General features: G+C 40.1%; 1 protein-coding gene across 1 annotated transcript; it reads right to left on the minus strand.

Moving 5' to 3' along the window:
• Positions 1 to 87026: 87026 nt before the first annotated feature.
• LOC126235837 (TBC1 domain family member 20) lies at positions 87027 to 242193 on the minus strand. Its single transcript, XM_049944694.1, has 8 exons — positions 241678 to 242193; positions 238095 to 238211; positions 211045 to 211194; positions 210652 to 210746; positions 195697 to 195890; positions 187556 to 187772; positions 115323 to 115432; positions 87027 to 93474 (listed from the first exon to the last, which is right to left on the minus strand). The coding sequence occupies exons 1-8, from the start codon at positions 241937 to 241939 to the stop codon at positions 93252 to 93254; spliced, it is 1368 nt and encodes a 455-aa protein (XP_049800651.1). The 5' UTR covers positions 241940 to 242193; the 3' UTR covers positions 87027 to 93251.
• Positions 242194 to 253587: the final 11394 nt, after the last annotated feature.

Genomic DNA, 253587 nt, shown 5'->3' on the forward strand with positions numbered 1-253587 from the left:
TGGTAGGTAAATAACTAGACAAGATCCAGTGATACACAAGGAGAGTATCAGTTGTTGAAATCAGGTTTTGCACAACTACAGAATTAATTCCATGAGTGCAACAATAAAGATGTTGAGTAGATGTAGGCAGTCAGATCTTTAAAAAGGCATACAACATTCTCAGTTAATATGAGTTTATCTTGTTTAGCCCCAGAAATCTGTGACAGGATGCATGAAAGATATTATTACAGACAAAACAGATTTTTTCTGGAGAATAGGTTTACACTTTTTGTACTTTGCAGCAAACCAAACATTGATTACTTGTGCTTATTATGAGTGAGGTTGACAAAGTGGCTCACACCAAATGGAATTACAAGGTCAGAGGTTGGTATTCAATGGTACCCAGTGTGCTATATCTGGACCAACATTCCAATTACTGACAACAATAACAGGAACTGCCACCCTGAATATAACTCATACAATGATTTATGTACCCAGCCTGCCCCTCAAAATTCTTCTACCTGCAGAAAACCTAACTTATCTAAATCATGAATTAGACCCAACTCTTCCTGCCTCTCTAGGCCCTATGTTAACTGTGCAACATGCTCACATATCAATCGAGCACCTTTTACATCATGTACAGAAGTTCTGCACTGACTGAACACCAACAACCAGTAGCTATAGGAGCGTCAACTTCAGCTGAATGTTTGATTTTAGCAGTAATAGGAATTGTACAGTACCAGTTCATGTGAAAAGTAGCCCTAATACCATCCCTGCCTTCCTTCAGTGTACATATTCAGTTCACTCATAAAGGCACCAAAAAGAAGCACTTTGATGAAAGACATAGTGAACCATGAACAAGGACCTGTTTATAGAGCAAAGTGCTTATGAAGTTGGACAGAAAATGTAAATAATGCAAAGGACAAAGTGGCACTGCACACGAAGTTTGAAAGGTGAAGTGGAAATAATTGTAAATAAACCAGTTTTTATGTTTCAGCAAAATTTGGGGGCAGATTTTTTTCTGTTCAGGAGAAGAATTGTAAAGAAAACAAGTTATGATGGGGCTTGGAGCCAGAGATAAAACACCAGGAGTGTAATCAGGCAACAATGGAATTAGCCAAGCACCAATCAGCAACCCAAGTACTGAGTGGACAACACCTCTTATGTGTCGTAGTGTTCCACCTGACAAAACCAGACCAGTCACTGGGAAGTACTACAGCCCAACCCACAGCTTGTTTTGACAACAGGTCATTGCCTCTATTCCAGATGATTTCATGTGACACACAAACACTGCCCTCTGTGTACTGGGGCTTGATGCAGCCAGATGTTCTCACAACAGCTATCACCAGTCACACCTTTCTCAACTAAAGAATTCTAGAATCTGGCAATGCAGCAGCAGTGGGATGCGTGGTGAGTAGCGGGGGCTAACGTGCTGGGGAACATCACGATATTCACCTTTCCCCATATTGCTATTTGCAATTCTAAACCTATTATTGTAAACAAACTGCAATAAAAAAGTTATTGTACCTATGACTGGAACTTCTATGGCTGCTCACATAACCCCCATCAGCAGAGACTTCCAGCCCACAACTCGCCACCCTGGAAAACCAAAAATCAATAGTGCAGGGGAACAACCCTCAGCACTGTTATAAAACATAGCAATGAAACATGATGTAATCTCGAGCTCAACAATTACTCCGTTTATATAATTTTTAACTTCAGTTATACTTTCAATTTCCCTTTTCTGTTGTAATTCATTGGCATTTATATCTATGATGTCCTGGCATGTTGCAACTCCGTAACAGAGATTTAGCGCAAAGTGCAGCTCACTGTTGTTGACATATTCTCCAAGTAATTTGGCATTTACTAACTTGTTTACATGTGGAGATTTCTTTGTCTTGACCAGAAGCGTACTATTATGCAGTCTCTTAATAGATTTAAGTTGCCCTGTAAGTCTCTTTAAAGATTTACGTATGTAGAAAGATAATAATTTCTCAAATGGACCTCCCACACATATACTAAGAATGAAAATGTGGTCTATTAGTGCTAGTGCTCTCTCTGATATTGGCTAATGTCTCAGATGGACTAGCCGTGCAAGGCCTTGTAAGGGCCTTGGTGCTAATTCTACCCAATGGTCCATCCAAACAGCAGAGAATGTTTGAACTAGATGTGGACTTCTTGGATGTTCCATATCAACTAGGGAAATGAGCACTGCTTGTCTAGGTAAGCTTTGTACAAGTGAGGTGCAGCAGATTGCCCAGAGGGTGCTGCTAGTTACTATTTCACCTCAACAGACATCCATCTCCTTAGTGCAGAAGCATGCTTCATAGACATTTGTACCATCCTCACAAACCATGCAGTTAAGCCAAGACCTCAACTTCCTGTGGCATTGAATGTTCCCTGGCATGCCATACTGTGTTTGCTGAAGCATGTCCAGAGCTCACAGTTACAGAGGGCTGACAGTGCTCACCAGACTCCAACTCAGAAACCCCATGTTTGGCAAACATACACCTAGCCAGTGAAGTCTGAGCTCCCAGATTTGTACCATTTGGTACAACTTGGGAGAAACATGTCAGTTGCTGAATGCCATGGACACAGTGAGCATTAAGATGCTAACTGAATGGTATTGACCAGCAAAAGTTTTATGTACTCATACTAACATTGGCGTTCTATGGCTGACCCAGTCTCAAACCTATGGCTGCAGTTGGTAGTGTCCAGTCATCTCACTGTCTGGCACAGCCCTAGTGTTGTGTTAATACTGCTGGGTTCCAAATGACTCTGTCTCAGATATCACATTTATAGTGCTTCAGGCACAGCTGCTGCACCATAGCCCAGCTCCCGCTCACGTAACACATAACATTGTTCTGTCCCTGGCTTGGTGACACTGATCTTCCCTCTCCAGCTATTACCACTGCCCAGTGGAGGATTCACAGAGCATGGTTAGCCATTCTCGCAATCCTTTGGTTAACAGCATTCCACATTTGTGCTTACCAGCCAACTGTAGCTAATGCAATGCTCCATGGATGACTCTTACAACTATCAGTTAAGACTGTGTAATGACACTACAGCCTCCTGCAGATTCAGTTTAATACTGTCAAATGCTGTATGCATTTCCTTCATCTATGTAAAAGTTTTCTTGCCATGTTTGTTTTTTCCTGCCATTGTATCAGTAAGCAGAACTTGTATCACCACAGCTTGGGGAAAATCTCCTTAATTCAAGGCAGTTGCTGGAACATGAGAGTGAGCATATTAGTTCGATCCTTTCTACTGTGTGTATGATGGACTGACTGAGTGACTAAGGAATGTAACTTCTCTCTATCAGAGATGACATTAGTTGTTGTTGATCACAACACTGAGCTTTTGTAGTGTGTTGGAAATACAGCTAAGACATTTCTTGGGGTGATGGCAAGAAAACCAAAATGTCATCAAGATATGAGAACTGTAACAGCACTTTGTCAATAAAACATTTCCATATTTGGGAGGCATTTTTAAGCCATAAAGCATGAACAGAAATTCACATAATCCAAAAGGTGTTGTTATAATAGTTTTGGGTGCATCTTCACTCACTATGGGAATCTATAGATATGCTTTCTTACAGTATATGAGGCTAAAGGTGGTAGTGCCAGCTAAGGTGTGCAAAAAGTCCTACAGTTAGATATGGGGTACCAGCTGGTTGCATCCAGGAAATGGTAGTCACCACAAAGTGTACAAGAACTGTATTTCTTTGGCACCAAATGGATCAGTGAGACCCATAAAGTTTCTGAGGGCCTGATGATCTTGGCCCATAGCATTTTGACATTTAATTTTTTTAGCAGCATATAGTCTGTGTGGCACCAGACCCCACACTTTGTAATGGACTGGCAGTCCTGACATGGTACTGATTCAATGAACAGTATTGAGATTCACTCCATATTGATTCGTTTGTGCATATTATATGTTAGTGGCAGTGGTATCACTTCACCAGTAGCAAGCACACTGGGAGTGTTGTACACCATTCTGACCTATGCGTCTGGTGATGTGGGTGTCACCATTTCTGTTTCTGTTGCTCAACAGTTGGCAAAAGATGGTGCTCTTGTAGTTGTTGCAAATGCATAGAGATCCATGTGGACCACTGAAAAGTTGGCTGGTTCTGCTGGTGTGGATACCGCTGATGATGGTGACGATGTTGCAACCTCTGAAGTCATCATAAATGTGAGAGGTGAGGTCATATGTTGTTGAAGTCAGCTCCTAACAGATGTAATCTTTCTCTAGGATAGAGTTTTTGGTGAGTATAGAAGCTCTCTCTCTCTTTTAGTTTCCTCATACTTCTTGGTCATATCCTGAAGATCATGTTCCAGAGCCCATTGTGTGTCACAAAGAGTAATAACTGTTTCACCTGTCAGTGATAAGCTGATGTGCCCTGTATAAAGGATCACAGTAAAGTAAAAAGTTATTTTGTGGCAGAGATAATGTTTTGATAAAAAAAGAGAAGAGATATGCTCTTCAATTGATTAATTTCTGTATCATCACTTGTTTGTTTCTATAAGTGGTAGCGGGCGACCATATGACTAGCTCCGCCGTCCCAGTATTGTTTGAAAATGTGCATTCTAACTATAAAAGCTGTTACAAAAGTTATTATGAAGGCAAGTTTATTTATATATATAATTACATCAATAACGCCCATCTGTCCATCATTTCACTCGCACTGAGTATTCTGCATCATGACGTTCAAAGCAATGACAAGAGGAATTCGAGCAAGCAGTGGAGGGGTGATCCTGTATCGGCACTGTCATAAGCAGTGCTATGCACAATGGAATTAATGTGAAGAAGTATGTAACTTATAAATGATGAATACTGATCTTAAATGTATTGACATTGAAGGTCTGTTGGTATTACTACCAGTTAAAGTTCATCCAGGATGTGTGTACCTTCCAATTTCTTTCAATTATTCTTTGCAGTTAATTTTTTTAGATTATGCAAGCAGCAATTATCAATCAGTTACCATGATATTTTGCCCACTGCACTATCTGCCACTATTCAATGGCAACCGTGGAAGCAGAATATGAACCGACCTTTCAATTGTTGAGATAGAAATCTTTTTTTGAGATAAATGATTCATTTTACTGTCACAAGAAACTAATGAGACTTTTGTTGTATTTGTTACATGTTGTGATGAAGCAAGCAGGGATATTTTTACTTCCCTTCTTGTTTTGCCATCTGCCTCCTTAAAAATTCATGTTTTCCTGTCTGACTAATTACCATTTACATATGTGAATATAATCTGCATTTTCATAAAAGAGAGAGGTTGGCCCTCACTTTTAAAGAATATAACACCAGATCTAATTTTGTGCTTAGCTTTATGTATGAACCATGGACCTTGTCGTTGGTGGGGAGGCTTGCGTGCCTCAACGATACAGATAGCCGTACCGTAGGTGCAACCACAACGGAGGGGTATCTGTTGAGAGGCCAGACAAATGTGTGGTTCCTGAAGAAGGGCAGCAGCCTTTTCAGTAGTTGCAGGGGCAACAGTCTGGATGATTGACTGATCTGGCCTTGTAACACTAACCAAAACGGCCTTGCTGTGCTGGAACTGCGAACGGCTGAAAGCAAGGGGAAACTACAGCCGTAATTTTTCCCGAGGGCATGCAGCTTTACTGTGTGGTTAAATGATGATAGCATCCTCTTGGGTAAAATATTCCGGAGGTAAAATAGTCCCCCATTTGGATCTCCGGGTGGGGACTACTCAGGAGGACGTCGTTATCAGGAGAAAGAAAACTGGCGTTCTACGGATCGGAGCGTGGAATGTCAGATCCCTTTATCGGGCAGGTAGGTTAGAAAATTTAAAAAGGGAAATGGATAGGTTAAAGTTAGATATAGTGGGAATTAGTGAAGTTCGGTGGCAGGAGGAACAAGACTTCTGGTCAGGTGACTACAGGGTTATAAACACAAAGTCAAATAGGGGTAATGCAGGAGTAGGTTTAATAATGAATAGGAAAATAGGAACGCGGGTAAGCTACTACAAACAGCTTAGTGAACGCATTATTGTGGCCAAGATAGATACGAAGCCCACAACTACTACAATAGTACAAGTTTATATGCCAACTAGCTCTGCAGATGACGAAGAAATTGAAGAAATGTATGATGAAATAAAAGAAATTATTCAGGTAGTGAAGGGAGACAAAAATTTAATAGTCATGGGTGATTGGAATTCGACAGTAGGAAAAGGGAGAGAAGGAAACATAGTAGGTGAATATGGATTGGGGCTAAGAAATGAAAGAGGAAGCCGTCTGGTAGAATTTTGCACAGAGCATAACTTATTCATTGCTAACACTTGGTTCACGAATCATAAAAGAAGGTTGTATACATGGAAGAATCCTGGAGATACTAAAAGGTATCAGATAGATTATATAATGGTAAGACAGAGATTTAGGAACCAGGTTTTAAATTGTAGGACATTTCCAGGGGCAGATGTGGACTCTGACCACAATCTATTGGTTATGAACTGTAGATTAAAACTGAAGAAATTGCAAAAAGGTGGGAATTTAAGGAGATGGGACCTGGATAAACTGACTAAACCAGAGGTTGTACAGAGTTTCAGGGAAAGCATAAGGGAACAACTGACAGGAATGGGGGAAAGAATAACAGTAGAAGACGAATGGGTAGCTCTGAGGGATGAAGTAGTGAAGGCTGCAGAGGATCAAGTAGGTAAAAAGACGAGGGATAGTAGAAATCCTTGGGTAACAGAAGAAATATTGAATTTAATTGATGAAAGGAGAAAATACAAAAATGCAGTAAATGAAGCAGGCAAAAAGGAATACAAACGTCTCAAAAATGAGATCAACAGAAAGTGCAAAATGGCTAAGCAGGCATGGCTAGAGGACAAATGTAAGGATGTAGAGGCTTTTCTCACTAGGGGTAAGATAGATACAGCCTACAGGAAAATTAAAGAGACCTTTGGAGAAAAGAGAGCCACTTGTATGAATATCAAGAGCTCAGATGGAAACCCAGTTCTAAGCAAAGAGGGGAAAGCAGAAAGGTGGAAGGAGTATATAGAGGGTCTATACAAGGGCGATGTACTTGAGGATAATATTATGGAAATGGAAGAGGATGTAGATGAAGATGAAATGGGAGATACGATACTGCGTGAAGAGTTTGACAGAGCACTGAAAGACCTGAGTCGAAACAAGGCCCTGGGAGTAGACAACATTCCATTAGAACTACTGACAGCCTTGGGAGAGCCAGTCCTGACAAAACTCTACCATCTGGTGAGCAAGATGTATGAGACAGGCGAAATACCCTCAGACTTCAAGAAGAGTATAATAATTCCAATCCCAAAGAAAGCAGGTGTTGAAAGATGTGAAAATTACCGAACTATCAGTTTAATAAGTCACAGCTGCAAAATACTAACGCGAATTGGGTACAGACGAATGGAAAAACTGGTAGAAGCCGATCTCGGGGAAGATCAGTTTGGATTCCGTAGAAATGTTGGAACACGGGAGGCAATACTGACCTTACGACTTATCTTAGAAGGAAGATTAAGAAAAGGCAAACCTATGTTTCTAGCATTTGTAGACTTAGAGAAAGCTTTTGACAATGTTGACTGGAATACTCTCTTTCAAATTCTAAAGGTGGCAGGGGTAAAATACAGGGAGCGAAAGGCTATTTACAATTTGTACAGAAACCAGATGGCAGTTATAAGAGTCGAGGGACATGAAACAGAAGCAGTGGTTGGGAAGGGAGTGAGACAGGGTTGTAGCCTCTCCCCGATGTTATTCAATCTGTATATTGAGCAAGCAGTAAAGGAAACAAAAGAAAAATTTGGAGTAGGTATTAAAATCCAGGGAGAAGAAATAAAAACTTTGAGGTTCGCCGATGACATTGTAATTCTGTCCGAGAAAGCAAAGGACTTGGAAGAGCAGTTGAACGGAATGGACAGTGTCTTGAAAGGAGGATATAAGATGAACATCAACAAAAGCAAAACGAGGATAATGGAATGTAGTCGAATTAAGTCGGGTGATGCTGAGGGAATTAGATTAGGAAATGAGACACTTAAAATAGTAAAGGAGTTTTGCTATTTGGGAAGCAAAATAACTGATGATGGTCAAAGTAGAGAGGAAATAAAATGTAGACTGGCAATGGCAAGGAAAGCATTTCTGAAGAAGAGAAATTTGTTAACATTGAGTATAGATTTAAGTGTCAGGAAGTCGTTTCTGAAAGTATTTGTATGGAGTGTAGCCATGTATGGAAGTGAAACATGGACAATAAATAGTTGGACAAGAAGAGAATAGAAGCTTTCGAAATGTGGTGCTACAGAAGAATGTTGAAGATTAGGTGGGTAGATCACGTAACTAATGAGGAGGTATTGAATAGGATTGGGAAGAAGAGAAGTTTGTGGCACAACTTGACTAGAAGAAGGGATCGGTTGGTAGGACATGTCCTGAGGCATCAAGGGATCACCAATTTAGCATTGGAGGGCAGTGTGGAGGGTAAAAATCGTATAGGGAGACCAAGAGATGAATACACTAAGCAGATTCAGAAGGATGTAGGTTGGAGTAGGTACTGGGAGATGAAGGAGCTTGCACTGGATAGATTAGCATGGAGAGCTGCATCAAACCAGTCTCAGGACTGAAGACCACAACAACAACAACAACAACAACAACAATTTATTTTGAGAATTTTGTTATAGGGTGAAATCTGTAACTGTTTCATAACTTAAATTCTATTGTTGACATACAAACAAATATAAATTCTGTACTAATTATGAACATTTGGAAGACGAGCTAATAGTATTCTTAAAGTATTTATTTGGCTCTATTTGAAAACATGTTAGCAAAGTCAGCCCTTAGTCAATTCTAAAATAATTTCCAGTTTTTTGAACAGTATTGGTTGCATAGCTATATATGTTAATTTCATCATTTAAACAAATAATTCAGCCTAAACCTTGTAGTAGAAGAAACTGTTAAAAAGAACCATTTTTTGTGTGTTCAGTTAATTTAATGAGTGAAGTTTTAATTGTAAGTTCTGCAAATTTAACTTTGTACAATGTGTAGTTTCAGTTCCTATTATTGTGAGGATACAAATGGGGGACCCAAAAATAACCGGAATTTCTTTCTAGAAAGCATATACTTTATTGTTTTCAAATACAACCTTAATATCCTTCGAAGTACTCTCCATTAGCATTAATACACTTGTCCAAACATTCATTCCAGTGTTCGAAGCACCTTTTAAATTCGTCCTCTGCTAGCACTTTCATGACATTGCATTTTATGTCTTCCACATCTACAAAACGCTTCCCTCTCAAGTCTGTTTTCATCCTCGGGGGTAGGAAGAAGTCCAAGGGTGTTAAATCTGGCGTATAGGGCACGTGGGTCAAGGTAGTCGTCTTCGTTGAGGCCAAAAACTGGTGGACACTGAGAGCCGTGTGCGCAGGAGTGTTGTCGTGATGGAGAAACCACATGCCAGAATCCCAAAAAGCCGGAAGTTTTTGTGACAAACTTCTGCAAAGCCGTTTCATAACCTCCAAATAGTATTGTTGGTTTACTGTCTGGTTTTCAGGGACAAATTCAGAGTGTACCATCCCTCTGATGTCAAAAAAACAGATCAACATCATTTTCACATTCGATTTCACTTGTCGAGCTTTTTTTGGTTGAGGTGAGCCAGATGACTTCCATTATGACGACTGTTGTTTGCTTTCTGGATCATACCCATAGCATCATGACTCATCAGCTGTAATGATTTTGTTGAAAAAATGTGGATCATCTTTGAACGCGTCCTTCTTTTTGAGACAGGCTTGAACGCAACGATCCCTTCGATCTCCAGTAAGAAGCTTCAGCACGAATCTTGCTGCAACTCTTGGCATCCACAAATCGATGGTCAAGATGCGCTGAATTGAGCTCCAGGACAACCCAGACAAGTTCTCGAGTTGGTCGATTGTCCTGCGTCGATCTTCGCTGATGAGATCATGGATTTTGTCGATGTTGTCTTCGCTTCGAGCAGTTGAAGGTCGACCGGAACGAGGCTGATCTTCAATCACCGTGTCTCCCTTTTTAACCCAAGAGAACCATTCGTACACTTGCGTTTTACTAAGAGCATGGTCTTTGTAGGCTGTCTGAATCATCGCAACAGTTTCTGCTGCGTTCTTTCTGAGCAAGAAACAAAACTTCACTGCTGCACATTGTTCGTAAGAACTAGCCATTTCCTCATGTCAAGTCTGCACTGTACGCACACTCAAAGAACTGCCAAAGAAACCACACTTCTCACTGTTGGGTGATGCCGCATGGCAGAATGACTCAGCAGAGCTCCTACTACAACCCTCTGGCAGCACAACCTGCTACTACAAGTACACAATGTGCAGCATTACGATTCCGATTACTTTTGGATCCCCCATTGTATATAAGGGCCCAATTTTTGGTCCCGAGACAGTCAGTCCACGGCTGAGTTTCAGATGAGAAACCTGTGTTGGTTAGAATTACAACATTGCATCAACATAACAGTGAAATAAGTGTTACACCAATAGGCCATGTGTTAAACAAATGACAGTGTCTGCTCCATACATACCTGATTATTCCGAAAGAACTGTGGACTATGTGGTTATGTTTTTTTACTGCTCATAGATGTTCAACAGTAAACTATTGTAGCAGTATGTGGATGTTTGCCTGCAACCTATTAATGAGGCTTATGGAAAGTTAAAACAATAGTGCACTGACCATATAACAGTGTAATATTGGGGGGTGGGGGTGGGGGGTTGTGAACAGTGAAAGTAAAAGACTGTGAGATGCAAATGTGCATCTCTCAGATAAATCATTTACAGTAGACAGTAGTTGTACTTCCACAACCCATTTTTCAGACAGTGTAGCAGCCAGTACATCAGCACCAAGGATAACAAATGAAGAAATAAAGCAGACGAGCGTCGTCACAGTGTCCATGTGATTGGGACCAATAAAAACTTGAAGGAGAAAATTAAAATGAAATTCTGCATACAAATGAGATGCACCAGGAATGCTGGTTTCAGCAGTAAAGGTATAAAGTTGCCACACTATATGCTGATATGGCTGTGCTTGGTGCCATTTCTCTGGCAGTAGATAATCTCTATTCCTTCCTTCACAGAAAGTGCATTTCTATCGAAAAGAATATTTGTATAAAGTCATCATTAAAGTGCAGACTAAGTCATCAAATTCTATTAAGACTGTGTCCAATAATATCAGGTTTATTAGTGAATATGCAGTTAAATCTACTTTAATTGAAAAGTACCGATACAGACAAAATTTCATTTTTGAAAAATTTTTTGTCGTAATTTTGTTAAACACTATTCACAACAGAGTCAAAGGAAATGACCATTGTTGAAAACTCATTACAAAATGCAGTATGCCAAGATGTTGGAAATCAGAGCTTGACAACAGTTGAAGGTAACGCACCAACTCGTGAACTACCAAAAACAATTAGGTTGGTGTCTCACTATCAAAAAATGATGACACTGGTAATATAACTAATCATGATATCACATTTATGATGCTCGATGAGACAATTTCTCAGTTCTCACCAGGAAACATTTTCTCAAATAGTGAAACTGAAGCGCGACATTGAAAATTCCTTTGATTATTTGCTCACAAGACTGCGAACGTAATAACAGAAAACAGTTCATAAAAGCAATGTAAATACTAGTGAGACACACAATTTGACACAATTCATGCAACTAATAATACAGCAGTTTACACAGCAGTTCACAAAACATCGGGAAAATAATAGGACGACAATTTGCACAGCAGTTTACAAACCATCAGGAAACTACAGGACAACAGCAGACACATAAAAATCAGGCATTTAATAATTTAAAGAATAATATTAGTCAACAGTTCAGTGAGGTGAGCAAAGCTATATGCACTGAATTATCTGACAATTACTATCTGGGAAGTTACAGAGTTAGGTAAAGAACTAAAACAAGAAATAATTACCAACATATCCTGTAGTATAAATAAGATAACAGAAGAAGTATCATCCATAGACAATAAACAGGAACAACTTGCAGGTGAGTTACAAAACCATAGTGAAGCATATTCTCAAATTCAGTAGGCGCAAAAACTCCCAAGTGAATGCACCAGTAAAAAATGTGACAAATGAAGTCAGCGAGCTGCAAGACATATACAAAAACTTACCTACATAAGTACAAAAGTTAAGTCATAGAGTAGACCAATTACGTTTAGAGTCAAAATTTGTCAAAAAACAGAGAGATAAGATATGTGCATATGCAAAGGAAATAACTGAAAAATCTGAAGCCAGGATCCTGGATAAGGGTAGCACCCTTGCTGGAAAGGTAGTATCAGAGTGCAAAATTTATGTGGATACTGTAGAAGAAGATCTTAAGGAGAAAGAAAGTCAACTTCTAGCTAAAATAGATTCAGGTTTAAAGGAAGCAGAGGAAAGGTTATGAGGCAGTATTACTAAAACTACTGACATTCCAAAACAACATTTGACAGAAAACAAATCAGTGCTTTTAGAGAAGTTAGATACTTTCACTGGCTATCCACAATATGGGGCTAGCCCGTTAAAGGAAAATAGCAAAGGCTGCAGAATGCAACAGCACTTGCTGGCAGCTGTACGTGTTGAGCAAGCGCAATTGCCATGCGCTATGCCACAAGTGAACATAAACACTGACAGAGAGTGGCGTGTTTGTCAACATTACTTGCAGATGAGGAATTACTTAGGCATTGACAATTTCTGGTATTTACCTCTGAAGCACTTTGAAATGTTTTACCTCATACCTGGACCAAAGACCAGAAAATTAGATTTGTTGTTGGATACACAGGGGGGTGACATTCTGCTATGGGCTAAGGAAATGGCATAATGTTGTCACTGCTATGAACAGTTTGAAGAGCCTTTCTGGGTAAATATTGGTCTGAGGCCGTACAAGAGAGGCTCAGATGTGAAGTGTTCAACCCAGCTCCATTCAATAGCAAACATGGAAGCTAAGGGGATTATTTTGAAAAATATTTGAATAAAACCAGATACTGGATGAACCTAGTATCTCAAGCAGATGTGCTGAAAATTTTAAAGAGCCGTCTTCCTGCCCACATTAGGGAAAAACTCATGACCATTCCGGAACACAACAACGAATACTTTCTATCTGTACTGTACTCAATAGATTTGATATACGAAGAGAGGTTAGTACAACCCAAGCCTATTAATACAAAAATAGTGCCACAGAGATTAATGGACCAACAAGTAAACAACAGATTTGTAGTACAACACGGATTGCAACATTACCCCACACAGACCTATGGTAACGATAATGGTAATCACAACGGCAATGAACAAAGCCATAAATTCAACGGTGGATATAAAAGAAATGGGCTAAGGTTTAACAAAAACAACTACAATTTGCAAATATCATATGGCCAGTCTGTACAATATGTACAGACACAGGCTACCGGCAATAATTAGCTGATTGCTTGGCAAACACAAAACGATACCAAACAGCTGAATAATCCACAGACAGTGGGATTCAGCCAACAAAATAATGCACATATGCCAAATAACATGCAAAGGCAAAGAGAATTTCAGTTGAGAGCCTCACAGGATACTAATTGGCACAGTCAAACACCAACAGTCCATATAGTAGAAGTTACGCCTAACCCAGAGACCAATGCCACAGTGATGCTGGAAAACTTGAACTGGTCATGGCATGCCCCTGTTCTGTGACCTTGGAGGAGAGTGGGGGCATGAGCTTGATTGACACTTGCTTTATCAGATATGATCAAGGTAGGTATACCCTCTAAGTTGTATATATATGTAATAATATTAGATTTAGGATGCTGGAAAATCACATTTCAGAATTTATGTTGTTAGTTGATAAGGAAAATTTTTGTTTGTGTTTTTTCTTATGTGTCAAATGTGTAAACGATAATATGAGTGGATGTAACAAGGAAGAGTGGTAGCTTGGGCCACACGTTTTACCGGAAACCCATGCACACTGACCATTACCTGCACCAGGATTCGAACTACCGTCCGCAAGAAAAGCGAGGCATCATAAGAAAGTTGGCAGACAGAGCAAGGAAAATCAGTGAACCAGAGCTGCTTGATACAGAATTAAAACATCTCAACAATGCATTGCTCAAGAATGGTAATTTTCTGGCTGAGGCTTAATATCTTATTGAAAATACTAAGTAGTCAAGCAGATTAAGTATAACAGAGCCATCTGTTAGGCTTTACAGAATTTACTATTGCTCATCTTGGTATTTTGTCTTATGGTCAGTATGTAGATGACATTTTGATCACATACAATGGGTCCCAGGAAGGAATTCTGCATATGTTTTGAAAATTTTTAATAGTGTTCATGAAAAAAATTGCTTCACTTGTGAGTTAGAAAATAATGACCATCAGCATAATTACTTGAACCTCAGTATTGCTATTGACAATGACAGACTTTCTTTTGGTATTTTTTGAAAAGCCACTAATGAAGATCAAATTGTGCCTGCTAATTCAGTGAATCCTCATTCCCATAACAAAGCATTTTTCCATTCAGCCATTCATTGTGCAGTCTCTGTACCATTGTCACCTGACAAGCTTAATGAAGAGACAAACATAATAAAAACTATTGCAGTTAATAACAGCTTTGATCCCACATTAGTTGACAAGATCTTCAAAGTTAAAACTGACGCTAAAGTGACCACTGCAGGCAGCAGTACTATTCCTGACATTAACGAGTATAAAAATGAGTTCTCAACTCCATTTTTAGGCCCTATGTCACATAAAATTCATCCTCTTCTGATTAAAAAATATGGATTCAAAGTTGCCTTTTCCATGAACAATAACTTGCAAAAAAGTCTCGTCCACAATCTCAAATCCACACAGTTGCTCCAATTCAATAGTGTATAACATCACTTGGGATATGTATTCCATTTGTTATATAGGACAAACTGGAAAGTCTTTGAGTATCAGGTACAAGGAACATTTCCTGGGAAAAAACATTAATGTACACAATTCCACTTTTGCTGATCATGTGGTAATTTCTGGACACAAACCTAAATGCATCAAGGAAATTTCCATTTAACATAGAGAAAAGAAAGGTCTTAAGCTCAATGTTCTCAGCGAGCTACAGATTTTCAAGTACATTTCTAAGAATGACGGCCTCATCCTCAGTGAACAGTTATAAATACATAACAAAAATTTTTTCATGGATTTCAGTCCACTGCTCACTGAATTTTGATTCCTCTATTTTTTACTATATTTTCCCTGCTTCTGGTTTTGAAATATCATTTTCTTCTAACATCATAGATATGTACTGCTGAAATTACCTTCATGCAAATATTTTCTAGATTGTACAGCTGTTTGTAAAAATTTTTTCTATATCATTCTTTCCTTTATGTCATAGTAATTTCTGTAAAGCTTAACAGATGGCTCTATTACATTTAATCTGCTTGGCTACTGTGTATTTTCAAAAAGACCTTAATCTCTCTTTATATTTTGTTTTAAAATTAACTGTCATTTTTTTTTCAAGTCTTTCTGTTATAATGTTTCTAAAGGACATGTGTTACTGTCTGTGCCCGACAGGCAGCACATCTCATATTGCTTTTGTGGCAGTAACGTAACCCACTAGACCGATCAGTCTGATGATGTTACCAGCTGGGCACTTGTGGCAAAAGCTAGAATATTTTATTTTACGTTTGACTATAGCATAGCTTCACGAAATTCTGACTATTGCTTTTTAGCAATGTAATTTTACATAAGAAACCATTGAGCGTCATGAAAATTGTCATCTTGGTTAATGTGTTTTTTTGTCATACACGACTTTTTTTATGTATTATTTATAGGATTTAGCAACATTTCGTTCTGGTGAAGACACCGCTAGTAGGTGTCGAAACCTAGGTCAATTTACCTACCACTTATGGGCAACCAGCTGGCTGTTTAATCCTAAATTGAAATTAAGTTTGTGTTAATCTAAATACTTTACTGAAAAGAGGAAAACTATCTCTCTAATTTGAAAGTGGTCTTTCCTCCTGAATTTACCTATTAGCTCCTAAGATTTTCCCTGTAGCAAGATGTATTAAATTTTATAATTGTAATAACATTTGATTGCCATTATTTCTGACAAAAGTAATTAGCTCTTTGCAACCAGGACAACAAACTGAATGATCTGAATAATACAGTTGAAATGTAACAATGTTATGAAAAGGAAAGTTGCTGCTCACCATATTGCAGAAATGCTGAGTCACAGTTAGACACAACAAAAAGACTGTCACAAATAAAGCTTTCGGCCAGTAAGGCCTTTGTCAAAAATAGATGACAAGCTTTATTTGTGACGGTCTTTTTGTTGTGCCCATCTGTGACCCAGCACCTCCACTATATGGTGACTAGCAATTACTTTTCTTTTCATAATATTGTTGATCTGAATAATAAAGTTTTGTTTCTACAATTTTGATAATTTGATAATTTACACAATATATGCTTAATGTAGGAACTTTTACATTGGAATTTTGGAAAGAACACTGTGAAAAATTTATACAGACCTTAATACATGAAGTAGGAGTGCTTGCAAGGCACTATGGTGGGAGTGAACCTGCTTTGTCATGCCATACATAAAGCCTGGTATCCACTCCTATAGGCTCAAAAAACTCGTCTGGCCACTGCTCCCAATCCTTAATCAATTAGACTACTTGTTGTGATTCAGAGTGCTCATTCTTGGCCACTTCTGAAGTTTCCAGAAGTCGCAAGCTTGTGAGCAGTTGCACACTTTCTTGCCAAAACAGGCATGGAAGCAGCAACACTGTTGCCGCATCATCTTGTTGATGCACAGAGTGTTAACATCCACTATGGACATGGTCTCCCCAGCTGACTGCAGGCCAGTGTATCCTAGTCAGTTGCTGTTAAGAATGTTCGTGAGTGCTCGGGGCTCAGAGTCCTTGTGCATTTGTTGAGAAACCCATCTTAGCATTAAATTGGTGTAGGAAATGTTACAGTGTTGTTTTTCTGCTCCCTGTCATTGTTCTGGGATTGCATAAAGCCTATCAGCTAAACATGAATTAGTGTCCTTTGAATCATGTTCCCTCAAAGTGAAGGCACAATGAATTAGTGCAGATAGTCTGAGTAACCAATCCATGAGGATCTCCTCAGCACGGATCTATGGAACGAAGAACTAATCTAATCTAAAATCTAATCTACCAGATTGACCAAAGAGTGTTGTCCAACATGATGCTTAGAGAGACAGATTCTGGTATGTGCAGCCATGGTTGCAAATGTGTCTTGCTATGAATTCTTTTCCCATAAATAACCTGATGCAGCTGTTGTTCAGGTGTGTTGTTGAGTCATTGAAGTAGCAGAGATTTTGTGGTGTTTTACAGGAGCATAGTTTGAAATGTTACTCAATAAGGCCACAATTTTGGGTATGTCTTCCATGATGCAATTTGAAACCACGATGCAGTGTGTTGTGGTAGAAATGTCAATAATTTAGGTATGGCACCATGTAGTAATGAAATTACATTGAAGTCTAGAGTGTACCGTGACAGCATGTTCAGTCCAAGCTCATGTCACATTTGTGGCACAGAAGCAAAATATGAACACATCTCATGAGGTCCATCTAGGTGAACCACATATTTTGTACTGAACGGTTTTGACTTGAATGGACCTGATGCAGAAGACTGTTAATTGCATTGTCCTGCACTTGTTGTTTGAACTGAATGCTGGTGATAAGTAGTACTAGGTTCTTTAAGTGTGACATCGCTGAGTAGGTCCATTTGGTGCAAATGTTCTTCATGTCTCTGTTCACCATTTGCATTGTTAATGAAATGATACTTCTCTCTCTCTCTCTCTCTCTCTCTCTCTCCCTCTCCCCAACAACCCTGTGTATGTTTATACTTTTGAATTATATCACAAAAGATAAGTAGGTATCCCAATCCACATGATGAGACTTGACATAAGAATTGAGTATCCTCACAATGGTTACATGAACCAGCTCATCCTAACATTTGACTGGGGGCGAAGTGGACTAGTTCTTAAACTCATCCTAACACGTCCACTCCAATAAACCAAATGGTACCACCACTTCTGGAAATCTCTGCAACAGTACTCAGTTTCAACTTAAATCTGCATATTGCACACACTGCACAATTCTTGAAGCACTGATCAACATCACTTTTTCTTCCTTTCCACCAGTACTCCTCTGCTACCCTCAAATCCATTGGTCTGCGCCCTCCATAGTCAGACAAAACATAAACTTGCATCTCTATAAGCACCTCTTCCCTTAACTTTGCTGGTATTGCCACTCATGGACCCAAACTAGTCACCTTATATCACATATGCTGAACTGCTACTGCTTACCATATTGCTTATATTCTCCGTCAGTGCTCTGTGCTGCTTGCCACTCAGCAAGGTCTTGACCTAGTGCTTGTATCACCGCTGTCTTCCTGCTTACTGGGTCTGCAGTTCTGTATTTCTTCATCAGTTTGTGGACTGCTTCATACTCACATTCACTGAGTTTTAATGTCCGTCTCATCAGTCTACTGGATGGTTCATCAATCCTAGTAACCACTTCAAAGCAGCATGGTCAGCCACTACTTTAAATTTCTTCCATAAAGGTAATACTGGAAGTATGTTACTCTGACCACCTGGATAAGCATCTACCTCTCTGTAGTAGAATAATTTCTCTCAGCTCCAGTCAGTTGTCTCAGTGTGGTTCGATACATTGCATGGTACTATAAGCTCCTTCCAAAAATCTGGGGACATCAACAGTGGGCTTAATGTCAACACTTCTTTTAACTCAACAAATGTTCTCTGACACTCCTCAGACTACACAAATGGGGGGGGGGGGGGGAGGACCAATTATATCGTCCAGATACATTGAACATTGATGAGGCTTTCATCCATTCAACACTCCATCTAATAAATTCTGAAATGTTGCTAGTGCATTTTTCAAACCAAACGGCATCCTTCTACACAGCTAATGTCCCCAAGATACTGAAAATGTCATCTCTGATCTGTTCTCTGGAATCATCTCCAACTGATGGTACCCTCTCCTCAAATTCTTCATCAAAAAAAGCTGGCACTGCCCAAGATTATCAATTGTTTCTGTGATATTTGGAATGGGGTAATCATCTGTGATCTTATTGTTCAAATGGCAATAATCACAGCAAAATCGATACTTCCTACAACTGTCCATAGGCTTTACCTGTACGATTAAAATTCCCGCCCCCCATGGGCTACTACTCTCTTCTGTTGTGCCGTTCACCAATTTATGATTGATAAATTCTTCTAAAATCAGCTGCAAGGACCATGGTTTTCTGTGCAGCTTCTGGTATACTGGTGCTTTGTTCCCTGTATGAATCCTGTGTTGGGTCACAAGCACTGCAGGCAATCACCCCTATGGAAAGAACAAATCTTGAAACCCTAACAACAGTTCTTTCATATGCACTCTCTTCAATCCACTCAGATGCTTAACCTTCTCATGCAGTGGTGCAGTCTTATTGACATCCTGTGCCTGTTCATAGTTTACATCTTCTGTGCAGCAGTCTTCATATTCCGGAATTTCTAATGTTGCTACTAATATTCCCTTCAACAACTTAACCTTCTCAGTGCCAAAATTATCCACCACTGATCAGCACATCCTTGCCTCCATCCTTCTCCTGCACATGTACACCACTTTGTCTCACTAGACAACATGCTGCATCCAATACACCACTACCCTCCAGCATTTCCACTATACACAACATACTAACTGATAAGTTAGGCTCTACTCTCACCAACGGCAACTTCCTGGTGCCACTCAACACACAGTCATGTGAATTGAGCCTTCACATCAATGCTCACAGTTTGACTGGATTGTATACTATGACAGATGCTCCTCATGACAGATCAACATTGACAACAGCCTCCCCTGAGTTTTCCACTGAGTTTCACCACACATCATTCAGTGTCAATTACGGCATGATGCTGATGCAGAAAGTCTAAATCTGGGTTCATGCTGTAGCCCTTGCTTCCATGAGACACTACTTCTAAATACTGCCTAAAATTAGTTGTTTCCAATTGAGAATTCATCATTACTGACCCCCAGTGGCCATATATTGTTATCCCCTACCCCACGCAAGCTATAAAGTGGTGGGTCCTATTGCCTCCTACCCACTAAATCTTTGGGCTACTGACACATGCGCCCCTGTGTTCAAAAGAAACTTATACCTTTTCCACCAGCAGTACCTACTATGACACACTCTGCCTCTGCATTAGTATTTTCAGCATTGTTTTTATTGACATGCCTCTCAGTGGTTCTGGGGTCCCCTTTCAAGTTTGATGGGTGCTTAGTGCCACTTGGACCACCACTGTTCTTCTGTGGGTGGCAGCAATGCCTCTGCACATGCCCCGTACACTCACAATTAAAACATTTTACATTTGCTGGAAATACATTTTGCCCATTTCTTACGTCTGTTGTAACATTAGTTTCTTCAAATTCCATTGTTAGACTCACTGTTGTATGGAGATCCTTTGGTGCATCAGTGTGCACCCTCCTAGACATTTCCACTGCTAACCTCAGAAAGACATCAAGTGCCATTTGCTTCATTTCCTTATTCACCTCATCATTCTCCACTAATCTGTATGGATGCACATTAATTTCACTAATTCTGTCTGAAAAATCCCCTAAGGCTTCATTAGACACCCTAGCAATCACACTTAACTGCTCATGGAAAAATTATGCACCCTTCTGCTTCTTATACCTTTGAAATAATCATTGTTTCAAATGCTTGAACGTCTCCACCTTGTTTCGCACCTCTGTACATTGTGCAAAGGACTTCACTTCCCCTGAAAGGGCTATTTGCAACACCTATTTGACCAACCAACTCCATAGCTCAGCAGATGACAGGAGAACCTCTACAAATTGTAACAGATTCTCAGATGACCTACTGGAAAAAGGAGTAATAAGGTGGAAAAAGGAGTAATAATGTTTGGAACACCTGGGTCTGTTTCTAGACTCTGTGACTTTAATAATCATGTCAACATACTGTGCTTAATGACCAGCAGTAGCTAATGCAATGATCCACAGAAGTCTGTCACAAAATCTTTCAAGTTTTATTTAAGATTAGTTAGTGATGCTACAGTGCTCACAAGAAAGGCTTAACATACAATATTTCAAAATGTTCCTTTTTCCATCTTTCTGTTGTTTACCTCTGGTATTTTCTCAGTACAGATGGATTGTGACCCATGAAACAGTATCTCATGATAATATGCAAAATACCAATCCTCAAGTCAGTAAAAGATCTGCAAGTGTTTCTAGGCAAGGTTAACTATTTATCACATAGGTGGCTTCTATTGTATCCTGTTGAATAGCTCCATTCACATGTTGAAATTATGCCTTCAGTCTGTCTCCTGTACCAACCACATTTACCAGCAATTCTGGCTACATGCTTCATGTGAAGTAAAGCAAAGGCTAATTGCAACCAATAAAGTTTATTTTGCCTTAACAAAGCTTCTTTCTTCAAGACTCTTGACTAGGACCACAAAACTAACCATTTATAAACTATTTATAAAACACTGGCTCTTGTGCAAAATGTGTGCAGTATACTGCTGCATCCATCCATTTTCAATAAGCTACCACTCGAATTCAAAAAGTTTAGCAGTAATCCACTCGCTTTCAAATCAAAACTGAAGAGTTTCCTAATGGGTCACTCCTTCTATTCTGAAGAGAAGTTCCTTGAAAAATTAAGCTGATTCTTATTGTACTGTTGATTGTGTTTACTTAAACTTATGGACTGACTTTTTTCGGGAGCATGAACATTTATTTTTATCTGTTATTACTTTTATGTTGTCATTTCATGTACTGACAAGTTCCAGGACCTTGGAGTTTTGCTCCTCAATTTGGTCCTGTGGAACTTGATGTGAAAAAAAAAAAAAAACAGTGCTTACATATGCCTCTGAGACCAGGGTTCTGACAGCAAAGGATGCTGAATCTCTACATGCATTCAAGAGAAGAATACTGAGGACAATCACCAGCCCAATTTGCGAAAAGGAAAGACTGAGGAGGACACACAACCATGAATTGTATGCCATCTTCGTATATGGCATACAATTCATGGTTGTATGTCCAGCCTGTTATAAGAATTGTGAAGTCATCTAGGCTGAGGTGGGCTGGACATGAGGAATGGATGAATGATACAGAAATACCAAAACAAGATATTACAAAGAAATCCAGGTGGACAGAGAGAAAGTGGCTGAACAAAAACTAGATGGGAGGATGCAGTCATAAAAGATCTTCAGAAGATGGGCACAGGCACAGGAAATTGCTAGCAAGGGACCTAAATAAATGGAAGGAGATATTTGAAGAGTTGATTTTCTTAACAGCAAAGGTCTCAGTCACAATGAGGCAACCTAATTAATAACCAAAAGAATCTGCAGATAGAAAGAAAATCAGAACAACAAATATTGGGTGATCACTGCATAATGCAGTAGCTTGAAAAGAGTAAACGCAAATTAGCACACTATTGATGGTTTGTGTTCAACATTGGCCGTGCGTCTGAATTCTGTGCACGAGACCTAACTGGAAACAACAACCAGCATGGGCTGTACACTGACAACAGCTTCTATAACACACACAAAACCAACATTAATATACTATGCACTTTATCACCACAACGGTGAAATACAGGATCATCAAAGTAGAAAACAAATGGAGATAAGATTCAGCTCAAAGTTTCTTAAATCCAGCATTGCATAATAAACTGCAGCTACAGTTGATGTTAAGTGTGCCATTAAGACAACTTGAATTAAATTAACTTCATAAAAGGTAATCTGTAGAGGCACTCAGGACTTCAATCTTGTGAAGAATAAACTACTAAAAATACCACCCTTTGATGGCACAAGATATTCAACAAGTTACAACTGTCCACAGGCAGAAAGTGGTACAGCAAACTCCAAAATGAGTTGGAAGTTAACATATAGCATGCAGGCGAGGACAAACTGTGAAAGTAGAAATTCACTTAAATATGATATAAATTCACGAAGTATCAGCCACAAATGACAGCAATCAAGAACTGACAGCAAAATCAACCAGGGCACAAGTCAGTTAATTCCACTCATGATCAACAGTGATGTGTGTTCAACACTTAAGCAATTTAGAAGAACAGACCTCGAAAAGAGTGGCCACATTGAGCAATCATGGTTTGGAAACAATCCACCAGACAAATAGCTCACCATTTGAAAATTAATCCATGAAGCTGCCATAGATGTGCAAGCCAGGCCAAACGTCGGGGGTCTCATCACAGTGCAAAGGTGGAACAACTCTTGAACAGAGCCTATGTTTAATGATCACTGCAGCCACACTCCAGTTCTGCTCACCAACAACCACAGTCACCGCAGTGACAACACCAGTGCAGCACAGCAGCACATCATGCACCAAGTGACCCTCTTTGCAGACTTGCTCCATACTCCTTCCCCCCTGCAGAGAGCTGGGCCTCATATATTAAGAGGGGCTCACCAACCAGCACACCGCAAAGCATATCATTTACACAGAGAAAAGTCCATGAAAGCAAGAGCATCACAGGAGGTCATGGCAGAACTTCCCTTCCCTCACCCTCACCCCCTTAATGTGGAACTTGAGAGGAGTGATTTTCATTCATTACCCCCCCCCCCCCCCCACCACCACCACCACACCCTATATGCATCATCTGCACAAGCTACTTTAATTTGGCTCTGAAATGTGCCCTCATTTGTTTCCCTCATTTTTGATTCCTGAGTAGGAAGTTCATGGGTGATAGCCATCTTACAACCACATGTGGTCCCACAAACCTTGGCAATAATTTCTCAGTAATGCCTTAGCACCGTTGAGCTTGCCTGTTGAAGTTCTTCAAAAACACTCTGTCTCCCACCTTCAGTCCTACTGCCCACCTGCCTCTATTATATCTACATCTACATCTACATACATACTCTGCAATCCACCATACGGTGTGCGGCGGAGGGTACCTCGTACCACAACTAGCATCTTCTCTCACTGTTCCACTCCCAAACAGAACGAGGGAAAAATGACTGCCTATATGCCTCTGTACGAGCCCTAATCTCTCTTATCTTATCTTTGTGGTCTTTCTACGAAATATAAGTTGGCGGCAGTAAAATTGTACTGCAGTCAGCCTCAAATGCTGGTTCTCTAAATTTCCTCAGTAGCGATTCACAAAAAGAATGCCTCCTTTCCTCCAGAGACTCCCACCCGAGTTCCTGAAGCATTTCCGTAACACTCGCGTGATGATCAAACCTACCAGTAACAAATCTAGCAGCCCGCCTCTGAATTACTTCTATGTCCTCCCTCTATCTGACCTGATAGGGATCTCAAACACTTGAGCAGTACTCAAGAATAGGTTGTATTAGTGTTTTATAAGCGGCCTCCTTTACAGATGAACCACATCTTCCCAAAATTCTACCCATGAACTGAAGATGACTATCCACCTTCCCCACAACTTCCATTACATGCTTGTCCCACTTCATATCACTGTGCAATGTTACGCCCAAATATTTAATCTACGTGACTGTGTCAAGCGCAACACTACTCATTGAGTATTCAAACATTACGGGATTCTTTTTCCTATTCATCTGCATTAATTTACATTTACCTATATTTAGAGTTAGCTGCCATTCTTTACACCAACCACAAATCCTATCCAAGTCAACTTGTATCCTCCTACAGTCACTCAATGACGACATCTTCCCGTACACCACAGCATCATCAGCAAACAGCCACACATTGATATCCACCGTATCCAAAAGATCATTTCTGTAGATAGAAAACAACAGCGGACCTACCACACTTCCCTGGGGCACTCCAGATGATACCCTCACCTCCGATGAGCTCTCACCATCAAGGACAACATACTGGGTTCTATTACTTAAGAAGTCTTTGAGCCACTCACATATTTGGGAACCAATCCCATATGCTCGTACCTTAGTTAGGAGTCTGCAGTGGGGCACCGAGTCAAATGCTTTCCGGACGTCAAGGAATATGGCATCCGTCTGATACCTTTCATCCATGGTTCACAAGATATCATGTGAAAAAAGGGCGAGTTGCGTTTTGCAGGAGCAATGCTTTCTAAAGCCGTGCTTATGCAGGGACAGCAACTTCTCTGTCTCAAGGGAATTCATTATATTCGAACTGAGAATATGTTCGAGAATCCGGCAACAAACCGATGTTAAGGATATTGGTCTGTAATTTTGAGGATCCGTCCTTCTAGCCTTCTTATATACAGGCGTCACCTGCGCTTTTTTCCAGTCACTCGGGACTTTACATTGGGCAAGAGATTCACGACAAATGCAAGCTAAGTAAGGAGCCAATGCAGTAGAGTACTCTCTGTAAAACCGAATTGGAATCCCATCAGAACCTGGCGATTTATTTATTTTCAACCCATTCAGCTACTGCACAACCCCAGGGATGTCTATCACTATGTCCTCCATACGGGAATCTGTACGAGACTCAAACGGCAGTATGTTTGTACGATCCTCCTGCATGAAAGATTTCTCAAATGCTAAATTTAAAATTTCAGCTTTCGTTTTGCTGTCTTCCATTGCCAGGCCAGACTGATCAGTGAGTGACTGGATGGAAGCCTTTGACCCACTTACCGATTTTACGTAAGACCAGAATTTCCTTGGGTTTTCAGCAAGATCTTTTGCTAAGGTATGACGGTGGTAGTGGTTGTATGCTTTGCGCATCGCTCTTTTTACAGCAGCACGAATCTCTACTAACTTTTGCCTGTCCTCATTCTTCCGATCTTTCTTGTACCATGAGTGCAATTGTCGTTGCTTCCTGAGCATTCTCCGAATTGCGCTGTTAAACCACAGTGGGTCTTTTTCATCTGTAACCCACTTTTTCGGCACATACTTGTTCAATGCGTGATTTACAATGTGTATAAAATTTGCCCATAATTCTTCCACATCTATCATACCAGAAGTAAATGAAATTGATTTGTCATAATCATGATCACTAATCCCTGTCTCAACACTGACACTGTCGATCAGGTCTGGTCTGTTCGTGGCTACCAGATCTAAAATATTTCCATTATGCGTTGGCTGTCGATATAGCCACTGAAGACAGTTTTCAGATAATGTGTTCAAAAGTAATTCACATGACGGCTTGTCTGTACCACCTGTAATGAATCCATAGACATCCCAGTCTATACTAGGTAGGTTGAAGTTGCCTCGGACTAATATAGCATTATCCGAGTACTTTTGCGATACAGAATGTAGACTCCCTTTGAATGATTCTAGAACTGTCATGGTGGAACCTGGTGGCCAGTGATAACCCCCAACAATTAACTTTATTTCTCCTAGCCCTGTTAAACGTGTCCAGATAACTTCACAATCACACTCTACTTCGACCTTCAGTACACACAATATTTTTGTCAACTGCAATGAAGACACCACCTCCTACAGTGTCTAATCTGTCTTTCCAATACATGTTCCAACCCTCACTAAATATTTCAGAACATCCTATCTCAAGATTCAGCCACGTCTCAGTCCCGAGAATAATTTGCGTGCCACACGCTTTCTGGAGGACAGTAAATTCAGGAACTTTATTCTGAACACACTGAAGATTTACTGCTAATATCTTGATAGCTGAAGTTTCTTTACACTGAGTGCATCCTGATTTCCCTGCCTACATGTCGACTGGTGAGTGTTCATCAGGACAACTCGCACTACTGTCTAGCCTAAAAAACCCCATGTGCACGCCACAAGTACCCTGCTACCCGAGTAGCTGCTTCCTTTGTGTAGTGCACCCCTGACCTACCTAGGAGCGTCCTACAATTCCCCACCCAATAGTGCAAGTCTAGAAATCTGCAGTCAAGACTGTCGCAGAGTCAATGAAGCCTCTGGTTGAGACCCTCCACTTGGCTCCAAACCAAAGGACCCCGATCCGCTCTGGGGACAATGCTGCAAATAGAGAGCTCTGCTTGCACCCCACGTGTGAGGCCAGCGGTCTTCACCATATCTTTCTTTCTCCCAGCAATGTGCTATCCTGATGTTATTCTCAGGTGCCTCTCATGACCATTTGATATTATCAGGACTAAACTGCTCCAGTAACAGATCACTGAGCGGCCACATATTAGCCAAAGGTGAATTCCAGCTGAAGAAAAACATCAATCTGGCAGGAGTTGTCCCATGTGCCTCATGATTGGTGATGTTGAATGTGAAGGCCAACCAATTGAGGAATAAATTATCTCTCTTCTGCAAGCCCCGAGTGATATGCCTTCTTAAGACTGTGACTAATTCTCTCAGTTAAGGAGGATTGTGGGTAATAGGATGTTGTCATCACACATTTTATGCACTGATCAAAACAGAACTTCTGAAATTTTCTAGAGGTGAAAGCCGGAGCATTGTCTCTCACAAATGCCTTGGGTGGCCCAAAACTGGCACACATTCTTTCCAAATGCTGGATATTTATGGTACTGACATTTGGAATGAGCCACACAAATCTGGTAAGAGCATCTACAAGACAAATATGAAACAGTTCCCCCTTTGATTGTGAGGCAACAGTCACAGGTAATCAATGTATAATTTCTCCATAGGTTGAAATTCTCTAGTGGACTGTAAGAACCCTCGCCTAGGCCCAGTATCTGGCTTGGCAGCTTTACACAGCTTGCACTTAGCAAGCATCACAGCTCACACTTGGCAACCATCTTATGTCTGTATCCCTGTCCATGTGTCTATCAATTGCACTCTGATTTTAAGGTGAGTTTTATTAAAACCCTGAGGCCCTCCACACAAGGGCTGACAAAAATAGTTAAAGACACCAGAAATTAAGCTCTTGGGCACATACATTTCGGCCTTTTTTATCTCCAGGTGCCTGATAGCACATGAAACCTTTCTGCACGGAATATCCGGGCACAGCTCCACTGGTGTCTAGTTTGGTCTGGACAGACTGTAATTCTGGGTCCTGCCATTGTTCTGCTTTAAGATTAATAAATGAGAAAAGCATTTTGGTTAAGACCCCTATGACATGACCTACTTCCACCTGGTGCTCCATGCTCCATTACTCCTCAGACTTGTGGAACATTTGACTCAGTGCACCAGAAATTTGATTCTGCCCCCCTCTTATATGACAAACTTCAAACTGAAAGGCCAGTATTCTAAACACTCATCATGCTATCCATACTGTTTTGTGGGGGAGAGCCAGTACCCCAATTAGGGCCTGGTTATCTGTCTCAAGATAAAACTTTTCCAGTGTGAACAAGGCGACTAATGCTTCGAGGTCATATACCAAATATTTAGATTCGGTTGCTGACAATGCACATGAGGCATATGGTAGAGGACATCTTTCTCCATTCTGCTCTTGTAATAGAACCACCACTACCCCCACATTAAACACATCAGTGTGTACAACAAAGGGCAAATTGAAGTCAGGTATACCTAACACCTGGGCAGTGCTTAAGGCCAACTGTAAAGTTGAGCCAGATAGTAGGGGATTCAATCATTATTTTATTCTGAAAAGTTAATTTCATTCTCTCATTATGGTCAAGCATTAGCCAGCAGCTTCGGCTGCCTGTAATTTCCTCGTCCCACGATCTGGCAACAGCAAGTCAGCACTGGGGTCGGCAATCTTGATCACGCGCCTCCCTCGTGCGCTGACGAGGTAATGCCGCCTAGGCGACGCTGACCAGACCACACTTCGGAATTTTGCATGCCACCCCCCTAGGTTTCTCGGCTTCTGACCAATCAGACCGGAGGAAGCTGTGTGGCCGAGCTAGATGTACCCTGCCGCCCATCGGTGAGGTTCTCTCTCTGCCACACGCCCTGTAGCTGTGAACACCACCTACCTCTCCTGGTGCTGCGGTGCTGTGGACTTTGTCCCTGTAGCCGCCACACCATTCAGACTTGTCCAAATGGCAGACGCCACTATTCATTAACTTCGCCCAGGTTTGACGCGAACTATGCATCGCCTACCACTACATTCTGGCTCACTCTCGCCTCCCTAGGCATGACTCATGTTGCCCATTTGAATGTATTTTCTGGCAATAAATGGCCTTGTCATACAAAAATTGTTCAAATGATTTATTTCTGCCCACCACCTTAGCCATCCAGCGCTCCTGAACAAACTGGTGTCAGAAGTGGGATACGTTCCAATAGCGACTTTGCTGCTAATCCAAATTTTTCTGGCGAATGTATCTTGCCAATAGTCCCATGCCACAATATTTTGCACTTTGGTATGCTTCTAGCGCCAAGCAGTTTGTGCGTATAGAATGCACTAGCTGGCTGCCACGTTTACATTGTACAGGCTGTGGCTGTGTCAGTAGAAACGCACAAGGTGCGCAGCCAGCAGTGGCGCTGCCGTCTGAGTCCGCGGGAACCGGCCATGTGAGCCGGACACAGTTGCTGCCGCCCGCCACCAACGCATCTGCTGTTGCCTGAGGGTCCAGTAACTGCCTGCTGCTGCACCAGAGCCTGTAACCTCATGCTGGCCGAACCACTGTCGCCCTCTGGCAACGCATCTGTCACCGCTGGAGAGTCCAGTAGCCACCCGCGCGTATCTATGATGGCCACCGATGATTCTGCTCACCGCCGCTCCACTATGCCATTACCATCACCAACACGTTGCACTGACTCAACCTTCATGTAAGTAAGTAAGTAAGCCATAGTGTCACTTCAAACTTTAACATCACGAGCCATCCACCACTGGATTAGGTTATTTTGTGATCTCTCTTTTTGTAACATTTACTTTTGGGTCACTAGCGCCCCCTGTTTTTGTAGGCATGCCAATGGGAACTCGAGTAATGGAATGGGATACTCCCAAAGAGGCAGCTGCCTCGCAAGACCTGCTCGAAGCTATTAATATTATTCATCCAAAAAAAAATATTGTTCATCCAAAATCAAGAGTTAATCGAGCAAAACGTGTCTTGAAACAGATGCTGGAAGCCAGTGTGCGAACTTCTGTACCTGTGGCTAGCTCCGCACCTGTAACAAATGTACAGTGATGACTAATACTAATTCTGTCACTAATGCAACTGCCACAATCTCAGCTAACATGGCAACTGTAAGTAATTGTCCTGCAGCTTCTTTCATTTCCACCTTTTCTGGAAAGTCCCATGAAAATGTGGTTATGTTCATACAGAATATTCTTGATGTGGGTAATACTTGTGCTTGGCTGGATGATCTATTGGTCAACATAGCCAGATTGAAGTTGACAGGGGAAGCAAGAATGTTTACAGAGACAGTGAAGCAGAGCCTGTTACACCAGTAGCCCCAGTCAGGAAGGCAAGAAAGAAAGTAGAAAACTGCCTAGCGTGCAACCTAGGTATGCCCTAAGGTCAAAACATCACTATGGGTTATGGGCCAGGGACTGGGTCCTGCACGCCATGTACTAAATTTGAAAAGTCTTTAGTGAAATAAGAGAATTAATTTAAGGGAAACTGCCATCATTAGTATGTATTCATTTAAGTTGTGCATGTTATTTGTAAGTACTCGTAAGTGTTGGCAACCATCTGTAATAGAATTTAGGATGTCACATGTTAATGGAAGGGATTGGAGTTCTTGTAATCATTCTGTCTTACATCATTTAATGTCTCCAGTAACGTTGTTGTAGCAGTAGAGAACTGGAAACACAAACACTCATCAGTAATGGAGTTAAGGAGAAAAGTTGTCCTTATCAGTGGAACACGCAGAGTTAAGAATTAGTTAAATTTTTATATGTCAAATAGAATGATACTTCACCTGTTGATTTAATGAATTATGAACAGAAACAGTTGTTAAAGCTTTAGCATAAAAACATATTAGTAACACATATTCATAACTGCCATTGGCATGGCATCAGTGACAACATGGTGCCCTCTAACTACTGTTTGAAATACACTATGCTACATGTATGTTTAGGCTAAATGTTCACACACCGATAATAACATTGTTACAAGGCTAGAGAGACAGTAGTTTTGGTTAATAAGAATACATATGTCTAAGCTAACCAGCCAATATGTTACTTTGAAAGTTAAAGGAGCCCTCCCTAAGTGATATTTTATTGTTTTCTTAATATGCCGCTGGAGAAACAACAAGGTAAGTTTTCATGATACTACGTGTTTCTGAATACCAAATGCGTGATGAAATATTATTTCTCGTACACAAATGCATACTCAACAATCAAAATACATCGCCAACTACCCTTCAGCTTAGTGTACGAACAATGGCAGCTTTCTGCCAAAGAGGAAATATCAAATGAAAAGAGAAAGTCGCGTGGTTAATGCCAGTTAATGCCAGGCAAGACTGCCGCCCACAGTTTGTTTACAAATTGCAAGCCTCCCCTGCCTGTTGTCTGGTGACGTGACAACTCTCACTTCCACTCCCCTCCCTCCTCCCCGCAGGCCTCTCCGCCAAGTAAGCGACCATTAGAGTTCCACCCCCCCCCCCCCCCCCCCCCAATTGCCCCGCTGCCTTGTGACACGTACCCAGCTCCCACCGCTGATGCAAGCAGTGTCTGCAAATCTCACCACCACCCTGTCTTAGCTGCTTGGACCGACCTCTCATCTTCCTCCTGCACAGAGACACTCCAGCCCCCACCCCCTCACTCCCCCTCTTCCTCCCCGTGGACCAAATGTCTCTGCCGCATGGATAAGCTCTCACACTACGCTTTCATACATTCATACTGTTGCAGCGTAACCAGCAAATCCAAGAAGACAGTTATGAAAATAAATCCACCAGCCTAATATTGCCCTACAGATTGTGCTAGATTTATCCAGGGATAGAAATCTATTCATGTCATCTATTTGAATTCTCAGTAAAGAACAAGAAAGAGAAAAAAAAAAGTTTTTTTTTGTAAACACTGCCTAATCCACCAAGATAGGAGGCGTTGGGATCTCAAATCGGTCTCCAACTACATTGTATTGCCACCCTTGTGGTTAATAAACAGATCTATATGGCATCAAGGAAGCAGACCCTTGCCGTGATATTTACTCTGTATGTAACTGCTGTGTGGGAAACATGTCAGCCAAAAGGATCGAGTTTGAAATGCCATCGTAAAATAAAGTAAAGTAGAGTAAAAACCGAGTTAATACCAATCCAGAATAACAGTTCTAACTGCAGACCCCACTGTCAGTCTCACAAGGGAACCTCCCCATCGCACCCCCCTCAGATTTAGTTATAAGTTGGCACAGTGGATAGGCCTTGATAAACTGAACACAGATCAATTGAGAAAACAGGAAGAAGTTGCGTGGAACTGTGAAAAAATAAGCAAAATATACAAACTGAGTAGTCCATGGGCCACATAGGCAACATCATGCACAATGTGAGCTCAGGAGCGCCGTGGTCTCATGGTAGCCTGAGCAGCTGCAGAACGAGAGGTCCTTGGTTCAAGTCTTCCCTCCAGTGAGAATTTTACTTTCTTTATTTTTGCATCGTTATTATCTGTCTGTTCGTTCATTGACGTCTCTGTTCACTGTAATAAGTTTAGTGTCTGTGTTTTGCGACCGCATCGCAAAACCGTGCGATTAGTAGACGAAAAGACGTGCCTCTCCAATGGGAACCGAAAACATTTGATCGCAAGGTCATAGGTCAACCGATTCCTCCACAGGAAAACACATCTGATATATTCTATACGACACTGGTAACGGCATGTGCGTCACATGACAGGAATATGTTGTCGACGCACCTAACTTGTACACTTGGCGAATGGGTAAAAAGATTCTTCTACCTTGCCCGATTTAGGTTTTCTTGTGGATGTGATAATCACTCCCAAAAAAGTGATGAAAACACAAGAGTTTGTCACATAAACTGAAAATAAAAAAATTAAACTTTTCACTCGATGGAGGATTTGAACCAAGGACCTCTCGTTCCGCAGCTGCTCACGTTACCACGAGACCACGGCGCTGCTGTGTTCTTAGTGTCCTTGTTGTTGCCTATCTTCCCATGAACTACTCAGTTTGTATATTTTGCTTATTTTTTTACAGTTCCACACAACTTCTTCCTGTTTTCTCAATTGATCTGTGTTCAGTTTTTCAAGGCCTATCCACTGTGCCAACTTATAACTAAATCTGAGGGGGGTGCGACGGGGAGGTTCCCTTGTCAGAAGTTACTAGCCCCAAGTTTCAAGTAAACGATATTTGAGAGAGCCAAGTCATCATCACAACTCATGAAGAAGTATAAAAGTTTATTAATTATGTACATATTAGAAGAACCGAGTATCTAAGTGAATAAATGGATCATGATAGTTTGCCGGCCGAAGTGGCCGTGCGGTTAAAGGCGCTGCAGTCTGGAACCGCAAGACCGCTACGGTCGCAGGTTCGAATCCTGCCTCGGGCATGGATGTTTGTGATGTCCTTAGGTTAGTTAGGTTTAACTAGTTCTAAGTTCTAGGGGACTAATGACCTCAGCAGTTGAGTCCCATAGTGCTCAGAGCCATTTGAACCATTTTTGATCATGATAGTTTCACGAACTTTAACGATAGAGTTATTTGAGTCACTTGAAAAGAAGATCCTTCATGAATAACTGTTGTGAACAACATAAGCTAAGTCTGGGAGAAATAAAGTGTACACAGTGACCGAAGATTCCGTCGCCATTTCAAGTTTTCCAACACATTCTGGGTGTACCGGTAACGCTAACCATAGCGCAATCATTTCGTCGTCTTTAGTAATAAATTCTCCTGGCGTGCTCCAAAAAACGGTAGGCCTACCTACAAAAGATCAAATCGTGCACCATCTGCAAAAAAAGCCTGTTATTAAGCAAAATGTGGAACCTCGCCAGCCAAAACCGTCACTCGTAAACAGAAGCAAGGTAAATTCAACATTCAAGACGACAGTTAATTTAACTAACACCAGAAATGCAGCAAGAAGAATAAACGTATGTTTAATGGGTGATAGTCATCTTAGAGGCCTTGCACATGAAATAAAAAGCATAAACAGTGAAGTAAATGCTTCAGGTTTTATTAAACCTGGCGCTCGTCTTGACCAAGTGCTTTCAACTGTAAACAATATCTCTCGAAAGACAATGAAGGAAGCCTTCATTGTAATATGTGGTGGTGCAAATGATGTCTCACACAACGATGGTTTGCATGCTGTTAATGCCCTAAAATCTGCTCTAAACCATCTAAATGACTCAAACGTCATTGTTCTCAATATTCCACACAGGTATGACTTGCCTCAATTCTCGTGTGTAAACAGGGCAGTAGCATATACAAACAGTCAATATGCAGAAATTTGCAACCGTTACGCAAATATACAAATGGTTAACATGCAACATTTTAGTAGAGATCTTTACACCACTCACGGCCTTCACCTCAATCGGCATGGAAAAAGTCACTTAGGGTCCATTATTTGTGAAATCGTCGTAAATGCTAGGAACAACAAATACTCAAAACACACACATTCGAAGAATGAGTGTTCCACAACACAAGAAGACTGCAGGAATGGGTATAGACAGATGACATTGGACAAACGGCTGCTGAAAACACCAGGTAAAGCTGATTCTTCCCAGGCTCCCAGTACATGGAAACAGACCAACTTGAATCAATGGATAGTGAAAAATACCAAACCCACTTTGTCAACTGATATTTCTGTTTTAGGCATAAATGTATAAGTGGTTCTGGTAGAGTGACGCGTCCATCAAGCGTTCAACAATCCAAACTCACTTTCAAATTAATTCAGCAGAGCTTTCAAAGTCTTGGCAATAAGCACGAGTTGGATACCATTGCAGCAATTGATAACCCCGATGTTTTAGTTATAAGTGAGCACTGGTACACAGATGAGCTAATTAGTGTATGTAAGCCACTTTCCATGATCTTTTGCTCTGCCTTCAGTAGAAAAGAGAAACGTGGTGGTGGGGTAGCTGTCTTTGCAGCCAGTGGTAGTAATTAAAGTGTAATAGATGTAAGTGCTTTCAGCATTGAGGGTGTAATAGAACTAACAGCAATGAATTACAAGTGGGGGAAAGAGAACTTAATTATTATAGGCCTATACAGACCTCCATCTGGTAGCCTAGATAGTTTCTTTGATGTTCTTAATGACCTGCTTGTTGACATTGACAGTAAACACTGCAATAAAAATGGCTGGGTTAACATAATACTAACTGGAGATATAAACATTGACTTGCTGTCCAATGACTCTGTATCTAAAAACTAATGCTAATACTAGCTCAATGTAACTTAGCATTTCTGATAAACGAGCCCACTAGAGAGGTCAATAGTGTAAAATCATGCATTGACAACATTATAACTAACATCGCCCACTTTACATGCAGTGCATCAGTTCTGAAGCTTGCCATTTCTGACCACCACGCAGTACAGGTATTGATAGAAGCTGAAAATCTTCATGTCAATAGAAAAGAGAAACAATATGTGACAAAAAGAATGACCAATGACGACAATGTTAAAGATTTCAACAGTTTGCTAAAAAGCCTACAATGGGGTGAAAAAAACAGCATTACTTTCAGTGAGTTGTCATCAGAGTTTTATTATTGCTTCAATGTCTCATGTCCAGAAACGACCTTTACAGTAAATGACTGAAAAAAGATACAAAAAATAACTGGATAAATCATGAAGTAAAAACAGCAAGAGAGAAACTTACTTTTCCAATATGCAGTGATAAATAATAACAATAATAATAGACTAAAGGTAGAATTTAAGAACTATCAGGATTACTGTAAAGATCTTCTGCTAGAAACTAAAAGTAAATATGTAGCCACAATGTTAAGAAACTCTACTAACACAGGTTTAGCTGTTTGGAAAGTAATACATAGCTCTAGGGATTGTAAGGACAGATCAACAAGTGATTTTACTATAAACCATAAAAGGCATATCATGAAATGTCAATGTCAGACTGCAAATATTTTTAATGAGTACTTTTTTCTGTTGGAAAATCTGTCAACGACCATTTTTAGAATCTTTAGCATAGATATAGGGGCATTCCAATCAAACAAACCATATACTTGACCCCAACCAATAACAAGGAAGTCAAAAACATAGTAATGTCATTAAAAAAATACAAAATCAGCAGGCTATGATGGATTGTCTATCAGTACACTGAAAAGATGCATAGACAACATATCTGATTCTATGGCCACAGCAGTAAATGATGTAATTGCATCAGGTTGTTTCCCAGATAGTCTAAAGACAGCACAAGTAACCCCGATTCACAAGAAAGGTGATAAATCTAAAATTGAAAACTACCGCCCCATCTCAATCTTACCTGCATTTTCTAAGGTAGTTGAGAAAGTTATTTATACTAGACTAATGACATTCCTGAGTCAACACAATTTAATATTTGAAAATCAGAATGGCTTTATGAAAAACAAGTCAACATCAGTAGCAGCAGCACGATTAATAGACAAAATAATAACGGCCATAGAGAACAAGGAGTATGTAACTGGAGTGTTCCTTGATCTAGAAAAAGCTTTTGATTGTGTCAACATCACCATATTACTTGACAAGCTGTGGAACCTGGGTATCAGAGGAACTGGCTATGAGCTAATAAAATCGTATATGAGCAATAGAAAACAATTTGTCTTGCTTGAAACAAACAGTGGGTCTCACAAATCTAAAATTACTGATATCAAATATGGAGTGCCTCAAGGTTCTGTCTTGGGACCCCTTCTTTTTTTGATTTATGTTAATGATATACAGTATTGTTCTCCTAACTGTACAAAAATATTGTATGCAGATGACACATCAATAGTGTGTAAACACAAAGACTATGAGAGTCTGGAGGTACAGTGCAACAGTGTAACTGATGAAATAGTCAAGTATTTTAATGGAAGCCATCTAAATGTAAGTGCTTCAAACACTGCAATGATGGAATTTAACACAAGGAAACAAATAGAATTTGACATGAAATTATCCATAGGAAATGACATTGTAAAAAAGGAAAAATGGACAAAGTTGTTGGGAATTACAATCCAGGACAGCCTCAAATGGGACATGCATATTCATTCCTTAGCATGTAAGCTGTCGAAGAATGTGTTTGCTATAAATATGATTAGCAAATATTGTAAGGATATCTGTGTACTAAAAACTGCTTATCATGCCCTATTCTCATCAAACTTAAACTATGCTGTAGAAATATGGGGTGCAACAACTCAAGCCAACCTAAGTACATTATTAATACAACAGAAAAAAGTTATCAGAATTATTTGTGGTGCCAAACCTCGAGAAGCATGTCGGAATCTGTTCCCGAAATTAGGTGTCCTTACCATTATAGGTGTATACATATTGACAGTTATATTGCTTGTGAAAACAATAAATCCAAGTTTCAACTGTGACCTGCACCAGTATGATACAAGGCAAAAGTTCAGATACCATGTAAATAGCCACAGAACAGCTTTATATGAAAAAAATGCACTTCATGCTGGGCTGAAGCTAGCCAATGCCCTACCAAAAAGTCTCACAACCCTTCCTACTAATAAATTAAAAGATCAGCTAAAAAGAATTGTAGCGGGACTTTGAATTTCGCCGCGCTACACTCGTTCCCTCAGATAAAAAATATCCCGTCGCAGTGGTATGAGTGCTCGACGGCAGAGAAAATACTAAAATTGTAACTTTTTTTTTTTTTGTTTTCTATCCGTTTCTTAATTGTCTCTTGATAGCCGAAGCTTAATGCAGACGTGATCTGATGCTGACGTAAAAAACTTAATAGCTAACCTTGATCTGGTTTTAATGTGTAGACATATTGAGGAAATTGTTATGAGATTTGGAGGAGGGAAGCAACGTAAAATAAATTGCATTTAATATCAAGACGGTTTTGTGTACATTAGAAATTCCTGGACAATGAAATTTATTGCAAGATTTTGGAGCAGACTTTTCACGCAGAAGTAGGAGATTTTTGAAGACCTGGACGCCGCACGAAACAAGAAGACATGTTAACATGGTAAAGAATTAACTCTAAGCTACGCCATTTCTCCCTGTCAGTTACATTTTGTTGTTCTCTGTTCTTTTTCAATAATTTTTGTAGTGGAAATTGGTTTAACTTTTGCTCAAAAGCGCCACAAGGACCACCCCAACAATAGCTTTTCTGAATCATGAAGTCCGATAGCTTTTCTATAATACAAAGTCTGATTTGCTTTTCATTCTTTCCCTTTTTCATGGTCATTTACGATTATAAAACACCTTTTTTATTCACCATTTCTTCCCACATTTTCAACCTTTTCTTTTTCTTTTCTTCTCTTTTTTATTAACCACTACAACTGGCGACCGTGACAGGACGCAATTTTCGGATGTGTCGTTTTTGAGCAAATTTGAAACTTTAATTTGTATTTTTTCCCAACAGAGAATATCCAAAAATCCTGAACTTTAAAGGGTAACTAAAACACCAACTTTATTGTACCTAAGCAAATGATCATACAACAATATTGTAAAGAATTTTTGTAACTAATTCAATCTGTTTTTCTTTTCATGGCATATATTGATGCAAAACTGTTATTTTGAGACCTTTTGGTGATTATCCGATGGAGATGTATTAAGAAAATCCATATTTTGATGAATACGATTTACGCAGAAGTGATTGACCAGCTGCTGCAGGACAGAAAATTTAATGGTGGGTCACACAATTATGTTTCATTCAAGCATTCAATAGCCAACTGCAGAATCCATTTTTCCCTTTCCACACATCCTGTAGTTTTCTTCTAGATTTTTCCAAAATTATCTATCTCTATTGTAGTTTGTGGTAATTATAGTATTGTTGTAGCATGTGAAGATCGTGAATTTGACCGCCAAACAGTCATTTGTTACGAAAAATTTTGTCCGCCCTGCTGCATCTTTCTCAACCATTGTTTGCAATAGAGCAATCATTTACACTGATGAGAAAATATTTCAACCTAAATTTGAGTCAAATCTTTATTAATCAGACTTATATTTTTCCCTTTTTGACTTACGATTATACATCCTATTACAATGGAATGCGGTAAGGTAGAGATAGTTTCGGCAGATGAGTTAAGTGAAGTAGATTCATCGTTCAACCAACAAGAAAGTCCACGTTTCCCTCCATGGACCAGTTCACAGATCAATGCAATGATTTTGCCTCAAACTCACAACATTTGTGATAATACACATATGGCGACTTTAAATGACGAAATGTGGAATGGACGCGAGACTAGACCGTCAGCGCCATTTTTAACATCAATGTCAGAACCGAATATGAGACAAATTCAGCAATGTGACACAAATCGGACACAGGAAACTGACAAACTGGACCGACTATTAGAGTTATTTGCAGACATGAAACGAGACGTTAGTCAGAAAATTGACGCAAAACTGGACGCACTTGGCCAGGACTTTAAACAAAGGCTAGATAAAAGCGATGAAAAATTTGACGTATTAAACCGTACTATGAACGAAAATTTTGAACAAACAACAAAACAGATGACAGAATTAAATAACACCACTCAACAGCTCAGCCAGCGATTTGAGACATTGTCCGATCGAGTCACTAAACAGGAAGAAACTTTGGTTACATTCACACATGAAACAAAAAACAATATCACCCGATGTGAGAATCAGTTAACTCAAATAGTTAATGTGCAGCAGGAAGTGAACACCCGTGTGGAAGGGTTAGCTCAGGCCCACACTTCAGCTAGCTCCACCCAAGAAAAGCTGACTGAAGAAGTGGGAAATAGTACCCAACAGCTCACAATGGTAGTTCTTGAACAAACCCACCTCAAAGAAAAGATAGAAAAATTAGAAGATTGAGCGGACCTCGCATCACTAAACAATGACACCAACATGGCCGAAAGAATTGTACACGAATGTAAATTGTGTGACGACTATCTGGACAAAAACTTGAAACAATTACACAGGACATACTTTCAAAAACAAAGACACATGTTAAAGACGAGACAAAACACATAGAAGACGAAGTGACAAAATTACGAGACAATGTTGTGCCGTGTTTGGCGATTGGTGCAAACGCATCGTCAGGAAACAACAAAACAGCTAAAACCATGGATAATGACACAGACAGAACACCTATTGTGGAATCACCTATTTCCAATCAAAATTACAATGTGCGCTTTCTTTTCCACCAAACGAGCAATATTACGGTACAACACCTAGAGTAGCAAGTGACACAAACTACGTCAATACAGTTATGCCAACCGGCATGGCCGATGACACGTTTGTAAGACATGGGTATTTCCAGACATTTTTCAGTGAGGACAAGCACAAAGTCCACCCTATTGTGTTTATTAGATCATTTGACGGTGTTTTTCCACATAGTTGGTCAGAAGTCGATAAAATCAGATACGTCACCAATCTCATGAGAGGACGAGCAGCTAAGTGGGGTGCCGCTATGAAACGGCGGTGCCTTACGTTTGAACAGTTCGAACAAGCCTTCTTGGACGAATTCTGGTCTGAGAATGAGCAAGGGAGTCTAAGGAGAGAAGTGTGCAACCCCGAGACCTATGACCCTAAAAAAGAGACATTAAGACAATACTTTGAGAGGTACCTAGACAAGACACTGTACTGGTCCAAACCAGCCAACTTGCCAGCTATAATTGACACTTTAAAGAGCCACTTACCCTTTCCATACCGAGACAGATTAACAGGAGTACCGGAGAATGATGTTAAGACTTTCTTAAACTTCTTAGATCAAATGGACATAGTTTACAGAGGTGATTCACACCATTCAAATTTTACTCATATTACTAACCAAAATCAGCACCCACCCCAAAGGAACCGTAGTGACGGTGGTTGGTGGAACCATCCGTCCGCGCGGCGACACAATACAATGCCTGCGCGCGAAACATATTCAAATGGAAACGTGTATGATGGTAGGAACAACCACAGAAATTCGTGGAATAATAATAACAACAATAATTATCACCCATATCAAAATGGTAGCTACAAGCAAAATGAAAATCACAGACAGTACAACAACAACAGCAATAGGAGATGTGAGAATAACCGGTACAACCCGGGCTACTTTGACAGGAACATGCCATATAACAGACATAATTACCACCAAAACAACAACAATCCCAACAATCACCGACAGAATATGTGGAACACACGAAATTCACGCATACAAATCATAACCCTCCACGGAATCAGCCGCCGTTCCCCAGTACAGTTATGCACTCCCCGCCACGAAGTAGCATAACTATTGCGGCGCGCCATCAGCTGACGCGTGTGCGCCAACCGGCTGGAATGTAAACATAGTGGAGCTGGTCAATGAACCCGGCCGAACACAGCAGACGACGGAAAACAGTCGATGACCGAGCTAAGCGCTCGTGCTTCGGTCGTGAGGTGTTGTAAGAGCGCAACAGCTGAGACGGTTTGTTTCCTCAGGTACGACGACAAAATGACAGCAGAACAGGAATTAACAAACCTATCAGGTTGATGACCTTGTTCTTTTGCGGTCACATCCCAAGTCTACAAAATTAAAACAACTGAACAGAAAACGGCAGCTATTATATTCAGTTCCTTTCAGAATAGCAAGCATACCTCACCCAGGTTGTTATTCCCTGGAGTACCCGTTATCTCACAAGCTGAGGGGACTGCATCGCCACAGACATTTTAAACCCTTTGTGCACTAAAACAACATAATATAATAACTAAGTTGAACATGAGCAAGTTGCTGTGAAAACGAGATCGTAAATATTTGTATTGGATACACTAACATTAAGTTATACAGCCTAAGAACACAAACGTTAATTTATGGAAATTATATAGCCTACTGCAGTTACACTTGTACACACAATTATGAAGAGAATGTAAACTAAGGTGAGTACACTTACTGAATGAGAAAAGATATTCATATAGGAATGAGATCTACACAGGTTACATTTGTTGTTAATTGTAAATTATAAGGTGAATCAACAATTAGTTAGTTATTTCAAGGCACTCTAATGACAGGAGATAATAGCTGTCGAAATCAGTAATGATATAGGTATGTAGCAGAATGAATGAGGATGTAAGAATGAATGATCAGTATGAATGAGTTAATATTTAAGTTAATATAAGAAGGTAAGTTACTGTGAAGTAGTTGATGGAGACAAGAGATTATTTGAGGAAAATATTATTGGAGTTTTATGAGAATGGAAGTGCCCCACGTATGTGATATATTAATGTTTGATGAGGAATATGTTTAATGTGTATATATATATATATATATATATATATATATATATATATATATATATATATATAATAGAGGGAAACATTCCACGTGGGAATGTTTGTCTTTAAATATGTCTGCTTGTGTCTGTATATGTGTGGATGGATATGTGTGTGTGTGCAAGTGTATACCCGTCCTTTTTTCCCCCTAAGGTAAGTCTTTCCGCTCCCGGGATTGTAATGACTCCTTATCCTCTCCCTTAAAACCCACATCCCTTCGTCTTTCCCTCTCCTTCCCTCTTTCCTGATGAGGCAACAGTTTGTTGCAAAAGCTTGAATTTTGTGTGTATGTTTGTGTTTGTTTGTGTGTCTATCGACCTGCCAGCGCTTTCGTTCGGTGAGAAAGAGACATTTTACCATCAATTATAATACTATGTTCTTTATTTATGATTTATAGAAAGAAATGATATATATACACAACATACATGATGTTTAACCTTCATTAAAGTAGAAGAAAGTTCATGGTTGAACTCTTGAGAGGAAATTTGATATGTCATTATATAATACACATTAAGAGAGAGACAATCTCTGTGAGATATATTTTCCATTTGTATAGACGGTATCCACAAGAAGTGGACATATCGAGGAAGTACTGAGCAGATACGTGATTTACTCATGCAAGGATTTGTTAAGGTATAATACAATTAGTCATATGAACAGTCAGAACACAAATAGAGAATCTGTCATGAGGTTACACTACACAGACTTGACGTAAGGACACTTACATTTACACATGATTTGGTAAATGGTAAGCACCTCCTTTCACACACCCCTTGAAAGTGATGCAAACGTTATAATGTATTATGTTCTCTTTTTTTTATGTATTAGCTGTAGGATTTGGTAGTTTTTCCCAGCTACCACTCAAGCTTATGTCAAGGTGGATATTGAGTTTAGGTTCAGTTGAAAATTCAAGATTGAAAAATCAACCTGTTACACAGTTTACATCAAGCTGTAAAAATTTAGCTTGAATTAAAATAATTTTCCCAGGCTTGAAATAAACTGTAATTTCCCTGGAAGGCTGTACAGCAGATGCACGCACAGCATAGCTTCCATAGATGTCCACGGGAAGTGCCACAAGCTTTTATAAGCCTTGCACTGACTCTGCTAGGTTTACGGCCATTTTACCTTTGTGACGCGCGTTAATGATTGTTGACTGTTGTGAAGTTTGTTTTATACTGGAAAATAGTTCGGTAAGTATGTGGCGTCTCCTGCCTTACTGCTACACCGGGTCTGAAGAGGATATATAGTGTATTACAGATATGTTGGTGCATTTTTCTCTAGTGGCATGTTAATATTACAAATGTTAAATATTATTACGTAACGTAAAGATATATCATATTCTTATACATAGAAAAATTGAGCCTGGATGAAAGTGAAATGGATTACCAGCTAAGAATACATATTACAAGTTGTTCAGTAAAGAGAGGTCATTTTAAACTAGCTCTCTAGTATGTGGCACCAATAAATTAAAGCTTAATGTTATTTTACCTTTTTAAAATCCCGCCTCTTTATATATATGGCCCTATTACATTTGTTTACCATGAATGAATAATCGTGAAGTGTGAAAAGTTTCTTTGCGAATACAAATAGTAATGACATGGTGACTGGGAAAAAGTACATCAAGAACCAGTCACTACATAGGTGTCAGTCTTTTTTATTTATGTAGCTTTGACTGCTCTTTAATTGCGGTAATATGAAATTTCTTCCTGTTAGTATGACACTCTTGCACAAAGTAAACATACTCAAGATATTCAAGTCAAAGAAGTCTTAGAGTTGGGCAACAGTAAAATCAGAGTTGCAGTCTGTTATTACGCCATCAGTCTTGAGAGATTTTGTTGCAGCTGTTAATTCTTTCTGTGATGATGGATACAAAATTTCTTGTGACTCATGCTTGGCAAAAGTTAAGCATATTCATAATAAGTGTAACATTACTTTTCATGGAGAGTAGTGGCAAATTTTGGATCTGGGCTGTACTGTGAAGGATGAATCTATTGAGAATGATTGTAGTACTGTTGAGAAAGCTTACCATATTCCAACATTTATGAACAACAGGGGACACTTCTCATTTGACTAGAACTTTAAAAACAAAATCTGAGTTTATTGTGAGTGTTTGTACCTTTTTACTGTTGTATTTAGCTTGAATAGTGTGTGTTCAGTTGCACTACATATTGCAATTTAATATTCTATGCAAATCATACAACAGACAATTTGTCCTACCCGTAACTATACAGTTATACATAGTGTCGTGCATAGGTGCAACTTATTCTTTTTCTAATAGCAACATGTTTCTTTAATAGAAGAATGTAAGCTTCATTTGTATGAGGCTTGGCTGAATTGTAGATACTATCAAAGCAGAAATATTGTTCAGATGTCAAAATTGTTCAGTTCGGTGTCAGTTTTGTCCCACCCATAACACTGGTATTATGTATTGCATTACAGACAGTTCAGTATGTATATTTGAACACTGTATTTTTTTGGAATGAAGAGTATCAATTTGTTGCTTAAAACAGTAACTTCACTTCAAATAACTTAAGATTCCTAAATGTAAACATGAAAATACTAGCATAAATTAGTACAAATGTCCCACCCATAATGCTGGCATTGCTCTAAAATTTTCAACAAAGCATGGAAGTTAATAAACAAATTTATATAGAAATTTATATAGAAGTTGCAATGTTTATTTTATGGAGAAAAATTTGTTTTGATTTGATCATATTATTTTGATATTTCATTTAAGTTAAGAAAACAACTGATTAATTCATATTTTTAGTATTATCAGGAAAGTAGTTATGTTTCATTGATGTTCAATGGGTTGGTTGTTATTAATCAGATGTTTACAGGGTTTAGAGAAATAACGGCTCATTTGAGAAGAGCATTTTCACAATGCTATGTGCACAATCCTAGTTGGTGAAAATCAATAGTTTACAGGCTGGCCTGATACAGTGGCTTTATAATTTCAACATTGTAAAAGTAATTTTTGTTCCAGAGTAAATCTCTAACACTTTCTACTACTTTTAATGATAAACTGATTTATGTTTCCAGGTCCAATCAGAAAAATATTTCCTTCGACAACCGAAGAACAGTTTAAGACCAATATAGGACACTGGCTTCAACAGTCAAAAAACAGAAGTCAAACCCCATGGTAAGACTACACTAAATTACAATTGGTGATGGCTCTTAATTTTGTTGTTCCCTAGGTGAAATAATACTGCAAGGCCTACTGGTGTTTCTTACTTTTATTGTTATTTGTAATGTAGCTGAAACCTAATAAAAGGCAATGTTAAAATATGACAAGGAGAACATTTTTTGTTCTTTTACATTTCAGTTCCCCTGAACTGGTAATTTCTTAAATTCATTTTGAATTCATCTTTTATTTCATTTTGATTCAGTTTTACTCACCAAAAAATGATTGTGGATAGAATAAAAGTCTACGTTTTTCTAAACAGTAGTTTCCTTATAAGCTTACAGTATGAGGTGTATATGATTTCAAGTAATTGTTTCTTTATAATTCAGATTAAATGGCCCCGAAACTGTTAGAAATAGTGATGTGTGGCTTCTTCATGAAGTCATCGCAAAATTACCCAAATGTCATCTTTACTTTAAAAATTTCAAACAAAACGTTATTTCAAATTACTTTAAAAACTCTTTGGAATGAAGTCACCAGAAGCAGCTGCTTACTCAATGGCATTTATGCTAGTTAATGATTCTTACTACATCAGTGAGTTTGAAGTTATTTTGCTAATCTGGGGCATAAATTATATTTAGGTTGATCAGTTTCAACTTTTTACATTTTTTATGTTTAGGTATGGCTAACATTTTCTTTTACCTGTTACAGGATCATTATACCGACAGAAGTCAGCGATATTTCATCCTGCTCTGGTCTGTGTGCTGGGGCCGGAGGGGCTTCAGAATAATTAAATTTTAAAATAAAACAATTTTAAACACTTTGAAAATAAAAAATTGTAAACATACATGTCTTCATAATTCTTTTCACACCATTTTCATTCTGATATCTATTTAATTAATTAGGTTCAATAAATTCAGATTAATAATTATATAGCTTAAAACAAGCTGTAAATACCAGGCTGTATTCCACGTGTGTAGATACAGCTGGAGCCAAACTTGATAAGTCAAGCTTGAAATATAGCTTGAACTCTGCCAACTTTGATTTTTGTTTCAAGCTTGAATCCAGCTAACAGGCCTGAATATTCAAGCTATGATCAAGCTTATATACTTGAACTTTACATCTGGAAACAAGTTTGAAACCGGCTTACTGTGCTACCTGGGTTAGGTAGTGAATAGTTTCTTCCAGTCTATCTTTCTTTCTTTCTTTCTTTCTTTCTCCATTATCCTACCACCAAATGCAGCTGGGTATTGTTTGTTTGTGGAATGTAAGAATATATTGTGTGACAGTAAACTTTCATGTATGAATTAAAAGACACGAAGAAAATTGAGTATGGCATTACAAGCCTGGTCAACCGCTAGCCAAGATATGGAATCAAAAGAAAGAAAGAAATAATAAATGAAGGAAAGCCCGTGCTTTATATATTAAGTCTGACATCCCTTGGCACACAAAAACCTGAATAAAAAAAATTAATACCCCAATAAAAGAAAGCCAATGGGACTTAGTATAATTTTTTTTAGTGTAAATATTTCACATGCATATTCTTGTAAATTTATATGTGTTAAAACTGTGCATATTGTCAACATATTTTGAAATGTGACCACGAAATGTAAGCTTTCATAATTAACGATGTAAACATGCTTGGACAAAGTGAACTGTTAAAATGTAAATATTGCAAAAAAGTGTTGCAAATGTTATAAACGACGAATTTTGTGTTGTTTGTAAAACTTATGGTGCATAAACCAAATAACTGTTTGTAAATCGATATAAACTGCAATTTACTTCGACGATAATGAGGATTTTCACACTGCAAATGAACGTTTGTTGGCAAGTGTAAACAACGTGGTGAAACACCTACCTTTGCGAACATTGACGCCGTTGTTCCTGGGCGGCCTTCAGATGCTTTGGAGACTATACACTCAGCACCTGTCATAGGCGATGTGGAGGCTAAAAACTACATCGACCATATATGCCCCGGGAACAATAGTCATGAAAATGCCAAGGACCTGGAGTGTTGTGTTGTAACAGAAGACATGGACGTTGCTTCAGATCACGCACACGCTCAATCTTATGGTTTCACCGAACTTAACGCATCATTTATGCTGGAATAACAACTTGTAATATGTGAAAGTGAATACTGTTCAAGACTGTCATAACACAGCGATTTTGAAATTGCCGCACGCGAAATTCAGTGATGCTATTGCGCATGCGCAAAGACTACATGCTGCCAGAAATACATTGGGAAACCAACGCTGGAAGCGCATAACATTAACTGCACTGGCGAGTAGCTTGTTCAAATGAACTGTATGTAAATATATACTTATTGTGTAAAAAGGATCAAAACTGTAACAATTGTATGTAGTATATAGATTTAGAAAGTAAGTATTGACAAAGATAATCCCGTAAGTATGCACGTGGCATTTCCTATGAAAATATGTATAATAGACATTTAGGTATATCTATTCTATTGTTTGCTAGCCTGCCACGATAAATGTTTTAGCGTGACAGTCAAGGGGGCGATGTAGCGGGACTTTGAATTTCACCGCGCTACACTCGTTCCCTCAGATAAAAAATATCCCGTCGCAGCGGTATGAGCGCTCGACGGCAGAGAAAATACTAAAATTGTAACTTTTTTTTGTTTTCTATCCATTTCTCAATTGTCTCTTGATAGCCGAAGCTTAATGCAGACGTGATCTGATGCTGACGTAAAAAACTTAATAGCTAACCTTGATCTGATTTTAATGTGTACACACATTGAGGAAGTTGTTATGAAATTTGGAGGGAAGCAACGTAAAATAAATTGCATTTAATATCAAGACGGTTTTGTGTACATTAGAAATTCCTGGACAATGAAACTTATTGCAAGATTTCGGAGCAGACTTTTCACGCAGAAGTAGGAGATTTTTGAAGACCTGGACGCCGCACGAAACAAGAAGACATGTTAACATGGTAAAGAATTAACTCTAAGCTACGCCATTTCCCCCTGTCAGTTACATTTTGTTATTCTCTGTTCTTTTTCAATAATTTTTGTAGTGGAAATTGGTTTAACTTTTGCTCAAAAGCGCCACAAGGACCACCCCAACAATAGCTTTTCTGAATCACGAAGTCCGATAGCTTTTCTATAATACGAAGTCCGATTTGCTTTTCATTCTTTCCCTTTTTCATGGTCATTAACGATTATAAAACCCCTTTTTTATTCACCATTTCGTCCCACATTTTCAACCTTTTCTTTTTCTTTTCTTCTCTTCTCTTTTTTATTAACCACTACAGAATTCTAATTGAAAACCCTTTTTATTCCCTAGACTAGTATTATATCTGTATGAAAAGTGCTTCATAAGTATGTCAAGCTCATAGTTTTAAGTAACCTACAACTAATATAATGTTGATAAAAACAATATTTGTAATATCGTGATTGTATACTACCAAATGTAAAATCCATCAAAATGTAAAATTTATTAATACAAACAAATCTTTAGTTTGTAATTTATAAACTGATGTATTCAGAAGAATAATATGTATGATGTCCTGAAACTGTATTATTTCTAGGGATTGTATTTGACTATTCGATGTTGAATAAATATTATTATTATTATTATTATTATTTAGTGACCGCTCTGAGGAACTTGGCTCTGCACACAGCAAGGAAGGCTGCTCAGCCCCCACATACAAAGGCCCTATTCTACCCTCCACCACCGCCCTCCCCCCTATCGGGATCAGGTCCAGCCATATGTTTTGTATCCAGCCCCAGGCAAAAGAAATGACTGCTGGGCAAGTCCACATCCCTGCACCCCTGAAGCGTCTGAGCCATGTCACCTAGTGCGGTATATGACGTTAGCAAAAGCAAGAAGTACCCGAAACATCTACACCTTATATGCAACCATTTTTACTTTCACTAATACTACTACTACTACTACTACTACTACTACTACTACTGAAATTAATTTTTAATCTGTTGCCACAGTATTATTGAGAGTATTTTATGTACGTACTAATCGGGAGTTGTAAAGAAGGGAAAGATAAAAGCCCCAATTGAACACCATGCAAGAAACCTTCAACAGAGTAATAATCAGAGTAAAACACAGAATTACCATATACTTTAGTTAGGAAAGAGACATCCCCTACTAGCATCGAACCCATGACCTGCAAAGAGATTATTGAGAAGTCATCTATGCCTCTATCTGTGACATTAGGGATAGAAGTTACATTGACAGTCACTGTTAGTACTATAAAATAATCACTGAACCCGCCTTTCACAGAGAATTATTCTAGAGTTATTTAGCATTTGACACTCTGCCAGTAGGACAGATCCTGTGGTCACAGCTACCAGCTTTGCTCTCACACCAGTTAGAGCCGGTCATATCTGTAATGTCAGCACTCTGCAATCATATGAGCACGCCACCTGCTGCATCTCCAGCGCCCCAAGTAGCACTACTCAACATGGAATTCTTAACCAGTATACGATGAATATTTTGAATAACTTTACACACATTTTCGTCACAAAGGGAATTACCTTCCTTCCTATACACTCTACACATGGTAAATGGACTCTAATTTTATTCAAAAACCAAAACGCCGACAGGTAAGTTTTGTCGACGTCATCGGGACGCAACCAGTATTGTTGAACCAGTGTTAACGAGTATTAGGAAGCAGGTAGGTGAGAGAGTTAATAAAAGGAACAACAACAATAACTCAGCACAATTGTATAGGAGGCTGCCAGCAACCCACATTACGTAGTTACAAGGCAAGGAATACAAATAATGCACGAAATATCTTACAAAATGTTTAATAATATTAAGGAAGGTAATGGCAATTATTGATCTGAAGACTAAAGGAGACGTGAAACTGCCTTAAACTAAAACCTTGTTAGAGGGAGTATTAACGTGACACTGTACTATTACACTGCATTACTCATAACATTGGCACACCTTAACGACAGCACACCTGGAGGTAGACATGTCAATCGATATGGAGATACAAACAAGAGTATAACAAGGGTAACAGAGAATACTTACACTTATTTTGCTACGAAAGGTAACTGGAGAATAAGGGAGTTTTGTGTAAGGGAAATGATACTTTGTACTTTCGCTTGTATTGCAGTTTTGCCACTGCTTGTGTCACTGCGATGGGTTGGCAACTACTTATGTCTATGTACTATTTTAATTATTCATTTTTTCTATGTTTTACTATCAGTTATTTAGAGTTTTGCCAACGCTAGTAATTTAGTATGTGTGTCTATGAACCTAGTGTGTCCATGTGATAATTTGTTACCAGAGTAAGTTCTCGAGTATCACCCATTATTTAAGTGTTTACTAATAATGTTCTAGGTAAGAAACTATTTTGGAAGGGAAACTTAAGATGTAATCATGCCTTATCCCATTTGTGTCTGAATGCTTATTTGGAGGACATGCCACATGCCTTCCCACTGTAGATAATGTAAACGGAGTGACTAACTCCCACAGGGCAGGAGACTTTGGCCATATGTCTTGTTTATTAAGCAAACCAGAGAACACTACCTGCAAGGGCATGCGCCTTGCGTGACACAACCGGAAATTGTGTGGATCCCTAGCTGTCTATGCTGTTCCTTCACTTTTCAATTTCGCGGCTTACAGCCCTTGTCGCCCCCCTCTTTTCCCTGGCGAGAGGGTTAAGCAGAATTATTTCTCAGCACTGCTACCTTCTACTTTTTCCTGACATCAGAGTTAAGCAGAGCTGTTTCTCAACCAACAACACAAACATACATTCACACACTAGTAGACCCGAATATTTGACACTGTCCTCCCACACTAACACTTCCTACTGTCAAGACTATGCAACTTTCATAGTCCTGGGCAAAGAGATGCCCCACTCCCAAGCCAGCTAGCACGTGGTTTGTGACTGATTTTACTGTATGGCTCACGAACCGCCCAAGAAGTTTTCTCGAAATTCCACCACCCATCTTCATATAGTATTAGTAATTACCTGCACCCATGAGCAATTTGCTACATGATCGTTATGTTGCAGCAGACTCACACCTGTGCCCCATCTATCTTGTTTTTAAGGACATCATATATGTTCCCCAAGGTGCTATGTAGTCTATTCACTGCTGATTAACGAAGACCAGACCTGTTTTGATACAGAGTAAACCCAGTTTAGTAGAGGCCAAATTCCATTGACTTGGTTCCTTACTCTCTTGCTAGGCTGGGGTAGGCGACCAAATCTGCTGAGGAAGTCCCTGTGGATGGTACGCCCTACTGCCTTATTAGTTGCTGCAGATATTTTTTGCCGCCGCCCCCCCCCCCCCCCTCCCTTCTTTTTCTTATCCTATTGCTGGGTCAACGTTTCTATTCTGTCTTTTTACTTTCTCCTGTCAGGAAAGGGTAGCTTGGATATGCCTTCCAGCAGGATCACGAGAACTAATGTAACCCTGTATATTAGACATGCTTTTCCAGCCATTTTATAGAGGTATCGCTCATCACTTGATTGTAGTGGCCCATTAACTACTTCCTGAGGCATTACCGTTGGGAAAAATCTGCATTTCAGCTAGTTATCCCAGCAAGTGTCCGATCACCCAGTGGACATGTGTGTTTGATCTCATATCTTTCTCCCCTGCAACTGAGTCAGTTTTCTCATTCTGAATCACATAAATACATTCATCAGGTGCAGAAGCCCAAAAATATGAAGTTTCCGTCCTGCAAGTAATCAAGAGTGCAAAGTACAGTCAGCCCAGTAAACAGCATCAGTATGCCTTATTTCCTCTCATTCTTAGACCTGACGCTTACTTCCTGTGTAGTACAGTGACGTAGAGAAGCAGCCTTTAAATCATCTGCTGCAAGCCACTCTGATGTAGCAGTCACGCTGACCCTGGAGTCATCTGCCGCACGCTTCTCTGACGTAGCTGCTGCACTGGCCAACACCCGCATTACTAGTGCTACCACGATATTAACACTTCATTGCTATGAACACAATTTCCAGTCACAGACATATGACATAGAAATCTCAAACAGCGGATTTCTAGCAAACAGTTCTTATTGTGATGTTATCACGCTACTTATAACTTTCCATGCCAGATGGCTTACTCTATCAGTATTCATGCCCATTTACCTATATTTTTTCTACCTGGAAGTTCATTTGTGATCCCTTTGTCATTTGAATTACCCACTTTATCTAATATATCAAATGATCATCTTTTAACGTCAATCGATGACCTCCTAAAAGGGGCTGATGAGGCAAAGTGGAGCTGCAAGCATCATGTTATTTTCAGCATTCAGAACAACTCCTGATTGTGGGAAGTGACTCAGTTCTTATAATAATTTGTAAAGTATAAAAGAGAAGAGTGCATAGAAATGTGTTTGAAACTGAGTGAAAAAGTTGGTGGCAAAGGTGTTCTCATGGAATCTGATGAAAATATATGGGAAAATGAAACATGGGAGAGGATATAAAGTGAAAGGAAAGTGGGTATTTGGAAGAATAGAAAGAAGAAGCCACTTGTGTCTTTTGAAAGTTGTCCCATGGCATATGAACGTGGTGCAACTAAATGTCATATAAGAATATATCCTTCTGGCAACTGCAGTAATTTCTGTTTCAGATCATATAACTATTTTAATCATGAAAGCTTGAAGCTTGATAATAAATTCAACTGGGAGGAGCACACCACAGAACTGCTGAAGCGTCTTAACAAATCTCTGTTTGCAATGCGAATTTTGTCAGACATAGGGGATATAAAAATGAAAAAGCTGGCATACTATGCTTACTTTCATTCCATAATGTCATATGGGATAATTTTTTGGGGTAATTCATCAAGCCAAGCTAAAGTTTTCCGGGCACAAAAACGTGCAGTGAGAGTTATATGTGGTGTGAACTCAAGAACATCCTGCAGAAGCCTGTTTAGGGAACTAGGGATACTAACTACTGCTTCCCAATATATTTATTCCTTAATGAAATTTGTCATTAAAAATATATCACTTTTTCAAACCAACAGCTCAATTCATGGAATCAATACTAGAAATAAGAATAATCTTCGCAAGGATTTAAAGTCACTTAGTCTTGTACAAAAAGGTGTGCATTATTCAGGAACACACATTTTCAATAACTTGCCAGCAGCCATAAAAAGCTTAACAACCAATGAAATTCAGCTTAAGAGAAGCCTAAAGGATTTATTGGTGGCCAACTCCTTCTACTCCGACGAATTTCTTAGTAAAACCAACTGATTTGTATATAAGTACAACATAACTTCTGCACAATTTCAGTGCAGTAATGTGTTCATTGAAAATTTGTGTGTGTGTGTTAGTATAATCTAACTTCTGCACCATTTCAGTGCAGTAATGTGTTCATTGTAAATAAGTATTACAGTAGTTGTATTACCTTATAAATAAATAAAAAAACTTTTTTATTTTAAATTCAGTGCATTAGTATTTGTAAAATGACTCTTAGTGTTCATTAAAAAATGATGATCATTCCACTTGGGACCTGTGGAATGGTACATTAGCTTATTTGTTTTAGTTGTAAATATTTGTCATGTATTGTTGTTTTTCTGACATGTTCCACATCCTGGAGGACCTCCTCACTACGGATCAATTGGAATGAAAGTAAATCTAATCTAATCTAATCTAAATCTAATCTATGACTGTGAATCACGAAGTGACATTCAAGGAACTGAAATGACTACACATATAAATGGTATTGAAGACACCTGGTCATCAATAAGGAGTTGGCTGCATGGGTCTACCAGTATACAGTGCACAAACATATTTGATGGTTATTTGTTTAAGGGGAGTTGGAATGCCCTATCTCGCCAATGTTAAATTTGCTAACTTTGTGTACCTTTTTCTTTGGAACTATTATCTTCAGAACTTTGAAATTCTGGCAGAGGTTTTCAGCATATATTGTGAGCCCACTGAACTAGAACCAATGTTTTCTTTTTGTTGGTATAGTATTTATGAATTTTTTACCATTAAGCCATTTTTTATTGGAAAAAGTATAACATAAACTTCCCTAGTTCAGAGAATAAGCCAGTTCTTGTCATGATTCTAGTTCAGTGGCCTCTTTGAACTGTTTTGCAGCATTTCTGAAAATTTGAATGTTGTTGGTTGAGTGGTTTATGAGATAAAGGTACATGTAACACTAAAAATGTCAAATGCCAGAAAATGCGATTAAAGTAATTTATTATGAAAATTCACAAATACCTTTTATTCTATTATCAAAAGTGTCCAGCAGAGTAATCAGGGTCATCTTCTAGTTCTTCTTCTTCACCTAGAAGCTTTCTTCTCCTTGCTGCCCTTGCTTTTTTTGTATTAAATTCAGCTGCATACTGAGCCTTCCTTACTCGCACGCTGTCCAGAAGCTGAAGACCTCTGATGGTGTTGATACCAGGAGCAATGCCGAGCCTTGCCATGACCTTTAGCCTACCCATATGACCATCATTGAATGAAATAACAGCATCACTGACTCCCCATTTCAATGTTTTTATCCCAACAAATACATTCTTAGGTACACGAGTCCAAATGAGGTTGTTGAACGACTCGTTTTGATTCTGGGTACAACCATGAAGACATTTTCGCAGAAGATCAGGATGCCCCAAGTCTCTATATATTGGTTTAATTACTTCCATAACAGCCAATGGAATATAATTTTTATGGTGATAAGGATCCCCAGTAGCTTGAGATTTTCTATAATTGCACCATGACTGAGGACCATCTGGACAAGCAAAATGTTGAGGATTATCATCAGTTGATGATCGATGTAAATATGTGGCCCATACAGCTTGTCTCATTTCCTGCAAATTATTTGCATTATTTCTTATTGCCATACCATAGTATTGTTGTAATTCATTTATAATTTTATCTGACAGGCGACCTCTAATGGTTTTACCATCTGACAAAATTTTGTCCTTCAGATTCTGTTTCAGTTTCCTTAGACGAGTGCCCATTCGTTTCTGAACATGACCGACACATTCTAGTTTAGTTATTGTCTTATTGACATATGGCATGGATTCTGTAACACTTTTGTATGCCTTGGAGTCCCCATCTCCAAGGAATTTTGTGTAAAATACTCCCCGTTCTTTTTCTGATCTGCTAAACATTTTCACAGCAGCGGCAGCCTCCATGCCTCCACTCGTACCTTCATAATTCTTGCTACATATGTGAGCTGCTTCTTTCTTACCAGATGCACAATGGTAACAATGTTTAGTGAGCACTTCATAGTCCAAAACTTTACCGCTGTCCACACTAGTAACAGTAGCAACAGCATTTTTGGATGTGTGACCCCTTTTCTGCCAGGTTCCATCAAAAGCAACAGGGATATCTGGGTTTCCTTCATTTATATATTTTGCTTCACTGGCAGCAGCTTTCATTGATAAATCTGCTACAGACTGAACAGCATCTCCTATCACTTCAGTGTAATTGTCAATTTTAGCAGGTGGAGGTGGAAGATTCATTATGGCACAAAATGTTTGAGCAGCAGTATGTCCTTTACCAATTGCTCTCATTGCATACATTAGCCTGATATTACTCTCAAACAAATTGCTACTGCATGTTTTAGAGCTCCAAAAACAGGTCTCATTTTCACAACTGGCACAAACTATAGCAATTTTGCAGGAAAGTCCTATAGAGTTTGTTATGTTCATATCAAAAGAACCTCCACAAAGATTACAACACAAACATTTCTTCATAAACTCAGTAAAAACAGGAAAGTCGACTAAAACATATTGTTCATTAGAAGCTTCATCTGTAATTTCACTTGCACAGTTTGATAACTTCTTTTTTGATGCACTGGTGGGCGTGTCTCCTTCACACATCTCAGCTGTACAAACGTCAGAACTTTCACCAGCATCAACAGGTGCTGAAGCAGAATCACTTGAACAAACGTTATTTGTAAATCTATTACCGCGAAACTTTCGCTTTTTAAATAATGATGCACTCCTAGGCATCGTAGAAACTACGCACTCACCACTGAAAGTCAAAACAAGACAGATAACAAACTCCAAATGAGCGACAAACTAAACTCGAGGCTCAAAACAAACACTCACAGATCAAAAACTGAACAATAAACACAGCTAGTCGTAAAAACAATGGTACCTATGGAAGGATCAAAGATTCTACAACTGAAGAGTGAAATCCACAGCCTTCTATATGTAATGTTTTCGGAAATGCGAAGATTTAAATGTGTACAAATCACAAGATGGGTAACTTTGCTGGGCGCACATGTAATTTTGAAAAATTAAATAAAAATACTTCCAATTGGAATTTCTTAACAAATTTTGCACCATTTTAAGCAGAAAATTTCAAATTAAGTTATAAGGTTAAAAACTGAAAATGTGAATTTTTTCCATTTTCCGGCATTCCAACTCCCCTTAAATATATGTGGTAGGGAAGATGGAATGAGGAGTACGACACGTTTATGTACTTTACGAAATCTGCAGCAACAATGTACAAAAAAAACCTGGTTTCATACTTTGACATGTGGTCCATCTACACAACTAAATAAAAAGTTGTTTGTTTTATACCCTATAGGTTTCAATTCCTTTTATTTGCAAAGCACTATCAGTGGCATTTAATACATGACATTGCATAAATAAATGGAAGAGAAATACATATGGCACGAAAAAACTCTTGCTTAGTTGCATAGACAGACCACACTTGAAATGATATAATATTGATAAAAATCCAGTATTAAGTAATTTATTGTGTGTTTGTGTGTATCTGTGCTTTCCTGTAAAAATTAAATTTTATTGCACTATCACATGTAGTATGCTAATACTGTGCAATGTTAAAGTGCAATATTTGATTCTCCTGTGATCAAAACTAGAAACTCGTCATCACTGACAATACAAATCAACTGCTATCTCATCTTTGTTTCCCCTGATCACTCATGGCAGGTGTTAACAACATGCAGTTGAAGGTAAGATGGCCGTTTCTAAAATTTAGCAATTTTTGCCATCGAAGGGGCACCCTGCACCTTGGTTACGTACAATGGATCTCACTTCACAGCATCTGAGTGTTCCAGTGATTCTGCACATGCAGTAGCATTAAGCATTTAAAGTCCCTGCTCTCTTTTATTTATTTTAATGGCTTAGCAGAATATTTCATTCATACACAAATGGCAAAAGCTATGGGGTTAGACTTGGATCTTAATACATTTAACTTCTTACAAGCTGGCACTCATATACGGTCATAGCCTGGCAGAATTACTGCACAGGCACCCTCATTTGATGGTACGGGATCATCTCTTCATAGCAAAGGAGCAAGCCGAAAAGGATGCAACACAGTTGTGTGTGGGTGCCCCGGTGTGAGCATGCTTTTTTGGGTGGACTCCTGGTTGGATTTGGTGGTCCACTGCAGCACAACAGGGCACAAGATGATGCACAGGCACAGCAACCAGCTTTGGTTGCAGCACTCCACACAGATGTCTTAATTATTGAGAGCGCCACCGCAATAGAGCGCCACTGCAATAATGACAGCCCTGCACTGATTGCTTCAACATTTATTGTAGATGATAGCATCAGATCCTACCATCTCACCCATTACAGGGGATCCGCATTGACATCAATAAGGCATAAAAAATGGTTCAGATGGCTCTAAGCACTATCGGACTTAACATCTGAGGTCATCAGTACCCTCAATGTGGCTCCTCCACTGGATGAACCACCAGGGCTGCCAGAAACAGCATCAGTGCAGCCTGCTTCTGAAGCTCCCACTCTGGCCCCAGAGTCCATAGCTCCGGTTCTAGCATCATCGTCGGAAGTGACCACAGTGACTTCCTCAACCATCTGATGCTATCTCACCCTCCTCCTCTGTATCAGCACAGACAATTTTGGCCCTGCTTGTCAGTTACAGAAATGAGGGATTTTGTAAACACAGCAGATTTACTGATGCAAGATATGGACCTGGGTGCTGCCAGGATCTCTGGCTGACAGATCACATGGAACCAGCTAGCTAGCCAATTTAAGCCCAAGTGGCCATTTGCTTGCTCTCATTCTCTGCATGTCAGCCCACGCTGTGTTCTGAACAAATCAATGCTTCTCTAGTCTACAACACTATATTTATAGACTCTGTCATATAGTATAGTGGAATGTTCTTATTGTTGAGCAAGTCAAATACACTTGCGTGTGAGATTACTATAGTGTAGTTACACTTTGTTGCCTACAGACTGATTACTTATTCAGTCAAGCAAACTAAGTATTTCATGGTTTCCACCAGAGTCTATCAGTATCATCACACCTGTGTTACCATACGGCTACTGGTCTGCACCCACTTTAACATATATGCACAGTAAATTAGATGCATGGATTTTATTGTGACTCAAGATGATGATTTTTTAATTTTCTTTAATTGTGAACTTATTGACTTCAGTTTCACATAGCACTCTACTTACACATGTGTCATAAATGACTGTTACAATAAAAGAGTAAGTAAAGAAAAAAAAACATTGAATTACAGCTAGCTGCTTTATTAGATAGAGAACACTCCTGTAACCAGAGCAACCAAAATAGTTGGCATGTCATGCTCAAAATACTGAAAAGGGCCACATGTAATGATGAGTTGCAGTATGACTGATATACACTGATTATATGATATGAGCATGCAAAATCTACTCAAGGTGATGAATCGCGTGTGCCAACAAGGCAAATTTCAGATAGATGATGGAATTAATCTCTTGTGAGGATGCTTACAAGCAATGAATGGGGCTTACTTCTAATGATACAGGAATCTTACTGTCTGATTGTTGAAAAGGGATCCTGCATTAATAGTGAGAAGTATTCCCTGTCATTAATGCAATTTTATGCTTTCTCATGAAATAACATCATACTGTCTATATCACTTTATTGGTGATTGAAAATACTGAAACGGGTGAATGGTGATCTTGAGGAAACAGACACATTTATACTTATCTTAGCATGGAAGTTGTATCAGAATATGTCAAAGTTGGTTTTGTAAATATTGTTTATCAATCTACATACACACATGAAATACACGAAAGGCAACCACTCACCTACAGTGGACTGATGTGTGGTGCATAGACACAAGAAACAAGACACAGTATTAACTAGCTTTCCAACTCTGGCACTTCTTTTGGTTAGAAGTATACACTTTCACGCACAGAGCCACACAGGCACCCAAAGGCACACTATCACGGCTACAGGAAAACCAATTATTAGAGAGCAGTTGTCTTGTGCAGATGGATGTGAGGAGGAGTAGGGAAGGAAAGGACAAGGCAGGGAGGGGCTAGGGGTGTAGTGCAAGGCAGGTACAGGAAAGGCAGATAATTTAGCAGGTGCACAAGAAGAGGAAAAAAGGAGTTCTGTGGTCAGAAAAGCTTAAAGAGATATAGTGAGAGGGAGAGGGGGGAGCAAGGGAGGGAGGAAGAGAGGAACATGGGGACAAAGAGGGAAGCAGGGAGGCTAGAGAGAGTGGGAGAGGGATGGGAAGGGAGGGATGGAGGGAGAGGGAGAGGAAGATGTGGGGAGCAGGGGAGGAAAAATAATGGGAGAAGGCTATGTATGATCTGGACAGGGAGGGAGTGGTATGGACTGTGACAGAGGAGAAAATGGAAGAGGTTGTGGCTGTGGGAAACAGGTTAATGGGGGGTAGGACAGGGGGATTGCAAGAAGACAGGTTATGCTGGAGAAACAACTCTCACCTGCATAGTTCAGAGAAACTTGTGCTGGAGGGGAGTACTGAAATGATCCGAAGTCATTTTTGCTGTGGTGCACAGCATGTTCGGCAACCAGTCTCTCGTTTGTCACAGTTTGGCTTGGCCATCAGGTGAGTAGTCATTTGGTTACCTGTCCATGCTCATATAACATGCTACATAGTAATTACAGCATAGCTGATGTATAACATGGCTGCCTTCACATGGGGTCCTGGCTTTTACTGGGTAGAAAATACATGTGGCTGGACTGTGGTGAGAAGTAGTGGGTTGATGATGGGACAGGTCTTACATCTAGGTCAACCTCAAGGCAATGACCCATGGGGTGTGATATTGGAAACAAAACAGGAGCAGGGATGGACAAGAATATTCTGTAGGGTCGGTGGGTGGTGGTTCACTAATTTGGGTGGTGTGTATAGACTTTTGGCAAGGATATCCATCATTTCAATGCATGAGAAGAGGTAGTCAAAGCCCTCGTGAAGGATGTGGTTGAGCTTTTCGAGGCCAGGGGGACACTGGGTGATTACAGGAGCTCTGGTCAGAGGCTGGCTAACAGGGTCTTGGTGTAAGAGGAGAAGGTGGCACAGGGGATCTGCGGATGTGGCATCCATGGGTGACAGCTGTCAAAGTAGAGGTACTAGTGGTGGTTGGTGTGTTTCATATGAACAGACATATTTATGGAGCCAAACGAGAGCTGGAGATCAATATTAAGGGAGAAGAACCCCACAAGTGCCCCACTTGTGACAGGATACTTCCCGGGACTGGATCAGACTCTGAATGTGGCTCCCCAGCAGGGATACGACTTCCTCAAATCCTGCCCTGAAATGATATCCATCCTTCATGAAATCCTCCCCATTCCACCAAGAGTGTCTTTCCGCCGTCCACCTAACCTTTGTAACCTCTTGGTTCATTCCTATGAAATCCCCAAACCACCTTCCCTACCCTCTGGCTCCTACCCTTGTAACCGCCCCTGGTGTAAAACCTGTCCCATGCACTCTCCCACCACCACCACCTACTCCAGCCCTGTAACCTGGAAGGTGTGCACGATCAAAGGCAGAGCCACGTGTGAAAGCACCCACGTGATTTACCAACTGACATGCCTACACTGTGAAGCCTTCTATGTGGGAATGACCAGAAACAAACTGTCCATTCGCATGAACGGACACAGGCAGACAGTGTTTGTTGGTAATGAGGATCACCCTGTGGCTAAACATGCCTTGGTGCACGGCCAGCACATCTTGGCACAGTGTTACACCATCTGGGTTATCTGGATACTTCCCACTGACATCAACCTATCAGAACTCCGGAGATGGGAACTTGCCCTTCAATATATCCTCTCTTCCCATTACCCACCTGGCCTCAACTTCCGCTAATTTCAAGTTGTCGCCCCTCGTACATCACTTGTCACTCAACTAAATCTTTGCCTCTGTACTTCCGCCTTGACTGACATCTCTGCCCAAACTCTTTGCCTTTACATATGTCTGGTTGTGTGTGTATATGTGCAGATGTGTGTGTGTGTGTGTGTGTGTGTGTGTGTGTGTGTGTGTGTGTGTGTGTGTGTATACACACACACACCTGTCCCTTTTTCCATACACACACACACCTGTCCCTTTTTCCCCCTAAGGTAAGTCTTTCCGCTCCTGGGATTGGAATGACTCCTTACCCTCTCCCTTAAAACATACATCCTTTCTTTTCCTCTCCTTCCCTCTTTCCTGATGAAGCAACTGTGGGTTGCGAAAGCTTGATATTTGTGTGTGTGTTTTTTATTGTGTCTATCTACCAGCACTTTCTCGTTTGGTAAGTCACAGCATATGGTATGAAAATGAGCATAGTATTCCAGTATATTTATTTTTACATCACCTATGTCCGACAATATTTACATTGCAAATCAAGATTTCTTTAGGTTCTTCAGCAATTCTGTGGTATTCCACTTCCAGTTGAATTTACCATTAACCATTTACCATTAACCTGTAATTCCCAGAATTTAACACTGCCAACGTGTCCTATCTCTTTGTCATAATATTTTAGGCATATACCAGTGGGAAACCTCTTACAAATCTTCTTCTCCCCCCCCCCCTCCCCCCCCCCCCAAACACACACACCAAATATGACCATCACTACACCAGTGGTCCCCCCCCCCTCCCACCCTTCCTCTCTTCTCCCACTCTCCAAAGCTTAGTGACATAGAATTGGCTAGGAACCATTTACTAGTGTTATTAACTGATCTGTCTAAGATTATAACTGATTTATTATTTATTGCAACGTTTGACTCATCTGCATCTGGTGAGTTCCAGATGAAAGGTCATTGATATATAGAAAAGAAGTGAGAGCCTTGAGATGAAACCTTGTGTGACACCACATGTGATTAGCTACCAGGTGTATGATGCCCGACACATGATACATGTCTGTTTCCTAGTGACACCCTTTGTTTTTGTAGGACTGGAACCATTTGGTAACATTTATTCCAATTCACTTAAAAGGATATTGTGATTCATGCATTAAAATGTGTTTGATATGTCATAAAATATACCAGTAGCCTGTAATGTATTTCTAATGATTTACATACATGCTTGCTGTACATGTAGATAGCCTTCTTAGTATCAGAACCCTTCAAAATTCTGAACAGTGATTTTGGCAATGCATTATTTGTTGTCTGATGATTAAGAAGCCAATTGTATATTACCTTTTCTAAAATTTTTGAGACTGCTGACAAAAGTAACTGGACGGAAGTTTGATGGTACTTGTTTCTCTCCTTTATTAAACAAAGGCTTAACATTAGCATATTTCAACCATTCAGGAAATGTACGACTGGCAAATGACTGGTTAAACAGATAACTTAATATGTTACTAAACTCAGAAGAACACTTTTTAATTAACTTCACCGATATTTTATCATAACAACTAGAACTTTTATTTTAAGCATTTATAGGGGACTACTGGTGTAGTGATGGTCATATATGTATTATGGAAGTTATTTGTAATTGAATATGTATTCAGTGGCAGAGTCTACTGAACCTGAAATCCCCATTCTTTTAGTAACAGTAATGAAATCCTTGCTATAAAGTTTTGCAACACCGCACACATCTGTTAAGAATGTATAATTTACTCCTAAAGCTCTCTTCCCCCTCTTCAGGTCTCGTTCTACCAGTCTCCTCCTTCACTATATCCCATATTTATTTTTATTTTCCGCCATAATGGCTATGTTTGTGAACCCTGACTGTGTGGGATGATTATTTATTTCAAGTTCCTGCTACCAGTCACTGGTAGCAGAAACTTGAAATAAATAAATATCCCATATTGTCTTTATTTTTTTATGTAAAGTGATCATCTTTTTATTGTAATGCATTTGCTTCAATGTCCACATTAGCTAACCTAATTGAGAAGTTTATGGAAGGAATTAAGATGAATGATAGTATTATTGAGTATAAAAAATTCTTACTGAAAGAGTGTTTAAGAAAACATACATTAAAATTACCTACAATCACGATTTATCTCTCCTTTTTTTTGCTGTGAAATAGGTCAGTATAGCTTTTAATTTTGTACTGTAGTTTAAATTCAGTTATTCATTAATTAACTAATAAAGTTTCTAGAAAGACTAATTATACCATTGCAATCAGAGGATCAAAAACTATTATAGGGCTATTAAATCTGTATGAAACTTAGCAGGAGTACAATAAGAGCAGCTGGAAAAATTCCAGCTTCTTCTGTTTCCAGGTCATGTCCCAGGATCACTGTCTATCACTGTTGGAGTAGAAGAACAATGATGAACACAGTTTCTGAGTCTGATGGCATGGGGAAGGTCCAGTGCCACCGCGGTTCCAAGTGCAGCCTTCATCCAAGATTTCTTATTTTCTTTCTTAACTGCTTTAAGGGGTTAGGACCCTTGCAAAGGGTTTTCTGCTGTGAGGCTAAGACCTGAAGAGAAGCAGGCAGTCTTGGGACAACTGGCCTGCGACCCTTCAGCCACTGGCTGATGTTGGTTCGCTGGTCTGCAGGTTTCCAGGTAGCGGGCTCCCTAAGAGAGCCTTCACTAAAAGAGGCTGAAGGAGGATGCTGCTTCTCTGGATGGGTGAAGGGAACCAGAAGAGAAAGGTGGCCCAACCTCCCCCATGGCCTGATTTACTTATGTGATTACCAGGAGTCAATGCTGAGGAAATGGAGAGAGTACATACTTGAGATACTGCCAGTGACTTGACTATGGTAGAGCCAAAATTCAATACCGTAGGGATGACATATTTGCGATTAAACATTTTCCAAACTTTAAAGCATGAAAGGTGATCAGGGACATTACTTTCATATATTATAAGTACCTTGACTAAGGTAGCTCACTTCAGGGATTGGGGCTGTGGAGGAGGAGCAGGAGGAGGAGGAGGAGGAGGAGGAGGAGGAGGAGGAAGGGAGAGTCAGACTATGTTCACTGCAACTGATGCAAAAAGCACAGAATGTTGGCTGTTCACAGGGGAAATTTTTATGAAGCAGCCAACCAATCTTAAAAAATTGGATTGTTTGTACAATAGGAAGACGTGCCTGAAGCATTGGCATTCAAAGTACTGCATTGGAAGTGGGAAATGCAGTTTCAAATCATGACAGCAGACGTAAATTTCACATACTCAGGAAATGAATTTCCCGTAAGAGGAATGGCGAGTGCTCTAGAGTCAAACTTGTTATTTGGTGGGCCATTAGGTACACAATGTACATAGTGAATCTTTCAGGTTTTTGTGCAATTGCTCATCTCTCTCTTCACCTATGTTAACATCTATATCTATAATCTGTAAACCACTCTAAAAGTTTATGGCAGAGGGTGCATCCCATTGTACCAGCTATTAGGGTGTTCCCCTGTTTCATTCACATATGGAGAGAAGCAAGAGTGACTGTTTACATGCCTCAGTGAGTGCTGTAATTAAGATAATCTTGTCCTCACGAGCCCTATGGGGGTAATAGATAGGGTGTTGTAGTATGTTCCTAAAGTAACCATTTAAAGTCAGTTCCTGAAACTTTGTAAGTAGGATTCCACGGGATAGTTTATGTCTATTTTCTAGAGTGTGCCAGTTCAGTTTCTTTAGCCTCTCTGTGAGACTCTCCCACAGATCAAACAAACCTGTTACCATTTGTGCTGCATTTCTCTGTATATGTTCAATACCTCATATTAGTCCTATTTAGTAGGTGTCCCACATTCTTGAGCAGGATTTTAGGATTGATCATTTGAGGAATTTGTAAGCAACCTCCTTTTGTAGGCTGATTACATTTCCCCAGTATTCTACCAATAAACCGAAGTCTATCAATTCCTTTCTCCTTTTCCCACAACTGAGCCAGTATGATCACTACATTTCACATCCCTACAAAGTGTTACACCCAGGTATTTATATGAGTTTATACACTACTGGTCATTAAAATTGCTACACCATGAAGATGAAGTGGTACAGACGTAAAATTTAACCAACACGAAGAAGATGCTGTGATATGCAAATGATTAGCTTTTCAGAGCATTCACACAAGGTTGGCGCCGGTGGCGACACCCACAACGTGCTGACACGAGGAAAGTTTCCAACCGATTTCTCATACACAAACAGCAGTTGACCAGCATTGCCTGGTGAAATGTTGTTGTGATGCCTCTTGTAAGGAGGAGAAATGCGTACCATCACGTTTCCAACTTTGATAAAGGTCGGATTGTAGCCTATCGCAGTTGCGGTTTATCGTATCGCGACATTGCTGCTCGCATTGGTCGAGATCCAATTACTGTGAGCAGAATATGAAATCAGTGGGGTTCAGGAGGGTAATACAGAACGCTGTGCTGGATCCCAACGGCCTTGTATCACTAGCAGTCGAGATGACAGGAATCTTATCCGCATGGCTGTAACGGATCGTGCAGCCATGTCTCGATCCCTGTGTCAACAGATGGGGATGTTTGCAAAACAACAACCAACTGCACGAACAGTTTGACGATGTTTGCAACAGCATGGACTATCAGCTCGGGGACCATGGCTGCGGTTACCCTTGACGCTTCATCACTGACAGGAGTGCCTGCAATGGTGTACTCAATGATGAACCTGGGTGCACGAATGGCAAAACGTCATTTTTTCAGATGAATCCAGGTTCTGTTTACAGCATCGTGATGGTTGCATCCGTGTTTGGTGACATCACGGTGAACGCATATTGGAAGCATGTATTCGTCATCACTATACTGGCGTATCACCCAGCGTGATGGTATGGGGTGCTATTGGTTACACGTCTCAGTCATCTCTTGTTTAAATTGAGAGCACTTTGAACAGTGGACGTTACATTTCAGATGTGTTACGACCTGTGGCTCTACCCTTCATTCGATCCCTGTGAAACCCTACATTTCAGCAGAATAATGCACGACTGCATGTTGCAGGTCCTGTACGGGCCTTTCTGGATACAGAAAATGTTCGACTGTTGCCCTGGCCAGCACATTCTCCAGATTTCTCACCAACTGAAAATGTCTGGTCAATGGTGGCCGAGCAACTGGCTCATCACAATACTCCAGTCACTACTCTTGATTAACTGTGGTATCGTGTTGAAGCTGCATGGGCAGCTGTACCTGTACACGCCATCCAAGCTCTGTTTGACTCAATGCCCAGACATATCAAGGCCGTTATTACGGCCAGAGGTGGCTGTTCTGGGTACTGATTTCTCAGGATCTATGCTCCCAAATTGCGTGAAAATGTGATCACATGTCAGTTCTAGTATAATATATTTGTCCAAAGAATACGCGTTTATCATCTGCATTTCTTCTTGGTGTAGCAATTTTAATGGCCAGTAGTGTAGATTCCAACCATGACTCTCTGATATTGTAGTCACAGGATACCACATTTTTTTTCATTTTGTGACTTGCACAATTATACATTCCTATATATTCAAAGCAACCTGCCAATGTTTGCACTACTTTGAAACCTCATCAAGGACTAGATCAGTATTTATGCAGTTCCTCTCAACAGTGCCAATGGTTTTGCCACAGTGGTAACATTGTTCCCCAACAGGTCACTGAAGTTAAGCACTATCAGGCTTGTCTAATACTTGGATGGGTGACTATCCAAGTCTGCAGAGTGTTGTTGGAAAGCAGGGTGCACTCAGCCTTTGTAAGGACAGCTGAGGAGCTACTTGATTGAGAAGTAATGACTCTGGTAATGAAAACTGACTATGACTGGCATGGCTGTGTGCTGACCACGTGTCCCTCTGCATCCAGCTGAGGATTACATGGCAGTTGGTCAGTAGCCTTGGTCCTTCCAATGCCTGTTCGGGCAGAGTTAGTTCTTTCAGACAGTGCTTCATTATAGTTAACTGCATCATCTGCAAAATGTTTGAGGTTACTAGTAATAGTGTCCACAAGATCATTAATATACAATATTAACACCAAGGATCCCAACACACTTTCCCAGGGCACATCCATAGTTATTTAACATCTGTTGATGAGTCTCCATCCTAGATAATTTGCTGTGTCCTCCCTACCAAAAATTCCTCAATCCAGTCAAAAATTTGGCTTGATACCGTGAACAAATGTACTTTTGACAGTAAGTGTAGATGTTGTATTGAGTCAAATGGTTTTTGGAAATCAGCAAATACTGTATCTATAGGATTGTTTTGATCAAAATGTTTCAGTATGTGTGGTGTTGTTGGGCGAGTTGGGTTTCACATGATAAATGTTTTCAATTGGAGGGGGTCATTCTGTTTGAGATAACTATGTTTGAGCTAAGAATATGTTCTAATGTTAAATCCTGGTGAAATATTAAGCCTTGTACCCAGTTCAGGCTCTTATGGGATGTTGTACTGACAGGAATGTTACCAAGTTTCATGCAAGAGAGTAATGCTTGGAAATGGGTAAGAATCCCTTCACAGTTTGGTGAGCGAATATAGTTCATTTTTCGGGCAATTCATATTTGTGTTTCTATCACAATCATTTACTTCACTGACTAAATTAAAAAGGAGTGAGTGTTGGTACAGTGTGTTTGTCAATGCTAAATTCAGATTTCAATGTTGAAACACAACCTAGAAAACATCCTGTGTCCACGCTTATGCCACAACTACATCTGAACACTTGCAACATATCAAAGTAAAATATGGGATACCAGACCTATATACCCAACCAGTACACCATATCTGAGCCCTGTCACTAGTATCTGTATCGTCTTAGGCACAGGCCAGTTGTGAAAGCAGCCATGTCACATACCATCTCTACTGCTGTCTCATCCTCTCTACTTTCTTAAGAAGAATGTAAGCGAGAGTTTAATTACTGTAATAAAGTCATTTAAATGTGCCTTAGCAGTTTTTGACTTCTTTGTTATACAGTGGGTGGTTATCTGCTCTTTTTCCAGCCTTTTACAACAAAGTATATCAATCATTAGAACGATTACAAACCACTTCTTTAAAAAAATCTGTGTTCATAAGAAATAATAGTTGATAACATGGTATAAAGACAGAATATAAGAATTTAAAAAATTGATGACCTTGAGTAAGCAATTGAGAGCACCACTTCAGATTGGTAGATGCTCATCACATGATAATTAGCATTATACCACAACATCAACTGCGAGCAGTATGAGAAAATGATCTCTAGTGACATTTGAGTACATGTGTCAACTGCCTTAGAATATGTAGGTAAGGCAAATATCAAGGGATTGTTTCAATAGACTGTGTACAATGAAGCCTTAGTTGTACATTATCGATTACATTTGCTTGAAGCACTACTTGTAATGTCTCATTTGTTTTATTTGTCCATTTCCAGCAAGATATATGAGGCAAATTCCAAAACTAAGGACTGGTGACCAATATTAAACTAATGGTAGGCCTGAATGAAGTTTCATGTATGCAGCAATGCCTATTGACTCTTTAGGAAACTACTGCAGGGTCAGTTTGATTCAGTAGTTGTATGCCAGTTGGTGAGAGCAGACTGCAATGGCCAAGACAATCATAGATCCCAACAGTTGTGTAGTGCTTGGTGCGATTAGATTTTTGATGGCAAAAGGATCTTAAGTTGCTGAAATCCATAATTAATCATGCCTAATGTATGGAACTGAAATAATGAGGAACAAACAAGTTGTAAAATGGTGTTGACACACTAAAAATTGCCACACAAATGTTCATGACAAATGTCACAGTGGTATGCCCAGTATTCAGACTAAAGACATCACTGATCAAGTGAACCAAAAACTCTGAAATGAGTGGTGATTGACGATTAGTGGTCTGGCTAATGAATTGCAAAATGTTGCTTGAACCTCAACATACAGGACTGTCACTGAACAGCTTGTATATCATGAGTGTGTATGATGTGGGTTCCAAAAATGCTCAATGATTAGCACAAGGAGCAGAGAATGCACAGTGCACAACATTCTTTGCAATGCAATAGACAAGATGGAGATGATTTGTTTTCCCAGATTGTTACAGGTGATGAGATGTGGATATCATACATCAATGCAGAAGTGAAACAATAGTCAGTGCAGTGGTGCCATTCAAGTTCACCCAAACCGAAGCAGTTTAACCAATCTCCATTCTTGAATTGAAAAATTATGGCTACCATTTTTTGTGGCAAAAGGAGCAACATTTTATTGATTTCATGGACCATGTGTCAACAATTACAGCTGACATATGCTTTAAAATGCTGATGAAACTGAGATGTGGAATCCAAAATAAATGCCATGGGAAACTGTTGTCTGGCATAATCCCCCTTCACGAAAATGCATGCTCTCACAACACTGCCAGAACCAAGGAGAAATATTCATATTTTGCACTAAATGATTATTTCCTCTTTTTACATTTGAAAAAGTGGCTGGGTGGACTACGATTTCAAAATTATGACTAACTTAAGACTGGCATTACCATCTAGTTCAAATCCCAGGTAACAGACTTCTACACAGAGGGGTTAAAGAAGCTGGTGCAGCAAAACAGAAAAAGTGTAGATATGAACAGCGATTATGTGGAAATGTGAATTAGGTATGTGACAAAACATAACTGTCTATAAAAACCTTCTCATAAACTTACTTATAGCCAAATGGACTTTAGTTTCAGAATATGCTTTGTATTTCACAATGCATCACATCTGATTGAAAACCAAAGCAAGAGTTAAGTAATAAAGCTTTTATCCATTCTGGATTTGGAACAGTGCAACTGTCTTGTTAAAGGTTTCAGGAATTACTGCACCAATCGCCGTTTTTTCCTCAATTTTTATTTGTTCATGACCGGTTTCGAATCGCCTGGCGATTCATCGTATGAAACAATTTAGTTTGGAGTATTGTTGGGGTCATGCATCTGTGGCAAATATAGAGATGAAAAAGTGAGCACTGTATGTGGGAAGAATAGGCGGGGGGAGGGTGAGAGGGAGGGAGAGGGAGGGGGAGAGAGAGAGAGGGGGTGAGAGAGAGGGGGGAGGGGGGAGAGAGAGAGGGAGGGAGAGAGAGGGGGGGGAGGGGGGAGAGAGAGAGGGAGGGAGAGAGAGGGGGGAAGAGAGAGGGGGGAGAGAGAGGGGGGAAGAGAGAGGGGGGAGAGAGAGAGAGAGAGAGAGAGAGAGAGAGAGAGTGTGTGTGTGTGTGTGTGTGTGTGTGTGTGTGTGTGTTTTATTTTGCTACCTAGCTAGGTAAAAGGAACAATGAATACATACAGAAAGTGTAAACTGAAGTTAATGACCAAAGTAAATCACTACACACACACACACACACACACACACACACACACACACACACACACACACACACACACACACCCACACACACCCTCTCGCTCGCGTGCCCCCACTCGCACCCGTTCGCGCCCCCGCCCTCCCCCCCAACCCTCTCTCTCTCTCTTATTCTTCCCACATATAGTGCTCACTTTTTCGTCTCTATATTTGCCACAGATGCACGACCCTCACAATACTCCAAACTAAATTGTATCATCTGATGATGAATCGCCAAGTGATTCGAAACCGGTCATGAATAAATAAAAATTGAAGAAAAAATGGTGATTGGTTGCAGTAATTCCTGGAACCTTTAACTAATAAAGTTTTACAGACACCAATTATTTTAAGATAATAGATTTATAAATTTATTGCACAGTTTTAATAAATGGTTCAAATGGCTCTGAGCACTATGGGACTCAACTGCTGAGGTCATTAGTCCCCTAGAACTTAGAACTAGTTAAACCTAACTAACCTAAGGACATCACAAACATCCATGCCCGAGGCAGGATTCGAACCTGCGACCGTAGCGGTCTTGCGGTTCCAGACTGCAGCGCCTTTAACCGCACGGCCACTTCGGCCGGCGCACAGTTTTAAGGTTATATTCATGACAACTGACATCTTTTAAACAAAAAACTAATAAAGTTTAATATTTTTTAAGTAATTATTTACTAGCTACCTTCAATGTAATAAACAGCTTGTCCAATTTATCTTGAGCACTCCAGATAACTTTTTGTCCAGAGGCAAAATAAAAACAAAATGTATCAAGCAAATGATGGTTATTTAGCAGGACATTAACCAACATGCTTGCCTTTCTTTTATCTTTGTCGATTATGAAGGTACAAACAGCAGCAGTAGGTCTTTATTTGGTAATCCACTTCCTCTTCAAGATCTGTTCAAAAACGTATCACGTAGTCACATAAATACAAGTCAACATAATAAGAAACAGAAAAGGGGATCTTCAATACCATTTTATAGTACTGTAATCCAAGGCCAGAAAAAGGGGTAGAAAATTAAGGGATGCTCAAAGTAGTGATCAGGAATAACAATACGCTGATCCATGTGTTTGATGAAAGAATTCATCATTGCGTCTACTGTTGCCTGATGAAGTGATTTACAAGTAAGCACGATACAGGATGCTTCTTATCTGGAGTCATTGGAATATTGTAATTGACAAGATCTTCTAAGCATCCATGACCAATCCAACCGGCGGGATACCTTCGGTTCAGGAAACGAAGAGTATGCAAGGCATTCTGTGCTAGCCTGTCATTGTATTGGTAACACGATGCATTCTGGCTCTTAGCAGTATTTCATCCAGAAGATGTGGAACAATGCATGCAAGAAAGTTGATAGATGCTTTGCTGTTTAGGTTACCATTGATGAAACAAGGGTCAATAATTGTTGTACCCAGTGTCTCATCTCAGACACAAACTTTCCTTTCATGCTAATGTTCCACCTACATAAGCCATCACATGTTTTCATTGGACCAATAACAAATGCATTTTGCATTCACCTGATGTTTGTTTGACCAAGAACATTCATCACTAAACAGAACATTAGAGAAGTAGTTCTAGTTGGTGAGGATTTGCTGCTGCGCCCACTGACAACTGTAAAATATTTTGGAAATCATTCATGCGGAACATCTGGCGTAAGTGTATGTGAAAAGGATGGAATGGTAATGTTAGAACACTACATATACTTCTTTTACAAATGTCAATTTACTGTTCAAACTGTAATGTTTTCAAGTGTGGATACACAGCAACAGTAACTTCAGAAGCTTTGTCTATGCGAATTTTACAACGATTTTGTCAACTTACATTTCCACAAGTGTCACAACAAGATTAGGAAACATTCATTGGGAAGGTAGGGTATTGTCAGAATATCACTCTCTGTATAGATCCTCAGTCTGAGAAACATTACGCCTACTTTCAACCACAGTTAAAATAAGAAATGATGATGTTTTTAATCAACAACTACCTTTATTGTGCACAACATACCATTTGAAAGTACTACATGTACATGTATTGTACGCAGAAAATATTTTTGCAGTTCCTCATCTGCTAACACATATCCTCCATAGATAAATAGTACTTCTACCTCCTCTTCAATGGTGTACATTGTAGTCACACAAGCCTTCAGCAGAAGATGGCTAACTGTGTGAAGTGCAGATTTTCCTTGTGTTTCTATTGTTTGTCTACTCCAGCAAGTTTGTTACCCCAGGCACTTTGCATTGTGAGCTAGTACAGCAGAGTAAATTTCGAGTTACACTTTTAACAACATGTTTACATGAATGGTACACTGTGGTTTGAAAAGTTCTCAGAACAGAATAGAAAAAAAGTACTTACCATCACTGAAACATTTTTTATTTTTCAATGTAGTCTCCTTGTAGTTTAATGCACTTGGTCCAATGATGTTCCAGTGCCTTCATCCTGTCTCCAAAATGAGTTACCACCAGGCATGCAAAATAGCTGTCAACTCCGGCTACCAGTTCTTCGTTTGAAGTGAATCTTCGTCCACCAAGAAAAATTTTCAGTTTTTGGAAGAGATGGAAGTCTGATGGAGACATATCAGGTGAATAGGGCAGGTGTCGCAACAATTAATACCTTAGTTCATGTAATTTTGCCATGGTGACGGCACCCAACTTGCAGGTAATTTTTTCATTTCTAATTCTTCAGTTAAAATGTGATATACGTTTTCAGATGACATCTGGCAAGCGTGAGCAATTTCATGCACTTTCAATCGGTGATTCTCCATGACCATTTTGTGTATTTATGCAACGATTTCTGGAGTAGTGACACGTGTTGGCCAACCACTGCGCAGTTCGTCATCTAAGCTCTCCCGAGCAAATTTAAATTCATTTCTCCACTTGGCAACAGTTGAATAGGAAGGAGCAGAGTCACCTAGTGTATTCTGGAAATCAGCATGAATGTCCTTTGTTTTCATACCTTCCTTTAGGAGGTACTTAATCACTGCTCAAATCTCGATTTTTTTCTCTCTATGCAAATCACTATGCAGGAACAACAATAGAGCCATGTCACTGCCACAGCTCTCTTCCAAGAGCACTGGCATGGCACATGTTTACAGGCAACAGTCCAATGAATATCATGTGAGCAACTCGTTGCACTAGTGCTGACCTCTCATAGTGATTCTGAGAACTTTTCAAACTATCCTCATACAGTTTTGAACTGGTCATGAGGAGATGAAGTGGATTATCGAATAAAAAATATAGAGTCTTTGTATTATCTTTGTAACAAACAAAGTTACAAGAAACGCTGTCATACTGGTTAATGTTCCCGTAGTACCTAAATGACATTTGCTTGATACACTTAAGATTTTGCTTCTCAACAGACAATTACATGTATTTGGGAGAGGTCAAACTAAAGAAGACACCTTGTACATTTTAATATTTTGTTTTGTCCTAGAACAAGATGTCAGATTCATTCAAGATAAGTAATTTTTTTTCCGTATGTTAAATGGTAAACTTTATTTTACTGTGATAGGTAAATCAATAGTATAGTACTCCATCACATGGGTTCTGACAAAATTTATTGTAGTCTAAGTTTCAAAAAGATTCTATGCAAAATGAGAGAGAGAGAGAGAGAGAGAGAGAGAGAGAGAGAGAGAGAGAGAACTCAAATTTCTTACCTGTAATATGTAAACTGTTCAATAGTTTTGGCAAAAGTAGATAGGAAACAGGTGAAGGAAAAGTTTCCAGTTTCCATCTCTAATCTTCGGAGGATGAATGGATTATGAAGCTTTAAGAGACCTAATTATTAGGGTTATTGGTCCCTTCATACTGCGCATGAAAGATGCTTGGAAGAAATACATTCAATTTGAAACCACAAAGTGGGTAATAAGAAAACTGACACAGGACAGCAATAGGCAGTATTAAGAATAAATTATTAAAAATGGTCAGGGGTTAAAAGATAATAGGGTGCGGTAGACATCAGTTGGGTATGATTGGAACCCCACCCCCGCCTGTCATGTGGCGGACTGTGCACTCCCACCACACCATGCTCTCCCAACAACAGTACTAGATCAACAGAATTGACCAGTCAGCTATCTAATAGGCAAAGCTTTGAAAGATTTTTAAGAAGAAATTATGACTCACGATAGCATCGAAACACAGTTGAGATGTTGGGGAACTAACCAGTATTCCATCTGGGGGCAACCAGTGTTCCCCAATGTTAAGGTGACAGTAGATGAACCTTCTTCCTCCGTCTGGCAGCCAGGGGACCTTAACAGTGAAGGTTTCAGATACAACTGTGTTAGATAAAATCTAAAACTTGGATTTGTTGTCTTGATATTATCAGCTAGGATTTCAGGGAGAGCCTCAGGCACCTCCAAAGCTCACCATATAACAATAGGGATTGGGGGGGGGGACTCGCAACAAGATACAGTAGCACGACAAATACAGTGGGCTGGGGCAGCTTGTCTTGGGTGTATCCACGAATCAGACTGGTGTGACCAATATAGAGTTAGCAGAGGATTGTGGATTCATGTGAGTGATTCAAGAGAAGACTGCCTCAAAGTTGTGGACTTTTTAATAGTTCATAACTTATGGGTTGTTACCTTGACACTCCATTCACAGTTCCATCACACTAAGAGTCGGTAATATTATGTTATCTGCATTTTGGATCTTGATACATTTATTTCCAGAGCACCCTTCCTGGTAGCTTCAGCAGACTGATGCATGGGTTCATTCCTTAAGATCTCTAAGTGAATGGGGGACCGGAAGAATGCTATGCTCTTGCCATTACCATGAAGGCCTTGCAGTTGCTGGGAATAATAGTGGACTATAGCCCGTAGGCGTCTCATGGAGTCACTGAAAACGAGGAAAGACTTGTGTGATTGGGTACTGACATAGTAAAGGGCAAGCACAGTTGCCACCAGTTCTTCTGTAAGGAGCATCCACTAGGTAGGGATGTTGCTCACTGGTCCTTGCATGTGTTAAGATGTAGCCTGCCTGTCTTCAGCACTTGAGTTATCCATGCAAATGGTATCTGAATTGGGGTACTCACCCAGTATTGAGAGGAAAAACTGGCAAGAAAACTAAGTGGTGTATCACTTTGTTTGACCTAGGAGAAAGATACAAGCAAAATGGTGGACAAGGAGACACATGTGAATGCTCACACGTGTAAAATAGTGAGATGAGTTAAGCAAAAGATGGAACTAGATTGCAACTGGTCAATATCAGATTTCCCATTGACGTCATTTTCTGGAACTCTTACTTAAGGCTCAGGAAACAGAAGGATAGATTTAGATGTTCTGGATGGCTATGGATGTGTATGTCATAGTTGAGGAATAACTGGTAGAGGCTGATCCATAAGGGGAGGGGGTGGGGTAGTAGGAGGAGGGGAATCCTTGCCCCTACAAGAAAGCTACCCAGAGGGCTCATTTAGAAGGCATCAATCACAAGCCGGATCCCAAAATGGTAGAGCCAGTCTGGCTGTCACAGTGCCAATGACACTGCTGATCCATACACCAGTCTTTCATGATCTTAGTGTGATAAAATGAGAGCTCTGTACTGCACCCCAGAGAGTGAAGACCATGAAGATTTAAGTGGTGTGTCTGCTCAAGCTGTTATATATCAATCAAATTAACTTGTCATCAAATGTGAGCCATAAGAAGTGATGTGTCAACCACCTCAAGCATCTCATATAGGTAGGGTTCTAGGTGGTGATCAACTGTTCTACATTGACAAAAATGCACGATGCAAGTTGCAGTAAGTGCTGAACTGGAATTAATGTGTGTGTGCCCAATATTTTGCTATCCTCATAAGGTCCTGTAGCTGCTCCTTAGCAACCCTCATGTTGGAACAACTGTAGTAGATGCAGAAGTCATTAACATATGAGACTAGTTGAGAAGAGGATCACATTCAGGACAGAGCCTTTTTGCACTCTGTTTTCCTGCCTGTGCAAGCACTCTAGTAAATACTGACTTCAGCTCTGAAGGACCACTGACAAAGAAAACTGCACTCCACTCACATAAGGTGGTGAGGATATGGTGCCACCATGTTTTGTCATAGGTTTTATGCATGTCAAAGCAGGGACTGATGAGATGCTGATGAAGGTATAAAAGCATCCTTATAGACCCTGGGTGGAGTTGGTAGACTGGCACACTCAAGAGGTCCTTCATCTCAAGGGCCCAGCACAGTCATCTGCTTGCCGTGTGCTCACATAGTTTACAAAGAAAATTGGTGAGAAACTGATCTGTAGATATACACTTCTTTTAGGGATCTTCACAATATTCAAAACTGAGATAATTATATTTCCCCCCACTGTGGAGTATTCCATTACTGTTCCATTACTGTCTTCTCATTCATTCCTCAATGTTGCACAATTTCAGAATTAATATTTTCCAGGTCAGAAAGGAACCTTGATGTGGGAAGATGGAATCTAGTCCCATTCAGTTATGGTTACCACTAATGGCATGTTAACTAATAAATTATTTGAAAAACATTCCATCTCTCTCTAAATAGTTGCCAGAAGGTTAAAGTGTTGGAACATTGCAGGCAAATTTGACAATCCAAATGGAACATTTTTGAGTTGGAACTGTCCTGTGTGTGTCACAAAGTATACTTTCAACTTTCCTCTTCAACATCAACGTGAAAAAATCAGTACTCGAGGTACAGTGTGTAAAACACACAGGCATCTTGATTACATTAGATTAGATTTAGTTTCATTCCAACTGATCCATAGTGAGGAGGTCCTCCAGGATGTAGAACATGTCAGAAAAACAACAATACATGACAAATATTTACAACTCAAACAAATAAGCTAATGTACCATGCCACAGGTCCTAAGTGGAATGATCGTCATTTTTTAATGAACACTATATGAAAGGATCATTTCACAAATACTAATGCACTGAATTTAAAATAAAAAAGTTGTTTTATTTATTTATAAGTAATAAACGTGTAATACAACTACTATAATACTTATTTACAATGAACACATTACTGCACAGACACACAGACAAATCAGTTGGTTCTACTGAAAAATTCATCAATGGAGTAGGAGGAGCTGGCCACCAATAAATCCTTCAGGCTTCTCTTGAACTGAATTTCATTAGTTGTGATTTCTAGTACTGATTCCATCAATTGAGCTGTTGGTTTGAAAAAGTGATATATTTTTAATGACAAATTTCATTAAGGAGTGGTTCATGGTGTTGGTTCCTGTAGTCATGTCCTAGTTCATGAACCACGGGCAACGTATGAGTGGCCAAGTAAGTGGTCCCGACAGTCGGGATACCAGTTACTTTGGAATAAGGCTGGGCATCTCGGACATATTCTGAGTCGTCGTCACCTTTGTGCTCATGCGGCAAAGACTACCAAATCCACCGGTTAGTCCCTCAGTTGTTAGGGGTAAAACCCACTGGGACTAGGGGCAAGTAAGGCTAGCAACCTGCTTCCCTGGTACTTTAAATATGATGCTGGCAACAATCAGAGCAAAATGCCTTGGACCTTTGGAGGTGACAGAGTCCCACCAACTGACAAACCAGGGACTCCTAAGATACGACTTGGCAAACAAATGGTAATGAGATGGGGAGCTATTAACATCAATGGGGGCTACTCTGGGATGAAGGTAGAGCTGGCAGAGGTTGCAAGTAAGATGGGACTGGACATTTTAGCTGTTAGTGACATTCGGGTAAGGGGTGAGAAAGAAGAGGAAGTGGGAGAATACAAGGTCTACCTGTCAGGAGTCAAAGCAGGAATAGCACAATGGGGTGTAGGGCTTTACATCAGGAAAGAAATGGAACCCGGCGTAGTTGCAATAAGGTATGTAAACGAACGACTGATGTGGATAGATTTGACAGTGTCTAGCAAGAAAATTAGGATTGTGTCAGTATATTCGCATTGTGAAGGGACAGATCAAGATAAGATGGATAGTTTTTATGAGGCACTCAGTGATGTAGTTGTTAGAGTAAAGGACAAGGACAGTGTTCTGTTCATGGGTGATTTTAACGCCAGGATTGGAAATTGAACAGAAGGGTATGAAAAGGTTATAGGTAAATTTGGAGAGGATATGGAGGCCAACAGGAACGGGAAACAACTCTTGGATTTCTGTGCCAGTATGGGCTTAGTAATCACAAACTCCTTTTTTAAACATAAGAACATTCACCGGTATACTTGGGAAGGCAGGGGAACCAGATCTGTCATTGACTATATAATAACAGATCAGGAATTCAGGAAGGCTGTGAGGGACATGTGTATTCAGGGGATTCTTTGATAACACTGATCATTATTTAATCTGCAGTGAAATTGGGATTGTGAGGCCGAAACTGCAGGAGGTCAGTTCCATATGTAGGAGGATAAGAGTGGAGAAACTTCAAGATAAGGAAATCAGGCACAAGTACATAACAGCGATCTCAGAAAGGCACCAGTTAGTTGAATGTAGTCAATTACAGTCATTGGAAAAGGAATGGACAAGGTACAGGGACACAGTACTAGACGTGGCTGAAGAATGTCTTGGAACAGTAGTGTGTAAAAGTAGGATGAAGCAAACAGCTTGGTGGAATGACACAGTCAAGGCAGCCTGTAAAAGGAAAAAAGAGGGCTTATCAAAAATGGCTACATACTAGAACTCAGGTAGACAGAGGAAGTTATGTTGAAGAAAGAAACAAAGCCAAACAGATAATTGCAGCATCCAAGATGAAATCTTGGGAAGACTTTGGAAACAGGTTGGAGACTATGGGTCAAGCTGCTGGAAAACCATTCTGGAGTGTAATTAGCAGTCTTCGAAAGGGAGGTAAGAAGGAAATGACAAGTATTTTGGACAGGTCAGGAAAACTGCTGGTGAATCCTGTGGATGCCTTGGGCAGATGGAGGGAATATTTTGAAGAGTTGCTCAATGTAGGCGAAAATGAGATCAGTAATGTTTCAGATTTTGAGGTAGAATGGGATAGGAATGATGATGGAAATAGGATCACATTTGAGGAAGTGGAGAAAATGGTCAATAGATTGCAGTGCAATAAAGCAGCTGGGGTGGATGAAATTAAGTCGGAACTCATCAAATACAGTGGAATGTCAGGTCTTAAATGGCTACACAGGATAACTGAAACGGCCTGGGAGTCGGGACAGGTTCCATCAGACTGGACAAAAGCAGTAATCACACCAATCTTTAAACATGGAAACAGAAAAGATTGTAATAACTACAGAGGTATCTCTTTAATCAGCATTGTGGGTAAAATCTTCTCAGGTATTGTTGAAAGGAAAGTGCGAGTATTAGTTGAGGACCAATTGGATGAAAATCAGTGTGGGTTTAGGCCTCTTAGAGGTTGTCAGGACCAGATCTTTAGCTTACGGCAAATAATGGAGAAGTGTTATGAGTGGAACAGGGAATTGTATCTATGCTTTATAGATCTAGAAAAGGCATATGACTGGGTTCCTAGGAGGAAGTTATTGTCTGTTCTACGAGATTATGGAATAGGAGGCAAACTTTTGCAAGCAATTAAAGGTCTTTACATAGATAGTCAGGCAGCAGTTAGAGTTGACGGTAAATTGAGTTCATGGTTCAGAGTAGTTTCGGGGGTAAGACAAGGCTGCAACCTGTCTCCACTGTTGTTCATATTATTTATGGATCATATGTTGAAAACAATAGACTGGTTGGGTGAGATTAAGATATGTGAACACAAAATAAGCATTCTTGCATATGCGGATGACTTAGTTGTGATGGCAGATTCGATTGAAAGTTTGCAAAGTAATATTTGAGAGCTAGATCAGAAATGTAAGGACTATGGTATGAAGATTAGCATCTCCAAAATCAAAGTAATGTCAGTGGGAAAGAGATATAAACGGATTGAGTGCCAAATAGGAGGAACAAAGTTAGAACAGGTGGACGGTTTAAAGTACTTAGGATGCATATTCTCACAGGATGGCAACACAGTGAAAGAACTGGAAGCGAGGTGTAGCAAAGCTAATGCAGTGAGCGCTCAGCTACGATCTACTCTCTTCTGCAAGAAGGAAGTCAGTACCAAGACTAAGTTATCTGTGCACCGTTCAATCTTTCGACCAAATTTGTTGTAAAGGAGCGAAAGCTGGGTGGATTCAGGTTACCTTACCAACAAGGTTGAGGTTATGGATATGAAAGTAGCTAGGATGATTGCAGGTACTAGTAGATGGGAACAAAGTCAGGAGGGTGTCCACAATGAGGAAATCAAAGAAAAACTGGGAATGAACTCTAAAGATGTAGCAGTCAGGGCGAACAGGCTTAGATGGTGGGGTCATGTTACACGCATGGGAGAAGCAAGGTTACCAAAGAGACTCATGGGTTCAGCAGTAGAGGGTAGGAGGAGTCGGGGCAGACCAAGGAGAAGGTACCTGGATTCGGTTAAGAATGATTTTGAAGTAATAGGCTTAACGTCAGAAGAGGTACCGATGTTAGCAGTGAATAGGGGATTATGGAGGAATTTTATAAGGGGGGCTATGCTCCAGACTGAATGCTGAAAGGCATAATCAGTCTTAAATGATGATGATGATTTCATTAAGGAATAAATATATTGGGAAGCAGTAGTTAGTATCCTTAGTTCTCTAAACAGGCTTCTGCAGGATGTTCTTGAGTTCACACTACATATAACTCTTACTGCACATTTTTGTGCCCGGAAAACTTTAGCTTGGCTTGATGAATTACCCCAAAAAATAATCCTATATGACATTATTGAATGAAAGTAAGCATAGTATGCCAGCTTTTTCATTTTTACATCCCCTATGTCTGACACAATTCGCATTACAAATAGAGATTTGTTAAGATGCTTCAGCAGTTCTGTGGTGTGCTTTTCCCAATTTAATTTATTATCAAGCTGTAATCCCAAGAATTTAACACTGTTCACTTCTTCTATCTGCTTGTCATTGTATGTTGGGCATATACTTGTGGGACACCCCTTACAAGTTGTGAACTGCATGTTTGTGTTTTCATAAGTTTAGTAACAAAGAATTGGCTAGGAACCAGTGATTAATGTCCACAAATATTTCTAAGACTACACCTGATATTCTATTTATTGCAATGTTTGTATCATTGGCAAACAAAACAAACTTGGCTTTTGGTAATGTTACTGATGAAAGGTGATTGATATACACAAGAAAAAGTAAGGACCCTAAAATTGAACCTTGTGGGACCCCACATGTAATTAGTTCCCAGTTGGATGATGCCTGATAGCTTTATACATGTCTCTTCCCTAATAACACCCTTTGTTTCCTGCCAGAGATATAAGATTTGAACCATTTTGCAGCATTTCCTGTTACGCTATAATATTCTAATTTATTTAAAAGGATATTGTGATTTACACAGTCAAATGCCTTTGAAAGATCACAAAATATACCAGTTGCCTGCAATTTTTTGTCTACTGAATTAAGCACATTTTCACTGTAAGTGTAGATAGCCTTCCCAATATCAGAACCCTTTAGAAATCCAAACTGTGACGGACAGTATGTTATTTGAGATAAGATGGTTATAAAGCCGAATGTACGACTTCTTCTAAAATTTTTTGAGAATGCTGGCAAAAGTGAAATTGGACGGAAATTTGATGCTATTTCTTTACCTCCCTTCTTAAACAGTGGCTTAACTTCAGTATATTTCAACCATTCAGGAAATATTCCACTGATAAATGACTGGTTACACAGATAGCTTAATATGTCACTTAACTCAGAATCACATTCTTTAATTAGCTTTGTTGATATTTCATCATACCCACTAGATGTTTTAGATTTTAAAGATTTTATGATGGACATTATCTCTGCTGGGGTAGTGAGCGTCAAATTCATGTTGTGGAAGTTACTTGAAATGTCTGGTCTGGGGTATTCCATAGCAGCATCTACATAACCTGACAACTCCATCTTTTCAGTAACAGTTATAAAATGTTTGTTAAAAAGTTCTGCAACACTATACACATCAGTCACCAATGTATCATTTACTCTTAATGCTATTTGTCCCTCTTATGTCTGATTCTACCGGTCCCCTCCTTCACTATATCCCATATTGTCTTTATTTTGTTATCTGATATGACTATCTTTTCCTTGTAATATATTTGCTTTGATGTCCGTATTGCAGTCTTTAGTATTTTGTAGTATTTCTTGTAATGTGCTATAGCATCAACATCGGAATTGTTTCGGATTGACAGATACTGTTTTCTTTTTGTTTTACAAGATACCCCTATTCCTTGAGTAATCCATGGCTTCTTTGTAGACTTTCCTCTAACCTTGATAAGTTTTTGGGGAAAACAGTGTTCGAATAAGGTAAGCACTTTATTAGCAAAAGTATTATATTTTTCATTCATGCCATGAGCACAGTAAACATCAGTCCAGTGAATGTCTCTGAGGAGTGTCCTAAAATAATCAGTTTTTGGCTTATTGATTACCCTCTTGAGCTCAGATTTAACAGATTTCATATCCTGTTCAGTATTAACATTTAACAGAAGGAACTGCATGTCATGGTCTGAGAGGCCATTGACTATTGGTTTTGTAATATAATTTTGTTCATTGGACTTTTCTATAAAGATATTATCAATGGTTGTTTGTGAGCAATTGGCTACCCTAGTGGGGAACTTTACAGCAGGAATTAAGTTGAATGATAGTGTTACTAACGCAAATAAGTTCTTATTGGGAGTCTTTAATGAAATCTACATTGAAATCACCAGCAACCACTATTTCTTTGTTTTTGGTTGTTAAATGGGCCAGTACAGTTTCAAGGTGGTTTACGAACAGATTAAAGTTACCTGCAGGTACTCAATATACACTTAATATTATGAAGGATTTTTTGTGAAATTCTTCTGTTGCACATGCTTCCATATGCTGTTCTAGACAAAATTTATGAATGTCTATGTTCTTTAATTTATGACTGTTCCAGATGAATGTGGCAACTCCTTTCTCCATTTCTGATCTACAAAAGAGAGATGCTAACCTAAACCCTGTAACACTTTAAAGTTCTATACCAGTGGTCACATGATGTTCAGAGAGCAGATTATGTCAGCTGGGTTTGAAGACTAATTCGTCTATGCAGATAATTAATTCATTAATTTTATTTCGCAGTCCTCGAATATTTTGATGCAATAAAGATAGCTGACATTTCACATTGACTGAGCTAAAATTGGGTAGAGTTAAAATATCTGCTGACTGTTGAAAATTCTTAAGCAATGGCTGTTTATGCTGATGAAATAAGCTAGAATTATGTTTTTTGCTTTCTTTCTCATACTGAAGGTTTGTCTCAGACCTAACCTCTCTTAAAATTTGTTTTCTTTCTGTCCTCACTACCCTAAAAAAGGGTCTTTTCTGAACCCTATAACCACTGGTATTTTATCACTCGTGACAGTGCCTCCCCCTTTAACTTTCCTGCTATTTTCCCAGCCAGTTTACGCTTCCCCTTCCTGTTGAGGTGCAGGCCATGACTAGTATAATCCCACCTATTGAGAGAATCAACAGGAACCACACCAATGTGTGACCCTGCATCCAACATAAGCAACCGTTCCAACTCCAAATTAATTCTCTTGACGGAAGAGTTCAAATGAGGTCGGTCATGGCGCCCAAGAACCGGTACAAACTCAACACTAGTATGCTTCGATGCTGAGGCAATCTTTGTCAGGTGACACTCTATACTGTACCCAGGATCTCTGTCAATACTATTACCTGCCCCACCCTCTATAACCATGGTGTCTTCCTTAGTGAAATTTTTGCAAAGTGATCCTAAATCTTCTGTCACCTGCTCCAGACCAGCACTAGGTTTTAGAAATTGGTGACCTGGTATTCTGATCCTAGTTCATCCTGCAAAAGTTCGCCAACACCTCTGCCATGGGAACTACTGTATTTTATGTACAAGATGATCTATAATAAATAATGGGTAACAACCTCCCACCATAATTTTAAGTACTGACTCCATATAGATTACAGAAAATTACCCTCTTTCTTTGTTTTTAACTGCTAGCAGATTCAGATGAACTTGATTCTATTATTCCTTGATCAAGCCAAACATGGACTTTGTTACCAACAATTTGATCCTATTCTGGCAACAATCTTCCAGGTCCGCTATGTGTTGGCTGCTCTCCTCTTTCAATTGTCTCCATTCTGTTTGTCCTTGTTGAGGGTATAATTAGCACTAAATCTTCAGTATCTTCCTTCACTTGATCACTAACAGAGCTTTCAAGCCCAGCTCTGGTTTGTCTGCTACATGGACAAACAACACAGCTTCCCCTCTCACTTACTAATAATTTTGTGTGTGTAGATCAGTCTGTGTGTACATTCTAAATCCTATCAAAAGTTAAAATGACGTTTTCCCCCATAGATCTGTGGTATTTTGAATTCACAACATATTGAACTGATGGTGCCACTTTGTACCATTTGATAGGGTTGTCAACACTAAGTTTAAAGATGATTGTAGCCAAAGCAGAACTGATCTCAATCTGTTCACTGGCTCTAGGAAGTACTGTCATCATTAAAATGTACCCAGTTCCTTTTATCCTGCAGTATGCTTGAATTCCTGAGAAGTAAAGCAAGTATCTCTTTCAACTTCTATGTTGTTATTACTTTCTACACAAATTTGTCTATATTGGATAAATAACAAAAATTTTGGAAGTCATTTCAGTTTTTGTCCCACTGTCTATACACAATATATTTAATATTGCTTCCAATTCCACATTTGGAAATAAATCTTCAGTAAATGACTTCTTAGCTTTAAGTTCACCAACTTTTGTTCAAAAAGCAAAGCCAGAAATTTCTCTCAAACATATCTAGGTTTTCTGCCATATTAATTTGTTTTGAAAATTAACTACATAAAGATTTAAAGTCCTTAAGCAAAGCAAAGGTAATATTTTTATTTACTTTTTCGATTTTGCCCGGCCTTGCCATTTTTAGATATTTTGTTGTTTTGTTTCACTGTTCACAATGTTCCAAAGTAGACCAAACAATTCTGTTACATCATCTCTAAATTAACACATAGATAAACCACCCGTAGTTAGTTACAACTTGGTGTACCATGTTCAAATTTGTTTGATCTAATATGTTTTTATTTTGTAAGATATATATCCTTACGTCATTATGTATAAAATTTCTCTTTGTGTTGTTCTGCTGTTGCTAATCATAAAAATATGGCTCCTCATTGTGGATCCAGAATCCACATAATCACATACTGCTACAGCATTGTAGGCAAAATGGCACTCAGAATGGTTCACTGTAAACATCATACATTTTATGGTGAAAACTGCATGACCACTTATTCACTTCATTGTAGCAGAACCCTCAAAGCTTGTAGAAGAAACACCAGTTCCGACTTTCAAACAAACAATTTATTTCTTTCACCATTACAAACGCCACCAACACATGAACACAAAGAACAACACAATGTAACTCGCATGCTATCTGTGAACATAATTTCTCCATAAACAAACAAAAACTACTCTGTAACATTTGTCTTGTGTGGTATGTCAATAGCCTTGTTGGTCAGAAAATCTTAAAATTCCCCATCTGAATCCAAGAATTGCAAGGATGTGGTGCTCAGATTTTGTAAGTAGATAGTTTAATGTTTGACTACTTATTTGATAAGGGACTGGAATGGTATTTCAGTACATTGTAAGTACAGTGAGGAGTTTTCTTTCACAAACAAGAATATTATAGATTCCAAATTTTCTGTGTTGAAAGCCAGGGGTGATGCTCTCTGCTCATCTTTTGTGGAGACAGAAGGCAGGAGGGTGGTTGTTACATGCTGAAGCTTGGGTGAAATACATTACCAGAAAGTTGGTGATGACAGTAGGGCAGATTACACTATTCAACCCTTAGAGATGCCTGGTATATCATTTCCTGTTGTTGACAACAAATATGCCATAAGTTGATCCATGTCTATGTGAGGGAGTTACAGCTTCTAAAAATGGATACAAAACATTCCCAGTGTTCCTCCTTTTGTGTTTTTATAATGACATGAGTCCAGCTCAGAGATATTGAAGGTAACTGCTGTGTCTAGACAAGACAGTCTAGACACAAGGGAGGTAGCCGAAAGGGCACGCGTCAACTCAAGCCGTCTTGCGTTAAGTAAGTGAGACTCTCTCCAGATATGGTTAATGCGCCTTGCTAGGTCGTAGCCATGGACTTAGCTGAAGGCTATGCTAACTGTCTCTCGGCAATTGAGAGAAAGGCTTCGTAGGTGTAGTCGCTAGCAATGTCGTCCGTACAACTGGGGCGAGTGCTAGTAAGTCTCTCGAGACCTGCCGTGTGGTGGCGCTCGGTCTGCGATCACTGCCAGTGGCGACACGCGAGTCCGACATGTACTAATGGACCGCGGCCGATTTAAAGCTACCACCTAGCAAGTGTGGTGTCTGGCGGTGACACCACAGTAACAACAGTGTCTCTCAATGGAGGGCACTTATATTGCTGGAATGCCCTTCTTTGGCATTTAATCGCCACAGAATCTCCTGCATCTACCACAGGAATGGCCGCTGATGGGGTGAAACTTCCTCTACCTGTTGCCCATTGGCCTCCTCAGCCTAATCAAAGTCTTCTTACACATTTATAAAATATAGGAATTAGCTGCTTACTTTTAGAACTGTGGTTCTGTTGCATTTGCTCTGGTTTTTCAGTTTTGGAAAATGGCATGTCCCAGATGATGTTTATTTTCACTTTTTGAATCAATTTCATAAATACAGAGAGAGGTGCACATTAAAACAGTGTAAAATATTCATTTTACTAGAAAAAGCAAATTATTTATACTGTCACATTTAAAATTACAAAATCTGTCATGAATTTTAACAGCCAACACCAAGCAGAACACAGGATCACTGCAGAACTTATTTCTTACTCATATCATACATCAGTAAGTGTTTCATACTGGTCTTTCTAATGTATAAACCAAAATATCACATGTGCCATCATGTATGTGATATGAAAAAGTAACCACAAATTATAATATTTGAATTAAACAAATTCCAGACTTCCACTGCCGATATTCTAAAAATCTGATTATTATAGTTTAATTAACAGAAAAATCACAGTAACAAAACTACCTGAAACCCTTATGGTAAATGACTAGAATGGCTTTAATTGCATAAAATAATGAATTCAAGTTTTCGATAAGAAATGTAGAGAAACAAGCTTTAAAAACAAAAAATATAATGATCAGATTTAATTGGGATATGCCATGTAAGCAAAGAGAGAGAATGTATTAACTTTTTACACAGTTTGTTCTTGGGTTATATACACATGGAAATAATGTTATTCAGTTTGCTGTTGAAATAATGCAGAGTGTCTGAATTAACTATTGATCTTCTCAATTAAAATGCCAGATACATTGTCAAATAAGGACAAAATTTACTCCACTTCTATCTTGTACAATATGTTATGAACTGACAATGCAACAGTAAAATGACTGCACTCTGAAATGTACCAGATGTACAAGTATGAAATGCGGATTTCAGACAACAGATGTAGCATCAATGCAACTTGTGCTATAAAGATTTGACACGTGTCATTTTACTGTGTTATTATGCATCAGACATGACACTGGAAAAGTACGTGTACAGTGTTGTGTTCAATATGTTAATATTTATATCTAACAAAGAGCATTCATGGACAGCATTAATTTTTTGTTTTCATTTAAAGAAAACAGCTGCTGAAACATACCAATTACTCCAAGAAGCTTATGGTGAAGATGCTCCATTGCAAGTTATCCGTGAACAGTGGTTTCGGTATTTCAAAACTAGTGGCTTCAATGTTGTAAACAAGGAACATGGAAAACAGCCAAAAAAATACAAAGATGTGGAATTGGAAGCATTGTCGAACGAAGATTATTCGCAAGCACAAAAACAACTCGCTGAGCAATTGAGCATTAGTCAACAAACTGTTTCCAATCTACTACAAGAGATGGGAAAGATTCAGAAGACCAATAAATGGGTACCACCTGAGTTGAATGACAGGCAAATGGAAAAGCACAAAAACACTTGAGATTTTGCTCCCTTGATACAAAAGGAAGTTATTTTTGCAGTGTATAGTTACAGGGATGAAAAGTGGATTTATTTTGAAAAGCTCAAGTGCAAAAATCGTGATTAGACCCAAGCATACCATCCACATTTCTCGCAAGCCTGAATCACTTTGGCAAGAAGGCGATACTCTGTGTTTGGTTGGACCAGAGGGGCACAGTCTATTATAAGCTGTTGAAGCCTGGCAAAACTGTTAATACTAGATGTTACCAACAACAATGGACTTATATGAACCATTTGCTGCTTGAAAAAAAAAATGTCACAATAGCCTAAGAGGCAACACAAAGTAATTTTCTTCCTGCCACTGGTCCTTCACATACAGCAAAACTGGTTTGCGACACGCTGGAAGTACTTGTCTGGGAAGTTCTACTCCATGCAGCTTACTCACCAGACTTGGCTGCTCCTGATTACCATTTGTGTGCATCGATGGGTCACACAGATGCTGAGCAGTGGTTTGGTTCATATGAAGGTGTGAAAAAAAATGGCTCGACGAAAGGGTTGCAGCAAAAGGGGAAAAATTTTACTGGCGTGGCAGTCACCATGGCCTGAAAGATGGGGAAAAATGTGTAACAAATGATGAAGCATACTTTGAATAAAGCACTACTTACCATTCTTCTAAATTTAACTTTTTTTTTTTTTTGACAAAAAATTCACATTTCATACTTGTACACCTGATAATCCACAAAATCATAAATATGTTAGGGTTCTCCCTACAGAGACCACAATATTTCAGCTATTTTGATTAAAAGAAGAAAGTATATGGGGAATAATCTCTTGTTTTACCATTTGTTAATGTTTCGTTATTAATAACTTCTTTTTAGAATGTCTAAATTTCTTATCCAGTTATAGCAGCAGTTCACAACAAAAAAACTGGAATAAGTGAAACATCATGTAATCCTTTGAAAGAATAAAAGGAAATATTTAGTCATTAAATTCCCATTTATCACACTTGTAAATTATTGGGTCATCATAAAGCTTTGGAACCAAATAATTTGCAGAAAGTAATAAACACTTGCGGCTAATACTATTTCAATTGTGAAGTTAAACATTTCACTGTCCTGAACTATGTTTCATATTCTTTACTTCTTTCTTTTGCCAGTGCATATTCAGTCCCGATAATGATGTTGCAACAGAAATTTATAATTAGAGCAAATAAACTCATAATTTTTTAGTGAGTGAACTTTTTTCTCTCTCAGTGCAAATTCTATATAAAATGCTGACTGTTTTTAATTCTCAACTGCATATGTCTCCCCCTCATTCTGATTTAATATTAAACAGTAATACAGAAACCAGGAGAAGTGGCAGGGAATGGCAAGCATATTACGTGCACATAAAAGACATTTGAGAAATCATGAAAGACGAAGTTCGTTCTTGCATGTGAATACTGTTCAGAAGGATGAGTAAACAAAAGAAAACCAGAATTTTCACATGGACCGAAATAAGCAGTACTTTAAATCTTGTTGGAGTGTTGTAGCTTAAAAGGCAAATACCCAACCAGCAGTATAATTAGCAGTACAACACTACTTCCTCCTCTGTACAAAATATAACCATTACCTCTGTTATTTAACTAGCAATGCACATGAATTCAGTGGGCTACTGTTCAAAAAATGAAAGCAAGTACATGTGTGAAACAGTCTTCTAAAGTAACATGGATAAGTTACAAGAATTTTATGAGCAAAATTTAGATAAAAACTTATAATTTTAAACAGATCACAATTACTGATAGCAGTACTGTGCAGTCTTCAGAAAAAAAGACAGTTTTGTTGGTCCAGCATCCAAGATTTAAGTCAAATCAAAGAAACACTAAACCAAAACAAAATACACCATCAATGAATATAAGTAATCAAATAGATAAAAAAAATCTACTCACCAAGTGGTGACAGGAGAAAATACGTATAAAAGGTATTACAGTTTGCTATCAGGGGAGACTTACTGGATGGGATGGGAAGGAAAAACTGATTGTTGGGGACTGTGTATGAGATTTGAAAATCTGGGAATTTTAAGGTGGGAGATAGGGCAATACGTAAGACAGATATTACTTCCTCAGTATCAGCATTTCTTCACAGTAACTATTCCTTTCTTCATTCCCTTTTAGTTTTCTACATCTTTCATTTTCTGCCCTGTTTATTTTGCACTGTCCCCTCCCATCTTTATCACATGTAATGCACTTAGATCTTTACTCTTATTAACTCATGAAAGATGTTTTAACACTAATTTCTGCCTTGCATATTATCCTATCTTCCACCTTTAAGCTCTGAGATTTTCAAATCTCATCCAAAGCAGTCCCCAACAATTGGTCTTTCCTTCTCATTCTGTCTGGTAAGTCTCCCCTGACCCAGGGATGTGGATGACTTTTTCTAAAACTCACCAGCCCTTTTCCATCACCCCTCTTCCTTTCCCTTCAACCCTTCTGCCAGAAGAAGGACCCACTGGCTCTGAAAACCAGCAAACTGTAATGCCTTTTATGCGTGTACTCTCCTGCTGCCACCGGTTTAATAAACTTTTGTCTGTTCAGTTACTTATATTTCCAAAAACTGATTATTTTCATTGATATATTACATCATGAATGAAGTGAGGTCTGCAGGTACATGATTTCTTAACAAGAAGCAGTGTTTGTCCACAGAGCATGAATTATGTCACTTCAACATCTAATACAGTAATATTATTGGTGTCTCTTGTGTCTCTTGCTGACAGACAATTTTTTCCACAATTTCAGCTTTACATACGCATGCTATTTTTTTGTTATTTCACAAGAGAGCAAACATCAAAAATCATTCAAAAGCTATACATTGTGTCCAATTTCTGACAATTTTCTATCTCCTCCAGGTCTTTAACACAATTAATACTCAGTGTTCTTAAAAAAAGTGGTAAGGGGGGAGGGGGGGGGGATAAAAATTGTAATAATACAGCCAAGTGTCATGAAATAGTGTCTTCAACAAGAAAAGCATGAAGTAACAAACAATAACAACAATAATAATAATAATAATATGAAAATGTAAAAACAGGCACTACTTAGTTTGCAAATGGCCTTAAAAGAAATGTAACAGTATATTTATAATCACTGAATGGGCAGAGAGACAAATCAATATTCTCTACACAGATATAAATTCTGCCTGAAACAATCTCTATGCTTCTGCTTTCAGAAATCTGTTGACAGCCACTGAAAGTTCCAGCATAATGTACTGACTATTCAAAACTCTGCTGTTGATTGAGATATCAAATGAAACTGAAGGTAAAATGCAATACATAGGTGCCACAGGACCAAATTGATACGTTGTTCAAAATAGGACTGTAAGTTATAATGTGGATGGGAATACTATAAGAAAAAATAATCATCCTATGATTAAAAGCCATATTTGTTTAAAAACATTTTCATTCTCTAAACTACTATTATTTTGGTTTACTTCATAGTCTAGAAGTAAATTCATCACTTTCAGATACATAAGTAATGGTTCTAATGATGATGTGCACTGAAGTTACAGGAACAGACACTTGTAATGGTATAGAAATTACTGCATGAAATTAGAAGAGGATAGTAACTTGAGCCAGTCTTCACAAGTATGTTGTTTATCTCAATGCTTACTCCTTGCACCGAATTAAGTATTTGTATAGGAATAAATAAAACACAATTGGCATAAACTGACATACACGTTCAGAAACATTCAAAGCACCTGATAAATGTGGCTTAGTGCCATTGCAGACGGTAATTTCTTTCTATGCATAATCATTTGATTAAAGCAATATCAATAGAAAAACAGTAACTAATCAGTCTTCACAATTCTGTTAATTTTAACAGTACCTATTATGGAAATTATGGTGGAAAACTTTTAGACCCTTAATGAACATAAGCAAGTTTTCTTTTTAATAATATGAGGCAACTGGTAGTAATACAGATCTTTCATGATCAAAGATACCACACCAAGGAATGTATATTTCCAAACTTCACTGTCAATCAAAACTTTGCTTCATTTGTTAAGTAGTGTGGCGTTTTTGAATGTGCATTATAGTCACTCATTAAGTCATTACTTTCTAATGTTTGCTGTTACTGAAGGCTCAACTTTTTACTTGGAAACAAGTACAGTACAAATCTGCAGTATCGTAATGACAAAAGCCACATACTGTGAACACGTTATTTCGCAATTGTGAAACATATGGGCACTGGTCTGCATGTGTATATATCAACAAGTATTATGTAACAATCATGATATATGCTTATTTCTTCAGTCCTCTACTGTTTTACAAAAGCAGATAAATGCAGTATCCATCATTTGAAGTTCGAGTTTCATCATTCTTCAGATCTGTGTCCAAACCACTGTTGTAGGGTTGAACATGTGCAGAACATATAATTTTTTGAGGAATCAATCATAACTATAGCTGTACAGTAGTCCCTGATCACAAAAGAAACACAGTAGTGACATATATTGCTAAAGGAATCATATAAAAATATTAGCATTCTTTCTGAACTATTGGGGCCTTTTTCAGGCAGACTATTTGCACATTCTATTAAACTGATGCAACACTCTCAAGTAAAGACATTTCTGTATTTCTCACAAATCTCACAAATATTCTTTACACCCTATAATTATTGAAAAATATGTTGCTCTTTATATATGTTGACAAGTTTGATACGAATGTAGCCTCAGCACACAAACGTGCCTGTTAATTCATTTCACTAGCATCAATCACGGTACTCTATGTTTAGCACCATATATACCATCTGTCAGAATACATTAATGTTCTAGCAACCCACAGATGCAGATCATGCCATCAGGTACAATGACTGTAACATTGAAAAACAGTATTGTTGGAGTATTGCACGGGTAAAAGGCATGATTCTGCTAAAATGCCCAACAAATAATCTGTAAGGAATCTAACACTGTATATAGTTTCAGTTGTCCTTGATTCTACTTTTACTATCTTATTGATGTGACGAGATCAAAAGTGTATGCCTCAGCTGCTTTACAATAGGCGTAAATGACAACTAATGTGGTAACAACTGGAACAACAAGCATTGTGAATTTTCGGCGAGGTGCTCCTTGATGAACTACTCCACTCCACTCCAACCACCTCCAGAGCGTGCTGAACTGTTGTGGTGGCAAAGGTCTTTGTGGAACAACAGATCTCCTTGGTCTCGACCTGTGGAAGAAAGATTGTTAATTAATAAAATACTTGTTAAAAACAACTATTGTGGATATCACATACTGAAGCGTATGATTTATGTAACACTGTAACAACACAGTATTTCTCACTTGCAACTGAAATCACCATGGAAGTTCTCTTAACTACTGAAGCATGTGAAAAAGTATAAAAAGTAAATCATAGATCACTCAAAATCTACATGTAATAAAACTGTGGGAATCAAAATGTAAATTAAAAAATAAGATCTTTATGAAATAACTAATATAATAAGCATCATAAGAGAAGCAGACACACTCCTCAATCAGTGAATATTGCCGTGACTATGGGGGTCAGTGTGTGGTTGCCTTCGTGGATGTTGGTGTAAGAGTGTGTACTTAAACAAGAAAAGGGATGATAATTCAAAATCTAGAAATGCCTTTGTGCTGTCACGTACATCTTTCATTGTGCATCAGTAAATCACAGGTCAGTAGTCAACCTTCGCTAACATACTAATTCTATTCTGGTATTCCCATTATTGTAATAATAATAATAATAATAATAATAATAATAATAATAATAATAATAAAACCCGTGGAGGCCTGGGAAAAGAATAGGCCTTCGGTATGTTTTGCCAGTTGTAAAAGGCGACGAAAAGAACAAACCACTAATAGGGCTAACCCCCCTTTCAGTGTGATTAGTTGGTTCAGGACAGAACTAATGAAGCCTCGGACAAGCGCTGTCATGGTCGGGGATGACGCTTGAACCCTATGCCTGTCCACAATGGTAACGACACTGCTAGCCACACGGAAAATGATTTAAATCCAAATAGAGGTGTTTTACAGGATATGCTTCCTGCAACCACTCTAGAAGGAAAACAAAGACAGAGGATGAGATGGTCAGATGAAGTTAACCGACACCTCATGTTCTGTTATTACCAAGCAACAAACTTAGGAACCAACACAACTGGATACAGATCACAAGTATACACAAAATTTATTACCAGATACCCAGAATTAAAAATTTTAACAGAACAACGACTAGCTGATCAGATCCGTGTAATAATCAAAAATAACAGGATACCCCAGTCAGAATTAGAAAACATCAAACAACAAGTACAACAAATACTGGAACAAAATAATGTGCAGTCAGTAGAAGAAGAAGAAGAAAATACAGTAATGGACTCAAACATCCCAGAGCAAACAAACGAAGAACACCACACATCAATTAAACAATCAGAGGAAAACAAAATCTTAAGACAGCCACCAGAACAAGCACAAATAGAACATGAAGTGACACACATGTTAGATATAGAAGGAAAATTTCAGCTAACATATATAGAATACAAAGACACAAATAAAAACATTAGACCATTCTTGCATAGACCACCAAATAACCCAGAAGTCGAAAAAACAACAACAACTATCAACACAATCATACACAACAAAATAAATGAAAATACAACTATGGAAGAGTTACAACTACTGGTTTATATAGGAGCACTCACTACACTAAATATACACACTAGGCAGAGATCAGAACAAACCAACACACAGAAGAAACCCACAAAACCAGCATGGCAACACAGGCTACATATCAGAATAGAAAAACTGAGAAAAGACATCGGACAGCTAACACAATTTATAAGAAATGAAATATCAGACAAAAAACGAAAAAGGTTAGGTAAAATCTCACAACAAGAAGCGATAGAGCAATTAGATGAAACGAAGCAGAAATTACAAGCATTGGCCAAACGACTTAGAAGATACAAAAAAAGTGAAAATAGAAGGAAACAAAACCAAACATTCAACACAAACCAAAAGAAATTTTATCAGACGATAGATAACACACACATTAAAATAGACAATCCACCAAACATAAGACATGGAACACTTCTGGAGCAACATATGGTCAAACCTGGTACAACATAACAGGCATGCACGGTGGATACAAGCAGAAACAGACACATACAAGATGATAACACAAATGCCTGAAGTGATAATTTTGCAACATGAAGTCACCCGAGCAATTAATTCTACGCACAATTGGAAAGCCCCTGGAAAAGGTAAAATAGCAAATTTCTGGCTAAAGAAGTTCACCTCAACACATTCACATCTAACTAAATTATTTAACAGTTACATTGCAGACCCATACACATTCCCTGATACACTTACACATGGAATAACTTATCTGAAACCTAAAGATCAAGTAGACACAGCAAACCCAGCAAAATATCGCCCCATAACATGCCTACCAACAATATGCAAAATATTAACTTCAGTCATTACACAGAAATTAATGACACATACAACACAGAACAAAATTATAAATGAAGAACAAAAAGGCTGTTGCAAAGGAGCATGAGGATGTAAAGAGCAACTGATAATAGATGCAGAGGTGACGTATCAAGCTAAAACTAAACAAAGGTCGCTACACTACGCATACATTGATTACCAACAAGCTTTTGATAGTGTACCCCACTCATGGTTACTACAAATATTGGAAATATACAAAGTAGATCCTAAATTGATACAGTTCCTAAACATAGTAATGAAAAATTGGAAAACCACACTTAATATCCAAACAAATTCAAATAATATCACATCACAGCCAATACAGATTAAGCGTGGAATATACCAAGGAGACTCATTAAGTCCTTTCTGGTTCTGCCTTGCTCTGAACCCACTATCCAACATGCTAAATAATACAAATTATGGATACAATATTACTGGAACATACCCACACAAAATCACACATTTGCTATACATGGATGATCTAAAACTACTGGCAGCAACAAATCAACAACTCAACCAATTACTAAAGATAACAGAAGTATTCAGCAATGATATAAATATGGCTTTTGGAACAGACAAATGTAAGAAAAATAGCATAGTCAAGGGAAAACACACTAAACAAGAAGATTACTTATTGGATAACCACAGAGACTGCATAGAAGCGATGGACAAAACAGATGCCTATAAATATCTAGGATACAGACAAAAAATAGGAATAGATAATACAAATATTAAAGAAGAACTAAAAGAAAAATACAGACAAAGACTAACAAAAATACTGAAAACAGAATTGACAGCAAGAAACAAGACAAAAGCTATAAATACTTATGCTATACCAATATTGACCTACTCATTTGGAGTAGTGAAATGGAGTAACACAGACCTAGAAGCACTCAATACACTTACACGATCACAATGCCACAAATATAGAATACATCACATACATTCAGCAACAGAAAGATTCACATCAAGCAGAAAGGAAGGAGGAAGGGGATTTATCGATATAAAAAACCTACATTATGGACCAGTAGACAATTTAAGAAAATTCTTTCTAGAATGAGCAGAAACTAGCAAAATACACAAAGCAATCACTCATATAAATATATTGGCTACACCATTGTAATTTCATAACCACTTCTACAACCCTTTAGATCACATAACATCAACAGATACAAAGAAAGTAAATTGGAAAAACAAAACACTACATGGCAAGCATCCGTATCATCTAACTCAGCCACACATCGATCAAGACACATCCAACACATGGCTAAGAAAAGGCAATATATACAGTGAGACAGAAGGATTCATGATTGCAATACAGGACCAAATAATAAACACCAGATATTACAGCAAGCATATTATTAAAGATCCCAATACCACAACAGATAAATGCAGACTCTGCAAACAACAAATAGAAACAGTAGATCACATCACAAGCGGATGTACAATACTAGCAAATACAGAATACCCCATAAGACATGACAATGTAGCAAAAATAATACATCAACAACTTGCCATACAACATAAACTAATAAAACAACACGTTCCCACATACAAGTATGCACCACAAAATGTACTGGAGAATGATGAATACAAATTATACTGGAACAGAACCATTATAACAGATAAAACAACACCACATAACAAACCTGATATCGTACTCACCAATAAAAAGAAGAAATTAACACAACTAATCGAAATATCCATACCCAATACAACAAATATACAGAAGAAAACAGGAGAAAAAATTGAAAAATATATCCAACTGGCTGAGGAAGTGAAGGACATGTGGCATCAGGATAAAGTTGACATTATACCAATTATACTATCAACTACAGGAGTCATACCACACAATATCCACCAGTACATCAACGCAATACAGCTACATCCAAACTTATATATACAACTACAGAAATCTGTAGTTATTGATACATGTTCAATTACCCGAAAGTTCCTAAATGCAATGTAACATATACCATACAGTTAAAAGGAAGTCACGCTTGATCAAGGTCCGCGTCACTTTCCATTTTTAACCAGACCTAAGGTCTGAGAAAGGAAAGAAGATAATAATAATAATAATAATAATAATAATAAGTAAAGAATAAGGTGAAGATGTTTTTACTTCAGACATTCAATACAAGCAATATGGACAACGCGAGAACACCGCATGCAGTGGATTCTTTACAGTGACATCATCATCATCATCATCATCATCATCATCGGCAAAATACCTACTGACATACAGCCAAACCATGGTGAGTGTGTGTCACAATAATTCCATTGGTTCCTTTTTCTTTCTAATTAATACCTCTTCACTCTAACTTGTATCATTTTCCAATATCATCATATTTCAAATGCTTCCAGTTCTTTTCTGTAATTTTCCTACAATTCATTTTTTTCACTTCCACACACTGCTGTGCTGTGCTTTAGACACAATGCCTTAGAAATTTTTGCTCAGTTCTATGTAAATATTAATGCATTTACTGTAATCAGAAAAAATCCTTTATTGGTGTGGATCGCAATTTGTCATTTTTATTGATTACTAGTTTTGGCTAAAATTGTTCAGATCTGCAATTCCACAGAAAATTGCACATAAGGAAAAATGGTCTGACACGAACTGCTAATACAATAGTTCCACAGCATAATCATGTATATACTACAGCATTCGCCACCTCCCTTGTATACCATCACTCTTCGCTAGGACCTGCCATCATAAATTTTATGCAAGCTGTGTAGCTCAATCCAACATTAATGTAAAAACACCTAAAAATACATATTTACTTCATGAGCAACTATTATGACGCAGTGTGTTGTCATAACAAAAACAAAACAAACTTACTCAAGACTAAGAAATCATTGCATCCACTGCATAACAACATTATAGCAAATAATCTCCACATGTGCACAGTGAAGTTAGAACTAACACAATATGTTATGTTGCATCAGAAAACAATACATTATTTTCATTCAGTTATACGAGTATGTCTTATTGCTTGTGCAAGTATTGTACTACATAGATTCCACAAGTGAAGTATGAACAACACAGTTTATAGAATGAATATAATAGAGGGAAACCTCCCTTAAAATCCACATCCTTTCATCTTTCCCTCTCCTTCCCTCTTTCCTGACGAAGCAACCGTTGGTTGTGAAAGCTAGAATTTTGTGTGTATGTTTGTGTTTGTTTGTGTGTCTATCGACCCGCCAGCACTTTTGTTTGGTAAGTCTCGTCACCTTTAAAGATAAGTTTATATAAAATGAGTTACACATGAAATGTATCATTGGTAAAAAACAATGCCTGCCTCATAGCAAGGACAATACTAAATGATGATATGTGTCAGGGCTTGCAAGAAAGCAACATTTTGCAAGATGGCACTACTGGTAGAATATTCACTGAAGTGAAAACCTACTGAACAATTTACTATCTATAGCAATTACAATAAAAATTATTTCAATAACAAGAAAGAATATGAAAAATTCATATAATTAAAACCCATTGCTGTCAGTGGCATATAAATATATTTCAAAATACCTGTAACAACATTTGTATTATCTACTTAACAATATGTACGTAACCAAAACTATTCAGGTATAGAAAAATACAGAATCATATGAAAGAGTAAAATTAATATGAACTCTGAACAACTTGTTCCATAGTAATAAGATGCCTCACACAGTTTGGAAGCATGTCATGGGTTTTACATCAACATTCTTAGCAGCAGTGTCCAATGATAAACATTTTGTAGATACAGTTCTTGTAAACCTTCTACAATTTGTTCATATTTAATAAATGGTGTATCACCTACGCATTTTCCTCACTGTTTACTGATGCTATGTCTTATGGGTAACATACGACACCATCAAATAACTGAGTGAAAATTGTGTGTTGTTTCTGATGCTATGTCTCTACAATAACATAGTACATTGATTGCGATTTCATTCTGCAGATGTGGGATTATTTAATATAATGTTACTAGACAGTAGATGCGACAATCTTAGTCTGGGTAAGCATTATGTGGTCTCAACTTTTCTCCTGAAGTGATGGCACAGTGTATCCTAATACTACTACATCATGTAAATATATTTTTATGCAGTTTTACTTTTATGTTTCATCTAGCTATATAGTAGGATCAAGCAATGCACCTTTCACAAAATTTATGATGTGTCCAACTGGTTGGCGATTGTACACAGGAGGGGGGGTCTGACAGGGAATATCGGAGAATATCCTGTGTGAAACTATTCTACTGGCAGTTTGTAAAAAATGGTTCAAATGGCTCTGAGCACTATGGGACTCAACTGCTGAGGTCATTAGTCCCCTAGAACTTAGAACTAGTTAAACCTAACTAACCTAAGGACATCACAAACATCCATGCCCGAGGCAGGATTCGAACCTGCGACCGTAGCGGTCATGCGGTTCCAGACTGCAGCGCCTTTAACCGCACAGCCACTTCGGCTGGCGGCAGTTTGTACTACACCATTTTTCCTTATCTGCATTTTTCTGTTTAATTACATATCTGAAGATGGCTAAAAACTCTAGCTGAAGCTAGTAATGAATAAAAATAATTAACTGTGGTATTGGCTAGTAAAGCTATTTTTCTGAAACCAATAAATGTAATCAATTACAGATAGCCAATTTGACTTATGTCAAGTAACAACATAAATGTTTATAAAAGCAGACTATTTTCACTGAAGAAATCTTTCTTCACCTGTGACAATCTGCTTCTGATGCTCTCTTGTTTCAGCCACCTGGTGTTACACTGCTTCCTGTGCGGCACAGATTCATTACTTTCTGTATTTTCAAAATACTCAGTTTTGATAGTGACTAAGTCGATATCCTTTTTATGTGTGTTCATCACTTTCACATTTCCCTTGTTTATCCTCAGTCCACGTTCCATCAAAGTTCCATTCAACAGTTTTACGTCTTCCGTGTTTTTTGGCCTGATGTGTGTTAATTAACACTGCCACATTCTGTCCCTGCACTTTTATCCCTTTTCTGAAATATTTTTATTCATTTCTTCTTAAACACATCAAGTTTTCTAGATTATTGATTGTTGTCTGTATTCAATCCTCATGCTTCTCATGATTTCTAACAGCACATTCCCTCTTTATTCCGTTGGTCCAAAAATGTCAGTAGGTGCAAGATTAAAATTGTTTCATTGGTACCTTAAACTACATGAAACCAAAATCATCTCCATCCACTGTGTTATAAACTAATGTTGCGACAATATTGTTCTGTAAATTTGATGGAAAATCCCTTTTTATAAATAAATGATACCTAGATAAGCACCTAGTCCCTGCACTTCTCAGCAGTTTTAGTAATTCTAAGTGCATCTCATCCACTGTTACTGATGTGTTTTAATGCCAGTCCTTTGGACAACTTTCGCCTCCAGAAATTAGTATTAAAACACCTACTGCAACATGTCAGTACTATCATGGTCTTATTTTCATTACCAACAGGTTTTTATCTGAATCCACATCCATACTCAAGTAGGCCTATGCTTTGTCACCTACTGTATGGTTCTTTAATCTTTATGTAACCATGATATGGTCTTTTTAGTATACTGTAGCAGTGTCTGGTCTTTACATGGAAAAAACACTTGTGATTTTGGAATGGCATGTTTGAATAACTATTTCCACCATATTGTAGAATTAATATATTTCATCTAGCCTTTATTCGCCATCATTCAGCCTTCTTTTCTCACCTCTACCACAGTGTACCAAACTCCATAAAAAATTAGTTTTTCAAGCATTTGACAGTTTCTTGTATTATTCTTGTTTCCACTCTAGGGGAACCCGCATTGTCAAAGTACTGACTCTGTGGGTGGAGACACTTGTATGTTCTGGAAAAGCTGAGAGCTTTGCTTCTTCTAAACCATCACCCATGCCGGAAAGGCCTCAGTGGATGAACCAGCCAAAGAGTGTCCCACAATACCCCATCTCTCCCACATCCACTCCCCCCACAGTCCTTCCACAACTCCCGCGATATCCAACTCTAGGTGTGATGTGATCCTTGGCAAAGGGTGTGTGATACATGGGAAGATGTGGCATTAATGGAGCCTCAGGATACCAGGTGAAATCCCCCAGTAATCAGCCTTGCACCGCATAGGGTTCTGTGGTGTTGACCAAATAAATTCCCAATTCTCGTGTGAGCAAAACACATAACAAAACAAAAACTGAGGGACCTATGAGATTATACAACCAAGAAATAGGGTTGGAATCAATAGAAGCTGTTTCTATCATTGGATCACGTGACAGACCAGTCCCAGAAGTGGAAAGTTTTACTGAGAAGTTGGACCAGGTCAAGATCAAATCCTTGTCTGAAGCTCAGAAGAGAAAACTTCTCAAAGAACAAAAGGAAAAGGAAGATAAAGAAGAGCTTCCTAAAAATGAATGAAGGGAACGAAAAGGTCTTGAACCTAAGACGTCCAAAAAGTGACTGTCTCAGAGTGAAGGGGGTAATTACATTCCTAACTCAAAGACAAAGAACAAGAGAATAATGGAGGAGTCTACTACTCCCATTTCTGTGGATAAACAGACCCAGAAAAAGCCGACACAAGAAACTGGGAAACACACTTACACTACTGCAGTGAAATATACCATTACGGCCTCATATTTAGAAAACTGCCTGATCACCAGAAGTGCACAAACAGAAACGTACCTTGGTGGAACAAAAAGGAATTGCAAAGGAAGTAGGTAATAAGACTGTTCAACCATACAAGAAAGGACAATGGGCAAAATACTGGGACAGTCTTGTAAAACACAACCGTGTGATCAAGCAGGCGAAGTTATCATCCTGACAGATATTATGTGAGGAATTGTACAGTACAGCTACTCGGGGTACACAGACTAATTCAGGAGGTACTCTAAGCAAGGATGATGATGGATACACAAGAAAAGCAAATGAAACACTGGATATACTTCTCAAGGTTCACTTCCCTCAATGCTCTCTGGCATATAACACAAGGGGTCAGTCCCTGAGAGGCATTGCTAAACAGGTGATCAAATGGAGAACTGGAAATCTGCCAGAGAATGTGTTGATTTCAAAAGATACAATGGGTGGTAGGAATTTTTTGACAATATAGGTCACAAGACCCAGACAATTTTTCCAGCTTTACTACAACAAGCAGGGATGGGTTTAATTAGATTCCTATGTAGCGCGTTTAGTATCAGCCTATCGAATGGACTCATTTCTCATGCTTGAAGGCCAGTGGAGTTTTCATTCCAAAGTCAAGACAGAACTGATCATACCAAGGCTTAGGAGACGATATTTACCAATCTGTTGTCCTTTCTCCTAATGATATTAGAAAAATTGATTAATGTGCACATTAGGGAAAGAAGGTTAACTGAAGTTTCTTTGCACGAAAACCAATACGCATATCAACCACACAAATCATGCTAAACACCATTTCACCAACTTTCTGGAAAGGTGGAAAAAGCTCTATACTTTCATGAAATTGCTCTCTGCATCTTCCTGGATATCGAGAGGGCTTTTCGCAATACAATCTTTAAATCCACGGTTAGAGTTGCAGAAAAGCATGTCACTGGGACCACCATATGCAGGTGGATTAAGACACGTTAAACACAAGAAAGGCAGAAGCCACCGTGATGGAAGAAAAAAATCATGATCAACTCCACCAGGATGCGTCTGCAAGGAGTGGTTCTGTCCCCACTACTGTCGAACCTAGTGGTGAATAAACTTGTTGAAGAGTTACATACTAGAGGCAACTTTTGCCAAGGATACATGGATGATTAAGTCATTGTAATATTTGAGAAATTTGCTAGTACTGTTAGAACAATGGCACAATTTCCACTGAGCATTGTGCAAAACTCGTGCAGATAACAGGATATGATGGTCACTCCCAAAGATAACTGTTGTAATACCTTTTACAAGGAGGCAAATCCAGCATATGCACTGAAATTTCAATCTCCTTAACAAAACTCTACCAGTAGAGGGGGTACTGAAGTCTCTGGGGGTAACACTGGATTTGTAAGTACCATAGACTCCTCGCATATGGCATATATGTTCCAAGGCAGAAGATACTCTTATGAACACTAGAAGAACCTGTGGTAAAAACTGAGGTCTAAACCCCAGGAGTGTATACTTCATGCACACCACTGTAGGAAGACCTATGATTGTTTATGGGGCTATAGTATGCTGGAATAAAGCAGAGCAGAAAGTGGCTGCTAAGGAGCATAGACTGGCCTGCTTAGCTGTAACAGGTAGAGTCAGCAGTACACCAATTGCTGGCATGGATACCATGCTGGTCACACCCCCATTACACCTCAGGGTTACAATAGAGGCTGTGGGAAGGGCATATGGGTTAAAATCTGGAAACAACTGGATACCTTTAGGATATCCAGAATCTCACACCAATATAATGAGTGTGACAAATATAGAACTGGTTGGGGGAAATGTCAGGTGACCACACAATAACTTCTAATTGCACCAATAGACCTTTCAGCATAACAACTGGAAAAAGCGTTTATTGTTTGGGGGGGGGGGGGGGGGGAGGGAGGGGGGATGGAAGGCACTGGGGCTGGGACAACCTACACTAAAGAGAGCAATCTTTCTAGGAAAGCTGGCCACAGTATTCCTGATAGAAATACCCGCTAGAAAATTGTGAGTGGACCAGAATTTGTGTATTTGCTGTAAGGACCATAGCATTTACATTTGTTAAGACAACCAAGCAGCTCTGAAATCTCTATCAGAACCTGCAACCAGATCAAAGATTGTTGCAGAATGTCATGAAGTGCTTGTGAGACTGTGGGAAAGCAATCTGCTGTGGGACCCTGGTCACTCAGGGCAATGAACAAGCTAATAGACTAGCCAGGACAGGTGCGACTACTCCGTTTATTGGACCAGAACCTGTCCTAATCATCACTAGAGCAACAGTAAAATAAAAACTACTTAGCTGGATCAGGAGACAGCATGTAGAATATTGGACTATGATCCAAAAATAAAAATCTGGCAAACTAATGACGCCAAAGCCATGTTTCAAGAGAAGTTCTGTAATCTATGACTTGAACAGGAGACACATCAAACTTTTAATATCTATGAATAGCCACTGGGCCTTTAATAAACACCTACACACAATTAGTACAGAGAAAGAAGCCCCTAAGTATAGACTATGTGGTAAGGAGGACAAAACTGTACCAAACCTAACTTTCCAAAGCAAAATGCTGGATGGTAAAAGACTCAGAATATTGGTTTCTTTACATCCTGAAGAAATCGTGTCCCTGTGGAACAAATTTGGACAATAAACTTAGTTCTGGTATGAGCAACAGTGGGCTAAGACCACAGTTGTTTTCTGCCTTCCTGCAGTAATCAAATAAAGTCAATAGTCTCCTTTCTTTATCATCATCCATCTATTACTTGAGTGTGTATGGTGACACTAATGTATCAATCTTTACAACTGTGGCTGGCATTGGTTTGAGTTTTCAACCCAGTCATTGAGTTGTTTGTAGGAATTCTCACTGCTATCCATCTTCCTGAGCATAACTCTCACTGATGACGCTGCTTACATTCACATGATCAACAGTCAATTACACTATCGTCATTTCACTTCACTACTCTCTGCTAACATTAACTTCCTATTTCTGCCTCTCTTCAATTTTCCTATTTTCTCCACAAACACTGAACTTTTAATAATTTCACCCACTAGACTTATTCATTCCCTCCCAGACCACTACTCACATAGAGGCATTTTAAATGATAGAACTTACTTCCCCTTTCTATGAAAGCTCTTTCATGAAATATCTGCACATGTCGTGGGCAGAATTTAGTTGCTATAATGTAGTGATTTCCATTGCCTCTTGCTACCAAATGCTGTTAAACATTTTTTATTATTTGGCCTTAAGAGATATTTTGTAAACCCATGGGCAAGAAGCTGCCACAAATTTGTACTTGTGGAAACTGTAACCTTTACATGAGTATTTAGGGACACTACACACAGCCACCTTACATATTTAAAGATGTAATTAAGTACCTACTTTTCAACTGGTCCATAAAGTGTGAATACACTGGTTAGGAAACCAAAAACTAGTTTTGAAAAGCAAAACTAACTTCATGAAGAATAGTTGTGCTGGAGACTATAACTCATTGTATCCCAAAGACCAACTAATCAATTAATATAAACAGTGATTCGGCTAAGCAGTTTGCCTCAAATATTTCCAGAATTGTTACTATATTTTAATTCTGTTTTCATACATATGAATTTTTACAAAGCCCTCATTAAATGATGTATAGTCTCTTAATACTTATACAAATTGCAGAGATGTTGATATCAATTTTACTTTTTCACATGGAACTACAGTAATTTCTGCTGCTAGTATGGTAGTTCTAAAAAGAGAGAAATTCAATGGTATTTCACTCTTCAAAATGCAATTAGTAGTTTCAGAGTAATTACAATATTTAGATCTTAGAATGTATCTGTTATGAACATGAAACTGATTATGGTCTTAAATAAGGAAATAGGTCACATATGATGATGAGGAAACACAATGCTGCACCATTATGATACCAGTATAAGAGGGGAACAGAAGAAATTTATTTTTCATTCTGTCGGTGTCATTAAAAGAGTCATGTGCTGGTTAATTTGAAAAAATAAATTTCTTTCACAAACCACAAGAAGCTGGATAAGACAGTTCATTACAGAGAATGCAGAAGAAATGCAAAGAGCTGTATGTGCAAAGGTTTTTTTTTTTTTTTTTTTTTTTGGCGCTCAACTACTGAGGTCATTAGCGCCCAGTCACAATTGTTAGAGCACATAGAATTTAGTAAAACTCAAGGGGACACACACACACACACACACACACACACACACACACACACACACACCAGAAAGTTCTTACAAAGATGCAGATACAATAAGTGAAAGAGTTAGATGTCTTTGGACAAGCCAGTCAAAGTAATGAAACAAAGAACACGAGCAGCTGCTCGAGCGTCATCAGCTAAAATATCCTGTAAAGTAGATGGCAGAGACAGGACAACACGAGATTGACTAAAACGGGGACACGACAATAAAACATGGCACACTGTTAATGCATGACCACAAGGGCACTGCGGGGCTGGGTCACCGGAGAGAGGACCTCTTCTCGCCGAGATGGTCGGGAGGAGGTTGTCCAAGCAGTTGGGAACGGTTTTACTGCCCAGAGCTTGTTTCCTTGAAGTGATGACCAAGTATCCCACCACAACGACACAATCCTCTTACAAACAACCCCACTAACGTCAGATGACGGGACACAATGGGAGGCTGGCCGAGGCAGGACTACTGCAGTCTTGGCTGCAGCATCAGCAGCCTCATTCCCAGACACTCCTACATGTCCGGGAACCCACAGAAAGCTGACAGCAGAGCCATCTGCAGCAAAAGAATGGAGGGACTGCTGGATCTGTTGCACCAAGGGATGGACCGGATATGGAGCTCCAAGGCTCTGAAGAGCACTGAGTGAATCAGAGCAGAGTACATACGATGAATGGCGGGGGCGGTGGCGGCGGGCATACTGAACGGCCTGATGGAGAGCAAAAAGCTCGGCCGTAAAGCTGGAACAATGGTCGAGGAGCCGGTATTTAAAGGCGACGGCCCCGACGACAAAGGCACAGCCGACACCATCGTCAGTTTTGTAGCCATCAGTGTAAATAAAGGTGTGACTGGCAAGTCGCACACGAAGTTCGACAAACTGTGAGCAATACACTGCAGCCGGAGTACCCTCCTTCGGGAGCGAGCTGAGGTCGAGATAAATATGAACCGGAGCCTGGAGCCAAGGTGGTGTCGGGCTCTCACCCTCTCTGAAGGTGGTAGGGAGGGAAAAATCCAATTGTCGAAGCAGGCGACGAAAGCAGACTCCAGGCGGCAGCAGGGCGGACACATACAACCCATACTGACGGTCGAGAGAATCGGCGAAGAAGGACTGATAAGAGGGGTGGTCGGGCATTGACAACAGCTGGCAGGCATACCGACAAAGCAGTACGTCGCGCCGGTAGGTCAATGGTAATTCGGCAGCTTCAGCATAAAGACTCTCGATGGGACTAGTGTAGAATGCTCCGGTCGCAAGTCTTAACCCCCTATGGTGGATGGAGTTGAGACGGCATAAGAGGGATGGCCGAGCAGACGAATAGACGAGGCTCCCATAATCCAGCTTTGACCGGACTATGGACCGATACAAGCAAAGCAGGACAGTGCGATCCGCTCCACAAGATGAACCACTAAGAACTCTGAGGACATTAAGGGAACGTGTACAACAGGCAGCCAAATAAGAGACGTGCGGAGACCAACAAAGTTTCCTGTCCAGTGTGAGCCCTAGAAACTTAGTTGTTTCCACGAAGGGGAGAACAACGGGACCGAGATGTAAGGGTGGCAGAAGGAACGCTTTATATCGCCAAAAGTTGATGCAAACCGTCTTCTCTTCAGAGAACCGGAAGCCATTACTCCATGAGTATAGGCTGTCTAGACAACACAGAAGGCAGCACTCCAGGAGGCATGTTTTCTGGGCACTGCAGTAGATCGCGAAGTCATCGACAAAAAGAGAGCCCGAGACATTAGGTGGAATACAATCCATAATTGGATTGATCGCTATGGCTCAAGACGGAGCCCTGAGGCACTCCGTTCTCCTGGAGGAAGACGTCGGACAATACGGAACCCACACGTACCCTAAACTTTCGATCTGTTAAAAAGGAATCAATAAAAAGGGGCAGGCGACCGCGTAGACCCCACCTGTGCATAGTGCGGAGGATACCTCCTCTCCAACAGGTATCATAAGCCTTCTCCAAATCGAAGAACATGGCTACCGTTTGGCGCTTTTGCAAAAAGTTGTTCATGATGAATGTCGACAAGGTCACAAGGTGGTCAACAGCGGAGCGGCGGCGACGAAAGCCGCATTGAACATTGGTAAGTAGCCATCGAGATTGAAGAATCCAAACTAACCGAGCGTTAACCATGCGCTCCATCACCTTACAGACACAGCTTGTAAGAGAAATGGGGCGGTAACTAGAAGGAAGGTGTCTATCCTTCCCGGGTTTGGGTATAGGAACAACGACGGCGACACGCCAACGCATGGGGACTTGACCTTCGGTCCAGACGCGATTGTAGGTACGAAGAAGGAAGCTTTTGCCTGCCGGAGAAAGGTTTGCCAGCATCTGAACGTGAATGGCATCTGGCCCCGGAGCAGAGGACCTGGACAGTGCAAGTGCACGTTCGAGTTCCCGCATAGTAAAGGGGGCATTATAAGTTTCCAGATTCAGCGAGTGGAAAAAAGGTCGCCAAGCCTCTTCTGCCTCTTTCCTGGGAAGGAAGGCAGGGTGGTAATGGGCGGAGCTTGAAACCTCCGCGAAAAAGCAGACGAAGGCGTTGGAGACATCCACAGGATCAACAAGGACCTCATTACCTGAAGTCAGGCCAGGTACCGAGGAGTGGGCCTTAATGCTCGACAGCCGGCGCAGGCCACCCCAGACGACAGAAGAGGGAGTAAAACTGTCAAAGGAGCTGGTGAAAGAGGCCCACCAAGCTTTTTTGCTGTCTTTGATGACTCTACGGCATTGCGCTCGGAGTCGTTTGTATCCAATACAATTCGCCAACGTAGGATAGCGGTGAAAGGTGCGTAAAGCACGTCGTCGAGCACGGATAGCGTCTCTACAAGCCTCATTCCACCAGGGGACGGAAACGCGGCATGAAGAAGAGGTAGTACGAGGAATGGAACGTTCGGCAGCATTGATGATAACAGCCGTGAGGTATTCGACCTGACTGTCACAACTGAGAAAATCATGGTCCGGAAAGGTCGCCAGGGAGGAGTAAAGTCCCCAGTCAGCTTTTGGTATGTTCCAGCTCTAAGGACGTGGGGATGGGGTGTGGTGCAGGAGACGAACGACACAGGGGAAGTGGTCGCTCGAATAGGTGTCAGAAAGGACATACCACTCGAACCGACGGGCAAGAGTGGTAGAACAGATCGAGAGGTCCAAGTGGGAGTAGGTGTGAGTAGAGTCCGAGAGGAAAGTCGGGGTGCCAGTATTGAGGCAGACAAGATTGAGATGGTTGAAGACATCCGCCAAGAGGGAGCCTCTCTGACAGGATGCAGGAGAGCCCCAAAGGGGATGATGGGCACTGAAGTCGCCAAACAATAAAAATGGCGGAGGAAGCTGAACAATCAGGTGCATCATGTCAGCCCGACTAACTGCGGATGACGATGGAGTGTAGACGGTACAAACAGAAAAAGTAAAGGCAGAAAGAGTAATACGGACAGCTATTGCTTGGAGTGAGTTGGTCAATGGGATGGGATGGTAATAGACATCGTCCCGAACGAGCAACATGACCCCACCATGAGCTGGAACACCGTCCGCAGGGGTGAGGTCAGACCGCTCCGAGGTATAGTGGGTAAAAGCAGTACGGTCAGTTGGGCGCAACTTGGTTTCCTGGAGACCAAGGACGAGCGGACAGTGCAGGCGGAGGAGCAGTTGTAATTCCTCCCGATTAGATCGAATACCTCTTATGTTCCAATGTAACAAAGCCATCGCTAGTCAGAAAAAAAAGGGGAACGAAACGGGTGAAGAGCGGGTCATCTAGACGGCCGCGGAGGGCCAGGTTTCGAGGGAACAACGCTACAACCAGCGGGAGGCGGATCCTGTTCCATCAAGTCGTCGCCAGCTGCGGCCGCTTTCCCGGGTTGCGTAGGAGGGGCAGCAGCATTCGCCGACGAGAGGCCAGCTGAGCGCCTGGCAGCAGAGCGTCCCGGTGAAACTGAGGACGGCCAGGAGCAGCGACTCGCGGATGGAGCGTCAGACGAAATGTGCCGGGGTGGAGAGGGGGATAAAGACTTCTTCTTGGAGGCCTTCTTGGAAGTCCGATGAGGCACGGGGATGGTGGGCTGGACCCGAAGAAGGTCCTCATGCGCGGGGTCCGTTTTGGAACACCGGACCTCGAAAGCCGAGGTCCGGATCGTTTCCCCGATGGACGCCTGAGAAGAGGATCGCTTCTCAGGTGGCAGAGGGTGAGGAGGAGGAAGGGTGGCCCCTGGGGCAGAGGGGGCAGGGGCCGCGAGGGAGGAGGATTTGGAAGGGAGGGATTTGGGAAGCGGAGGCATAGACCTCGGATGGGGTGAGGAGGTGGAGGGGGGACAGGATAGGGGTGAGGATACTGTAGAAGGAGTGGACACGACTGAGGCAAACGAAGTTGTCAACATCACGGGATGGAGGCAGTCATATTTCTTCCTGGCCTCAGAATAAGAGAGATGATCCAAAGTTTTTAATTCTTGAATCTTCTTCTCCATCTGATACGCAGGGCAGTCTAAAGATCTAAGCGAGTGGATGCCAGGACAATTGACGCACCGAGGTGGTGGGGTGCATGTATGTTCCTCACGAAGAGGACGTCCACAATCGCCACAAAGGGGCTCAGCCTCACACCGTGACGACATGTGCCCAAAGCGCAAACACCGAAAGCAGCGCATAGGAGGCGGGACGTAAGGTCGCACGTCGCACCGGTTGCACATCACCTTTACCTTCTCCGGGAGAACGTCCCCCTCGAAGGCGAGGATAAAGGCCCCGGTGTCGACGCGACGGTCTTTGGGGCCGCGCTGGACTCGCCAGACGATATGCACGCCTCGGCGCTCCAGGTTGGCCCTGAGCTCCTCATCAGATTGCAGCAGGAGGTCCCGATGAAAAATAACCCCCTGCGTCCTATTCAGTGCCAGATGCGGGACAATGGACACTGGGATGTCCCCTAGTCGGTCACACGCCTGGAGAGCCGCCGACTGTGTGGCGGAGGTGGTCTTTATAAGAACGGACCCCGAACGCATTTTACCGAGAGCCTCGATTTCCCCGAAGATGTCCTCGATGTGCTGGACAAAGAACATGGACTTTGAGGTCGCGAACGTCCCCCCATCGGTCTGAGAACAGACTAAATAGTGGGGGAAGTACTTCGCCCCAAGCCGGCGGGCCTGTCCTTCCTCCCAGGGAGTGGCCAAGGGGGAAAGGGCAGGAGAACCAGAACCAGAGACAGTACCTTTTAAAAGACTCGGCCGCAGAGTGGCCTGATACATGTTGACGTTTCATCTGTGAAACGTCCGCCCCGATACCACCCACTCCGACCAGGGGCTCTCCCCACGGGCGCCACCCAGCCTCAGCAAGGGCCACCTGGCAGGATGACCGTTGCTGGGAGTCCTGATGCCCCAAGGAGACGGGCATCTACTCCTTGGCTGACGTGGGGAGGGTACAGCTCAGGTATCGGCAGTACGATCCCTGCGTTCTCAGGGGGCTACAACCTAGAGGGTACATGACGACCCCACCACAACGGGCTGGCTGGCTACAGTGTTGGATTTCGGGTGCCATGGAAAGTCCATCATGATCGTAGGTGCAGATGGAGATGCACTATGGGCCTAACTTGTGCAACCCATCAGGCGTTTAGGCCCAATCTGAGGAATAGTGGGTGTGGTTACAACGCCGTTACAATGCTGAGTGCCAAGGTCTTAGTGCACTGAGGACCAGTGATACACCATGTAAGGCGTCCTTCCCCAAAAGGCTCGTACTTCTGTCGAATTTTGAAAAATGGAGGTCAAACCCCAAGGGGGACCATCACATGGAAGGCCGAAATGGTTGAAACTCCTTTCAGTCGCCTCTTACGACAGGCAGGAATACCTCGGGCCTATTCTTACTTCGGACCCACAGGGGGGACAAAGGTATCATGACAGACAATATCCAACAAGAATGATAATTCAGCTAATGTGCAAAACATTGTTATTGGAAGGACACCAGAATACTATGTAGAGAGTAAGGAACAAGCCTGCAATGAGTAGAGCACATGTAGTAGCAGATGGTTTACTAACTGCTGTTCATAATCCATGTGTTAGCCCCCAAGAAATTTTGCATGCCTCTGGAATAAGTTAGCCCAATGTTGTTCACACTGCATGCAAAACAGCTTCCATCTGTTTCGCGTGTCACTTCATCAACAGATTAAACAGTGAGACTGCAGAAGACACACTGGGTTTTGTCACTCAGTTCTCATGAGACATTGAGACAACAGGTTCTTTCTTCAAAGAATTCTCTTTGCTACCGAAGGTACCATTACAGATAATGGAATGCTGAGTGTAAATAATTTAAGAGTATATGAAATCACACTCACTGGAGAGCAGAAGTGTTTAGTCAACAGGCACACACAAAATAGAATGAAAACTTTATTAGGTTTTGGAGGAAATCCTTTGATGAGCTAGAGTACAAATAGTAAGAAAAACGCGTTACTGGGCCACAATGGCTGAGGCAACTTGAATATCAGAGGCAGCAGAGTGTGCAGAATTACTGGAGACCATGTGGCTGCTCATTACTCCACTGAAGAAACTTTAACAAGTAAAAGATACACACAATTCATTACTCAATTTCTACTGACTCTCATTGAGCAGATACCATTTGAAATTCATACATGTATGTGGTGGTACCTGCAGGAAAGTGTTCATCCAGCTCTTTACTGGTCAGACTGGATGTGAAGATGTTACCAGTTGGCCTGGATGTCCACCCAATTTGACACCATTGTACTTTTTTGCTCTGGGATAAATTCAAAGATGAAGTCTATGCACAAGTTCTGAGTATTCAAGAGGATTTAAAACATTACACTGTCGGAGCAATGATATCCAAGGAATTTCTTCAATCTCTCTCGCTGTCCCTGCACCATCAATTTCAAACACACATTGCAGTAGACAGTGGGCATTTCTAGCACATGAGGAACATAAATGGAGTTTTAAGGTAATGTTTACAACCACATTCTTTCATAGTTTTCTGTAGATTGCTGTTGCTTGTGTTATTCTTCAATGCAAATGTTTTTCTTGACAAACTCATAAAGGAAGGAAAATTAGGGACTACGACGAGGTCATGAGAGGCAGATTAAACTAACGACACACATATATTGCTTAGTAATGTGTATACCTCAATTCTCTGTTGCAACCTCATGTGACTAACTGTGATTAGTATCATGTAATTCTATCAATATTATGAAAAGGATAGTTGTTACTAACCATATAGTGGAAATATCGAGTCGCAGATAGGCACGAAAAAAAAAAAAAAAAAAAAAACTGTCACTAAGTTCTTGGCCAACAAGACCTTTGTTACATTCCATACTGGATTTTCCATTGTTTGTATAGTGTAATTTGATAGATAAAAAAGTCTACTCACCAAGTGGTGGCAGGAGAACACACACAGAAAAAGGTTTAACTTACGCAAGCTTTCAGAGCCAGCAGTTCCTCCTTCCACCAAAAGAGTTGAAGGGGAAGGAAGAGGGGTGAAGGGAAAGGACTGGAGGGTTAGGAAAAGAGATACACTTTAGAAAAGTCACCCAGAACCCTGGTTCAGGGCAGACTTACCAGACAGGATGAGAAGGAATCTAACTAATGCTGTCTGATAAGTTCCTCCTGACCCGGGATTCTGGGTCACATTCCCAAACTTCACCCCTTTTCCTTCACCGTTCTTCCTTCTCCTTCAACTCGTCTGCTGGAAAAAGGAGCCACTGGCTCTGAAAGCTTCTACAAGTAAAACCTTTTTGTGTGTGTGTTCTCCAGCCGCCACTTGGTGAGCGTTTTTTTTTATCCATCCAATCACATTATGTTGTCAATAATTGATTATTTTCATTGTTATATGTGATTAGTATCAGTTTTAAATTAAACTTTTCTCTTTTATTCCACTTCTGTAAGTAGACCTTCTTAGCTGTATCAGGCTTAGCACCCAATGCCTGACACAGGAGTTCTGTGTAACAATAAGAACTTCCATGTAAGACCACAGTTGGTTTTATGTTCAAAACAGATAAATCCTAAGTTCTAAATATTGTAATTGCTCCAAAACTACCAGTCAGGCTTTGAAGAGCATATCATAATTAAATCTGTCTCCTACAATACTAACAGCAGAAATTACTGCAGTTCAATTTGAAAAGATGAAGTTGATACCAGAATCTCTGTAATTAATATATCTGTGAAATATATTATTTCATGAGGATATTTTCAAGTTCATTTGGATGAAAACAGAATAATGGTATCTTAAGTGGTACAGCAAATACAGTATTTGAGGTGAACAGCTTAGCTGAATTGCTCCTTATATTGTACTATTAATGGGAGTATGAGAGCATCACCATAAAGAGATTGCACAGTTCGATCTCTTAATGACACAAAGGGTTCACAAAAAATGCAAGAAAAGATGTGTTGCAATAAGAATGAGAATAAAATGCTGAGGACAGTAATATAGCTTTCCAGAATAATTGGAAGACAATACTACAATGTATTCTCCCTTTGAATAATATTTCCCTAATTTGATAGTAATTGTACAATTCGTACTAGCAACAAGTTACAAAGTATTTATGCTTGTTCTTTAGCATGCCGCATATGTTACAGTTACACATATGTTACCAATGCAAATTTCTCTCATCCTGACATATTCTATGCCATTATCAATACAACAAGTTCCTAAATACATATCTATTTAAACCCAGAATGGAAAGAGAAGTATACTTCATATGACATATGACCAAATTAATCCTCGAAATTCTCTCAGTTAATGAAATGGTTAAATACGAGACTTACAAATTTAATTTCTATAGAGATGTAACAAATAATTGTACTCACTCTCTACGTGACCTCTCAGAAACTTCTGCTTCAATACTTTCTGGTGGGTACTGTAGATATAGGTCACTTGTCTTTTTTAATAGTTCTTCAAATGGTAAATCATCTGGAATCTAATTGAGATTTTTATTACAAAACATATCTACAACATGAGTTGCTGCTTAGGTTCTTCTTTATTGGAGGTTTAAAATATATGGGCACAACATTTCCCTTTGTACATAATTACAATAAAATACTAAACAGGGCATATTATATTAAAAACCATTTTCATTTTGTAGCCTACAACAAATAATATTGAAATATGCTTTTAAAAATCTCTTGAAATTTAATGTGGTTGTTGAAATGTCAAATTTTTGATAAAGTGTACAATGCCAACAAAATAAATTCACAGCATCTCTGAGACTGTCTCTCCCCCTCCCCCTTTCTCAACAAACTAAACTACATAACCTGTTGGCAATCTCTCTGAAACCATCTGTTGTTAAGCCTATCTACCCTTTTTCTAAGTTTCCTGTCTTTTTAACCTTATGCCAGAAAGTATGGCAACTTACATTTGATTCATGGACATTTTTCCTTACATCTCATGTACAGGTAGTAACAATTCCTTTTAATTTAGTAGATACAGAATACTTCCTCACTCATTTTCACCCCAAATCTACATCTCTCTACAATGTCTGTCAAACTCTAAAACTAGTATTTTTCCTGTTCTGCAACATACCAATTATTCTATCCTACTTATTAGTCTGAATGGTAACTATACAACAACACAATTCAACAACAGTAATAAGTAAGAGATGGTTGTGGGCAGGGCTGAGGCATAAACGCAAATGTATAGTATATTGCCAATAAAATAATATTCTAAAAATTAATCTCTGCAACTTTTTAAAGAGATAAATATAGAGGAACTAATCATTTATAAGATAAGTAAACACAGAAGCATGAATCACACTAAAAACAGAGTGGCAGCAATCCCCAAATTATAACGTATGTTAGCAGCATTTTTTTAAGGTAATTAAACTGGCCTGGCAGGAGTACAATCTGTGCACTGACAGTTCCATACAAACTTAATTATGTAAATTTATAGTTAATCAACAGATTTTGATTAGTGACTTTGAGAGTATCAAAATGTGTGACATAAATAGCTGTATCTTTTGACTGCATTGACTTAGGAGCTTAAATGCTTTATACTGCCAAGGAACCATACAACTTAATATGTGACATAAATATGAATTTGGTACACCTATCTGTTCCCAAGAGAAAGGGCATCCTAACAGATGGACGGCCAGGCAGGTGCACAAAAAAATGACAAAAAATATTCTTTCACGTGATAATTTCAAATTAACAATTTTCACACTTTTTCCTTTACTTGTACTGTGAAATCTTGCTTTTTGACAAATTTCATGATTCTAGGTCAACAGGAAGATTCAGACATATTGAATGTGCTAGAAATTTGGTGCCATGGAAGATAAGTAAGTAATAGGGAAAACACACCATGGTTCAATAATAATATCAGCATGATACAACAACAGCAGAGAAAACTGCATAACAGATTCAAACCATTCCAAACCCGTGTTGGCAAACAAAAACCTAGTAAAACCAAAATAAGAGTATGGACAAAAGTGTCCAACAGATTTCAAAATACTAAATTTTCTCCCCTGAAAGAGCTTCATAAACAAAGAAATTGCAACACGCTGTCTACCTTAAACTATCACACAAATGCAAAAATGATATAGAAATTAAGTGAGTGGGGATCTGTAAAACAGGTTAAGCATTTTGTACAGCAAATCTCATAGGACCCAACTGGATTAATGTAAGACAATGAATATGCAGATCAAGCTACTTGATCTATTATCATTGAAAATAAGTCTTGAATAACAATGGCCCAATTTTGCATCTTTAAGCACGTTTTGCAGTCACCAAGAGGAGCAATACAGGACGTCCAATCTCTCTGATCAATATTATCCAAGAAACCACCTGAAGCTGAATTTTAGGGTTCTGAAGAGTCCATCTCCCATAGTGGGGTTCTCAAATATATAATCCCTCAGTTTTGAGTAAAGGTTAATGGAGAATGAGTTATAATCAGGACAGGTGTTGGTGTGGATCTTTGTGTCCTGACGTAAAATTGGTATTTTTCGCCATTGGTATACTCAGATCCAGATTACGATTATGAAAACATCTGTCCATTGTGAATACATTTTGTGCTGTGAAATAACTATCCTTACAATTTCATATTACAAATTACTACTTTTTCATGTTGATACCTGCAATGCTCATTCCTGAACCATTCTTATATGATAGACTGATCACAGGCAATCAAAAAAAGCTTTCAAATTTGTCAGGCTTTACCTTATTGAGCAACAGGATAATATTGGAACCATCTCACTTGACAGTTTCACTGTGGGCATTGCAAAGATCTTCAGATGCCATTAGTCATTCCCCAGAAACTTACATTTTTATCATAAACTATCCAATAATAATCTACTATTCTGTGATTTTAGTTTTGTGTCATTGTACACAATTACTATGGCCACTTCATATGACTGAAGTGCATTGAACCATTTTTCATATTCAGCTTTTGCTCTCTTATCAGCTCAAATTATTATCTGCAACACTTTTTTATATTTGATTTTAAAACATTCATACCAGCTAATTATTTTTACGTAGGAAACATTGTAGATCCAGAATCTTATCTCTATACAATCCAGTGATGTTGAAAGAGCACTGACCGGCTTCATCAGCTTTGTTTCCTACAAAGTAAACTTGTAAAAACTTCAGTGTTTCACTTGGAAATGGTAACAATTACCCAGTTTTATGATACACTTGTCCTTGGATTCTGAACACCGGATTAAATCCTTCTGTGTTGGTTATTGTTGTTGCTCCAAATGATGCCATTTGGAAGCATGTGTTACAGTGCTTTACTTTTTATTTTTCCTTCAAAAATTCCTTCGATACCAGTGTTTCGCCTTTCATACATTCAAAGAATTCAGGTGGAGGTAATTTTAGTGCTGGCAACATAATTTTACCATTTGAGTGTCATATTCTTGGTTTTTCTCCTCTAATTTTTTTTGCCTTCAATATTTATAATGTTTATCCATTCTCTTGACTGATATACTTGGATGTTCATTATATTTTATAGTTGGATCATAATGAAATGCCTCATTTTTAAGACAGTGACATCCTTTCCACCCTGTGCATCCAGCATTTGAAGATGTCTTAAATTCTTGTGCTGCGACCCGATTTCCTAAGCAAAGATTGTTTATTACTTCTGTATTCCATTCATCGCTTTTATTGATATCTGCCCTTTCTTCAGTTTTTGTACATTATTGCTTTCTTCTCTGGTCTGTCTCCCTGATATTTTCATGTCACTCAACTGTTCAATTACTACGTCTTCAATGAGAATTATGTCGTAACACTGCTAAATGTACTTCTCTTTCTTGATCGATTTCATAGTTTCACGCCATCTTTTGTCTTTTTGACACTATAAAGGGTCGCGAAAAACTGCTTTTACATTTGGGCATTTTGCTACAATACATTTTCACATTCTTTATTACTAAGCAGAGATATTAATTATTCCTCCTTTAAATGTTGAATTGGAACCAATTCACAGTTTTCATGAGTAGTTTTTCCTTTGTTATTTTTTTGCTGTGCTAATTATAAATAATACTGAGATGTGCTAGGCAGAGATTACAGTACACAATGTATATTGCCAGTGCCAAGTCTTAATTATGTTAGCATTACAATTTTTGTCACCCACAATCGCCCACTTCCATCCACCACAACCAAAACACCATAACGCACAGTGCGAGACTTAAGGCTATTCCCCTGCATCAGTGAATAGTTTTGACTACAAAATGAAATATAAGGTCACACATAACATATGTATCGAAGCTCTGTTCAAATTTATTACTATTGTTGCACCATGAAGTAATGTACTGGATGCAGCAAAGCAAAATTCATTTGCCTTCCCTGGTAACGCAAGTAGCTGAGGACAGTGGATTAAGCCATAACAGTAGGACAGAATTTCAACAAGGATTGAGGTATTGTAGGCACACCACCAAATATGTTCCTTCACACCATAACCAGGCCAGACCAGGCAGTCCGAGGCACCAAATTACTGACACAGAAGACAGGCAGAGCATCCACGATTTGGATGGCCCGATACCTCCATGTCCACGTCACAACTCTGTTGTGGACTGACACAAAGAAAACATTAAGATGGCATAACAAGCTCGGGCCAGACCTATACAAATATTTGGTCATATTAATTAGAGGTCTGCACAGTCTGAGAGCGGCCTGCAGTGAGGAGGGGCTTATGCTGATCTGCTCATCTAGCAGCCTACACAATCCCATATTGCTACTTAGTTCCACCCTGGAGATTTTGATCCTGTTAGCTGCAGTGCAGCTGGTGCCTTCAACCATCAGGCCATTTGGTGACCTTCAGCATGAGCCTGAACGTACAGAACCTCTTCTGCAAATCACGAGGGCCAGCCGACACTATTGCCACCCTCTGTTTCGGTGGGCAGATTCAAATACTGCTGGCTGCTTCTCCCATCCAGGGGCTGCAATGTGATTCACCTTGCCTCTGTGCATCCCACGACATGTTGTTCAGCTGCCACTGGGCAGAGTAACCGATGCTCGGTTGAAGTCTCACCATCTCAGCGACGACAGTGTGAGCCACACGGTGACATCAGCACCTTCCTAGCTGGGCATTCTCTGGTACTGCCCTGCTGCCACGGGTGGATTGGAATGTCATTACATCACCTGTGTACTGCTACCAACAAATGTTTGTTCTTTAATGCTGTTTTAGTTACACCATTGGGCATCGGACAGGCATCTGATCAGCAAACAACTACTCTCCCATGCCAAAGGGTGGTGGTTGATGAGCATCCTGACCATGACCTAACCACAACTGCCACCCAAAATAATGTTCAACCCCTTGATCATAACATCTGGCATCAGGAGTGTCACTGTCTGGTATCATTACATCTAGTGATGGAGCTGGGTCCAGAGACACGTCTTCAGTTGCAGCATGCAATGCAGCAGTATGGGTTTGGTGACTCTTGACCTTTTGTTGTTGTTGTTGTTGTTGTTGTATGGCCTTGTTTGGTAAGCAGAACATTCACAAGTGACACTTGTGAAGCGACATGCACCTCTGGACCTCTAGCAATTTAGGGGTAATTATAAGGAGTACTCTTTGCGACCAGTGAGATGCTAGTATTGTAACTTAGCTGGGCACGAGTTGATGTGTGTGCAGGCAGTGCCACCTACATGTATTACATGCAGAAGATTGGCTCACGAAGCACATCAGAATCCTGAATAACATTGGGTCATAACACACTGTAAAGATTACTGTAATTTTTCTTTGGCAGTAACTTTTCAGTTGTTATTCCTCATTTCTTATTGTATTGTTAAATGTAGGCTGTACAAATGCTGTAAACATGAACAGGGTTGATGCAAGAAGAGCCTGAAGCTTTTAGGTGATAAGTAGCAAAGTTTTAGGAAAACAATTCTGCATTACTAAGACAGGTGGGCAATTTGGAAGCCATTAAAAAGTGTAGACAAGCTGAGGCAATGGAGCCATAAAGCTTTGGTTAATGCATGTATTTCTCCTACAGACCCTGTTGCAGGTAATCTGTTAACTCCTTTTTCAGGTGTATCACCTAAAAATGTGTGTGTGTTTATTAGTGATCTGAAGCTGTCGCTAAGTTAGTTGTTTGTCAGATGAGATATACATGCACATGGCCAAGTTATGATTGATCAGTAGCACAAAAATTATGCCATTTGAACAGCTTTCACAGGGGCTTTATCAGTGTTACCACAATCAAAACACCACGAGTTTTTTTTTTTTTTTAAAAAAAAAAGAGCTTAATGGTTTGTCACAGAAATGAAAAAAACTTAGTAGAAGTAGTTTTGGACAGAATTAGGAAAGTCAATGCACAGTGCTACGAGTTGTCACAGAAAGTGAAAATGGACAGAATCATTCTGTACGTGACAGAACAGGGCACTGGATGTATTTTTGCAGAGCTTCCAATGGACATGTTGAGGAGGGTACAACTGGAAAACCCAATGGACTTGTTGCCATTATTATGGTTGATACACAACTTGAAGTAGTTGACATTGCGACCAAGGACACGATAAACAAATTTTCCTTCCTCTGAGGTGAAATGCTGTAGGTGTGGACACTCGGGTCACAATCAGAAGCAATTCCTTCAACCACAGTGCTTTGAGTGTGGAGAAGTGAGGCATTAGGTACATGACTGTCTAAGGAGCGAAATAGTGTCAGAGCAAGCATTTGTTAAATGACAATGAACAAAGAGTTGTTCTTATGGGGCAGCCAGAACTGCATAAACCCACTTTGTTGGTTGGTTGGCTTGTGTGATTGAAGAGACCAGACTACTAGGGCCTTCGGACCCTTTTTCCATGAACTTTAAACCCCCACAAGAAATAAAAACAAACAATGGAGATGACAAGAGATGACACAGGACAAGAAAGACACAGACAGAGACCAGACAAAAGGAATTAAAATCACACTGAGTGTGACAGTGGTTGGCCGGCCATAGAAACAAAAAAGGAAAAGCCAACCACCAAGAAACGCACTAAACACCCCAGTCTAAAATCATAGGCCAAAGGCCAGACTCAACACAAAAAACAGGACAAACACTTAGATCAAGCGATAAAAAACCCCTGCATGAATAAAACTCAAAACTAAATCTGTCATCGCAATGTCATCTGATAAAACCACAGGAAGCATATCAGGCAGCGCAAACGTCTGCCTGAGTGGAGTTAGAAGCGGGCAGTCCAACAAGATGTGGACCACAGTCAAAGCTGACCCGCTGCGACATACATAAAGGTGGGTCCTCGCAGCACAATAAATAGGTGTGCATTATCCAGGTGTGGCCAACATGCAGCCGGCAGAGGACAACAGAGTCCTTGTGAGAGACCCACAAGGAGGAGCGCCATGCACCGGTAGCCTCCTTGATGGCCCGAAGTTTGTTGGGTGAAAGCATGGTGCGCCATTCTTCACCCCAGGTGCGAAATACCTTCTGCCACAAAACTGACCTGAGGTCACTTTCCAAAAGGCCAATCTCCAAGGCTGGTGCACCAACAGCCTGTTTGGCCAGCGCGTCAACACATTCATTCCCCAGGATGCCTACATGACCCAGGGTCCACACAAAGACCACAGAGCAGCCGCAACGGGCAAGAGGTACTCCTGGATACCCTTCACCAAACGAGAGCGAGGGAAACACTGGCAGCTAGCTTGCAAACCACTCAGGGAGTCACTACAGATAACGAAGGAATCACCTGAGCAGGAGCAGATATACTCTAGGGCGCGAGAGATGGCGACCAGTATGGCACCGAAAACACTGCAGCCAGCCGGCAATGAGTGTTGTTCATAATGATCCCCTAGAGTAAGAGCATAACCAACATGACCAGCAACCATCGAACTGTCAGTATAGACAATGTCAGAGCCTTGAAACGTGGCAAGGATTGAAAGAAAGTGGCGGCGGAGGGCCTCAGGAGGGACTGAGTCCTTTGGGCCCTGTGCCAAATCAAGCCGAAGGCACAGGTGCGGCACACACCAAGGGGGTGTATGCAGAGGGGCCCGGAAAAGAGGTGGAAGATGGAAAACCTCAAGCCCAGAGAGAAGATCTCTGATGCGAACCACGATCGTACACCCTGACCGGGGCTGCCGTTCCGGAAGATGGACGACCGACTGAGGGAACAGGAGACGATAATTGGGATGCACGGGCAAACTACAAATGCGTTTATCATAAGCGGCCAGTAATCGTTGGCGCCGGAACCGCAATGGAGGGACACCTGCCTCCACAAGTATGCTGTTGACAGGGCTTGTCCAGAAAGCTCCAGTGGCGAGTCGGATCCCGTTGTGAAGGATGGGGTCCAGCAACCGCAAAGCGGAAGGGGATGCCGAACCATAAGCCAGGCTCCAATAATCTAGATGGGACTGACTTAATGCCTGGTACAGCCATAGAAGGGTAGACCGATCAGCACCCCAGCTGGTGTGAAAATCCACTTTGTAAAATGAAGAAAGTGCACAATAGTTGCTTAATCAACAATCTTTTATTGTATACACCGCTAGTTTTGGAACACTAAATTTCATCATCTGGTGTAAAAGATAAAATCATTTAACCATCTCACCCCAGTATCATAACAGAACCAAAAGTTCCATTTCAAAGGACGAAAGGGGGTGGCAAATTGCATAACAACCACCATGCGACTGCAAACACAAATAGAAAACTTTTGCAAAGGGAAACATTTACATAGTTTTCCTGCATGCGTGCCTAGCCACACAGCATGGAGGAACAGTTTTTTTATCAGTCTGACACAGAACTTTTGGTTCCATGACAATACTGGAGTGAAGATAACCTTTGATGGTTAACACTTAGGCGTCGACGCCCGTAAAAATACGGGCATTGGCGGCCTGCCCGAAAGTGCGGCGCCCATAATTTTACGGGCGCATGTTCCTGTTCTTCCCCTTCCTTCCTTTGTGTGTTCTTACGGCTCCTGCTTGTCTGGGAGGCGATTCATGGACTGTATTTCGAGTATTGATCACTAGATGGTGCGGGCATGCTGTGGGAGGGTGTTGTTGTTGTTGTTGTTGTTGTGGTCTTCAGTCCTGAGACTGGTTTGATGCAGCTCTCCATGCTAATCTATCCTGTGCAAGCTCCTTTATCTCCCACTACCTGCTGCAACCTACATCCTTCTGAATCTGCTTAGTGCATCCATCTCTTGGTCTCCCTCTACGATTTTTACCCTCCACACTGCCATCCAATGCTAAATTTGTGATCCCTTGATGCCTCAGGACATGTCCTACCAACCGATCCCTTCTTCTAGTCAAGTTGTGCCACAAACTTCTCTTCTCCCCAATCCTATTCAATACCTCCTCATTAATTACGTGATCTACCCACCTAATCTTCAACATTCTTCTGTAGCACCACATTTTAAAAGCTTCTATTCTCTTCTTGTCCAAACTATTTACCGTCCATGTTTCACTTCCATACATGGCTACACTCCATACAAATACACTCCTGGAAATTGAAATAAGAACACCGTGAATTCATTGTCCCAGGAAGGGGAAACTTTATTGACACATTCCTGGGGTCAGATACATCACATGATCACACTGACAGAACCACAGGCACATAGACACAGGCAACAGAGCATGCACAATGTCGGCACTAGTACAGTGTATATCCACCTTTCGCAGCAATGCAGGCTGCTATTCTCCCATGGAGACGATCGTAGAGATGCACCTGGCGCCTCAGTTGGACCAGCGTTCGTGCTGGACGTGCAGACCGCGTGAGACGACGCTTCATCCAGTCCCAAACATGCTCAATGGGGGACAGATCCGGAGATCTTGCTGGCCAGGGTAGTTGACTTACACCTTCTAGAGCACGTTGGGTGGCACGGGATACATGCGGACGTGCATTGTCCTGTTGGAACAGCAAGTTCCCTTGCCGGTCTAGGAATGGTAGAACGATGGGTTCGATGACGGTTTGGATGTACCGTGCACTATTCAGTGTCCCCTCGACGATCACCAGTGGTGTACGGCCAGTGTAGGAGATCGCTCCCCACACCATGATGCCGGGTGTTGGCCCTGTGTGCCTCGGTCGTATGCAGTCCTGATTGTGGCACTCACCTGCACGGCGCCAAACACGCATACGACCATCATTGGCACCAAGGCAGAAGCGACTCTCATCGCTGAAGACGACACGTCTCCATTCGTCCCTCCATTCGCGCCTGTCGGGACACCACTGGAGGCGGGCTGCACGATGTTGGGGCGTGAGCGGAAGACGGCCTAACGGTGTGCGGGACCGTAGCCCAGCTTCATGGAGACGGTTGCGAATGGTCCTCGCCGATACCCCAGGAGCAACAGTGTCCCTCATTTGCTGGGAAGTGGCGGTGCAGTCCCCTACGGCACTGCGTAGGATCCTACGGTCTTGGCGTGCATCCGTGCGTCGCTGCGGTCCGGTCCCAGGTCGACGGGCACGTGCACCTTCCGCCGACCACTGGTGACAACATCGATGTACTGTGGATACCTCACGCCCCACGTGTTGAGCAATTCGGCGGTACGTCCACCCGGCCTCCCGCATGCCCACTATACGCCCTCGCTCAAAGTCCGTCAACTGCACATACGGTTCACGTCCACGCTGTCGCGGCATGCTACCAGTGTTAAAGACTGCGATGGAGCTCCGTATGCCACGGCAAACTGGCTGACACTGACGGCGGCGGTGCACAAATGCTGCACAGCTAGCGCCATTCGACGGCCAACACCGCGGTTCCTGGTGTGTCCGCTGTGCCGTGCGTGTGATCATTGCTTGTACAGCCCTCTCGCAGTGTCCGGAGCAAGTATGGTGGGTCTGACACACCGGTGTCAATGTGTTCTTTTTTCCATTTCCAGGAGTGTACTTTCAGAAACGACTTCCTGACACTTACATCTATACTCGATGTTAAAAAATTTCTCTTCTTCAGAAACCCTTTCCTTGCCATTGCCAGTCTACATTTTATATCCTCTCTACTTCGACCATCATCAGTTATTTTGCTCCCAAAATAGCAAAACTCCTTTACTACTTTAAGTGTCTCATTTCCTAATCTAATTCCCTCAGCATTACCCGACTTAATTCGACTACATTCCATTATCCTCGTTTTGCTTTTGTTGATGTTCATCTTATATACTCCTTTCAAGACACTGTCCATTCTGTTCAATTGCTCTTCCAGGTCCTTTGCAGTCTCTGACAGAATTACAATGTCATCGGCGAACCTCAAAGTTTTTACTTCTTCTCCATGAATTTTAATACCTACTCCGAATTTTTCTTTTGTTTCCTTTACTGTTGCTCAATATACAGATTGAATAACATCGGGGAGAGGCTACAACCCTGTCTCACTCTCTTCCCAACCACTGCTTCCCTCGACTCTTATAACTGCCATCTGCTTTCTGTACAAATTGTAAATAGCCTTTCGCTCCCTGTAGTTTGCCCCTGCCACCTTCAGAATTTGAAAGAGAGTATTCCAGTCAACATTGTCAAAAGCCTTCTCCAAGTCTACAAATGCTAGAAACGTAGGTTTGCCATTTCTGAATCTAGCTTCTAAGATAAGTGGTACGGTGAGTATTGCCTCATGTGTTCCCACATTTCTTCGGAATCCAAACTGATCTTCCCCGAGTTCGGCTTCTACCAGTTTTTCCATTCGTCTGTAAAGAATTTGTATTAGTATTTTGCAGCTGTGACTTATTAAACTGGTAGTTCGGTAATTTTCACATCTGTCAACACCTGCTTTCTTTGGGATTGGAATTATTATATTCTTCTGTAAGTCTGAGGGTATTTCGCCTGTCTCATACATCTTGCTCACCAGATGGTAGAGTTTAGTCAGGACTGGCTCTCCCAAGGCCATCAGTAGTTCTAATGAAATGTTGTCTACTCCCGGGGGCCTTGTTTCGACTCAGGTCTTTCAGTGCTCTGTCAAACTCTTCACGCAGTATCGTATCTCCCATTTCATCTTCGTCTACATCCTCTTCCATTTCCATTATATTGTCCTCAAGAACATCGCCCTTGTATAGACCCTCTATATACTCCTGCCACCTTTCTGCTTTCCCCTCTTTGCTTAGAACTGAGTTTCCATCTGAGCTCTTGATATTCATACAAGGGGCTCTCTTTTCTCCAAAGGTCTCTTTAATTTTCCTGTAGGCTGTATCTATCTTACCCCTAGTGAGATAAGCCTCTACATCCTTACATTTGTCCTCTAGCAATCCCTGCTTAGCCATTTTGCACTTCCTGTCGATCTCATTTTTGAGACATTTGTATTCCTTTTTGCCTGCTTCATTTACTGCATTTTTATATTTTCTCCTTTCATCAATTAAATTCAATATTTCTTCTGTTACCCAAGGATTTCTATTAGCCCTCGTCTTTTTACCTACTTGATCCTCTCCCGCCTTCACTACTTCATCCCTCAGAGCTATCCATTCTTCCTCTACTGTATTTCTTTCCCCCATTCCTGTCAGTTGTTCCCTTACGCTCTCCTTAAAACTCTGTAGAACTTCTGGTTCTTTCAGTTTCTCCAGGTCCCATCTCCTTAAATTCCCACCTTTTTGCAGTTTCCTCAGTTTTAATCTACAGCTCATAACCAATAGATTGTGGTCAGAATCCACATCTGCCCCTGGAAATGTCTCACAATTTAAAACCTGGTTCCTAAATCTCTGTCTTACCATTATATAATCTATCTGAAACCTTCTAGTATCTCCAGGATTCTTCCATGTATACAACCTTCTTTTATGATTCGTGAACCAAGTGTTAGCTATGATTAAGTTATGCTCTGTGCAAAATTCTACCAGACGGCTTCCTCTTTCATTTCTTAGCCCCAATCCATATTCACCTACTATGTTTCCTTCTGTCGAATTCCAGTCACCCATGACTATTAAATTTTCGTCTCCCTTCACTACCTGAATAATTTCTTTTATTTCATCATACATTTTCTTTAATTCTTCGTCATCTGCAGAGCTAGTTGGAATATAAACTTTTACTACTGTAGTAGGCATGGGATTCGTGTCTATCTTGGCCACTATAATACGTTCACTATGCTGTTTGTAGTAGCTTAACCGAACTCCTATTTTTTTTTATTCATTATTAAACCTCCTCCTGCATTACCCCTATTTGATTTTGTATTTATAACTCTATATTCACCTGACCAGAAGTCTTTTTCCTCCTGCCACCGAACTTCACTAATTCCCACTATATCTAACTTTAACCTATCCATTTCCCTTTTTAAATTTTCAAACCTACCTGCCTGATTAAGGGATCTGACATTCCACACTTCGATCCGTAGAACGCCAGTTTTCTTTCTCCTGATAATGACGTCCTCCTGAGTAGTCCCCGCCAGGAGATCCGAATGGGGGACTATTTTACCTCCGGAATATTTTACCCAAGAGGACGCCATCATCATTTAACCATACAGTAAAGCTGCATGCCCTCGGGAAAAATTACGGCTGTAGTTTCCCCTTGCTTTCAGCCGTTCGCATTACCACAACAGCAAGGCCGTTTTGGTTATTGTTACAAGGCCAGATCAGTCAATCATCCAGACTGTTGCCCCTGCAACTACTAAAAAGGCTGCTGCCCCTCTTCAGGAACCACACGTTTGTCTGGCCTCTCAACAGATACCCCTCCGTTGTGGTTGCACCTACAGTACGGCTATCTGTAGCATTGAGGCACGCAAGCCTCCCCACCAATGGCAAGGTCCATGGTTCATGGGGGGAAGTGTGGAAGGGTGTGCTTCCCTTTTTATTTGTGGGGTTTTGCGAGCGGCGATTTTTTCCCGCGCGGTCTCAGTAGCGTCAACATGACGAAGCGTGGCTTGACGGACGAAGAAATTGCTAGTGAGTTATATCGTGATTTAGAAGAAAGTGACGTTGATTTGTCAGAGGAAGATATTGTAGATGACTCTGATGATGATGATGATGTGGACTATGTTCAAGAAGAAGTTTCTGGCAGTTCAGGTAAAGAATTCTGACAACAAAACATGTATAATTTTTGTTCAGATTTTCACTGAAAAAACTCTCTGTATGTAATTATGATATTATTTGCAAATACTACTCTTCTGATAGATTCAGAAGAGGAGAGCAGGTGTCCAAGCACTTCAGCAGTAAGTAATCCCATCGATATTGTGCCTGAAGAACGAGCGAGACTGACGGCGAGGGGGAAGCCGAGACCTGCGCACTGCACCAATTCTGAGGAAGGTTGGACGACTACTGATAGTGCACCAGATATCTATCTATTCTCATGACACTCCGGAATATGCAATGTTGTCAGTTTAGACCAGAACACTGCACTTCTAGAATTTTTTTCATATTTCCTGACAGACAGTGTGATGAAACATATAAAGGAACAAACTAATCTGTATGCTCAACAATGCATCAGGAAATTACGAAGCACAAATTCCCTTTCACCCACCTGCTCATTATCATAGTGGAAAGGAGTTACACTTATGGAAATAAGGAAGTTTCTGGCAATTGTAGTCCATATGTGTGTAAGTGTTAGGCCATGTATATGAGAGCACTGATCTAAGAACCCTGTTGTGTCGTGTAATTTCTGTCCAAACATCTTGAGCCATGACAGATTTCTTTCTATTTTGAGAAACTTCCACATTAGTGATAATTCCTTAGCTAAGAGGAAAGGAGAAACTGGCTATGACCCACTGCACAAGGTGGACCCCTACTAGATAATGTGTGTGCTAATTTCCAGCATGCGTATACACCATCTCAAAAAATTACAATAGATGAAGGCATGTGTAAATTTCGAGGTCGTGTGTATTTCAAACAGTACATGCCACAAAAACCAAATAAATACGGTATGAAACTGTACATGTTATCAATCTAATACACGTTACATCTGGAATTTCTCTGTTTACGCAGGTGAAAGGTCTGACACAGTGACTCCGGTAAAGACATTGCTTGCAAATCTGCCAGGAAAAGGCTACACTTTGTTTACGGAGAGATGCTACACAAGTCCAATACTTGCTTCAGAACTGGAAGCTGCAAAAACTGCTCTTGTGGGAACAACAAGAAAATCTTGGCAGGGATTGCCTCATGCTATAAAAGATCCGAACCTTCAGCGGGGTGAACTATTTTCAGGCGAAAGGAAATATGTTAGCACTGTGTTGGAAGGAGAAAAGAAATGTGAATATGATAAGTACAAGGCACACTGCTGAGATGGTCACTTTCACTGATCAGAGAGGAAGAGAGAAGTCAAAGCCAGCCTGTGTAGTGGACTACAATAAAAACAAGTTTGGTGTTGACTTATCAGATCAGCGATTGTCATACGGCGCATTTGAACATCAAACTGTGAAGTGGTGGAGAAAGTTGGCATTCCATGTTATACTAATGGCGACTGTAAATTCCTGCATATTATACAATAAGGTTACTGGAAAATGCCTTACAAGATCTCACTTCATGACAGTTATCTGTGCAGATCTTGCACAAAGCAAAGATCTTGAACCCCGACCTGGTCCATCTGGACTCTCAAGACTATCAACTGGAAAATATTTCCTGGAAAAGATTGAGACAGAAGTGGGTAAGAAACAGAAACAAAAACAGTGTGTAGTGTGTTCTCGAGAGGAAAAAAACTGACTGGAAAAGTGTGGTGAAAAGACACAAGCTGCCAGTGTAGTGAATGTAAAGTAGCATTGTGTAAAATGCTGTGCTTCAAAATTTACCACACAAAGAGCAAAATTGCATCCTAAAATAGTTACAGGAGGTTACTGTAGATCAGACATGCTGTACCCATCATAATTACAATTTTTGTGTAAAATAAAAAATTTCCTTCTAGAAAATACAGTGAATATACCTTTGACCAATTTTTCCTTTTTTCAAAAACAATGTTATAATAATAACGCTTGTCAAAAGTATGTATTAATTCAAGAGAAAGGTATTATACATGGTTTTAAACAAGAAAGTCTAGGTTTTTCAATAAGAGTAATTTTATTGCTGTAACTGAAACCTTTCTTGAGTTGTAATAGTTTAATATACGTTAAAATCAGCCAGTCTTCATGGTGGACACCCGCGCGCAATGGCTCAGGACCCAAAGTGTTAATTGATTTATTTTTTACACCAGATGATGGAACTAAGTGTTCCAAAACCAGCTGTGTATACAATAAAAGAGTGTTGATTAAGAAATTATTGTGTGGTTTCTTCATTTTACAAAATGCCAATGGATCTCATCAACCGTCAGATGGCATTCCCGGTAAAACAAAGTGCAGCAAAAGTATATACAGAGGTGGAATGCTGCTTGTTGGGCATAGTAAACAGAATAGAATATTGATTTTTAGTGCACGACCTCATATGTCAATTGTTAGTCTGGACCATCTGTGTAAGAAGAGACTAAAATCTTCACAATATAGGTTACATGGGGTCATCACCCTCAGTTTCAATGTTGCAACAAGAAGTTTTCATGTATATATGGAAGTGTTCCCACGTGTCGGTGAGGGGTACTGTGTAATCCTAGCGCTTTATTTTTCTGATAAGCATTCTGCAGAAAACGACCTTTCTCAGTATACTGTCAAACTCAATGGGACATTGTTTCAGCTGGGAAAGCCACTAAAAATGTTACATCACAGCAAGTTTCACCAGTCATGAAGGTGATACAAGAGAAACTGCAGCTGCATGCACGAAAGCTCAGTTCACCTGATAAAGTACTGAGAGGTACAGGAAAGATACTCTGTTTAAGTAGGGGTACAGACTTTCCATGTGAGACATTATGTGCTGTAGCTCCCTTGGTGTGCAGCTGTAGAGCTGTAAGAATGCAATGATGAGATGGATATGTCACATTGTTGTATGTGTAGAAGTGTGTTGTATGAGATAGGAATATATGGTTCCAGTAAATGTGGATAACTTTGGTTATGACAAGGTGAGACTGCCAAAGGGTTTATTGATTGCCAACTTGGACATCCTAGATGATGATGATGATGATGATCTGGATAGGTCATGTGGAGAACCTCTGCCACAAGCAAACCATCACTGCAACTGATTTCCACAAGAAGGTAGAACATTTAGAGGTAAGAGGCAAGAGGCAAATAAGCTAAGGAGGTTTTGTTACTATGATTCACAGATCTGTTTAATTCTGGCAGACAATTACCAGCAACACTATGTAGGATTGCAACAGATAACAACACCCCATGTACAGGATGTACAGAATCCCTAAGCACCAACAGCCTATAATGGAAGAATTTATTGAGAAGCTGTTGGCTGAGAGTATTACTGAACAAAATGATAGTCCATGGGAAGCTGCCATTGTAACTGTTTCAAATAAATCATCAGATGGTACAAAGAAGTAGAGATTTTGTTGTGGTAACAGATACCTGAATGCGAGAATTATTACAGGTGCATACATTATACCAAGTATAACAAAGACTCCAGATATGCACTGATGCAGTTAAAGTGGAAAAGAGTTATTCGACAACAGGGTAGTAGACATCAGCTGTCATTTGTGGTATTACATATTTCTGTTGATACCTGTCTGGGAGAAAATTTAAAGTTGTAACAGACAATGGTGCCTTGAAGTGGTTACTAGGGTTAAAGGATTATTCAAATAGATTAACATGATGGGCTCTAAAAGTAAATGAATCTCATTATGAAATAGCACATAAATCACACTAAAGCACAACACTGTCTATGGCTTGAGTAAGATGACTGGAGTCTTGTGAGCACTGACTAGGACCATTGCCAATTGACAAGAAGCACTGACTGCCATTATTGTGTAGAACAGTAAAGTGTACACCACACTTGGTGGTAAATGCAGCTTCCATGGATGAAGTGTTAAAGCAAGCATATGACCAAGTTTTAGCAGCTCATTGAGGGCAAAGAGCAACTCATCAGGGTGTGGCTGAAAAGTTTTGGTAGAGAACAAGGAGATAGGACATAGAGCATTATGTCAAAAGTTGTACATCATTTGCAACATGTTGATCCTAGTCATTAATGGGAGCCATTGTAGGGGTTACCAGAAGCATCCAAACCATTTGAAATGGTGGGAATGGACATTCTGGACACCAGTTACTAAGCACTGTATATTAAACATGATAGATAACTTTTCATGTTTTGTCACAATGGTTGTAATCTCAGATCAGCAAGGAAGTACAGTGGCACAGGCCATAGTAAACAATTGGTTTCTAAGTTTGGCATTCCCCAGACTATAATTACAGATGTGGACAATAATTTGATATCTGATCTGATGAATCAGCCATGCCATTTTCTACACATTGGGAGCTTAGGACTAGCCCTTTCAACCCTCAGTCAACTGGAAGAACTAATGCATCCCCTGTACGATGAGCTACTGTGTGTACATCTCAACACTGGGAAGTGTACCTCTCATACAAAATGTCAGCACGAAACTAAGAGTTGCGCTAGGCCCTAACAATACAAAGTACTGTATTTACTAGATAAAAAAAATTAATGCAAAAACTTTTTATGTTTGGAGCAAAATTTCAGTATCATTATATAATTACATTTGCTGTGTCACTCCTGAGCCACCCATTGGCCTTGTTGGCTACTTCGGTTGGCCAGCGGAAGCCCCTGCATAATTCAGTTATTTTTGACATGTCTTGCCAGGAGGGCTGGGCTTGTGGCATTTTACTTTTAATCTTCAACTTTTACACATTTTATAAACATGACTATTTTACACAATGTGCTGGATCACTCCTTTGTAAGCCACGGTATGCTATTTCTCATCTTATGACTTTCATCACACACCTTTTTCATAAAATCATTATGTACTTTTTAGTATATATGTTTATAGCTATGGAATAGCTAACAATTCTTATGCTGTTGCACATACTATTCTCACCATAATACCTGCTGCACAAATGCAATCATGAGTGTTATGCAAGTTTTAGTAATGCAACTGGCGATTTTCTTTCTTTATTAGCATCATCTTGCAAGATTATGATGTGTTACTCATATTTTTTGGTGTTATGTTATACTTTGATGTTCTTTATCATCTGACAGTGATGTAGGAGCTGTCTTTTACATGTGGCATGTTGCCAGTTAACTAAATAACACAGCTGCCCAGTCTTGTAATTTTAACTTAATTCCTTTGATATTTTACAATTCCGAAATTTTCTTGAATTTGGGTATAAGCTTTACAATAATTTCTGATTTTAAATTCTTTTGACAGGTTTAAAACCTAGCTCACTCATGATGAAATTTTTAACTATATACCGTCATAGTCTCATTGGTTCATAATACAGATGTTTCTTGTTGCACAGCTACAGTTAATGATGATGATTTTCAATCCATGTTCACTGCTTTTTTATTATATGAATGGAGTGTTATCTTAAAAGCATTTATATATTACTTACACACTACTGTTAAGTGAAACTGTTACATGTTCACTTTTACTTTTAGAGTTGGCTCTCCTTATATATTTTGTTCAGCTATTACACATTGTTTTATATTCTATTCTTTTGTAAAATATTTTCTTAAGCTATTTTTCCTTCATTTGTTTACAGATCCAAATGTGGTTGTAGAAAATAACTGAAACTAGTCATCGTGTTGTAATTGTATACTGAAAATTGCAGACTAGGCATAAACAACTTTTTTACATTAATTTCTTATTTAACACATTATATTAAGACTGCCGTCTCCTCCCTGACAATGTCAGGCTTCACTAAGAAGTATACGATACAAAGGAGCCTTCACCTTTTGAGAAAATTAAGCCTAAATTCAGAAAAGATGGGGACTCAGTAATGAAGTTTTTAAAAATGTTATGGGATGTTTTGCAGTAGGTGAAAAAAGCACATAAACACAAATACAAAAGTGTTCAAGCATCAAGAGCAGACAGGACGACATTTTGGTAAATTACCTCAGTATGGGGTTGGGTTGGGTTGGGTTGGGTTGGGTTGTTTGGGGAAGGAGACCAGACAACGAGGTCATCGGTCTCGTTGGTTTAGGGAAGGACAGGGAAGGAAGTCGGCCGTGCCCTTTGAAAGGAACCATCCCGGCATTTGCCTGGAGCGATTTAGGGAAATCACGGAAAACCTAAATCAGGATGGCCGGACGCGGGATTGAACCGTCGTCCTTCCGAATGCGAGTCCAGTGTCTAACCACTGCGCCACCTCGCTCAGGTCTCAGTATGGGGTGGCCAATGGGTTTTGCTGATGTATTCCCATCCATTCTCTGTATAATTTTATAAGAGGCATTCAAAAAGAAACAAGGCAGAGTCTTGAATACGCAAACTGGTACCAGGAGGGTAATATCGTGGTGTGTGTAATGAGGTGTGGTTCCTACCAGAGCATGGAAGTTCACAGCCCGTCGCTAGGGGCATGCGTGCACATCACATGACTATAAAGAGCTAGCAGCAGCATGCATCAATTGTCCAAAGCTGCCAGTCGCATTGCAAACAGTGACATGTAGGCCTCAACAGAAGAGCAAAGAGGTATTGTTTGTTTTCTGACAGTGCAGAGAGTAGGAGGAATGGACATTCATCGATGAATGTTACAAGTGTACAAGAAACACCAGTGGACATTAAAGTTGACCTATATCATGTGTTAGGTGAAGAATGGGGGTGGGGGAGAGGAGGGGGGGGGTGGCAGGAGATATTTGTGGAGTTGCATGAAGAAGCAGAGAAGGGAGAAGTGTTAACAGAAGTGCAAGGAGAAGGTTGGGAGTTACAACTTTCATACTAGATGTTGGGAGAACAGTAATTGACTTGACACTGCAAACATTGATATAGAGGAAGAGGGATTGCTTAGACGCATGCGGGAAATTACTAAAAACAGTGTTTGGGACAGTGGACAATGACATTTAGGAGTTGAACAGTACACTAGGGCAAGTACAGGTAGTAGCAGATGTTAATAGGGCAATTGTGGAGTGTTATACCACACAACTGACAAATTTACCTACCACACAGTTCACAAATGCAGGAAAGGTTATGCTGACATTCTTCTTTGACCAAGATGGCCTCCTCCTGATTCACTTCCTGCAGCACGGGACAACAAGAATTGACTGTGGAATTGGTGCAGTATATGAGGAATAGTATGTGAACAATAAATAATGAGTTGCCTAGAGTGTAGACTCGATTAAATTTCTGAATGGAAGAATGACTGTAGCGAGGTTACTAATCTCACCGGCAGGCAGTTTCAGTGACCCAAGTATGGAAGTAGCAACATTGCACAAAGCAGTCCATAATGTGGTACATGGATAATCAAATCCTAAGTTGTTGCCACTACAACAGTTCATAGATAGACTAAAATGTACAGCGAGTGATACCAGCAGGGCTGCAGCACATATTGGAACCAACAGAATGGAGTTTGTCCCTATTTTACCACATGACAACAATTTGATGTAACATGGATGTAGTGATACTAAATGTGTTAGTGTGGTTACCAGTGATGAGTATGAACACACAATTACAATGCTTCACATTTCCTACCAACTCAGTGAAGAAGAAAACTCCAGGAAAATTGGTACGAGTGAAAACACGAAAAGTGTTGCTAGGATCCAAACAGAAATTTCATAATGATATCAGAAGAAGAATGACAACGGTGTCAGAGAGTGTGTCCGAGTAGGAATGTTGAAAGTAGTAAGCAGGCATGTGAAGTATGACTGCTTCTGGGTATGATGGAAGAAGGCGAATGGCAGGGGAAAGTGCTATCAACACACCCTTATTCCCAGAAAGTAGGTATGCATATGGGTTTAAAAGTAGGTATGCATATGGGTTTATTTGGTATTTCCTCCAGAGAGAGTGACAGGAAACTGCTACAAATAAGGAAAGCTGGAGGACACAACTTTCCATCTCCTAACTACTACCATTGGAATGACTAGTAAATCTGACACAAACTTTGTTATATTGGCCAGAGAAGTTACTAGAAGTGTTGCCAACCCAAAACCTAACTTATTAAAATGATGCCCTGAAAACAGACATCCTACATTCATTAGACAAATTCATAGCCTCACAAAAGGGAAGGATCACAGTGGAACAAACCTTTCAGTATGTACAGCAACATCATGAATTGTTTGTTGTCCTCAGTGTCGACATACTTGGTTGCTATATTGCCTGAAAAATGGGGTGGGGAAGGGTAGGGTGGGGTGGGGTGGGGTGGGGTGGGGTGGGGGGTGGGGGTTGGGGGGGGAGGGGGGGAGTGAAGCACAAACACAGACGACTTTAAATGATGTAGCCAACAGGTGCACATTTGCATTTCACAGTTGTTTACTTTCACTGTTCACAACCACCCATATACACATTTAATATGGCCAGTGCACTATAGTTTAACTTTCGATAAGCCTCATGAACCCTAGACCTTGTCGTTGGTGGGGAGGCTTGCGTGCCTCAGCGATACTGATAGCCGTGCCGTAGGTGCAAGCACAACGGAGGGGTATCTGTTGAGAGGCCAGACAAACGTATGGTTCCTGAAGAGGGGCAGCAGCCTTTTTAGTAGTTGCAGGGGCAACAGTCTGGATGATTGACTGATCTGGCCTTGTAACACTAACCAAAACGGCCTTGCTGTGCTGGAACCGTGAACGGCTGAAAGCAAGGGGAAACTACGGCCGTAATTTTTCCTGAGGGCATGCTGCTTTACTGTATGGATAAATGATGATGGCGTCCCCTTGGGTAAAATATTCCGGAGGTAAAATAGTCCCCCATTCGTATCTCCGGGCAGGGACTACTCAGGAGGACGTCATTATCAGGAGAAAGAAAACTGGCATTCTACGGATCGAAGTGTGGAATGTCAGATCACTTAATCAGGCAGGTAGATTAGAAAATTTAAAAAGGGAAATGGATACGTTAAAGTTAGATATAGTGGGAATTAGTGAAGTTCGGTGGCAGGAGGAACAAGACTTCTGGTCAGGTGAATACAGGGTTAAAAATTCAATATCAAATAGGGGTAACGCAGGAGTAGGTTTAATAATGAATAAAAAAATAGGAGTTCGGGTAAGCTACTACAAACAACATAGTGAAAGCATTATTGTGGCCAAGATAGACATGAATCCCTCGCCTATGACAGTAGTACAAGTCTATATGCCAACTAGCTCTGCAGATGACGAAGAAATTGAAGAAATGAATGATGAGATAAAAGAAATTATTCAGATAGTGAAAGGAGATGAAAATTTAATAGTCATGGGTGACTGGAATTCGATAGTAGGAAAAGGAAGAGAAGGAAACGTAGTAGGTGAATATGGATTGGGGGGAAGAAATGAAAGACGAAGCCGCCTGGTAGAATTTTGCACAGAGCATAACTTAATCATAGCTAATACTTGGTTCAAGAATCATAAAAGAAGGTTGTATACATGGAAGAATCCTGGAGATACTAGAAGGTTTCAGATAGATTATATAATGGTAAGACAGAGATTTAGGAACCAGGTTTTAAATTGTGAGACATTTCCAGGGGCAGATGTGGATTCTGACCACAATCTATTGGTTATGAGCTGTAGATTAAAACTGAGGAAACTGCAAAAAGGTGGGAATTTAAGGAGATGGGACCTGGAGAAACTGAAAGAACCAGAAGTTCTACAGAGTTTTAAGGAGAGCGTAAGGGAACAACTGACAGGAATGGGGGAAAGAAATACAGTAGAGGAAGAATGGATAGCTCTGAGGGATGAAGTAGTGAAGGCGGGAGAGGATCAAGTAGGTAAAAAGACGAGGGCTAATAGAAATCCTTGGGTAACAGAAGAAATATTGAATTTAATTGATGAAAGGAGAAAATATAAAAATGCAGTAAATGAAGCAGGCAAAAAGGAATACAAACGTCTCAAAAATGAGATCGACAGGAAGTGCAAAATGGCTAAGCAGGCATGGCTAGAGGACAAATGTAAGGATGTAGAGGCTTGTCTCACTAGGGGTAAGATAGATACTGCCTACAGGAAAATTAAAGAGACCTTTGGAGAAAAGAGAACCACTTGTATGAATATCAAGAGCTCAGATGGAAACCCAGTTCTAAGCAAAGAGGGGAAAGAAGTAAGGTGGAAGGAGTATATATAGAGGGTCTATACAAGGGCGATGTACTTGAGGACAATATAATGGAAATGGAAGAGGATGTAGACGAAGATGAAATGGGAGATACGATACTGCGTGAAGAGTTTGACAGAGCACTGAAAGACCTGAGTCGAAACAAGGCCCCAGGAGTAGACAACATTCCATTAGAACTACTGGCAGCCTTGGGAGAGCCAGTCCTGACAAAACTCTTACCATCTGGTGAGCAAAATGTATGAGATAGGCGAAATACCCTCAGACTTCAAGAAGAATATAATAATTCCAATCCCAAAGAAAGCAGGTGTTGACAGATGTGAAAATTACCGAACTATCAGTTTAATAAGTCACAGCTGCAAAATAATAATACAAATTCTTTACAGACGAATGGAAAAACTGGTAGAAGCCGACCTCAGGGAAGATAAGTTTGGATTCCGAAGAAATGTGGGAACACGTGAGGCAATACTCACCGTACCACTTATCTTAGAAGCTAGATTAAGAAAAGGCAAACCTACGTTTCTAGCATTTGTAGACTTGGAGAAAGCTTTTGACAATGTTGACTGGAATACTCTCTTTCAAATTCTGAAGGTGGCAGGGGCAAACTACAGGGAGCGAAAGGCTATTTACAATTTGTACAGAAAGCAGATGGCAGTTATAAGAGTCGAGGGAAGCAGTGGTTGGGAAGAGAGTGAGACAGGGTTGTAGCCTCTCCCCGATGTTATTCAATCTGTATATTGAGCAAGCAGTAAAGGAAACAAAAGAAAAATTCGGAGTAGGTATTAAAATCCATGCAGAAGAAATAAAAACTTTGAGGTTCACCGATGACATTGTAATTCTGTCAGAGACTGCAAAGGACCTGGAAGAGCAATTGAACAGAATGGACAGTGTCTTGAAAGGAGTATATAAGATGAACATCAACAAAAGCAAAACGAGGATAATGGAATGTAGTCGAATTAAGTCAGGTGACGCTGAGGGAATTAGATTAGGAAATGAGGCAATTAAAGTAGTAAAGGAGTTTTGCTATTTTGGGAGCAAAATAACTGATGATGGTCGAAGTAGAGAGGATATAAAATGTAGACTGGCAATGGCAAGGAAAGGGTTTCTGAAGAAGAGAAATTTGTTAAAATCAAGTATAGATTTAAGTGTCAGGAAGTCATTTCAGAAAGTATTTGTATGGAGTGTAGCCATGTATGGAAGTGAAACATGGACGATAAATAGTTTGGACAAGAAGAGAATAGAAGCTTTCGAAATCTGGTGCTACAGAAGAATGCTGAAGATTAAATGGGTAGATCTCATAACTAACGAGGAGGTATTGAATAGGAATGGGGAGAAGAGAAATTTGTGGCACAATTTGACAAGAAGAAGGGATCGGTTGGTAGGACATGTTCTGAGGCATCAAGGGATCACCAATTTAGTATTGGAGGGCAGTGTGGAGGGTAAAAATTGTAGAGGGAGACCAAGAGATGAATACACTAAACAGATTCAGAAGGATGTAGGCTGCAGTATGTATTGGGAGATGAAGAAGCTAGCACAGGATAGAGTAGCATGGAGAGCTGCATCAAACCAGTCTCAAGACTGAAGACCACAACAACAACAACAACAACAACAACAACAAGCCTCATTAATAGTTTGCAGGCAAACATCCAAATACTGCTACAATAGTTTACTATTGAACACCTATGAGCAGTAAAAACCTAACCACACAGTCTTTGAAGAATAACAAGGTACATATGGAACAGACACTGTCATTCTTTTAACACACTTATTTCACAGATGCATTCTTGTTGATCTAGCCAATACGGGTTCCTTGTCTGAAACTTGGCCTTGGACTGACTTTCTCGGGACCAAAAATCGGGCCCTTATATATCCTCACAATAATAGGTACTGAAACTACACATTTTTCAAAGTTTATATTACATTCTTTAATTTATTCTAATATTCTTTAATTCTATGTTTATTATATATTATATTCTATAATATTCTTATATTCTTTAATACTGAGGGCCAACCTTTCTCTTTTATGAGAATGCAGATTATACTCACATATATTAATGGTAATTAGTTCAAATATGAAAAAATGAATTTTAAGGAGGCAGATGGCAAAACAAGAGGCGAAGTAAAAATATCCTAGCTCGCTTCATCACAAACACAAAATCATGGCTATAAGTGTCACAGTTTCTAGTGCTGTACTGGTTGTGACTGGATTTCATGCAACCTGCATCTACCTTAAGTGAAGATCTGTACACCCCCATGAACTCCTGGTGTATCACATACCAGTTGAGCGGGTAAGCAGTAGCCAAGTATAGATTAGATAAGTGATAGAATAATAGATTACCAAATAACAATGTTATGAAAAGGTTGCTTTTCACCACATAGTGGAGATGCTGAGTCATAGACAGTGAGCTTTTGGCCAACAAGACCTTTGTCAAAAACTGATAAAATACATGTGCGCGAATGAATACATTGATAGGTTGTGTGGAGAACCAAAGTGTTTAGGATCTTTGGTAGTGTTAACTCTGCCGCGTGGAGCGCGGGCTGAGCAGAGAGAGTCTGGCTGGAGTAGTGCAGTGGAGCAGGTGTGTTGTGACGCTCCCGTCAGTTGCCGCGCTTTCGGGGTTTCGCAGCATGTAATTGCGCTCGACTAGCTATGATATTTTCTGACACGGTGTCGCAGACGGGAAGCATTAGCTGGCGCACATCAAGAGCCCGTTTTGTCTAGTGACAATGTCGAGAAGAAGGCGTGCCAACATCCAGCTTCTGCAACAGTGACGGCCGACAATGAGTGACTGTCGCCACCTCCATCAAACTACGACTTCAAACCTTCAATCAACCAACAAGGAAGACTGGAAGCACGTAGAGTTTTAGAAATTTATGGCAGACCTCAGCTTTTTCAAACGGTTTCAAAATTACAGCAACGTAGCATGAACCTTTGTTGCTCATTGTCCATTGCATTACCAAGCAGGGTCCCTTTCTTTTCCGGAATGAACCCGAGTGTGGTTGAAATTCAAACGCCAGCATTAAAGTAATATCATTCCATTTCACTGCTTTAATTTCAAAGTTCAGTTAAGGTATTCATAGCTGGCTACAATATTTAGATTACACAAGCACAAATTAAGAGTGCGAGTTTTGTTAGCATATTTTAGCTTACCTGTGACTGCAGCTCAGCTTGGTACGTATTAAATGTTACTATTATTAGTTGTCCAGAATCATTTAATTGAAGTTCAAAGTTAAATCTCTTATTTCTAAATTGAGTAGATTCAAGTAGCTTTTGAAATGATTGTTGAGGTAGCCCAAGACTAACCGTATTTTACTGAATTTCGATGTGCTTCAGAAACAAAGCTCACTATTAATTTCAGTCACTAAATTAACTTTCAGTTTTCCGGTTTTATTAATTATTTTGCTAAATTAAGTCAGAGTGTAGCGAAATTTATTACTTCTGACACACTTTCAGTTTTCACACTACACGTGTCAACCTTCAGTTACCACGCTTCTAGTGCTAATTGTAAGTGTAATAATCTTTCTTTTTCAGTTACTATAGTAATTGTCCATAGGACTGGTGACCGTAATTTTCCACAAATCTCAAATATCTAATTACTGCTAGTTAAATGTTAACGTAACTGCCACACATTTACTTTCTTTATTAACTCTACCCCTTTTCAAAATTAATTTCCACCAGTTTCATTTGCATTTTTCCTTTCATAAAGATGTAACCCTTCCCTCCCTCTTTACCAACAGATTAACTTCGGTGACAATTGCTTTTTTCCAAATTTCCATTAGGTACACGCGGTTTAATTTTTCACTGTCATTAAGGTCGATAAGTGAGGGGGAGGTTACAGTGGGTTTAACGGAGTCCTTAGGGCCATGCAAAAGGTCCAGACAAACCTGCGGCTGAGGCATACACCATGGAGGCGTACGTGACATGAATGGACCACAAGTAGAGGTGGTAAAGGGAAGGACTCCAGTTTGGAGAGAAGGGACCGCCTGCGAACTGCAATCATTAGCCCCGATCTGGGCCGCTGATGCAGGACATGGACTACCGCGGGCGGGAAAAGGTGACGGTAATTCAGATGCTCAGGGGAACTATGAATGTGTGCTGCGTAACTGGCGAGCAGTTGCGCACGTTTGATCTGCAGTGGAGGGACACCAGCCTCCACTAGTATGCTGGTCACCAGACTCGTCCTAAAAGCTCCTGTTGTTAATCGAATCCCACAGTGGAGCAGAGGGTCAAGTAAATGCAATGCTGAAAGTGCTGCTGAACCATAAACCACACTCTCATAGTCAGTTCGGGATTGGACAAGGGCTCTGTAGAGCTGCAGCAGCGTAGAGTGATCTGCACCCCAATTGGTGTTGCTCAGTCAACAGAGGGCATTGAGGTGCTGCCAGCACTTCTGCTTAAGTTGACGAAGATGAAGGAGCCAAGTCAGTCGAGCATCAAAAACCAGTCCTAGGAATAGATTTGTCTCCACTACAGTGAGTGATTCGTCATTAAGGTAAGATGCAGGTTCTGGATGAACGGTACAATGCCGACAGAAGCGCATGACACACAACTTTGCAGCTGAAAACTGGAAGCTGTGGGCTACAGCCCATGACTGCACCTTACGGATGGCTCCCTGGAGGCACTGCTCTGTACCAACAGTACTGGAGCAGCAGTATGAAATGCAGAAGTCGTCTGCATACAGAGAAGGTGAGAGGGAGTGCCCGACAGCTGCTGCTAGACCATCAAGTCCACTAAAAATAGACACACACTCAATACAGAGCCCTGCAGGATCCCATTCTCCTGGATATGGATGGAACTATGGGAGTCACCAACTTGGACAAGGAAAGTACGGAGCAACAGGAAGTTTTGGATAAAAATCGGGAGTGGTCCCAAAGACCCCACTCATACAATGTGGCAAGGATATGAAGTCACCAAGTCCTGTGACATATGCTTTACTTAAGTCAAAAAAGATGGTAATCAGTGGTTGCCATGTGGAAAAGGCTGTTTGGATGGCAGACTTGATGGACACAAGATTACCAGTAGTAGAGCGACCCTGCTGGAAGCCGCCCTGATATGGAGCCAGCAAGCCACGTGACTCCAGGACCCAACCAAACTGTCGACATACCATATCTTCCAGCAGCTTACAAAGAATGTTGGTGAGGCTGATTGGCCGACAGCTATCCACATCAAGTGGGTTTTTACCTTATTTGAGCACCGGAATGATGGTGCTCTCCCGCCATTGTGATCGAAAGACGCCATCGCACCAGAGCCGGTTGACGATGACGAGAAGATGTCGCTTGTAGTCAGATGAGACATGTTTAATCATCTGGTTTTGGATGTGATCAGGCACATGAGCTGTGTCGGGGCAGTGTGCAAGGGCACTGAGGTGTCCCACTCTGTAAATGGGGCGTTATAGGATTCACTGCAGCGTGTAGTTAATGAGAGGACATTCCCTTCCAGCTGCCATTTGAGTGTGCGAAAGGCTGGGGGGGTAATTCTCCGATGCAGTGGCTTGAGCAAAGTGCTCGGCAATCATGTTTGCATCGGTGCTCGCCATTTATGGTAACACTGGGGACAGCTGTTGGGGCCTGGTACCCGAAAAGACAATTGATCTTTGCCCAGACTTGGGAAGGTGACATGTGGCACCCGATGGTGGAGACTTATCTCTCCCAACTCTCCTCCTTCAATTGTTTGATAAGGTAGGGAAGACGGGCATGGAGCCGTTTAAAGGCTATGAAGTGCTCCAGGGAAGGGTGCCGCTTATGCCTATGTAGAGCTTGCCAACACTCCTTAATTGCTTCAGTGACTCCCAACGACCACCAAGGGACTGTCTTATGGCTCGGGCACCCTAAAGAGCGAGGGATCGCGTATTATGCCTCAGAAACAATTGTGCTATAGTTCAATTCTTTTATCTTGGCGGCTCGCGCATGCCCGCCCAGACGCGGGAGATTGCTGCGTTGCCAGTTGCACCTGACGCACGCGCCAATAGAAGTAGCGCCATAGTATAGCATAGTTCGCAAGCTTACATGTAGGGGGAAGCGCGCAGTTCATGAAGTAAGGCCACCACGGCCGCATTAACCCTTTCGCTGCTACAAAGACGTGCTCCCTGCATTCCGCGCTGTGTGCGATTTTGTCACTGCACTGCTCGCCTGTGCAGACACATCGTGTTCCGACTGCTTTGACACTCTTATCAATCGATTCCACAAAAACTATTTGGCCCAAAAATTAGATTTTTACACATCTTCTTGACTGATACCTTCCCCCCATAAATGACTTAATTTTGTTTCGATGTTCAACGCAGTTATTATGCAGCATTCAATATAGTAAACCACTGCACGAAATTTTGAAGAGTTTGCAGAGGTAAAAGTCCATAGAGTATACTTTCCGTATGGTCGATTTTAGTTGCCACAATGTTGAGAATGAAATGTGGACAAGATACCTAAATTTCATATAAAGTTTACTGTATAACAATAGCTCATTTAAGTACCACATAGGTGTCGTATGTAATATTGAGAAATATTCCGTCTTTCGCGACTGTAACAAAAATTTTATTTACACTGAGCACGTTTGGCTTTATTTTTAAAGCACTTCAATCAATCAAAAGGAAATCGACAAAATACATTAAACAAAACTGTGGACTTACAAAAACATTAGGACTTGAATATACCGTCTATCAGTGAAGTGCTCCGAGCTATGTCAAATATAATTTTTGTGTGTGGCACACACAAACATCATTTATTTGCTAAAACACTGATCTGCCAACACAAACGTTGAATATTGTGTTACCGCAGCACAAAACTACGAAAGGTGACTTGGCAATGGAGGAGACAAAATACTGTCCACTGAAGATGCTTCAAAAGAGAGAAACGCGTCTGGTCTAAATAAGTCCCTTATTACAGTTGCAGAAGAGGAATATATTTCAGTACCATTGGTAAAACTGCAACTGTGGAACAAAAACAAGAAAGAGAACATGAGTACCATTGTGTATGTGCCCTACCTTTCATTGACTGAAGTGCTTTAAAATAAAGCCAAACGCATCCGGTGTAAATAATACTTTTATTACAGTCGCGAAAGACAGAATACTTCTCAATATTACATACGACACCTATGTCGTACTTAAATTAAATGAGATATTGTTATACAGTAAATTTTATATGAAATTTAGGTATCTTGTCCACATTTCATTCTCAACATTGTGGCAACTAAAATCGACCATAGGGAAGGTATACGCTATAGACTTCTACCTCTGCTAACTCTTGAAAATTTCGTGCAATGGTTTACCACATTTAATGCTGCATAATAACTGCGTTGAACATCGAAACAAAATTAAGTCATTTATGGGGGGAAGGTATCAGTCAAGAAGACGTGTAAAAATCAAATTTTTGGGCCAAATAGTTTTTGTGAAATCGAATGATAAGTGTGTCAAAGCAGTGGGAACACCATGTGTCTGCACAGGCGAGCAGTGCAGTGATGACAAAATCGCGCACAGTGCGGAATGCGGGGAGCACGTGTCTGCAGCAGCGAAAGGGTTAATGAAGAGACAAAGCACTAGAAATTTCAAAAAATTGCATTCAAACGAATATAATTCGCAAAGTAAGGCACTTCGATATTGTTTTTAAATAATGAAAATAATAAGCACCACACAAGGTTTGAACTCTTAACCTTTTGCGTAGCAGCCCGACACCTTAACCGTTACGCTAATGCACCTCGTCTGACTACATAACGTCATGAGGACTATAACATGTCACGCAAAATACTGACAAACACTGTTGGTATGACTATGAATTACTCACGCTTCGTCGAAGTACAATAGGAAATAAACAATTACCGCTGTTCTTTATTGCGAAAAAGCGGTTCGTGAGAGTGATACACCTTTCCTTGCTATCGCCTGAATTAGGAGTCTTATTTCTTGTTTGGTTTAATTAATTAATAGAATATGAAGCAATTGGTATAAAGAATGCTTTTTCCAAACTTTCTATAAAAGAAAGTCTGCTATCAAGACATTGCTTATGTTCTATTACTTTATTTATGACTGAACGTTTCTAAAACTGAAGACACTCGTCCATGCTCTGCACTGCAGTCGAGATGTGGCAACGTCATTCTCTGTTCATTGGCTGACACTGTTTTGTGACGTCAGATGCGCAGAACGAACCTAAACTCGACCGCCAACATAAATGACGCGCACTTTAGTCACCTGCTCAACCATCACATTGATGTTACCATGAGCGGGAGATTCAGCAGTGACAGCAGAGGTGAAAGTTCCCCAGTCCGCATTGTTCAATGCCCACCTGGGCAGGCGTCTGTGTGCCTGACGCTGGGGCAGTGACAGGAAGATGGTGAAGTGGTCACTACCACAGGTCGTCATGTGCTCTCCAGTGGATAGATGGGAGAAGTCCTGGGCTGGAAACCGATAAATCAATGGCCGAGTAACTACCATGAGCCACACTGAAATGTGTGGTGGCCCCAGTATTTAAGAGGCAGAGGTCGAATTGCGACAGTAAAGTTTCGACATCTCTGCCTCGGCCAGTAGGTACGGTACCACCCCAGAAGGGGTCATGTGCATTAAAATCTCCCTAAAGTAGGAAAGGTTTAGGGAGTTGATCAATCAGTGCAGCTAATATATTCAGGGGTACTGCACCATCTGGAGGAAGATATACATTACAGACAGTAATTTCCTGCATCATCCTTATTCTGCCAGCTACAGCTTCAAGAGGGATTTGAAGGGGCACATGTTCACTACAGACCAAGTTTAGGACATAAACACAAAATCCACCTGACACTTGATTATAGTCGCTACAGTTTCTGTAATATCCCTTATAGCCACGGAGGGCAGGGGTCCGCATTGCTGAACCAGGTTTCCTGGAGGGCAATGCAGATAGCAGGTGTAAAGCTTAACAGTTGCCGTAGCTCAGCCAGGCAGTGAAAAAAAAATCGCTGCAGTTCCACTGGAGAATGACATTGTAAGACTGGGAAGGAATGGAACATTCAATGAGGCAGTTTATGCCTTAGAGTCACCTGCTGCCACCAATTTATTGCCTGAGCAGTCTATATCCATTGTGTCTGAGGGTCTGGCGAGATCTAGGTCCTCAGCCGCAGAGCTTGTAGGTATTGGTGGTGTGAATGCTGCCGCAATTTCCTTGGTCTTAGGGGTTTAGTTTTTGGATTTCTCTCACTGCTCCTGGGGATTCCCTGGTTGGGAGGACTTCACTGGCTCAGTCTCCGAGACTGAGGATGAGCGTGAAGCCTTACGACCAGCTGCTTTTGGGATCTTCAGCCACTGGTGGGTGTCAGGGGACTGACATCCCCGATGGTTGGGGGGGGGGGGGGGGTTGCTCCCGAAGGAGATGGTGCAGGAGCCACAGGGAGGGAAATGCCCCCACCGTCAAGGGGGCAGGTGTAGTCTTCTGGTTCAGAGGTGACCTGGGTTGGCGGAGCTGATGGTGCCAGAACTGTTGTAGCATCAGCGTCAGATGATGTCATATGCACAGGATGCAGGTGTTCAAATTTTCTCTTAGCCTCAGTGTAGGTCAGTTGGTCCAGGGTCTTGTACTCCATGGTTCTCCTTTCTTTCTGGAGAATCCTGCAGTGAGGCAAACAAGGCGAATGGTGCTCTCTGCAGTTGACACATGGGATGCGGGGCACATGGAGTATTGGGTTGTGATAGGCATCTGCAATCTCGGCATGTGACCCTGGAAGTACAGCGGGAAGACATACGGCCGAACTTCCAGCACTTAAAGCACCGCACCGGAGGAGAGATATAGGGCTTTACATCACACTGGTAGACCATCATCTTGACCTTCTTGGGCAATGTATTACCCTCAAAGGCCAAGATGAAGGCACCGGTGGCAGCCTGATTATCCTTCGGACCCCGGTGGACACACTGGACAAAATGTACACCTCGTCACCCTAAATTGGTGGGCAGCTCATCGTCAGACTGCTAAAGAAGGTCTCTGTGAAATATGATAGCCTGGACCATATTTAAGCTCTTATGGGGTGTGATGGTTACAGAAACATCCCCCAGCTTGTCACAAGCGAGTAATTCCCGTGACTGAGCAGGGGATGCTGTTTTGATCAAGACTGACCCAGATCTCATTTTGGACAAGCCCTCCACCTCCCCGAACTTATCCTCTAAATGCTCAACAAAAAACTGAGGCTTCATCATCATGAAAGATTCCCCATCAGCTCTCAAACATACAAGGTACTGGGGCGAATAAGATCCGGTGCTATCCTTAGCCGACATTCCTCCCATGGTGTGGCCAGGGAGGGGAACGATTTGGGGCCGTACTTCTGTGCGTTGAATTGAGCTCATGATCGCTTAGAGACTGCTGGTGTTTCACCACCTGCAAGAGATGATGGACTATGCTTCATCGTGTGTTATCCACCCTGATGCCACCCACTCCAACCAGGGGCCCTCCCCACGGGCGCCACCCAGCTGCAGCAAAGGCCACCTGGCAGGGAGGTACAATCAATGGGGTACATGGCAGCCCACCACAACGGACTGACTACCGTGCTGGATATCAGGTGCAAAGAAGTCCATGGTCATCGTCGATGCAGAAAGCTACACCGCTTAGTGCATGGTGAAAAACGCACCCAGGAGGGTGTCCTCATCCAAGAGATGGAGAATGGGCGGGACTGCAATGCAACGACTAGAAAGTGGACTAAAGATCTCAATGCACGATTGACATGACGCACCTTGTAAGGCGCCCTTCCCAAATTGGCTCACTCTTCGGGAAAATTTTGAAGAATGGAGGTAAAACCCTACAGGGGACCATCACATACAGGCCAAAACGTGTGAAACTCTTTCTAGTCACTTCGTACAACAGGCAGGAATACTTCTGACCTATTCTAACCCCTGGACCAGCAGTGGGGGTTTTGAACAGTGAAATGTATTTTCTTCAATAGGGATGGTCAAGAGTGCAGGCTTCAAAGTTGTCAGTATCAGTGTTCCACTGTTTTAACTTGAATCTGAGGGTGGGTCTAGAGCTTTTCTGATATCCAGTATACCAAATACCTCAGTAATTTCACAGATTGTGATGTAAAGATAATGTGTCGAAACTACATGCCAGTCAACCAGAGCTGATGCTGGAGTAGCGAAGCCTTTATACAATCAGCCTCCTCCAGAATATTGACAATTATGTATGCATTATATTAAATATTTTCAAGATGTCTGTGCCATATACGATGGAACTTACCAAGTTTCTTTGTGCCTTTTTAATGCTGTCACATCTCATTTCCATACAAAGGTGTCAGAAGTGTAGTGCATTCATATACTACAAATCTGGTAGATCCAACTGTTACATGGTTAAATACTTCTGCCTTATGTAGCTTTCCCACCACACTTGAAACATTAATATTGGCTTGCTGAACTCCAAAACAGACGAACTGTAGGTGTAGAAGAAAGTTGGTAATATCATGAAGCCCTTTCCCAAAACATTCTTAACTTGAAAAGGCACTACGATATTGCAATGTGTGATTACTGAGACCATCATTTTCTCTATAGTAGTTTTAAGATGAAAAAGAATTTGCCCATTCTGGGTACATCAATCATATTATGTTAGCCAATCTTGCAGGATTAAAAACCTCCACAACTGAAATATTAACTCTCTTACACTTTGACTCATTTTGTAGGATTGTCTTCCACATTTATAACAAGGCTGAAACTTCACACTAGGCAAATTACTTTTATCAATACCTTAGGAGTATACAATTTAATACTGTGATGTCAACAAAATGGATCGAAAAATTGAGAATTGAAAAGATGTTCAGAAACTTGTAGCATGTAATAAAAGAAAAATTATATTCAAACTTTTTTTTTTCAATCCTTGGTGATCTATAATTTCAAGACCCTGAGAACTTAAAAGTGCCATGTCCAAAAAGCAAAATACTGACATCAGATACTGACTGTCTAGAGGCAAATGCCTATACATCATTTATAAAGTTCATATTTCACTAAGCAAAAAAAGAGATACCACCTACTGGAAAATTAAAGAGACTTTTGGAGAAAAGAAGCAGCTATATGAATATCTAGAGCTCACACGGAAAACCAGTACTTAATAATGAACGAAAGCTGAAAGGTGCAAGGTGTATATAGAGGGTCTATATTAGGGAGATGGACTTGAAGGCAATATTAAACAAAAGTATGTGGACATAGATGAAGGTGAGGTGGGGGATGTAATACATTGAGAAGAATTTGACAAAGCACTGAAAAACATAAGTCAAAATAAAGCCCATTGAGTACACAACATTCCATCAGCACTACTGACAGCCTTCGCAGAGCCAGCCATGACAAAATTCTTCCATTTGGTGTGCAAAATGTACAAGATAGTGAAATACCCTCAGACATCAAGAAGAATGTAATAATACGAATTCCAAAAGCAGTTTATGACAGATGTAAAAATTTCTGAACTATCAGCTTAACAAGTCACTGTTCCAAAATACTGACACCAATTCTTTACAGAAGAATGGAAAAACTGACAGAAGCCCCCCTTGGGGATATCAATTTGGATTTTGGAGAAATATAGGAACATGCCTTGCAGTACTGACCCTATGACTTATCTTAGAAGACAGTCTAAGGAAAAGCAAACCTATGTTTACAGCATTTATAGAGTCCGAGAAAGCTTTGTTGAATGCAATATTCACTTTGAAATTCTGGAAGTAGCAGGGGTAAAATAGAGGAAGTGAAAGACTATTCACAACTTGTATGGAAACCGTATGGCAGTTACGAGTCGAGGGGCACTGAAGGGAATCAGTGGTTGAGAGAAAGGAGTGAGAGAGGGTTAAAGCCTATCCTTGATGTTAGTCAATCTGTACAATGACAAAGCAGTAAAGTAAACTAAACAGAAATTTGGAGTAGGAATAACAGTTCAGGGAGAGTAACTAAAAACTTTGAGCTTTGTCTACAACATTGTAATTCCGTCAGAAAGCAAAAGACTTGGAAGAGACAGCGAATGGAACAGACAGTGTCTCAAAAGAAGGATATGGGATGAACATCAACAGAAGCAAGACAAGAATGATGGAATGTGATCGAATTAAATGGGGTGATGTTGAGAGAATGAGATTAGAAAACGACACACTTAGAGTAGTATTTGCTAACTGGGCAGCAAAATACATGATGATGGACAAAGTAGAGAGGATACAAAATGTATACTGGCAATGACAAGAAAAGACTTTATGAAGAAGAGAAATTTGTTATCATCAAATGTAGATTTAAGTATTAGGAAATCCTCTCTGAGGGTACTTGCCTTGAGTGTAGCCATGTATGGAAGTGAAACGTGGACAATAAACAGTTTAGACAAGAAAAGAAAAGAAGCTTTTGAAATGCGATGCTACAGAAGAATGCTGAACATTAGATGGGTCCATCACATAACTAATGAGGAGGTACTGAACACAATTGAGGAGACAAATTTTGGCACAACTTGACTAAAAGAAGGGGTTGGTTGATGTGACACCTTCTGAGACATCAAGGGATCATCAACTTAGTATTGGAGGGATGTGTGGAGGGTAAATGCTAGAGTAGCATGGAGAACTGCATCAAACCAGTCTTTGGACTGAAGAGCACAACAATAACAGTAACAACAACAACAACAACAACAACAACAACAACAACAACAAGAGGGGGTTTGTTCTGTTCATCATACTTCTGAAATGTCATCATACAGAACATCAATATGAAGTTTGGCTCCATCCACACTGTGTTTCATCAGAATCTCTCATGATAAATCCAATAGGAGAACTGCACAATATCTGGGTTATTTTAATTCTGGCAGTTTAAGTTATATTATTAAATTATGTTAGTCATATTCCAAAGATCCTGTGGAGAGGGATTTCTGTGATTTGAAAAGAAGACAATGTAAGGACTTAACATTATGGAGAGATTGTTGTATTAGTGTCAATATTAATTACAAAAATAAAATAATCTGAAACTTTACTTTGGAAAATCCAGGTTAGAATATCAACAATATTATGAAAAGGATAGACTGCTGCTCGCTGTAAAGTTGACACATTTGGTTGCAGACAGGTGTAATGAAAAGGCTGTTACACCAGAGTTTTTGGCCAAAGCCTTCCTCAAAAAGAAAACGCGCACATGCATACGCGCACACGCACAAGCAAGCACACTACGCTAAATCCGGTTGCTCTGATCGAAATGCAATGGTTGCACTGAACAAAAGCAGCAATCTGGAGTGTGTCGGGGAAAGGGGGAGGGATAGCAGGATACAGGTGGGGGGGGGAGGAGAATAGTGCTTCCTGGAGGAGCATGCAGGGATGAGAGGCATTATGAGGCTGCCAGGTGCAGCTTTGGGAGGTGATAGGAGAGAGAGTGGGGGGGGGGGGGGGGGCAGGGAGGAGGACAGGGAGTACAATGAATAGTTCATATGTTCCACTTAAATATGGCCAGTAAGTTTGCTGTTCTAGGTATTCTTTTATGGAGAAGAGCTGCGACATAACAAATAAAACATCAAGACTTTATAAAACTGTGTACTGTCTTCAATATATTTTAGACTTTAAGGCACCTTATTGAATAGCCCCACGTGGAATGCTCCTTTTCGACAGAGTTGTGTGTTGCATGCTAACACCTGCAGGTTTGAGTTTGTTCTAATGTTATGTTTATGAATTTTTCTGTTTTTCATAAGTTTGCATTCAGCTGTTTTTTTTTTTTTTTTTTTTTTTAAATTACATTCTCAAGAACATATATGTGGCAGTGTTAGGATCACCATCTTCCTGAAAATGTGTTGTAGGAGTCTCTAGTTTTGCTTCCATTAATTATCCCTATGGTTCTCTTCTGGGTTCTACAAGTGCTAAGGGTAGCTGGATATTTTCCTTAGAAAGTCACACCCTATCGTAGCTCCGTCTGTATGTGCATAGCATGCACTTATTACTCTTCTCTGGCTAGTGCATGCTTACAAGCAGTGTCAGTGCATAGCAGCCAGTACTTATTGTAGTGTTTAGCTGTTTAGTATGTCCATTCCATTCCAGGTTATCTTGTAACTGCAGACCCAGAAATTTGAAATCTTTGTTAGTTTCTACTGGTTGGTTATTTACTGTTACAAATGGTTGAGAAGTGTTTTGTGGGGTATGAGGGTTCATTAAAATAGTTTTATGGTGTTGCTGGTTAATTTGTTGTTTGCAGCCCAGTTGCTGAGCTGTTCAGTAGCCATCAAGCTCACAGCTTTCGGTATTGCCTCTGTGCTGTTCCCCTTGAAGAATACAGGTTGTATCATCTGTGAAAATAATGGTCCTGTGAGCATTAACATTCAGGCTCAAGCTACTGATGTACACAGGGAATAGCAGAGGTCCCATTATTGAATCATGAAGCACATTTTGATTAACAGTTTTACTATCAGATAGGATTTCATTTATTGAATTGTTTGTTGGTGTACTTCATAGTGATCTTGTGTGTGCGATTGCTATGATGCAATCCATTTATCTGCAAGTCCTTGATAACACTGCATTTAATTTTTATCGGCCATTTTTGTGATACAATGTGACAGAAGCTTTTGAAAGATCAAGAAATATGCCTGTAGTGTAACAGATCTAACATCATCATATTAATGCAGTCATACACAGCCATTTCTGTAGATATGTTGTTTCTAATCCCATGTTGAGATACACTCAGCATTCCTTTTTTGTCAATGAAGTCAGTTTTTTGTGTATAATTTTTCCTAGTACTTTAGAGAACCAGCATGAAACTGTGATAGGTCTACATCTGTTCATGTCTTTATTATCACTTTGAGAATAGGAATTACTGTTGAGATTTTCAGTGACTCTTGGAAGGCACCTGACTGGAAGAACAGTCACAGAGTTGAGTTAGTGGTTCAGCAGTATTGTGTGCACAATTCTTGACTAAAGTTGTTGGAAATACATCAGTGTCAACTGAATATAAGTTTTTTGACAGTCTGAGGCATCATCATCATCATCATCATCATCATCATCATCATCATCATCTTTAGAGACTGTAGTAATAAATACTGACAAGTGATTTTTTATGATTTACTGGTTGATATTTTTTGTTTGGGTTATTTTTAATCAATTCATCAGCTACAGTTGCAAAGAATTTGTAGAAAATGGTCACTACAGCTTCAGGATTAATTATCATTTCATTGTCGTGTTTAATTTCTATGTTCGTGTGCATTAGTCTGTTTTTTCCTCTTTCCTTTTTATAATATTCCAGATCGCTTTTAGTTTGTTGTTGGATTTGACAACATACTGATCATTGTGCATTCGTTTAGTCTGCATTATTACTCTTTTCAGGATACATGTGTAGCTTTTACAGTGTTTCCGTAATTGAGAGAGTCATTACTTTGTTTATGGAAGTTATGGAGTATTCTCTTATTTTTGCAGGAGGTTTGCATAGCTGTTGTAGTTCATTTCTTGTCCCCCTTATTGCTATTTAACTTTACCATTTTCTGTGGAAATGCTTCCTTAGTTTCTCAACATTTCACAATAATCCAATTTCCTTTGCCTATATGTTGATGCTTTCAATTATTTCACTAGCACTCTTTTCATAAAAGCACTATTCCTAAATTTTATTCTTGTACTTATACAGTCCCCACAAAGAATAAATTCAGATCTTCTGGCCCTGCAAGTGTAACATCATACTTGTGCATTAGGATGGCCTTTATTTTTCAATTTATTAAAAGCTCATCCCCCCACCCCTCCTTCCCCAAAAAAATGTTCCAATCAAGAAAGAAACAATTTGTACAAAATATTTGTTTAATTAAACAACTGAATGGCAGATGGCAGCCCAAAATGACCATACAGTTTGAAACATTTCACCCAAGTCATTCCTTTGGATAATTTCTTTTAGATTTTTCATTTGCAATCACTTTCAGAGACCCTTAATAGTAAGTAATGTATGCTTTATTTAATTTATCTAACCATTTTCTTATTTCCAGTACCATCTGAGTTGCTACTGTGAATTTGATGTCAAAAAACACAATGTTTCCTTGTGAATTATGTTACACAACTTTTCATAAATATAATTAAACTTATACTGTTGTTAATAGACATTATACTGTTGTTATTAGACACACTATTATCAACATTATTAATATAGTATAACTAATTTAATTTTATTATGTTATATCTTGGTTTATTTGTTTTGGAATCGAAGATGCATGATTTTTTAATTCAATGTGTGTCACTCATGTAAAGGGACTGTTATGACCTGTTCTTCCTAGACTTATAAAATAATATCAGATTCCTCCCACAGTTTGAAACACAAATTACGGAATCATTTTTACATCATCATTGTTTGTTACATTCCTAATCAATTCATCTGAGCAAAACTGCCCTCAAATGGGCAATTTTCTAATGATTATTTCTTCAATCTAAAAACTGTAAAGCTTACAACAAAGTAATTTGTAGCACTGATGACTCAAAATGTTTTAATTTTTTTATAGAAAAGCACAAATTCATGATAAATGAGCTGACCAGTGTTGATAAATTACTAAAACTCTATGGTGACTAGAAAAAGATCTATTTGTGGAACCTAGCAATATCACACTATTCAATGCCTCATGAAGATGAGAGAAGCAAGATACACAGAAACATAGTATAGATTTAAACATAGTGACTGCCAAAAACTAGTGTTGCAGTGGGACGAAAAACTGCTCCAAGCACTCAAAGGTGTTGAAAATTGGCAAAAACAGTAATGTTTCAAGGCAAGGATCAATTGCTGGGAGCCCCTGAAATCCCAGCATCTTCAGGAGAAGAGCAAGCACTGGCTCTTGATGAAACAGAGAAGAAGTGAGGTATGACTGACAAAAATAGAGGCACTTTCTTGTCAAATGTGATAGCAAGCAACACAGGTTGACTAAATGGTGCCTGTACAAATTTTTTAAGCCTTTGTCCAGCTGGCCTCAATGGTGGTACTTTGTAAGGGCCCTTATCAGGATTACAGGTGAAGATAGTCAACAGTTCTGAAGCCAGAAGAGAACCATGCACCCCAATTATGGATGAAGTGGAGAAAGTATCTCAAATCCCCTGGGTAGTATCTGTCCCTCAGCTTAGAGGTGGCAACCAACAGTGTTATTCTCAATCTGCAGGAAGGCTGAAATAACTTCCAAAGCTGGTCCAGAAACTACAAGATGGCAGCCCCATCACTGGACTCACTATCTGCCAGCAACCGCCTGTAAGGACACAACTTCATGCTTTCAAGTCTCGACTGGAAAATATTGAATTGGCCAACATGATGATGATTCAGCTATGAAAAAGGATAATGCATGGAAAAAGCAGATTATTCTAAGTAATGAAAAGGCATATCCCATAAAACAGACCAGCTAGATGACATACTGGCAAAAAAAGCAATTTCAATAGCAGTGACATTGGTAACAAAGAAGAAATTGAGAGATTTGAATTAGATTCCAAATCACTTACAGTTCTACAACGGAGTTGATCAGAAACCAATAGCAAAAGCTGGAGTCGTGCTTGTGGTACATAAATGCTTCACACCAACAACTGACAGCTACAGTTTCTGGAGTGAACGATAATTCAACTTCGACTAAATCTATTATGAGACTACACCTAGTGATTGGTATCTATGCTCTGGTTGAAAAAGTGAAAGAAGGAAGTGACAAATTCCATTGTTGTTTACAGAAGAGCATTAGCAAAATCAGTAAGTCCGATATGATCGTAGTAATCTGGTAGGTGAAACCAAAACTGAGCAGTGAGTAAACCCTCATAGGGAAGAAATTTGCAATAGTAATGAGTACAGATTAATTAATTTTGTGCTATATAACCAGCTCAGAATTATGAACACAATGTTCAATATGAAGTGAGCCACAAATTCACTTGGGAAGCCAGGAACCTCAGATCAATAAAAGATTAAATTCTAAAACAAAGTGGCTGATATGGTATTATATGCAAGAGTGTTTAGAGGTCCTGAAACTGAATCTGATCGCTACCTTCTAGTAAGCTCCATACTAATTAGGCCAAGAAGGCATAAAAAGAAGTACAACAAACTGACTATGAATAAAGAATTTGCCCACACATAAGCCTTTTGAGAGATCACAGAATACTTTGTTACAGCAAAAATAACTTTATGAGCTAGTGAGAATCTCGTCTACAAAAGAATAGTCAAAGGATGACTGGAAGGCTCTCCAATAAACTCTAAGAGAGAAGCTGCCGATCAAAGCCTTGCCAGAAAGTAAAATGGCATAGGAAGACAGGAGTGAGAAAATGGAATGATAATGCCAACAAAGCTATGGAGGACTAAAAGCATTTGTGAAATATCTGTCAACAAGGGAGCAGGAAGGCAAAATATAATTTCATACAAAGAGAGCAACTGCTAAAAGAGAAACACACGGAAGACACAGGCAGACTGGGAAGAATTTGTGGTCCATTTAAAACATGATATTTACAGACTCCAACAACAAACATTCAAAATTATAGGAAGCTAAATAGTGAAAGTAAATATCATTCCTTTACCTAAATGGCTGCAGTACTTAAAGGGGCTCCGGAACGCCCTATACTTGCAATGTTAAAATAACGCTTATAAATTACATCTTTCCTCACAAAGTATTTGAGGTAGGAAGTTGAACTTTTTACAGATTATTTAGTGGAATATGGGCTACAACTTAACACAGGGATTTTACAAAATTTTAGTTAAGTTATTAAAGATGATTTTTTTTCAACTGTAATGAAAATTCACAACATTTTATTGCAATTTTTTATTTATATATTCAAAAATATACAGTTTTTTGGAAAAAAGGCTGTGTTAAATTATACAGAAGGTACTGTGTAACATTTACTGAAAGTTTGAAACAAATATGTTTGGAAGATCATTAGAAAACATGTAATTAGTATGAGAAAATAAAAGTTTTGGGAATCGAGCGACAAAGATTGGATTAACTTTTTAGTGCATTCCAGGTCCATAGGATGGATTATCTTCATCCTCTGCAAACTCCTCCTCCAGCTTCCTCTTGTTCCTCCTCCTGTTTACTCTTGCTTGTATTTCTAGACTCTTTACAGCCCTGTCTGCAGCCCGAAGGCGTTCCTTGTCTAAAGCCAGCATCGCTTGTACCATGTTACAACCTATCTTCATTCCCATATTTCTAAATACCTTGCACCTTACAATGTTGCCATCATTGAAAGTCGCAACAGCATCTTACACACCAAAGTGAAGTGTTTCTATTCCAACAAATACAGTCTTGGGGATTCTCGACCATATAACACTATTTACACTTTCATTGGGGTTTTGAGATTTTCCGTGAATACACTTTTTCAACAGTTCAGGTGCTGCTAAGTCTCTGAAAATAGGTTTTATCACCTCCATTATTGCATGAGGCAGACTATGCTTATGAGTGTACACTTCACCAGTTAGCAATCCTTTGTTATATTTACACCAACTGTCTTCTTCTTTGGGACACAAGCTATGTTGGGGATTTTCATCGATTGAAGAAGTATGAAAAAAAAAGAGCCCAAACAGCCTTCTTCATTTCGTCGACACTTTGTGTATTTTGCCTAATAGCCATTCCATAATAGTTCTGTATTTTGTCAATTACACTGTCAGTTAACCTTGCCTTCCCATCCAACCCTTTACCATCACTGAGTTTTAGTTTTTGTTTTTTGTACGAAGCTTTCAGTCGCCGAAGTCCTGTTCCCATTCGCTTCTGTACGTGTCCAATACACTCAAATTTCTGCACTACAACATCATCACTATAGGGCTTCAGTACTTGAACATGTTTGAAACTTTTAGAATCACTGTCACCAAGGTAATTAACATATCGCTCTTTATCACACGCCTCAGAACGCTGGAATATACTGGCAACACCAGCCACTTACATTCCTCCACTACTGCCACTATAGTTAGCTTTGCAATTATTTTCATGTGTACCTTTATATTTTTGTGGACATCTACAATACTTTGATACTACTGCTACATCTAAAACTTTCCCTGTATACATACTGGTGGCAGATACTACACCATGAAGAGATGTGTGTCCCCGTTTATGCCAGGTACCATCGAACGCTGCAGTCAAATCTCTGTTACCATTATTTTCCATTACTGCCTCTTCCACAGCGTTCTTCATAGATTCTATACAGACATCTTCTACTTTAGACCCTATTAATTTATTATAGGTCGTAAACTTGGTTGGGGGATTTGGAAGATTCATGATGCCACAGAAAATTGCACCTGCAGTAGCACCCTTACCAACTGAACGCAAGGAATAAACAAATCTAATGTTGTGTTTGTAGATTTTGCTACCATTTTCTTCAGTTGCAGTTACTGCAACACTTTTCCAAAAGGTGGTCATGTATGAACACTTATCACATTTCAGTTGTATTTCACTAGCAAGTCCTACGTGCTTTATTATGGAGAGTTCCAGACCAACTTCACTACAATGAATACATCTTACACAGTTTGAAAAAATTCCTTTGAGAACCGACATATCAAATATTTCATTCACATCCGATTCGCCGATAAAACATTCATAGTTTTCACTCATTGAACCAAGCTTCTTCTGTGAAGTATTTTCTTTCCCACTTTGACTGCTAAGGGCAGGTGTACTTGAGAGGTTAGGTTCACTCACTTGATTATCGTCTTTATTGTTTACAGTAATAACACATACCTTTGGCTTTCCAACATTTCTCCTTTTCTTAAAAGCCTTCAGAGGATTTCTAATAACTTTACTTTTACTCATTATTATACTTCAACAAAACAGAGACTCAAGAAACAGAATTAATTATGAATATTTTCGAGATAACGACAGAGTAAATAAACATGAAACAATCGACAATCACACCAGCGATATATATTGAACCATCACAGGTTAGCCACAACACATTCTTTATCTCACATCACTAAAATGTACCTGATGAACACGGACGTTAATAATAACACCATTTGACAGCAGTTTAACAGCGCCACAGTGGGTCACGCCCATGTAGAACACATTTCAAAAAAAATTTAAAAATAGTAGTAGTCTTCGGAATTGAATAAATTATATATCTATTAAAAGGTAATAGTCTGCAGATTCAGAAAACGCAAAAAGTAAAAATTGAACTTTTCATGATTTTGAGCCTTTCCGGAGCCCCTTAAGACAATAGATTCTGGAACATGAGAACCTCTTATTAGATTCAGTCAATCTATGGCTGTTTAAACATGCCAGCAATTCATTTATAAGACAGATCCCTAAACTTCTTTCATATGATACATAAAATAAAGGCAAGCACTCGCCTATAGCTGACTGATGTGTGGTGCATAGAAACATGCAACTGTGACGACATATACTAACTTCTAAGCTCTTGCTCTTCCTCTAATAGAAGCACACACATTAACACACCCAAGCACACAAGTTCCCAAACGCACATGCCCACAGCCAAAAAGCTGTGGCAACTACCTCGAAATAAGGTTATCGAGCTGGGCATATAAAATTTTTGCCATCATCATCAAAAAGAAATTATAAAGACACTATGAACCCATCATATGCGAGGAGCCAAATGACTTTCAAAAAGAAAGATCATGATGGAAAGGATGTTTTTCACTGAAATTGCTACCAGAAAAACAGAGAATTTAATGTAAAGGCACATATTGCCTTCATCGACCTCAAAAAAGCTTTTGATACAGCCAACATAAATTATTTTAGGTTCTGGCAAATGATTATGTCCCAGCAACTGTTTGATAATAGATACATTTCTTTAAACAACAGATTTAATCTGCATCAAGAACGATGACAAATTATCAGTTTGGTAGAATAAATGCAGGACAAGGATATGGCTTTTCACCCTCTTATTTATCCATACTACACTATCAAATTGCCATGAGACCACATGTCAAAAGTCTGAGTAATCACCTTTTGCTAAGTTCCAGAAGATACCAACAGGTATGTGGAGCCAGCGAACTCCAGAGTTGTGGCCAGCTGTGCTAGATTACTTGGTTGAGGATTCACAACACAAGCAGCTTCATCCAGGTGGTCTCTCGGATTCTTGACTGAGTTTGCATTTTACTGGCATAACACTTAATGATGCATCAAACCTATTGAAGAGACCATGTTACACTTGTACACCCTCTTCTGGAATATTGGTGTGTGGTACGGGATACGTATCAGGTAAGAGTGACGGGGGGCATTAAAAAAGTTCAAAGAAGGGCAGCTCATTTTGGATTACCATGAAGTAAGGGAGACAGTTTTATGCAAGTGACATGCGAGACAGGATGATAATCATTAAAACAAAGGTGGTGGTCTTTTCGACAAGGTATTTTCACAAAATTACCATCACCAACTTCCTCTTCCAAAAGCCAAAACATTTTGTTGACTCCCACCTACACAGGGAGTAATGATTATCATGATAAAATGAAAATCAAACCTTTCATGGGCAGATTTAGATGGTCACTTTTCCCACTGGCTATTTGAGGATGGAACAGTAGGGTAATATAGTAGTGCAGGTTTCTGCAGCTGGAGTCAGTCAGCATGAAAGTTTCCGGTTATCGTACCACATCATACTGTAAGTTAACTATCACTGATGAAAGAAACATTTTGGCCATGGTTGCAATGGCCTCGCCTGTGTCTACTGGTGTATTTCATGTCCATATTCATTCCCAATGTGGCCCCACGGTGCTTCAGTTTTCAAAAATATCTGATCAAAATACACAAGATGATCCAGTTCACACTTTAAGTAGCTACAAAAAAATACAGGGCAATGGATGACACAGAGCCAAAACATATGGACCACAGATATTTAGATGTGTAATCACACCACTACTCATGGTAGAACAACTTGGTCATCTGTTCTCAGGCTATTCACAAACAGCACCTAAGTGATGCTCACTATATAAAACCTTAAAAGGCTGCGACCAACTTTCTTGGCTAATGGTTACAACCCCAAATCAATCCAGCCAGTCTTCTAGAACACCTGCAGAGTCTGCATGTGACAGGCTCCACCAAGGACAAGAAAGATGCTTTGGACACTCTAGGCACATAGAAGGTGGACTGAGTGTCTGGAGGAATCTATATTGGAGATATTGGCAACTCAGTAATAATGTGCATGTAGGTGCACAATTTCTACAAGGGTGGTTTGAAAAGTCCTTGGAATACCACAAGAGGTCAGCGTTGGTGCAACGAGTTGTTCACATGATATTCGTTGGACTGTTGCCTGTAAACATGTGCCACATCAGTGGTTCAAATGGTTCTGAGCACTTTGGATTTTTGCAGTGGGAATGAATCCATTGCTGGCTCTGACACTTGCTCTCTAGCTCGAAATGATGACACCATGTTTCATCTACCCCAACAATACGAAACAGGAAATGATATTTTTCATTGTCATACTGTTCCAGATGCTACAGTGATGTCAACATTCTGTTCAACTTCTGCTCCTCCATCGGACTGTGGAGAACCCACTGTGCATAGATTTTCACAGCAACTGCAGGAGGGGTAATGACATAATGAGCTAATCTTGACCCACTGCTTTCTTTCAATAACCCATGACCTCAAAATAGTTTATCACACACACACACACACACACACACACACACGACATACTGTGTTCGCTATACTCAGCAGGGATTCAGGCACGAATTTCAGTTGCTAACACTGCTTCTGCAATCAGAAACCATACATCAGCTCGCTGTTCCTCTGTCCCAGCCTCCACAGAGATGTCAAACGCACACACATCTCACTGATCTCGTGTCGAGCATATCTAACAGACAAATGGTACAGCAGGAAACATTTGCACTATTCCTTCCAGACTCCCAATAGAGGGCACTTCTATACGCACACCTACAACTACGTTATCAACCGCAATGTCATGCTCCTTATACAGCCTGTCTCGTTTTCAATTGTCTGCCCCCTTATATTTACACAGTGACACAGTTCCATACCCAGAAATCTTTCATGTTAATAGAGCAATAGTCCAAGTGGTTCCATGCACCTTATAATAATCACTTAAGAGTGAATTGCAACATAATCATGCTGTGTGATATGTACAGTTAAGAAACTGACAGGGTAAGAGATTTTCCGCTATTTTATTGGTAATAATTTCAAAAAAAGAAAGCATTTGATTAACAGGAAGCTAGCTGTAGTTTGAATTAGTTTTATGGGAAAGGTGTTGTATCCCTCTTTCTCTTTATTTATTTTCTTTCTTTGTTTTATTTATTTATTTATTTATTTATTTTTGAATGAGTGTAATGGGTTGTCAAATTTTTTTTAGGAGTGGGGAGTTTTACTTAGTTGTTAAGTAGAAATCATTATCATTTTAGATAAAAGAATAGTTATCTCTTTCTTAAATAATCAAGCATATGATCCTAGTATTGCTGTCTTAAGTTTACTTTTATTCTGTTTCTCTTTGGAAATCAAAGAAGGTAACTGCACTACACTTTCCGTCGGCATTCCATAGTAGGGACCACTTTTCAGGACCTATGGGGGGGGGGGGGGGGGTCGAGCGGGTGAAGCTGGTGGTGAACATTATCAAGGATTGATGAACACCACTATTCTCTGGCCCACCAGTGAAGAACACCACACTGGTAGGTAGTCAGCTGTTGGGCTGGGGGCAGGAAGGGTACCAGTCTTTTGGGTCTCTCCTCTGTCTTTATTAGGTCCTTACATTCTCAAATCTTCCTTTTCCTTTCATTCTACACCTATTAGGATACAAATTCCATCCCTCTGTCCCTATGCAATAGTTTCATCACATGAACCTTTCTACATCTACTTCTATGATGGCCTGCCCAGAGACTGCAACACTACTCACATGCTCTTTTCTCCCTTACATTGGTACACGTGTTAGTAGCCACCACATAAAATTGCAAGTCATTCGAGGCAGCAGATGACTTTAGGAAGTAGTTTGAAACAGATGTGGTGAGTGTGGTGTTGAAAATGGAAAAAACCGAGTATTGTGCAGTGATTAAATTCTTCATAAAAGAAGGTTTAACACATACAGTAATTCATTTGCGGCTTGCACATATGTACAGTGGCTCTTCACCTTCAATTTCCACTGTGACAAAATGGGTAGCCAAGTTTAAACATGGCCATGAAAGCATCCAAAACAATACCCACAAAGAACATTCAAAAAGCACACGCACACTAGACATCATCAACAAAGTGCACAACATGATTTTGGAATATCGGCATACAAAGGTGCATTAAATTGCTAATGCTCTATGGATATTAAAGGAATGTGTTAGTCATATCTTGCACCAGAAATTGAACATGAGAAAGCACAAGGTGAGTGCCAGGTGTGCTCACTCCAGATCACAAATATATTTGCTAGACACCTTCCAAAATTAGCTTGTGTTTTAAAAAGAACAGAAGTGACTTTCTTGCACTGATACATTACAGTGCATGAAACATGGATTCGCCACCACACAACTGAGTGCAAACAGCAGTCTATGCAGTGGCTAGAAGGCAGTTCTTCAGCTCTAAAGAAGGGGAAAGACCATGGCGTCATGTTTTGGGATGCAAAAGGGATTTTGTCGATTGACTACTCTGGAAAAGGCAAAACCATAACTGGAGAATACTACTACCAACTCCTAGCAAAACTGGATGCATGCATTTGTGAAAGCAGACTCAGCTTGTAGAATGAAAAAATAATCTTCCATCAGGACAATGCACCTGCCCACAACAGTGCCTTGGTAATGGGGAAATTGAGGGATTTGCACTATGAAGTGCTGGTATATTCACTCTATTTCCCAGATTTGGCTCCCTTGGACTTCCATCTTTGGTCAAAACTGAAGGAAACTGGTCAGGACTATAGATAGGTACTCTGTAACACTTCCGGAGTAACACTACAAAGATGGGATAATGGCATTGGAATACTGCTGGATGATATTAGAGGAGATTATGATGAAAAATAAAACTTCTTTGAATGCATAAATTGTCATTTTCACTACCAGGCCAAGAATTTTTCAGACCACCCTCGTACATCTACATATATGCTCCAAGAGCCACCATAGGGTGATGGTGGAGGGTACCACGTATGACAACTAGTCATTTTCTTTCTTGTTCCATTTGCAAATAGAATGAGAGAAAAACAACTGTATAAATGTCTTTATATGAGCCCTAACTTCTTGCACCTTACATTCTTGGTTCTTATGTGAAATGTAAGTTGGTGGCAGCAGAAATGTTCTACCGGTTCTCTAAATTTCGGCAAAAGTACCTCTTGAAATGAGCATCGTCTTCCCTCCAGGGATTCCCATTTGAGTTCACAAAGCATCTCTGTAATACTTGCAGGTTGATCAAACTTACTGCTAACAAATCTAGCAGGATGCCTCTGAATTGCTTTGAAGGCTTCCTTTAATCTGACCTGGTGGGGAACCCAAACAAACTAACAGTGCTCAAGAATGAATCGCAATAGTGTTCTATATGCCATCTCCTTTATGGACGAGCTACACTTTCCCAATATTCTACCAGTAAAACGAAGTCCAGCATTCATCTTCCCTACTACCAATCTGATAAGCTCCTTTATGGATGCATTACACTTTCCCACAATTCTCTCACTAAAATGAAGTCTAGCATTCACCTCCCCTAATGCCAATCCGATAAACTCATTCCATTTCATATCACCTGGATATTTAATCAATGTAACTGTGTCAAGCAGCACCCAGCTAATGCTGTATTCAAATGTTATAGGACTGTTTTTGCTACTCATTCGCATTAGCCTACAATTTTCCATATTTAGAGCAGGCCGTCGTCCATCACGCCAAGTAGAAAATTTGTCTAAGTCACGTTGTATCTTCCAAAGGCTACTCAATGATGACACCTTCCTGCACACAACAGTGCCATCAGCAAACAGCTGTAAATTATTGATCACCCTGTCCATCACATCATTTATATACATATATAACGAGAATGCTCCTGTCATACTTCCCTGGAGCACTCCTGACGATACCCTTGTCTCTGATGAAAACTCGCCATCAAGGACAATGTACTGGATTTCATTACTTAAAATGTCTCGAGCCACTCACTTATCTGGGAACCTGAACCATATGCTCGGACCTTCATAAACAGTCTACCATGTGACACTGTGTCAACTCTTTCCAGAAATCTGGAATACAGAATCTGCCTGTTGTCTTCCACCTGCAGTTTATAGCGCATCATGTGAGAAGAAGGCAAGCTATGTTCCATATGATCGATGCTTTTTGAACCTGTGCTGATTTGTGGATGGAAACTTTTATGACTCAATGAAATTTATTGTATTCACACACATACTGTGTTAATTCTAAAGCAAACCAATGTTAAGGATGATGATGATGATGATGATGATGATGATGATGATGATGATGATGGGGTCCCATACTCCAAGGAGTGTAGGGGATGATACAGAGGGGCCCAGAAAAGTGTAGACACTCTTTAATATTTAATATCTTTGGAACAAATATGACATCGTTGTAGTTTTGCATAGTAACATTGTCTATTGTTTTCTCAACAAATCTTTGTGTGCATTTCCCACTAGATGACAGTGCAGTACTGAATGCAGAAAGATTGTTGGCTGAGCTACACAGTCATATTGAAGTGGTACTGGAAGTACAAAAACATGATGGAGGCACAGCAATCTTGGCATGCACACTTTCCACTTACTTTCAGAATTGATTGTACACTTGATTGGCTTACCTCGCATCCATGTGTAGCCTGCTTCACAGATTTCTGAGGTGAGCTAGTAAAACGTTGCAACACAGCAGCACTGGAAGCTGGATCTGTTGATGTTTCTGGTTGCTTTCCTTATGCATATCCTGAACAGTACTGTCAGCTTCAAATTCAACCTGAATATGATAAGCTGTTGTAAGTGTTGGTGGCTGAGTTCCATACACATTATACCACTGCTGTTGTACTTCCACCATGTTTTCATACTTCCAATACTACTTCAATAAGGCCTTGTGTTAGTAAAATGACAATCTTACTTCATTCATTGTTGCACTGTCCTCTGCTTGAAAACGGGTCAAGATCTGTTGAGAAAACAACAGGGTATGCTACTGCACAAAACTGCAATTATGTCATTTTATTCCACAGATATTAACTATCAAAGAGTGTCTACATTTTTTCTGGACCCCTCTGTATACAGGATCCACCTGCACTTTTTTCCAGTTGCCTGGGACTTTGCACTGGGTGAGAGTCATAACTGCAAGCTAACTAAGGGGCCAATACAGTAGAGTGCTGTCTGCAAAACCAAATTCGAATTCCATCTGATCCTGGTGACTTTTTGTTTTCGACTATCAGTCGTTTCTCTACAGTACAGATGCCTATTTCTATGACCTCCATGTGGGAGTCTGTATGGCAGTCAACTGACATTATTTTTGTATGATCCTCCTGCATGAATGATTTCTTAAACGTGAAATTTAAAACTTCAGCTATCCTTTTGCTCTCTTCTAACGGCACCCCAGATTGGTCGCCAAGTGACTGTATAGAAGCCTTTAATTCACTTAGTGATTATGTATGAGCAGAATTTTCTTTTGCAAAGATATCACAATGGAAGTTTTATGCTTTGCACACTGATCTCGTTACAGACACACAAATTTCTACTAACTTCTGCCTGTCAAAATTTATGCATTCTTTTTTTAACCAAGAGTGCAACAATGTTTCTTCAGCATTTCCCAAATTTGATTATTAAACCACAGAGTGTCCTTTCCATTTGTAATCCACTTACTTCGCATACACCCTTAAGACCGCGATTTACAATCATTTTAAACATTTACCATAATTCCTCTGTCTGTCATATTAGAAGTAAATGATGTTCATTCATTGTCTAAATCGGATGCTAACAACTGCTTATGTGATTTTTTTAGTATAAATACTTTCCCAGCCTTCTTGATGGATTTATTAACTTCAGAAATCATCATCACTATGACGACATAGTAATCACTAATTCCTGTCTCTATACTGACACTGTTGATAAAGAGTCAGGCCTTTTGTAGTTACAAGGTCTACAATATTTCCATTGTGAGTGGGTTGTCTAATTGTTCAAGGCAGTTTTCAGGAAACATATTCAAAAGTACTTCAACAAGACTGTCTGTTCATACTACCTCCGATTATATACTTGGTAGATTAAAGTAAACTCAAGTAATACTGCAGGATCTGGGTATTTCTGCACTACTGAGCAAGACTTTCCTTGGATGATTCTACACCTGTTATGGAGAAATCAGGTGGCTTGTAAAAACATATGATAAGCAACTTTAATTCACCTAGCCTGCTCCTCTATTCACAGTCAGACTCAAATTCAACCTCAATAGACACAATAGTTTTGTTGACAGCAATGAACAGTCCCGTCCCTATGGTGTGTAATCTGTCTTTCTGATATACATTCCATGCCTCACTAAATGTTTTGAAGGTTTCTGCTTTAGGTTTCTGCTTCAGGTTTCAGCCAGCTCTCAATTCCAAAAATAATTTGAGGTTGATAACTTTCATGGAGGACAGTAATTCAGGTGCTTCAACAATTAACTGTAAAATTTTGACAGCTGAAGTGTACTTTCTATGCGATCTGATTTCACTCTTTGTATACTGACTGGTGAGCCTTCACCAGAGGACCTAAAAAAAATAATAATGGACAAGTACTCCACTACAAAAGTAGCTGCTTCTTTGTTGTAATGCACCACTGGCCTATCAAGGTGAGTCCTGCAACTGTCAGCCCCATAACAGAGGTCCAGAAATCTGCAGCCATCACTATTGCAGAATCAATGGAGCCTTCAGCTGAGACCCTCCACTCAGCTCCAAACCAAAGGGTCCCTATCAACTCAGGGTACGATGCTGCAAATTGTAAGCTCTGTTTGCACCTCATGAGTGAAGCCAGCAGTTTCACTATTTCCACCAGCCAACATAGGAACTGAGGATATCATTAGAAACCAAGTGAAATGTGCCAACATGAGTTTGCCAGGATCCACACTGACTCTTACCTTGAGTGATGTGACTGCATAACAAGCCACCACTCACCTTGCAGTGAGCACAGATACCCTGCATGAGGTATTCTTCCTTATACCCATTCTACACAACTCGTAACAAAAAGACTAGTCCACGGTAGTGCATCTCTAGAAAGTTTCCGACTAATAGTGTAACTTTTAATTGATAATTATATTTGATATACATCAGTACCATAATAATTCGTGGCACCCTGGAAATATTCTAAGTTTGGAGTTGACGTGGCCGCGCTGGGGCTCTCGGCGGGCCGCGGCACGTCAGCAGCCACGTGATGCCAAATGTTAGCCGGGGTCCAGGTAGCATGTGGCTAGGATTCCTTGGTGACGCTGTGTCGATGAAAGAGACTTGTGTGCCGAGAGTGCCAAAGATGGCATTGTGAAACCAGCATGGCAGACATTTCACAGTTTGTATAGGAATTAACAGTAGCCAGGTGAATCAAGATACCTCAAAAAGAAACATGTACATCACCATTATTTACGCGACAATTCTGATGGTGTAATCAGATTTTCAATATCTTTATTAGTTTAAAGTTTAGGATCTGACAAATTATATAAGTAACACCCAGCAACAAATTTCCAAAATCTAAATGGTTCATACGATTTTGTTGACCAACGTGACTTTAGAAAGCTATTAATGTAAACCTAAATTGGTACAAATTACAGACATGTAACTTGAATAGTACACGAGTTATTGGTGGTCGAAATAAGTACTCCACAGTTACACGAAAAAAACTGCAGCAGCATGCTTATAAATATATTTATTTATCTATGTCTTTGTTTGTATCCCATATATAGTATTCACGAAGAAATTGGTCAAATATTTACTGTGTTTTGGAAAGCACAGAGACATTAGGCTACTGGCCTACTTTTGCTTGCTATTCCTTTGATGTATGTTTATTTAATTTGTTTATGTATTTAATAATGTGTGTTAGAGCATGTTTATGGTCCAGCCATAGGAATATTTATTTAATTGCAAGTTATTTAAATGTAAACCCAGTATTTTGTATGTGTTTCATTATGTTTGTGAGTACACTGGCTTGGAGACAGGGCGGGAGCGCTTTAGCTAATCACAGCGATCGTTCCAAAAAGGACGCTTGGAGAGACTGTATGGAAGTGGGGGAGGAGGATTGTTTCCAGAGAGGACACAGGCAGTTCTGAATAGTACAGGACAGGACTTGAGAGGTGCTGGATATGAGGACACGATGGACAAACGGTCGCAGGAAAGACTTGGAGAGCGTGGAGCAGTTGGCGTGCCGTTTCGGCAGATAGAAATACTCCGTAGTGCTGACTTGTGCACTTGTGAGATATCCGTGGCTTCTACAGTGAAGACGTAGTGTGCATTTAGAAGTGAATATCTCGCAAGCTATGTTGTTGTTCATAACTAATTATGTGCAGTAGGAATCTTTTGTTTCCCTGTTACTCAACTTATATATTGTTTAATTGCTGGACCATCAACACCAATAAGTGTTTTTCAGAAATATATCACATTCTCAAAAGTTGATCTACTATCTTACTCATTTAAAGCCATTACGATAGTACCTGCAGATTTTATTTAATTGCAATCTTTCATCTATAAACTTCTACGTTACATTTGCAATTGCTGAGTGATAGGAACCTATGACCATTCGATTCATGTCTATATTCAGGATGGATGTGTGTGCGCGAGCGCGCTCGAGTGTATACCTGTCCTTTTTTCCCCCCAAGGTAAGTCTTTCTGCTCCCGGGATTGGAATGACTCCTTACCCTCTCCCTTAAAACCCACATCCTTTCATCTTTCCCTCTCCTTCCCTCTTTCCTGACGAAGCAACCGTTGGTTGCGTAAGCTTGAATTTTGTGTGTATGTTTGTGTTTGTTTGTGTGTCTATCGACCTACCAGCACTTTCGTTTGGTAAGTCACATCATCTTTGTTTTTAGATATATTTTTCCCACGTGGAATGTTTCCCTCTATTATATTCATATTGTATACTGTAGACTCAGCAGTATTTAGCTTGTATTGCGACAACTACGTATCCCAGCTCCTAGACAACGAAACCAGCCAAAAGTTTTAATATTTCAACTCTGAGTCAGTGGGTACGCAATTGAGGGCCACCACCTCACATCCTTTGATCATTTTATTTGAAAGCCCGCAATTGGGATTCGAACCCAGAATCTCCTGTTTACTAGGTATTTGCATTAACCATTGCAACACATGGACACAATGTCCACTGGAACTGTCTGTACTATCTCAATTCGCCCCTCGGCCAATCCACACTCCCACCCAGCACCACCTATCTGCAGTCCCCATCTGTGTTCTCCAAGCTCACTACTTTGAGATTCCTGTAGGAGCTCTAGCATGATTGTACATTAGCAATAAAGGTGGTGGATTCATAGCACATCGAGGTGACTCATTTATATGAATGCATGTGTCTGTTCTTTTGCATATGTCCCTTTGATTTTTTTCCCTTCCACCTTTAATTTACATAATATGTATCAGAGCTGCAAATTCCATTTCATGTCTGTTCTTTCGGACATGTCTGAAAGAACAGACATAATGCATTCATATAACTGATCCACCTCAACAGACCAAGAATCCACCACCTTATATGTGAATGCACAATTATGCCTGAGCTCCTGCAGGAACCTCAAATAAGCGAGCATAGAGGACAGGAGCAGGGACTGTGGATAGGTGGCCATCGGGGGATTGAATCCCAGTCCAACATGTGCCTTCACTCGGCACTGCTGACTCCGCATAATCCCGATGCAGCTGAAATCATGAGTTCCTTCCTTTTCCTCCCCAAGTGCGTAGAAGAGAGTGCTGCACTGTATGCTACTTCAAGAAGTATCAATAAGTCAAACGTGGTATACTGCAATAATTTCAATATATACTGAATCTTTTTGAAATATCAATTTGTTTAGCTGGTGGAATATCAGTGTCTAAACAGGATGTTAGCCTAGTATAAAGGCACATGCTAATGACTAATTTCTTGTTTGATGTATAGTCAATGTATAACAAATACCAACTGTTAACTCCAAAGTTGTTGGAATACTGATTTAGTAGACATTGTTGTCGAAACAAGATTTAAGAAGACTTTCATTTAGCCGGGAGTTGAAAACTGCTACAGAGCAGAAATGCACGTTATTATTAACACACATATTGACTGAATCCTTATAAAATCGACTCAACAAGTGGCGGCAACAGAATAAACATATAAAAGACATGGAAATGTGCAAGCTTTCAGAGCCAGTGGCTCCTCCTCCTGGTTGGTTGGTTTAAAAGGGGGGGGGGGGGGGGTTGGAAGGGACCAAACTGTAAGGTCATTGGTCCCTTGTTCCCAGTAGAAGCGAAAGAAAAGAAAGGAGATGTACAGCACAATAATAGGAGAAAGGAAGAACCAGAAGAACAACAGAAGGACAACGAACACTACCATGGACAAAACACAAAGAGAAAACCACAGAGATAAGCAAGAAACCAGTAGAAGGGGTAAAAATAAGAGAATAGATGACTGTGGCTGGCCGACCACAAGAATAAAAAGGAAAAGCCAGCCACTCTGTGACACATTAAAACATCCACCCTAAAAGCATTAGAATGGAGAACACAAAGGACTTGCACTAAAACTTATATAGAATGATAAAAACCACCATCACAAATAAAACGTGAAACTAAATTAGCTGATGAGGCATTGTCTGCCAAATTTAATAGAAACGAGTCTGGTAACTGAAGAGTCCATTGCAGGGCAGCCAATGAAGGACAGCTCACCTAGATATGGGCCACTGTCAGCCGGACGCCGCACCGACACTGAGGTGGATTATCATGGCGCAGGAGGTAGCTGTGTGTCACCCAAGTGTGGCCAATGCAGAGCCAGCAGAAAACCACAGAATTCCTGTGAGAGGCCCACATGGAGGACTGCCACACATTCATAGTCTCCTTAATGGCAAGCAGGTTGTGCATGCTGAGGTTATGCCATTTTGTCTCCCAAAGCTGCAAAACCTTGCGGCGTAGTACTGAACACAGGTCAGTTGCAGACAAGTCGATCTCCATAAGCGGTTTCCACGTAGCCTGTTTGGCCAGCCTGTCGGCAAGTTCATTGCCTGGGATTCCGCCGTGACCTGGGGTCGAGACAAACACCACTGAACGACTTGACTGTTCCAGGGCATAGGTGGACTCTCCTGGATGGCCACTATCAAAGGATGATGAGTATAGCACTGCTGTAGGCTGCTGAAGGAGTCAGTACATAGAAGAAACGACTCCCCAGAGCTTGAATGGATGTGCTCAAGAGCACGAGATACAGCCACCAGCTCGGCAGTGAAAACACTGCAGCCATTGGGCAAAGATTGCTGTTCAATATGTCCTCCATGGACATACGTGAAGCCAACATTAGATCAGCCATCGAGCCATCAGTGTAAACCACTTTGTGGTTTCAGTACATGTCAAGAATCGAGAGGAAGTGGCAGTGGAGAGCTGTGGAGTTAATTGAGTCCTTAGGGCCATGTGATAGGTCCAGGCGAAGCTGTGGCTTAGGTGTACACCATGGAGGTGTATGTGAATGGACCTCAAGTATAGGTGGTAAAGGCAAGGACTACAGTTTGGAAAGAAGGGATCCAACATGAACTGCAACTGGAAGCCCTGACCTGGGCCACTGGTACGGGAGATGAACCGCCGTGGGTGGGAAAAGGAGACAGTGATTCGTATACGCAGGAGAACTACGAACGTGTGCAATGTATCTGGCCAGCAGTTGTACACGCCTAACCTGCAATGGAGTGACTCTGGCCTCCACAAGGATACTGGTCACCAGACTTGTCCTAAAAGCTCCTGACGCTAGGCGAACGCCACAGTGGTGCACTTGGTTGAATAAACTCAATGCTGAACCATAAACCAGACTCCCACAATCAAGGTGGGATTGAACAAGGGTTCTGTAGAGCTGCAGTAGGGTACAGCAATATGCACCACAGTTGGTGTTGCTCAGGCAGTGGAGGGCATTGAGGTGCTGCCAGCACATCCGCTTCAGCTGACAAAGATGAGGAAGTCAAGTCAATCGGGCATCGAAAACCAGTCCTAAGAAACGATATGTCTCCACTACAGTGAGTGGATCATCTTTAAGGTAAAGTTCTAGTTCTGGATGAACGCCAGTACTAATGGAGCGGTATGAAATACAGAAGTCGTCTGCATACAGAGAAGGTGAGACGGACGGCCCTACAGCTGCTGCTAGACCATTAATGGCCATTAAAAATAGAGACACACTCAATACAAAGATCTGTGGGACCTCATTCTCCTGGATATGGTGGGAACTAGGAGAGGCACCAACTTGGACATGGAAAGTATGAAGCAACATGAAATACTGGATAAAAATTTGGAGCAGGCCTCAGAGACCCTACTCGTATAATGTGGCAAGGATATGATGTCACCAGGTGGTGTCATACACTTTTTGTAAATCAAAAAAGATGGCAACCAGGTGTTGGCATCAGGAAAAGGCTGTTCAGATGGCAGACTCGAAGGACACAACATTATCAGTGATAGAGAGACCATGGTGGAAGCCGTCCTGACATGGAGCCCGTAGGCCACGTGACTCTGACCCAACCCAACCACCAGCACACCATACATTCTTGCAGCTTACAAAGAATATTGGTGAGGCTGATGGGCCGATAGCTATCCACATCGAGCAGGTTTTTACTGGGTTTTAGCACTGGAATGATGATGCTCTCCTGCCACTGTAATGGAAAGACACCACCACACCAGATCTGGTTGAAGATGATGAGGAAATGTTGCTTATAGTCAGGTGAGAGACGTTTAATCATCAGCCTGTGGATCCGATCCGGCCCAGGAGCGGTGTGGGGTCAATGTGCAAGGGCACTGTTTGAGAGTGCGAAAGGCTGGGGGGTAATTCTCCAGTGCAGAGGCTCAAGCATAGTGCTCAGCAAAGTGCTCGGCAATCGCGTTTGTGTCAGTAGATAACACACAATTCATGTTAACACTGGGTACACCTATTGGGGTCTCATACCTGAAAATGCATTTCATCTTTGCCCAAAGTTGGGAAGGTGACGAACGGCACCCAATGGTCGAGACATATCTCTCCCAACACTCCATCGTTTGGTAAGTTGGTGAACGCGAGCATGGAGGCATTTAAAGGCTATGGGGGTGCTCCAGGGAAGGGTGCTGCTTGTGCCGCTGTAGAGATCGCTGACACTCCTTAATTGCTTCAGTGCCTTCCGGCAACCACCAAGGGACTGCCTTACGCCGGGAGCACCCTAAAGAGCGAGGGATTGAGCTTTCTGCAGCAGAAACAATTGTTTTAGTCACCTGCTCAACCATCACATCGATGTTACCATGTTTGGGAGATTCAACGGTGACAGTAGAGGTGAAAGTTTGCCAGTCCACCTTTTTTAAAGCCCATCTGGGCAGGCATCAGTGGGCTTGACACCAGGGCAGTGACAGGAAGATGGGAAGTGGTCACTTCCACACAGGTCGTCATATGCTCTCCAGTGGGAGAAGTCCTGGGCTGCAGATTGATAAATCAATGGCCGAGTAACTACCATGAGCCACACTGAAATGTGTGGTGGCCCCAGTATTTAAGAGGCAGAGGTCAAACTGAGACAATAAAGTTTCGACATCTCTGCCTCGGCCAGTAAGCATGGTGCCACAACACAAAGGGTTACGGGCATTAAAATTTCCCAAAAGTAGGAAAGGTTTAGGGAACTGATCAATGAGCACAGTTAATACATTCAGGGAAACTGCACCATCTGGAGGAAGATATACATTGCAGACAGTTATTTCCTGTGTTGTCCTTATTCTGACAGCCACAGCTTCAAGAGGGATTTTAAGGGGCACAATTTCACTACAGACTGAGTTTAGGACATAAATGCAAACTCCACTTGACACCCGATTATAGTCGCTATGGTTACTGTAGCACCCCTTATAGCCACAGACGGCAGGGGTTTGCATTGCCAGGAACCAGCTTTCCTGGATGGCAACACAGAAAGCGGGTGTAAAGCTTAACAGTTGCCATAGCTCCTTAGCCAGGCGGTGGAAAAAACCACTGTAATTCCACTGGAGGGTGACATCATCGTGAGACTGGAAAGGCATGGAACATTCAATGAGGCAGTTTATGCCTCATGGTCACCTGCTGCCACCGACTTTTTGTCTGAGCAGTCTATATCCACTGTGTCTATTATCTTTCCCACTAGCAGGAACCTGGGAAGGGAGTGACCCAAGCAACCCCCTCCTAGCCAGAGGAGCCGAATACAACTTACACTTCTCCGGCTCAGAAGTGGGGAGTGATATCCCCCGTTGTTAGGGGGGTATTGCTCCTGAAGTAGGTAGTGCAGAGCAACAGGGACGGAAGTGCTTCCCACCGTGAAGGGGCTGGTATAGTCTTCTGGTTCTGAGAGGTGACAGGAATGAAAAAAACTGATGGGGCGACAACTGTTCTCATAGCAGCTGCATAAGAGGAGGTAATAGCCACAGCAACGTGAATTATGTTCTCCGCACTTGACACAGACGGGAGGCGGAACACACGGAGTACTGGGATGTGATGGACATCCACAATCTCGACATGTGACACTGGAAGTACAGCGGGAAGACATATGGCTGAACTTCCACCACTTAAAGCACTGCATTGGGTGAGGGATATATGGCTTGACGTCACAGCAGTAGACCATCACCTTGACCTTCTCAGGCAATGTGTCACCTGTGAAGGCCTAGATGAAGGCATCGGTTGCAAACTGATTGTCCCTCAGACGCCGATGGATGAGCCAGACGAAATAAACATCTCGTCACTCTAAATTGGTGCGCAGCTCGTCGTGAGACTGCAAAAGAAGGTCCCTGTGGAATATAATAACCTGGACCACATTTAAGCTCTTATGGGGCATGATGGTAACAGAAACGCCCCCAACTTGTCACAAGTGAGTAATGCCCATGACTGGGCAGACGATGCTGTTTTTATCAAGACTGACCCAGAGCGCCTTTTGGACAAGCCCTCTACCTCCCCAAACTTGTCCTCCAAATGTTCCACAAAAAACTGAGGCTTCATTTACATGAAAGATTCCCCATCAACTCTCGTACATACGAGGTACCAGTGTGAATAAGCTTCACTGCCATCCTTAGCCTGGCATTCCTCCCAGGGTGTGGCCATGGAGGGGAACGATTTAGGATCACACTTCCTTGCTATGTGGTCAGGCGGCTACAACCAACAGGGTACATGGCGGCCCCACCACAATGGACTGGCTACCATGCTGGAGATGAGGTGCAAAGAATTCCATGGTCCTTGTCGGTGCAGAAAACGACACTGCATAGTGGGTGGAGGATAATGCACCAAAAGCTATTCTAGGTGTGGTGGGCAAACTGTCACACAGAATGGATCTCATTTCAGGGTATGATTTGATTTTAGCAAGTCATAGCCTTGTCAAAGTAGCTGATTAATCCATTCAAGATCAGGATAGTACTGAATTAGAAGTGGTATACTCCTAAGTTGCTTTATTGAGGCATCAACAGTACCAGGATTGGATGCGATAGTCTGGAAAACTGCTTTTGAACTACGCTGGTGGGGTAATTAATTAAAGTGATGACTGAGGTAACAATGGTTGTGTATTGCTGTAAGGATTCTGTATGGGAGGGAATGTCTGACGTGGAAAGGTTGAAAGTTGTCAAAATGTAGTCACATAGATGTAGATGTATTTTACAAGTCTCATGTATGGGAGGTATTTCTTTCAGCAAGTACTCAGACTGGTGAGTCTGCAAGAATTGGAAACACAGTCGTTCATTAAATAGATTGTCTATCATCTTTGTTATCAAAGACAGCATACCACGTATTTACTGAAGTAATGTTGAAAGAAATTTTATATCTTTGCATGAGAGATGCACAGACAAAATTTGATTCATCAATAAATACAATCTGTGGAATCAAATTGCTACCAGCAATAGCTCTCTCACAGAATGCCTTCATGAAGGCATTTTTCTCAAGGCGCTGCATCCCTTGTTGACAACTGTGATACGAGCCCTGCTCATATATAATATGCGGTCCTCTTAGGTAGGATGTCCAGGTCCACCTCTGGAATTACTTCTTAAGCTACTTTTAATTGCTCAAAAATGTTATCTATAGACTGTATATCTTCATACGTTTCCCATTTCACAAACATGACCACTGAGAAGAGAAACATGTACCACATCCACAAACCTCGTAATGTTGTTCAGTAGGGTAGTTCTCTTAATTCAAAACACCTTCATAAGTATTCACGATTTCCCACTGCAGAGACCATAATAAATATACATGTCTGCAATCTCTGTAAACTTAAGCATTTGGGATTTTTCAACTCTGAACACAAACTAGTAAAATGCTCTTAATTTTTCTCACTCAGGTAATCCAGAAAGCTAAGCATTGTTACTCCACCTCAATGTACAAATGGTGTGTGCAGAGCGATGAATGCATTAATGTGGCTGACAAGGCAAAACATTATAGCTGAAACTGTTGAAAATATGGGATACTGATTAAGATTTTGGCTGTTCAATACCATGGACCCTTTGTGTTCACCTTTTTTTTAAATTACCCATTCCTTCTATGACATTTATGAGAAAGAATTAACCGTCGGAATTCTGCCATGTATTAACAGACCCCAATACAGTTTGTTCTTCTTCCTGAACTGATTCAAAGAGTAAATCATAATTTTATTATATTGCTTATAATTAGCTACATGAGCTTTTCCTGTTACACATAATTTTTCTCTTTTTCTCCTTTTATCCAACATTTCTTTCTTATGTGGTCAAGAAAAAACAACATATGGGACACTATCCCTCTATCTGTTCTTCTGGGAAAGTAGTTACGTCCCAATACAAAATTTTACTGTAACATTTACAATTATTATGAAAAAACTAAATTCATTTTGCCAAGGAAAATACAAAATATATTAGTCAAGAACTTGTTTACACAAGGAACTTGCAGCTGAATATGAACACTAAAGTTGCAGTTTAGCATTTAAAATATAAATATCATCCAGTACAATGAATATAGTCACGAAGACAATGGAATGGTTTAGCAACTACATATCCAGAAGATGATCTGGTATAGATCTCTCTTTTTTTCTTAAAGCTTAATTGAGAATTTTTATATGCTCAAGAATCAGAAAAAAAACCACGATAAGCATGAGTAATATCAATACACGAAAATCACAACTCCTGTTCTTAGAAGCTAACAACTAATAACAATCTCCCCCATGCATTTTGTTCTTGTTTTTCTTGTTCTTGTTGTGTTTGTCAGTTTGTAGACTGGTTTGATGCAGCTTTTCATAACATTATATCCTGTGCAAGCCATTTCATCTCCGAACAATTACTGAAACCTACATCCAACTGAACCTGCTTACTATATTTCTTGGGCTCACCCTACAATTTTTACATCCCCCCCCTCCCCCCACAACATTCCCAATATCTACCACCAATATCAAACTGACAATTCCTTGAGGCCTCCAAATGTGTTATATGAACTGATCCCTTCTTTTAGTCCAGTTGTACCATAGATTTCTTTTCTCCCAAGCCTGATTCAGTACCTGCTCGTTAGTTACATGATCTACCCATCTACAGCACCACATTTTAGAAGCTTATATCCTCTTCTTTCTTGAATGGCTTTTTGTCCACATTTCACTTCTGTGCAAGGCTTCACTCTAGACAAAAACCTTCAGAAAAGGCTTCCTAACACTTAGCTTTACATTTCATGTTAACAGATCCCTCTTTTTCAGAACTGCCTTCCTTACTAGAGCCAGCCTGCATTTTATAGTCTCTCTGCTTCAGCCATTGTGGTTATTTTGCTGCCCAAATGGCAAAACTTGTCTACTACTTTTAGTATCCTGTTTCCTTATATACTTTCCTCAGCATTGTCTGATTTGACTTCATTCCCCTACCCTTTGACATTCATCTTTTAACTTTTTTTCTCTGTTCCCAGTCCTTTCTGCCTCCAACAGAATTAAAGTGTCTTCAGCAAACATCAATGTTTTTATTTCTTCTCCCTGAACTTTTATTCCTTCTCATCATTGTTCTCTGGTTTCCTTTATCACATTCTCAAAGCACAGACTGAATAACAAAGGAGACAGGCTATGACTGGTATGTAGTTACCTGCCTGCTAATCTTTAGTCTGCACTTAATGTCTTAAGTCCCACAAATACAATGAGCAAATACTGGTGACAAACATACTTATTACTGACATCTTACACTGAATTGTTACACAAATGTTAACCATAGTGCAGGCTAAGTATGAATTTTACTGTGAAAACTTGATACACGATGTTGCCACAAAGCTTTCTGATTCCAGACTTTCACAGATAAGTTAGTATTATAATGATTAGAAACAGACAGACTTTACTACATGATCTTACGCGATTGCTTGCCTGTCACCAATGAAGATTTTGGAATGTCGTTGGCCTTATAAAGACTGACATATGAACATTTTTGTACTTAGGAAACTTCATAATGGTTTGAAAAGCTGATGGGTTAGATTATACTGACTGGAATGGATTACATGGTTCAACAGTAACTTAGTTTACAGAATATATAGTTAGTAAGACGAGCACAAAATTTTACAGAACTATTTACAGTGTCAATGTTGGAAATTAACAATTTACAAGTACAACTGCCACCCTGAAAATCATAATAAATAAAACAAATTCTTAATTAATGATAGGTGTCATTCAGTCCCAGAAAATTTGAGTAATAAGCTTATAGTGGCAGAAGCTGGAACTTAACAAGAAAAATGGCTAAATTTGAAATAGAAATTTTTGGTGTGTGTGAACTTTAATACTAATTATCTGGTAAGATAACAAATTTTAGATAAATTGAAACATTTTACTCTAAATGTTTGGATGCCAGTCTTTCTAATGACTAGTGTCATTATATCTAAAACTATCTATTAGCTCAGTCCAAATTAGCATTATCAACTATAGTAATAATTTCAACTAGCAATTACTTTTAATTAAGAGGGTTTCCCATAAAATTATACATGCTGCATATTGAAAACTGTAGTCTGAATAATAAACCTACTATAAAGCATAGTCTAATTAGTTTTGAAAGATTCTGACATACTGTATGAGCATAAACAGACAACTAGATGAAAGTTGAAAAATGAGTAGAGGAAAAAAAAAACTCATGTTTACAGGAATGCAGTCATAGTTGATGGGTTGGTTCCTGCTTGTTATGTTATACTGTTTCAATCCCTTCTCAATTACTGCTTCCCTTTCACGTCCTTTGACTAACGTAACTGCAGTCTTGTTTCTGTACAGACTTCAACATTTTGCTCCACGTGTTTTATTACTGCTATCTTCAGAATTTCAAACAGTGTATTCCAATCTAAATTGCCAAAAGGTGCCTCTGCTATAAACATAGGTTTGTCTTTCTTTCAGTCATAGGGTCAGCACAGCTTCTCGAGTCTTACATTTCTCCAAAAACTAATCTGACTCTCCCTGAGGTCGGCTTCCAGCGGATTCTCCAGACTTCTATAAATAATTCAAGTTGGTGTTACACAATCATGACTTATTAACTGATAGTTTGGTAAAATCCACACCTATCAGCACCTGCTTTCTTTGGAACTGGAATTATTACAATCGTTTTGAAGTCTGCAGGTATTTCGTCCACCTCAAGTATCTTATATACCAGGTGGAATAGTTTTGTCATGGCTGGCTCTCCCAAGGAACTCAATAATACTGAGGAAATGTTGTCTACTCCAGGGGCTTTGTTTCAACATAGATCTTTCAGTGCTCTATTAAATCATCTTTGCAGTATGATATCTACAATTTTATCTTCACCTACTACTTCTTTTCTTTCTATAATATTGTGTTGAAGTTTGTTCCCCTTATGTAGACCTACATATATTCCTTCCACCTTTAAGATTTCTTTTCTTTTAGTACTGGCTTTCCAGCTGAGCTCTTGATATTCACAAGGTGCTTCTTTTTTCTCAAAAGTCTCTTAAATCTTCCTATAGCAGCATCTATCTTTCCTCTACATATCCATGGCTCTACAGCCATTCCTGTTTAGCCATTTCACACTTCCTGCCAATTTCATGTCTAGTTATCTGCATTCCTTTTTGCCAGTGTCATTTGCTGCATTTTTATATTTTCTCCATTTGTCAATTAAATTCAGTATTTTCCAATTTATCCAACATTTTCTATCAGGCTTTGTCTTTTTACCTACACGATCCTCTGCTACCCTCATTATTTCATCTGTCAATGTGAATCATTCATCTCCTTTCCTTATTTCAGGAAGACATTGCCTACTGCTCCTTCTCAAACTCTCAATGATCTCTGGTTCTTTCAACTTATCCAGATCTCATCTTCTTGGTTTTTTTTTTTTTTTTTTTTTTTTTGTGTGCAGTTTCTTAAGTTTCATCACACAGTTCATAACAAATAAATTATGACCGTAGTCCACATCTGCCTCTGGAAATGTCTTACAGTTTAAAATGGTTTCATATTTCTGCCTTACCATTATATAATCGATTCAAAACTCTTCAATTGTCTCTGTCTTTCACACATACAGCCTTCTTATATGATTCTTAAATCAAGTGTTACCAATGATTAAACAATGCTATGTGCAAAATTGTACCAGGTGGGTTCCTCTTTCATTCCTTTCTACCAGTTCACCTTCTCCTACCACATTTCCTCCTCTTCCTTCTCCTACTAACAAATTCCAGATCCCCACCACAATTACATTTTCTTCTCCCTCAACCTCATGGGAAATTTCTTTTACCTCATTCTACATTTTTTCAATGTCTTCATCATCTGCAGAGATAGTTGGCATATAAACCTGTCCTACTGTGTCGAGCGATGGCTTTATGTCTGGCTTGGCTATGATAATACGTTCACTATGCTCATCATAGTGTCTTTCTCTCATTTCTCTTTTCTTGTTCATTATTTTACTCCTGCTTTACCCTTATTTGTTTATGTATTTATAACTCTGTATCCACATGATAATTCTGTTCCATCCAGGCACCGCACTTTGCTAAGTCCCACGAATCTAACTTCAAAATATTCACTTCCCTTTTTAAATTCTTTAACATCTCTGTTAAGTGATCTAATATTCCATGCTCTGATGTCTAGAATGCAGCTCCCTCCCATCCCCTCCAATGATGACATCCTCCCAAGTAGTCCTGTCTGAAAAACTTGAATGGACTACTATTTTACCTCTAGAATATTTTAACTATGAAGATGCCATCATCATTTAGCCATGTGGAAGAGCTGCAGCCCACCAGAAAAATAACAGCTATAGTTTTTTCTTGCTTTCAGTTATTTGCAGTATTAGCACAGCAATGTCATGTTCATTAACATTAAAAGGTCAGCTCAATAGACCCAAAATCTTACTGTTGCCTCTGCAACTACAGAAAGGCTACCACCCTCTTCAGGAACCACATGTTTGTGTGGCCTTTCCACAGATAGCCTTCCAGTACAGTTGCACCAACTGTACAGGCACCTGTATCAATGAAGCACTCAAGCCACCACAAATTGACAAGGTCCACAGTCAGCCTCTGCAATTGTCTAGTTATAATAGATTGATACATATAATCTGCCACATAATAAAAATGTTAGGTCACTCTCCTTGAAGAAGGCTTTGGCCCCGCAAGCTAATGTGTAAGTGTCTGTAACTCTTCATCTTTACAGTGAGCTGCAACCAATATTTTCTTTATATTGTGGATATTCAAACTTGGAATTTCCATTGATAGCTTAATTTTGCAAGGCAAGGGCAACAGTCTCGATGAATGACTGATCTGGCCTTGTAACAATAACCAAAACGGCCTTGCTGTGCTGGTACTGCGAACGGCTGAAAGCAAGGGGAAACTACGGCCATAATTTTTCCTGAGGGCATGCAGCTTTACTGTATGATTAAATGATGATGGCGTCCTTTTGGGTAAAATATTCCGGAGGTAAAATAGTCCCCCATTCGGATCTCCTGGCGGGGACTACTCAGGAGGACGTCATTATTAGGAGAAAGAAAACTGGCGTTCTACGGATCGAAGCGTGGAATGTCAGATCCCTTAATCAGGCAGGTAGGTTAGAAAATTTAAAAAGGGAAATGGATAGGTTAAAGTTAGATATAGTGGGAATTAGTGAAGTTTGGTGGCAGGAGGAACAAGACTTCTGGTCAGGTGACTACAGGGTTATAAACACAAAGTCAAATAGGGGTAATGCAGGAGTAGGTTTAATAACGAATAGGAAAACAGGAACGTGGATAAGCTACTACAAACAGCTTAGTGAACACATTATTGTGGCCAAGATAGATACGAAGCCCACACCTACTACAGTAGTACAAGTTCATATGCCAACTAGCTCTGCAGATGACGAAGAAATTGAAGAAATGTATGATGAAATAAAAGAAATTATTCAGATAGTGAAGGGAGACGAAAATTTAATAGTCATGGGTGACTGGAATTCGAGTGTAGGAAAAGGGAGAGAAGGAAACGTAGTAGGTGAATATGGATTGGGGCTAAGAAATGAAAGAGGAAGCCGCCTGGTAGAATTTTGCACAGAGCACAACATAATCATAGCTAACACTTGGTTTAAGAATCATGATAGAAGGTTGTATACATGGAAGAACCCTGGAGATACTAAAAGGTATCAGATCGATTATATAATGGTAAGACAGAGATTTAGGAACCAGGTTTTAAATTGTAAGACATTTCCAGGGGCAGATGTGGACTCTGACCACAATCTGTTGGTTATGACCTGTAGATTAAAACTGAAGAAACTGCAAAAAGGTGGGAATTTAAGGAGATGGGACCTGGATAAACTGAAAGAACCAGAGGTTGTACAGAGTTTCAGGGAGAGCATAAGGGAACAATTGACAGGAATGGGGGAAAGAAATACAGTAGAAGAAGAATTGATAGCTTTGAGGGATGAAGTAGTGAAGGCGGGAGAGGATCAAGTAGGTAAAAAGACAAGGGCTAGTAGAAATCCTTGGGTAACAGAAGAAATATTGAATTTAATTGATGAAAGGAGAAAATATAAAAATGCAGTAAATGAAGCAGGCAAAAAGGAATACAAATGTCTCAAAAATGAGATCGACAGGAAGTGCAAAACGGCTAAGCAGGGATGGCTAGAGGACAAATGTAAGGATCTAGAGGCTTATCTCACTAGGGGTAAGATAGATACAGCCTACAGGAAAATTAGAGAGACCTTTGGAGATAAGAGAACCACTTGTATGAACATCAAGAGCTCAGATGGAAACCCAATTCTAAGCAAAGAAGGGAAAGCAGAAAGGTGGAAGGAGTATATAGAGGGCCTATACAAGGGTGATGTACTTGAGGACAATATTATGGAAATGGAAGAGGATGTAGATGAAGATGAAATGGGAGATACGATACTGCGTGAAGAGTTTGACAGAGCACTGAAAGACCTGAGTCGAAACAAGGCCCCCGGAGTAGACAACATTCCATTGGAACTACTGATGGCCTTGGGAGAGCCAGTCCTGACAAAACTCTACCATCTGGTGAGCAAGATGTACGAAACAGGCGAAATACCCTCAGACTTCAGGAAGAATATAATAATTCCAATCCCAAAGAAAGCAGGTGTTGACAGATGTGAGAATTACCGAACAATCAGTTTAATAAGCCACAGCTGCAAAATACTAACGCGAATTCTTTACAGACGAATGGAAAAACTAGTAGAAGCCGACCTTGGGGAAGATCAGTTTGGATTCCGTAGAAATACTGGAACACGTGAGGCAATACCGACCTTACGACTTATCTTAGAAGAAAGATTAAGGAAAGGCAAACCTACGTTTCTAGCATTTGTTGACTTAGAGAAAGCTTTTGACAATGTTGACTGGAATACTCTCTTTCAAATTCTAAATGTGGCAGGGGTAAAATACAGGGAGCAAAAGGCTATTTACAATTTGTACAGAAACCAGATGGCAGTTATAAGAGTCGATGGACATGAAAGGGAAGCAGTGGTTGGGAAGGGAGTAAGACAGAGTTGTAGCCTCTCCCCGATATTATTCAATCTGAATACTGAGCAAGCAGTAAAGGAAACAAAAGAAAAATTTGGAGTACGTATTAAAATCGAGTATAGATTTAAGCGTCAGGAAGTCATTTCTGAAAGTATTTGTATGGAGTGTAGCCATGTATGGAAGTGAAACATGGACGGTAAATAGTTTGGACAAGATGAGAATAGAAGCTACAGAAGAATGCTGAAGATTAGATGGGTAGATCACATAACTAATGAGGAAGTATTGAATAGGATTGGGGAGAAGAGGAGTTTGTGGCACAACTTGACAAGAAGAAGGGACTGGTTGGTAGGACATGTTTTGAGGCATCAAGGGATCACCAATTTAGTATTGAAGGGCAGCGTGGAGGGTAAGAATCGTAGGGGGAGACCAAGAGATGAATACACTAAGCAGATTCAGAAGGATGTAGGTTGCAGTAGGTACTGGGAGATGAAGAAGCTTGCACAGGATAGAGTAGCATGGAGAGCTGCATCAAACCAGTCTCAGGACTGAAGACCACAACAACAACAACAACAACAACAACAACAACAACAACAGGTTAATTTTTTCTATCATTGGCAGCAGTATTAATTTTATCTAGGCCTTATCATGAATTTTTGCAGAATACCTTCTACTATTGTTTGGCAAAGTTTTCTTAATTTTGCAAACGTTTGGAACTTGCCTCTGCAACAATTTTCTACAAATGGAACTCAGTTTTAATACTAACAGTGTTTAAGCACATCTTACAGACAATGTACGTTAATGGAGAGAAAATACTTAATATTTTAGTCAGATTTAATCAGTCAACTAAGAAAAGAACAAAGGATATGGTAACATTTTTCCTGCAGCTAATATTAATTGCAAAATAAGTTTTAAGTGACTCATTTCAGTGTATTACTTAGAGCAGTCTGAACAAGGATGAAGAGCAAATTATCTTCTATTAATCCCTTTTATATTATGTTAGAATTATTGCTTAAGGAAATGAAGAATAAATATTTACACATTCAATTTGGAATACATAATTTTGCCTTGAAAGACATGATAGCATACCTGTGACAAAAGTGAGTGGATACTGGGCATGTCACAGTCCACTGCAAATATCTCATCTTGCCGATATACTACAATCTCTGCTGCCAGATATAATGGTGTTAGTGGTGGTGATGCGAGGAAGAAATCATACAGCCGAACCACATCTTGATATTTATTTAAATTGTGGCCATACCAAGTTAGAAACCAAGGCAAGCAAAACATTGTTCCTACTTCTGACCTGAAAATAGTAAGTGAACTATAATTCAGCACTGCTCTTCTGCGTAACAATGTCACAGTCATACAAATCAGGTAATCTGAAGCAGTGTCATCTTGAAGCAATGTTTTAATGCACTTCCTACTCATCACGTTCAGGCAAAGTTCATGCTAAAGAGAAAGAGAAGGAAACATTCACACATTGCTTGAAGAGGACACTGCCATTGAGCTGGTAACTTGAGAAGATCTCAATCAACAGAGTTCACCAAGAAAGCTTGCATTCTCAAATATTACAATGGTTGACCCACTGCCCTTTTTATTCCTTATTTCTCTTTTCTTCAGTACACAAAACTTCAAACCAGTATACCAAATGCTGGTCCTGTTGAGGGGACAATTTTATCTTCTTTGATATTAAATATGTAAATAGGCAACAAGACGACATTATAACATCCGCCAGAAAGTTCCGTATCAACATCACAAAATGCTGCAGTAGCCAATATTTTCTTGCATCGTCAAACTGTGGTGAACTGTACCTGGTAGTAAAACTTTTAATTTACTTCAATGAGTAAAAACTGTTACTAATCAAACTAGAGACCATTTACTGATAAACATTTTTCCAAGTCAGATATGAAGTCGCAAGTAAATTCAAGCTCTGTAATGAAGAAATTCAATGGTGTTTTCTGGAAGCTGCTTTGCTGGTGAGTCATGTTTCCACAAAAACCTGCACCTGCTAATGATGTGTTAAGTGATTAGTGACACATTGGAGGAGGAGGAGATTAATGTTAATCATCATATCAACAATGTGGTCATTAGAAACTGAGCACAAGCTCAGATTAGATAAGGAAAAAGAAATCAGCCGTGCCCTTTCAAAGGAACCATCCCGGCATTTGCATGAAGTGATCTAGACAAATCATGGAAAACTTAAAACTGAATGGCCTGACATGGGTTTGAACCCTCATCCTCCCGAATGCCACCTTGCTCTGTGTGACATATCAAATCAGCATGGTGGATGTTAATTTGTCTTACATAAAGATTATTTTAATGTCTTGGGATGAATATTTTGAAATCATGTGGTGAGACATCCCAGTATTTCCCTGCATCATTCTGAACTTTATTTTAATTGGGCAAAGTATTAAATCTGAATATTAAAATGATATTTAACACTAATTTAAAAATAAAAAAAATGTGATTTGTGTCATAAAAAGTCCATAACAAAAGAGAGACTAAGGGTCATGACTGTATTTTATTGCAGTTTACTGTCACTCATTTTCACAGTGATTACCCCTTCATTGAGAAAATTAGTGTGACAGCAGACTGTAATGACAGATGTAATAATTCATTTCTTGAGTGTTTCTTCTCCTTGAAATAATGTCAAGCTTTCAACAACAGATTCACTTCCCTGACACAAAAACTGTATAAAATATTTTGTTTGGTTAGTGAGTTACCTGTTTATTCATTCCCAGACCATCCATACAAATATTCTAAACGCAAAAGTGACTCTGTCTGTTATGCTTTCGTGACAAAACTGCTGACCTGATTTTGATAAAATTTGGTATTAAGATAGCTTGAACACTGATGAAGAACACAGGTGAACTTAAAAAGTGTGTAGTATAACATTCATTGATTTGTAAACTATAATACAAAATATGGAACAATAATTACTCTTTGAAAAAGCTATTAACTCTTTGACTTTTGAATTTTATCTATTTTTGAAAACACTTTTATTGTTTGATATGTTCTACACCATACAATTCAAAGTAATAAATACAATATCTATACAAACTTTTATGTATTTAATCTATACTCCCATACCAATATCAATCACAAATCCATGACATTTTAACCACTGAGCATCACACATCTCACATAACTTCTTTGTTGTGCTCTATTTTGCAAGAACAGTTAGTGGTCATGTGATCAGGAATGCTGTTTAATGACCACTGGTTCCCCGTTGCAGTTCACAACACTTTCTTTTTTTGCTCATGTCGGGATGTGTGCGTTGTCCTCATCAACATTTTATCATCATCAATGTGCAAGTCACCGCACTGGCATAAAAAAAAAGAAGACATGCACCAAGCAACCAGGGTTTCCCAACCAATAAAGGGACACAGACACATTTCATTTCATTTCATTTCACTTTACTGATATGCGAGCCATGGGTAACAGCTAGAACACAATACTTTTACAATCCTCAGCATGTTTAATCCATGACGATCCATACTTCCATACTAATATTATAAATGCGAAAGTAACTCTGTCTCTTATTTTTCATGACTACACAGATATCCATGAAATTTGGTATGCGACAGCTTGAACCCTGAGGAAGAAGAAAGACTACTTTATGAAGTGTGCATTACAAGATATTTATTGATTTGAAGAATATTAAGCAAATTAAGGAAAAGTATTTACTCATTGAGAAAGCTATTTACTCTTTCACTTTTGAAATTATCATACTTGTGAAAACACTTTTTGGTTGATACGTCGATGTAATATTATTCAACACAATCAGCACAATGCTTATTCAAATCCCAACATGTGTAATCCACACTTCCATATTAATGCTAGTATTATTAATTGGGAAAGTATCTCACCCTGTTAAGTTTTCATGATTCTACCATTGAACCGATACCTATGATATTTGCTATGAAGAAAGCTTGAATGCCAAGGAAGAGCAATGGCTACTTAAAAATCTTTTCGAGTGTTATTAACATTTTTAAATATTGTATATGTGACTAGGATGGAGACGACGCTGACGCAAGTGTCTATAGCTTATTCCATAACAGTGCTAATCCAATGTTATGGTGTGTGATTTATGATATTGAGTTCTACATCTACATCTACATTTATACTCCGCAAGCCACCCAACGGTGTGTGGCAGAGGGCACTTTATGTGCCACGGTCATTACCTCCCTTTTCTGTTCCAGTTGCATATGGTTCGCGGGAAGAACGACTGTCTGAAAGCCTCCGTACGCGCTTGAATCTCTCTAATTTTACATTCTTGATCTCCTCAGGAGGTATAAGTAGGGGGAAGCAATATATTCGATACCTCATCCAGAAACGCACCCTCTTTAAACCTGGCGAGCAAGCTACACCGCGATGCAGAGCGTCTCTCTTGCAGAGTCTGCCACTTGAGTTTGCTAAACATCTCCGTAACGCTATCACGGTTACCATATAACCCTGTGACGAAACGCGCCGCTCTTCTTTGGATCTTCTCTACCTCCTCCGTCAACCCGATCTGGTACGGATCCCACACTGATGAGCAATACTCAAGTATAGGTCGAACGAGTGTTTTGTAAGCCACCTCCTTTGTTGATGGACTACATTTTCTAAGCACTCTCCCAATGAATCTCAACCTGGTACCCACCTTACCAACAATTAATTTTATATGATCATTCCACTTCAAATCGTTCCGCACGCATACTCCCAGATATTTTACAGAAGTAACTGCTACCAGTGTTTGTTCCGCTATCATATAATCATACTATAAAGGATCCTTCTTTCTATGTATTTGCAATATATTACATTTGTCTATGTTAAGGGTCAGTTGCCACTCCCTGCACCAAGCGCCTATCCGCTTGCATTTCGCTACAATTTTCTAATGCTGCAACTTCTCTGTATACTACAGCATCATCCGCGAAAAGCCGCATGGAACTTCCGACACTATCTACTAGGTCATTTATATATATTGTGAAAAGCAATGGTCCCATAACACTCCCCTGTGGCACGCCAGAGGTTACTTTAACGTCTGTAGACGTCTCCCCATTGATAACAACATGCTGTGTTCTGTTTGCTAAAAACTCTTCAATCCAGCCACACAGCTGGTCTGATATTCCGTAGGCTCTTACTTTGTTTATCAGGCGACAGTGCGGAACTGTATCGAACGCCTTCCGGAAGTCAAGGAAAATAGCATCTACCTGGGAGCCTGTATCTAATATTTTCTGGGTCTCATTAACAAATAAAACGAGTTGGGTCTCTCACGATCGCTGTTTCCAGAATCCATGTTGATTCCTACAGAGTAGATTCTGGGTTTCCAAAAACGACATGATACGCGAGCAAAAAACATGTTCTATAATTCTACAACAGATCGACGTCAGAGAGATAGGTCTATAGTTTTGCGCATCTGCTCGACGACCCTTCTTGAAGACTGGGACTACCTGTGCTCTTTTCCAATCATTTGGAACCTTCCGCTCCTCTAGAGACTTGTGGTACACGGCTTTTAGAAGGGGGGCAAGTTCTTTTGCGTACTCTGTGTAGAATCGAATTGGTATCCCGTCAGGTCCAGTGGACTTGACTCTGTTGAGTGATTCCAGTTGCTTTTCTATTCCTTGGACACTTATTTCGATGTCAGCCATTTTTTCCAGAATGAGATTTTCACTCTGCAGCGGAGTGTGCGCTGATATGAAACTTCCTGGCAGATTAAAACTGTGTGCCCGACCGAGACTCGAACTCGGGACCTTTGCCTTTCGCGGGCAAGTGCTCTACCACTTGCCTGTGAAAGGCAAAGGTCCTGAGTTCGAGTCTCGGTCGGGCACACAGTTTTAATCTGCCTGGAAGTTTCAGCCATTTTTTCGTTTGTGTGAGGATTTAGAGAAGGAACTGCCATGCGGTCTTCCTCTGTGAAACAGCTTTGGAAAAAGGTGTTTAGTATTTCAGCTTTACGCGTGTCATCCTCTGTTTCAATGCCATCATCATCCCGGAGTGTCTGGATATGCTGTTTCGAGGCAGTTACTGATTTAACGTAAGACCAGAACTTCCTAGGATTTTCTGTCAAGTCGGTACATAGAATTTTACTTTCGAATTCACTGAACGCTTCACGCATAGCCCTCTTTACGCTAACTTTGACATCGTTTAGCTTCTGTTTGTCTGAGAGGTTTTGGCTGTGTTTACACTTGGAGTGAAGCTCTCTTTGCTTTCTCAGTAGTTTCCTAACTTTGTTGTTGATCCATGGTGGGTTTTTCCCGTCCCTCACCAGTTTTACTCGGCACGTACCTGTCTAAAACGCATTTTACGATTGCCTTGAATCTTACACCACATGGCATAGATGGAGAGTTTTAGCGGAGATACAACAATGAAATTGGAGGGTAAGCCCAAGAACCATATTTAAAACTGTTACTATAAGCCACGCAGACTTAAAGTCTCATTTGGTGTGAACTTCTAACAGAGCTCAAGCTGTGGAAGTTACTCGAATCCAACAAAGCTCAGAGCAGCCTCCTGTCTGCTTGGAACTTGGATGCAGAACATCAGATTGTCTTAAGAGCTACAGAGATGTTAGAATAGTCACAAACCTGTCACATTTTACAGCTGAGTGTCCGGTGTCTCTTACAACTTCTAAGATGCTTGAAGACTCACAACAATGGTGTCATTTAAAGGTTGTATGACAGAGTCGTACCTTTACTTGTAGAATGTGAAAGGCTTTTGGTGAGGCTACGTTTGATTATGATCTATTGAGAGACTATCTTAATCAGAAATTACCGTATTTACTCGAATCTAAGCCACACTCGAATCTAAGCCGCACCTGAAAAATGAGACTCGAAATAAAGAAAAAAAAAAAATTCCCGAATCTAAGCCGCACCTGAAATTTGAGACTCGAAATTCAAGGGGAGAGAAAAGTTTTAGGCCGCACCTCCAAATCGAAACAAAGTTGGTCCATTGTAATATGAGACACAATTTAGGTCGAATGAAAGACGATACAGCTACAGTAGTTTGGTTCGAGTCGTAAGTTTAGCAGTTAAGCTTTACCAGGTAGCCATTGCTATGCGTCAGGCGCTCCGTCACTATTTATACGGGTACCCTTCCTTTTTCACGTGCTTCATCTGGTTTGAATCGATTGCTTATTTTGCTTTGATCTGATAAGTGCCGTTTTCTTTGTTATAGGTGTATACGTCACTCTAAGCTGAAAATGCATTACTGTACTGTGTCATGCATTGTTCGTCGCATTCTGATAGTGCTTGTTTACGGCCTGTCGCCGCTCGCGGCATGACTTGCTTTTGTGCGCGCTACCACCGCTTACAATAAAAAGAAAGAGAGGAATCGTCTCATTAGCGAAACAATGGCAAGAGACTGATATTTGTTGTTACTTACACTGCTGCTTTCTTTGATAATGATCAACAAGAACCAAATGCGTATGATAGAACATGCGTATGATAGAACATGTTCTGAACGAGAGTTTTGCGAAAATTTTCCTCCGTTTGAAAATCTTTGCGGCCGCTTCTTTAGTAAATCAAATTCTGCACAGAAATTAGTCATCTTACATTCAAAATCTAGTCAGTTGCCGTGCTTCATTTCTGACTGTATCACTATTAGGCATAAGAATAATACGAATATAAACATGACACGATACGTATATTCTTCCGCGTTTGCTGTTGTCTCACTCTGGTTTCGTAGTTTATTACGCAGACAGGATTTAAATGAGATAGCAACAAACACGAAAGAATACATGGCAAAATGTTTATATTCGTATTATTCTTATGGTGAAGAGAATACTGCATGTGATTCACATTTCATCAGGTTCCTATTAGCAACCATCTCTTCTCACAGGTAGGAAAAAACTCTGAACGTAGAGTTGGCCATATTGACAAACATCCCTAACAGTCTTGCCAGTCGGATTTTCATAGTACATTGAAATTCTGCTACATTCGAAGATGAACAATACGGAATTTGTATTTACTTCGTTGGATAATGTATGAAAATGCAGTGGTCGAAACTCGGGGCGGAGAAAAAAAAAAGCTCGTCTTCTACCTTTTTTTTTAATTTATTTACTGGTGCAGAGGTTTTGGCGCCAGTATTTATCTTTGTGCCCACAAAGCATGCTTGTGTAGCGCTACATATATTCGATGGCAGAAGTTAGTTGTGGCGGCACCTATCAACATTTTTCAGAACTTCCGCTTGCTTTGCACTCGATTCTAAGCCGCAGGCAGTTTTTTGGATTACAAAAACCGGAAAAAAAGTGCGGCTTAGATTCGAGTAAATACGGTAGTCACGGGGGTGGATCATAAATGTAGGCAACACAACACATTAAAATGGAAGGGAGAAACGGTTGGTATATTTTTCTCTGGAGGCAAAATGTCACATTCAGTACTAGGTGAGAAAGAGAAACCCCTAAAAATTCTACTTCTCCATGAATGTAAAGAATTGAGGCACTTTTTGTAAATATAATTAGGAAACATAATGCATGCTTTCAGATTCCACATACAGCAAATAGAAACACATTCATTATGTACCTACATACTGGCACTGCAAAGCTGTTTCATACACATCTCTACATCACTATACACACAGACATCTTGTAAAATTCTTAGATTACTTACCATCACTCATCATAACAAAACTACTGATATGCAAGCGAAGCACCACAGGTAACAGCTAGTTTTATAATAGAGGGACAACTGCCAATGTCAAATTTGAAAATATTAGATTTGCTATGTTAATTACTGTATGCAGTTTTAATGAATATTAGTTCTGAAGATACAGCCACCTTGGAGGGTGTGTGTGTGTGTGTGTGTGTGTGTGTGTGTGTGTGTGTGTGTGTGTGTGTGTGCGCGCGCGTGTGCGTGAATTCCATACACCCATGCTGTGATTCTTCTGGAGGTGAAACCAACAGAAAATTATAAGGCAGGATAAATATTTTATATAAAAACATACAGTGTTTCAAATATATTCCACAGATTGTAAGTGAAGTAGGAGAAGTAAGTGGACATGTAAAAATATTATTGTCATTATCATTTAGAAACTAATAAGGAAATCTGAACCTACTGAAAGATTTGAAAGTTAATCATAATCTTTATCAATCTACCTGGAATTTTGTAAAATTTCCATGTGGACGCTTTCATAGCATTTAGTAACTGCAATCGGTGAAAATGTATACAACAAATACTCTAACAAAAAACATATGTATCAAACTGCATTCTTATCTCTGTGCATACAGATAAAGTTATATAAAGCAATTGTACCTCTCCAAATAATCACATAGTGACGGGTGCAACCTCTGGATTAGAGGATATATATAATTGAGCAAATAGGAAGTTTTTTCCATAGTTGCTGCCATACAATCTTTGAGGTGAGTAGTAGAGAGCTTCTCCATTATTTTAAATGCAATAGATTCTCCCACAACAAGAAGGAATGTCACTGCAACATCATGATAACCCTGAAACAAACAAATCATTGTTTATGATTATATCTCTAATATACTGCACAAATTAAAATTCTTTCAGCTCATGGGAACTTCGGGATTGTAGCTGGTGCTCAATAAATTGTTTATGAAGAGAGATTTCCCTGTGTCTGAATACCTGAACATTTTTATAAGCAGTATCTGTTACACCCATCTTCCAATGAGTTTCCACAGTATAAAGTAAAAGCTATCATCAGCCTCAAAGTTAGTTTGAACGAAACCTTCCTCTACTAGTGATGGTCCTATTATGTGTGCAATTGCCTTTGCCTTACTCAAATGTGAGAACGTTTTCCATTAAACTAGTTTCAGAAGGGTATCATGTTTAATGCAGAATCTTAAACATAGTAGAACTGGAATTTTTTATATTCATTCACAAAGTATTATCAGAAGTGAACATCAAGTTAATTTTTAAAACATCAACTACATATTCAATACAGAAAATCATTAAAACAACAACTGAAGTTTTGTCAACACTTACCTTTAGAATATGCAATTCACAGTACTGTCAATAGAAACATTTTAATACAACACAACACTTAACTTTCAGGATGACATGATCCTTCCTTTTGGAGGAAAAAGGATTACATTAATAGAGGTTGCAATTTTGGAAGATGGGGACGCAAGTCACTCATGTCCCAGGCTGCAATGAACAGACCTATTATGAGGAATAAGGTACACAAATATGAAGGAAAAAGAGGAGGAGGTCAAAGACAGTGCATTAGCAAGCCAAATTCAGTTAAGAAATAGTAGTGTCACAAAGTGAGAGGTAAAGATGGATTAGAAGAGGCAAAGAAAACAAAAAGTGCAAATAGCTAATGATTAAGTAAGACTGGGGAGCGGAGAAGGAATAGAAAAAATGGTGGATGTCATATGCATACACTTGTGTGTATTTATCTGTGATTGTGGGGGGGGGGGGGAATGGGGAGGGAGAAGAGGGAGGATTGTGCAGGGGATAATGACAGAAGTAGTTTGACAAGGGAATATCCCAGATCCAGTTGCTGAGGATTATCTAAAGCACAACTGAAGAGAACAGAGTGCTTATTATACAACAAGGGTGATTTCAGTCAACCATCCAGACTAGTGTATTACATTCCAGAGATGGAATTTCCTTAGCAAAATCTAATTTGACCCCACCAATCTCCTGGACTTAATCTACAATAACCTAAGTAGTGCACAGTGTTTCCGTGTGTCAGGTAATGTGTAACACATTAAATCACATACAATCCACAAACAGATAAAATGGGACTAGAAAAGCAGCTATCTAAATACAAACCAATTTCAATATGATAAAAGTTATATCAGAAAAAATGATCCACTTGTGTGATTGATGATACAGTCGTAAATATATCATGAAGTAGCAACCATATTTTAAATCACAAGATAGATGGTGGAGTGAACAGAGCTAAATCATTCGTCACCATGGAGAAAAAAAAATGAGGGCTATACAGGCAATAAAAGAGATTGCAGGACATATTTATAAGTCTAAGAATATGAAGAAAACAAGAAAAAACGACATCAGTTCAAGAAGTAGTACAAAGTGAAAAATTTAATAAATAAAGTTGCGAATTACAATACTGTTCGTACTAAAGCATAATATCTGCAGTGAAGAAAGTAGCATTTGAACTTATCAATCATCAAACATATTATCTTATCAAATAATTATGAACCCTTTCAAAATATATTTACTTGGTTGTCTGCAGACAAGCAGAAAAATTTCTTCTTACAATATCATCTAGATTTTAGGTTAGTAAACTGTGGTAAGTGAGAGAGCTTAATAGTAATATAAGCACCCACATTTACTGCAGACAGAAAATTATTTTCTTTCAGCAAATCTTTATACAGTTTCTTGCATTTCAGTGATGCAATTTGTAAGTACACTAAACAGAAACTAAACAGTGAAACAGCACAATAAATCTGCACCAAAAGAAAGGATAAAAAAGAGAAAATATCTACATCTCCATGTTTTGGATAAATATCTTTACTCTTTGTGGTAATTTTGTACACCTTGTTGTATACATTGTTGTATGTGCTGAATTTTAAGCATTGATATAAACATTATTGGAGCACTTTTACTTTGCTACTCAGATAACTATTTTTGATTTGCAAGTCTAATAAATCATTATGCATTATTCTTACTGTCATTATCTCTATGTATATTTTAGTAGTAATATTCTTATCAAGGATGCATGGAACTCAACATGAAATAAATTGCTTTGCCTTTTCTATACACTGAGAAGAATACTTTTTTAAAGTTATTTTAAATATAAATGGTAAATATCATTGACCAATACCACACAGAAAGGACTGTCAATAACGTTAGCTAATCTGTGGTGTAACATGTGGATGCACGTTATAGTTGTTCTTTCAGCTAAGGTATTCCTTGACTCATTTCACATCTTATGAATTTCATTGTTTGTAAAATAGCTGCATAAAAAATTTTAGTAACTGACTTTGATGTATACTGGATCATCTTCATGTCTGAAGATGGTTCAACAGAAACCAACACTAGCTGCTCAATAATAAATAAAAATCAGTTGTACTTGTACATACAATAAATTTCGCAAATATCTTACAGTTGTCAATGACCACTGAAACAAAATATTAATCATTTCACCTTCTTGTGGTTTCTCAACAATGTCCGACTATCTCACTTTCAGTTAAGTAAAACACATCAGAAAAGGAAAAAACCATGAACATCAGTTGTTAATAAATCTTAACAGTGAAGACACAAATGATGTTAATCGATATGGAGGAACTGGTGGAAAAGGCAGACCTAGGGCTAACATAAAAGTTAGAAATTAAAATCCAAAGACATATGAAGACTTCCAAGTGGCAGGAGTAGAGGAGATAAGACTTTCTGACCAGCACTGCAGCAGCCACAAATGGAATATCTTGAGAGGAGAGTGGTGTACTCTGAACTTTACACCTGTATGGATACATATCTGTTTGTACCACTGTAAATAACAAAGTGCATTTTATCTGAAATTGTGCTGTTATTAGTCTGGTTTTGTCCTTTCCCAGAGTGAAATTCACATTGGTGACCTGCGATAACAACAGCAAATTCGAACTCTTTAGCATTCTGTGAACCAGCTATTGCACATCAGCAATGGAGCCGTCTTGAAAATACAGTGTACTGATATTTTTATGACAAGATAGTAACACTCATATGAATGTGTTCAGCACTTTACATCAACATACTCAAAGACTCTAACTGAGCATGTCAACACCACCTCACTAGGTGGTGACCTTCAGACAATCAAAACAAACACTTGGGCAGTCGGCTATGACACGCTGCGTGCAGGTGGAGTTTCAAGGTCACAGCTCTGCTGGTTTCACACTCAATTTGGTGACCCATTGCTTAACTGTAGGCCAGCATGAGAGCACCCAAGTGGGAAGTGTGCTCCACAACAAGCACACCAGAATGTAACAGTATCAGTCAGGATGAATGGGCATAGGCAGAGAGTGTATACAGACAACACACAATATCCAGTTGCAGAACATGCTGTACAACATGACAGTCATGACCTTGGTGCCTGTTTCACCAAATACACGACCTGGATTCTTCCCCCAGACAGCAATTTCGAGAAACTCCACAGATGGGAACTAGCACCACAACATGTCCTTGGTTCTCACAACCCAACTGGTCTTAATTTATTTTAATTCCTTTCACCTCAGCGTTTATTCACAGTAACTACTCCTTTCTTCACACCACTTTAGTTTTCTACATCTTTCATTGTCTTTCTTGTCTATTTTTCACTGTCCTCCCTCCCACCTCTGTTACATACAATGCACTTAGCTTTTCACTCTTATTAGCTCACGCATGATGTTTTAGCAGTAATCTCTGCCTTGCATATTACCTTGTATTCCACCTTTAAGCTCTCTTGTCTGGTGCAGTCCCCAACAATCAAGCTTTCCTTCTCATCCAGCCCGGTAAGTTTCCCCTGACCAGGGGTTCTGGGTGACTTTTCTAAACTGTAACCCTTTCCCTAAACCTCTCCAGTCCTTTTCCTTCACCCCTCTTCCTTCCCCTTCAACTCTTCTGCCAGAAGGAGGAGCCATTGGCTCCAAAAGCTTGTAAACATTGAATCTCGTGTGTGTGTGTGTGTGTGTGTGTGTGTGTGTGTGTGTGTGTGTGTGTCTCGCACGCGCGCCCCTGCCACCACATGGTGAATACAGAAGATTTTTTTTTCTATCCATTTACATTATGAGATCCACACGAGATTTATTTGAAACATAAAATCACGAAGCAAATCAGTTCAACTGATAGAATTAATAATTAAACTTTAAAATAACAGGATGTGATTTTCAAAAGATGCCGAAGGAAGTGAGTAGTGACGTCCACAACTTTACAGAAATGATTAAACATTTTTCAATTGAAACAATGTTTCAGGATTCAGTGTGAAAGCTAGACAGGAAGTTGCCTATCTGTTTCAGCATGTGACGAGAAATCTATGGAGGAAACTGAAAGATGTAGGTGGATCCACTCCCACACTCCTGTATAGCTGAACCCTTCTTGGTAAAGTCGACTTTCAAGAGATCAAAGGTGCTGGGTAATGTACACAAGCATCTGTCAACTACACTAGTCTTGTGACTGAAATGTGTAAATTGTTAGCCACAATTATCCTATTTGCAAAATTCTTTTATTTGTGTAATGTTTCAAGGAACTATTTGTTTAGAAAAGAAGTAATTGCTATGGACAGTGTTATTTCACATAAATGTATATTTTTTCAAGTAGGGCTATTAACTTCGCAATATATTATGTAACTTTACATCTTGTTAGACTTGGGTTGATGTTCTATGGACTGAGGAGTTGCTATGTTCAACACAGAAATGTGAAAACTTAGAAAGTTCAAGAGTATGTTCTATGAACTATGTTGTAAATAATTATCGGAATCTGATAAAATTAGGCACTGTCAGGTTAGTAGTCATACATTTCAATGAATTTTCTCAGCACTCTGTAGGCTTCTATGTATGTAGGTTAGTTTGTATGAACAAATGTATAACAAGATGTATGCATTTCTGATTTCACACACTGATTTTGGTCCTCATGCTATTCGATTATGTCATCATTCAAAGCTATTAATGACTGATTACCTGGATTCATCGACTCTGATTACCTGGATTCATCCTGAGTTCTGCATTATTGTATCTCATTGGAACTTGAGATGTGAGAAACTCATGCTTAACTGCGTTTTGGGTACCCCTGGTCGTGTGTGTGTGTGTGTGTGTGTGTGTGTGTGTGTGTGTGTGTGTGTGTGTGTGTGTGCACGAACGCACGCACGCACGCGTGTGTACTTAAGGGGTGTGTGCAACTATTCATTGAGGCAGATGCTTCCTCTAATTATTCTTTACATATGATTGAACTTTTTGATAAATGATTATGAATGTAATTCATTTTGTTGTGTCAAAACGTTTCTACTGGTGTGTACCTAGTGTGGTTGGGATTCATGGGTCAGTCCTCACATGATAAGAACAGGTTCTAATATTTTTTTCATTATTTTCTCTTTTCATGAGTCAACACTCTTACATACTCTGGTTTATGTCACTGATTGACTGTGTGCTATACTCCTACTTGTGACTGAGTATATTATTCTGGTCAGTACCTGTCATCTTCAGTTTTTCGAGTCAGCTCACTCATCATACACTTAGGCTCTGATTTTTTTTTTCTCTTTTGATGATTTTGAAGGTGTGACTTTATAGATGTAAACTTGTGATTTGTAATACTAGTACCTTACATTGCCTCTGCACTTATTTCTTTAGTTTAGTGTTGTAATGTTGTATTTTGACTTTGTATCATTTGTCTTGTGACAGAATGTCCCACAGATCTAAATATCTGAATGCCATGACCTCCTATATGTATAGATTATGACTTGTATAATAGATATTTATCTTACTTTTCTGTAAAATGTTATGTATCAGATACTTTTATACATGTGTATTCTATCTTTAGGTATCATTTTGTACACCATTTGGCAAACCTTATAGTAGGTCACAAAATATTGTAAACACATTGTTTCCATATTATGTGAGGGGATGTTGTAACAGGATAATTACTTTTCCTCAACAATAGTTGTCGATACCAGTACTGGCGGAAGTAACGCTGTGAGGACAGGGTATAAGTTGTGCTTGGGTAGCTCAGATGGTAGAACACTTGCCCGCGAAAGGCAAAGGTCCTGAGTTCGAGTCTCGGTCCAACACACAGTTTTAATCTGCCAGGAAGTTTCATATCAGTGCACACTCCGTTGCACAGTGAGAATCTCATTCTGGATACCACTATTATTTTTCGAATTTTGGAGAGGTCAGTATTATCTCAGTTGCTTTTCTGAAAATTTTCATATAATTTTATACACAGTATGTTATATTTCAAGTTAAAATTTATGAAAATTAATTGCTGTATAAAATGTTTTAGTCTCTATGCTATAATCGTTAAGTACTAGTTCTGAATGTACAGTTAAAATTACTTTTTTTAGAAACATTTGAAATTACGAATTATTGGCACACTTAAAATTTCTATTATCAAGCACGCAGTACCTTACTAGTTATATGTTTATTTCTGGATTCATTCATGAAATAATATTCAAAAGTAATAATGTAAGAGAAACTAATCAAAATTCATTTGTTAAGAAACATTGTAATCCCTTTGGAATATGATTATTTCTGGAGAGTGTGAGAGTCATAAGCAACCCTCTGATGTTATCAGAAGTAGTTTTGTATATTGTATGAACAATGTAATGTTGCCTTTATTAATGTAAAAAATCAGAAGACTGTATGATATAGTAAAATGTGGGAAAATATATTAACAAAAAAACAAAAATTCTGCAACAACAATCTTCGAATGTATTTAGATCAATCCAACCAGAGGATCTAAAATTTGAATTTTCAGCTTCAACAATCAGACCCCTAGACAAGAAGAACTGGAGCCAACTATACGTGAAAAGCTAAGTAAACTATAAAGTTTATTGTAATCTTTGTTCCCCTCAAATCTTCAAGAAATACTAATGTGGACAATAGATGGAAGTAGCAATGAAAGTGTAGATTACAGGTTCCGTCCTCAAAACCAGGAAGTAATATACAGTAGAAAGGAAAAAACTTTAAATACCTACACAAACTCTTAAAAACACAGCATATAAAGCTAAATTTCTTTGAACAACTTCCAGTCCCTTCCACATTGTATTAGAAGTTAAACATGGAGACATTTTTACACCATTGTTATCCAGATGTGTGCTCGAAAAGTTACAAGAGCATGGAAAATAGAGGAAGAAAAATCAAAAGATGATAACTACATACTGCTGGGCAGACTAAAAGAAACAATAAATTGTTTGGCCTTTGCAGACAACCTCATAACATAACCTTAAGAGAATACAAAGAAAAGACTATAACTTTTGAAGGAGGCAGATGAAAATGCAGGTCTGCAGATAACTTCTGAAAATACATAAATGGCCAATCAAAGTAACTCACAAGGAATTTTAAAATCCAAATACGCACCATCAAGAAAACAACGTTAAATACCTGAGTGACAATTCTTACTTGAAAAGTGAAAAAACAGGCAATTAAAATCAGAATTGAAAAATGAAGAGTTTTTCCCATAGATGTTAATTTAAAAATGTAAAATGCAACCAACCATAAAGAAGGCACATTAAGCTGTAGACAGGCACAATTAAAAGACATTTACATAGAGCTTTTGGCCACAGCCTTCATCAGCAAAGGAGAAACACACACCATTCACACACAAGCAAGCACACTTCATGCACACACAAATGCAGACTCCAGCATCTCAGGCCGGAATGCAACTATTATGTAGGATGCAATCAGCAATCAGGAGGATGGAGGATGGAGCCATCAGAGAGGAAGAGGTAAACGTCTAGGTAGGTGGCACATCGGGTTGAGGAGGACTACAAGAAGTGGATGGGAGAAAATTTGTTGAGGTTGTGAGGGAACAAAGATAGAGTGTCTTGGCACCAAGTCCGGGTCATGAAGATATCATTAATGAACCTGAACTAAGATAAGAGAGTGGCATTTTGGGAGGCTACAAAGGTCTCCTCTGATGGCATAGGATGGTGCCATGCGGGTGTCCATAGCTGCGCCGCCGATTTGTTTGTAATCTTCCCTTCAAATGAGAAGCGGTCATGAGTTAGGACAAAATTAGTAAGATGTATGAGAAATAAGGTTGTGTTAGGCTGTTGACCTTTCCACCAAGACCCTGGACTTTCCAAAGACCTACTCTCCTCCTCCAGATCCCTGAAATGGAAGCGCTTCTTTGCCGCCAATCCATCCAAGTGAAAGCACCCTAATTTCACCATTGAACCCTTGTCTTTTCTAGTTTACACCACCGTCCAACCTTAATCCCCCCCCTCCCCCCCCCCTACCTAACCACTGGCTGGTCACATTCCAGGAATTCCTTACCTCCAACTTAACCTCACCATACTTCCCCAGGTCCCTTTCACAGGAAACCAACCTTCAGCAAAAAGAAAAAATAGCCTTACACAACCTAAAAGCAAATTCTGACCTGATCATCCCCCTGCAGACACAGGTTCCAACACTGTTGTTATGAATCGCAGTGACTACCTGGCAGAAGGCCTCCATCAATAATCTGACTCATCTACATCTTCATCTACATCTACATCTACACCTACACCTACATCCATACTCCGCAAGCCACCTGACGGTGTGTGGCGGAGGGTACCCTGAGTAGCTCTATTGGTTCTCCCTTCTATTCCAGTCTTGTATTGTTGGTGGAAAGAAGAATTGATGGTATGCTTCTGTGTGGGCTCTAATCTCTCTGATTTTATCCTCATGGTCTCTTCGCGAGATATATGTAGGAGGGAGCAATATACTGCTTGACTTCTCGGTGAAGGTATGTTCTCGAAACTTTAACAAAAGCCCGTACCGAGCTACTGAGCGTCTCTCCTGCAGAGTCTTCCACTGGAGTTCATCTATCATCTCCATAACGCTTTCGCGATTACTAAATGATCCTGTAACGAAGTGCGCTGCTCTCCGTTGGATCTTCTCTATCTATTCTATCAACCCTATCTGGTACGGATCCCACACTGCTGAGCAGTATTCAAGCAGTGGGCAAACAAGCGTACTGTAACCTACTTCCTTTGTTTTCGGATTGTATTTCCTTAGGATTCTTCCAATGAATCTCAGTGTGGCATCTGCTTTACCGACGATCAACTTTATATGATCATTCCATTTTAAATCACTCCTAATGCATACTCCCAGATAATTTATGGAATTAACTGCTTCCAGTTGCTGACCTGCTATTTTGTAGCTAAATGATAAGGGATCTATCTTTCTATGAATTCACAGCACATTACACTTGTCTACATTGAGATTCAATTGCCATTCCCTGCACCATGCGTCAATTCGCTGCAGATCCTCCTGCATTTCAGTACAATTTTCCATCCACCTATAAACTCTGCAATAGTGGTCCCATCACTGCTTAAGTATTTAGGTCCTTCCCAGGACCTTGCCCCTGAATCCATTTCCCTCCTCACCCTGTGACACCCTGCATACCCACCTTCTACATGCTCCCTGAATTCAACAAACCCAACAGTCCTGGACACCCCATTGTGGCTGGTTGTTGTGTCACCACTGAATGAATCTTGGCCCTCACTGACCAACACCTCCAACCAACTGCCTATAATATAGCCTCCCACATCAAAGACACCAACTACTTCCTTCACCAACTCTCCACCATTCCCAACCATTTACTTCCTGGATTCCTACTTGTAACTGTTGACATCACCTCCCTATACACCAACATCCCTCACGCCCATGGTCTTACCACTATTTAACACTACATTTCCCACCGTCCTTCAGACTCCAAACCCATCACCTCATTCCTCATATGCCTTGCTAACTTTAACCTAACCCACAACTAGTAGAACTTTGAAGGGAAGGCATAGAAACAAATCTGCGGCACAGCTATGGGCACCCGTAAGGCACCATGCTATGCTAACTTGTTTATGAGCCATCTAGAGGAGACTTTCCTAGGCTCCCAAGAGGCAAACCCTAAGCCTGGTTCAGGTTCATTGATGATATCTTCATAATCTGGACTCAGGGTCAAGACAACCAATGTGTTATTTCACAACCTCAACACCACCTCTCCCAACCGCATCACCTGGTCCTCCTCAACCCAGTGTGCCACCTTCCTAGTTGTTGACCTGCTCTTCACTGATGGCTCCACCCTCACTTCTGGCCACATTAAACCTACCAACCACAAACAGTACCTGCATTTCAACAACTGTCATCCCTTTCAACCAGAAACATCCTCCCATACAGCCTGGCCATCCAAGGATGGTGTATACGCAGTAACAAGGAATCCCCTTCTCAGTATTCTGACAGTCTTACCACACAGGCACTATTTCCCAGACCTAGTCTGCAAACAGATCTCCCATGAAATTTACGTCCTCAGACCCCCAATCCTCCCACCAACCCCAAGAACCAGCCACAAAGTAATGTCACCTTTGTCACCCAGAACCACCCTGGAGCGGAACAACTGAACCACACCATTTGCCGGGGCTTTGATTACCTATCATCATGTCATGAAATGAGGGACATCCTACCCAAGATACTTTGCACCCCCTCCTAAAGTGGTGTTACGTCACCCATCCAACCTCCACAATACCTATGCCAATCCCAACCCCTCACCACAAGAATCATATCCCTGTCAAAAGGCAGGTGCAAGACCTGTTCAAACACCCCCCCCCCCCCCTGCCCAACACTTTCTACTCCAGTCCTGTCACAGGTTTATCCTATCCCATCATGGGCCAGGCAACCTGTGAAAGCAGCTATGTCATTTACCAGCTCTGCTGCAATCATTGCACAGCTTCTTATACTGGTATGACTACCAACCAGCTGCCCATCAGAAAGAACGGCCACTTCCAGACTGCAGCCAAGAGCAAAGTAGACCACAATGCAGTACAACATGCAGCTGAACAGAACAGGCTAAATTTCTATGGCTGCTTCACTAACTAACGCATCTGGATTCTCCATTCCAACACCAGCTTTTCTGAACTGCACAGATGGGATTTGTCCTTACAACACATTCTCCACTCGCGTTATTATCCCAGCCTCAACCTATGGTAACATACTGTCCCTACACCCTCCACACAAGTTTCCATCCCCCCGTCCTATGGCCTCCTCCCAATTTTCATCTCACACTGCCAATTCACCTGCCAATCCTTCCCTCTTCACTGCACCTCTCCTTTTTCGCTCCATTTTTTCCACCTCCCTGCCCCACAACCTCCTGAAACTGCGCCTGTTGGCATTCTAGTCCGTGTACACTCCACCAGATAGCGTTTGTGTCTCTCCCCACTCATACACTACAATCCCTTCCCCTTCCCACCACCTCCAGACCGCAGGTCGCATCCTGCCTGATAGTGGCATGCTAGCCCACATGTTGGAGCTGGTGATCATTTTGCATGAGATGTGCTTGCTTCTGTGTACGGATGGTATCTATGTCTCTTTTATTGATGAAAGCTGTGGCCAAAAGCTTTATGCAAGTGTCTTTCAAGTGTGCATGCCTGCAACTTAATGTGTCTTCTTTATGGTAAGTAGCAATCTATATTTTCCTAGAGTGATGATATTCCTACATGGCATTTCCATTGTTGGATGTTAAATTACGGCATTACAGTATAGTTTTAACATCAGAAGCCCTCATGGGTCAGAAACACTACTTTCAGCTGGATGCAAAGTGGCATTTGAAGATTTAGGAAAGAATCTAGAGAGAATGAAAGATAAGCTATCAACAAAACAGATCCACAAATTTTTCCAAGACAGGAAAATAGACAAGGAAAGTGGGTGGGGAGGCAAAACAAAATAGAACTTAGAAGAACTGCAGATTGGAGAGGACATCTTACTCAACAGAAAGAAATTTAGACTAGAAATAAAGAAAATTGGAGGTTTTAAGGGAGATAAAATAACAACTGGACTCAAATGGTTAGATGAGAGAAAAAGAGCTTACTCTGAGAAAAGGAAAGAGTTTAGAGGAAGGTTAAAGGAAAAGATTACTCTTTATTTATCTTGACATGGGGAACAAAGAAAAACATAATTGCATTTGAGGCATTTGAAAACAATATTTCATTTCCTTACACATGCGTCTAAGAGATGGGAGTAGATATTGACCGAAGGCCAAGTAACAGATGTTAATAAGTGAACAAAGTTACTGCTAGAGTCTATATTGCTTTCTTGGATCTTTAATCATGGGAAACAATTTTACTGATGAACCTGCCGCATCAACTGTTTCAGCGCCAGCTAGTGAAGCATGTAAGTCATGTACAATTTGTGAGGAATTTCCTCATTCCATTAAAAGCCATTTTTAACCCGAAGTGAAAATTTGAGGTTGAGACCAAGGAACAAGTGACTTGATCACAGTGGAGGACACAGGAACCTGATGTACAAAATGAAAGTCTTCAAATACAATTTTATCTTTTATTTTGTGAATGGTTTTGATATACACTATCATCATCCCATGTTGCTGTTGTTGTTTTCAGTCCTGAGAATGGTAGCTCTCCATGCTACTCTATCCTGTGCAAGCTTCTTCATCTCCCAGTACCTACTGCAACCAACATCCTTCTGAATCTGCTTAGTGTATTCATCTCTTGGTCTCCCTCTGTGGTTTTTACCCTCCACACTGCCCTCCAATACTAAATTGGTGATCCCTTGATGCCTCAGAACAAGTCCTACCAACCAATCCCTTCTCCTAGTTAAGTTGTGCCACAAATTTCTCTTCTCCCCATTTCTATTCAATACCTCCTCATTAGTTACGTGACCTACCCATCTAATCTTCAACATCCTTCTGTAGCACCACATTTTGAAAGCTTCTATTCTCTTCTTGTCTAAACTATTTATCGTCCATGTTTCACTTCCATACATGGCTACACTCCATACAAATACTTTCTGAAATGACTTCCTGACACTTAAATCTATACTTGATTTTAACGAATTTCTCTTCTTCAGAAACCCTTTCCTTGCCATTGGCAGTCTACATTTTATATCCTCTCTACTTCCACCATCGTCAGTTATTTTGCTCCCCAAATAGCAAAACTCCTTTACTACTTTAAGTGTCTCATTTCCTAATCTAATTCCCTCAACATCACCTGATTTAATTCGACTACATTCCATTATCCTCATTTAGCTTTTGTTGATGTTAGTCTTATATCCTCCTTTCAAGACACTGTCCATTCCGTTCAACTGCTCTTCCAAGTCCTTTGCTGTCTCTGACAGAATTACAATGTCATCGGTGAACCACAAAGTTTTTATTTCTTCTCCATGGATTTTAATTCTTACTCCAAATTTTTCTTTTGTTTCCTTTACTGCTTGCTCAATATACAGATTGAATAACATCGGGGATAGGCTACCACTGCTTCCCTTTCATGTCCCTCGACTCTTATAACTGCCATCTGGTTTCTGTACAAATTGTAAATAGCCTTTCGCTCCCTGTATTTTACCCCTGCCACCTTCAGAATTTGAAAAAGAGTATTCCAGTTAACATTGTCAAAAGCTTTCCCTAAGTCTACAAAAGCTAGAAATGTAGGTTTGCCTTTCCTTAATCTATTTTCTAAGATAAGTCATAGCATCAGTATTGCCTCATGTGATCCAATATTTCTGCAGAATCCAAACTGATCTTCCCCGAGGTCGGCTTCTACCAGTTTTTCCATTTGTCTGTAAAGAATTCGAATTAGTATTTTGCTGCTGTGACTTATTAAACTGATAGTTTGGTAATTTTCACATCTGTCAACACCTGCTTTCTTTGGAATTGGAATAATTATATTCTTCTTGAAGTCTGAGGGTATTTCGCCTGTTTCTTACATCTTGCTCACCAGATGGTAGAGTTTTGTCAGGGCTGGCTCTCCCAAGGCTGTCAGTAGTTCTAATGGAATATGTCTTTCATTCTAAACTAATGTATAAAACAAAACAAACAAAACAAAAAAAGATTGTAGACAATATAGGCACGATCAAGAGGTATAAAAATATAACAAAACTAAGTTAAATATACACAATTGACTTACAGTGTAAAATCGCTGTCAGCAGGCTGAAAGCAACTTTACACTATGGGTCAATAGTGTTTGTTCATCACAGTTTTACTATGTTTTTACATCTTTTGAAAGTCTATTTTGGCTACAAGTTTTCTTAATATTTTTTTTTATACTAATCAAGAATGAAACACGTCTTATGACAACTGTATGGATCAAAACAGGTTATAAATAAAAGAACAATTTTTTGAAGTAAGGCTGTTTTACATTCCATAGTATATTAAAAAAAAAAAAAAGAAATCAATATCTGATGAAAAAAATGATTTATCTTCATCAAAATCTGCCATCAGAATAACATATATAGACAACAAACAGAATTCTTTAGGTTTTCAAACTGTCGTACTATTTCTAGAGTCTGCTGATGAGGGGGTGGGGAGGGGGGGTGGGGAGGTAACCCAATCTAAACAACTGCCACTCTGTTATAAAGTTTGCCTGAAAAATAACTTTAAAGTACTTCATAGCAACTTAAAAAGTCTCTTTGTCACAGCAAATACAAAACAGTTCTAATCTATCATTCTTTCTTGGAGACAGTTTTTTTATGGAGGAATGCGTTTCATTAGTTTGCAGCCAAACAATAGTAGTAATAGCTTTCCCAACACCCATCAGGCAAACTCAGTTCTTAGCATTATATCATTTCTTTTAAATGTGAAATTTTAACTAATTCAGATCTTGCAAATACTTTTACAAATGTACCTTACCTGGTAGTACCGCAAATGAGGATATCTGATTATTACCCTCAGTATAAGCCTTGTTAATTGGTCTTGCAAAGCCACTCTCTGTTCATATGGAATACCTGTCAAATAATTATCAGTGACATTAATGGAAGTGAATTTTTACAATATCAATAGAATGTAAACAGCATGTCATTTTTTCCCTGTTGAGCAAATCAAAGTAAAATACTGAAAGCTGAAAAAGCAAGTCATGAAAAATTAGAATTACTTAGAGTCCAGTGATTGCAAAAACAAATGATAGACAATTCAAACCAAGTTACCTTCATTGCATTCAAATAAAGCTATGGCCAACTATAACGAAAGGGAAAATTACTACTTGATATTGTGATTTCTGTAATAACACAAATGATCTGGACATACCTGGTGGAAATCTTTTGAGAGATCTATTAACATCCAGCACTACTTGCTGATATTCCGCATGACTTTCTAATTCAGCTTGGCTGGGAAGTTCAGTATCTGATGGTGCATCAATTCCGACAAGTATTGGCCAAACTTTTCTTCGAATTTCATCTATATGGAAGAGACTTATGAGTAATAAAACAGTAACTTATGTCTTAGTTTGTAGGAAACTTCTAAATATCACAAACTGATTGCAAAGACTAATCACAAAGACCCTAAGAAACACTATTTCTTTACTAGTTTCAACACTATAGTGATGCGTACATAAGAATGCGCCAGCGTGATGCATTCTGTGCACAGACAGAAAATAACCCACAATGTTCTCAGTAAGTGCTCTGTCACTATCTCACACCTCATGATCCAGACGTTACCTCTCCTGGTAACTGGCAACACTATGGTGACCACTACACTGGCCAACTATTTCTGCTTTTGACTCTACGCAGTAGAACTTATATGCTATGTAAACTACTGCTGTCACTTCATAACTTACTACTTGTTTTCTTTGCTTCATGCCATCCATAATGGGCACTATATTAGCTAAGAAATTTCACCGCACCTAAAATAATATGAAAATGAGTGCTAAATGTTCATGCGCAGCCTGAAGAGCATCCTTCAGGCAGTGTTGCAGAATGATGCTTTTGACTGGAGCTTCATGTGGTACATTGCTCCTCCCTACTTTGCTTCACCCCTCCATGCGCCTTCTTATGTGAACATCATTACGAGAGAGAGAGAGAGAGAGAGAGAGAGAGAGAGAGAGAGAGAGAGGGGGGGGGGGGGGAGAGAGAGAGAGAGAGAGAGAGAGAGAGAGAGAGAGAGAGAGAGAGAGAGAGAGAGAGAGAGAACATGTCTCACTTAAACTAAAACTACTATTCTGCAATTATTGCCACTACATGTGATGGTACGTGGCATAATGTAAAGATAATGAAAGACAATAGAGTGGATACCCACACCCTTTAAAAATATTGCACGACATGGCAAAGGTTGTATGTACATGTGATGAGGTATTTGCAGTTCAGAAAGCTGAAAACAGTTGCTATTGTTTGGAGTGCTCTGGTATGACATTAACATTGGCTGAGGAGCTTAGCAGCCGGAGCAGGGAGTGTTAAATAATCCAGAAGGCTCCACGTGCCCTAGCAAGCAGGCAGTAGTGAGTCTCAATGATAATGTACACACCACAGCATGCTAAAGCGATTCTTTTTCTTTTCCAAAATTTAATCAGTAGTTCTTAATATCAAAATGTGTAGAATATTTATGCATCAGGCAATTACAAATTAATTCATGTTAGCATAATATTTCACGAGACATTATTTGTTTTTAATATATGGAGTTTGATGTCTTCATTATTAGCTCTGGCATGTGATCTATTATGTAACCTTTTTAATTACAGGTGGCTGAAAGTTGTAAAAAATATTACAATAATAATGCACGTCAATAGAATGTAATTGCAAGGCGTGGAAGAGACAACAGCGACAGTCAGTGGAACATAAAATGAAAAAATTGTGAGGACAAGCCACGGTAGGCTGGTTTTATTGGTGGAAGATAGAGTAGCTTGCAGAGTCAATTGCAAAGATTGAGAAGAGACTGTTTCTAATGACAAAAGGGTGAGGTGGTCTGTCTCCACGATGTAATAGAGTTTGTGACTGACAGTTGGGCAGCAAATGGCTGCATAGAGTTGAGTTCTGTGACTGAGCATTGTTAGAATTATTCAGTGAGAGTGAATGTGTAGTGTTTCAGGATATTTGTAAACATCCCAACACACCATTTGAAAGCCGTCGAAAAGAGGTGCTCTTGAGTAAGTTGAATAAGGATAAATGTAGTGGGAAATGGAAACTGTGTGTTTTCCTTTCTTGTATGCGGTGAATGTGGAGCAGTGGTGGACCCAGCGAGAAGGGGACCAGTAAAAAATTGTATTACAACCACTGGTTGTCCGGGAGTCATTTGTGCCATGGTGCAGCAAGTGCCTGAATCCAAGAGCCATGGAGTAAATGACGCACCAACAAGGGTGTAATGAACATTTGAACAGCAGTAGTGGTTTATCTGTGTCTGCTCTCTCAGGTCCTAAAGTACGCATGTACGGACATTTTGAATGTAGTCAAGAGAGTGGTATTACCTTAGCAATTGTTTGTTTTGTTAAAAGAAATAGTGAAAATGTTGGGCAAAATATACCCCTAGTATGAAGGCTTTCATGACCGGATGACATATCTTCTGGTAAACCTTCCGGGATGTAAGGTCATGGTCCATGAAACTCTTCAGCTCCTAACGTTTCGTCCAGAGCTGCGCTGGACATCTTCAGAGGGGTGTTTCTCCTCCTGTGAGTCGGCAAGACTTACCGGAGGAGAAACATCCCTCTGAAGATGTCCAGCGCAGCTCTAGACAAAATGTTAGGAGCTGAAGAGTTTCATGGACCACAACCTTACATCCCGGAAGGTTTACCAGAAGAAAATATACCCCTGTTTGTGAGAAGTGTGGCTATTTATTTAGTTGTGCAGTAGAGAGAACTTGCGGAAGCATTTCAGAAATCTTCACCACAGTTGGATCGACAAGGAAGTGACACTGAAAGATCCGGACCACCAAACAACTACTCTGAGAAGAGAGGATAAAGGTAATACTACTTTCATCTGGCGGTGTATTAGGGTTGGCAAAATACTGCCCAGTTGTATCGGCCAGGGATGCAACTTCCCACTAGAGTTGGTATAAGACCCACCACAAACCCTACAAAATACATCAGCAGGAGAAGAGGGGAAAAATACACTCCAAATGCAGATGGACTGCTAAGTTTTATAAGGAAGAGTGCTAATACACATTAACAGTCTGAACTATTAATTTTCTATTGCAGAAGATACTTTGGGTCTGCTAAGGTTTTCTAAAATGACTTATGCCACTAGTACAGTTGTGATTTTAATCAATAAATAATTGAAGTTCAAAGACATTCAATTTGTTGCCTTACTTATTTGATGTAAAAACTCCCTATATTGTTTTACTTAAACCAATGTTAACAAGTCTGCAAAGAATTTATCAACTTGTCATTTTTTCAAATAGGAACTGTTTTCAGCAGTGGGCAGTCACTACCCACATCTGACACACCAAAATCTGATACACCCAATTGTGTAATTATGTTCCCCTCCCAAGAAACAAGTATCAAAACGTGGAGGTAACTAGCAAACTACACATAATGGCACACAGTTGAAGTATTTGTGGTCTTTCCTGATGAGGATCTGTACATTCAATTGCAATCTACAGGTATTTTATTGCACTGTACACAGATCTATAGATAAGAAAATTTATCATTAAAACTAAACATTCCTTCTTCTTCAAGCTAAGTATAAATTCAAGGGCCAGCAATTAACCTCCGTTATTTGTTTTGTGCTCGTATTAATACAAACACAACTGAGTACAGTTGTGAAAACACTACTAGTGCGATCTCGCAATTGACAGCACAACTCATTTTTGGAAAGACACGTCGATGTAAAGGAGGTGGCTTGTGGCCATGTTCTAATTAGAGATGCAACAGTCAGTGCCTGTATAATTTTTTGGGAAATAGGCGGTGATAAAAACTTCTTTTTATATATAACTATATCTATTTGAAATTTTATTTTTGATGAGCATACACAATGACTGCAGACAACTAAATCACACCCTCCTTTCCAGACATTGTACAGGTGAAGTAAGAACGACTATTATGTAGTCTGTTTTGTAATGAAATAATCAGGATATCTGGATGTGGAATGTAATATGTGACTAAGGGGAAGTGATTTTTGTGACTATAAAAACTCAGAATCAAATCTTTTAATTGATGCATTTTCTTAAGTGGGCACAGTTGACTGATGAAACTGTACTGTAATTCTTAAGTATCTAATATGCTCATAAGAATGGAATTTTCTGTACAAGTGTAATTCAGAAAGCATGAAATTTTTTGTTACGTGAGTAGAAATGTATTTATAATCTTCAAAACACTATGTTATTTCAAATGATAACATTTTTTCCATTTTCACAATTGAAAACCACCTCTTAACAAAATATAATCTGTGATTATAGAAACAATTTTGTTTAGTTATAACTGGAGTTACTTTACTGGATGTTCAAATGGTGTTCCTTGGCAGAACAGATCTAGGAGAAGGAAGTAACTGTGAAAGGAGTTATAGTTAATTATGTATTGGACTCGGACACGGACACACACACACACACACACACACACACACACACACACACACACACTGTTTTCATACTTCTGAGAATTATTTTCAGATTCTAGTGCATCTTGTCAACGTTCTTTACATGCTTGTCTAAGGAGAAGAGTGACTGACATATTGTACACTTCTTTTCATTTTAGAGCAACCATGATTACAAAAATAATCGCCAGTTTCAGCCACACACCACCCATCTCTAGACTCTACAATATGAAAAGAATAATCTACATCACAAACTTAAAATCTGTAAAAATTTTATCAACTTTATTTGTAACTAGCTGGACCTGGTCACACATTGCTGTGGCTCAGTCTGGTTACATGGAAAATTGCTATATATGTATTGAAATGGCATATAAATATGTCCTACCATCTCTCTCTCTCTCTCTCTCTCTCTCTCTCCCTCTCTCCCTCTCTCCCTCTCTCCCTCTCTCCCTCTCTCCCTCTCTCTCTCTCTTCCATCTCCCCCTGCCTCTCTCTATGTACATTTCCTCCCACCCCTCTGTCCATATCCTCTCCTTTCTTTTTCTCTGGCATTAAGCCTTGTTTATTGTTACTGTAAGTTCAGATCCTATGGTAGTAGAATTCTTACGATAAGCTATTGTTATGGTAGGCCAAGTTTGAGTGTTTGTGAAATGGCTTCTGGTGCAGTACACCACTAAGACAATTTCTCCCTCCCACTATTGCACAGCTATGCCGCAGGGTCAGGTAATAAGATAGGAGAATGAAGGTTCTACAACACTCCAACAAATTAGTGACAAAGCCACACCAATGAGTTAAAAGGGTTTACTTATCTTTGTGACTTGTTGAATAACAAGGCCTCCAACACTGGATGTACCATAATAAAAAACGCCCATGAATGGCTAAGTGCAAATAACCTTTGGCAAATTTCTCAGTACATAGCAAATGCAATTTACAACAACTGTCTGTTCACTTCTAAGAGTTCACTAAATGATGTTCCCTGTCTAATTCAGCCCTGGATGATGATCTATAACCAAGGGGGTGAGAGCTGCTTTTCTATCTTCCGAGCAGGCTTCTGTCCACTGTTGTCGGTCACTGGCGTATTGTACTCTGCCGGCAATTGGCTGAGGTGAAGTTGATTTCTTCATACTCAGCACCACCTGAGGCACTGGCAAAAACTCGCGCAAGTGGCAAGTCTCTAATGGCACTGGCACCAGCTCAAATCTTTGCACCTGTGGTGCTTTTTCCTTGGCTATGTCTTGTTCTGATGACACAGCATACAAAACTGACTGCTTAAAATACTGCTTACATTCATCACCTGCTTTCTGTGCAGTTGGCCATTCCTTATGTTCATTACCGAAAATAAGTAATACTGCTACTTGTCAATTTAAGCCATCCGCATTTCTGTGCTTCTTCCCAAGTTTATGCATGACTTTAATATCAAATTCACTTAGTATTACTGCCCATTGCTTCTATCTATTAGAAGGATTCTTTAACATCAACAACCATTTTAATGCCACATGATCTGCTATTACTCTACACTTTTTACTGTACAGATAACATCTGAAATATGTGATTCCTTACATAAGGCTAAAAATCTCTTTCTCCATTGTGCGATAATTTCTTTCTGCAGAATTTAGTTGTCTTGATGTGTAAGCTACTGGATGTTCTATGCCTTCTACCTCCTGTGACAGCACACAGTCAAGTGCTGATGCATCACATGATACAACAAATTCTTTATTAAAATCCGGAAAGACCAATATTGGACTCCATCTTAAAACTTCTTTTAGTTCCTCAAAAGCATGCTAGCACTATTCTGACCACACAAATTTAGTCCCTTTCTCAACAATTGTGTCAATGGTGTGACAATACCGCAATCATTATACGAAGTGGCAGTAATAGTTTGTGACTCCTAAGAACGATTGCAACTCCTTTACATATTCTGGTATGATAAATTCACATACAGCTCTAATTAATCTTGCAGTATGTACTTACTCTGTCTTTACCTATAATATGACCTACGTATGCTACCTCTTCCATCACAAAATTACACTTTTCTCCACTCAAAGTTAACTTCGCTGCTTTTAATCTTATGAATACTTCCCTTAATCATTGAGTACAGTGTTCCGTACCACTCCCATAGACGATCACGTAATTGAGAGATACTAGGCACTACCATGGTTTTAAACTTCTGAGTACTCCGTCCAACAATCACTGAAATGTTGCAGTTATATTTTTTTAATCCAAATGGCATTGTTTTGAATTGGAAATGTCCTCACATTGTCGAAAACGCTGTTTGTGGCAATCCTGCAATGCAACCTCTATCTGATGATAACCACTCCTGCAATCCATTGCTGAAAAATATTTGCATTGCCCTGAATGGTCCAAAGTTTCTGTGATGTTTGGCAAAGGGTAGGCGTCTTTTATGGTTTTCACATTTAGGTGTCTGTAGTCACAACAAAACCTACATTTTTGTGTTCCATCCATTGATTTTCTTTTGACACGATGGGTATTCCTGCCCTCCAATGCACTATTACTTTCTTCAATAATCCCATCTTTCAGCTGTCAATCGAGAAATTCCTGCAAAATTGGCAGCAAGAACCTAGGTATCCTGTATAGTTTGTAGTAAACTGGTGATTCGTTCCCAGTTGGTATGTGGTGCTGTGTAACATGTATACCTGGTAATGGCCCTTTTGGAAAAAATAAATCCTTAAATTCCAAAAGTAATTTTTCCATCCATTCCATATTGCTTCCCATTAGGCACTTCAATTTTTCTCTTAATCCGGTTTCAATGGTGTTTGGCAACTGTCTGTGGCTGACACCCCTCTATGTCCCATTCTTCTTCCTCCAGGATATCCATATTAGCGATTAACAGCCCCTTTGTTAATCCTATGTCCTCTGCGCTAAAATTATCTACATAAGCAGGTACCTTCTTCACACCCTTTATTTCTTTATGCATACAATACCTCTTTTAACTAAGCAAATCGTATCATCTAATACTTTCCTCTAATGGTTCCATCACCTATTGGCAAACTAGAATCAACAATGATCCCAAGTGATTTCCCAGTATCCTTAGGTACACAATCGTGTGAGTCAAGTCTTAGTGTGGTCATTCATGGTGACATCGCTACACCAAACCTAACTGAAAAATTTTTCCATCATGTTCCACACTATGTTGCGAAGATCGATAATGGCACAATGCTGACATAAGAAATCTAATCCCACAAACAAGTCATAGCCTTCACTCATGTGTGGCAAAATCTCTCCATACTGTTTAAACTGAACTGTATCCAGGCAAAAGTTTGTGTCCATCAATCCTCACGGAGTGAGATCTTTATCCCTCACTCCAAGATATCTGTATCGTGGTGAGTCCCATTGCTTACGTTTCACCAGATCACTACTGGTGACTGACACATGCATCCCTGTGTCCAATAAACCCTCAACCCAGTTTTCCTACTATTCTACCTATCACACAATCCTCCTCTTCTCATGATTTCATAGCATCCAATCTTACTGGGAATGACTGTAATGGATCTGGAGTTACCACTGGTAACTAATGCCTTATTCTTCCCCATTGCTCTACTTCTAAAACTATTACTTCTGCTCACTTAATCCACAACAGCCTGAGGCTAATGACATGCCTCCTTAAATGCCCGTTCATCCACATCTGAAACATTTATACTAGCTGCAAACACTATCCATTTACCCTGTATTCTAGTTGACAAATCAATATCCTCACACTCTATAGCTCACCACACTGCTGTGCACAAATCCATCAGACCTCCTGTCGATACATGTCCTGCGATTTCTGCATGAAACCACTTTAAAAAATTGTTTCACAGTTCCCATATTTTTCTTAGTTATTACCCCTAAATGTTCCCAATAGTGTCTGGCTCCCTTAAGAGCTTCTGTATGTCATACATACGTTTTATCTTCCCCTGTTAGTCTCAACTTTGCAACATTCAGTAATTCCTTATCAGACCAACCTTCCATCTGTGCCATATTTCTGAGGTCTCCCACAAAGGTCTGCACGTTCTTGGTTGCCTTGCCAGAAAAAAGGAGCAATTAAACTTGTGATTGACAAATCTACAATCCTTTGTGATGACTGCGATTCTACCAACCCATGCAGCTCTGTGTTGTTTGCTGTTATTCATGCTACCTTTCCTAACAATACGTATACTACTTCTGGCTCCGACATCTTGCGTCTCTGGCACTGTCAAAGCTTTGTCCTTGACAACATTCATTTTGAGAACTAACATTCACAAGACAAGAAAACAAAATCTATTAACTTCATTCTTCCATCTAATCATAAGCCAACTCAACTCCCAAGAATTGCCCAGCCATATGCCCCCAATGATTACAAGTATAACATTTTACTCAAACTCTTTTTGTACGGGGCACTGAGTGACCCTCAAGGTTCACATCTAACAGGCTCTAAACAATCACAACTTCCATTACCTCTAAAACTAGACAAACACACTTTTCCTCTACTTGGAATAAAATCTACTTTACAAAATGCTGTCAAAACTCTTCTCTATGACCAAAATACAATACAAAATTTTTTGGACTCATCGTACCATAGGCTGTAGGTTCATACATTGTTCTAAGATGGCAATGTCAATGATCCAACATCAATCCCTTCAATTGTCACCCATGGAGAGTGAAATGAGCATCAGGCCGACAGTGGATTTGTTCAATTAACTTCTTTATTCTGGCCCTCAGCGTAGTGCATCAGGAAGAGCTTGGTGGAGGCACCCAGTCACCTCTCATGTGAAACAGTAGATGTCTGGCATTGCTGACAGCGCAAAGAGCGGAGCCAAGCAAAGTATCAGTCAAATGACGATGTCGGCAATGTCTCCGGCTGCAATCATGATGACAGCGTGGCACAGCAGGCGATGGCCATGTTCGTAATTGGAGCACCGAATACATCATCTTTCAGATAAGCCAGAAGTCACACGGATTAAGATCAAGTGATCTGGACATCAGGTGGTAGAGAAATGATGAGTGATAATTCTAGCAATTCCGAAATGCCTCTGCAACAGCTGCTTCACTGGCTGTGCTATGTTCAGAGGAGTACCATCTTGCATAAAAATAATCCTACTCACACATCAACACTGTTGAAGGTTTGGAATGATGCTGGTGCGCAAGACTCTCATAGCATTTACCCATGGAAGTACTGGTCACAGTAGACGCAGAACTCATTTCCTCAAAAAAATATGGCCCTACGATAAACGATGCCATCATCCTGTGGTGAGCAAGCTGGGATTTTTTTACTTCACCTCTTGTTTTGCCATCTGCCTCCTTGAAATTCATTTTTTTCACTCTTAACTAATTATCATTAACATGTGTGAGTATAATCTGCATTTTCATAAAAGAAAAAGGTTGGCCCTTAGTCTTAAAGAATATACCACCAGATTAATTTTGTGCTTAGTTTTATGTATGTAATTGATTTTCTAATTTATTTTCACTATTCCAAGTTAGTAACTTTCATTATAGGGCAAAATCAGTAATTGTTTCATAACTTAAATTCTAGTGTTGACTTATAAACAAATATAAATTCTGTACAAATTATAAACATTTGAAAAACAAAATACTAGTAATCATAAAGTATCTATTTCGCTCCATCCGAAAACATGTTAGCAAAGTCAGCCCTTAATTTATTCCAAAGTAATCAACAGTTTTGTCAAAATTAGTGTTTGTGTAATGATATTTGTTAATTTCATGATTTAAATAAATAATTCAGCCTAACTCTTATGGTAGAATAAACTGTAAAAAGTTAATTTAATAGTTAAGTTTTAATTGTAGTTCCTGTAAATTGAACTTCAAACAATGTGTAGTTTCAGTACCTATTATTGTGGGGATATATAAGGGCCTGATTTTTGGTCCCGAGTCAGTCAGCCCACGGCTGAGTTTCAGACAAGAAACCTGTGTTGGTTAGAATAACAACAATGCCTCAACTTAACTGTGAAATAAGTGCAACACAATTAGGCCATGTGTTAAAACAATAACAGTGTCTGTTCGATACACACTGCAATATTCTGCAAGAGTTGTGAACTGTGTGGTTAGGTTTTTACTGCTTGTTGATGTACAGCCGTAAACTATTGAAGCAGTATGTGGATCTTCACTTGCAACCTATTAATGAGACTTATCGAAAGTTAAACAATAGTGCACTGGCCATATAACTGTGTATTATTGGGGGTTATGAACATTAAAAGTAAAGAACTGTGAAACGCAAATGTGCACCTGTCAGCTACATCATTTCAAGTAGTCAGTGTTGATCTTCCAACCCCATTTTTCAGCCAGTGTAGCAAGGCAGTACGTCGACACCAAGGAAAACAAATGAAGAAATAAAGCAAGCGAACAAGACAATCCCACACCACAAAGTCATCTTCGCATAATGAAGTGGTACTGGTTGATGTGTATGGGGATTTTCCGTTGCCTGCATCCTGCTATTCTGCTTATTGACATGTCCTTGGAGATGGAAATGGGCTTCATCTCTCCACAGAATGCTCCATGGGCATTCATTTTCCACTTCGATGTGAGCAAAAAATTTCAGAGCAAATGTTTGTCTTGCTGACAGGTCAGCAGGAAGTATCTCTTGAACATGAGTTGTTTTGTATGGATAATAATGCAGGGTGTTTCATAGGATTTTATGCACCATTGTTGCACGCATGTCCATTGCTAAGGTAATTCCCCACGCACTGAATGTTGGCGCACCATCGCTCAACTCCTTTTGCAATGCTGTGGCCACATCTTCGACAGATGTCTGATCAATTGCTTTCCTCCCTCTAACTCACTGCACTTCAAAAGAACATGTCTTCTAGAATGTTGTAATCATTTTCTCTAGACTCTTAGCAGACATTGGACCAATGCCTTTTTTCTTACTCCAGAGGGTCCAGAACTTCTGCAGAGCTACTGGTTCACAGTCACCATTTTTGTAAAAGAACTTTACCAGCAGTGTACGATCCTTTATGGAGACAGTCATGTTCGGTGTCTTGAATGCAAACTGAGGAACAGCCATGTGCCACCTGTGTATAGGCGCACATATTCTGACACTTAATAGTGCCAGCTATTGGTCAAATTTCCACGACTTTATTTTTTGTTCCGTGGTGTTTCTCCCTGTGTCAATAACATGCTGTTCAAATTTGACATCATTCTGAGCAGTGGTTCTTTTCCCACAGCATTTTTAAAGTGGAAATTTAATTATAGACACACTGTGTATATAATTATATGCCAAATGGCACTCCAGAAGGTACATAAAAAATGCATGTATTCAAATGCAACATTGTGCCAAAATTTCAAAGGAATCAGAGAAAAACTTTCAGAGATTTACAATTTTGTACAAATGAACATTTACATGTTTGTTTATATAGATTAATGTAAAACAAAAATTAGCATCCACAAACTTTGTATACATATGTCACAGATGACAACTGGTGACCAGAAAGTTGTCGTACTAAATCTAAGGACAGCAGGGAATCCAGTTAACACAGACACATCATAGCTAGAAGACATGTGACATCAATCTACAGCAGGATACTGCCCTGTGCTGCCTGGGTCATGTTGTCTCTGTTGAACATACGGTCAGTAATGTAAATACCTCACAATCTGAAATAAGAGTCCCATCAGCAGCTGACAACATGTATATTCTACTAAATCATTCCTCATTTTCTGTTTTGTAGAAATAAATCCGTTCTACCTATAAATGTGTTTTTCATTGCTTTTATATATTGTAGAATATAATTTTGTTTTTAAATTTTCAGTAAAATGTAAGAAACAATCAATGCGCGCACAGCACACTAGAATTTTTTTTCAAAGTTCTAATTCACTGTAACTTCCATGTATATCACCTAGTTCTCTGGTGGTGTTCTTACTTTAGTATGATATTGCTTTCTTCACCAAATGGCCTCTATGATTTACAGGAATGAACAGCACGTATTTTTATTTTTACTTTACTTTAACTGCAAAAAGAATTGGCAAGGATTTTAATAGATTTTATGTTAGTAACTTAAATTTTGCTTTCCCTACTGTATGGATAATGTAGGCCTGAAATCTATAAAGATTGTCACAATGCTGATATTGTCAAAGATAGGTTGCTCGGTTGGATTGGAGAAGGGACCAAATTACGTGGTCATCAGTCCTTCCGACCTTGGAATAACTAAAACCGATAAAACCTCACACTATAAGAGGGAACTACAATGGATATAAAATTACGAACTATTGACAGAGAAGGAAGGAAGAAGGCGGAAGAAGAGGGAAAGAAAGTGACTAATGACGGGCATGCAGGAAGAAGCACAGGTAGACAAGATACACACTCAAGATAAAACAGACCCATAAGGAAAGGAGTGGGAAGGCAGAGGGCAGGGGTGAATCACCAAGCCCAATTGAAGCCAGTCCAATCGGGGCGAAGGGGGGAGCAAGACGGCCAGCCATCCCCTCCACCCACTGATAAGTTGAAGGTCCCACCCTTAAATACAGATCCCGGGTTCGAGTCCCAGTCAGGGCACACATTTTCAGTTGTCCCCATTGAGGTATATCAACAACACCTGTTGGCAGCTGAGGCTTACAATTAATTATCATTTATTCTAGAGAAGCTGCACGGTCATCAATGGTATCTGTTCTTTCGAGAGCAGTTATTATCTTCATATATAGTTAAAGGCTACCCGGCCATTGACCTTCGTCTGTGCGAATGTGCTCAGTTTGCCCAAACTCTTACGGGAATCATCACCTTAGTGTGTGCGAGTAATGAGTGGATGGGCAAATATCTATTAGGCGCATTACGTATGTAGTTGTGGACAGTTGGGAATGTGGGTCTCACAGGAAGCATGCAAGGGATAAGTCCCCGCAGTTGCGCTATTCATCTGTGTCCTCGGTGGCTCAGATGGATAGAGCATCTACCATGTAAGCAGGAGATCTCAGGTTCGAGTCTCGGTCGGGGCACACATTTTCAGCTGTCCCCATTGAGGTATATCAACAACACCTGTTGGCAGCTGAGGGTTTCAATTAATTATCACTTAAATGAAGCAATAAAAACCCCCAGAATGCAGAAATCATAAAACTAGATCAACCGCTGAGGCATTGTCGGCTAACGCCGTGAGTAGTGAGTCAAGAAAGCTAAAAGTTCGTTGCAGGGTGGCTAAGTTGGGACAGTCCAGTAAGAGGTGAACCACAGTCAGCAGACAGAGAGGGGGTCTTCACGACGGAGGAGATAACCATGAGTCAGCCAAGTACGGCCGATGCGAAGCTGGCAAAGGACGACAAAGGCCTTACGAGAGGCCCGTAAGGAGGACCGCCACATAGTTGTAGAAACCTTTACTGCCCTGAGCTTGTTTGGTGAAGAAATAGTGTGCCATTCTGGATTCCAAAGTCCCAAAACCTGACATTCTAATGCTGAGCAAAGGTCTATTTCCGGAATGCTAATATGCTAATAGCAAGAGGTGGTCTGTTAGTAGCCAATTTAGCCAGTCAATCTGCAAGTTCAAAAAAAATGGTTCAAATGGCTCTGAGCACTATGGGACTCAACTGCTGTGGTCATAAGTCCCCTAGAACTTAGAACTACTTAAACCTAACCAACCTAAGGACATCACACACATCCATGCCCGAGGCAGGATTCGAACCTGCGACCGTAGCGGTCGTGCGGTTCCAGACTGTAGCGCCTTTAACCGCTCGGCCACTCCGGCCGACAATCTGCAAGTTCATTGCCAGGGATCGCAACATGGCCTGGAGTCCAAAGGAAAACCACTGAGCATCCACGTTGATCAAGGAGAGAAAGGGAGTCCTGGATAGCTATGACCAATGGGTAACGAGGGAAGCTTTGGCCGATAGCTTGCAAACTGCTCAAGGAGTCATTACAGATAGTGAAGGACAGTCCTGAGCAGAAGCGGACATGGTCCAGTACACGCAAGATGGCTACCAATTCTGCAGTAAAAACACTACAGCCATCTGGCAAGGAACGAAGTTCTGTGTGTCTCGCATAAGTGTAAGCATAACCAGTGTGACCAGCAACCATGGAGCCATCAGTATATATCAATTGTGAACCATGGAATGAATTGAGGAGACAGTAGAATTGGTGGTGAAGGGCATCCAGAGGGACAGAATCCTTTGAATTGATGGAGAGATCAAGACAGAGCTGTGGCCGAGAGACGCACCATAGAGGGGTATGTGCATGACCAGAGAAAAAGAGGTGGTAAAGGGAAGTGCTGGAGCTCATAAAAGAGCAACTGAATGCTGGCAGCCACGGTAAGCCCACTTTGTGGCCACAGTCACGGGAGGTTGATCTCCATGTCTGGATAAAGGAGACCATAATTAGGGTGCTTTGGGGTGCACTAATTGTGGAGCACATAAGACATTAGCTCTTGTTGGCACAAAACTCACAGCGGTGGAATCCCCACCTCTGCGAGAAGGCAATTCACGAGGCTGGTCCAGAAGGCACCAGTCGAAAGTCGTGCCCCACAATAGTGGATGGGGTCTAGTATCTGCAATGTCAAAGGTGACGCAGAACCATAGACAAGACTCCCGTAGTCTAAATGAGACTGGACCAGCACTTTGTACAATCGCAGTAGAATAGAGTGGTCTGCACCCCAGGTGGTATCGCACAGACATCTAAGAACATTGAGATGTAACCAGCACGTCCTCTTCAGCTGGCGAAGATGCAGGAGCGATGTCAACCGGCCATTGAAGACCAGACCCAAGAAGCAATGGGTGTCCACCACCTTGAGGGATTGGCCATTGAGGAACAGGTCTGGATGGGGATGGACTGTACGGTGATGGCAGAAATGCATGACATGACTTGGCCACCGGAAACTGAAAGCCATGGGAGAGAGCCCAAGATGTGCCCAGTAGATTGCCCCCTGTAGACGACGTTCTGCAGCGTACATGACAGAGGAAGCAACGTAGATACAAAAAGCGTCAGCATACAAAGAGGGGGACACTGTTGACCCAGCAGCTGCCACCAGTCTATTAATGGTTACGAGAAAGAGAGGGATGTTCAGCACAGAACCCTGTGGAACCCCATTTTCTTGCCAATGGGTAATGCTGTAAGAGGAACCAACTTGGACCTGGAAAGAGCAACAAGAAAGAAAGTTGTGAATAAAAACAGGCAGAATGCCACGAAGGCCACATTCGTGAAGGGTGGTGAGGATGTGGTGGCGCCAGGTGGTGTCTTAGGCTTTATGCAGGTCAGAGAAGATCACAATGAGGTGTTGCCGATGGGCAAAAGCTGACTGGATAGCAGACTGCATGTGGACCAAGTTATCCACTGTGGGTCAGTATACAACGGTGGCCAGCCACTGATAAGTGTTGGAGCATTTGGTTATGTATCCACTCCGGTCCAGGAGCCGCGTCGGGACAAAGGGCGAGGGCGCTGGTGAATTCCCACTTACTAAATGGGGTTTATAAGGCTCCAAGCAGCGAGAAACGAAAGACAAAGGCAGTCGTTCTGAGAATTCTTTCAGGAGGAGGAACATGGGTGGATATTGAGTCGATGCGGAGGCTTGAGCAAAGTGTTGAGCAAAATGCTCTGCGACAAAGTCTGGGTGGGTAAGGACAACACCATGCACAGAAATTCCTGCAATTCTGGTGGGAGGATGATGGCCAAAAATTCGCCTGAGTTTTGCCCAGATTTGTGAAGAGGGTGTGTGTGGTGCTATGGTAGCCACATATCGTTCCCAGCAAATCCATTTCTGAAATTTGATTAGGTAACAGGCCCAGGTGCAGAATCATTTAAATATCAGAAGGAGAGCAGTAGAAGGGTGCCACTTGAAGCGTTGAAGAGCACGGTGGCAGTCTTCTATGGAAGCAGCAATTTCCGGAGTCCACCAAAGGACCATCTTCCGATGGGGGAAACCCAAGGAAGAAGGGATGGCTGAAACAGCAGTGGAGAGAATGGTGGCAGTCAAAGTCTGAGTAGACTCAACAATACCACTGTGTAGTAGTACAGGGGGGATGGTAGCAGAGTAGAAGGCACCCCAATCAGCTTTAGAGAAGGTCCACCTGGGAGGGTGACAGAGTGAGATACACTGAAGGAAGGTCAAAACAATCGGGTAATAATGGCTGTCACATAAGTCATCGTGGACACACCACTGAATGGAGGGAAGAAGATCGGCACTGCACATGGAGAGGTCAATGGCAGAGAAAGTGCCATGTGCCACACTAAAGTGTATGGGAATGCTGTGTTTAGTAGACAGAGGTCAAGCCCTGCCAGAACAGCTTCTACTGTCCTGCCCAGGGCAGTAGTCATTTGACTACCCCAGAAAGGGTTGTGGGCATTAAAGTCCCCTAGAAGCAGGAAGGGAGAATGGAGTTGAAGAAGGGTGGTTAGAGCAAGGGATATGGGCGGCCTGTCAAGTGGGAAGTAGAGATTACAGATTGTGATTGGAGTCACCAGATGGATCCTGACAGCAATAGCTTCCAGAGTGGTATGGAGGAGAACCCATTTACTAACATTGTCCTTGCAGACCAAGGTGCAAACACCACCAGAAGCCTGCAAGGGGCCAATTTGGTTCCGACAAAACACGTAACCCCGAAGGGTGGGTGAGCAATAATTGACAAAATGGGTCTCCTGGAGAGCAATGCAAGCAGCAGAGTAGGAGGTTGGTTGGTTGGTTGGTTGTTTTGGGGAAGGAGACCAAGACAGCGTGGTCATCGGTCTCATCGGATTAGGGAAGGAAGTCGGCCGTGCCCTTTCAGAGGAACCATCCCGGCATTTGCCTGGAATGATTTAGGGAAATCACAGAAAACCTAAATCAGGATGGCCGGATGCGGGATTGAAGTGTAGGAGGAAAGAAGGGGCTGCAACTCAGGATGTGACTCAAATATCCATTACAGTTCCACTGGAGGATTCTCAAGCTGGAGTCCAAATGAGAAGGAAATGGACTGGAGCCAGTCACGCCGCTGAGTCACCATCCATCACCAATAAGGATGGGGTAATGTCCATATAGATCGGGTCAGACTCTGTTGGTCCCTTGGCTGGAGGAGGGGAAGACGGCACCTCAGGGGGTACAGGGGAGGCCTTGCCCTTGTTCTTGTGTTTCTTTCTTCTCTTGTGAAGGAAGAGAAGGGCATATTGCAGCGAGGTTGGGCACAGAATTACACCTGGCAATCTTGGCACCCATCGGCTGTGGATCGCGCGGCCAATGTGGAGCTGCAGATCACCTTTCAGTAGGGTGCCGGGAAGAGGAGTCCCAGGAGGGAGCTCCAGTACTGGCAGCTGCTGAAGAAGGGGGACACTTCTCCGGTGGGGGAGGGGGAGGGGGAGCAGCACCCGAAGGGACGGGTATGGGTACTGATGGGGAGTGGGAGAGTGAGGGTGAAGCAGAAGGTGTGGGGCGAATGGGGTGGGTCTGGGAAGAGGAGGGGGTAGGAGGGGGAGTGGACATAACTGAAGCAAAAGTAGAAGTTACAGGCACGGGATGGAGCCAGTCATACTTTCGACAAGCCTCGGTGTAGGTAAGCCGACCAAAGGTCTTGTACTCTTGACTCCGTCGTTCTTTCACATACACCAAGCATGCTGGCGAGCATGGAGGATGCTGCGAATTGCTATTTACGCACACTAGTAGGGGAGCACAGGCACTCCCCTCATGGACGGGGCACCCATAGTCACCACAGAGGGGATCGTTGGTGCAGCGGGAAGACGTGTGTCCAAACCGTAAGCATTTAAGGCATCTCATCGCTGGTGGAATGTAAGGTTTTACATCACACCGATACACCATCAGCCCGACCTTCTCTGGGAGGGTATCCCCCTCGAAGCCCAGGAAAAATGCGCCTTAATCGGTGTGATTGTTTTTAGGGTCTCGCTGTACATGGTAGATAAATCAGACTCCTCACTGCTCGAGGTTTGCATGGAACTCCTCATCAGTTTGGAGAAGAAGATCCCAGTGGAAAATGATTCCCTGTACTGAGTTCAAAGCTTGGTGGGGTGCGACGGAGACTGGGCTGTCACCAAGATGGTCACAAGCACGCATGGCGTCAGATTGGGCAGCAGAAGATGTCTTTATAAGCAAAGAACCAGACCGCATTTTACTCATGGATTCCACTTCGTAATACTTACCTTCAATTGTCTCCAAGAAAAACAAAGCTTGGTCATGGCAAAACTTTCGCTATCTGTCCTGGTACATGCCGCCTGGCATGGCGGCCATTGCCAGGAGTTCTGATGCCCCAAAGTGATGAGCATCGCCTCCTTGGCATACACGAGGCATTAACAGCTCAGGTACTAGCAGTGTGATTCCTGTGTTGTAAGGGGGCTCAGACAAGTGGGTACTTAACAGCTTCACCACACGGACTGGCTACCGTGCTGGTGACCTAGCAGGAAGGGGGGGCCAGGGTGCAAAGGGAAAATGGAGGGGAGGGGGAGAGTAGCCTGTACCATGGAAACTACCTTGGGAGTTCATCCCCAAATGGTTCACGCTGAATGGAAAATGTTGGAAATGGAGGTCAAACCCGAAGGGGACCAAAAATGCTGAAAAGGAGATGGAAACAGCAAACTAAGCAAGAGCACATACCAAAACAAAGCCCGTACGATAGCCAGGTCGATATAAAGAGGTCCACAAAGAGGGAAAGGACGGGGGAGGGAAAAAGGAGCAAGGACAGGGAAGGAGAGAACAGGGACAGGAATGCAGTCTGGAAAAAGGAAGGAGACTTCAATAGCTCGGTGCCCCGTGTGCGCCACACGCGTATTCCAAAAGGAATTGTGGGCCACCTGCGGGTCAGAGATAGGTGATACAAAAATAAAAAGCTCACATACTTTGATTTCTTTCATTTTCATAATGTTACGTGGGATCATATTTTGAGATAATTCATAAAGCCAAGTTAAAGTTTTCTGGGATCAAAGGGGTGTAATATGAATTCAAGGAACATCTTGCATGCAAAGGCATGCTCAAGAAAGTGAGAATTCTGGTTACTGATTAGCGGTATATTTATTACTTAACACTTTCGCTGCGGCATCGGTGCAGGCGCGCAACTCTCCAGCGTGCCCCGGCAACGTGCGTGTGCGGGCTGGTAACACACTGAAATGGCAGGTACCGCTCGGAGCCGATGCTCCTAAGCACACCTGAGCTACAGGCCGAAGTGAAGACCTTGTAAGATCTGTAGGATCATTTTCTATACTGACTTCATGATGACCCTTATACGCACAACTTCAAATAAGCTTCGACTGTGTTGAGGTCATGTTTTAAAATCTGTTTGCTGTCTGACACCTATAGGGGTCACAGGCGTCATTCAGATGTTTGTGATTTGTTGATAATGTAACAAAAAATACAATTCACACAAGTGACAAATCCACTGCATTCAGGAAAAATTTGGATTCCAAAACGCAAATTCTTAAGAAGGAAAAAAGGAAACTGGATTCATTTGAAATTATATTTACTTCAAATGTGCATTTTTAAGATTGACTCTGATAGAGGTCGTCAATTTAGTAGCATGTTTGCTCCTGGTATGAGAGAATTAGCCATCTACATTTATCATAGACACCCAAGGGACGCCCGGACGTGTAGAAATTAGTAAGCGAAATACACCCTATTTGGAGGCTTCTCTCGTGTCCCCCATTACTTTGATTGCGGTGCTATTAAAACAAATTTAGCACAACAAATTCTTTCGCAAAAAACTGAAGTGAACGCTTTACAAAGCAATACGTCAACTTTAACATGAAACAAAACCTCATTATCTGAGTACTAGTGAAAAAAAGTTCTAACCTTTCACATCGTAAAAAGAAACCATGCAATTCAAAAAAATTAAAATAAGTCGTCTTTAATAATCGGAATTTCCTCGATATTATCACGTTTTAGCTACTGATGGGAGATTATACAGCAGTTCAAGCAGTATCCAGTTTTGTCTGGGCAGGTTGTACACTCATATGGTGTATCAGTGCACTTGCCTTGTTCCGTGCACTTCTTACACAGTTTCCTCATAACTTGCTTCTCCCCTGCAGTAGCTTCCCGCTTTTGCACAACGTGTGTGTATTTGTGATGTTCCTTGCTCACATTTCGTGGAACATCAATTAATGGAAGGAAGCCCTTTATAATGTTCATTCTGTAATCGTACAATGTCATCTTATTTCCCGAGTATTTGTTGTACAGATATAGAGAATTGAAAACTAACATGTCAATGACATGAAAGAATAGTTTTTTCGGCCAGTGGATAGTCTTTTATTCACATAAATTATACGATAACATCTGATCTTTGTTATCAGTCCCAGACATACAAGCATTGTACCTAATAATAGGCAAAGGTTTCGTGACTATCTGCTGTGGCGCATTCCTCACTTGCTTCATATCATTTAGATGTTCTGTGGAAATGTAGGAAACCTCTCGTCAATCCTTCCATTTTCCAATCATAACTCCATTAGAATGCCGCGCAATTCTCTCTCCTCTCCCAAGTTTTGCCGAAACAGTGTCTTCGGGGGTATATTTCCCATTTAATTTCAGAGCACACCTGTGGAAAGTTAGGTTCAACAGTGTTGTAGCTAAATGAAAACTGTTATATAACACTGTTCTACAAAAAAATCCTTTTTTTCTATTTCTGATAAAAAATATTGTGATCCTAGTTGTATTTTGAGTGCTGAATTGAAAACTGTTTTTGGTTTTTTTCTGTCAGGGATAGTTTATGAGTAATCGCAATTTTATTTCTCTTTTCAGTTCCTGATATAGTGCAGCAAACGTGAGGTGAAATTCGACAAACAAATGCACATCTTTATGATGTTATAAGTTCATCACATTAATGGAGGGTGGGATCTAACATATAACACAGTAACCTTTGTGTATACACATTAAAGCATTTATTTGACATGAGAAATTACAGAAAATTGACAAACAATGAGCCACTGCATTGTAATGCATATCACTTTTTTCTCTTGTATTGTGAATCTTTCTTCTCTCGAATGATATTCCAGCAATAATCTGCTAACATAGAAGGTACCCACTTCCCTTCATAGCGCCTTTCTATGGTAGAAATGTCTTTATGGAATCTTTCCCCATGTTCATCCGATACGTCACTACAACTCTCTGTGAAGTAGTCCAGATGAGAGTCCATCATATGTACCTTCAAAAACATATTGCACCCCAAATCCTGATATGGTTTGATCATATCCTTCACCATTTCATTGTAGTTAGTAGCTCTTCTTCCAAGGAAGTTTTCCGACGCCATCTAGAAACAGTCCCATACGTTTTTTCTTTATCAGTTAAACATGCTTCAAAATTTGCATCTTTCTGCAGCTCCCTGATTTGTGGGCCCACACATACATCTTCCTTTATTTGTGCAGCTGAAAGATGGGGGAATTTGGTAGCTAGATATGCAAACCCACAGCCTGTTGGATCCATGGCCTTCACGAATTGTTTCATCAGGCGAAGTTTGATGTGAAGTGGTGGAAGCTACCAGACTTTCACGTTGTACATTGTTTTCGCCAACTTTCCATCTTCGCCTAGGCCATTTCGTTTTCACGTAGTCAGAATTTCGGTCTCGACTATCTCACTCGCAAAGAAAACATACTTTGTGTAGCCTTGTTGCATTCCCAGTACCATAGCAATTACCTTGAAATTTGCACATATTTTCCATTTGTGTTCATTGTATTTTAATGAATTTAGCTCCTTTGTACGAATTCGTAATTCTCTTTTGTCAAACTAGCGTAAGCTACTGGAACAGAGGGTATTTTATTTCCGTTGTGGAGCAAAACACCCTTCAGACTTGTTTTCGGTGCATCTATGAAAAGTCTCCACTCCTGTGAAATATAAGTGAAGTTCAGCACTTTCATCAGGCCAGCAACGTCTTTGCAAAATGTCAGTGCTTCGTCAGTTGAAAAATAAGAAATAAAGGCATGTTCTCTGTGCCTGAACACACTGATTTTAGTACTTTGGTGCAGTAGATTATACTCTTGTAATCTTGAACCAAGCAGCTGCGCCTTTTGTTTACTTAGTCCTAGATCACGTACTAAATCATTTAAATCTGCCTGTGTTAACAAATGTGGCGATGACTCACTTGTGCAGTGATATAAAGAATCATCATCTGTGATTTCTTCAGTACTACTTATTTCACTGTCACTCAGAATTTGACCTCGGGCTCTTGAAGGTACTGGAAGGTTGTCTGAATGCTGCACTGGCATTCTCGCTGAAGGCAGATCTGGGTAAACAATGAGCCTCTTCGACTTTTGTTTGTAAAACCCTGAATTTTTGTTAGACAGAAATAACAATCAGTGACATGGTCCTTAGGCTCCCTCCACACCTTGGGAACAGCAAACAACGCCACATTCTCTTTACCTTTCCACCACTGAATTAGTTTGCAGTAACATGTAGCACAACAGAAATGTGGTGCCCATTCTTTATCTTGGTCTCCTACCTCTACTCCAAAGTAATGTTTGTATGTTTTTCTTTATGACTGAAGAAATTTCCTTCCTATTTCTGGCAAAAGTGAACTTCCCACAGATGTAGCAGAAGTTGTCCGGCTTATATCAACATCCACGATGACGTAGCATTTGTGCAAATTTAAAAGCACCACTCTGGTAATACACCTGTATTAAATTAATAGTAGGGAACTAGAGGAACGCTGATGTGTAAAAACAAGCAGTCGTTTTACCTTCAGCACCAGGCTCAATCAGTTTACACCTAGGAACTAAAAGATTCAACAGTGCTCAGAAATATGACACACAGTTACTTGTCAGCCAAAACACCCACTCGTTAAGACTGACACAAATTGCGGCTAACACCACTGTTGCAAACTCGATGCATCTGCCCCTAGGAGGCGTGAAGCTTTACTGCCGAGGCAGCGACCGGCTGTCGCCGTTCGAGTTAATGAGATGTTTCAGGTGGTCTTAATGACATAGGTGTGGCGGGGGATAACCTAATGATGTCTGATTCTTCCCACCTGCTGTTGCACAAGAAATTATCACGTTCCATAACTGCTGGATATAGAAACATACCCGTATTTCTCTACAACGTCTCTGTGTATGCCTTAAATTGTGAATATACATATATATACATATTACATAAAAAGTATCCCTGACAACGATATTTTGTTTACATATTGGAATTTTCCATGGTAAAATGGTCTAGAAGCACAAACTTTAATATCAGAAATAGAACCCATGTCGAACAGTGTAATTGTCCAAGTAAATGTGATGACCAACATGCAGCTTTTCTGCCATCAAATGCAAAACGACCTTTTCAGCGTGACATTTTCCCTCCTCATATCTCCACTACTTCCCGTGTACACAGCGCACTTATTTATGAAACCGTCTGGATTGTTGAGCATGTACATCTTAATGCCATATTTATTACATTTGCTTTTTATGTATTGTCTAAATGACAATCTTCTCCTCCAAAGAATCATTGATTCATCTATTGATAGATCTCTTCTTGGGTAATACACTTGAGACATTCTCGTGTCAAAATAATCCAATATAGGTCGTATCTTATCTAAATGATCATCTGGAAGTGGATTTTTTGCAAAATGCAGAGAGCATAATACGATCAAATACCGGTCTCTGCTTATACTCATCGCTATTCCTCTATTCTCAAACAGTGGTTCTTTCTTCCAGTGGTCTTGTAATCGAGGATATTTAACGTTACCCATATGTAATGAAACACGCAGGAAAACTAGTAATTCACCTATTCTTAGAGGTTTCCATTTATAGATCCTAGATCCCTCTTTTCTACTTTTGGTCAGCATATGTTGACTGCATTATCGTTCGTTTCATCAACTACAAGTTGCAATAATTCGTCTGTTACCAATAATCTGAAGAAATCCATAGGAGAATTGCCAGCAGGATGAATTTGCAAAACTTCTTCCTTCATAAATGGGTGATACTGCATATTATGTGGTTCTTTATGCCAGGACTCACCTCGATTACCTCCATGTGACAGGTCGGGCACTTTTTCGTCGTTGATTTCCACACAATTGTCGTGATCCGTATCGTCAAATTCGGAACTGTCACGAAACAGATTCAAAAGCTTTGCTTCCATGCTATCATCACTCTGCAATTCTTCAGCAGCTTCTAAATGACAATCTCTGTGGTATGCCTTGTCCTCACTACACAGAAAATCACCGTCATCTAGTACACGAAGTAACTGTTCCTCTGTCAATTTAACACTTTTCCTGCTCCTTTTCACATTGTAAGGTCCAGGTGTCGGTTCACTAGCTGCCATTATGAACAATATACGTTTGATAACTTACCACACAAAACAAAAGTTTACATGCTTTGATGCTAGCTTAGACGATGCAACTAGACTGAGTAATCCGACAGTGTGTGCGGACGCTTATAAGCGTCAGCCACAGCGAAAGTGTTAATGAAATTTATTATAAATAATATATTTCTTTGTAGGCAATGGCTTAGCTGTGTCACGCGTAAATGTGTCTTGCAACGATATCTTGTGGACTTTGCTGCACACAGATTTACAAGTTTGTGACAAATTTGGAATGTGTAACTTTGAAAGAGTGAAGAGTTTGACAGAGCACTGAAAGACCTAACTCGAAACAAGGCCCCGGGAGTACACACATTCCATTAGAACTACTGACAGCCTTGGGAGAGCCAGTCCTGACAAAACTCTACCACCTGGTGAGCAAGACGTATGAGACAGGCGAAATTCCCTCAGACTTCAAGAAGAATATAATAATTCCAATCCCAAAGAAAGCAGGTGTTGACAGATGTGAAAATTACCGAACTATCAGTTTAATAAGTCACAGCTGCAAAATACTAACGTGAATTCTTTACAGACAAATGGAAAAACTGGTAGAAGCCAACCTCGGGGAAGATCAGTTTGGATTCCATAGAAATGCTGGAACACGTGAGGCAATACTGACCCTATGACTTATCTTAGAAGAAAGATTAAGGAGAGGCAAACCTACATTTCTAGCATTTGTAGAGTTAGAGAAAGCTTTTGACAATGTTGACTGGAATACTCTCCTTCAAATTCTGAAGGTGGCAGGGGTAAAATAAAGGGAGCAAAAGGCTATTTACAATTTGTACAGAAACCAGATGGGAGTTATAAGAGTCGAGGGACATGAAAGGGAAGCAGTGGTTGGGAAGGGAGTGAGACAGGGTTGTAGCCTCTCCCCGATGCTATTCAATCTGTATATTGAGCAAGTAGTAAAGGAAACAAAAGAAAAATTCGGGGTAGTTATTAAAATCCAGGGAGAAGAAATAAAAACTTTGAGGTTCCCCAATGACATTGTAATTCTATCAGAGACAGCAAAGGACTTTGAAGAGCAGTTGAACGGAATGGACAGTGTCTTGAAAGGAGGGTATAAGATGAACATCAACGAAAACAAAACTAGGATAATGGAATGTAGTCGAATTAAGTCGGGTGATGCTGAGGGAATTAGATTAGGAAATGAGACACTTAAAGTAATAAAGGACTTTTGCTATTTGGGGAGCAAAATAACTAATGATGGTCGAAGTAGAGAGGATATAAAATGTAGACTGGCAATGGCAAGGAAAGCGTTTCTGAAGAAGAGAAATTTGTTAACATCGAGTATAGATTTAAGTGTCAGGAAGTCTATTCTGAAAGTATTTGTAGGGAGTGTAGCCATGTATGGAAGTGAAATGTGGACGATAAATAGTTTAGACAAGAAGAGAATAGAAGCTTTTGAAATGTGGTGCTACAGAAGAATGTTGAAGATTAGATGGGAAGATCACATAACTAATAAGGAGGTATTAATTAGAATTGGGGAGAAGAGGAGCTTGTGGCACAACTTGACTAGAAGAAGGGATCGCTTGGTAGGACACGTTCTGAGACATTGAGGGATCACCAATTTAGTATTGGAGGGCAGCATGGAGGGTAAAAACCGTAGGAGGAGACCAAGAGATGAATACACTAAGCAGATTCAGAAGGATGTAGGCTGCAGTAGGTACTGGGAGATGAAGAAGCTTGCACAGGATAGAGTAGCATGGAGAGCTGCATCAAACCAGTCTCAGGACTGAAGACCACAACAACAAACAACAACGTGTTCAAAATAACAATAAATCCAGTGTGATTCTTATTATTGCAATGGTGGTTAAAAATAATTTCACAGCTAAGGGGAAAGAGTGTGGTAGTTGTGTGTGTGTGTGTGTGTGTGTGTGTGTGTGTGTGTGTGTGTGTGTGTGCGCACACTTTCCTGGAATCTCTGTTTATAGAAGTGACTGCCTCATAGTCCGTTATGCTGTAGGTGCCACTGATCTCAACTTCTGTGTCTATCACGAAGCTTTGTGCAACGAAGATTAAGTCTCCCTTAGGCTCCACAATGATACCTTTTCCAACTTATCTGTAGTAAATTACACTCCAGAACGTATTTCCCCATTTGACTATTTAACTGCAGTGATTGCTTCATGAATTAGATCTGAATTTTTACTATCAGAAACGACCATTGTATTTTGGATACAGGTGTATTCTTCACTGGTATGCCAGTGAATAAATCTTTTTTATTATTATTATTATTTTGTCACGGATGTTAATATTCTGTTTATTTCACAGACAAAGTCTGATAGTGTGTGACTAATCTCACATAGTTACTATTTACATAATGTTACAATGTCTTCATAATAGAACCAACCAATTTCTATATTATCAATAATATCAAAGAATGTGAATGTTACAAAACATCTGACTTCTTCACTGTAGTAATGTGGTTTGTATAAGTAAATGTTGGGAAGTTATTTTATGCACTTCAGTGTATACAGATCTACATATTTGTGGAGCACGTAAAGCAGTAATGTAAACATATCACTTACAAAAACTTACCATACCTCAATAAAATATTTTTTCCACCAATTTCATGCTTCCAACTTTCAATAAATAATGGTGCCACACTATCAAAAGTGAATATAATCATACACTTAAGGAATTATCTGCAACTCTGGCTTTAATTTATCCACAGACATATTTATTAATTATTTTTTAGATTTACCAGTGACAAGACCGCCTTCAGACAAAGCAAACTGTTTTAGACTTTTAGGATCACGTGATGTCTCAAAAACAGCTTCAATTCTCTTAATTTTCTCTTGCATAACAGGTGAAACAGGAACTGAAACAAAAATGCAACATCTGTAATTACTTACTGTCAGTATTGTCAGACTGAACCTCAGACATTAGTAATAAATAAGCTCATTGCAACTGGGTGCTCTATTCAGAATTATCTACTAAAATAACCAAGCGAATCTTTGTGGAAAGCCCATTTAAACTCAGCACAAAGAGAAACAAACTTCTACAAGTAATTTATGTTTTATGGAGCAATGGTCAAACATTCCATGGCTACTTTGTCAAAGCTGACTACATTGGGCCAGCACTGCAATTCCACTGGGATGAGGGGTCAAGATAGGTGGAACAGATCAAGGGAGAGATGATACCAGGAGTGAGTGAGACAGTTGTACAGGGATGGCTGTGACAGCTGGGAGGGAAAAGCAGCAGGTGCATAGGAAAGGAATAAAATTCAACAACGAACACTGCCTCTGATAGTCCATATCTCCATCCAAGCGTAAATCTTCCCCACTCCCATCTATCACCCCCCCCCCCCCCCCGACTACCTTTCAAGGAGTTCCTTACCTCCATCTTGGTCTAGCCCTCCTTTCCCTGGTCCCTTCCCACAACCACAAACCTCTCAACAAAATCCAGCAAAGTTCTCTTTCTTGTTTATGGGCCTATATATTACATAGAATGGTGAGTTGTTATCTTATCTCTTTAAATTATTTATGTTTCACCAGGAACTTTCAATGAGCGAACTTTTACATCTAATCACTGGAAAAGGTAATTGCTGTGGTGCATGGGGCTAAAGACAGAATAGTGCTAAGTTATCGATACTGGTGAACCTAGAATGATATGCAAGTAGTGCAGGAAGTAAGTCTGGAGACTTGAACACAGCTGTATATTGCTATACTTAGTTTGAACCCCCTTGCAAATTTTTTTGTCTTTTCTTGTCTCAAATTTAATATAAGGAGCAGTCAAATGCAAACAAGGCAGCTGGGTCAACAAAAATACTCTACTGCCTGATCAAAATGGTGAGTCTTTCACCACAATCAGACTAAGGATCACGTTTGTCATTGGTAAACCAATGCTTGCAAGATTCTGTATGTTTGGTATGGTAGGTATTGATCACATGCTGTTGTTCATGAGGAGTCCTGCAAGGCATGATTGACATAAAATTTATGTAGGACATATTTTATTGTTTCAGCACAATGTTCAATGTACAATTGATGCAATTCTTCTCACACATGATTCAGAAAATTAGTCACCAAACGTCATGTGACAATGCAACTTATTTGACATAACAAATAGTAGTTAACTACACTGAGTGACACTAAGCTGCAAAAAGAACATCTGTATATAATTTATTCGTTCGAAGCCCAGAGAGAATGCCAACAACAGAGTCTACAATTCACAACTACATCTATACTCCGCAAGCCACCCATCTTTCACAAAATACATGCAGGTGGAAGCAATACATTGGTTAACTCTTCTATGAACGTAGGCTCCCAGAACTTTAAAAGTAAACCACACTGACGCAGACCATCTCTCATGCAGCATCAGCCACTGGAGTTGGCTGAGCACCTCTGTGACACTTCCATGCTTAATAAATGAACCTGTAATGAAACAGGTTGCTCTTCTTTGGAACTTCCATAATTTCTAATCAAATGGTTCAAATGGCTCTGAGCACTATGGGACTTAACGGCTGTGGTCATCAGTCCCCTAGAAATTAGAACTACTTAAACCTAACTAACCTAAGGACATCACACACATCCATGCCCGAGGCAGGATTCTAACCTGTGACCGTAGCAGTGGCGCGGTTCCGGACTGCGCGCCTAGAACCGCGAGACCACCGCGGCCGGCTTATTTCCTAATCAATCCTATCTGGTACAGATACCAAACTGATGTGCAATATTCAACTATTGGTTGAACGAGTGTTTTGTAAGCTATCTCTGTTTTTGAGGGACTACATTTCCAGTGGATTCTTTCAATGAATTATGTTCTGGCATCTGCCTTACCTGCAATTAATTTTATGTGATCACTCCACTTTAAATCAAATGGCTCTGAGCACTATGGGACTTAACTTCTCTGGTCATCAGTCCCCTTACTTTAAATCATTCTGTATACATACTCCTAGATATGTTATGGAAGTAACTGCTTCCAGGAATTGTTCTGCAATCATATAATCATACAATACTGAGTCTTTCTGTCTCTGTATACATGTGTGACATTTGTTTACAGTAAGGGTCAGTTGCTACTTCCTGCATTTCACTACAATTTTCTAGCATTGCAACTTCTCTGGAAACAATAGCATCATCCACAAAAAGCCTCATGCTACTTCTAATGTTGGCTAGTAGGTCATTTACATATACTGCGAAAAGTAATGGTCTTACAATGCTCCTGTGGAGTAAGCCTATTTTCATATCTGAAGGTGTCTTTCCCAAGACCTGCTGTGTTCCATTTGCTTAGCAATCATTAAAATTTTAGGAAGCAGCCTACAGTTTCTGCTTCAGCCTGTTAATGTATGATTTCATTCATTCTGCTTCCTAAAGGTTCTCCCGTGTAATATGATTTACAGAACACAATGTGGGAAACAAGTCAAGTGATTGTACTCCATTTAGATGCCAGTAAAAATTGATGCATAGCTAAAAAGTTTACCTTCTCATCATGCAGGAACTAATAAATGTAATCATGTAAATTTAAGAATGGAACTGCATACCAGATTAAATTAAGCGACAACTTCTGCAGCTCACAAATGAAGTACAAACATAGATGTAAGATATAACTATATAATGAAGATAGTTAAACAATAAAAGAAAATCTCAAACGGAACACTCAAGATATTAAGTTTAGTTTGCTGAATTTTTGTAAATAGACACAAAGTCACATTACAAATGATTACCAAAATTAATAACATGCCTTATAGCAACTGAAAATTATCCCATAAATACTGGACGAACTTTATACACCTACCATACAGTATAAAATGCACATGAAAGAGAAATTAATCAAAACATTACTAAGTTTCAGTGTATCTACATTGCGAAAATTATATTCAGAATCGAGTCACACAATTTTGTAGTAAGTTAGTACTTAATTCTGTAAGCCAATTAATAATAACATCTCAAACAAAATTGTTTGCTTCAATGTTAACACAGTGGAGTGAACACTGTGTGAAAAGAAACAAGTTATACTGTGCAAAAATATATATACATGAAGCACTTACTGAAAATAATGTTACTGGATGTTATAATGTATGTAGTTTGCTCATATGTTTACATGTATGTTCATGTAAACCATACCATTCGAACACGATCACATGACAGTTAAGTACTGCCCCTATTGGAAAATTTCTGAAAAATTTCCTGAATTTTCTGGTAATGAAAGAAGTACTTCAGTAATTATACATATAAAAAATTGCTTGACATAATGGAAGTACTGGTTGCACAAGCCTTCGTGGCACAATGTCACACACAACGGAACAATATACACCGATTAATTGAAAAGGGATTATAAATATAGTGGATTACCTTCTTCGAATGTAAGTTCCTGCTCCACATCGTCACCGGGGACAATATCCTGCACATGGTTGTCGTCTTCATTCGTAGTTTGTTCATCAACTGGCACAGGTTCGCCGTCTTCATTCGCAGTTTGTTCATCAACTGCACCACTAACGCTCGTTGGAACGACTAAGTTGTCATCAACCTCGTTTGAAACATTTTCTTGATCGTTGTCATTGTCAGCATGATCCTCGCTTGCCACCGGAGGGTTAACATCTATTTCTTGTGACATATTTAGAAACCTTCCTCATGATCTTCTGTCTAGGAATCTACCCAAGGCACGTTGATTTGCGATAAGACAGTGGCTACACAGAACAACAAAATAAGCTTCTTACTGCCAAGCTGCAATGAATAACAGCAAAGATAACATCAATTTTCATTCTTTCCATTGATTGAAACAGAAACCGAGGCGGTTTCCGACATTCGTAGTAAGTTGTACATTTTCTAAATTACATAAGCCAAATAATAACAACAACATGTCAAATGCCGCTGCTAAAACAGCTGTTTGTTTATCGATAACGGCATAACTAACATTATCGATCTTAAGCGTACTAATCGATATTCCTTAATTTCCAAAAATATGACCTTACAACTTTTCTTTATTATTATTTGGGTTTGGATGCGGAAACAAATTCATATACATACAACGGATACAGCTATAGCTAATCACCGTATAGTCATTAACAATGTTAGTTATCGTAATTATTTGCATGTTGCAAGCAGGAAAATGGTTTAAAGATAACTGTTTATTTGTAAATGAGAAAAAAACAGTATGGATGAATTTCAGCCACGTATCGGATAAAGTAAAGCCCAATATAGTTTTGATACTTGGTGACCAGAAGATTTAATAAACTTCAAACACATAATTTTGAGGGATCTGGTTAGACGAGCATCTAAAGTGGGATAAACATATTGAAATGGTCAATAAAAAGCTAAGTAAATGCTGCTACATACTTAGAATGCTGAAAAACTTCTGCAGTGTAAAAACAGTAATATGTGCTTATTATGATCTTATGCATAGTCTATTGCGGTATGGTGTCTTATTTTAGGGTAATTCAAGTCTGGCAAACCGGTAATTCATTATTCAAAAACGAGCATTAAGAATAATGAAAGGGGCTGCACCAAGGGAGCCCTGCAGGGAAATTTTCAAATAATGTCGCTTCCACCTTTATATATCTACGAAAGTATCTGCTTTTTATAATCTCACACCCAATTTTCTTCTTTAAATAGTGAGTGCCATGACTACCCAACAAGATACAGGAATGATATCCACAGAGAAACACACAAAACAGCCCAATATCACAAAAGTGCAATATATCACCCGAAAATATCCTTTTTAGTGCTCTTTCCTTAAGCATAAAAAAGATAGAGAAGTCCTACATTTTTGAAAATGAGTTTAAAACTGTTATTAAGAGAATGTTTTTACAGTGTTACAGAGTACATGGATTTTCAGAACATAGTGGTCAATGATAATGATAATTCATATTTGAACAACTGTATGAAAATAGTCTGCTTGTACACATCATGATTAACTAATTATTGCTTGTTCTGTTATTCAGAGTGGTCAATGATAATGATGATTCATATTTGAACGAATGTTTGAAAATAGTCTGCCTGTACACACTATAATTATTCTCCACTATAGTGGTCAAGGATAATGATAAGTTATATCTGAAAAACAAATGTATGAAAATAGTACACACTGTAAATAATTAATTATTGTTTGTTTTGTTATTCTCTACTATATGCTGCATGAGATATATATTTATATGTTTTACCACCGTAGGCCTATGTTATTAATTTACTGTATAATTACAAATTCATATAATGTAATATGACAACTCCTACATCATTGTATATGATAAAATGGATGCTCAATAAATAACAATTAACAATAATAACCTTTCCTTAAGACATGTGAGTCTGTTGCGAAATTATAAAACTTTTCATCAGTGAAAAATATGGTACCAGGCCAACTATTTAAATAATTTCTTAATTTTTTAAATAGTGGTTTGTACTTAACTGTGTTATTTCCTTCTCTCTCTCTCTCTCTCTGTCTCTCTCTCTCTCTCTCTGTCTCCCTCTTAAAACAGACAGACACACACACACACACACACACACACACACACACACACAACATCATACAATCAAAAATTCTGCCATGACATAGAAGGAATTGCCACGCAGACACGATTTCAGTTCTGAAATTAATTTTATTATCTTATGGGTAATTATGCTGCGAACGATGTAACTACAATATAAACTCACTCATGTGAGTCTCTTTATTGAAACTTAACCAGTGACTACTATACATCCAAATAATAGCAACATAAATTCTACTTTGTTAAAAAAAACATTCTTTGCTGCACCAAAGCTCCTTTCTCTGTCCCTCTGTCTGTTTGTGCACACACTACCTAATGCTGCCACACCAGCTGCCCCCCCTTTTTTTTTTCTTTAAACCGGATGCCCTCAGAGTAGTGTGCTACTGAAGATTGTCAGAAAAGTGCCAGAATCGTGTTGTTGAGATTCTTCCCCAATGAGGTAGCCAGGTTTAAATTGCTCTACCAAGACCGTTTCATGCTTACCATTTTGTTCAGTTGTGAACGCGTTCTTCCATTTCGTCACCACTTTGTATATATCAGTATGTGGAGTCCGTAATGGTGGTCGTAAGGTGTCGACACTGAACCAGACATGTGATGGCCATATATGCAGTCACAACATGTGTGAGCTCAATTGTCATGTGAACTCAGTCATTACTTCTGTCAATATTGGCTGAAATGTTGCCAGTAAAATGAATTCCTCTGGTACTCCATTACTGGCAGGGTGGTAGCTGGGGGTAGGAAGTTGGTGCAACAGCATAGCCCAAGGAGTCCCTAAAATAGATATAACTTGAACTGACGTGCATGATAGACTGTAATGGTCTGAGGATGCCAAACCCCGCTGCAGAGACGTCTGGTATAGGAAAAGCTTTAGGCCACCTCGTGAAATGATCAATTGCTGTGAGTAAATAATAGTGACCATCCAGGGTAATGGCCAGACAATGTCAACATGTATGTGAGGAAATCTTATCGTCAGTGTTGGGAACTGCTCCACTCTAGGGAAACTTTGCCAGCTGACCTTGTCGCATTTGCAGTCCTTCTGTATTCCTGGCCACACCACATTGTTTGTTACTACTTACCCATTGCCCTCACTCCCAGATAATCCAGATTATGCAACATTCGAAACGCAACATGTTGACATTCTACAGGTTTGTGCAGGCGTTGCTTATTCCGCGCTGTGTCAGGCCAAACACCCGTGGCACAAAATAACACCGGAAGCCCCGTTTCAGTTGCAAATCTATGTGCTCACACCTGAGCAAATCACGTAGTGTTGTGTCCTATACTTTCCTGCACACAGATCGAAAAACGCCATCTGCTGCTCTTTCTTTACACGACAGTGCCAGTAAATTGACACAGTTTCGAGATACGCAATCTCTGACAACATTATGAGTGCCCAAAGTGTAACGCACGTCAATTGTAAATTGTGCAATATATTCCGCTTCTCTCCACTGACGTGGTGATCCATGATCTGTTGCATGTTAGAATAAACTAGTGAGCGGTTTGTGACTCGTAAAGACTAAAATGCCTGCCTTCCACTGAAGACTGAAAATGCTTTACCATTTCGTAAATTGCTAGCAACTAGCGATGTATAGCACTCCAATTTCTTTGTCATGACATAAGGTTTTTTTAATAAAACGCGAGTGGTTGGCAATGGCTGCCCACCTTCTGGTGAAGTGCTGCCCCAATAGTGGCTTGGCTCGTGGCCACCAAGAGAGCAAGTGGTGGGTTAATGCATGGATGAGTGAACCATACATCTTGTACTAAACCTTGTCTGACTGTCAAACGCCTCTTATCTCCTCCGAATCCAAGTCACTTTCCAGCTACCAGAAGTATGTTTGCCTGAAAGCAGAGTGTTGAGTAGTTTCAGTTGCTTCGATAGTCCAGCAGTGTGCCAACATTAGTAAATGACCATCCCTAGAAACCTGCAGTACTCTTTGCAGGTTGTTGTCAAAGGCATATCTTGTATTGCTGTGACCCAAACCAATAATGGTGTGAGACCTACTGCTGAGACTGAGACTTAAATTCTTCCCGCTAAGGAGCATGTTTTTTTTTCAGTGTAATTGCTACTACTAATATCAGTAACAAGATTGTCTAGGTGTGCGCTCTTTTGCCTCTGCACACATCATACCACTCCACCAATCAGATGGCATTTTTCGGTCTATTCATAGGAAAGTATAGGCCTGGAATTGCCTCTGTGTCAAGGACAGCAGTGGTCTACTTGAGCGCCATACTGTCCTCCCCCCATGGATACAGACATTAAAATTCTCCGAACAGATGCAGACAGTGTTGCCATCTGGTGTCATCTGGTAGGTGAGTGGCAGGACACAGTGCACTAAGATGATGTGCGAGGCGCTGGCCCCAATGCTGTTCACATCCTAGACAACTTGCTCGCCTCGCAACAAAAGGCAAAAACGCTGGGTACCCCTAGTGGTGCGAAGAGTGGGCCGTACTCTGCTCTTGTCGTTCAGGTAGCCGTGCCGCCACACACAATCCCACGCCTAATAAAATGCGACAGCCCCGCCACTCAGTTACTATCCAAAGAAAATCAAAGCTCTCATTCCATATTTCGTTACTCCAATGACTTTAATTGACCGTCACCACTCGGGAACTTAACGAGAAAAAGTTGAATCAAATCAAAAAAAAGTGGAAGAGGACAAGCTGCAAGAGCTTGGCGTCTTTCCTAGTCCCTCTCTCACAAAAGATTTTTGTTTTATAGACATTGGCTCACTTAGCATTAGAATAGTACTCCAATTGAGAAGTTGGAACTTACATCACATCTTAATCAAATCAGAGGAAGTCAGCAGGGACAAGAAGATGGGTGGAAGAGTTAACGATGAAGCCCACGTGTCTTTCCCATTAACTGCAACACCTCACCCAACACAGACTTATGCTCAGGGATACCACACACATTCAACGAGCATGTCATCCACACAAATGAAAGATGGGCACTTGGAAAAAGGCCGCGCTGGAGGTTGCTGTTAATTATAGGACCACCTGTCTCCTGCTGCTTCACAGACACTCAAACAATTAAAAGTCATTTTCTGTGTTCCTAACACAAACACATTTGTCATCTTCCTAGAGGATTACAATAGTTTAACATTCAGAGTTGTTCTGTTGACTTACACACATACAGTATCCCTGATCAAACGAAGATTGTACATTGAACGCAGTTTATGGTCCTTTCAGCTGACATTCAACACTTGATACAGGAAATTTGCAACAGATACTCAGCACTCATACACCTAACAGCGCATTGAAACATTATCAGTGTTTGTGTGGCATCTACATAATGTGACACTTCGTAAGTGGTAAGTTCGCGAACCTCTTGTCGACCATTGTTCACTAGTCTGGGTATTTTGACATTGTCCTCTCAATATATATATTCTTTACTGTAGTTTCTTGTTAATAATATCAGCTTATTCCCCAAAATTAGCCGCTTTCACTCAGTTAATACTCGTTTCAAAATGGTTCAAATGGCTCTGAGCAGTATGGGACTTAACATCTGAGGTCATCAGTCCCCTATAACTTAGAACTACTTAAACCTAACTAACCTAAGGGCACCACACACATCCATGCCCGAGGCAGGATTCGAACCTGCGACCGTAGCGGTCGCGCGGTTCCGGACTGAAGCGCCTAGAACCGATCGGCCACATCGGCCGGCTTAATACTCGGCATCAATCCAATGTGCACTTGGATTGCACTTCCTAACTCTTGTGCAAAAAGGTGTGCAGTACACTGCTGCATCCATTTTTAATAAGCTACCACAAGAATTCAAAAATCTTAGCAGTGATCCATGTGCTTTCCTCATAGGCCACTCCTTCTAGTCTGTTATGGAGAAAGAAAACTGGCGTTCTGCGGATCGGAGCGTGGAATGTCAGATCACTTAATCGGGCAGGTAGGTTAGAAAATTTGAAAAGGGAAATGGATAGGTTAAAGTTAGATATAGTGGGAATTAGTGAAGTTCGGTGGCAGGAGGAACAAGACTTTTGGTCAGGTGATTACAGGGTTATAAATACAAAATCAAATAGGGGTAATGCAGGAGTAGGTTTAATAATGAATAAAAAAATAGGAGTGCGGGTTAGCTACTACAAACAGCATAGTGAACGCATTATTGTGGCCAAGATAGACACAAAGCCCATGCCTACTACAGTAGTACAAGTTTATATGCCAACTAGCTCTGCAGATGATGAAGAAATAGATGAAATGTATGACGAGATAAAAGAAATTATTCAGGTAGTGAAGGGAGACGAAAATTTAATAGTCATGGGTGACTGGAATTCATCAGTAGGAAAAGGGAGAGAAGGAAACATAGTAGGTGAATATGGATTGGGGGGAAGGAATGAAAGAGGAAGCCGCCTTGTAGAATTTTGCACAGAGCATAGCTTAATCATAGCTAACACTTGGTTCAAGAATCATGAAAGGAGGCTGTATACATGGAAGAAGCCTGGAGATACTGACAGGTTTCAGATAGATTATATAATGGTAAGACAGAGATTTAGGAACCAGGTTTTAAATTGTAAGACATTTCCTGGGGCAGATGTGGATTCTGACCACAATCTATTGGTTATGAACTGCAGATTGAAACTGAAGAAACTGCAAAAAGGTGGGAATTTAAGGAGATGGGACCTGGATAAACTGAAAGAACCAGAGGTTGTAGAGAGTTTCAGGGAGAGCATAAGGGAACAATTGACAGGAATGGGGGAAAGAAATACAGTAGAAGAAGAATGGGTAGCTCTGAGGGATGAAGTGGTGAAGGCAGCAGACGATCAAGTAGGTAAAAAGACGAGGGCTAGTAGAAATCCTTGGGTAACAGAAGAAATATTGAATTTAATTGATGAAAGGAGAAAATATAAAAATGCAGTAAATGAAGCAGGCAAAAAGGAATACAAACGTCTCAAAAATGAAATCGACAGGAAGTGCAAAATGGCTAAGCAGGGATGGCTAGAGGACAAATGTAAGGATGTAGAGGCTTCTCTCACTAGGGGTAAGATAGATACTGCCTACAGGAAAATTAAAGAGACATTTGGAGAGAAGAGAACCACTTGTATGAATATCAAGAGCTCAGATGGCAACCCAGTTCTAAGCAAAGAAGGGAAGGCAGAAAGGTGGAAGGAGTATATAGAGGGTTTATACAAGGGCGATGTACTTGAGGACAATATTATGGAAATGGAAGAGGATGTAGATGAAGACGAAATGGGAGATAAGATACTGCGTGAAGAGTTTGACAGAGCACTGAAAGACCTGAGTCGAAACAAGGCCCCGGGAGTAGACAACATTCCATTAGAACTACTGATGGCCTTGGGAGAGCCAGTCATGACAAAACTCTACCATCTGGTGAGCAAGATGTATGAGACAGGCGAAATACCCTCAGACCTCAAGAAGAATATAATAATTCCAATCCCAAAGAAAGCAGGTGTTGACAGATGTGAAAATTACCGAACTATCAGTTTAATAAGTCACAGCTGCAAAATACTAACGCGAATTATTTACAGACGAATGGAAAAACTGGTAGAAGCCGACCTCGGGGAAGATCAGTTTGGATTCCGTAGAAATGTTGGAACACGTGAGGCAATACTGACCTTACGACTTATCTTGGAAGAAAGATTAAGAAAAGGCAAACCTACGTTTCTAGCATTTGTAGACTTAGAGAAAGCTTTTGACAATGTCGACTGGAATACTCTCTTTCAAATTCTGAAGGTGGCAAGGGTAAAATACAGGGAGCGAAAGGCTATTTACAATTTGTACAGAAACCAGATGGCAGTTATAAGAGTCGAGGGGCATGAAAGGGAAGCAGTGGTTGGGAAAGGAGTGAGACAGGGTTGTAGCCTCTCCCCGATGTTATTCAATCTGTATATTGAGCAAGCAGTAAAGGAAACAAAAGAAAAATTCGGAGTAGGTATTAAAATTCATGGAGAAGAAGTAAAAACTTTGAGGTTCGCCGATGACATTGTAATTCTGTCAGAGACAGCAAAGGATTTGGAAGAGCAGTTGAACGGAATGGACAGTGTCTTCAAAGGAGGATATAAGATGAACATCAACAAAAGCAAAACAAGGATAATGGAATGTGGTCGAATTAAGTCGGGTGATGCTGAGGGAATTAGATTAGGAAATGAGACACTTAAAGTAGTAAAGGAGTTTTGCCATTTAGGGAGTAAAATAACCGATGATGGTCGAAGTAGAGAGGATATAAAATGTAGACTGGCAATGGCAAGGAAAGCGTTTCTCAAGAAGAGAAATTTGTTAACATCGAGTATAGATTTAGGTGTCAGGAAGTCGTTTCTGAAAGTATTTGTATGGAGTGTAGCCATGTATGGAAGTGAGACATGGACGATAACTAGTTTGGACAAGAAGAGAATAGAAGCTTTCGAAATGTGGTGCTACAGAAGAATGATGAAGATAAGGTGGGTAGATCACGTAACTAATGAGGAGGTATTGAATAGGATTGGGGAGAAGAGAAGTTTGTGGCACAACTTGACTAGAAGAAGGGATCGGTTGGTAGGACATGTTTTGAGGCATCAAGGCATCACAAATTTAGCATTGGAGGGCAGCGTGGAGGGTAAAAATCGTAGAGGGAGACCAAGAGATGAATACACTAAGCAGATTCAGAAGGATGTAGGTTGCAGTAGGTACTGGGAGATGAAGAAGCTTGCACAGGATAGAGTAGCATGGAGAGCTGCATCAAACCAGTCTCAGGACTGAAGACCACAACAACAACATGGAGTTCATCGAAAAATCGAGCTGATTCTTATGTTATATTGTTGATAACGTTTACTTAAACTTATGTCTTGATTTTTATCGTTCATAAACATTTTATTTTATCTGTTATTACTTTTATGTTGTAATTCCATGTACTGACACGTTCCATGACCTTGGGAATTTGCTCCTTATTTGGTCCTTCGGAACTAGAGGTGTAAATAAACAAACAAATAAAAAAAAGCAATTTTAATCATGTATCAAGTTATATGAGACAATTCTAAAGATGAAAACAACATCACAACAAAATACCCAGCAGAATTGAATATGTTGCAACATAGACATCAAATGTACGTAAGTAATTTACACTCCCAGAAAGAAACACAATAAAGATTTCATTTTTCAGTAATAAAAAGTCAGTGACAGCGAGTGTTACGTGAAATCCTCTGAAGGAGGCTACCCATTGAAGGAATCCTTCATAACTGACTTACCAAAAACTTAACTTAAAAATACACAATTATCTTACCGAATTATTCAGGAAAATATGTCAAATTAAAAAAAATGTGTTTAGAAGCTTGAAAGGCACGTAAAGATATCGTGTGCCCAATACAATTTGTTGTATAGTAACTAAAGAAGACAAAAAACATAAGACACTGAAAAGCGTGGCAATACCAAGACAGTCAAAAATTTACAACACACATTAAGATCTCAAGATAGGGAACGATCAACTTATCTTGACGGGGGGGGGGGGGGGCGATTTTGCAGGACTGAGGTCTGCTATTAGCAGTACAAAATAAGAACCATATCACACAGTTACAATTCACATTTACACTCACTTCATACAGGTCGTCATCCTCCATAACAGTGGTCCAGGGATGCAAGTTTGCAAGTTGGCTTCAGTGTGGTCGCGCTCTCAGAAGAAAGTGCGACTAGTGGCAAGGGCCATCAGCCAGATGTCCCTCAGAAGATGCAGCCAGGATAGATACCAGTGGGCAACACCAAACATCCTTCTGCGTCGATAAAAGTACCAGCAGTCAGACCAGGTGGCTCATGCCATGGCAAGGCAGCTCATCACAGGTATACTACTGTACAGAAGATTATGTCAGCGAGTCTCCATGGGCATCTCAGTCATGATTGAAACATGGCATGTGCCTCATTCCTTCTATGGACCTCAACTCATGTGAGCTAATGACAGGATTATCAGACAGCTGTCTGATGAGAGGAAAGAAAATGGTTAGTTCTGAGCTGAGCAAGGAATAGGATAACCTGGAGGGGGTGATACCACTGATTTGTTATTCAGGCGTGAAGGCAGGTTTACAGATCGAGTTATTCGTCATCATGTTTTAGTCTCTCTAGAAGAGGAGAAACCGAATTTGAATAAAGGTATCCACACTCCTTAGCCTGAACTGCATAGCGCTTGCAGTTTGGCTGATTGCATGGGAGATTAAAGCACTAAAAGTAGTGACGACAGTGTGCATCATCAGCGTGAACTGGAGATACTGATTCCACAGGTGGATATCGTTGTCACCACACATGTGCATCTGCTACAAGTTGTTTTCCCTTGTTGCGAAGGGGAGTCTCAGTGAAGCTCTCTTCTGGTCGGGTGCAACAGTCTGCTGCCACCAATAGCTAGCATGTGCCCAGGTGTAGCACTGCAGCCCCATCCCACATCTGACTTTGTTCCGCCATGTACCAGTAAGCTGCTGTGGAATTTGGAAGAGCCCAACATTCACTCAGCGGGATGCCTGTCAGCACATTGACACAGCCCAAAGCTTTTGCCTCAGACCTGGCAACTCCGGAGTTGAGTTCAGCTTACATCGTGCAGTCTGCCTCACTTCACCTGCACAATACTGATGGATTCTCACTTGGTCATTGTCCCCAATATTTTCACAACACATTTTTACAAATACATGATGCAGAAACAACATAAAAGACAGTCTTTTCTCTGACAATATTAATCGCTGATGTTCAATTGAATTTGTAATGTTGCCATTATTACATCTGAAAAATTCATGACTGAATAGCGTACAGTAAACTACACTTACTGACAAGACTTTGGCCATCTTACATACTATCATTAATGTTGAGCAAGATAATTCTACAGGGCCCAACTAACAAATGTAGTGGCACAAAAATCGAGCTCACTCAAACCTTCGCCCAAAATAATAAGCAGATTCAAGCTCAAGACACAGAAAAAATTATATTAGTGCTATAATAAATCCTATTCCTAGTATACATTATTCTAATAACACAGTGGCATCCAGCTATTGTCTGCCCATCACCATTTGACTAATTGTCCATTATACTAACTACAGCATGACAAACTTTAGCATTATGCCTTGCTAGCGACACAGTCCTCGACGACGACGTCTGCCACATCTGAAAATAACATTTGAAGGCAGAGCATAATACACACCATAAAAAAGAACCCAAGTAATCATCCATGTATAATAAAGATCATAGTGATCGTAATACACAACTTTGAAGTAGTAATAATAAAAACATTTTGAGAAGTACCTATGTACTAGGCTGACTGATACAGTTACCACTACCATGACTCCTTTCCTCCTGGGGTAGTGTGTCCTGCAGAGGCAACATTGCACTTGCGATCAGCTCGGCATCGAGTCGCCACCATTGGCTCTTTTTTACACCTCCCTCACAGGCTGTACATTGTAACTGAGGATGGTCTTTGAGGCAAGACAAGTATTTTTGATCTTCTATCATACCCCCTCACATATTCTCCTTCACTCACTAATGGGGGCCATATGTGGTTTATGTCAGTGGTTTTATTACGCATGTGTTCATGGCTTCACCTACTCATAGACAATATTAGGTCGAGGAGATGCTGCTTACACCCTTTACACTGTTTGTCCAGTGTTACCATGTTGAGTCCACACATTCACTAATATGGCATTATTGCGAGAAACTCACTACCTCCACGAAAATGTACCCAATGCTGTAGTGGTGTGGGAGGGCTAGCTGGCTAACTTGGTATCATACTCCAGCGAAACTCCCTCGAAAAGTGGTGCAATGCACTCAGTGGAATGCCCATACTCCAACGAAAATCTCCAATGAAATCGTGCAACAC

The sequence above is a fragment of the Schistocerca nitens genome, chromosome 2, assembly GCF_023898315.1.
Source record: "Schistocerca nitens isolate TAMUIC-IGC-003100 chromosome 2, iqSchNite1.1, whole genome shotgun sequence".
NCBI classification, from domain to species: Eukaryota; Metazoa; Arthropoda; class Insecta; order Orthoptera; family Acrididae; genus Schistocerca; species Schistocerca nitens.

Bases quoted from the DNA above. Each gene is read 5' to 3' on its own strand.
- LOC126235837 (XM_049944694.1), bottom strand. From the start codon at position 241,939: ATGTCACAAGAAATAGATGTTAACCCTCCGGTGGCAAGCGAGGATCAT. The intron at 210,747-211,044 runs GTATGTCCAGAT...ATTATTTGACAG, and splicing joins TCTCAAAAGATTTCCACCAG to GTATTCCATATGAACAGAGA. The intron at 115,433-187,555 runs GTATGCTATCAT...AATCTCAATTAG, and splicing joins TCCACTCACTTTTGTCACAG to ATTCCAGATGATTTACCATT.